This window comes from Eumetopias jubatus, unplaced genomic scaffold, assembly GCF_037043125.1.
Source record: "Eumetopias jubatus isolate StellerSeaLion01/CBP00866 unplaced genomic scaffold, mEumJub1_p1.0 scaffold_11, whole genome shotgun sequence".
Lineage (NCBI taxonomy): Eukaryota > Metazoa > Chordata > Mammalia > Carnivora > Otariidae > Eumetopias > Eumetopias jubatus.
The window spans coordinates 44,193,028-44,481,385 of NW_028274817.1; the positions used below are offsets into that span (position 1 = coordinate 44,193,028).

Sequence of the window (288,358 nt, forward strand, 5' to 3'; positions counted from 1 at the left end):
TATGGCAGGGGCCTCCCCAAGGTGTATCTGGAAGATAACTCTTACAGGTGGAACTGCTTTGTCAAAGAGCATGAAAATTTAACATTTGAAATAATCACTGCCTAGTTGAAATTTAAAATCTCTTTACTAGTATATATCCTAACCAACTACAAGATGAGAACACTTGTTTATCCAGATTTATATAATATTAACATTAATATTTGCTAATATGAAATCCTATTGTTGGGAAGTTAGATTACTTTCCATTTTTCCTTTTTAAGATTTATTTATTTATTTGAGAGAGAGAGCACGAGCGGGGGGGTGGGAGGGGCAGAGGGAGAGGGATAAGCAGACTCCCTGCTGAGCAGGGAGCCTGCCATGGGCCTTGATCGCAGGACCCTGAGATCATGACCTGACCCAAATGCAGATGCTTAACCAACTGAGCCACCCAGATGCCCCCCATTTTACAATATAAATGACATACTTCACATGTGCTTTTCTGTGTGTAAACATAATGGTCCCACTTTATAGCTCAGAATATAGCCTGGAATAATTCTATAGTTTGACAAGAAAAACTAACAAGTGACTTTGTATTTATGCTACACCAAGTTTAACCTGAAAACTGTGGAGCCATGAAATCTCCATACACTGCTGGGAGAGCACAGATTGGCACAACCTCTTTGCAGAGACATTTGGTAATATCTATGAAAGAAGTGAGTCCCTCTCAGCTGTTGCACTCTTAGATCTGGACTGCAGAGTCCTAAGCAGGTGTACAAGCACAATCATGGTAGTAGCATGGTGAAAAATATCAAAATAGTTCCAAAACCACTTTATTAGAGAAATTCCAGTACCATTTTCAATGAAAAAAGCTTCAATGAGATATATAAATATATTACTTATATATTTAGTTTAAAATATGCAAAGCAATTATATGTTTGTTTAGGAATGAATTTATAAGTAATGAAATGTGGAACAAAGCATGAGGATGATAAAAACAAATTTTGGAGAGTGGTTCTCTCTAGGAGTGAGGTAATCAGAGAAGTTACACAATGATACCCATTCTTTGTATAAATTTACTTTTAACCTGGTTATGTACATGTTTCCCTATTATAGTATTTACCATATGGATTAGTCAGGGTTCTTCAGAGAAACAGAACCAATAGGACAGATATAGTTATAGAGGATGTAGATACAGACATTCAGATACAGACATATAGATATCTAGAATGAGATTTGTTATAATTTATTGGCTTGTGCAATTATGGAGGCTGAAAAGTCGAATAATCTGCTGTCTGCAAGCCGGAGACCCAGGAAAGCCAGTGGTATAAATCCCAGTTCAGGCACAAGGAGAAGATTGATTGCTCATCTCAAACAGTCAGGTTGGAAAAGGGCAAAATTTCTTTTCCTTTGCCTTTTTTTTTCTGTTAAGGCCCTCAATGGATTGGATGTTGCCCAACCACATTGGGGAGGACAATTTGCTTTACTCAGTCTGCCAATTCAAATACTAATCTTATCCAGAAACACCCTCACATACACACCCAGAAATAACTGGGCACCCTGTGACCCAGTCACATAAAATTAAGTATCACATATACCTTTTTAAATGTCTGAAATCTGGGGCTCCTGGGTGGCTCAGTCAGTTAAGCGTCTGACTTTAGCTCAGGTCATGATCTCAGGATTCGGGGATCAAGCCCTGCATTGGGCTCCCCACTGAGAGGGGAGTCTGCTTGTCCCTCTCCTTCTGCTCCGCCCCCCACTCATGCCTTCTGTCTCAAATAAATAAAATCTAAAAAAAAGTAAGTGTCTGCATCTAATGTATTTTACATGAATAAATTACTAATGGACTTTATCTCTGGTTAACAATAATCTATTATCCATTTAGAAAATGTGGAAAACGCATTCAAATACCAACATAAATATACTCATAACCTTCAACTCTACCTTGCAGTAGTAAGGTTATCACAGTGGGTTGTTTTCTCCAATTATTGTCTACATACATGCACTCTTGTGTGCATCCACACATACATATTGTATATGCAACATTAACTGAAAAGTATTAATTTTCTGTTGGCGTGCAACCAGAAATTTTATGACTGAAAGCTACATCCATTTATTAGCTTACAGGTCTGTAGGTCAAAGTCTGGTGAAGCATGAGATGTTGTGTTCTCAGCTCAGAGTTACACAAGACTGGAATCAAAGTGTCAGTATCAGCTCTACTGAATTTTCTGGAAGCTCTGGGGAAAATTCCACTTCCAAGATCATTCTTGTTGTTGGCAGAAGTCATTTTCTAGTGGCTGTTGGACTGCAGTCCTGGAGTCTTTGATGGCTTTCAGCTCAGGGTGCTCTCAGTTCCTAGGGGTTATTCCAATTCCATGTCACGTGGCTTCCGTTATCTTCCAACCAGCAATGGTGTGTTGCATCTTTCTTGTGGTTTGAATCTCTGACTTCTCCTCTTGTGAACAGCCAGAGAAAATTGTCTGCTTAAGGTCTTATCTGATAAGTTCAGGCTTCTGCTTCTTTACCTATCACAACTGTAGCCCTGGCCTAGTCTTCCCCATTTGTAAAGTAAGATTTTTTAGATAGCAAATCATGCTTCAAGTACTCATGCTTCCAAACAACTTTCGATCTACAGCAAAGCCTCACTTCCTTAACCTTCCTCTAAATCACCTAACCAAAGTCCTAATCCTATAATAAGTCATTTCTAAAACCCTCTTCTTGAAGTACCACATGATTTGCCACGGTACATGTTCTTTCTCTTTGCAACCAAACTTGTTGAAATACAGACATATTCCTGGTGGTTTTTTGCTGGAGGGCACTGCCATTCATGATTTTTGACAAAGAAGTTCCACTTCAAGGAATTTATCATACGGAAATATTCAAACAGGCATGAAGATATAAACAGGGATACATCCATTTTCACAGGAAAAATATGAATATGAAAGAATATACTAAAAAGTTATGTTGCAAAACTATAAAATGCTGCTGAGAGAAATCAAAGGAGACCTAAATAAGTAGAGAGATATATTTTGTTCGTGGGTCAGAAGATTCAACATTGATGTTATTTCTCCTTAATTAATCTACTGATTTAGAACTATCTCAATCAAAATCCCAGCTGGAGTTTTTGTAGAAATGGATCAGCAGATTCTAAAATTTATATGGAAAAGCAGAAGTAAAAATAACCAAAATAACTTTGAAAAATGATAAAGTTAAATGACTCACACTGCCTGATTTCAAGAAATTATAAAGCTACAGTAATCAAGACAGCATGGCATTGCAATCAAAATACACAAGTAGATCAATGGAACAGAGAGTCTTGAAACAGATCCATACATACAGGGACAACTGATTTTTTGACAAAGATGCAACAAAGACAACTCAAGGGAGAAAGAAGTCTTTTAAGCAAGTGATGCTGCAATAATTGGATATCATTATGCCAAAAAATGAACTTTAACTTATAACTTGGACAATATACAAAATCTCAGAATGGATCAGACCTAAATGTGAAACCTAAAACTGTAAAATTTTTAGAATACAGGATAAAGTCTTTGTGACCTTGGTTAGGCAATGGTTTCTCATATATAACAGCAAAATACAACTGGTAAAGAACTGTTCCTTATCAAAATTTAAAACTTGTATTCTTCAAAAGTCATTTTTAAGATTAAAAAACAATCCATAGACTGGGAGAAACTATTTGTAAAACACATATCTGATAATAGACTTGTATCCAGTATATATAATAACAACTCTTACAAATCAACAATAAAAATGAACCACCCAATTTAGGAAAAAAGAGCAAAACATTTACATAAACTTCACCCAAAATATATGGATGGCAAATATGCATATGAAAAGATATTCAACATCATCCATCATTAGAGAAAGGCAAATTAGAACTACAATGAGAAAGAAAACACAGGCAGTAAAGTCTTGGGTATCAGTCTGAGCAATATTTTTTTGGATCTATCTCCTCAAGCAAGGAAAGCAAAAATAAACTAATGGAACTACATCAAACAAAAGCTTTTGCACAGCAAAGGAAACCATCAACAAAATGAAAAGGCAACCTACTGAATGGGAAAAGATGTCTCAAATGATAAAACCGATAAGTGGTTAAATCCTATATGTATATATATATATATATATATATACACACACACACATATACACCCTCATACAACTCCATATAAAAAAACAAAAAAACAAAACACGATCCAATTAAAAAATAGGCAGAGGACCTGAATAGACATTTCTCCAAAGAAGACATACAGATGGCTAACATGAAAAGTTGCTCAACACTACCGATCACTGGGGAAATGCAAATCAAAACCACAGCATCAGTTTACACCTTTCGGAATGGTTAGTATCAATAAGAAATGCCACATATTGACGAGGATGTGGAGAAAAGGGAACCTCGTTGCACTGTTGGTAGGAATGCAAAATGGTGCAGCCACTATGGAAAACAGTATGGAGATTCCTCAAAAAACTGAAAATAGAATTATCATTCAATCCAGCAATTCCACTTCTGGTTACTCATCTGAGGAAAATGACAACACTAACTCAAAAAGATATTTGCACTTTTATGTTCATTGCAGCATTATTTACAATAGCCATGATATGAAAGCAACCTAAGTGTCCAGTGACAGATGAATAAAGATGTGGTACATATACAATGGATTATTTTACTCAGTCATACAAAAGAATGAAATCTTGCCAATCATGACATGGATGGACCTAGAGTATTTTGTCATGTGAAATAGGTCAGACAGAAAAAGTAAAATATTATATAGTTTTACTTATATGTGAAACCTAAAAAGCAAATGAACAAACAAAACAGAAACAGACTCATAGATACAGAGGATAATCTGGTGGTTGCCAGAGGGGAGGGGATAGGAAGGGAATTGGCAAAACAGGGGAAGGGGATTAAGTGGTACAAACTTCCCATTATAAAATAAGACACAAGGATACAATGCACAGCATAAAGAATATAGTTAATAATATGTAACAGCTTTATATGGTGACTGATGGTAGCTAGACTTAATCATGGTGATCATTTTGTAACATATATAAATGTTGAATCACTGTTATACACCTAAAACTAATATATCATTGTATGTCAACTATACTTAAATTAAAAAAAAAGAACTACAATGAGATATAGCTAAAATTATAAAGACCGACCATACAAAGTGTTAAAAAGCATGTGGAGAAATCAGAATTCTCACACACTGCTGCAGGAATGTAAAATAGTACTACCACTTTGGAAAATGTAAGTTAAACGTATACCTACCGTATGATCTGGCCATTCCACTCCTATATATTTACCCAAGAGAAAAGCAAAGCACATGTCCACAGAAACAGTTGTATTCAAATGCTCAGAGCAGCTTTATTTGTAATAGCCCAAATCTGGAAACAACCCAAATCTCCATCAACAGGTAAATGGATAATCTGTGATATAACCATATACACTACTTGGAAATAAAAAAACAATGAACTATTGAAACACATAACATGGATGGGTCTCAAATACTTATGCTGAGTGAAAGAAGCCACACACCCTTGACCACCACCCCCAAATACATGCTGTATGGTTCCATTTATATAAAATTTCAGAAAATAAAAACAATTCTATATTGTCATAAAACAGATTAGTGGTTGCTTGGAGGCAGGGAGACATAGGGAAATGTGGGAGGGATTAAAAGGGGCATGAAGAAACTTTGGGGGTGGTGACGGATATGTTATGGATATGTTCAATATCTCAACTGTGGTGATAGTTTCACATATGTATACATATGTCAAAATGTATTAAATGATATACTTTAAAGATTTTTTTTTTTTAGTTTAGAGAGAGGGCACAAGCAGGGAGGGGCAGAGAGAGAAGGAGAGAGAATCTTAAGCAGGCTCCATGCTCAGTGCAGAGTCCAATGCTGGGCTCGATCTCACCAATCCTGAGATCATGACCTGAGCTGAAATCAAGAGCCAGATGCTTAACTCAGTGAGCCACCCCGGTGCCCCCAAATTGTATACTTTAAATATGTATGGATTAATGTATGTCGATTGTACCTCAATAAAGCTATTAAATAAAAATCTCGTGGTATATCTGCATAATACTAAGTTGGAAAGATAATTATAAAGATGAGGCAAGTTGCAGAATACTATACTCTTGTTTTTCCAAAAGAATAAATGTGTGCATATTTTTAAGAGGGATATGCAATGAAACATTAGGGCACTATGCACTAATTGTTAACACAGAAAAAACATTAAGTGATTCAAAAATATGTTATAGAAGCACATTTATTGATATGGAAAGATGCTCACAATGTACAGTCAGTGGGGAAAGAAGCAAGTTACAAACAGTATTTACAGTATGGTCTTGTTTTAGTTTCTTAGCTATTGAAAAATCTCAAAGCATATAACCTAATTATTTTCACACACTGAGACATTCTCTTCAGTTTACACCAGTGGCTATAATTCCTACCATGAATTATCTGATGAAGGCAGAATAAGGGAAAAACAGTAATTCCTCTTACATTAAACAGCCTACAGCAACTCCTGCCTTTACATGTTGAGTGCACACTCAGCAATGAATGTGTGTGCGTATGGATATATGTGAGTGCTGTTAGTTCTCTTTTTGTGTGCATATGCTTTATTTCTGCAACTAGATTACAAATTCAATATCTTCTTTTTTTTTGCCATTTGAAGCCACAAATAGATCTAAGCAAATACTAATGAATAAGTTTAGCCTACTTAAGATGAACTGATTCACTATCTTAAGTAAAATGTTAAAAAGTTGCCCATCTACACAAGATAAAAATCAACAGATGTTTTCAGCTTACAATGCAATATTCATTGGTATCTCAAAAATGGTCTAGCTCAAGCCTAGAGACTGTTGCAGGTCATGTCACATTACAGATGTGATTTATAACGTATACATTGTAATAATCAAAACATTATGCAAGGCTCTTTAGGAATACACAGCCTATTAGATTGTTCAAAGCATTCACTTTTATTTCTGGCTCATTTTACATTGTTTCAATAATTACTTTAACTTCACGGAAAATGGCCATCAGTGTATTGTAACTCATGTGATCAACAACTACAATTGAACCCTTTCTGATATGCTCCTTTATGTTAATAAATATGGCCACAGCACTAACGAGATTGGCTTTTGCCTCTTTCTGGTTAAAGATGAGTTTTAATGCTGCTAAGGCCTTTGTATTGATCATGTCTCTGGCTGAAGCTGGATTTTCAGACATATTCAAAAGTACTTTTAAAACAAGATTTCTGGTTTTACGATTTCCCAGGGATAGCAAGTGGAAAAGCTCTGAAAAGTAATTGGCAACAATGTGGTGATGGTTAGAATCAGCAGTCAGTTGCCCTAGTATCTTTAATCCAGATTGTTGTCCAGGTGAGTTCAAGGGGAAAGACATGGTTTCCTTACACATATGCTTAACGTGTAATTCAATCTTGCGTTGTCTTTCATCCCCAGAGGGAGGATTCAGAGTAATTACGGCCTTTTTTCTGATTTCAGAGGAAGGAAAACTGAGCAAGCTTTCAATAAGCGTCACTACACCCACCTCATTAATAAACTCTTGGGCAAAGGGATGAACATTAGTGATCCCCATTGCAATTTGAGCTATTTTATGAATGAGAGGATCAGTAGTTGACTTAAGTAAGGTAACAAGTTTTTCAAATTCCTCAGAATCCATGTAGCATTCCATTTTGCAAGGGCAAGCAAATGGCTTAATCCCATTCACTTCCCTGATCCTGATTTGGCGTCTAATCTCCTCTATAGTCTGGATGCAAGGGTCAGAACCAAATGGGTACTCAGGGACAGGCTGTGAATATGAAGTAGTGCTCCTAGAAGGGCATGTTGTTGCCACAGGCAAAGAATGGGTATTTTCCTCAGCTGAGGCCAGGACAATATATGAAGGAGGCTTTATCTCAAATGGGACTTGGGATCTAAATCCTAACACTGCTGGAGTTACAGCAGGGGCTTTGGGCCAGATAGTTACCTCAGACCAGTCCTTGGGCCTATTTTTTTCATTAATTTCATCCACAGGCTGGGGCCTAACTATCCTACTCACAGGTCTAGGATTAGGATCAAAACTAGTTTCATCTCCATCCCAAAACCAGTTCCCAATAACATTTTCTTCCTCCTCCTCCTCAGTCCCTGGCCTAGCTCTGCAGCCGGCCCCAGCCACAGGCTCTAACTTTTCAGCACAGGATGGGGGACCAATACCAGCTTTACCTTCATCCTTAGCACTGGAATGATTACTAGCCTCTTCTCCATTCCAAAACCAGGAACCAACATTGGCCTCTTCCCCAGCCCAAAACCAGGTATCAATACCAGCCTTATCTTTACATATGGACCTGGACTCAGCATTAGCCTCAGACACAGAAGACATCCCAGATACTCTAGTGGCCTCATCTTCAGCTTTGGGACTGAAATCTGCCAGGGCTCTTTCCTTTATCTCAGTAACAATCCTATTCTTAGACCTTGCTTTCATCACTGCCGCTGCATCAGCTTGAGACCCTGCCTTGGCTATTGCTTTGTCCTGGGTCTTGGCTACAGGTCTGACTATGGCAGTAGACTCCCTCTTTGCTTCAGCTTGTATACCAGCCCTTTTTTGAGTTTTGGCTTTGTTTCTACTCTCATTCTTAGCCCCAGTCATGGTTGAAGACCAGTTATATAGATAGCCCTATACAATCTTGGCCCTGGTTCTCAATGTGTCCCAGGCCAATGTCTTAACACTCTTTCACTGGGTCAGACATAAACTTTATAGCAAGAGTTAGTCATCAGCTCATCAGTCACACAGTCCTCTTTCCAAACTCACAGCCTCTGTCAATGATACAGAGAGAAGACAGAGGCAATCAGCCTGAGTGAAGATGATGGTTCCTGAGTTCAGACCTGTTGAAGGTGATGACCTGCCACTCCAAGGCCACTATAGCCACCACTGGAGATGGACCTGAGGTCGAAGAAGAAAACGAGCTTTAAGTCTCTTCCAACTGTGCTTCTCCATGCAGACAGCCACACAAGACATGAGAATAGAGATGGATTGTGTGGTAGAAGTGGAATACTAGAAAACTCTGTTACCTCATTTTATCCCTTCCACACTCCCACTAATGCCCAACAATGTACTGCCCAGGCACTAACACACTTTTTTCTCTGTATCACATAGGAGCAGGGATGATGGAAAAGCTTGCTGAAAGGTAGAAAGGCTAAGAAACATCCAGGTCTATCAAGGTAGGCCTCACAGCAACCTATACTCATCTAGTGCAATTTTCTCCCCCTTCCTTACTTTCAGGAATGGTAAGTCCTACAGCCAATATACAGGCAGACCTATGGACAAAATACAGGAGGGTTGGAATTTTCAGTATTTGGTAGACAGACATGTGCTCTGAATTCTAAACTCAATACATGCCTTTCCAAATCTAGAATTTTGGTTATATGATGTTTCTGGCCTCCTTGGTCCTCATGGCTTCTCACCCCATTTCCTGGGTATCTATCAATTACCCTCTAGGCACAAACCTGGCTTAACTTATCCCCATTTCCTATACACAAATGTGAGGACAGAAGTGTCTGGAAAGTTGGAAGACAATGGCTCCAAGATATGAGCTTGTCTCACCTACTTGCCAGTAGCCCATTTCCATCCCCAGTCAATAGGGGTGCTCATGCTCACACTCACCTTGGACCCAAATGAATAGTTTTCGTCCTCTTGCTTAATTCAAAGTGAACTATCTACAGAGTTCTACAGGAACCTATAAAGAAACAAACTTAAGAATAAATAAAAAGGCAAAAGAGAGAAAACAGAAGAGACTGACTTAGCCCAACATCCATCACAAATGTTATAACACATACTTTTGTTTATTTGAGGCCATGTTAAATGTCTCCCACCTGTCTGATCCTACCAGATTATTTTGCATCCATTCCCCCAAGACCTGCAGCTTGTCTAATTATACTTCCTCCTAATTTTTAATTCTGTCATTTTCCCAGCAGAGGCCACACCTCTTTCCCTGAACAAAATATGAGATGGGAGAGTGGATAGTGGAATGCAGGCAACTGTATTTAGAAAGCACTCAGTAAAGATAATAGTGACTATTAGTTCAATACCATTTTTGCATGCCCCTACCGTTTCCCCATGCATACACAGACGCCACCTATGCCAGCCAGCCTACACAGCAGGGGTCCTCAGGAACTTCTATCCTTCCCACCAAAGAACAGTCAACAGTCGGTAGCTGGAGAAGAGTCACGACCTGCAAAAAGGAGGAGGAGCATTCAGCAAAACACCAAGAGAATATACAGACAATGGCAGCAAAATACCAGGTTAATAGACAGTTACCCAGAATTCAGGTCCTAACACCACCTTCTGAAGAATCAGGAAGTAAGTATAAACGTCATAGGGTTTAAATTGACCCTTCAGAAAACATTCCCCTCTATTCTGACCCACCATTCCCACACCTCAACATATTAAAGTGGGCTGCGATGTTGAGAAAAAGGATCCTGAAGGAGAAAGGTGGATTAATGCCACACTATTTCTTCACACAGACCCTTCCTGTGAAAGGTGATCTACTCCTCACTCTGTCATTTCCTTACATTTATTTGGGTGCAAGATATAAATATGGAAGGCAATATCATGAGGTGGATAAACACTTCATTTTGATGTCTTCATAATCTACCCACTCAACTGCCGTTTTGTTAAATGCGCCAGATCTACCACACAGAAAGACTTTGGCATCAACCAGGCGCCTGTGGGAAGGGACAGGCCCCTTTCCAGAATCAGGGCCCGGAGTAGCCGACGCCACCGGCCACCCGCTCCCGCCAGATGGGCACAGAGCTCGGACGCCATCCCGCCCCGGCGGCCTCCCTGGGCGCCCCCCACCCCAGCTCCGGCTCCGCCATTTCTTCCGCAGCAGCCTCCCCCCACAGCTCTCTCCCGGCACAGGCACCGTCGACGGCGGGTCGCGGGCGCCTGGAAAGCTGGCCGCGGAGTGGCGGGAGCAGTTCGCCTCCAGAGGATCCGAGGGAGCCTCTCCGGCCAGCCCCGGTGGCCGGGGCCCGGCCCGTGCCAGTCGCCGCCTCTCCTCGCCAGGGGTCCCGCGGCGCTGCGCACCTCTCTCAGGTCGCCTCCTCCTGGCCAGGCTGCCAGGGTCTGGGGTCCGGGAAGGCTGGAAGCCGGGCGACAGTGGGGGTCCCCCCGCCTCCCCCCACGACACCCCCACTTGCCTTCACAGGCTCAAGGTGCAGGTCGTTGGCCTCCCCCCTCCTCTCGGAGCTCCTCACTCGGATTCCCACCGCCTTGCGTGCGGCCAGAATCGCAAAGAGGCGTCCCGCCCCCCGCGCCGCTGCACCAAACTGGGCAGGGGCTGCGCAGGATGCGGCACGAAACGCTCGCGGCGAGGGTGTCGGGAAGGGGGGCGGAGGGATACGACACGAACGGGCTCGACGCCCCCTCCCCGGCCCACCCTAGTTCCGACCCAAAGGGGGCGGGGCCGGGAGGAGCCCCAGCCTAAGGGGCGGGCTCACAGCAGCGCGCCTCTGCAGACCTCCGCGGCGACCACCCCCTCATTGCTGGCCCTGCAATCTATGGGACCCGGGGAGGGTTGGCGGTGGGGGCTAGGATCCAGGGGTCGGGGGCGGCGGGGCGGGGATGGTGCGCTGCCCGCAGCAGCGGATGGATATCAGCCGCCCCTCGGTGTGTGAGAGCCCCCAGACTGCTCAGTGTCTGTCCACTTCCCTCTCCCCCATTCTGTCCATCATCCTAACTGGAGGCCGGTGGGCCAGGGCCTGTCAGGACAGCAGGCTGCGAGGCGAAAGGCGACCTAGGGCCAGACTGCCCCGGAGGTTCTGAGGTGGGTGGCCGTCCCACGTTCTTCCTTCATTGCTTCGCGAGGCCACTGAAGGGAGGAAGATGGGAGGGGGGCCCCCACGGAGGCCTCACCACTGCGCCTTTTCTAAAGGAAGGCAGATCTACACCTCTACCCCGAGAAAACCAACCACTGCTCTGCCTCCATTCTTTCTGCCACACTGCTGTTTTCCCCCCACTCAAACTGGCAACATGCTTTTGCCATTTCGCAGTCCCCACAGTTGCCCAAAGAGGGCCTTTTTTCGCCAGGCACGACCCGCACTGGGTCCTAGGATACTTCCTGTCTGTTGCCCCCATGGCCAGGGGTCAGGCTTGTCCTGGCTCTTCTTCAACTGACCTATCAAGTCTTCTCTTGCAGTCACATCCAAGCTCTCATGATCTTTGGCCGTGTGGAAATGTGGCAGGGAGTAGAACTAGTTTGGATCTCAGCCACTTGCCATATACACTTGTCTAGTTTATCCATTACAGCTGTTAACATATTAAGCATACTTATTTTAAATTCCCTGATACTTCAAAAATCTGCATTATATCTGAGTCTGGTTCTGAGGCTTGCTTTGTATCCTCAAACCGTGCTTTTCCTTTCCTTTTAGCACACCTTTTAATTTTGTGTTGAAAGCTGGATATGATGCATTAGGTGATAGGACCTGAGGTGAAGAGACCTTTGGTGAGAAGTTTTAAGTTAAGCTGGTTAGCAGTTGGGCTGTGGGTAATGTTTGCTGTAGCTGTAAGTGCTATGGTCTTCAAATTCCTCTAGTGTCCTTATTTTATCCTCCCTCCAAACTTCGGGCTTCCCTAATCACTCCTTGCAGAATCTACTTTTTGCAACTCTTTTAGCTACACTCCACTGTTATGACACTGGAAGCTTGTTAGCAATGTGATAATGTGTGGAGGAGAGCAAGTGTTCTATAATCTTATGATTAAATTCCAGTGTTATGTAGGCCTGTGTCCCTAGGCTATGACCTTCACAAGTGTTTCTTAGCTTCTTTCTCTTCCTTATGTGACAATGGAAGGCTAGAGTGGGCTGGATAGGAGGAATGCCTTTTCCTCAGCTGGGATAAAGCTCAGGGGAAGGCTTTTTCACTGGAGAGTAGGTTTTATCCCGGAGATGGTTCTTGATGTATTCACGAGAGTGTATTTTCCCCTTCCAGAACCATGAGGGGACCTTTCTGGGATGTTCACTTGTGAGAACCTGCTGGACTTCCTAGAGGTAAAGCCCACTAAACCTCGAAGCCTGCAGGTCCCCATGGGGTTTCCCACTCTCAAACTAGTCCACATTCAGTCTCTAGCAATTTGTCAAAATTACCCCCATTTAAGTGTTCTCACATGTTTATGTTTCTAGCAGTTTCTGCTCTATGTAAGGAGAGATAGGTTGTGCCTCTCCAGATTTGTCTTTTCTCCAGACTTTGGGGTGATTATTTGCCCTGTAACCTCAGTTCTTTGATGGGTCTAAGATAAGTCATTGATTCTCAGTTTGTTCAGCTTTTTTTTTCTGTTTGGAAATACAGGAGCAATGACTTCCAAGCTCTTTACATGTCCTAACTGAACCTGGAAGTCTGGCGTATGGATTTTAATGGGGTAGCGCAAGACCAGTGAACATAGCATTTGTCCTCTTCCTTTCAGCTGTGTATTAGATCTGGGAATAAAGTTGTCCTTCAAAACTGAGCTGTTCCATAAATATTGGCTCTTTTCCCTCCTGGGTATAGAATATTTATATGGCTCCCTATATCTGGCATCTCAGCCCCTAAGTTCATAACCTGGAGTGCAGATTAGAGTTTAGACTTCCAGAACCAAAGTCCTTGGTGGTGAGGTCTGAGCAACTGTGACTTAACTCTGGGAGGAAAGAAGTCACCTCTGTCACCACCACTACCACCAGGAGGCAGTGCACTGTACTACTAAGTGCTTGCTTAGACTAGAATGGCCAGTTTCTGAGTCCTCGAAGCCCTTTTTTAAAGAGGCTGGATGGTAGAGAAAGGTCTCTCTCCTCTGGGCTCAACTCTGGAACTTGGCCAGACTTCAGAGCCAGGCAATCCAAAACCTGAATAGAGACTTTACCATTTACTATTTGTGTCACTTTGGAAAAGGTACTTAATGTTTTTATGAGGCTGTTTATAACTATTTCACAGGATTCTGGTGCACACTAAATTAGGAAGTATCTGATATTCTGAAATACCTGCATGTATCAGGTCTTTCTAGTTCCTTTTTGAACTTGTGATCTAGTCATATTATGAGGTGGGCTGGGGAAAGTAGGAAAGAATAGATGAGAACTCCATGGTGGCTTTTAGTGGTCATAATTGATAAGATATTGCCACTGAGCTCTTTGTCACTGTAACCTCAGTACTTGGCATAGTGCATTGCTTACCTAGCCCCTTACTAAAAGAATGTCATTTTTGCATAAGTATGCCTCCCTCCTCCTTGTAGTCATGTAGCACAGGGAGGCTGATCCCAGTTCCAGGGGTGAGTTGGCTTGCTCTAGGGGCAATCCATCCTCTTGTTACCTTCTGGTTCAGGAAGGGGTGGTGATATAACTCTACTCAATGAGGCATTAGGAGGAGATTGCAGAAGGACTTCTGAGGAAAGTGCCCTCACTCATAAGAAAAGGCCATCAGGAAAGCTTGTCTCCTTTTCTTCCTCAGGAAATTGCTTGACACCTGCAACTGTTGAGATATCAAGCCTCTAGCTTTAGGACAGAAGTTGATATTGTGAATAGCAGAAGAAAGCGATGGAAAAAAGTGGCGTCCTTACCTGAATCAAACAACCATCACGGCTGCTCTGCCTCAGTACTTCCAATCTGTGGATAATAATTTCTCTATTAGGGTTGTTTTAGTTGAGTTCCTTGTCATATGAAAATAGAACAGTCCTAAATCATATGTACGCTTAGGCACAAAACAACTCTTCAATGAGCAATAGGTCCTGACTTTTGTCTGTCAGTGAGTACCTACGTCTTAAAACCAGTGTCAGAAACTCATGTTTCCACGTGAAAGGAAAACTGTAGATTCTGAACACCTTGCCTAATGATCGCTAGAGGTCTGACAACTGTGACTGGCTTCTGTTCTATATTGAAAAGGAAAGCTTCAGGCAGAAAACCCAAGCCTTTACTTATCTAAGGGGCTCAGAAGTACATTAAGTGCTTGAGCTCAGTTAGTTTTAGTTCAGAGTCACTGTGTGAAAATGCACCCTTGTGAAATATCCACAGTGTAGACATTAGAGATTATCTGCTTTCAATTCAGGGGACTGTACTGAGGTCAAAAAAGATAAATTCATAGTGTCAATAGTCAGAAAAATTTGGTTAACTTTCCCCAGGTGCACTGCACTAAGCAATACAGGTATAAGGAGAGGTGAATATTTGGGATTTATCAAGAGCTGAGATTTTGCCAGGGCAGTGAAGCCGGGAACTAGAGGATGAGGTAGGAGAGTAGTAAAAATGACGGACCATGATGGACCATTAAATTGAGAAGGAAGGAAAAGCTGGAGTAGGCTGATAGACAGAAAGAAGGAGCTAGGGAACAAGAGGTCTAATAATACTCTGACTTACGTTTCTTAATGATGAATAAAGTCTTTTGCTACAGGCTACAAGAAACAAAATCTGATGATGAAGTTAGTGACGGGGATGATGGCAGCTTTTAGTGATAATTAGTACTACAGAGATATTGATGTAGCATAATGGTAACACATACCAGCTCTAGATTCCAACCACTAAGGTTTGAATCTCAGCACCTCTGCTAACCAATTCAGTGAGCTTGGGTAAGTCACTTAACCAGTCTGTGTCTCAGCTTCCTCATTTGTAGAATGGAGGCAACAACAGCACCTACTCCATAAGTTCGTTTTGAAGATTAAATAAGTTAATACATTTAGAACCCTTAGAAGAGTATCTGGCTCATATAAAGCACCCAATAAATCTTAATACTAATAATTACTACTGCAAGTAGTAAAAGGCTCAAGCACTGTGGTCAGACAGACTCGGGTTTGATTCAGACTTCTAGAGTCCAAATTTCTTCTTCTACCTGTCCTTCTACACTAGTTCTATCTTGCTCAAAAAAAAAAAAAAAAGACTTCAGTCCATGATATAAAGAAACAAATGCTAAAAGAGGGCCAAATAAAATACTGTAGAAGTACAAAGGATGGAGGAATTACTTCCTACCAACGTGCAAAGAGTAAAGGGTGAAGGGATCAGAAAGACTTCAAACCCTAGCATTTGAGACTGAGCCTAAAAGGATGATTATGTTTCTCATAGGCACAGAAAGGGTTGCAAGAGCATTGAAGACTGAGGGAACAGTGTGGGGAAAGGCATAGAAGTAGTAAAGCACGAAGTGTAGTTGGGTTGGGCAAAAGCAGATAGTCCAATGTGGCTTGAGTGCAGGCAAAGTGGAGAAGGGCTTGGACTAGGGTGAGGTATCTGACAGTGAGTGCCTCTTTAAAATGTGTCCTTATCTCATTCTAGTCCTGGCTCTGACTTGGAAGAATGTGTTGGGAGATGGAGATAGCAAGGTGGAATTGTATGGAAGGGTGCAGGGCCTTGAAACTTTCCATAGAGAACCTGGTAATATTTCATAGATGAGATTCCATTGAAGGTTGCTCTTTTAAAACTAGGGGCAAAGTAGAGGGTCAGTGAGTGATAATAGTCCAGCTGTATTGTAAAAAGATACCTTTCTTTCATTCATGACTGGACTGATGACAAATCTGCTCTAATTTTATCCCCAGGCAGCAACATTTTAAGTCAAGTAACATCTGAATGGGCCCTGACATTTATTACTTGAGATAGCCCATAGTATTTATCCAGAAAAGGTGCAGAAACAAAAGGGCCATATGAGTGATGAGGTTTCTACTTCAACTACACCCCAGGAAAAAACTGATGGATGATCCTGGCCCCTACAAGTCATACCCAAGGAGTGATCAGAACAGAGATAATCATTTTCATACTTGGGGATACACACACACACACACACACACACACACACACACACACACCCCACACTTACCCTGCCCTTTGGCTGAGATTGAAAAAATCCACAGGTGTTAATTGGCTAAGTATCTGCTTCAGGTTGCACGTGGGACTTAGAGGTATCCAGCCAGGCCACAATGTGAAGTTCCCCAAATATAAACGCAGTACTCCCAACAGGAATTCTAGGTGGAGGGAGCTCTAATGAGAAAAAAATATATAGAAATTATAGAGAACTTTAAAAATAATTTAAATTGCAGGTGCTTGCCACAAAAACACATGCTATTTTTTTCACCCATAATATACTGGTGGCCTCTGCCTCCCACATTTTAACTTGTTTATGTATGATACATAAGATCAGTGACAGATATTAATCTAGGGATGGCTGCTAAAAAATAGGAACGTGTGATACCATTGTTCTGACATCAGTTCTTTGACACCAACTACCTGGACTTAGCATCAGACTCCACAGGTTTAAGGGTGCAGTCCTCAATCCCCAACAATACTGCCCCATTTCAGATCAGATGCCAATTACAAGTCACGGGGGCCGCTCATACTTCTGAGTGATCAGTTATAAATTCAGGGTTTCCCATGACCTCCTCAGGCTTGATAATTTACCAGAACAACTCACAGAACTCTCTAAAAGTTCTATACTCAGAATTAGAGTTTTATTATAAAGGATACACATAGAATAAGATCTGGAAGGGTCTTAGACACACAGCTCCCAAGCCCTCTTCCCATGGATTCATGCCATATCAACCTCCCTGGATATCAGTGTTTTTACCAATCAGGAAGCCCCACAGAGCCCTGAGTTTTCATTCAATATAGACATTATCCATTAAATCCTTGGCCACATGACTGAACCCAAAATCTGGCCCTCCTCCCCTCTCTGAGAATCCCAGCTCACCTGAAGTTCCCACTCTAGTCACATGTTGGTCCCACTGGTGACCAGCCCACATCCTGAACCTATCTAGGGGCCCACCAAAGTCACTTTATTAGCACAACAAATACATTCCTATCACTCAAGAAATTTGTAGGTGTTTTGAAGCTCTGTGCCAGGAACCAGGAACAAAGGTTAAATATATTCTTTCTTAGGGGCACCTGGGTGGCTCAGTCGGTTAAGTGTCTGCCTTCAGCTCAGGTCATGGTCGAAGGGTCCTAGGATCGAGCCCCACATTGGGCTCCCTGCTTGGCGGGGAGTCTGCTTCTGCCTCTTCCCTCTGCCTCTCCTCTCTGCTCGTGTTATCACTTGCTCTCTCCCTCTCTCAAATAAATAAATAAAAAATATATATATATACATATATATACACATATATATATATACATATACATTATATATATATATATAGGAAAGACTATAACCTGAACATTGGACCCAGTACTTATATTACCAGAATTCTGGAAAGTGGGGGAAAGAGGATAATAACAAAGCAGGCAAGAAGCAAGAGAGGAGGAGGTCGTCCTAGGCCTCAATCTCTGCTCAGTCCTAGCTTTTAAATGTAAACAGGAGGGCCTGAAGTATTATTATGGCATGGTTTCAACTCTATACTGAGTATAAAAATAAGGATATGAGAGGGTTTGGGAAAACTCATTACTTCCTGGCGACACCTTCCTAAATTGCATTGGTATCCAGTGGATGCATGGGAGGGAGGGCATTCAGTTAGAAAGATGTCAAGGATTTACCAAGGGCTGGTACCCAGGATGAGACCAAAGGAACAAGCCCTAAGAAATGAGCAGAGAACAAATCACAAGGAAAAGAACAAAGCATCTACAGAGGGAAACATGTGAGACCGTCCATAAAATAGTTTCTGTCAGTGGTTCCCAGAAAGAACCTCCTCTGAGGCCCAGGACAGCAGGAGGAAGGAGCCTCAGATTGAATAGCAACTTTTGTGCTCCTAGATGGGAAGGAGCTGCTGCCTGGGGCTAAGATCCAAGGATCCTATTGGGAGTTGAAGAACTTGGTGATATCCCAATGAGAAATTCCATGTGAAGGGCCTGAAACTTCTAGGTTCCCTCCTCCTGAGTCTGTCCCCCACCCCTTCCCTAGAGTTTCTCAGATTGGGGTTCATTCTACTCTTGGATCTTTTGGAAGCTGGAACTTTGGAGTATAAGACAGATGTAACGCTGCCTCTTTCCCCCCATCCTCCCCCAATTTTGATCTGGTCTCAGCCATCCCCAGTGTCTGGAAGACTTTATATATAGACAGTAGAGAGTGAGCGCCAACTATGTGAGAGGAAGGAAGTGTAGCTCATAGTTCCCATTGTTGAGGAAAATTTTTTTCTCTACCTTTCAAGATTCTTCTAGCTGGAGTAGGAGTTAAATTGACGAGACAGATTAACAGGAGAAAATAAAATTTAACCTCATACATACAGGGAACCCACACAGCCATGAGATTCCAAAGACAGTCAGGCAAAATGAGTCAACTTGTTATACCTAAGAAAAAGTGTAGCTATTTGGGACTTCAAAGGGAAGGAAAGCAATTCAAAAGAGGAAAGAATGAATGTTTGGCAAACAGATGTTAGTGGGGCCATACAGATACAATGGGACATAGAAAGGAATTTTAACAGATACTTTGCTAAATTCCTCCCTGTCAACCACCCCTAGTTCATATCATACTGTAGTTATCTATGGTGGTAGCTCTCTTCCTGGAGTAGGTTCTCAACCTAAATTATTTTTAGGCAGTTAGGGAGGTCAAAGTTTCCTCCTGAGTTTTTTGGGCCTCATTTATTTTCAGCTCCAAATAATCTGCATGCCAAAATGGCACATTTTGAGGCAGCGTGCCCTAGGCCCCTAAACCATTCTCACAACCGCTTTCCAGATCCAGTGCCTCAGGAGTTCAGGGATTGTCACTTCACCATTTCCTCTCTTTAGGCTCCCCTGACGCCAACTCCCTCCGTGTGTCCCCCTCCCACACCCACAAACAGAATCACTCAGAGCGGGGCGGGGAGGCTGGGAGTGGGGGAGGGGTGTTCAGAAGGCAGGAGAGAGCAGAGAGCAGGAGAGTCCGAGGCACTCCCTGCACCCGCACCTAGTCTCAGCCACCACCTCCCACCGATGCCATTTCCCGGCCCCGCACCCACCTCCTCCAACAGCAACCGCTGCTTCTCTCACGTCTTCCTCCCGCAGGATGACTTCCTGCCTCTTGAGCTCCTGGGCAAAAGACTGACCCCGGCTAAGACTCTGGCAACAGGCCGAGGGGCTGTGCCCTCTACCAACAAACGCTGTAATTCTGATCGCCCAAGAAATTCGTTTCCAGGTTAGTGCAGCATGGAGAGACACCCACCCACCCACCCACCCACCACAACGTCCTACCACTCCTCCCACGGCAGTCTGTCACTCGTCAAGTGTACGTCCTTCCTGCCCCTTTTCCGTGCTGCACACCTCTGTGTTTGCCCAAGTGAGAGCGTGGTCACGTGAGCCACCACCAGCCTCACGTGACCGCGCAGTCAGCTTGCCTGCCGCAGCCCTGCCGCACGGATGGTAGAATCTTCTGTCCCTGAGGTTGAGACGCTTGCTAGAAGAATCTGAAGCTCCTGTCCTGGTGAAGATAGAGCTGAAGGAAAGCTGGATATGGAGCCAGAGCTTCCAGCCCTCGTGCTAGACCTGGGCCTTGCTCTGTTAGGACACGGGGCTGGTGAGGAATACTCGATGAGGAGTTTGGAGACGAACTGATTTTTATTATTCTGTATGATACTCGGGCGACATATTAAAACACACACACACACACACACACACACACACACACGAGTCTACCTTGAAAAATATTGATGAGCAAAACAAGCATTCAAACTCCAGTGTCCACTACCAGGACGATCCCTGTTAATGCTTGTGGTTTGTGAAGGCAGGCAAAACTGCCACTTTGTCCTATTTCCATAAACCTTGCATACCAGAGTCGGGTGGAAAAAAAAACATATTGCACAGTCGGAAAATTTATACCAAACTTGGCTAAGGACAGCATGGGTTACTGGATATTATTCTAGTGCAGTGTTGGGCTTCACTTTGTATTGAGTAAGTTTTCAACACAGAAGCTGATTTTAATTTGTAGATATTTTGTCTAACAGATATGGAAAGGATTTATGTTCAGTGGACAGATAACATCAATGGTTACAATGGACTGTCCTTAAAATATTAACTAGTTTTGTATTTAACCCAGAAATTACATCCTAACATTTATTAATTTTCTGTGTAAGAAATTTAATATACATATATTTTGTTATTATATTGTGTATGTATACATATCTCCTTCAACCATTTTTCATATTCTTAGCAGTTCGTGTTGAAAAAAAATCTTTCACCTAATCTAATTTCTAAATTACGTTATAATTTTACCTTTTCAAAAATTAGCATCCTCAGACAAAACAGAAATACCATTTTCACCATGTTTAAAAATAATAAAATGTTTCCCATAAGTCTGGATTCTCTCTCCAAACCAACTCTATTCCTGACTTCTGCAATTCTTCTGTCTGAAGGTATGATATAATCTATTTACTTATTATTGCAGAAAATACACATAACCTAAAACTTAAATCATGTTAACCATTTTAAAGTATACAATTGAGTGGCATTAAGCATAGTCACAATGCTGTGCAATCTTCACCACTCTAAAGGGAAACATTCCTTTTCAACTTTTCTAAATGTTTTTATCTCTAAACATTTAACACATAGCTCAATTTTTTTATGTAACTGTATCTTTTCCAATATGTCCACCTATAACTTGATGCACTAGACATAAACATATTAAAAGAAAAAAAACATCTTAGTAATTTTTGAATAGCCCCAATGCTTGTCTCTGAAAAATTTTTAATATGCTGTATTTTATTCCAGACTATAGTGTATGAAATTTCTTAGGCATATTGAAATTACATAGAAATTGTGTCAATTTACACACAATATTTTTTAAAATGGAATCTAATTTTCCATAGATATCACATTCTTCTGTTTCACTGGACATAAAACCATCAGTGTCATTTCATGTCAGTAAATAGAAAAAGCTGCATATTTCCTTACTACTTTCCTTGGATTAGGATCATCACAAAGGAAATCTTATTCCTGACTCCATTTAATTTGTGTGCTATTGTACTCCTTCACTCTTCAGGTGGTACTGAAGCAACAACAGTACTAATTGTAAAATGTGCAGATTTGGCTGACTTGGCTTTTCAAGCAGGCCTCATTCCAGCTGCACCCCTCACTAAATTTTGCCTTACCTCTTCCAGGCAGACAGGGTACATCCATGCTGCTGAGACAGGTTTTCTAATCACACTTTTCTTCACACCAGCACAGCTCAATTCTAAGAATGACCTAATGGTCTGTCTTCTCCTACACTTTAGTGACCAGTTTAAGTGGGTCCTTCTTTGCTGAAGCATTTCTCAAATACCACAGGCCTGCAGAAATCCCTTCTTAAACTCCATGAATGGGATTTTTCAATGAAGATGTTTGTCATACTAATTATCTCTCTTTGTAAATATGCACATGTATATGTACCTGATTTCAAATTGAAGGGTCATTTCTGCCAATTTTCACATAGACCTTTATTGAAAACACAGACTTGAATAGAGAACCATATGTTTAAACAACAAATAGCAGGGTAGCGTACACAGGCGACTTAGTTCATCAGAAGCTCAATACTGAAAAATATTGCAATCTGGACAGCAAGACAAATATCAACAAATGTTTTCAGCTCTAATATTCATTTGGCATCCACAAAATGATCCAGCTCAAATCAAGAATTGGACAAAGTTAACATCAGCATTAAAATATAAGTTACAACATAAAACCAGACTGTGAAAACCAAAGCACTACTCAGGGCTCTTTGGGAACATAAGGCTGATCAAAGGCAGGTGGTTATTCATGTTAGCTTTGTTGTCCCACTTCAGGATCATTTTGATTGTCTATTTGGACTTGTAGTTCCTTAGCTAGCTTCTCGAATTCATGGAATGCAGAAATAAGCGGCTCAAGATTGAAATCATCGTCAATTAAGGACATAGTTCCATTTTTTATGATATTACTGATATTCTGAAACATCTTGATAACAATTTGAATATTATCATTTGTCTCCTCTATGTTAAAGAGACCCACAAATATCGACAGAGCTTTGGCACTGAACAGTTTTTTTGCCACGATAGGATTTTCGGACAAATTCAATAGCATTTTCAGCACATGAAACTTTGTTCTTGCATTGCCTGTGGTTAATAAGGAAAGAAACCCAGACATATAATTGGCAACCAGTGTGTGGTAGTCAGTAGTTATAGTGAGGTGTCTAAGCATCCTTAATCCAAGCAGCTGCTCAGGGGAACCCACACTATGAGCAAGGGTTTCCTCACACACTTGACATATGAATGTCTCAATCATGTTTAGATTTGGGTAAGGTGGAGCCATGTGAATCATATTTTCCAAAAAACTTGTCCTAACTCGGGAAGAAGGATAATTGAGCAAGGTTTCAATAAGTGAGACAACACCTGAATCCCGAATGAAATCTCGGGTAAACTGAGAAGCACTTCTCATACCCATTGCAATTTTAGATATTTCGTGAATAAAAGGATCTCGGATTTTGTCCATTAATAGAAGAAGTTCTTCAAACTCTCCAGTACCAATTTTAAGCTCACACTGTATGCAGCTGCAGGACCAACTCTCAGGCTCTGCACTCTCCCTGGCCTTAAGATGCTCCCGAATTTCCCTGACTGACCTGTAGGATGGATCATACTGAAATGGGAATTCAGGTTCAAGTTGTTCAGACTGAAGCAAAGATTCCTGGTCTTCCCCTTCTGGGGTAAATTCTGCATTCTTGGGCTTTCCCTCAAACATTTCAGAGAATACAGATGCTGCTTCTTCAGGAATTCTAAAGGAGCCTGGGGATGGGAAGCCAACCCCATGACAAAGACCAGGTTTGAATTCAACAGTGACCTCTTCCCAGGTCTGGGGCCTGGATGATGCCTTAAGTTCATCCTCAGCTGAATCTCTGTACCTAGAATTAGCTTTGTACACAGGACTGGGATTTAGGTCAAAGCAGGCCTCGTCTCTATCCCAGAACCAGGACCCAAATATGGCCTCTTCTTCAGACTCTGGCCTGGCCTCTTCTCTGGCCACAGCCCCCAAACTGGACTTTTCCTCAGTCCAGAACAAGGATCCACCAATGGCCCCCTCCTCGGCCCCTGGTGTGGATTCACAGATGGCAGAAGCCCCAGCCTCCATACCCACCTCTTTCTCTGCCCAGAACCAGGACCCAATAATGACTTCCTCTTCAAATCTGGACTCTTGTTTGACCCTACCACTGTGATTAACATCTTTCTGGGCCCTGGGCTTCAAGACAGTATTAGGCTCTTCCTTGTCTCTGGTCCTGAAGCTACTATTGGCCTCTTCTCCAGGCAAAAACCAGGACTCCTTATAGTACTCATCTTCAGACTCAGACTCAAAAAAGTCCTCTCTCTTGGTCCTGAGCTTGGACCTCATATTTGCCTCATCCCTGACTCTGGGCCTGAACAAGTTATTGGTATTTTCCCCAGCCCACAAGCAAAATGGGTTGCCAGACTCCTCTTCAGACCCAGACCAAGAATCAATATAGGGATCTTGCTTGGATCTGGGCCTGGACCTGGGGTTAGGCTGATGTTTGGCCCTGTGCCTGGACCTGGTATTGGCCTCTTCCCTGGGCCACGATCTGATACTGGCCTCTTCTCCGGCCCAGAAAGAAGACATTGTAGAGGTCTCATCTGCTGACCAGAATCCAGACTCATTAGAGGCCTCCTCTCTGGCCCGGGGCCTGGGATAGCACCAAGACCCCATATTAGCTTCCTCCCCTGATCCAAACCAGGGTTGGACTCCTGCCTCAACCTGGGAGCCAGGAAACGTCTCAGTGTCCACATTGACCAGCTCCCTGTCCACAGACAGGGCCATAGGTTTAGCAACTGACACAGACTCAGTACTGACAAGTGGCCAGGCTACAGCATTGGTCTGGGTCAAGCCTTCTGTTTGTGACATTGCTTCAGCCCCAAACTCAGTCTGGGCCCAAGCTTGAGTTTCATCTTTGGGCCTTGCCCCAGGGATTACCTTGGCCTCGGTCTTAGGACGTGCTCCCCCTACTGCCCTCACTTCAGCTTTGGGCCTTGCCCCAGCCATGGCCTGGGACTCGGTTTTGGGCCTTGCCCCAGCCATGGCCTGGGATTCGCTTTTGGGCCTTGCCCCAGTCACTGCCTGGGATTCACTTTTGGGCCTTGCCCCTGCCACTGCCTGGGACTCGGTTTTGGGCCTTGCCCCTGGCATAGACTTCGTCTCCGTTTTGGGCCTTGCCCCAGGCATTACCTGTGCCTGGGTCCTAACCTTGGGTCTGACCACCAAGGGGACTTCATTCTCTCTTTCAGCCCCACCCCCAACCTCTTCTCCAGCCTTCTTTTCAGGCTTTGCCTGGGCAGCAGGTTCAATCTCAGCCCCAGTCATGGTACAAGTTACAGAGGAGGCCCAGTTAAGTAACCCCACCCCAGTCTCAGCCTCTACCACAGATCTATCTTCACACTCAGATCTTTCAGTGATTCAGGTGGTAGAGTTGGAAACAAATGTTAGAGTCAATCACCAGTTCAGCAATCAATCAACCTCCTTCCGAAGCCTAGTCTCAGTCAGTATCACAGACAAAGTGCAGAAGAGGCCCAACCAAGCTGGGGGATGATGGATGTTCCTGGGTGGGTGCGACCTGTTGAGGGTGGTGGTCAGCAGCAATTCCAACACCACCAGAGCTGCCACTAGAGGTGGATCTAAGGAAAGAGAATGACATGGGGCTTTGAATCTCTTCCAACTGCATCACCCCATGCAGAGATTCACACAGAGACTGGACCTTGAATGCTCAGTGGGACAGTTGAACTATTAGAAAGTCTTTCTGTCACCCTCATTTTACCTCACACATTACCCCCAAGAGTTACCACGTTATTTTGTCTGCTACAAAACAGGTGTGAGGTTACTGGGAAAGTGGGTTCCCAATGGGAAAGGCTGAGGAGACCCTAGACTAGACCCTAATCACTCTTGGACCAGTGTTGATCTCTACTTCCCCTCCCAAATTTGTACCCACTTTCATACCAACCTGCACGGATATGGTGCAATTTCTCCCTCCTTGCTTTGTTTCAGTGGTATTAAGCCCTATAGCAGAAAGCAGGCTGTCCTGTGGAGAAGTAAACATACAGGAGAAAATGAAGTCTGAATATTTGGTTGACAGACACACTGATCCTTGATGTAAACATGTTTCTGTTTAAAGATCTAATTTGTCTAATTTTTCCTGTCTCGTGGTCCCTGCTTTCAGGTCTTCTCCTCCCATTCACAGCCCAATCCACACGTACCCCAATATTCCTAATATCTCCTGCAGGAAACGGACAAGGGATGCTGTGGCAGTGTGTAAATCTGGCAGCAAGCAGGAGAGGTGGAGGAGGTCCTGGACCCACTTGGATCAAAGACACTTGCCATGATCTTACTCTATAGTGCTCCACTGATTTACCCACCTTCACACCAACCTCCAGAGATTTGAACCAGTCTCCTCCTCCTTCCCTTCCTCACAGAAGTGAGCAGCTTCAAAGCAGGCCTATGGACAAACAGATGAAAAAGCATGACAGTCAGGAGACCATGGTAGCAACTGAGCTCTGGGTGGACCCACAAACACCAAGGAAGGGAGTCCACATATTATTTGTTTTTCAAACATGTAGAGTCCTCTTGGTAGAATATTCTCGTTTTATATAAGGTCTACTTCAGAGTTCCCCAGACAACAACATCTTTTCTTGACGTCACACTCTTCACACTGCTCCTTTCTCCAATTCTAAGGATTCACCACTAGGTGCACCACATCCCACTGCCTTGCGCAGCATAAATTGGGGGAAGGGTTCCCGCATATTCTAGAAAACAGGTTGTGCAGTGGCACTTGTAATTATGACTTGTGTCTCACCCTCACCTCCTAGCCCATCTTTTCCTACCACGAATTTTCGGTGGAGGTGAGGGACGAAGGCGAGGCGAGTGCTTAGAAAGCTAATACAAAGGGGAATTTTAGAAGGTATTCCTGGATGCCTGACCTGTTACGGTCGCAGTCACCCCACCCCGATTCGGGTCTTCACTCAATGGCTGCTGCCCATCCCCCCCTAGCCCCACACACCTCCAGAAATCCAGGCCATTGTCCCGTTCCTTCTTTTTCTCAAGCCTCTCCTCTACAGATGCACCCTGCGGGAGGAAACCGCCAGACCTACCGCGCAGAGAGACTTTGGCATCAACCAGGCGCCTGTGGGAAGGGACAGGCCCCTTTCCAGAATCAGGGCCCGGAGTAGCCGACGCCACCGGCCACCCGCTCCCGCCAGATGGGCACAGAGCTCGGACGCCATCCCGCCCCCCCGCCCCGGCGGCCTCCCTGGGCGCCCCCCACCCCAGCTCCGGCTCCGCCATTTCTTCCGCAGCAGCCTCCCCCCACAGCTCTCTCCCGGCACAGGCACCGTCGACGGCGGGTCGCGGGCGCCTGGAAAGCTGGCCGCGGAGTGGCGGGAGCAGTTCGCCTCCAGAGGATCCGAGGGAGCCTCTCCGGCCAGCCCCGGTGGCCGGGGCCCGGCCCGTGCCAGTCGCCGCCTCTCCTCGCCAGGGGTCCCGCGGCGCTGCGCACCTCTCTCAGGGAGGTCGCCTCCTCCTGGCCAGGCTGCCAGGGTCTGGGGTCCGGGAAGGCTGTGGAAGCCGGGCGACAGTGGGGGTCCCCCCGCCTCCCCCCAACGACATCCCCACTTGCCTTCACAGGCTCAAGGTGCAGGTCGTTGGCCTCCCCCCTCCTCTCGGAGCTCCTCACTCGGATTCCCACCGCCTTGCGTGCGGCCAGAATCGCAAAGAGGCGTCCCGCCCCCCGCGCCGCTGCACCAAACTGGGCAGGGGCTGCGCAGGATGCGGCACGAAACGCTCGCGGCGAGGGTGTCGGGAAGGGGGGCGGAGGGATACGACACGAACGGGCTCGACGCCCCCTCCCCGGCCCACCCTAGTTCCGACCCAAAGGGGGCGGGGCCGGGAGGAGCCCCAGCCTAAGGGGCGGGCTCACAGCAGCGCGCCTCTGCAGACCTCCGCGGCGACCACCCCCTCATTGCTGGCCCTGCAATCTATGGGACCCGGGGAGGGTTGGCGGTGGGGGCTAGGATCCAGGGGTCGGGGGCGGCGGGGCGGGGAAGGTGCGCTGCCCGCAGCAGCGGATGGATATCAGCCGCCCCTCGGTGTGTGAGAGCCCCCAGACTGCTCAGTGTCTGTCCACTTCCCTCTCCCCCATTCTGTCCACCATCCTAACTGGAGGCCAGTGGGCCAGGGCCTGTCAGGACAGCAGGCTGCGAGGCGAAAGGCGACCTAGGGCCAGACTGCCCCGGAGGTTCTGGGGTGGGTGGCCGTCCCACGTTCTTCCTTCACTGCTTCGCGAGGCCACTGAAGGGAGGAAGATGGGAGGGGGGCCCTCACGAGGCCTCACCACTGCGCCTTTTCTAAAGGAAGGCAGATCTACACCTCTACCCCGAGAAAACCAACCACTGCTCTGCCTCCATTCTTTCTGCCACACTGCTGTTTTCCCCCCACTCAAACTGGCAACATGCTTTTGCCATTTCGCAGTCCCCACAGTTGCCCAAAGAGGGCCTTTTTTCGCCAGGCACGACCCGCACTGGGTCCTAGGATATTTCCTGTCTGTTGCCCCCATGGCCAGGGGTCGGGCTTGTCCTGGCTCTTCTTCAACTGACCTATCAAGTCTTCTCTTGCAGTCACATCCAAGCTCTCATGATCCTCGGCCGTGTGGAAACGTGGCAGGGAGTAGAACCAGCTTGGATCTCAGCCACTTGCCATACACACCTGTCTAGTTTCCCCAGCCATTCTTTGGAGGAAGGCCCCATCATGTACCTACTTCCCAAGTCAGCACCTGGTGGTTTTTGAATCCTCTGATTCCTTTACCCCTACATCCTTCCTCTAATCTCGAGCCCTTCCTTTCTGTGCTCCACGGGGCAAACAGAGCAACGTGTTTAAGCACGTGGTTGAGCACCAACCTGCTGGTGCCCATTTTAAACCCAATTAAATGGCACTTTCACTGTGATAGGCTGAATAAAGGTCCCTCAATGATGTCCACATCCTATTCTCCAGAACCTGTAAATATGTGATGTTACAGGGCAAAGGAGAAGTAAGATGGCTGATCGAAGTGAGATTGCTCATCAGCTGAATTTAAAATAAAAATATGCTGGGTCTCTTCCTGGCCAATGTAATTACAAAAGTACTTCAGATGTGGAAGAAGTAGGCAGAAGAGTCAGTGTCACATCACAGTAGCATGAGAAAGACTGGATAGGCCATTGCTGGCTTTGAAGATGAAACAAAGCCAGGGCCCAAGGAATGCAGGCAGCTTCCAGAAGCTGGAAGAGGCAAGAAAAGCAGATTCTCCCTAGGATCCCTCAGAGAAATGAAGCCTGACCATCACCTTCATTTCAGACCAGGGAGGTCCTTTTTGTATTCCCAACATCAAGGCTGTAAGCTAATACATTTGTGTTATTTTGAGTCGCCAAGAATGTGGTAATGTGTTACAGCAGCAGTAGGAACTAAATTTACTCACCATCTTGACTTGAAAGTCCATCCCCCTTGACTTACTTTACTTGGCCTTCAACCCCTGGGAAGATCAATTCCGGGGGCTCATCTCTTACCCCTATAACCACCTTCTCCAGCAATCCCCTGTCTTTGTTTTCTAAAGAAAAGAGACTTTTGCAATGGCCTCTGAGGTTCATCTTGGACAAAGTCCCCACTTGCTGAAAATCACTGACGCTTTTGAGGATGAAAAGGGAACTATAATTTTACCATGAATTTTCATATATTTTCATTTCAGCTTTTATTTGTTTTTAAACATTTGTTGTAACTATGCAATATTTAGGTGATAAAAAACCATCTGGAGATGATTCTATACAGTATCTGGACTGACAATGGATGTCAATTATCAGAGGAGGGCTGCTTTTACTGTGCTGTTTAAATGACTTTAGCTGAACTGTGGATCATTTTTTTCTTTATTCCACAGCATACTATCTTGGGTGAATGCCAGGCTTGAAGAAGGGAGTCTGAGCTCTGCTGGGATCTGTGGGTGTGTGTGAATCTCCTTGCCTCCCTGAACTGTTCTTTCACTTTCTTAAAGTCTCTGGTGCCTTTCATTCATTCAAGAAATACACATGAATACCTTCTTTATCCTAGGCACTGGAGATATGGTAGAAACACAAATGAAAGAAATCTCTGTTCTTGTGGAAGCTACATTTACTTGTAGTTTCTATCTTATGCAATTTCTTATCCTTAACATTTACAGATATATTCAAAATCATACTGGCACAAAATTCTCTGATAATTCTGGATTTTGATTCCAAGATCTTTCTGACAGTGTTGAATCTACCAATAGCTGACAGATTTTGCTGTAAGACTTTTAAATATCTGTTGAACAATTTATTGTGAATTCATTTAAAGAACAGTCATTATTACTCATTAACATTTCTCGCACTGAGAAAAGCCCTATTTTAAGATCTTTATGTGCATTAACTTACAACAATAGTGGTCAATATGGAATATTATCAAAATATACTGTTACTACCTTCATGTAACAGGTGAGGAAACCAGATCAGATAGGTTAAATTTCATCTTTAAAGTCAGAAAGCAAGAAAAAAATGAGATTAAAGGATATTATCTATGTCTAACTGCTAAGCAATATTTAATTCATCCTACAATGGATTCCAGTCTAACAGACTGCAGCAGCCATGGTTCCATACCCAGTGACTGCACTAGCACCTGTGTTGCCCTGACTTGCCCCTGAAATCTAAATCTCAGAATCAAATTGTTAAGCCTGAGATATAGAAGCAGCTGCGCTGATTCTTCATAACTACAGCTCTGCCCCCAGCCCCACGCCCCACTTCCCACAAACATGCATGTGAACTTTCACACTGGCATACACCTTGCCTGGGGACCAGGCATGATGTATTCCTTGTCCATCTCAATCACCATGGACACAGATCTTTTTTTTTGGTCCATTTAGCTAAGGTTGGCTCTTTTTTGTTTTAATTTTCAATTTCATAATGACATACAATTTTGAGCATCTTTTCACATGCTTATTTGCCATCTCTTTATCTTTTTTGGTCAGTTGTCTGTTCAGATTGTTGCCTATTTTTTTTAAAAGATTTTATTTATTTATTTGACAGAGAGAGACACAGCAAGAGGGAACACAAGTAGGGGGAGTGGGAGAGGAGAAGAAGGCTTCCTACCCAGCAGGGAGCCTGATGCAGGGCTCGATCCCAGGACCCTGGGATCATGACCTGAGCCAAAGGCAGACGCTTAACGACTGAGCCACCCAGGCACCCCTCATTGTCCATTTTTTAATGGGGTTGATAGTTTTCTTATTGTAATTTTAAATGTTCTTTGTATTTTGGATACCAGTCTTTTCTATCAGATGTCTGTTTTGCAAAGCTTTTCCTCTCAATTGTTGGCTTGCTTTTCATTCTATTAACAGAATATTTTGCAGAGAAGATTTATTTTTAACAAAAATCCAACTTACTAACATGTTCTTTCATGGATTACACTTTTTGTGTTGTATCTATAAAGTCATCACAAAACTCAGGGGTCATCTAGATCAGCTTCTAGGAGTTTTACAGTTTCGCATTTTATATTTAGCTCTGTGATCCATTTTGAGTTAATATTTTTCTTTTAAGATTTTATTTATTTGACAGAGAGACACAGCGAGAGAGGGAACACAAGCAGGAGGAGCGGGAGAGGGAGAAGCAGGCTTCCCGCTGAGCAGGGAGCCAGATGCGGGGCTGGATCCCAGGACCCTGGGATCTTGACCTGAGCCAAAGGCAGACGCTTAACGACTGAGCCACCCAGGCACCCCTTGAGTTAATATTTTTGAAAGATCTAAGATTTGTGTCTAGATTCATTTTTTTTTTTTGCACGTAGGTGGCCAGTTGTTTGATCACCATTTGTAGAAAAGAGTGTAGTTTTTCCATTGAATTACCTTTACTCCTTTGTCAACAACTAGTAGATTATATTTGTGTGGATCTATTTCTGGCCTCTTTCTTCTGCTGCACTGATCTACTGGTCTTTTCTTTTGGCAGTACCACGCTGTCTACATTACTGTAGCTTTATGGACATTATTGAAGTTGGGTAATGTCTATCCTCTGCCTCGTTCTCCTTTAGTATTGTGTTTGCTATTCTTGGTCTTTTGCCTTTCCATATAAACTTTAGAATCAGTTTGCTGATACCCACAAAATAACTTGTAGGGATTTTGAGTGGGATTGCATTGAATCTATAGATTAATTTGGGAACTCACATTTTGAAAATATTGAGCCTTTCTATTCATGCTCATGGAATATCTTTCCACTTATTTAGATCTTTGATTTATCAGTGTTTTGCAGGTTTCCTTATATAGATTTTGTACATATTTTTGTAGATTTATACCTAATTATTTAATTTTGGTGCTAATATAAGTGGTATTGTGTTTTTAATTTTAAATTCCAAATTTTCATTGCTGGTATAGAAGAAAAAATGAAATTTCTATATTCACCGTGTATCCTGCAAAATTGCTATAATTGCTCATTAGTTCCAGGGCCTTTTTGTTGATTATTTGAGATTTTCTACAAAGACAGTCATGTCATCTGTGAACAACTAGTTTTAATTCTTCCTTCCCCATCTTTATACCTTTATTTCCTTTTTTCTCTTATTGCATTAACTAGGACTTCCGGTGTCATGTTAAACAAGAATGGTGAGTGGGGATATCCTTTACTTGTTCCTGATCTCAGCAGAAAGCATCTTACCCTTATGTTAGCTGTAAATTTCTTGTAGATACTCCTTATTAAGTTTAAAGAATTCTCTTCCATTCCTAGTTTTCTGAGTTTTTATCATGAATGGGTGTTGAATTTCTCCAAATGCTTTTTCTGCTGTATTGACATGATCATATCATTTTTCTTCTTTAACCTTTGATGTGATTGATTACATTAACTGACTTTCAAAAGTTGAACAGGCTTGCATACTTAGAATACATTCTACTAGGTTGTAGTGTATATTCTTTTTGTACATTGTTGGGGTTTATTGGCTAATATTTTGTGAGGATTTTTACACCTATCTGCATGAAATATATTGGTCTGTAGTTTTCTCTTTTTGTAATGTAGTTGCCTGGTTTTAGAATTAGGGTAATGCCAGTCTCAGAATTTTGGGCGGACTTATTCCCTCAACTTCTATTTTGAGAGATTAGATAAAATTGGTATGATTACTTCTTTAAATGTTTTGTAGGACTCACTGGTGAACCTGAGCATAGTGCTTTCTCTTTTGGAAGGTTGTTAAGCATTGTTTCAACTTCTTTAATAGTTCTAGGTTTATGCAGATTATCTATTTATACTTGTGTTAGTTTTGGTAGCTTATGTCTTTTAAGGAATTGTTGCAATTCTTCTATGTTATCAATGTTTGGACAAAGTTGTTATCCTCTTAATGTCCATAGAAGCATTTCTGGTATTAGCAATTTGTGTTTTCCCCTTTTTCCTTAAACTGCTTAGTGACTTATGTTATTAATCTTTTTAAAGAACCAGCTTTTTTGTTTTATTGAATTTCTCTATTGATTTCCTGTTTTCATATCATTGATTTCAGCTCTAATTTTTATTATCTTTTGTTCCTTCTGATTACTTTGGCTTTAATTTGCTCTTCTTTCTTTAGTTGCCTCAGATGGGAGCTTCGATTATTGATGGTTAGATCTTTTTTATTTTTTAATATATTCATTCAGTGCTATAAATTTCTCTCTAAGCACTGTTTTGCTGCATACCACAATTTTGATAAATTATATTCTCTCTTTTTTAAAGATTTTATGTATTTATTTGACACAGAGAGAGAGGACAAGCAGGGGGAGTGGGAGAAGCAGGTTCCCCACTGAACAAGGAGCCCAGTGCGGGGCTCGCTCCCAGGACACTGGGATCATGACCTGAGCCAAAAGCAGATGTTTAACTGACTGATCCACCCAGGCAGCCCAATAAATTATTTTTTCATAAAATTGTTTCAAAATATTTTAGTTTCCCTTGAGAGTTCTTTGACCTTGGTGTTATTCAGAAGTGTGTTGGTTAATATCCAAGTATTTTAGGGATTTCCAGTTATTTTTCTGTAATTGATTTCTAGTTTAATTCCATTGTGATCTGAGAGCATAATTTGAATGATGTCTATTCTTTTAAACTTTCTAAGGTGTTTTATGTCCCAGGATATGTTCTATCTTGGTGAATGTTCCATGTGAGCTTGAGAAGAATGTATTCTACTGTTTTGGATGAAGTATTTTATAAATGTTAATTAGATCCTTTTGATTGATGGTGCTGTTCAATTCAAGTTGGTTTTTACTGATTTTATACCAACTGAATCTATCAATTACTGATAGAGGGGTATTGGAGTCTCCAACTATAATAGTGAATTTTTCTATTTTTCCTTGCAATTCTATCAGTTTTGCCTCATGTATTTCTACACTCTGTCGTTAGGTGCATATACAGTAAAGATTGTTGTCTTTGAGAATTGAGCCTCTTATCATTATGTAACACCCCCCCCGCCTTATCCTGGTAATGTTTCATGCTCTGAATTCTGTTTTGTCTGAAATTAATAAAGCTACTCCAGCTTTCATTTGTTTAATGTTAGCATAGTATTTCTTTCTTTATCCCTTTATTTTTAGTCTATCCATCTCTTTATATTTAAAGTGTGTTTCTTTTAGGTTACATGTAAAGAGGATCTTTTTTTTTTTTTTAACTTACCCTGATGGTCTCTTTCGATTGGTGCATTTAGACTATTGATGTCTAAAGTGATCATTGATATAGTTGGATTAATATCTACATATTTGTTACTGTTTTCTATGTTGTCTTTTTCTTTGTTTCTTTTTCTCTTTTTCTGTCTTCTCTATTTTAAATTGTACATTTTATATATCATCTTCTCTCTTAGCATATCAATGATATTTCTGTTTTTATTTTGTTTTAGTGGTTGCCCTAGAATTTGCAATATACATTTACAATATATTCAAGTTTACTTTCAGATAACACCATACTGCTTCACAGGTAGTGCATGCACTTTGTATAACAGAGTATTTCCAATTCCTCCTTCTCATCCCTTATAACATTGCTGTCATTCATTTCACTTGTCTATAAGCTTTAATCACCACACATGCTGTTGATATTATTTTGAACAATTTGTTATCTGTTAAATCAATTAAGAATAAAAAGAGAAGATTTCATTTTACCTTAATTTATTCCTTCTCTAATACTCTTTTTAAAAATATATACAGAGATCTGAGTTTCTGACCTATATAAATTTCCTTCTTTCTGAAGAATTTTGATTATAATCCCCCCTGCAGGACAGGTCTACTGGGGACAAATTTTTTCTCTCTCTCTCTCTTTTTGTCTGAGAATGTCTTTATTTTTCCTTCATATTGGAAGAGTAATTTTGCTGGATACAGAATTCTAGGTCGGTGCTTGTTTTTTCCTTCAACACTTTAAATATTTCACCCCACCCTCTTCTTGCTTGCAAGGTTTCTGAAGAGACATCTGATGTAATTCTTACCCTGCTCCTTTATAGGTAATGTGGTTGGTTTCTCTGTTTTTTTTTCAATATTTTCTCTTTGTCTTTGATATTCTGCCATTTTTTATTTTAGAGAGAGAGCCCTAGTGGGGGAGGAGGGGCAGAGGGAGAGGGAGAGAGAGAATCTTAAGCAGCCTCTAAGCCCACTGCAGAGCCTGATGAAGGGCTCAATCTCATGACCTTGAGATCATGACCTGAGTAGAAATAAAGAGTCAGACACTTATCTGACTGAGCCACCCAGGCGCCCCAGATATTCCTCCATCTGAATATGATATGCACAGGTATATCTTTTCTGGTTTTTATCCTGATTTATGTTTTCTAAGCTTCCTAGATCTGTGGCTTGGACTGTGCCATTAATTTTGGAAAAGTCTCAACCATTATTACTTCAAATAGTTCCTCTGTTCCTTTCTCTCTTTTCTCTTGTTCTGATATTTCTAGTACATGTATATTACATCTTTTGTAATTGTCTCCCAGCTCATGGATATTCTGTTTAGTCTTTTTCACTCCTTTAGCTCTTTGCATTCTCTTTTGGAAGTTTCTACTGACATTTCCTGAAGCACATTGATTCTATTCTCAGCCATGTATGGTCTATTGAGAACCCATCAAAGACAGTTTTCATTTCTTTTACACTAATTTTGATTTCTAGCTTAACTTCTGAATTTTTTCTTAGGGTTTCTATCTCTGTGCTTATATTACCCATCCGTTTTTGAATGTTATCCACTTTTCCCATTAGAGCACTTAGCATATTAACCATAGTTGTTTTAAAATCCTGGTATTATAATTCCAAAATTTCTACCATATCTAAATATGGTCCTGATGCTTGCTCTGTCTCTTGATAGTGTGTGTGTGTGTGTGTGTGTGTGTGTGTGTATTTTTTTGTTTGTTTTTGTTTTTTTGGCTTTTGGTATGCCTTGAAAGTTTGGTTAAAAGACAAACAATATAGGTTAAGGAAACTGATGTAAATAGGCCTTTAGTGTGAGGTTTTATGTTTATATGGATAGCGAAGTTAGACTGTGTATACTGTCTGCTGTGGCTATATATGTCAGAGGCTAAATTTTCTTCTGATGTCCTTGTTTTTATCTCCCCTCTTATCTTTGTGCTTCCTTAGAGACTTTTTGTTTTCCAGAAATATGACCTTGCTGCAGCTGAGAAGGCTTTTTTATATGTGATATAAATGATGTACTTACAAGGATACAATTTAGTTTTTATCTTAATATTTTTAAGAAAATATTTTAAAGTAAGCTCTATGCTCAGTTTGGGGCTTGAACTCATGACCCCAAGATCAAGAGTCACATGCTCTACCAACTGAGCCAGACAGGCACTCTTTTTATCTTAATATTTAAAGAGGAATGTGCAAACATCACTGAGCCATGTTTCCAAAATTTTATTCCATTGAACAATAGGTCAGCAGGATGCTAATGGGTGTTCCATTTTTAACATCATCTAATGAAACTGGGAAATGTTGTTATAGAAAACCCTGAAATATTTTGATTAAAATGATGTGAAGGACCTATTAATAGAGATTAAAAGAGAAGGGATTTTTATAGGAGTAAAATAAAACTGAGGAGAGAACAAGTAGCTGTAAGTAGGAGGGTTATTATAAGCTGAATATAGCACAGCTGCTTTGTCTCCATAAAGTTAGAAATTGACATATTGAAGCAAGAGACAGATGGATGAGAAATGGACTGCCTCATCGCTTCTCGGCCTTTTGGCTAAGATCAAGTGTAGAAATGGACTGCCTGATGAGGATGTGAGAGGAAAATATTAAATTATTATTGTGAGAGAGCATATCATATTCGACTTTGGACAAATGATAGGAAAAGCAGAAAATCATTTAAAGATGATGTATGTTTCTCAGAGTCCAAAAAAAAAAAAAATAAAGATGATATATATATCTTGCTTCCTGGAGCTGTGAGGCAGGTGACTCTTGGAATTTCTTTATCACTCCAGAATTACACGATGTTAGTACTGTGGACCTGAGGATAAGGGTAGAGACTTTTTCTTAAATAAGGTCTTAGATGTAACTTCCTTCAGCTTAATCTGCTGTTACTATACATGAGCCTTATTGAAAGGTGTGGAGGAAATGGGAAGCATTCCATAGTTTTATTATTAGGTCTCAGTGTTGTAGTGAGCCTTTGTCCCTGACTGTGATCTTTACAAGTGCTTCTCAGATTTTTTTTTTTTCCCTTTTAGGTGAGATAGGAAGTCTAGAGTGGGCAAGAGTTGTGTATTTTCATCTGGTCTGTGACCTCACAAGTGTTTCTTACCTTTTTCCTCCCACAGCAAGACAGGGAAGTTAGATGGGGCTGGAACTGACAAAAAAATGCCTTTTCCCAGGTGATATAATGCTCTTCTAGACTTTTCCCATTCAGAGTAGGTAACTGTAATGGACGGTACTCTTCCTCTCCTTCTGCTGTATCTATGAGGGGACATTTCTTGGCTCTTCACCATGAGAACTGAATGGTTTTCCTGAAGGTCAAATCCACAAAAGCCCATCTAAGACTATGACGTACAGAATACCTCACTCTCCTGCTGGTCCACACTCAGCTTTTAGCAATTTATCAAAGTTACCATTTAAGTGTTCCTACCAGTTTATGGCTCCAGTGGATTCTACTTTAGGTAAGCCAATCTCAACTGTGATTCTGAATTTGTCTGTTTCTCCACATATTAATTTAAGGTGGTGGTAGTTTGTCCTAGAAACTCGGTGTTTTAGTTTGTTCAGCTTTTTCTTGTAAGTTTGGGAGTGATGACTTCCGAGCTCTATATATTGCAGCAGAAACAAAAGTTTTGGATACAATACTTTTATATTTATGTTATTTGAAGATGTACTGACAGTTATTTTTTCTTAAGTCTCTGGAGGCCCCTTTATTCCTCTTCCTTGTTCAAATCCTCAAATTAACCACTGGATAAGTGTTACTGTGCCCCCATAAAGGAAGTGACAGAAGGTGATTGTAATATTTTTTTTTTTACAACTAAGAGTTATTTAACAGAAACTGAACTAGAAATTCTAATCCTAGGAATATTCTGTAAGGAACTAGCTAAGAATGTGCAAATCAATTTAGCCACAAGTACAGCAATCCTCTGTTATCCCTTCAACTATGGGATGACTGTAGAGAAGAAAAACACCATAGAGGGAGTGCACTAAAAGTGTTAATGGAAACATAAAAAGTGAGAAAAGTAATCCAGGCACCAGCAAACACAGACACCTATACAATCCACAGGTTTTCAAGGTCTGTACTAAATATTCTGGAATTTACACAGGTGATCATGCTGGGTGAAAGAGGGCAAAAACTATAACTGGCCTGAACTGAACTGAAACAAATAAAAATACCTAAGTGAAATGTATCATTTAGCAACAGAAATTTGCCATAGGGATGTTTATCACAGAATTGTTTATAATAGGGAAAAATAGGTGTAATTTAAATACATGAGTATCAGAAATTTGTTAATTATGACAAGCTCAGGAGATAGAATGCTATGCCAACAATAAATGGAAGTGTCTATTTCAGAAACACTTTGCCAGCATTGGCTGTTACAAAACTTTTATTTTTGTCAATATTATGGGTAAAAACTGGAATACTATTATTTTGATTTGTATTTCTACGATTGTGCATGAGCATATCAGTCAGGACATGATGCATTATGTAGCAGTAACAAAAAACTAAATTTCGGTAACTTAAAACAACAAAAATATATTTCTTGTTCACACTACATACCCAACACATGTTGGCTGGGGGCTCTGCTTACTAAGATAAAAGTGATGAGGTTCCCTTTTCTCCACATCCTCACCAACACCTGGAAAACAGTAAAGAGGTTCCTCAAAAAGTTAAAAATAGAACTACCCTAAGATCCAAAAATTGCACTACTAGGTATTACCCAAAGAATATAAAAATACTAATTCAAAGTGATACTTGCACCCCGATGTTTATAGCGGCATTGTCAACTATAGCCAAATTATGGAAAGAGTCCAAATGTCCATCGACTGATGAATGGATAAAGATGTGGTGTGTGTGTGTGTGTGTGTGTGTGTGTGTGTGTGTGTGTGTGTGTGTGTATACATACATACATACAATGGGATATTACTCAGCTATCTAAAAGAATGAAATCTTGGCATTTGCAACAATATGGATGGAGCTAGAGAGTATTATGCTAAGTGAAATAAGTCAGTCAGAGAAAGACAAATACCATATTATTTCACTCATATGTGGAATTTAAGAAGCAAACAAATGATCATAGGGGGAAAAGAGAAAGGCAAACAAAGAAACAGACTGTTAACTATAGAGAACAAACTGATGGTTACCAGAGGGGAGGTGGGTGAAGGGATGGGTTAAATAGATGATGGGGATTAAGGAGTGCACTTGTTGTTGTGATGGTAGTACTGAATTACTATGTTGTATACCTGAAACTAATATTATACTGTGTGTTAACTAACTGAAATATAAATAAAAACTTTAAAAAATAAACTGATGAAATAGTCACTATATGGAGCATTACTGGATACCATGGAATAGGAAGACAGATCATGAGAAATCATAGTGGCTATTAAAAGTGCACCCCCAAGAGTTTCTCCCCAGAATTGACAAAAATCTTCCTGTTCCATTTTATTGATTAAAGCTAGGTATGTGGTCAAAGCTGTAATTAAAATGAGTGGAGGAAGTGCAAACCGAAGTGTCTGGAAAATTAAACAGCAGGAAATCTTGGTGAACAATACTAATAACTAGAAAAGGTCTTAAATCTTGTCATTGAGTACTGCAAATTCATTTCATTTCCTGTGAACTTAACTCTTTACTATTTGCTTACTCAGTTTTCCATTGGGTTATTCGCTCCACTGATTTGTACTATTTTTTTGTAAAATCTGAAAACTAGTCTATAAATTGCATCTATATTCTAACTAGTGTTTCCATCATATGCTGTTTTCACTTGTCTATAGTATTTTACAACAGCTTTATTGAGATACAATTCATATGCCATACAATTCACCAATTTAAGGTGTACAATTCAATAACTTTTAATATATTCAAAGAGTTGTAAATTAATCATCAAAATTGACTTTGTAATATTTTCATTACCCCAAGAATATACCCTTCAGCTTTTAGTTGTCAGACTCCATTGCCCCTACTCCCAAACCAGAGGCAACAACTAATCTGCTTTGGTCTGTTCTGGATGGATCATATAAATGGAATGATAAAATAGATGGTCCTTTGTTGCTCTCTTCTTTCACTTATCATGTCATAACATGTATCACTACTTCATTGCTTTATTGCTAAAAATTATTCCATCATATGAATATACCACATTTTATTTACCCATTTATCAGTTAAATGGGCATTTGGGTTGTTTCCATTTATTGGCTACTATGAGCAATGCTGCTACAAACATTTGTGGACATTTTGTTTGGATATATGTATCCATTTCCATTTCTCTTCGATGTATACCTAAGAATGGAATTGCTGGAACATATGGTCACCATATGAAGAATTATCAGACTGTTTACCAAAGCAACTGCACCATTTTACATTCCCACCAGCAATGTATGAAGATTCCAATATCTCCATATCCTTGCCAGTACTTACTATTATCTGTCTTTTATATTCCAGTCATCTGAGTGAATGTGAAGTAGCATCTACTTATGTTTTTGATTTGCATTTTCCTGATGGCTGATGATGTTGAGCATCTTTTCATCTGATTATTGGCCATTTTAATATCTTCCTTGGAGAAACGTCTATCTAAATCCATGACCATTTTATGATTGAGTTATTTTTGGTTAAATGCATTCCTAAATTTTTAAAAAAATTCTTTTTGATGCTATTATATAGTTGTTTTTAAAATTGTATTATTGGTTTGCTCACTACTACTGTATAGAAATACAAGTGATTTTTGTATATTTATATTTTATCATACAAACTTGCTGAACTTGTTTATTAGTTTTAATAGTTTTTAGTGGATTTTTTTAGGATTTTCTATATATAAGATTAATTCACCAGCAAATGTTTATGTTATTATGAATTATGTTAACATTATCAGTTAACTTTACCAATCTTTTTTTATGTACCCATTGATTTCTATCTAACCTGCAATGGCATTTTCTCTCACCAAGAATATAGGTTAAAAAAATCTCTAATATATTGTCCTGGTAATTTTATGTTTCAATATTTCCATTTAAGTCTTTGAATCAATTACAGTTTATTTTGGTGGAATACATTTTGTTATTTTTTTTCCAAATAGGTCACACTTGACTAAATGCCATTAATTTAGTCTGGTAAAATATACATACATAATATTTATCACTATAATCATTGTTAAGTGTATAATTCAATTGCATTAAATACATTCACAATGTTGTATAACCATCACTACTATTTATACCAAAACATTCTCATCATTCACAACAAAACGCTATACCCAATAAACAATAACTCCCTTTTCCCCCCTTCCCTAAGCTCCTACTACTAATAATAACTACTATTCTACTTTATGTCTCCATAAATTTGCCCACTCTAGGTACCTCACACAAGTGGAATCATGGATTTGCCCTTCTTTGCCTGCCTTAATAATAAACATAATTTCTTCAAGGTCAGTCCATGGTGTAGTATATATCAGAATCTTATTCCTTCTATGGCTAAATTAAATTCCATTGTATGTATTTATCAAATTTTGTGTACCCATTCATCCACTAATGGACACTTAAGTTGTATTCACCTTTTGGCTATTGTAAATAACAATGCAAGAACACTAGTATAGACATATCTATTTATTCATTGCTTTCAATTACTTTGGGTATACAGCTAGGTGTGAAATTCTTGGGTCATATGGTAGTTCTATGTTTAACCATGTAAGAAGCTGCCAAATTGTTTCCCACACCAGCTGCACTATTTTACATTTCCACCAGCAATGCACAAGGGTTCTAGTTTCTCCACATCCTTGCCAACATTTGCTATATTCCATGCTCATGGATTCAAAGAACAAATATTGTTAAAATGTCTATACTACCCAAAGCCATCTACACATTTAATGCAATCCCTATTAAAATACCATCAGTATTTTCCTTTCCTTAAAAAATTACAGTTATCCTAATAGGTATAAAATGATATGTAGCAGCATTATCAACAATATCCAAATATGGAAAGAGCCCAAATGTCCATTGACTGATGGATAAAGATGTAGTATATATATATATATATATATATATATATATATATATATATATATATATATATATATACAATGGAATATTACTCAGCCATTAAAAGAATATCTTGCCATTTGCAACTATGTGGATGGAGCTAGAGTGTATTATGCTAAGTGGAATATATCAGTCAAAGAAAAATACCATATGATTTCACTCATATGTGGAATTCAAGAAACAAAACAGATTAACATAAGGGAAGGAAGGAAAAAGGACGAGGGAGACAAATCCTCAGAGACTCTTAACTATTGAGAACAAACAGGGTTGCTGGACGGGAGGTGGGTGGGGATGGGCTAAATGGGTGATGGGTATTAGGGATGGCACTTGTTGTGAGGAGCACTGGGGGCTATATGTAAATGATGAATCACTAAATTCTACTCCTGAACCAATATTACACTATAAGTTAACTAACTAGTATTTAAATAAAAACAAAATAAAAAATAAAATAAAATGGTATGTCATTGTGGTTTTGATTCACATTTTACTAATGACTAATGATGTTAAACATCTTTTCATGTGCTATTACCCATTTGTATATCTTCTTAGGAAAAATGTATATTCAAGTTCTTTACCCATTCTTAATTAGATTGTTTATTTTTTTGTTATTTAGTTTTAAGAGTTCTTTACATATTCTGGATATTAATCACTTTTCAGATACATCATTTCCAAATATTTTCTCCCATTCAATAGGTTATCTGTTCACTTTCTTGGTATTATCTGTTGAGGTGCAAAAGTTGTTAATTTTGATGAAGTCCCATTCATCTATTTTTGTTGTTTTGCCTGTGCAGTTTGGTGTCATATCCATGAAATCACTATCAAATTCAATGTCATGAAGTTTCCTTCAAATGTTTTCTTCTGAGAGTTTTATCTCTTAAATTTAAGTTATGAATTCATCTTGAATTATTTTTTTATACAATATAAGGGTCCAACTTCCTTCTTCTGCATGTGGATATTCAGTTTCCCTGCACCATGTATTGAAGAGACTGTTTTTTCTCCATTAAAAGGTCTTGGAATCTTTGTTGAAAACCAATTGACTACTGATTTTTTGTTTATTTCTGGGCTCTCTCTACTTTATTCCATTGGTCTATGTATCCTTGTGCAAGTACCATACTGTTTTAATTGTTGTAGCTTTGTAGCAAGTTTTGAAGTTGGGAAGTGTGAGTCATCCAATTTTTTGTTTTTCAAGACTGTTATGGTTATTAAGAGCCCCTTCCAATTCTGTATTAATTTGAGGATCAGATTTTCCATTTCTGTGAAAAAGGGGGTTGGAATTTTTGTTGCATTGAATCTGTAGATCACTTTGGATAGCACTGACATCTTAACAATGCTAAGTCTTTGTATCCATGAACACACAATGTCTTTCCATTTATTTAAGCCTGCTAAAATTTCCTTCAAAAAATATTTTATAGCTTTCAGCATACAAATCTTTCACCTCTGTGGTTAGATATGTTGTAAAATATTTAATTATTATTTAATCATTTCAGATGTCATTTTAATTTTACTTGCTTTCCTAATTTCCCTTTCAGATAGTTCATTGCTGCTGTATAGAAACACAACTGATTTTTTAGTGTTATCCTTTTACATTGTAACTTTGCTAAACTGGATTATTAGCTCTAATAGCTTTGTTGTGGATTTTTTTGGGATTCTATGTATAAAAGATCATACCAGCAGTAAACAGAGATAATTTTACTTTTTCCTTTCCAATTTGTATGTCTTTTATTTCTTTTTCTTATAGAATAACTCTGGCTAGAACTTCTAATACAATGGTGAATAACAGCAGTAAAAGTTGACAATCTTGACCTGTTCTTGATCTTAGAGGAAACCTGTCTTTCACCACTGAGTACCATGTTAGCTGTGGAATTCTCACAAGTACCTGTTATCATGTTGGTGAATTTTCCTTCTATTTCTAGGTTTCTGAGTTTTTATTATGAAAGGGTATTAGATTTGTCAAATGCATTTCTTTGTCAACTGAGTGATAATATTGTTTTCTTCCTTTATTTCTATGAGTGGGATTGTATTACATTGATTTATTTCCTTATATTGAAACACCCTTGAATTCCCAGGACAAATCCCATTTGGTTATGCTGAATAATCTTTTTAATATGCTTTTGGATTTGATATACTTTTAAGTTGAAGATATTTGTGTTATATTTATAAAATGTATTAGTTTTAATTTTTTCTTGTAATATCTTTATCTAATTTTGATATCATGGTAATTCTGGCCTCACAGAAAGAGTTTTAGGAAGCATTTCTCTGATTTTTTGGAAGAATTTGAGAAGGATTGGATTAATTCTTCATTGAATGCCTAATAGAATTCACTGGTGAAAGTGTCTGGTATAATAATTTCCTGCTTGAGAGGTTTTTGATTACTGATTCAATCTCTATTTGTTTTAGGTATTTGAGTTTTTTTTATTATGGTAAAAATAAATAACGAAATTTAGCATCTTAACTATTTTTAGGTGTACAGGTCAGCAGATTAAGTATATTCACATTATTGTGAAAAGATCTCCAGAAATTTTTCATCTTGCAAATCTGAAACTCTATACCAATTAATCAACTCTGCTTTCTCCCTCTCCCCAGCCCATGGAAACCACAATACTACTTTTTATGTAGCTATGACTTGACTATTTTATATACATTATATAAGCAGACTCATACACTATTCGTATTTATGTAACTGGCTAATTTTACTTAGCATGTCATCAAGGTTACATTTCTGTTGAAGCATCTGACAGGATTTCTCTCCTTCTTAATGTTGAATAAAATTCCACTGTACACATACACATTCTGTTTATCCATTCATCTTGCATTGGACATTTAAATTGCTGCAACCTCTTGGTTATTGTGACTAGTGCTGCTATTATCATGGGCCTGGAGATAGCTCTTCAAAACCTGAATTATTTCAGATATGTACTCAGAAGTAGGATAGTTAGATAGTATGGTCATTCTATTTTAAAATTTTTGAGGACCCTCCATACTGTTTTCCATGGTAGTTGCACCATTTATAATCCCACTAGCATTTCTTAAGTGTTCCAATTTTCCACATCCTTGCTGAAACTTGTTGTTATGTGTTTTTCTTTTTATAGTAGCCATCCTAATGGGTATAAGGTAGTATCACATAATGGTTTTGATTTGTATTTCTTTTTAAAAAAATTTTTATTATGTTGTTAGTCACCATACAGTACATCATTAGTTTTTGATGTAGAGATTTGCATTTCTGATGCATAGTGACGTTGAGCATCTTTGCATATGCTTGTTGGCCATTTGTATATCATCTTTGGAGAAATGTATATTCAAGTTTGTTACCCATTTTTTAATCAAATTATTTGATTTTTTTGTTGTTGAGTTGTAGTTCTTTATAAATTCTAAATATTTATCCATTATTAGATATATAATTTGCAATTGTTTTCTCCCCTTCCATAGGTTACCTTTCATTCTGTTGATTGTGCTCTTTGATACACAAAAGTTTTTTTGTTTGATGTAGTCCCATTTGTCTACTTTAGCTTTTGTTGCTTGTGCTTTTGGTGTCATATTGAAGAAATCATTGCTAAGTCCAATTTATGAAGATTTCCCCTTTTGTTTTCTATAAGAATTTTAAAATTTGGGTTCTTACATTTAGATCTTTAATCCATTTTGAGTTAATTTTTGTATATGGTACAAGATAAGGGCCCCAATTTCTTTTGGATGTAGATACCCAGTTTTCCATCACCATTTGTGTGTGTGTTTGTTTTTGTTTTTGCTTCCAACTGTATTAGGCTCTTTTCATTCTTTTGGTAATCTCTTCCAGAGTTGACTATTTCCATTTGTAGGTAATGAAATGTGTAAGGAATCCACTTCAAATGTTGGCACAGCTATGAGCATGGTCTTTCCCTTTACTTGAACTCAGAATTAAAACTTTTGGTTCTTGTTTATTATATACCTGTCCCAGAGTACTTTTTCAGTGAAGAAATTATCTGCAGGCAGTCTTATACTTCCTAGCAGTAGTCTACAACCAGGCTCTAGCTTCTCCAGGACATTACACAAGATGGATTTAAATATGTATTAAACTATGAGACACTCTCTCAAATGAATTTAAATGCAATTTATTTTTAGACAACCTACATGACCTGTTTTTTCTCTTAAAAACAAGGCACATGTTGTGATGAGCACTGGGTGTTATACACAACTAACTAATGAATCATTGAACACTACATCAAAAACTAATGATGTACTATACAGTGGCTAAATGAACATAATAATAAAAAAAAGCAATGCTTCCACTCCAAATAAATCAAGGTCAAAATAAATGAAGAGCTCAAGATGACATCAGTGCCATTTGTCTAAGTCCTGGTGTTGTGTGGATGAAGAGCATCAGCCAGTTATGACAACAGGTGATATATCCAAAGTAACAGCCATTTCCTTAATACTTTTCCATTTCTAAAACATCCTTAAAGAAAATCATATATGGGGTCACACCATCCTTATGCTAGTCCAGCAAAGTAAACATCTGGATTCATGTTTTCACCATTAAAGAACTGTTTTTTTTTACATTAGCAAAGGTGTGCTTGATTTGTTTTGCAGCCCCTGTCATAAAAGATTTTCATCTTTCTGGCCTCTGTTCTTCAAGTTTGCCTTTGATTGATTTCATGTAATCTTTGATGTACTTCTTTTAGGCTTCTTTTGTGAAGCTGGTTTCCTGCAAGTGATGGTTCATGACAATATCAGCACCAGTGATTTCTGTGCTTTCAGTACTGTTGCCTTCAGGGCCTTCAGTGGAGGCATTTCCACCAATGAGCAGCAAGTCATCATTGTTACTTTCTGTCCTACTAACCATCTTCCCCTCTATCTCCAGGCACAGGCCATCCATGATCTCCTAGATCTTGTAGATATTGGAGAACATCTCATCATGGCTGATGAGGTCCGGGTGGATGATTATAATAGAAGCTGGAGAGAGAGGAGGGTGGTGCTAGATTAGCAAGAGCTGGGAGCTCTGAGTCCATGGTACAGCCTGGGTGGCACTCAGTGGGAGGAGAAGCAGGCAGAAAAGCTCCCACCTCTATTTGTTGATAAGACGTCCTTTCCCCATTAAATGTTCTTGGCACCTTTGTTAAATATAATTTGACCATATATGCAAAGACATATTGCTAGGATCTTTATTCTATTCCATTGGTCTATTTGTCTGTCTTATGCCTGTACAGTATTTTGATTACTGTAACTTTGTAATGTTTTGAAGTCAGGAAATATGTGCTCCAAATTTGTTCTTTTTCAAAGTTGTTTTGGCTATTTGAGTTCCCTTGAGATTCCATATGGATTTTAGAATGTTTTCTCTATTTCTGAAAAAAATATGTTGGGATTGTGATAGGGACTGTATTGAATCAGTAAAGCATTTTAGGTAGTATGGCCATCTTAATAATATTAAACCTTGAAATACATAAATATGGGATGTCTTTCCATTTATTTGTGTCTTAAAACTTCTTTCAGCAATATTTCCTTATTATTTTTGTGTGTACAAGTCTTTCACCTCCATAGTTAGGTTTATTTCTAAGTATTGTATTATTTTGATGCTCTTGTAAATGACATCGTTTTCTTAATTTCCTTTTTGAATTGTTCACAGTTCATGTACAGAAAAACAACTCATATTTAATTTTTGATTTTACATCCTTCAACTTTGCTGAATTTGTTCTTTAGTTCTACCAGTGTGTGTAAATGTGTGTGCAAAATCTTTAGCATTTTCTACATATAAGATCAAGTAATCTGCAAACAGATAATTTTACTTCTTTTTAAAAGTTTTTTATTTAAATTCCAGTTAGTTAACATACAGGGTAATATTAGTTTCAGGTGTACAACATAGTGATTCAACACTTCCATACAACACCAAGTATTCACTTCTTAAAAAATTCTTTATTTACATTCAATTTAGTTAACATATAGTGTATTATTAGTTTCAGGGGTAGAATTTAGTGATTCATCAGTTGCATACAACGCCCAATGCTCATTACTTCAAGTGCTCTTCTTAATGCCCATCACTCAAATGCCCCATCCATCTACCCACCTCTGCTCCAGCAACCCAGTTTGTTTCTTAGAGTTAAGTGTCTCTTATGATTTGTGTTCCTCTCTGTTTTCATTTTCTTTTATTTTCCCTTCCCTTCCCCTGTGTTCATCTGTTGTTTCTTAAATTCCACATATGAGGGAAATCATATATTTGTCTTTTTCTGACTGACTTATTTCACTTAGCATAATACCCTCTAGTTCCATCCATGTCATTGCAAATGGAAAGATTTTAATCTTTTTAAAGGCTGAGTAATATCCCATTGTATATGTATATACCATATCTCATTTATCCATTCATCTGTGGATGGACATCTTGGCTCTTTCCATATTTTGGCTATGTGGACATTGCTGCTACAAACATTGGGATGCATGTGCCCCTTTGAATCACTATGCTTGTATCCTTTGGATAAATACCTAGTAGTATAATTGCTGGGTTATAGGATAGCTCAATTTTTAACTTTCTGAGGAACCTCCATACTGATTTCCAGAGTGGCTGCACTAGTTTGCATTCCCACCAGTGCAAAAGGGTTTCCCTTTCTCCGCATCCTCGCCAACATTTGTTGTTTCCTGACTTGTTAATTGAGCCATTCTGACTGGCATGAGGTGGTATCTCACTGTGGTTCTGATTTGTATTTCCCTGATGCCAAGTGATGTGGAGCATTTTTTCATGTGTCTGTTGGCCATTTTTATGTCTTCTTTGGAGAAATGTCTGTTCTGTCTTCTGCCCATTTCTTGACTGGATTGTTTGTTTTTTGGGTGTTGAGATTGATAAGTTCTTTATAAATTTTGGATACTAGCCCTTTATCTGATAAGACATTTGTAAATATCTTTTCCCATTCTGTACGTTGCCTTTTTTTTAAGTTTTTTTAAATTTTATTATGTTATGTTAGTCACCATACAATACATCATTAGTTTTTGATGTGGTGATTCACAATCCACTGTTTTCATATAACACCCAGTGCTCCATGCAGTAGGTTGCCTTTTAGTTTTGTTGATTGTTTCCTTTGCTGTGCAAAAGCTTTTTATCTTTTAAGTCCCAACAGTTCATTTTTGCTTTTGTTTCTCTTGCCTTTGGAGACGTGTCTAGCAAGAAGTTGCTGCAGCCAAGGTCAAAGAGGTTACTGCCTGTGTTCTCCTCTAGGATTTTGATGGATTCCTGTCTAACCTTTAGATCTTTCATCCATTTGGAGTTTATATATGGTGTAAGAAAGTAGCCCAGTTTCATTCTTCTGCATCTGGCTGTCCAATTTTCCCAACAGCATTTGTTGAAGAGACTGTCTCTTTTCCATTGGATCTTCTTTCATGCTTTCTCCAAGATTAGTTGACCAAAGAGTTGAGGGTCCATTTCTGGTTCTCTCTTCTGTTCTACTGATCTATGTCTGTTTTTGTGCCAATACCATACTGTCTCGATGATCACAGCTTTGTAATACAGCTTGAAGTCAGAACTGTGATGCCTCCAGCATTTTCTTTTTCAACATTCCTTTGGCTATTCGGGATCTTTTATGGTTCCATACAATTTTAGAATTGTTTGTTCCAGCTCTGTGAAAAATGCTGATGGTATTTTGATGGGGATTGCATTGAATGTGTAGATTGCTTTGGGTAGCATAGACATTTTAACAATATTTGTTCTTCCAATTTATGAGCATGGAACATTTTTCCATTTCTTTGTGTCTTCCTCAATTTCTTTCATGAGTGTTCTATAGTTTTCAGAGTACAGATCATTTACCTCTTTGGTTAGGTTTATTCTTAGGTATTTTATTGTTTTTGGTTCAATTGGAAATGGGATGGATTCCTTGATTTCTCCTTTTTCTGCCTTATTGTTAGTGTATAGAAATGCAACTGACTTCTGTGCATTGATTTTAGATCCTGGGACTTCGTTGAATTCCTATATCAGCTCTAGCAATTTTTTGGTGGAGTCCTTTTTTTTTTTTTCCTACAGAGTATCATGTCGTCTGTGATGAGTGAAAGTGTGACTTCTTTGCCAATTTGGATGCCTTTTATTTCTTTCTGTTTTCTGATTGCTGAGGCTAGGACTTCCAGTACTATGTTGAACAACAGTGGTGAGGGTGGACATCCCTGTCGTGTTCCTGACCTTAGGGGAAAAGCTCTCAGTTTTCTCCCATTAAGGATGATATTCGCTGTGGGTTTTTCATATATGGCTTTTATGATATTGAGGTATGGTCCCTCTATCCCTACATGGTGGAGAGTTTTTATCAAGAAAGGATGCTGTATTTTGTCAAATGCTTTTTCTGCATCTATTGAGATCATATGGCTCTTGACCTTTCTTTTTATTTATGTGGTGTATCACATTGATTTGTGGATGTTGAACCACGCTTGAAGCCCAGGAATAAATCCCTCTTGGTTGTAGTGAATAATCATTTTAATGTACTGTTGGATCCCATTAGCTAGTATCTTGGTGAGAATTTTCGCATCCATGTTCATCAGGGATATTGGTCTGTAATTCTCCTTTTTAGTGGGGTGTCTGTCTGGTTTTGGGATCAAGGTAATGCTGGCCTCATAGAACAAGTTTGGAAATTTTACTTCCATTTCTATTTTTTGGAACAGTTTCAGGAGAAGAGGTATTTGTTTTTATTTAAATGTTTGGTAGAATTCTGCTGGGTGGCCATCCGGCCATGGACTCTTGTTTTTGGGAGATTTTTGATTACTGATTCAATTTCTTCAGTGGGTATGCATCTGTTCAGGTTTTCTATTTCTTCCTGTCTCAGTTTTGGTAGTTCATATGTTTCTCGTAATGCATCCATTTCTTCCAGATTGCCTAATTGGTTGGCATATAATTGCTCATAATAGTCTCTTATAGTTGAGTTTATCAATCTTATTAATTCTTTCAAAGAACCAGCTCGTAGTTTCATTTATCTATTCTACTGTTTTTATTTGTTTATCATTGATTTCTGCTCTAATCCTTATCATTTCTTTTCTGCTGGATTTAGGCTTTATTCTTTTTCAAGCTTCTTTAGGTGTAAGGTTAGTTTGTGTCTTTGAGACTTTTCTTGTTTCTTGAGGAAGGCCTGTATTGTTGTATACTTCCCTCTTAGGACCACTTTGCTGCACCCCAGAGGTTCTGAACTGTCATGTTTTCATTTTCATTTGCTTCCATGAATTTTTTAAAATTCATCTTTAATTTCCTGGTTGAACCATTCACTCTTTAGTAGGATGCTCTTTAAACACCACGTTTAGGGGTCCTTCCACATTTTTTCTTGTGGTTGACTTCAAGTTTTAATGCACTGTGGTTTGAAAATTCCTATGGTATAATTTCAATCTTTTTGTACAGGGTGAGACCTGATTTGTGACCCAGTATGTGATCTGTTCTGGAGAATGCTCCATGTGCACTTGAGAAGAATGTGTATTCTGCCACTTTAGGATAAAATGCTCTGAATATATCTGTGAAGCCCATCCAGTTCAGTGTGTCATTCAAGGGGATTGTTTCCTTGTTGATCTTCTGCTTAGATGATCTGTCCATTGCTGTGAGTGGGGTGTTAAGGTCCCCTACTATTATTGTAATATTATCATTGAGTTTTTTTGGCAAAGTTTCTTTAACTTTTTTATTAATTGGTTCATACATTTGGCTGCTCCCAAGTTAGGGGCATAAATATTACATTAGTTAGATCTTCTTGTTAAATAAACCCTTTCATTATGATATAGTGCCCTTCTTCCTCTCTTATTGTAGTCTTTGGTTTAAAATCTAGTTTGTCTGGTACAAGGATGGCTACTCCAGCTTTCTTTTGATGTCCTTAGCATGACAAATAGTTCTTCACCCACTCACTTTCCATCTGCAGGTGTCTTTGTGTCTATAATGAGTCTCTCATAAACAGTATATAAATGGGTATTGTTTTTTGTATCCATTCTGATACCTGTCTTTTGATTGGCTCATTTAGTCCATTTCCATTCAGAATAATTATTTAAAGATATTAATTTAGTGCCGTTTATAATCTGTAGTGTTGTTCTTGTAGATTGTCCCTTTTCCTTTCTGGTCTTTGTTATTTTGGGCTCTCTCTGTGCTCAAAGGATTCCCTTTAATATTTCTTGCAGAGCTCATTTAGTGTTCACGAATTCCTTTAGTTTTTGTTTGTCCTGGAAACTCTTTAACTCTCCTATTCTGAATGACAGCCTTGCTGGATAAAAGTATTCTTGGTTGCATATTTTTCCCACTTAGCACATTGAATATATTATGCTAGTCCTCTGTGGCCTGCCAGGTCTCTGTGCACAGGTCTGCTGCCAGCCTTATGTTTCTACCCTTGTAAGTTAAAGTCTTCTTGTCCCGAGCTGCTTTCAGGATTTTCTCTTTATCTTTGAAATTTGCAAGCTTCAGTGTTATATGTTGAGGCATTGACCTATTTTTATTGATTTTGTGGGGGATTCTCCGTGCCTCCTAGACTTGAATGCCTGTTTCCTCCCCCAAATTAGGAAAGTTTTCAGGTATAACTTATTCAACTAAACCTTCTGCCCCTCTCTCCCACTCCTCATCTTCTGGGACCCCTATTATCTGGATATAATTTTGCTTTATGTAATTGCAGAGTTCTCTAGGTCTCCCTTTGTGATCCAATAGTTTTCTGTCTCTTTTCTTTTCAGCTTCCTTATTTTCCATCATTTTATCTTATATATCACTGACTCGCTATTTTGCCTAGTTCATCCTCATTTTTATACCCTCCATTTGGGACTGCATCTTGGTGGTACATTTTTAATTTCAGCCTGACTAGATTTTAGTTCTTTTATTGCTACAGAAAGGGATTCTCTGGTGTCTTCTATGCTTTTTTCAAGCCAAGCTAGTATCTTTATAATTGTTTTAAATTCTAGTTCAGACATATTACTTACATCTGTATTGATTAAACCCCTGGCAGTGAGTACTACCTCCTGTTCTTTCTTCTGGGGTGAATTTCTCCATCTGATCATTTTGTCCAGAAAATAATATAAGAAAGAAAGAGAAAAAATAACAATGATAACAACAGAAAAAAAGAGAAATGAAACAAAATAAGAAAAACAAGAAACAACACACACACACACACACACACACACACACACACAAACTAGATCCTGGGGATGTTTTGGTTTGCTTTTTAGAAGAAATTAGATCCCAAAATAAGAAAAAAAGAAAAATGTATACCTATATATATATAAATTATGTATTTATATATTATATATAATTTATTAAAATATGTTATATATTACATATAATATATATGATAAAATACAATGAATCAAAAAATAAAAAAATATGACATATATATAAATAAAAATCAAAAAAGAAAAAAAGCATTAAAAAATACCTGAAAAAAAACTACTGAGTGACCAAAGGAAAAAAAAAAGAACAACAAATGCTATATACTGTTTTCTCCAAGAGTTGAAGCTTTGCAGCCCTCTTTGATCTTTAAACTTGGTTCAAGCAGTTGTTCATGCTGGTCTTCAGGGGGAGGGACCTGTTGCATTGATTTTCAGGTGCACTTGCCCTATTGCAAGTGTGCATCCCTCGCCAGGAGGCTGGGCTCAGTATAAGTGGCTCTGGATTCAATTATGTGGCACTGTTTTGCTCCCTGAAGGCTTTCAGTACCCATGTGCAGCATGAATATGGCAGTGTCTGGCTCTCTAGCCCTGGAGCTGAAAGTCTGCACCCCCACACTCTTCAGTGAGCCCTCATAGAAAAGTAGTCAATCACTCTTTTCTCCCTGGTTTCCATCCAAACTCTGTGTTCACCCAGCCTGTGACCAAGCTTTTTACCTCAGGTAGATGACTGAGTTTCAAAACTCCAAATTTTATGGACTCCTGTGGTGCAGATCTGTGCTATTCCTCCTGGGGGAGGGTTGGGGGGGGTCTTACCACGCTTCTGCCTTTTGCTGGGCCCCTGCTAGGAGAGCAGTTTGCAATTTATGGCAACACAGAGCAGATAAGCCAGCACCTAGACTCGATGTTTTCAGCCGGTTATCCCAATGTGATGTTTGGGAACTCTGCCACACTCAGGCAACCCCATTCTTCTTGTGACCCCAGGGAGCCTAAGACCATGCTGTCCCACCTGGGATTCCTCTGCATTTTGCCACCTGAGCACCTTTAAGCCGGGGAGGTCCCCTACTGTAGCAGACATCTAAAAATTCCAATTTTTCACTTTGCTGTTTATAATGCTTTGTGGTAAGCCTCCTTAAGCTAAGCCTCCTTAATTTGTTTATAATGCTTTGTGGTAACCCTCTGCCACATCCTCAGCTGTGTCACCCGATTCAAGTCTCCGCACCTCCTACCTTCCAAAAAGTGGTCCCTTTTCCACTTGTATAATTGCAGCATTTCTTTTCTCAGATCTCCGATTGATTTTGCAGATGTTCAGAATGACTTGATAACTATCTAGCTGTATTTCAGGGACTAGACAAATTTAGGGTTCCTTACTCCTGGAATGATTCTGGAAGCTTCTCTTTTTAATTTTTTTTTTTTTTTGGAATAGTTTGAGAAGAATAGGTGTTAACTCTTCTTTAAATGTTTGGTAGAATTCAACTGTGAAGCCATCTGGTTCTGGACTTTTGTTCATTGGGAGGTTTTTTTTGTTGTTGTTGTTACTGATTCAATTTCATTGCTGGTCATCTGTTCAAGTTTTCTATTCCTGCTTCAGTTTTGGCAGGTTATATGTTTCTAGGAATTTGTCCATTTCTTCTAGGTTGTCCAATTTGTTCGCATAAAATTTTTCATAATATTCTCTTATAATCATTTGTATTTCTCTGGTGTCAGTTGTTATTTCTCTTCTTTTATTTGTGATTTTCTTTGAGTCTTCTCTCTCTTCCTCCTTCCCTCCTTCCCTCCCTCCCTCTCTTCTTTTTTGATGAGTCTGGCTAGAGGTTTATCAATTTTGTTGATTTTTGCAAAGAACCTGCTTCCACTGATCTGTTGTATTTTTTTTTTTTTTTTAGTTTCCATTTTGTTTATTTCTACTCTAATCTTTATTATTTTCTTCCTTCTGCTGGTTTTGGATTTAGTTTATTCTTTCTCTAGTTCCTTTAGGTGTAAGGTGTTGAGATTTTTCTTGCTTCTTTTTTTAATTTTTTATTGTTATGTTAATCACCATATATTACATCATTTGTTTTGGTGTAGTGTTCCATGATTCATTGTTTGTTCATAACACCCAGTGCTCCATGCAGAATGTGCCCTCTTTAATACCCATCACCAGGCTAACCCATCCCCCTACCTCCTCCCCTCTAGAACTCTCAGTTTGTTTTTCAGAGTCCATCATATCTCCTGGTTCGTCTCCCCCTCTGACTTACTCCCCTTCATTCTTCCTTTCCTGCTATCTTCTTCTTTTTCTTTTATCTTAAAATATGTTGCGTTATTTGTTTCAGAAGTACAGATCTGTGATTCAACAGTCTTGCACAATTCACAGCGCTCACCGTAGCACATACCCTCCCCAATGTCTATCACCCAACCACCTCATCCTTCCCACCCCCAACCACTCCAGTAACACTCAGTTTGTTCCTGAGATTAAGAATTCCTCATATCAGTGAGGTCATATGATACATGTCTTTCTCTGATTGACTTATTTCACTAAGCATAACACCCTCCAGTTCCATCCACGTCATTGCAAATGGCAAGATCTCATTCCTTTTCATGGCTGCATAATATTCCATTGTGTATATATACCACATCTTCTTTATCCATTCATCTGTCGATGGACATCTTGGCTCTTTCCACAGTTTGGCTATTGTGGACATTGCTGCTATAAACATTGGGGTGCACGTACCCCTTCGGGTCCCTACATTTGTATCTTTGTGGTAAGTACCCAGTAGTGCAATTGCTGGATTGAATGGTAGCTCTAATTTCAACTGTTTGAGGAACCTCCATACTGTTTTCCAGAGTGGTTGCACCAGGGTGCATTCCCACCAACAGTGTAGGAGGGTTCCCCTTTCTCCACATCCCCGCCAACATCTGTCGTTCCCTGACTTGTTAATTTTAGCCATTCTGATAGGTGTGAGGTGGTATCTCATTGAGGTTTTGATTTGGATTTCCCTGATGCCGAGCAATGTTGAGCACTTTTTCATGTGCCTGTTGGCCATTTGGATGTCTTCTCTGGAAAAATGTCTGTTCATGTCTTCTGCCCATTTCTTGATTGGATTATTTGTTCTTTGGGGGTTGAGTTTGATAAGTTCTTTATAGATTTTGGATACTAGCCCTTTATCGGATATGTCATTTGCAAATATTTTCTCCCATTCTGTCGGTTGTCTTTTGGTTTTGTGGACTGTTTCTTTTGCTGTGCAAAAGCTTTTTATCTTGATGAAATCCCAATAGTTCATTTTTGCCCTGGCTTCCCGTGCCTTTGGTGATGTTTCTAGGAAGAAGTTGCTGCGGCTGAGGTCGAAGAGGTTACTACCTGTGTTCTCCTTTAGGATTTTGATGGACTCCTGTCTCACGTTTAGGTCTTTCAACCATTTGGAGTCTATTTTTGTGTGTGGTGTAAGGAAATGGTCCAGTTTCATTCTTCTGCATGTGACTGTCCAATTTTCCCAACACCATTTGTTGAAGAGACTGTCTTTTTTCCATTGGACATTCTTTCCTGCCTTGTCAAAGATGAGTTGACCATAGAGTTGAGGGTCCATTTCTGGGCTCTCTATTCTGTTCCATTGATCTATGTGTCTGTTTTTGTGCCAGTACCATACTGTCTTGATGATGACAGCTTTGTAATAGAGCTGGAAGTCCGGAATTGTGATGCCGCCAGCTTTGCTTTTCTTTTTCAATATTCCTCTGGCTATTTGGGGTCTCTTCTGGTTCCATACAAATTTTAGGATTATTTGTTCCATTTCTTTGAAAAAGGTGGATGGTATTTTGATGGGGATTGCATTGAATGTGTAGATTGCTCTAGGTAGCATTGACATCTTCACAATGTTGGTTCTCCCAATCCATGAGCATGGAACGTTTTTCCATTTCTTTGTGTCTTCTTCAATTTCTTTCCTGAGTATTTTATAGTTTTCTGAGTACAGATCCTTTGCCTCTTTGGTTAAATTTATTCCTAGGTATCTTATGGTTTTGGGTGCAATTGTGAATGGGATCGACTCCTTGATTGGTCTCTCTTCTGTCTTGTTGTTGGTGTATAGGAATGCCACTGATTTCTGTGCATTGATTTTATAGCCTGCTACTTGACTGAATTTCTGTATGAGTTCTAGCAGTTTTGGGGTGGAGTCTTTTGGGTTTTCCACATAAAGTATCATATCATCTGCAAAGAGTGAGAGTTTGACTTCCTCTTTGCCGATTTGGATGCCTTTGATTTCTTTTTGTTGTCTGATTGCTGTGGCTAGGACTTCCAATACTATGTTGAATAGCAGTGGTGAGAGTGGACATCCCTGCCGCGTTCCTGACCTTAGGGGAAAAGCTCTCAGCTTTTCCTCATTGAGAATGATATTCGCTGTAGGTTTTTCGTAGATGGCTTTTATGATATTGAGGTATGTACCCTCTATCCCTATACTCTGAAGAGCTTTGATCAAGAAAGGATGCTGTACTTTGTCAAATGCTTTTTCTGCATCTAGTGAGAGGATCATATGATTCTTGTTCTTTCTTTTGTTAATGTATTGTATCACGTTGATTGATTTGCGGATGTTGAACCAGCCTTGCAGCCCAGGGATAAATCCCACTTGGTCGTGGTGAATAATCCTTTTAATGTACTGTTGGATCCTATTGGCTAGTATTTTGGTGAGAATTTTTGCATCCATGCTCATCAAGGATATTGGTCTGTAATTCTCCTTTTTGATGGGGTCTTTGTCTGGTTTTGGGATCAAGGTAATGGTGGCCTCATAAAATGAATTTGGAAGTTTTCCTTCCATTTCTATTTTTTGGAACAGTTTCAGGAGAATAGGTATTAATTCTTCTTTAAATGTCTGATAGAATTCCCCTGGGAAGCCATCTGGCCCTGGGCTTTTGTTTCTTGGGAGATTTTTGATGACTGCTTCAATTTCCTTAGTGGTTATAGGTCTGTTCAGGTTTTCTATTTCTTCCTGGTTCAGTTTGGTAGATTTTTCTTGCTTCTTGAGGTAGGCCTGTATAGCTATAAACTTCACACTTAGAACTGCTTTTGCTGCATCCCAAAGATTTTGGACCATTGTATTTTCATTTTCACTTGTCTCCATGTAATTTTTGATTTCTTCTTTGATTTCCTGGTTGACCCATTCATTGTTTAGTAGCATATTATTTAACCTCCATGTATTTGTGCTCTTTCCAGATTTTTTGTTGTTGTAATTGATTTCTAGTTTCATAGCATTGTAGTCTGAAATGATGCATGGTATGACTTTGATTTTTTTGAACTTGTTGAGACTTGATTTGTGGAGTAATATATGATCTATTCTGGAGAATCTTCCATGTGCACTTCTTTTCAAGTGAAAAGAATATGTATCCTATTGTTTTAGAAAGTAATATTCTGAATATACCTGTTAGATCCATCTGGTCTAATGTGACATTCAAAGCCACTGTTCCCTTATTGATTTTGTTTGGATGATCTGTCCATTGACATAAGTGGGATGTTAAAGTCCCCTACTATTATTGTATTACTGTTCATTAGTTACTTTATGTTTGTTGTTAAGTGCTCTCTGTACTTGGGTGCTCGCATGTTGGGTGCATAAGTATTTGCAATTGTTATATATTCCAATTTGATCGTTCCCTTTAAGATTATATAGTGTCCTTCTTTGTCCACACTTACAGGCTTTGTTTTAAATTCATTTTCTCTGATATTAAGTATTGCTACCCTGGATTTCTTTTCACATCCATTTACATGATAAATGCTTCCCCATTCCCTCATTTTCAATCTGCATGTGTCTTTAAGTCTGAAATGTGTCTCTTGTAGTCAGGATACAGATAGGTCTTGCTTTGTTTGTTTGTTTCATCCATTCCATCACCGTATGTCTTTTGATTGAAGCATTTACTCCATCTACATTCTAAGTAATTATTGATAGGTATGTAGTTATTGCCATTTTGTAACTTGTCTTATGGTTGTTTTAGTAGTTCTTCTCTGTTCCTTTCTTCTCTTGACCTCTCATGGTTTGTCAGCTTTCTTTAGTGATATATTTGGATTCCTTTCTCTTTATTTCTTGCATATTTATTACAGGTTTTCAATTTGTGGTTACCATTCAGTTTATATATAATATCTTCTGCATATGGCAGTCTATATTAAGTTGATAGTTGCTTAACTTTAAACCCATTCTTTACTCCTCTGCCCCCATACATTTTAGTTATATGGTGTCATAGTTCACATCCTTTTATTTTGTGAGTCCCTTGACTGATTTTTATAGATATACTTATTTTTATTGCTTTTTTGCTTCCTACTTTTCTTATTCTTACTTATGGTCTTTCCACTCCACTCAATGAGTCCTCTATAATATTTCTTGTAGGGGTGGTTTAGTGGTCATGAATTCCTTTAACTTTTGCTTGTCTGAGAAACTCTTTATCTCTCCTATTCTGAATGATAGCCTTGCTGGATAGAGTATTCTTGGTTCAGCTTTTCTTTTTTTTCTTTCGAGCACTTTAAATATATCATGCAGCTCCCTTCTGGCCTGCAAACTTTCTGCTGAAAAATCAGCTGATAGCCTTATGGGGTTTCCCTTGTAGTAACTGTTTTCTTTTCACCTGCTGCTTTTAAAATTCTCTCTTTATCACTACTTTTTGCTGTTTTAATTATTATGTGTCTTGGTGTGGACATCCTCGGGTTGATTTTGTTGGGGTATCACTGTGCTTTCTGTCTGGATGTCTGTTTCCTTCTGCAGATTTTAGAATTTTTCAGGTAACAATTCTTCAAATAAACTTTCTGCCCCATTTTCTCTCTTTTCCCTTCTGGGATCCCTATAACATAAATTTTGTTATGCTTGATGGTGTCACTGAGTTCCCTAAGTCAATTCTCATTTTGTATTTTTTTCTCTCACCCACTCAGCTTGACTGCTTTCCATTACTCTGTCCTCCAGGTTGCTGATCCATTCCTCTGCTTCTTTTATACTCTGCTATTTATTCCAGATAGTATAGTTTTAATTTCATTTATTTAATTCTTTATCTCTCATTGGTGATTTTTAAATGTTTTCTCTTTGTAAAGGGTCTCCCTAAGGCCCTCCACTGTTTTCTCAAGTCCAGTAAGTATCTTTGTGGTCAGTACTTTAAAATCTATTATCAGGCATTACTTACCTCTGATTCACTTAGGTCTCTTGCTGTGATCTTGTCCTTTCATTTGGGAAAATTTCCTCTGTCTCCCCATTTTGTTTACCTCTGAGTCTGTTTCTGTGTTTTATGAAAGTCAGCTATGTCTCCTGTTCTTGAAAGCTGTGGTCTTATGAAAAGTATGTCCTGTAATGCCCTGTAGTACAATGTCCCCTATTCACCAGAACCTGGAATTTTAGGGTTGTCTCCTATGTGTTTTGTATACACCCTGCTCTTGTGGTTTAGCTACTTTTTCATTCAGTCCAGCTGTCTGCAATGTCTCTGTCTGTTGTGGGCAGTGGTTGGTCCCTGTGCTCTTAAGGCCAATCTGGGGCCATCTTGGGCTTGAGCTGGGTCACACCAGACATTTGCCAGGGATGCAACAGCATCAGCCTACAGGGTATTTTCCCTGTTTTGTGCCCTGAGAAGCTTTTGTTGTGGGTGGGGCCTACGTTCAGACCCTCTCATTGCCCTCTCCCTGGGGCAGAAATCACTTTGCAGTAGTGCTGGCCCATGCCAGGGCTGCTTGCACACTGTCAGGCTTATGGCACTGGTTTGGATAGGCTCTGGCCATTGGAGGGGACGGATCTACAGAAGTGCACAGGATACATGGTTTTAGCAAGGTTTGCACTGATCTGCTTTGAGAGGAGACCTGAAGCCCAGGCCTGACTGGAGGGGGCAGATCTGGGAAAGCACCTAGGGGTGGGGTTTGTAGCAAGGTTTGTATTAGTCTTCTTTGGGAGGAGACTTGGAGCCCAGCTTTGGCTAGAAGCTTGTCAGAAGGGGAATGCAGGGATGGGGCAACAATGTTGCCAAAGTTTGGGCAGGTCCACTGTAGGAGGGCACCAGGACCAGAGGCCTAGCTGTAGGGGATGTGTCCACAGAGGAACACATGGTCAGGGTGCACTGTTAGCAAGTTAGGCAGCCAGTGCTGACACCAGGTGGTGTGCTTAGGCTGGTGGGTAGGGGAGGAAAATGGCCCAGGTCAGCTACTTTGTTTCTGGAGATGTTTCCCCAAAATCCCTGCCCCTCCAGCACATGCTCTTAGATTAGTCAACAAATTTCCCTTTCATATATACAATATGATTTTCAAACTGCTGGTTGTATGTTCTATCTCCACAGGGCTGTTTGTAGTGCTATCTCTTTAAGGGCAGTGACTCAGTTTCTTCTCTCCCTCCTGGCTTTGCCAGAGCTGAGTGCACAGATTTTTAAAGTTCCATGTTTTTTGTCTCTCTGGTTGTAAGAACTTGTGAAATTCAGCCGCTCTGGTTTTCAAAGTCAAATGTTATGGGGATTCATCCTTCCCTTGTAGGCTCCCCAGTGTGAGAAAGTTTCTCTCCCCTCTACACACCAGCAATGTCCCTCCCTCCATCAAACAGTCTGGCAGTTGTGTTTAGCTCCCAAATGTGTCTCTGCCCTTCCAACCCTTTTTGATGCTGACTTTTCTCTATATTTAGCTGTGGAGGGTTTGTTCTACCAGTCTTCAGGTCGTTTTCTGGGTTATTTACACTGATAGGAATGTTATCTGGTTGTATCCAAAGTGAGCTTAGAGTCCTCCTCTGCAATCTTCCCTGGAAGTCTGTCAAGAGACTCACTTTAGATACAAAGGTACAATTAGGTTGAAAATGAAAGAATGGAAAAAAGACACTTCATGAAAATAGTTATCAAATGAAGGATGAGGGGACTATACTAATATCTGACAATAAAAGCTTTGTCAAAAATTGTTACCAGAATAATGAAGACATTATATATTGATAAAAGTTTCAATCCATCAATAAGACTGTAATAAATATAAACACATTTGCAGCTAACAACAGACCCCGGAATACATGAAGCAAAAACTAACCAAATGGAATGTAGAAATAGAAAGTTCTACAATAATAGTTGCAGACTTTAATACATCCCAGTTTTTATAACAGATAGAGAAACTAGACAGAAAGTCAATAAGAAAATAAAGGAGCAAAACAACAGTACAAGCTAGAAATAACTATATGTATAAAATACTTCCCTGAGAAAAAGCAGAACAAACATTCTTCTCATGTACACATGGAATATTCTCCAGCATAAACACAAGTTAGGCCACAAAAACAGTCATAAGTTTTAAAAGACTGATATAGAATGTATCTTCTCTGAACACAGTGGAATGGAACTTGCAAGTAATAACAGAATTTAAAGTGGAAATACCACAAATATATGGAAATTACACAAGACATTCTAAAACAAAATGGGTCAAAGATGAAATTACATGGGAAATTAGAAAATACTTTGAGAGGAATGAAAATGAAAACGTAACATACCCAAATTTATGGGATAGGGCAAAAATAGTTTTGAGAGGGAAAATTATATATGTACACTCCTACATTCAGAAAGAAAATCTCAAAAATCTAATTTTACACTCAAAGTTGCTTTAAAAAAGGAAGAGGAAATCAAAAGTTAAGAGAAGGAAAGAAATAATAAAGATTGGAGAAGAGATAAAAGAAACAGAAAAGCAATGGAGAGTTCAAATGAAACAAAAGGCAGATTTTTTTGGAAAAGATTAACAAAATTGACAAACTTTGGCTAGACTTCTCAAGAAAGAAAAAGAGAGACTCAAACACTCAAATCAGAAATTAAAGTGGGAAATTACTAGTGACATTACAGAAATATAAAGGACTGTCAAATAATAATATGAAAAGTAGTACACCAAGAAATTAGATAACCCAGATGGAATGGACAACATCCTAGAAACACACAAAGTACCCACACTGTCTCAAGAAACAAAACCTGATGAAACAGAACAGGTAAAGAGATTGAATCAATAATCAAAAACCTACTAAAAGAGAAAAGTCCAGGACCAGATGGCTTTACTGGTGAATTATACCAAATATTTAAAGAAGAATTAACACATATATATCTGGAAGTATTCCAATAATTAGAAGAGAATGAAACCTTATGTATTGTAATTTTTTAAAGTTTCTTATTGCTCTGCTGTATAAACATCCCCATGAACAGGCTGTGTGCACCCTGTCCAGGTGACCAGGTGCACCAGTGTGATAAAAGCTGGCTCCTACCACAAATTTCCCTTCTTGTTCTCCTTTGACTGATCTAGTGACATTCAAACATACCAATGAAATCCCCTAATGCCTTTTGCATTTGCACTCCACCCTGATCCCCAACAAGAACACTTGTCCATTGGAACTCGGGCTCTCTCTATGCTCCTCAACTGCTTATTGTAACCTGCTTCCTTGATGCTCCTTCCATGTGGCCCTTCATGACATGCAGTGACTCTGTCTCTCTAGGATCTGTGACTATAATAAATTTTGTTATCCTAAGATTCTTCCATGTTCCCTCTTGTGCCACACCTAACTCATTATATCATGAAAGAATACAAAAAAAAATCCTAACTCATTCTATGAATGCAAATTAACCTGATATCAAATGCAAAGACACCACTAAAGACACTACAGATCAACATCCTTTATGAATATGTATGCAAAAAAAAAATCTATGAAATTAACCCAACAGCATATTAAAAGGTTATACACCATGAGAAATGGGACTTACGCCAAGAATACAATATTTGGTTCCATATATAAAAATCAAGGAACATGATGTCTAGAAGGTTGCAGAATTGGAGATCCTAGCCCACATTTTTCCTGCCAAGAAACATCAATTTAATAACTATCCATCAAATAAAATACCTTCATAAGAGCTCCTAAATCCAGGTGAGAGGCTACAATTCTCTGGTAGAGCCAAGAAACAACAAAAAAGACACATTGAAAAGAATAAGAGTAAAAGTTTCACTTTAACTGCACTGCCCCTTCCCCAATAACACAATACAGTGCTGAGACTTCTTGGCCCGACTTCTATGATGGGGAAAAGAGCAAAGTGAGTGTCCAACATTCCTACAATTTCAGTGCACACACAAGAGACCCACTTTTTCTTTTTCACTTCACCTGGAACATGAAGTGAATCAGCATTGCTAGATTCCCCTGAGAATAGTTAAGAACAACAACAACAACAACAAAAAAGAGGTAGGGACTCTTAATCAGCATGCAGATCTCAATAACTGGCCTATAGTCCATGATAGTGGGTCCACCTGTCAAAATTTCTGCATGCCCATGCACCCCAGCAACAGACCACCGCCTGGAAGCCCCAGCACTGAGTTCACCCGCCCTTGCACCCCGACAGCTGGATCACATAGAATGTCTGGGAGATTGGTTAAGGCCTTTACCTACCAAAGCTGGTGGGTAAAGATTAGAAGAGGTGACTAGTTAAAAATGCAAAGAGAAATACAAAGATCATGAAGGATCAGGGAACATAATGAACAAGATAAATCTCTAGTAACTGACCCTAAAGAAATGGAGATATAGTATTTCTTGATAAAGAATTCAAAATAATCATCTTAAAAAAGCTTAGTAAGCTATAAGAGAACACAGATAGATAATTAAAAGAAATCAGGAAGACAATACATAAACAAAATGGGAAGTTCAACAAAGAGAAATCATAAAAAAAAAGAACCAAACAAATTTTGGGCTGAAGAATAAAAGGATCATACTGAAAAATCCCATACTGAGCTTCAACATAAGATTTGATGAAGCAGAATAAAAACCCCAGCAAGCTTAAGGACTGGTCATTTATTTTTATTTTTTATTTTTTATTATGTTCAACTAGCCAACATATAATATAACATTCGTTTTTGATGTAGTGTCCAGCAATTCATTAGTTGCCTATAATACACAGTCCTCGTCACCTCACGTGCCCTCCTTAATACCCATCACCCAAGTACCCCATCACCCCAACCCCCTGCCTTCTGTAACTTTCAGTTTGTTTCCCAGAGTCCAGAGTCTCTCATGGTTTGTCTCCCTCTCTGATTTCTTCCCATTCAGTTTTCCCTCCCTTCCCCTATGGTCCTCTGCACTATTCCTTATATTCCACATATGAGTAAAACCATATGATAATTGTCTTTCTCTAATTGACTTATTTCATTTAGCATAATACCCTCCAGTTCCATCCACGTTGATGCAAATGGTAGGTATTCATCCTTTCTGATGGCTGATTAATACTCCATTGTATATATGAACCACATCTTTATCCATTCATCCGTTGAAGGACATCTCAGCTCCTTCCACAGTTTGGCTATTATGGACATTGCTACTATGAACATTGGGGTGCATGTGCCCCTTTTTTTCACTACATCTGTATATTTGGGGTAAATACCTAGTAATGCAATTGCTGGGTCGTAGGGTAGCTCTATTCATTTAAAATTACCCAGTCAGAGGAACAACAACCACAAAAAAAAAAGAAAAGAAAAGAAAAACAGTGAAGAAAGCCTATAAGGCTTAAAGAACAAAATATAGTGGACAATATATGTATAATGGGAGTCCCAGAGGAAGAGAAAGAAAAAAGAGGAAGAAAGCTTATTTTAAGAAATAAAGGCTGCAAATTCCTCAAATCTGGAGAGGGAAGTAGACATCATGATTCATGAAACATAAAGGATCCCAAACAGGTTAAATCTAAAGAGGTCAATACCGAGAAAAATCATGATTAAATTATCAAGAGTCCAAGATAAATAAGTAATTTTGAAAGCAGCAAGAGAAAAGTGACTCATCACATACACAGCAAACCCTTAGACTATAAGTGGATTTCTCAGCAGAAACTTGCAGGCTAGTAAAGAGTAAGATGATATAGTCAAAGTGCTGAAAGAAAAATACATCAAAACAAGAATAATATACTGGCAAAAGTAACATAACATAATAATATAAAATTTAAAAAAATGAAAAGATAAAAAACTTCCTAGACAAACAAAACAGAAAGGTCACCAAAACAAAACTTACCATACAAGAAGTAATAATGAGAGTCCTTCAAGTTGAAACAAAATAATTCTAAAGAGCAACACACAAACATATGAAAGTATAATTCTCACTGGTAAAGGTAAATGAGTAGAACAACACAAAATAAAGTAATACTGTGATGATGTATAAATCACTATAACTCCAGTATAAAAGGTTATAAATGAAATACAAAGATAAATATAACCACAAAATTTGTTAATGGATACAAAATTTAAAAAGAAGCAAATTCAGACATCAAAAATGAAGTAGGATGGGATATAAAAGTGTAGTTTTTATATGAGATGGAAATTAAGTTTTTAGCTCAGAATAGACTGCTATAACTATAAGAAATTTTATGCAAACTTCATGGTAACCACAAAGAAAAAAGAAAAAAAAACCTATTATAGATACAAAAGATATAAAAATAAATATAACAAATTATATCACTACTGAAAAAATAATCAAATCACAATGGAATGCAGCAAGTGAAACAAAGAGGAAAAGAGAACAATGAAACAGACAAAAAAACAATGAATAAAATCACAATAGTAATTACTTACCTGTCAGTAACTGCTTTGGTGGGAGGCTGGGAAGATGGCAGAGGAGGACCATAAACTCACCTTGTCCCATGGATACAACTAGAGAACACTCACATCAGCTTAAATAACCCAGAAAAATGACACAAACACTGGCAGAACAAACTCTACAACTAAAGGTAGAGAAGAAGCCATATTGAAGAGTGCAGGAATGTTGGAAACTCAGTAGGGAACTAAGAGGGCCCTGGTTGTCTATGCTGGAGAGGTAGACCAGGGAAACAGAGAAGCATGAGAAACAGACTATTACATCAGGGAGCCTGGAAAGGGAAGATGAATCCCCCACAACATTTAGCTTTGAAAACCAGATAGGCAGAATTTTGTGAGTTCTTACAACCAGCAGGACTAAAAGCTTGGAATTTTAAAAATCAGCATACTCACCTCTGGGAGGGCCTGGAGGGTGTTAGGAATCTGAATCCCCTCCCTTTAAGAGACAGCATTACAAATAGCCAGCAGAGATTCAGCATAGAAACAGCAGTTTGAAAAATGCCTGGGGCTCATGGGAGGGAAAGTTATTTACTCATCTGAGAGCCTGTCCTAGAGCAGCAGGACTCACAGGGAGATTCCTTCAGGAATAAAGCAGCTGGCAGACACCATTTCCATCCTCCACCCTTCAGCATAAACACACAGCCACATGTGGGGACAAGCACAACACTGACAATACCTAATTTGCTTACACCAGGCCGCAACCACCACTCTTCCACAGACTTGCCCTTTCCAGTCATGCTTGCATCAGTCCTGGCACTGTGGGTCCCCTTCCACAGAAGACCAGCATAAATCTCAATAATACTGTCTCCCAACCCACATCTCCCAAACTACATGTTTTGTAGGGCCCTGGTTCCAGTGGCAGCAGTTGGCCACCTCCTGGAGAGGACACACACACACCTTATTAAAACTGCACCCCCTAGCCATGTGTGCATTTCAGACTAGCCCCAGCCACCACAGTTTCTGAAACAGCTGCACATCCCCTGTGGAAGAGGACCAGCATGCACAGCTTGCAGGCACCGTGTCCCCACCCACGTGTGCTTTGCAGAGTAGTCTCAGATGACCCCAGTTTCTACAGTGATGTGCATCCCCTGTGGAAGGTGACCAACACACCATGTGAAAACTGCATGCCATGCCCACTACCTACAGAGCAGGAGACATAGCTGACTTTTGTAACAAACAGAAACAGACATGGAAAGTTAGATAAAAATGAGATGAAAGAGGTATATGTCCCAAATGAAAGAACAGGACTAAACCACAGCAAGAGACCTAAGCACCACAGAGATAAGTAATATGCCTGAAAGATAATTTAAAGTAATGATCATTAAGATACTCACTGGACTTGAAAAAAGAGTAAAGGACATGAGTAAGACCCTTAACAAAGATAAAAAACCAATGAGAGATGAACTCAATAAATGAAATTAAAACTACACTAGATGGAATAAATAGCAGGCTAGAGGAAGCAGAGGAATGAATTAAAATCTGGAAGACAGAGTAATGGAAAGTAACCAATCTGAGCTGGTGTGAGAAAAAAAAATTATGCAAAATGAAAATAAACTTAGGGAACTCAGTGACACCATCAAGGATAACAACATTCTTATATAGGGATCCCAGAATAAAAAGAGAGATAAAGGGGACAGAAAATATATTTGAAGAAATAATAGCTAAACTTCCCTGATCTGGGGAACGAAACAGATATCCAGATCCAAGAGGCATGGGATGCCCCAATAAATTAAACCCAAGAAGTCCACACCAAGACACAGAGTAATTAAAAAGGCAAAAGTGTGATAAATAGAGAATTTAAAAAGCAGCAAGAGAAAAGAAAAAAATTCATACAAGGAAAACCCCATGAGTATATCAGCTGATTTTTCAGCAGAAACATTGCAGGCCAGAAAGCAGTGGCATGATATATTCAAAATGCTGAAAGAGAAAAAAATCTGCAGACAAAAATACTCTATTCAGTAATGCTATTATTTAGAAAAGGAGAGAGAAAGTGTTTCTCAAATGAACAAAAACTAAGGAAGTTCATGACCACAAGAAACTTTAAAGGGGACTCTCTGAGTAGAAAGGGAAAACCATAATTAAGGATATGAAAAAGCAGTAAAAATAAGTATATCTATAAAAATCAGTCCAGGGATTCACAATAAAAGGATATAAAATATGACACCACAACTAAAACTTGTGTGTGGAGAGGTGTAAAGAATGGGTTCAACTTTAAGCAACCATCAACTTAATATAGATTGCTATAAACAAATTATATATACAAGCTGAATGGTAACCACAAATCAAAAACCACTAATAGACTGACTTCAAGCTATATTACGAAGCTGTGATCATAAAGACAGGAAGGTATTGGCACAAAAACAGACACACAGATCAATGGGACCCGAATAGAGAAACCAGAAAAGGACCCTCAACTCTATGGTTAACTGATGTTTGACAAAGCAGTAAAGAAGAACCCATGGAAAAGAGACAGTCTCTTCAACAAATGGTCTTGGGGAAACTGAACAGACACATGCAGAAGAATGAAACCAGACCACTTTTTTACACCATACACAAAAATAATTCAAAATGGACAAAAGACCTAAATGTGAGACAGGAATCAATCAAAATCCTAGAGGAGAACACAGGCAGCAACCTCTTTGACCTCAGTCGCAGCCACTTCTTGCTAGACATGTCTCCAAAGACAAGAGAAACAAAAGTAAAAAATGGCTCAGTCTGTTAAGCGTCTGCCTTCAGCTCGGGTCACAATCCCAAGGTCTGGGACTGAGCCTCGCATCAGACTCTCTGCTCAGCATCGAGTCTGCTTCTCCCTTTCCCTCTGCCTGCCACTCCCTGTGCTTGTCCTCTCTGTCAAATAAATAAAAATAAAATCTTAAAAAAAGGAAACTATCAACAAAACTAAAAGGCAACCTACAGAATGGGAGAAGATATTTGCAAATATTTTTCAGATAAAGGGCTAGTATCCAAAATCTATAAAGACCTTATCAACTTCAACACCCAAAAAACAAACAATCCAGTCAAGAAATGGGCAGGAGACAGAACAGACATTTCTCCAAAGAAGACATACAAATGGACAAAAGACACATGAAAAAATGCTCCACATCACTTGGCATCAGAGAAAGACAAAACAAAACCACAGTGAGATACCACCTCACACCAGTCAGAATGGCTAAAATTAACAAGTCAGGAAAAAAATGTTGGCAAGGAAGCGGAGAAAGGGAAACCCTTTGGCACTGCTGGTGGGAATGCAAACTGGTGCAGCCACTCTGGAAAAGAGTATGGAGGTTCCTCAGAAAGTTACAAATAGAGCTACCCTATGACCCAGCAATTGTACTACTAGGTATTTATCCAAAAGATACAAACACAGTGATTCAAAGGGGCACACACATACCAATGTTTATAGCAGCAATGTCCACAATAGCCAAAATATGGAAAGAGCAAAGATCGCCACTGACAGATGAATGGATAAAGATGTGGTATATATACATAACTGAATATTACTCGCCATCAAGAAGAATGAAATCTTGCCATTTGCAATGACATGGATGGAACCAGAGGTATTATGCTAGGTGAAATAAGTCAGTCAGAGAAAGACAAATACCATATAATTTCACTCATACATGGAACTTAAGAAACAACACAGATGAACACAGGGGAAGGGTAGGAAAAAGAAAATAAGATGAAAACAGGGAGGGAGGCAAATCACAGGGAGACTTAACTCCAGGAAAAATACTGAGGGTTGCTGGAGGGCAGGTGGACGGGGGATGGGGCAATTGGGTGATGGGCATTAAGGAGGAAACTTGAAGCAATGGGCACTGGGTTTTGTATGTAACTGATGAATTACTAAATTTTACCTCTGAAACTAATAATACAGTGTAAGTTAATTAAAGTGAATTTAAAGAAACAGTTAAAAAAAGAACCAAACAAAAACAAAAGACAAGATGCATTTATATGCTGCCTTCAAGAGACTCAATTCAGACCTAAGGACATCTGCAGATTGAAAGTGAGGGGATGGAAAAACATTTACCATGCAAAAGGATGTCCAGTAAAGCAAGAGTAGCATTACTTATATTGGACAGCACAGACTTTAACACAGACTGTAACAAGGAATGAAAAGGACACTATAAAACAATAAAGGGGGACAACCCAGAAAGAAGATATAACAATTGGAAATATTTATGCACCCAACACAAGAGCACCCACATACATGAAACAGTTAATAACAAAGATAAAGTAACTAATGAATAAGAAAAATAATAGAAGACGTTAACACCACACGTCCTTCAATGGAAAGATCATGTAAACAGAAAATCAACAAGGAAACAGTAGCTTTGCATGACACAATGGACCAGATAGGTTTTACAGATATATTCAGAACATTCCATCCTAAAACAGAAGAATACCAATTCTTTTCAGGTGCCTATGGAACATTCTCCAGAACAGATCACATATTAGGCCACAAATCAAGTCTCAAGAAATTCAAAAAGATCAAAGTCATACAAGGCATCATTTCTGACCACGGTGCTATGAAACTAGAATCAATCACAATAAAAAATCTGTAAGAACACAAACACATGGAGGTTAAATAACATGCTACTAAACAATGAATCGGTCAACCAAGAAATCAAAGAAGAAATAAAAAAGGAGACAATGATGACACAATGAAAACACAATGATCCAAAATCTTTGAGATGCAGCAGAAGTAGATCTAAGAGGAAAGTTTATAGCAATATAGACCTACCTCAAGAAGCAAGAAAAGTCTCAAATGAACAACCTAAATTCACACAGAAGGGAGGTAGAAAAAAAAAAAACATTAACAAAACCCAAAACCAGCAGAAGGAAGGAAATAATAAAGATCACAGCAGAAGTAAATGATATAGAAACTAAACAAACAACCAAAAACAATAGACAATATCAATTAAACCAGGAGTTGGTTCTATGAAAAGATCAACAAAATTGATAAACCTCTAAGTCAAACTCATCAAAAGAGAGACAGAGAAAGAGAAAGGACTCAAATTAAAAAAAAGTCACAAAGATGGGCACCTGGGTGGCTCAGTCGTTAAGCGTCTGCCTTCGGCTCAGGTCATGATCCCAGGGTCCTGGGATTGAGCCCCATATTGGGCTCTCTGCTCCACGGGAAGCCTGTTTCTCCCTCTCCCACTCCCCCTGCTTGTGTTCCCTCTCTCGCTGTGTCTCTCTCTGTCAAATAAATAAATAAAATCTTTTTTAAAAAGTCACAAAGAAAAGAGTAGAAATAACAACCAACACCACAGACATAAAAACAATTACAAGAGAATTTTATAAAAAACTATAGCCAATAAGTTAGGCAACGTAGCAGAAATGGGTAAATTCATAGAAACATATAACCTACCAAACCTGAAGGAGGAAGAAATTGAAAATTTGAACAGACTAAATACTAGCAAGGATATTGAATCAGTAATTAAACACACACACACACACACACACACACACACACACACACACACACACAAAACTGCCAACAGTGAAAAGTCAAGGACCAGATGGCTTCACGGGTGAATTCCAGCAAACATTTAAAGAAGAGTTAATACCTATTCTTCCCAAACTATTCCGAAAAATAAAAGAGAAAGGAAAACTTCCAAATTCCTTCTATGAGGGTAGCATTATGATAACAAAACCAGATAAAGACACACAAATAAGAGAACTACAGGCCAGCATCACTGATGAACATAGATGCAAAAATTGTCAACAAAACACAGCAAACTAAATCCAACAATACATTAAAAAATCTTTCACAATGATCAAGTGGGATTTATTCCCTGTATGTAAGGTTGGTTCAATATTTGCAAATTGATCAACTGATACATCACATCAATAAGAAAAAGGATAAAAACTATATGATCATTTCAATAGATGCAGAAAATGCATTTAACTAAATACAACATCCATTCATGATAAAAGCCCTCAACAAAGTAGGTTTAGAGGGAACACACCTCAACATAATATAAACCATATATAGACCATATATGAAAAACCCACAGTGAACATCATACTTAATGGGGAAAAACTGATAGCTTTTTCCTTATGGACAGGAAGGAGACAAGGGTGTCCACTCTCGCCATTTTTATACTGAAGTCCTAACCACAGCAATCAGACAAAAAAAAAAAAAAAAAAAAAGAAATAAAACACATCCAAATTGGTAAGGAAGAAGTAAAATTTTCACTATTTGCAGATGACATGGTATTATACCCAAAATATTCCACCAGAAAACTACTAGAACTGATAAATGAATCCAATACAGTTGTAGGATACAAAATCAGTAGCAGAAATCTGTATACACCAATAATGAAGCAGCAGAAAGAGAAATTGAGAAAACAATCCTATTTAAAGTTGCACTAAAAATAATAAGATACCTAGGAATAAACTTAACCAAAGACGTGAAAGAGCTGTACTCTGAAAATTAAAAAACATTAATGAAAGAAATTAAAGATAGCACAAAAGAAATGGAAAGATATTCCATGCTCATGGATTAGAAGAACAAATATTGTTATAATGTCTATAATACCCAAAGCAATATACACATTTATTGAAATCCCTATCAATATATCAACAGCATTTTTCTCAGAGCTGGAACAAACAATTCTAAAAATTATATGGAACCACAAAAGACCCCAAATAGCCAAAGCAACCTTGAAAAGGAAAAGCAAAGCTGGAGGCATCATAATTCTTGACTTCAAGTTATATTACAAAGCTGTAGTAATCAAAACAGTATGGGAGTGGCACAAAAACAGACACAGTATGGGAGTGGCACAAAAATAGACACATAGATCAACAGAACAGAAGAGAAAACTCAGAAATAAAGCCAGAATTATGTGGTTAATCTTTCACAAAGGAAGCAAGAATATCCAGTGGGAAAGTCTCTTCAACAAATGGTGTTGGGAAAACTGGACAGCTACATGAAAAGAATAAACCCAGACCACTTTTTTTTATACCATACATAAAAATAAATTCAAAATCGATTAAAGACCTAAATGTAAGACCTGAAAACATAAAAATCCTAGAAGATGGCCAGCAGTCACATGAAAAGATGATCAACATCACTGATCATCAGGGTGATGCAAATCAAAATTACAATGAGATATCACCTCACACCATTCATAATGGCTAAAATAAAAAACAGAAGAAACAGCCAGCTTTGGCAAGGATGTGGAGAAAAAGGAAGCCCTCTGCATTGTTCGTGGGCATGCAAACTGGTGCAGCCATTCTGAAAAACAGTTGGAGGTTCCTCAAAAAGTTAAAAATAGAACTACCCTATGATCCATTAATCACACTACTAAGTAATTACCACCAAAATACAGAAACATTCATTCAAAGTGATATATGTACGCCTATGTTTATTTCATTATTTACAATAACCAAATTATGGAAGCAGCCTGAGTGTCCATCAACGGATGAATGAATAAAGAAGATGTGGTATACACACACACACACAATGGAATATTACGCAGCCATAAAAAGAATGAAATCTTGCCATTTGCAACAACGTGAATGGAGCTAGAGAATATAATGCTAAGCAAAATAAGTCAGAGAAAGACAATACCATATGATTTAACTCATATGTGGAACTTAAGAAACAAATGAGGAAAGGAAAAAAGAGATATAGAGAAAAACCAATCATCTGGTATTTGTCAAGAAAGAGACTCTTAACTATAGAGAACAAACTGATCGTTATCAGAGGGTAGGTGTTTGGGGGGATGGGTGAAATAGGTGGTGGGGATTAAAGAGTATACTTATAATGATGAGCACTGAATATTATATAGAATTGTTGTATCACTATATTATACACTTGAAACTAATAGAACATTGTATGTTAAGTATGCTGAAATTAAAATTAAAAATAAAAAATAATTGCTTTAAATATAAATGGAACTTGTTCACCAATCATAAGGTGGAGAGATGCTGAATGCATAAACAAGACCACACTATATATTTTCTAGAAGGGTCACACTTTAGGTTTAAGAGCACACATAGATTGAAGTTTAGGATTAATAAATATTATATGCAAATGGCAACCAAAAGAGGACACATGTAGCTATACTTACATCAGACAAAACAGATTTTAGTCAAAACTGTCACAAGAGACAAAGGTCATTAGATAATGTTAAAGGATGAATTCAATGGGAAAAATAAAATAATGATAAATATATATATATATATATATATGCACACATCATCAGAACACATTAATATATAAAGGAATCATTTGCAGATCTGAAGGAAGAAATAGCAATATAATACTAGGAGACTTTGACACCCCACTTACCATAACGGTTAGATCATCCAGAGTGATAGTCTGAAAGGAAACAGATGATGTGAAGAACATTATGGATTCTATGAGCCTAAAAGACATATACAGAACATTCCACCTAACAGCAGTAGAATACATATTCTTCTCAATTACACATGCAGTGTTATCCAGGAAAAATCACAAACTAGGTCAATGAAAAACTGTTAAATAGCTTAAGAAAAACGAAATCATTCTGAGATTTTTTTCTAACCTACAATGGAATGAAAGTAGGAATCAATAACAAAAGGAAAAATACGAAAAATTTTTACAAATACATGCAAGTTAAACAACACACTGTTGAACGACCATTGGAACCACTGGGTCGAATAAGAAACCAAAAGAAAAATGAGAAAATATTTTGAGACAAGTGGAAACTAAAACACAACATACCAAAAGTTATGGGATGCAGCAACAACAAAGAAACAAATATATATGGTACAAAGAGGAAAGTTTATGGTGATAAATGTTTACATTAATAAAAGGAAGGCTCTCAAATAAACTGACAATACACTTCAAGAAACTAGAAAAAGAACAAATTAATTCCAAAGTTAGTTGGAAGGAAATAAAAAATTAGAGCAGAAAAAAGAAATAAATAATAGGACATTAGAAGAAATTGACAAAAATAAAGTTGGATTTTTGAAAATACAAACAAAATTAACAAACTCTTACTTAGACTAAGAAAAAAGATAATATTCAAGTACAATCATAAATAGGAGACATGAAAACTAATGCCATGGAAATAAAAAAGATCATAAGGGACTATTTTGAATAATTATATACCAACAAATTAGACAACCTAGGATAAACAGATAGATTACTAGAAACATACAAGTACCAAGATTGAATCAAGAAGAAATAGAAAGTATCAAGAGAACAATAACAAAGAGACTGATTCAGTAATCAAAGAACTTCCATTATACAAAAACAATGAAGCATGGATCAGTACATCAAAAACTAGATGTATTGTATGGTGACTAACATAACAAAATAAAATTAAAAAAAAATAAATGCCCAGGATAAGATGGCTTCAGAGGTGAATTCTACCAAACATTTAAAGAAGAATTAACATAAATTCTTACAAAATTTAGGAAGAGGGAATACTTCCCAACTTATTTTGTGAGGCCAGAATCACCGTGATACCAAAACCACACAAAGACATCATAAGAGATGAAAACTACAGGATGGTATTCCTGATGAACAGATGCAAAAATTCTCAACAAAATATTAGCAAACTTAATTCAACAGCACATTAAATGGATCAGACACCTTAACCAAATGGGATTTATCTCAAAGATGCAAGAATGTTTAGTATATTCACAAATTAATTAACATGATATACTAAATTAAGAGAATGAAGGAAAAAATCACATGATCATCTCAACAGAGGCAGAAAAAGCATTTGATAAAATTCAACATCTTTTCATGATAGAAAAAAATTAGTTGTAGAAGCAGCTTACTTCATCACAATAAAGGGCATATAGAACAACCCCACAGCTGATATCACATCTAATGGCAAAACACTGAGAGTTTTTCCTCTAAAATCAGAAACAAGATAAGAGTGTCCACTCTCACTACTCCTATTCAACATAGTACTGGATGTCCTAGCCAGAGCAATTAGGCAAGAAAAAGAAACAGAAGTTATTCAATTTGGAAAGGAAGACATAAAATTGTCCTTGCAGATAACACGCTATTATATGTAGAAAACCCTATAGCCTCAAAAAACTAAAAGCCCTTTAAAACTAACAAATCCAGCAATGTTGCAGGATACAAAATCAATATACATTTCTCATAAAATCAGTTACATTTCTCTACACTAAAAATGAACTATATGAGAAGGAAATTACATTTACAGTAGCATCAAAAAATAAAATATTTAGGAATAAACTTGCCCAAGGAGGTGAAATACTTGTACATGGAAAACTATAAAATACTTAACACAGACACAAATAAGTGGAAAGACATTCCATGTTCATGGACTGGGGGAATTAATATTGTTAAAATGTCCATAATATACAAAGAAATCTACAGATTCAATGCAATTTCCATTAAGAAAAACAATGGCACTGTTTTATAAAAAATAGAATAAACTTAAAATTCATAGGGAATCACAAAGGACTCCAAACAACCAAAGCAATTTTCTTTATTTTTTCTTTGTTTCAAGTTTTTATTTAAATTCTAGTTAGTTAACATAGAGTGTAATATTAGTTTCAGGAGTAGAATTTAGTGATTCATCATTTACATATAACACCCAGTGATCACAACAAAGCAATTTTGAACAAGCAGGAAATAGATAGAGGCATGATTCTTCTTGACTTCAAAATATATTACAAAGCAACAGTAATCAAAACAGAATGATGCCAGCATAAATACAGACCTATAGACCAATGGAACGGAAAAGACAGCCCAGAATAAACACAAACATATATGGTCAACTGATCTTCTACATGGGTACCACTATATTTACACAGTGGGGAAAGGATAGTCTTTTCAATAAATGGTTCTGGGAAAGCTGGATATCCACATGCAAAAAAATAAAATTGGACACTTATCTCACACCATACATTAAAATCAATTCAAAATGTGTTAAAGACTTAAACATAAGACCTAAAATTAAAATCCCTAGAAGAAAACAGAAGAAATCTTCTTGACATTGGCCTTGGCAATGATTTCTTGGAAATGAAACCAAGAGCATAGGCACCAAAAGCAAAAATACATAAGCAGGAGGGAAACAAAAACAAGTGGGATTACATCAAACCAAAAAGCTACTGCACAGCAAAGAAAGAAAAATCAACAAAATATAAAAGCAACCTATTGAATGGAAGAAAATATTTACAAATGATACATCTGATACTGTGTTAATAGCCAAAATAAGGAACTCCTACAACACAAGAGTAAAAAACAAAACAAAACAAAACAAAAAAACCCCAAATAATCCAATTAAAAATTGAGCTAAGGACTTGAAAAAACATTTCTCCAAGGAGATATAGAAATGACCAACAGGTACATGAAACGTGCTTTACATCACTAATCATAGTGGAAATGCAAATCAAAATTGCAAAGAGATATTACCTCACACCTGCTAGGATGGCTATTATTAAAAACAAAACAAAAGATAGATATTGGCAAGGATGTGGAGAAAAGGGAGCCATTGGATACTGCTGATGGGAGTGTAAATTGGTGCAGCCAGAAGGGAAAAGTGTAGAGGTTTCTCAAAAAATTAAAAATAGATCTAGTACATGATCCCACATCTGGGTACAGGTCCAAAGGAACTGAAATCAGGATCTCAAAGAAATATCTGCACTACTATTATCACTGCAGTTTTATTCATAGTAGCCAAGTCATGGAAGCAGTCTAGATGTCCACTAGTGAATGAATGTATAAAGAAAATGTATATACATACAATAGAATATTATTTGGCTCTTAAAAAAAGAAATCCTGCTGTTTGCAACAGGATGAACCTGGAACTAAGTGAAATTAGCCAGATACAGAAGGATAAATACTACAAGATGCCACTTATATGAGGAATCTAAAACAGTCAAACTCACAGAAGGAGTGAGTGGAATAGTGGCTTCCAGAGGCTAAGGGGAGGTGGAAATGGAGAGGTAATAGTCACAGGGTACAAAGTTTCAGTTATACAAGATGAATAAACTCTAGAGATCTACTGAACAGAATAGTTCCTATAGTGAACAATACGATATTATATACTTAAAATTTTGCTAAGAGGGTAGATACTATTTTAAGTATTCTTATCACACACAATAATAATAAATAAAGAGGACTGGAAGAAACTTTTGGAGATGATGGGCATATTTATGGCATAGATAGTGGTGATGGTTTCATAGCTGTATAAATATCTCCAAACTTGTCAAGTTGTGGCTATTCAGCATGTACAACTATTTATATGTCAATTATACCTTAAAAATAAAATCAACCAATGCAATGAATCACATTAAGAGAACGAAGGAAAAATATCACATGATCTTATGAATTAATAGAAAAAAAATAATTTGACAAAACCCCAATACACTACCATGATAAATACATTCAACCATCTAGGAATTGAAGAGAACTTCCTCAACATGATAAGGGCATTTTTGAACAACCCACAGCTAACATAATACTTAAGGATAAAAAATGAGAGCTTTGCTCCTAAGATCAAAAACAAAAGAAAGATGTCCACTTTCACCACTTAAATTAAATATTGTATTGGAACTTCTATCCAGAGCAATTAAGCAAGAAAAAGGAATAAAAGGCATATAAATTGGAAAGGAAGAAGCAAAATATCTCCATTTGCTGATGAATGATTCTACACATAAAAAAGTCCAAAGAACACACAAGAAAGCTACTAGAGGCAATAAACCAGTTCAGCCAAGTTAGGGGGCATATGATTAACACAAAAAGAACAGTCATGTTTCTACACACCTACAATGAAGAAACTGAAAAAGAAATTAAGAGTATTTTAATTTATACTGTTTTATAATGAATTTTCATTTAGTTGTTATAGCAACTAGAACAATAAAACCTTTAGAAATTAATTTAAGAAAGGAGATGCAAGATTTGTATTCTGAAAACTATATAAATATTGTAGAAAAAAAGTAAAAGAGACCTAAACAAATGCAAGCCTTCCCATGTTTATGATTAGGACTTACTAATGTTAAAATGGCAATACTTCCCTATTGATCTACAGATTCAATACCATCTCTAAGAAAATCCCAATGGCCTTTTTTAAAAGATGTGGAAAAGCTGAGCCTCAAAATCCTATGCAATGTCAAGGGTCCCCAAACAGCCAAAACAATCCTGAAAAAGAACAAAGTTGGAAGCCTTACACTTTCCGATTTCAAAACCTACAATAAAGCCACAGAATTAAAACAGTTTGGAACTAGCATAAGAATAGACATATAGACCAGTGGAATATAACTGAGTATCCAGAAATAAACCTACAGATCTATGGCCACTTCATTTTTATGAATAGTGCCAAGAACATTCAATGGGGGAAGAACATTCTATTCAAAAAGTGATGGTAGAACAACTGAATATTCATATGAAAAATGATGAATTTGGACCCTTACATCATATGATACACAAAAATTAACTCCAAATGAATCTGTGGGGCATCTGGCTGGCATAGTTGGTTAAGCATCTGACTCTTGGTTTCAGCTCAGATCGAGATCTCAGGGTTGTAGGATCAAGCCCCATGTGGGCTCTGTGCTCAGCATGGAGTCTGCTTGAGAGTCTCTCTCCCTCTGCCCCTCCCACTCATGCCCTGTCTCTCTCTCAAATAAATACATCTTAAAAAAATGGATCTGTGACCCAAATATGAGAGGTAAAATGATAAAACTATTGGAAGAAATTATAAGGATAAATTTTCATGACCTTGGATTTGTCAATGGTTTCTTAGATATAATATGAAAAGCACAAGCTTCAAAAGAATAACAAATAAATTGGAATTCATCAAAACTAAAAACTTTTGTGCATCAAAAGACATTATCAAGAAAATGAAATGAAATGACAACTCATAGTTGGGAGAAAATATTTGTAAGTCATGTATTTGATACAGGTTCAGTATCCAGAATAAGTCTAAAGCTCAAAAACCAATTAACCCAATTAAAATTGGGCAAAATGTTTAAATATAGATTTTTCAAATAAATATAAAAATGGCCAACAAGCATATTAAAAGATGATCAACATCAGTAGTCACTAGGGAAATGCAAGTGAAAACCACAGTGAGGTATCCCTTCACACAAACTAGAACGCCTATACTAATAATTTAAAAAAAATTGAATTTAATGAGTATTGATGAGACTGTGGAGAAACTGGAACTTCTATACATTGCTGCTGTGAGTGTAAAATGGTACAGTAACTGTGGAAACCAGTCTGGCCATTCCTTAGTAAGTTAAACACAGAATTACCATATGACCTCAATATATCTGAGGTATTAAAATTTGATGGGAGGGGTGGGCAATTGGGAAAGGTATTGCCTTAAAAGCCTCCTTATAAGGCTGATAAATACCAGGTATTATATTTTCAAAATGTCTTTTCAATTGGACCAGTGAATGGTGAGTATTGATATCTCACAATTTCATGTATTTACTGGCCATTATTATATTTTTGAATGAGTGATATGGCTTTTAAAATCCCTTATAAAATTTTTGGAGGTAGTAGCATTTACTGATTTACAAGAGCTTTTATATACTACATTAGATGTATTAAGAAACTGAAAAAGAGATTAAGAGAGTATTTTAATTTATGCTATTTTATAATGTATTTTCATTTAGTTGTTATAGCAAATAAAACAATAAAACCTTTAGAAATTAATTTAAGAAAGGAGATGCAAGATTTGTATTCTGAAAACTATACAAATATTGTAGAAAAAAAGTAAAGAAGACCTAAACAAATGCAAGCCTTCCCATGTTTATGATTAGAAGACTTACTAATGTTAAAATGGCCTTTTTAAAAGATATACAAATTTGTATATTTTGCATATGGATGCCAGTTATTCCAGCACCATTTATTGAGGAGACTAACGTCTCCATTTTATTGCCTTTACTCCTTTGTCAAAGATCAGTTCACTATTTTTTTAGAGAGGGAGTGGGGAGGGGCAGAGAGAGAATCCCAAGCAGGCTCCATGCCCAGTGTGGAGCCTGATGTGGGGCTCGCTCTCACAACCCTGAGATCATGACCTGAATTGAAATCAAGAGTCAGATACCCAATGTATTAAGCCACCCAGGTGCCCCAAAGATCAGTTCACTATTTTTATGTGGGTCTATTTCTAAGCTCTCTATTCTGTTCCACTGATCTATTTGTCATTCTTTCACCACTATCACACTATCTGCATTACTGTAGCTTTATAGTAAGTCTTAAGGCCAAATGGTGAAAATCCTCCAATACTATTCTCTTTCAATATGGTGTTGGATATTCTTTGTCTTTTCCCTTTCCATATATAAACTCTAGAATCAGTGTGTCAATGTCTACAACTTACCTTGTTGGGATTTTGACTGGGATTGCTTTGAATCTACTGATAAAATTGGGAAGAACAGACATTTTGATAAATATTGAGTCTTCCTATCCATGAACATGGAACACCTCTCCATTTATTTAGCTCTTTCTTGAATTCTTTCATCAGAGTTTTGTAATTTTCCTCATATGGACCTTATACATATTTTCTTAGATTTTACACAAGTATTTCATTTTGAGGGGCAAGTGTAAATAGTATTGTGTTTTTAATTTCAAATTCCACTTGTTCATCATTGGTATACAAGAAAGCAATGGGCTTTTAATATTAACTTTGTATTCTGCAACTTTGCTATAATCACTTAGTTCCAGAGGTTTTGTGTGTGTGCGTGTGTGTGTGTGTCAACTTTTTCAGATTTTCTACACAGGCAATGATGTCACCTATGAAAAAAGACAGTTTTATTATTGCTTTTTGTTCTAAATCCTTATCCCATTTATTTCCTTATCTTGTATTACTGCATTAACAAGGACTTCCAATACAATGCTGAAAAGTAATAATGAGGAGAGACATCTTTGCCTTGTTCCTGATCTTTGTAGGAAAGGTTCTGGTTTCTCACCACTATGTATGATGCTAGCTGTAGGCTTTTTGTAGATTTTCTTTATCAAGTTGAGAAGTTCCTCTCTTCTTAGTTTGAAAGTTTTTATAAAAAATGATTTTTTTTTTAACCAAATGCTTTTTCTCTATCTATTGGTATGATCATGTGGTGTTTCCTTTTTAGCCTATTGATGTGATGGACTACACCAACTGATTTTTGAATACTGTACCAGCCCTTCATATCTGAGTAAAATCCCACTTGGTCATGGTATATAATTTTTTGTACACAGATCATGGTTTCCTTTTGTAATAAAGGGGAAAGTGTTTTAAAAAAAGTTAATCTGATTTTTCTAGGTGTATGCTTTCGATGGGAACCTGAGTTTATTTCCTTTAAATAGTTAATCCATTGTCACAATATGTTTAGGATATTTTATTCCATTCTCTCATTCAAAATGTTACATATATGGTCAATCTTCAACAAAGCAGGAAAGAATAGCCAATGGAAAAAAGTCTCTTCAACAAATGGTGTTGGGAAAACTGGACAGCAACATGCAAAAAAAAAATGAAACTGGACCACTTTCTTACAGCATACACAAAAATAAATACAAAATGAATGACAGACCTAAATGTGAGACAGAAACCAAAATTCTAGAGGAAAACACAGGCAGCAACCTCTTTGACATCAGGCATAGCAACTTCTTACTAGATAGGTCTCCTAAGGCAAGGGAAACAAAAGCAAAAATAAACTATTGGGACTTCAACAAGAGAAAAAGCTGCTGCACAGAGAAGGAAACAATCAACAAAACTAAAAGACAACCTTCAGAATGGGAAAAGGTATTTGCAAATGACATATCTGATAAAGGGTTAGTATCCAAAATATATAAAGAATTTATAAATCTCAACACTCAAAAAACAAATAATTCAGTTAAAAAATGGGTAGAAGACATGAATAGACATTTTTCCAAAGAAGACATACAGATGGCTAACAGAAACATGAAAAGAGGGGCGCCTGGGTGGCTCAGTCATTAAGTGTCTGCCTTCTGCTCAGGTCATGATCCCAGGGTCCTGGGATCAAGCCCTGCATCGGGCTCTCTGCTCCGCAGGAAGCCTGTTTCTCCCTCTCCCACTCCCCCTGCTTGTGTTCCCTCTCTCGCTGTCTCTCTGTCAAAAAATAAATAAAATCTTTAAAAAAAGATTTAATAAAATTAAAAAATTAACATGAAAAGATGCTCAACATCACATCATCAGGGAAATACAAATCCAAACTACAATTAGATATCACCTCACACCAGTCAGAATGGCTAAAATTAACAAAACAGGAAACAACAGGTGTTGGCAAGGATGCAGAGAAAGGGGAATGCTCTTACACTGTGGTGGGAATGTAAACTGGTGCAGTGACTCTATAAAACAGTATGGAGGTTCCTCAGAAAGTTAAAAATAGAGCTACCCTATGACCCAGCAATTGCACTACTAGGTATTTACCTAAAGGATACAAAAAATACAGATTTGAAGGGGCACATGCACTCCAACATTTATAGCAGCACTATGAACAATAGCCAAACTATGAAAAGAGCCCACATGTCCATCAACTGATGAATGGATAAAAAAAGATGTGGTGTATATATACAATGGAACGTTACTCAGCCAAAAAAAAAAAAAAAATGAAATCTTGCCATTTACAATGACATGAAAGGAACTAGAGAGTATTATGCCAAGTGAAATAAGTCAGTCAGTGAAAGCCAAATACCATATGATTTCACTCATATGTGGAATTTAAGAAATAAAACTGATGAACATAGGGGGAGGCAAACCAGGAAATAGACTCTTAACTATAGCAAACAAATCAGGGTTACTGGAGGGGAGGGGAGTGGGTGGGGTGGGTTAAATATGTGATGGGTATTAAGGAGGGCATTTGTGATGAGCACTGGGTGTTGTATGTCAGTGATGAATCACTAAATTCTATACCTGAAACTAATATTACACTGTATGTTAACTAATTGGAATTTAAATAAAAGATTGAATAAAAATTAAAAAGAAAAGAAAATGTTACCTTTATTTGCTGTTTCTGCAATGAGCATGTATTTTCATGACTTATATATTTAAATTCTTTACTTTATTCCATATATTGGTAACAAGCTTTCTAACTGATAAATTAAGAATATCAGAGCCGGTGGACTTCTAAATGGAGTTGCTTTCTTTCTTCTGAAGGAATCAGATTTTTGTCCAAATATCCCATAATGAAATATTCCATGGCAAAGCTCCTAATACAGTAAATATATGGGCTGTTTTTCCATAGGTGGTAAGTTATGATACCAGTCTGCAAAGACAGCTTTAATCAAAATGGAAATGTGCTCATAGCTACTTTAAACAAGAAACTTTTGCTACAAAAATAATGTGTGCTTTCATATAGTCCATTCAAGTTTTGGCACAAATTCTTTTTTTTTTTTTTCCATTTCAGACTGCACTTTGGGTTGCATCATTCAAGAATGATCATTCAATGACAGCAAGATGGAGGAACAGGTTGACCCCAGATTCAGTCCCCCCTGCCAACAGAGAGACTAACTAGCAACTATCCAGAGACAAGACACTTCTGGATATTCCAGAATTTGGGGGTGAGGCTGAGGTATTTTCATGGACCACAAAAATGGAAAAAGCACATTAAAAGTGTTAGAGGAGCAGTTTCACTTTCGCTGCATTGCCTCTCCTCCAGGCCAGCAGAGTACCCTGAGAGGGTTCCCCTGAATGTATGGTTATTCCAGTGGGAAAAGGAGGGCTCGAGGTGGACGTCCAGCTTCCAAGCATTCTTGGATGATTTCCAGAATCATCCAAGTCTCAATTCAGTCTTACTTCACAGGGATCACTGAGGAAACCAGTGAGGCTAGACCACAGGGAATCTGCTAGAGAGGAAAAGTGGGTGAGGCTCATAGCAACCAGTGTGTGGATCATAGCAGACTGTTTTCATATTGGCAGTGGCTCCCATGCTGAGAGCCCAGCCATCTACAGAATCAAGCCAGTGGACCCAAGTGGCCAGAGCTCAGTTGGCAGTTCTACCTGGTTTGAGTCTTCAGCCAACAGGCTTTCCCATAGGGTCCATCTTATGACTTTGCCTGAAGAGGGTGGCAAGCCAGCAACCCTGTACAACTGCTGATCACAGCTTCCAGCCCTGCTCAACCAGGGAGCCTGGCTAAAGACCACAGGCAACTGTGGAGCCCATCCTATGGCACACTCAGGTAGGGAAATAAGCCCTGCCCAAATGTGGAGCATAGCCTCCGGCCTCTCCTGAGCTGGGAGCCCAGACAGCAATTCCAGACAACTGCAGAGCACAGTCCACAACCCCAAATATGCAAGGAGCCAAGCCAACATCCTTTTCTAATTGCAAATAAAACACATACAAATTAAACAAATAGCATAGCATAGCATAGCATCTGGCCCCTCTTGACAAAAGAGCCCAAACTATGATGTCATACAACCATGGAACAGTTTATGACCTCACCCAGGCTGAAAGTCAAGGCTACTTCCCTGCTAAACTGTTAGGTGGGGCCTCCAGCTTTGCCTAATCAGGAAGTATGGCCAGAGGTCCTGGGCAACTGTGGACCACATCCTTTGGCCCTGCTTGGGCAAGAAGCCAAGCAAGTAACTCTGTTCAACTGCAGAGAATAGCCTCTGCCTCCCCATTCTGATGAGGGAACCTCAATTCAAACTTGGGCATCCTCAGTGCTCAGCCTATAGCAGTACCTCAGCAGGTAGCACAACTAACAGCCCCATCTAACTGTGAAGCAGAGCTTGCAGCTTCACCCAACCATGATGCCTGGGTAGCAACCCTGCTCAGTCATGATGTCCAGCCAATGGCACTGCTCAGTTGGTGAACACAGAGTGCTGCCTCACCCAGATAAGAAGACTAACCACCAATTCTTCCCAATCACAAAGTATAGACTGTGGCCCCACCTGACTAGGGAGAACACAAAGAAACCTCACCCAACCTCAGAGCACAACCTACCGTCTCATTCAACTACAGAATATAGCTGGTGACTACACCAGACTAAGGGTCCTGGGCAGCTACCTAACACAACAGCAGAGCATAGCCAGTAGCATGCCCAATTGGAGAGACTACCCAATGGCTCTAGCCAACTACAAGGCAAAGCCTGCAGCTCTTCCTGATAGTAGAGCACAACCTGAAACCTGCTCTAATCATGAAGGCCAAAGCCCAGGCTCTGGGCGCACCTGACCATGGAACCTAGCTACCAGGCATGCCAAACCAGGGAGCCCTGACAGGATCCCTGTGTGAACATGGAGCCCAGTGAGCAGGCTCAACTGACCATGAAGCACAGCTACTAGCCACCATTCCACCAACTTCAGAGCATGGGAAATTAACCTATCCAACTAGAGGCCCTGATAGCAAGCCCTGTCTGCTCATGAAAACTACACATGATACAGTCAGAACCCCAAAATAAGCTGACTGACAAACATCTTCCCTGGCTAAATTGAATCTGTAAAGGCTAGAAGAGGAGAGTACTTCTTCAATTACACAGATACCAACATAAAGATAAAAGAATCATGAAGAATGAGGTAAACATGACACCACCGAAGGAAACAAATCCTCCAATAACTGATCCCAAAGAAATGGAGATCTAAAAACTGACAGACAAATAATTCAGAATAACTCTCTTAGAGAAGTTCAGTGAACTAAAAGAGAACACAAATGGACAACTAAACAAAATTGGAAAAACAATATATGAAAAAGTTAAGAAATTCAAGAAAAATAGAAACCATTAAAAAAATCAACAAATCCTATAGCTGAAGAATACAATGGCTGAATTGATAAAGAGCTTCAACAACAGACTTGACAGATGAGAAGAATTAATGAACTCTAAGACTTGTCATTTGAAATTATCCAGTCAGAGGAGCAAAAATAAAGAGTGAAGAAAGCATATAGGACTTAAGGAACACCTTAAAGTGAAACAATATACCTGGGATTATGGGAATCCCAGAATGAGAAGAGAAAGGGACATAAAATGTATTTAAAAAAATAATGGCCGGACACTTCCCAAACTTGGGGGGAGAAATGGACATCCAGACTCACGAGGCCCCAAATTACACAGGATGAACATGAAAAGGGGTACACCAAGACACATTCTAATTAACTGTCAAAAGTTAAAGACAAAGAATTTGAAAGCAGGAAGAGAAAAGTAGCTCATTACATACATTAGACCATAAAGCTATCTGGATTTTGCCACAAAAACCTTGCAGGCCAAGAGAGAATACAAAGAGATATTCAAAATACTGGAGGAAAAAAAATTCAAACAAGATACAATACTCAGCAAATCTGTCCTTCAGTCTGAGGTTGGGTGAGGTTTCTTTGTATTATCCCTAGTCAGGTGGGGCCACAGTCTATACTTCCATACTTTGGCTATTGTAAATAATGCAGGTATAAACGCAGGAGTGTGGGGCGCATGAATGGCTCAGTTCGTTAAGCATCTGACTCTTGGTTTCGGCTTAGGTCATGATTGCAGGGTCCTGAGACTGAGCCCCACGTCTGGCTCCACACTCAGTGCAGAGTTGGCTTGTCTCTCTCCCTCTGCTCCTACCCCTGCTCTCTCTCTGGAATAAAATCTTTAAATAAAATAAAAATAGGGGCACATGTATCACTCTGGGGTATATTCTGGGGTAATTACCCAATAGTACAATTACTAGATCAGAGGGAGGTTCTATTTTTAGCTTTTTGAAGAACCTCCATATGTTTTCCACAATGTCTGCACCAGTGTGCATTCCCACCAACAACGCAAGAGGGTTCCTTTTTCTCCACATCCTCACCAATACCTGTTGTTTCTTGTGTTTTTAATTTTAGCCATTCTAACTGGTGTGAGGTGATATTTCATTGTAGTTTTGATTTGCATTTCTCTGATAATGAGTGATGTTGAGCATTTTTTTCATGTGTCTGTTGGCCATCTGGATGTCTTCTTTGCAGAAATATCTGTTCATGTTTTCTGCCCCTTTTTAAATTGGATTATTTGGGTTTTGGTTGTTAAGTTGTATAAATTAGTTATATATTTTGGATACTAACCCTTTATTGGATATGTTATTTGCCAATATCTTCTCCCATTCGGTAGGTTGCTCTTTTAGTTTTGTTGATTGTTTCCTTCATGTAGAGAAGCTTATTTCAATATAGTCCCAATAATTTATTTTTACTTTTATTTCCCTTGACTCAGGAGACAGCTAGAAAAATATTGCTATAGCTAATGTCAGAGGAATCATGCCTGAGCTCTCTTCCAGGATTGTAATGGTTTCTTGTCTCACATTTAGGTCTATTATCCATTTTGAGTTTATATTGAGTTTATATTTGTGTATGATGTAAGAAAGTGGTCCAATTTCATTCTTTTGTCTTTGTTGCTGTCCATTCTTCCCAACACAATTTGTTTAAAGAGACTTTTTTTCCCATTGCATATTCTTTCCTCCTTTGTCAAAGATTAATTGAGTATATAATTGTGGGTTTATTTCTGTGTTTTCTAGTCTGTTCCATTGATCTATGTGTCTATTTTTGTGCTAGCCATTTTGCTTTTATGAAAGAGCTACATTAGTATCTATTTTCACTAATGGAAAGAAATCTGAAGGGGACTTTCACTTTTATGAAAAAAATCTGTTACTTTACTAATGTAGGTCTTTTGTATATAAGTGAAGTGGCATAACATCAACTTTTGGACAGCAGGAGATGCCTGTATAAGACAAAATAAGCTTTAAGTTAAAAGTAGTCACAAGAGACGAATATAATCATTATATGAAGTGGTCGATTAATAGAGAAGATGTAACAGGTGTAAATATTTATGCACCTAACATTGGAGCACCTAAATACATAAAGCAAATGCTAACAGAACTCAAAGGAGAAGCAATACACTAATAGTAGATGACATTAATACTGCACTCTTAATTATGAATATATCATCTAAACAGAAAATCAATAAGCAAAAAGCAGATTTGACAGCACTATAAGACAAAATGTGCCTAACAGACATATAAAGAACATTCTATTCAACAGCAGCAAAATACACAGTCTTTACAAGTGGACATGGAACATTCTCCAGAACAGATCATATGATAGACTACAAAAGAAGTCTTAACAAATCCAAAATGATTGAAATTTTACCAGTCTTTTTTCTACAACAATGGCATGAAACTAGAAATCAACAACAGAAGGGTAATCGGAAAATGCACAAACACATGGACATTAAACACACTCCTGAATAACAAATGAATCAAAGAAATCAAAAAAGAAATTAAAAAAACTTTGAATCAATGAAAATAGAAGCAGAATATACCAAAACTTATGGGATGCAACAGAAGTATTTCTAAGAGTAGGGTTTATAGCTATAAAGGCCTATTTTAAGAAAAAAGTAAGATATCAAATAAACAACCTAACAGATCTCACAGAACTAGAAAAAGAAGAACGAATTAAGCCCAAAATTAGCTGAAAGAAGTAAATAATTAAAAAATTAAGCAGAAATATATGAAATGAAGAAAAGGAAAACAATAGAAAATATCAATAAGACTAAGAATTGGGTTTTTTTGAAGGATGAACAAAACTGACAAACCTTTGGCTAGACTAACCAAGAAAAAAAGAGAGTGGACTCAATAAATAAAAGTATAAGTGAAAGAAGAGACATTACAAGTGATACCACAGATATACAAAGGACCATAAGAGATCACTATAAATAATTATAAGCCAAAAAATTGGGTGACTTAGAAGATATGCATAATTCCTACAAACATACAACTTACCAAGACTGAATCATGAAGAAATAGAACATCTGAACAAATCAATAATGAGTAAGGAGACTGAGTCAGTAATCAAACACCTCTCAACAAAGGGAAGCCCAGTACCAGATGAATTCACAGGTAAATTTACAAAATGTTTAAGGAAGAATTAATGTCCCCCTCAAAAACTTGGGGAAGGGAACACTCCCAAGCTCATTTTATGAGGCTAGCATCAACTTCATACCAAAGCCAGAGAAGAACACTACAAGAAAATAAAATTACAGACCAATATCCCTGATGAATATACATGCAAATAGTCTCAACAAAATATTAGCAAATTGAATTCAACAGCACATCTAAAAAATCATACACCACAATCAAGTGGCATTTAACCCTGAGGTGAAAGGATGGTTTGCCATATGCAAATCAATGAGATACAGCACCTTAACAGAATGAAGGATAAAAATCATATAATTTCAGTAGATGAAGAAAACAACATTTGAAAAAATTCAACAGCTTTTCATAATAAACTATCAAGGAACTGGGTGCAGTAAAGACCATATATAAGTAGCTCATAGCTAACATTATACAAAATGGTGTAAAACTGAAAACTTTTCCTCTAGAATCAGGAATAAGACAAGGGTGCCCACTTTCACTAGTCCTATTCAACAAAGCACTGCAAGTCCCAACCAGAGAAAATAGGCAACAAAGGTATCCATAAAAAATCCTCAACAAAATATTAGGAAACCACATTTACCATTACATTAAAAGGAACATCCACTGGGGCACCTGGGTGACTCAGTCGGTTAAGCATCTGACTCTTGATATTGGCTCTGCTCATGATCTCAGGATCATGAGATTGAGCCCCGCATCAGGCTCCATGCTGGGTGTAAAGCCTGCTTGGGATTCTCTCTCTCCCTCTGCCACTCCCCCATCCCATTCATGCTCTCTCTATCGCTCTCTCTCTCTCTCTCAAAAAAAATAATTAAATAAATAAATAAATAAATAAATAAATAAATAAATAAAAGGATCACTCACCACAACCAAGTGGGATTTACTCTGGGGATGCAAGGTTGGATCAATATTTGCAAATCAATGTGATACACCATATTAAAAAAGAAGAATAAAAATCATATGATCATTCCAATAGATGCAGAAAAAGCATTTCACAAAATTCAACATCCATTCTTGATAAAAACTCTCAACAAACTGGATTTAGAAGGGACATATCTCAAGATAATAGAGACCATATATGACAGACCCACAGCTAACATCATACTCAATGGTGAAAAACTAAGTAAGGGCTTTCCCTCTAACACCAGGTAACAAGACAAGGATGTGCACCTTCACCACTTTAATTCAACATAGTACTGAAAATACTAGCCACAGCAAGCACAAAAGAAAAAGAAATAACAGGTGTCTAAATTGGTAAAGAGGAAATAAAACTGTCACTATTTGCAGATGACATGATACTATACATGGAAAGCTCTAAAGACTCCACCAAAAAAACTATTAGAAGTAATAAATGAATTCAGTAAAGTCATAGGTTACAAAGTTAATACACACATAATGGCTGCATTTCTATATACTAATAACAAAGCAGCAGAAAGAGAAATTAAGAAAACAATTCCATTTACAATTGCACCAAAAAAATAATAAAATGAAATACTTAGGAATAAACTTAACCAGGAAGGTGAAAGACCTGTATTCTGAAAACAGTAAAATACTGATGAAAGAAATTAAAGATGGCACAAACAAATGGAAAATTATTCCATGCTCATGGATTGGAATAATTAATATTGTTAAAATGTCTATACTAACCAAAGCAATCTGCAGATTCAGTGCAATCCCTATCAAAATACCAACTGCATTTTTCACAGAACTAGAACAAATAACACTAAAATTTGTATGGAACCACATAAGACTCCAAATACCCAAGGCAATCTTAAGAAAGATGAACAAAACTGGAGGTATCACAATCACAGATTTCAAGATATACTACAAAGCTGTAGTAATCAAAATAGTATGGTACTGGCACAAAAACAGACACATAAATCGATGGAACACAATAGAGAGCCCAGAAATAAACTCATGCTTATATGATCAATTAATCTATAACAAAAAAAGGCAAAAATATACAATGGGGAAAAGACAGTTGCTGTAATAAATGGTTCTGGAAAAACTGGTAAGCTACAAGCAAATAAATGAAACTGGACCACTTTCTTACACCATTCACAAAAATAACCTCAAAATAGATTAAAGACCTAATATGAGATTTAAAACATAAAACTCCTAAAAGAAAACAGGCAGTAATTCCTTTGATATTAGCCTTACCAGCATTTTTTCAAGATCTGTCTCCTCAAGCAAGGGAAAAAAAAAGTAAAAATAAACTACTGGGACAACCAAGCTAAAAAGCTTTTGCACGGTGAAGGAAACCATCAATAAAACAAAAGCACAACTTACTGAATGGGAGAAGATATTTACAAATGTTATATCCAATAAGGGGTTAATATCCAAAATATATAAAGAACTTCTACAATTCAACACCAAAACACCAAATAATCCAGTTAAAAAAATGAGCAGAGGACCTGAATACACATTTTCCAAAGAAGACATGCATATGGCAAACAGACATATGAAAAGATGTTTACCATCACTAATCATGAGAGAAAAGCAAATCAAAACCACAATGAGATATCACCTTACACCTGTCAAAATGACTAGAATCAAATAGGTAAGAAATAACAAATGCTGGTGAAGATGTGGAGAAAAAGGAACCCTTGTTCACTGTTGGTGGTATGTAAATTGGTGCAGCCACTGTTGAAAACAGTATGGAGGTTCCTCATGAAATTAAAAATAGAACTACCATATGATCCAGTAATTCCACTACTGGGCATTTCCCCAAAGAAAACAAAAACACTAACTTGAAAAGATATATGCACCCCTATGTTTATTGAAGCATTATTTACAATAGCCAAGATATGGAAGCAACCCAAGTATCCATCAGTAGATAAATGGATAAACACACACACACACACACACACACACACACACACACACACACACACACACACACAATGGAATACTACTCAGCCATAAAAAATGAGATCTTGACATTTGCAACAACATGGATGGACCTACCTGGTATTATGCTAAGTATAGTAAGTCAGACAAAGACAAATAGCATATGACTTTGCTTATATATGGAATCTAAAAATGAATGAATAAACAAACAAAAAGCAGAAACAGACCCATAAATACAAATTGATGGTTGCCAGAGGGGAAGGGGGAAATGGGTAAACGGGAGTTTGAGGTACAGGCTTCCAGTTGTGGACTGAATAAGTCACAAGGATAAAATGTACAGGATAGGAAATATGGTCAATCGTATTGTAATAGCTTTGTATGGTGATAAATGGTAGCTGTACTTGTGAGCATAGCATAACATACAGAGGTGTTGAATCATTATGTTGTACACCTGAAACTAATGTAAGTAACACTGTGTGTCAATTTAAAAAAAAGAAAGAAAAGGCATCTAAATTGAAAAGGAATAAGTACAATTATCTGTGTTTGCACATAAAATAACCTTATATTTAAGAAATCCTGGGGTGCCTGGGTGGCTCTCTCGGTTAAGCATCCAACTCTTGATCTCAGCTCAGGTCTTGATCTTAGGGTTGTGAGTTTGGGCCCCAGCATGGAGCCTACTTAGAAAAAATAAAAATAAAAATATCCTAAAGACTCAACCAAAAGCTGTTGGAAAAATTCAGTAGTTTTAGAATATACAATCAACACTGAAAAATCAGTTGTGCTTCTATATACAACAACAAACTATCTGAAAAAGAAATAAAGAAAACAATCTAAAATTACAATAGCATCAATAACAATAAAATACTTAGGGATAAATTTCAGGAGGTGAAAGATCTGTACACTGAAGACTAGAAGATATTGATAAGAGAAATTAATGAAGAAACAAACAGAAAAATGTTATCTTCATTGATCAGAATAATTAGTATTATTAAAATGTTAATACTACCCAAAGTGATCTATAGATTAAAAATATCCCTATCAAAGTTCCACTGGAATTTTAACAGATATAGAAAAAAAAATCCTAAAATTTGTGTGAAACCACAGACGACTTCACATAGCCCAAGCAATCTTGAGAAAGAAGAACAAAACTGGAGACATCACACTTCTTGATTTCAAACTTTATTACAAAGATATATAATCAAAACACTAAGGTACTAGCATAAAATCATACAGATAGAAAAACGGAACAGAACTGAGAGCCCAGAAATAATCTCACAAATACATGGTAAACTAATATTTGACAAGAGTGCCAAGAATACTCAATGGTGAAACGACATTCTCTTCAATTAACTGTGCTGGGAAAACTGGATATTCCCATGCAAATGAATGAACATTGACCCCTATCTTACATCATTCATAAAAATTGACTCAAAATGGATTAAAGACTTAAATGTCATACCTAATACTTCCACCTAGAAGAAAACAGAGGGGAAAGAACTCCTTGACATTGGTCTTCGCAACTTTTTTTTTATATGATGCTGAAGTCACAAGGAACAAAAACAAAAATAAACAAGTAGGACTACATCAAACTAAAAAGCTTCTGCACAGCAAAATAAATGAGCAACAAAATGAAAAGGCAACCTACAGAATGGGAGAAAATATTTGCAAGCCATATATCTGAGAAGAGTTTAATATCAAAAATATATAAGGAAATCATAAACTGAATAGTAATCATCATCATCATCAATCTGATTTTAAAATGGGCAAAGGACCTGAATAGACTGTTTTCCTCAGAAGATATACAAATGGCTATCAGGTCCTTGAAAAGATGCTCAACATCACTAATCAGGGAAACACAAATCAAAACCACAATGAGATCTCACTTCACACCTGTTAGAATGGCTATTATCAAAAAGCAAGAGATAACACCTGTTGCCAAGAATGTGAAGAAAAGGAAACTCCTCTGCACTGTTGGTGGGAATGTAAATTGGAACAGTCACTATGGAAAACTGTGTGGAGGCTTTTCAAAAAATTAAAAATAGAACTACCATACGACCCAACAATCCAACTTCTGGGTATATATTCTAAGGAAATGAAATCACTACCTCAAAAAGATACCTGCACCCCCATGTTCCTTTGTAGTGTTGTTCACAATAGCCAAGACATGGAAACTACACAATAGCCAAGACTTGGAGACTACCTAATTATGCACCAATGGATAAATGAATAAAGAAAATGTTATACATATAAAATGGAATATTATTCAGCCATGAGAAAGAAAGAAATCCTGCCATTTGAGACTACATGGACAGACCTTGAGGGCATTATGCTAAGTGAAATAAATCAGAGAAAGACAAATACCATATATTCTCACTTATATATGGAATCTAAAAAAAGTCAAACTCATAGAAACAGAAAATAGACAGGTGGTTGCCAGGTAGGTGGGAGAAATGGGGAGATGGAATTCAAAGGGTAAAAGCTTGCAGTTATGAGTTAGTCCTGGGTATCTAATGTACAGCCTGATGACTGGAGTGAACAATACCATATGATAAATTGAAATTTGCTAAAAGAGTAGATCTTAAATGCTCTTAACACACACACACGCACGATAACTACGGGAGGTGATGGATGTTAACTAACCTATTTGTGCTAATCACTTCACAATATATATGTATATAATCACATTGTACACCTTAAACTTGCACAATGTTGTCAATTATATCTCAATAAATGTGGAAAAAATTTTGAAAAATTTAAAATAAAAGTAATCTTACCTTCCAACCTTACAACAAACTTTTACACATTTAAATGTATATGAAAAGTATTTACTTTTAAATTCAATTTAATTGACCTTCTGATTTTGATTTTAATTTCCTATAGGTGCACATACAGTAAGAGAATCCAATGGATAATATTATTTTGTTTCCTTTGATGTTGCTATCTCCCTGTACAAATTAGTAAACTGACATTCTGGATTCTATATAAGCCTTGTAATTTTGTTAATTATGAGCTCACCCTATATAAATGGATCCTACTTTTTTTTTTGTATGAGGAAATTCAGCTTCTGAGCTGGTATGGTTGAGGTACAGATATTGTGGATTCTTTAAAATGTCATCTAGGTAATGAGCACCATCATGAAAGTCTTCATAAAAGACAACGAGCTGGCTTTGGCAACACAGAGACATATTCTTTGACCTGGCCAATACACTTTCCATTTTGAAATTCTAAGAGTTTCAAAGGACTTATATGAGAATTTCAGTACCTCTCGGCCCCAATCAATATAATGCTATTATATTAAAGATAAGATAAAATGAGTTAAAAAAAAGAAGAATATAGCAGGAAGGGAAGAATGAAGGGGGGGAATCGGAGGGGGAGACGAACCATGAGAGACTATGGACTCTGAGAAACAAACAGAGGGTTCTAGAGGGGAGGTGGGTGGGGGGATGGGTTAGCCTGGTGATGGGTATTAAAGAGGGCACGTACTGCATGGAGCACTGGGTGTTGTACGCAAACAATGAATCATGGAACACTACATCAAAAATTAATGATGTAATGTATGGTGATTAACATAATGATAAAAAAGATAAGATAAAATGATAAAATTAACTGGAGAGTCTGATCACATATGTGAGTTGTGGATATGACATTTTAGATAACCCACAATGCTTATTATAAACTGCAATAAGCAATCCTGTATATTTCTAACACCAGACAGTATTTACCTCAGAAACATATATAAAACCAATTCTATACACTACAAAGGAGACATTAGAAATTGTTGGAGTAGGGGCAGATTATTTAATGAATGGTACTGGTATTATGTGGAAAGGATCCATTTTCCTCTACAAAACACAAGCCCCAATTCATTCTAGATAAATGACTGTTTCTTTCTCTTCATCCATTCATTCCTTTTAAAATATTTAAGATACCTAATTTTCCTGTAATTTGCTCATGTGTATTGGGGTCTAACTTTGTTTTCCCAAATGCCTAGGTAATTATTCTAACACCATTCACCAATGTGTAGAAGAGTTAACATAACAGACCTGAATTTGCTAGCCTTAGAAAGGTCTGCTTGCACAGTTGGCCCTTGGTGGGATTCTGGTAATTTATTAGCCAGAAGGATAAAGAAAACAAAAGGGAAGACCCAATTGCTAACATTAGGAATGAGAGAGGAGATATCACTAGATAGTCTACAAGTATCAAAAGGATAATAAGAAGTTGATTGACAAGGCTGTAGCGAAACAGGCACTCTCATCCATTGCTGGTGGGTGTGAAAATGTGTAATACCCCTTTAGAGGGATATTTGAGAATAGCTAATAAAACTACACTGCACATGCATATCATCCATCCCCACTTCTAGGATCCACCATCCCCACTACCCCCCCACTACCTTCCCCAAGGTAGGAATCTACCCTGAAGATAGACCTCTAACCATACAAAAATACATTTGCATGAGGTTATCTGTCCAGCATTAATAATAACAGGAAAATATTGGAAATAAATGTCCACATACAGAGTGATTGAACAAATTATGGTAGTGACACAAGGGAGTATTATTCAGCTGGAAAAAAATGAGAAAGCTCTCTATGTACTGACTGGCTTCAAGTCTGTAAAATATGCAAATAAATAGATTAATGGTATTAGTAAAATTTATTTTTCCTAAATATATTTTCCTTAAAAAACCCTCTGGCATACTGTGGCTATTTCACAGTTCTGGGCTCTGACCAAAGGGGCTTAACACAAATAAGGCAGTACCACAAAGGATCGCTGTAAATCACCAAGTCTAAAGCTTTGGACAGAAAACAAAAACAAGGAAAAGAGCTAAGGTCCACAGAGGGGAACCTGTGAGACCATCCATAAACCGGTTTCTGCAGATGGTTCCTAGAAAGACCTTCCTTTAAGGCTCAAGACTGAAAAGGGAGGGACCTCAGATAGAGCAGGTAGAGCAGTGACCCTTGTATCCTTATAAGGGAAGGAGTTGTCAGGGGGGTACAATGGGGCTAGGCTCTTTCAGAACCTCATATCCAGGGCAGACCCCCAGAATGATGCTGCCTGGGATGAGATCCAGGGATCCTCTTGGGAGTTGAGAAGCTTGCTGTTATACCAATGAGAAATCCTATGTGAAGGGCCCAAAGCATCTAGGTTCCTTTCTCTTAAGTGTGTTGCCTCTCACCTTCCCTAGAGCTGGCGGGATTGAGATTAATTCGTCTCTTGCATCTCCAGGCCACTGGAGCCTTGGAGTAAGTCACTCTTGTTGCCCCCTCATCCCCCACCCAAGGGGCGAGTTGGGGTGGGGGATGAGGGGGCAACAAGAGTGACTTACTCTTGAATTTGAATGACAGACAGCAAAGAGTGAGTGCCAACTAGGTGAGAGGAAGGGAGCGGTAATGTCGGTCACAGATCCTATCAGTTCCCAACCCTGCCTTTTCAGAAAAAACGCCACTGGTGTGCAGAAATTGTCACTTCACCGTTTCCCCTCTCTGGGCCCCCGAAGCCAACTCCCTCCGTGTGTCCCCCTCCCACACCCACAAACAGAATCACTCAGAGCGGGGCGGGGAGGCTGGGAGTGGGGGAGGGGTGTTCAGAAGGCAGGAGAGAGCAGAGAGCAGGAGAGTCCGAGGCACTCCCTGCACCCGCACCTAGTCTCAGCCACCACCTCCCACCGATGCCATTTCCCGGCCCCGCACCCACCTCCTCCAACAGCAACCGCTGCTTCTCTCACGTCTTCCTCCCGCAGGATGACTTCCTGCCTCTTGAGCTCCTGGGCAAAAGACTGACCCCGGCTAAGACTCTGGCAACAGGCCGAGGGGCTGTGCCCTCTACCAACAAACGCTGTAATTCTGATCGCCCAAGAAATTCGTTTCCAGGTTAGTGCAGCATGGAGAGACACCCACCCACCCACCCACCCACCACAACGTCCTACCACTCCTCCCACGGCAGTCTGTCACTCGTCAAGTGTACGTCCTTCCTGCCCCTTTTCCGTGCTGCACACCTCTGTGTTTGCCCAAGTGAGAGCGTGGTCACGTGAGCCACCACCAGCCTCACGTGACCGCGCAGTCAGCTTGCCTGCCGCAGCCCTGCCGCACGGATGGTAGAATCTTCTGTCCCTGAGGTTGAGACGCTTGCTAGAAGAATCTGAAGCTCCTGTCCTGGTGAAGATAGAGCTGAAGGAAAGCTGGATATGGAGCCAGAGCTTCCAGCCCTCGTGCTAGACCTGGGCCTTGCTCTGTTAGGACACGGGGCTGGTGAGGAATACTCGATGAGGAGTTTGGAGACGAACTGATTTTTATTATTCTGTATGATACTCGGGCGACATATTAAAACACACACACAGGGCGCCTGGGTGGCTCAGTTGGTTAAGCGACTGCCTTCGGCTCAGGTCATGATCCTGGAGTCCCGGGATCGAGTCCCACATCGGGCTCCCTGCTCAGCAGGGAGTCTGCTTCTCCCTCTGACTCTCCTCCCTCTCATGCTGTCTCTCATTCTCTCGCTCTCAAATAAATAAATAAAATCTTAAAAAAAATAAAAAAAAAATAACACACACACACACACACACACACACACACAGTCTACCTTGAAAAATATTGATGAGCAAAACAAGCATTCAAACTCCAGTGTCCACTACCAGGACGATCCCTGTTAATGCTTGTGGTTTGTGAAGGCAGGCAAAACTGCCACTTTGCCCTACTTCCATAAACCTTGAATACCAGAATTGGGTAGGAAAAGAACAAAACACCGCATTCTCAGACAAGCAAAAAATAAATAACAGCGTCACCATGTCTGTTTATTTTCCTGAAAATAATAAAATTTTGTATATTTCCTTAACCTGCACTCCCCTTCATCCCCTACCCCCCACTCAAAACAACTGTATGCCTGACTTTCACTCCTGTCTGAATATATATTACCTTTTTGAATGCGAAAAATCTGTAGTATGATTCAGGAACTTTTTGGAAATTTTAAAATTTATTCCCTTTAACTTATGTATTTTTATTTGGCAAGCTAGTTTTTTTTTTTTAAATTGTAGTCTCTTACAATTATCTATTCCCTTGGTATGTTTTATATCATTACAGATTTTTCCATAATCAAATATAAGCTTGCATAAATTTGGTCCACTCACACACATTTATTTTTATAATGGAGTTCTACTTTCCATGTATGATACCAGTCTTTTCTATTTCACCAAATAAACCACCAGAGCCTTTCTTATTCAATTTAAAAATCTATACATCATCACTTTTAGTGGCTGTATGGTGTTACCGTAACACTTTCCATGGGCACCACCCTGAAGAAATAGTTTTCCTCAGTTAATTTTGTCTACTTTCCCGTCTTAATCTTTTAACATTTAGGCAGTATCAAAGAAACACCTATACTTTGAGCTGCAAAATGCAACTTCTCAGCTCTTCAAAACTTACCTCATCCTCTATATCCCTTAACCACTCCAGGCTGACTGGATAACTCACTCCCATGGAAAACACCTTTTCCAACTCCATGCTTTTCTTCACACCACCCAAACTTTTTCAAATATTCCAGAGCCCCACTTAATTGGGTCCTTTTTCTCTGAGGCATGCCCTGAGTAGTAGCCCATGGTAACCCTTGCATTTAAAGTTATTAGAATAAGCTTTTTCAAGGAGCATATTATTTATGCATTAATTACCTGCATGCGTTCCTGTGTTATCTTTGCATCTATATTTTAAGTTCAAGGAGAAGGGTGACTTCTGACAACTTTAACACAACTTTATTGAAAACACAAACAAGACTCAAATAGACCTCAGTACACTAGAACAACAATCAGAAGGGTAGCTGGCTTATTTTTGATGGTTCAGTTCACTTTAACTGTGTCACAATCTGGACAAAAACACAAATATCAACAAATGTGCTTTCAGTTCTAATATTCATTTGGCATCAGAAGAATCAGCTCATACACAGTTGGGCAAAGTCAGTGTTGGCAATAAAGATACACATTACAACACAGAATCAACTATGTAATTCAAAACATTATTTAAGGAATTGTTAACTTAGGAACATAAGGACAAAGGCAAGTTATTAATCATACTAATTTTCTCGGTCTGCCTCAGGGTCCTTTTGACCATCTGTTTTGCCTTGCAGTTCCTTAGCAAATTCCTCAACTTCATGGAATGCAGAAATAAGTGACTCAAGACTGAAATCATCATCAGTGAACAACACTGACTCCTTTTTTATATTGTTACCAATATTCTCAAAAATTGCTAGAACAACTTGAATATTGTCATTTGTCTCTTTCCTGCTAAAAAGGCTCATAAATTCTGACACTGCTTCAGCACTGAGTAGTTCTTTTGTCATGACAGGATTTTCAGACAAATTCATTAGCATTTTCAGAACATGAAACCTTGTTTTGGTATTGCCCATGGCTAACAAGGAGAGAAATCCAGACATATACTTGGCAACCAGTGTGTGGTAGTCAGTAGTTGTAGTGAGATGTCTAACCATCCTTATTCCAGATAGCTGTTCAGGGGAATCTAAGCTGTAAGCAAGGGTTTCTTCACACACTTGACATACATATGTCTGAATCATGTTTAGATTTGGATAAGGTGGAGCCAGGAGAATCATATTTTCCAAAAAACTTGTCCTAACCCGGGAGGAAGGATAATTGAGCAAGGTTTCAATAAGTGAGACAACACCTGAATCCCGAATGAAATCTCGGGTAAATTGAGAAGCACTTCTCATACCCATTGCAATTTTAGATATTTCATGAATAAAAGGATCTCGGATTTTGTCCATTAATAAAAGGAGTTCTTCAAACTCTTCAGAACCAATTTTAAGCTCACATTGTATGCAGCTGCAGGACCAACTCTCAGGCTCTGCACTCTCTCGGGTTCTAAGATGCTCCCGAATTTCCCTGACTGACCTGTAGGATGGATCATACTGAAATGGGAACTCAGGTTCAGGCTGATCAGGCTGAAACAAAGATTCCTGCTCTTCCCCTTCTGAGTTAAGGTCCATGTGCTTGGGCTTTCCTCCAAACATTTCAGAGAACAGAGATGCTGCCTCTTTTGGAAATCTAAAGGGGATTGGAGATGGGAAGCCAACCCTACCCCACGGACCAGGCTTGAATTGAATAGTGACCTCTTCCCAGCTCTGGGGCCTGCGTGAGGCATCAGGCTCCTGCTCAAATGAACACTCAGACCCGCGAATGGCCCTGAACACAGGCCTAGGACTGGATTCAAAATGGGCCTCATCTCCTGCCCAGAACCAGGACCCCACTATGGCCTCATCCTCCTCAGCTACTGTCCTGGTCTCACAGTTGGTCCCATACCCAGTCCTGTTATTGGCCTCATCTTTAGCACCAAACCAGGGCCCAACAACTGTCCCTTCCTCACTTTCTGGCCTGGACTCACAGGTAACAACAGTTCCAGTCTCATTCATTTCCTTCTCCCCAGACCAGAACCAGGGCTCAACAATGATCTCTTCATCATCCTCTGGCTTGGATGCACAGCTTTTCTCTGCTTCTACACTGACTTCTTTTGCAGCACAGAACCAGGATCCAAAAATGACTTCTTCTTCTGTGCTTGATCTGCTCTCTTCTACTGCCTGAGGCCCAGTCTCTATGCTGTATTCTTCTTCAGCCCAAAACCAGGACCCAACAATGATTTCCTCTTCCTCAGTCACTGGCATGGACTCGAAACTGGCTGCTGCCTCCAAGCTGGCCTCTTCTTCTGCCCAGAACCAAGACCCAACAGTGGCTTCCTCCTCTTCAGCCTCTGGACTGGATTTGTTGTAAAAGCCAGCCTCCTTCCTAATGATCTCTTCCCTGGCCCAGAACCAAGCCCCAACAATAGCTTCCTCCTCGGCTGCCAGCCTGTCCTCTTCTCTAGCCTCAGCTGCTGTCTCGAGCCTGTCCTCTTCTCCAGTCCAGAACCAAGAACCAAGAATGTCCTCTTCCTCAGCATCTGGCCTGGATTCCTCTCTGTCTGTAGCCTCCCTAATGGTTTCATCTTTCCAGAACCAGGATGTGATCATGGTCTCCTCCTCCACCAGCGGCTTGGCCTCTTCTCCAGTCCCATCATCTATACTGACCTCTTCTGTAGCCCATAACCAGGGCCCTATAATGGTCTCTGGGCTTGCGTACTTTCTGGACCAGAATGACGACTCAACAGTGTCCTGTTCCTCCTCTGGCCTAGACTTCCAGCTGCCTCCATTGGCAGTATACATGCAGGGATTGTCTTCATCCCAGAAGCAAGAATCATTATTGATCTCATCATCCCCTGTCATAAATTTGCATCTGGCACCAGCTCCATACTTCATACTGACTTCTTCTGCGGTCCCAAACCAAGATGATAGAATAACCTCTTCCTTGTCCTTCAGGCTAGACTTGTTGCTGACCTCAGTCCCCACACAAGCTTCTACTCCATCCCAGAACCATGACCCAAAAATGGGCTCCTCCTCAGCTCCTGGCATGGTGTCACAGCTGACTTTAACCCCAGAATCATTCTGGGCCTGGTTTCCAGCCCAAAACCAGGACCCGAATATTGTCTCTTCTTCATCTTCTGGACTGGTGTCTTCTCCAAACTCATCCTCTGTATTGACCTCTTTTCTATCCCAGAACCAGGGACCAATGACCTCTTCTTCCTCAGACCTTGGCCTCGATGCACAGCTGGCTCTAACATCAGCTTCTGCACTGGCCTCATCACTGACCCAAAACCAGGGCCCAAAAATGGTCTCTTCCTCAGCCTCTAGGCTGGTTTCTTCACTAGCCCAGAAGCAGGAACCAGCAATGACCTTTTCTTTATCATATGCTACCATAGATTTAGAGGTAGCTTCAGCCCCAGTTTCCATACTGGTCTTTTCCCCAGACCCAAGCACGGAATTACCAATAGACTCTTCCTCAGTCCTTGGTCTGGATTTACTGCTGGCATCAGTCCTCATACTGGCTTCTTCTTCAGTCCAGAACCAACTGCCAACAATGGACTCATCCTCCACTTGAGAACTGTACTTGACACTGGCCCCACCAACTACACTGGACTCTTCTGTAGCCCAGAACCAGTTCCCAATGAGAAACTCCTCCTCGGACTTGGCTCCTTGCTTGGCCCTGACTCTGGCCTTAGTTTTCACTTTTTCCTTTGCCATTATTCTGGTCCTGGCCTCTTTCTTGGACTTGGGCCTTGGCAAGTTATTAGCCTTTTCTCCAGGCCAGAACCAGGACTCTTTTTTGACTACATCTATAGATCCAGACACAAAATCAATGGAAGCTTCTTGCTTGGCCCTGTGCCTGGCACTGACATTGGCCCCCTTCCTGGCTCTGGGTTTGGACCTGGATTTGGCCTCCTCTCTAGCCCAGAACCAGGACTTCACATTGCCTTCACATTCAGATCCAGAACTAGACTCAGAAACTTCTTTCTTGGACCTAAACCTGGACCTGTTATTGGTCTCTTCCTTGGGCCTGGACCAGATATTAGTCTTTTCTCTGGCCCAGAGCCAGGATGTCTTAATAGATTCATCCTCAGAGCCAGAACTAGACAAAATGTAAAACTCCCGATTGATGTTGGGCCTAGACATGGCCTCTTCTCTGGCTATGTGCCTGGATCTGGCACTGGCCTTTACCCTGCCTCTAGGATGAAACTTTGTACTGACCTCTTCTCCACTCCAGAACCAGGAACTCAGAGAGGATCTGTCCACCCATCTGAAATCACACTTCTGAGGGATCTCTTGTTTGGACGTAGGCCTGGGGCACCACCAGGACCCCACATTGGTCTTCTCCTCTGACCCAAACAAAGGCTGTTTTCCTGATTGGAATTTGACCCTGGTGCCAGAAAAGGCCTCAGTGTCCTGACTGATCAGTTCCCTATCCATAGATAAGATCTTAGATTTAGCAGCTGACCCAGACTCAGTACTAACCAGTGGCCAGGCTATGGTATTGGTCTGGGACACTCCCTCTGTCTTCAACATTGTTTTATCATCAAACTCTGTCTGGGCCCATGAATGGGCTTTATCTGTGGGCCTTGACCCAGGAATTGCTTTGGCCTCATTCTTAGGATGCACCACACCTATTGCCATGGGTTCAGCTTTGGGCCTTGTACCACCTACTACCATGGCATCAGATTTAGGCCTTGCCCCAGGCATTACCTGTGCCTGGGTCCTAACCTTGGGTCTGACCACCAACAGGATTTCATTCTCTCTTTCAGCCCCACCCCCAACCTCTTCTCCAGCCTTCTTCTCAGGCTTTGCCTGGGCAGCAGGTTCAATCTCAGCCCCAGTCATGGTACAAGTTACAGAGGAAGCCCAGTTAAGTAACCCCACCCCAGTCTCAGCCTCTACCACAGATCTCTCAGTTTTGTATCTTCACACTTTTATCTTTCAGTGATTCAGGTGGTAGAGCTGGAAACAAATGTTAAGAGTCAATCACTAGTCCATCAGTCAATCAAGCTCCTTCCGAAGCCTAGCCTCGGTCAGTATCACAAAGTGCAGAAGAGGCCCAACCAAGCTGGGGGACGATGGATGTTCCTGGGTGGGTGCAGACCTGTTGAGGGTGGTGGTCAGCAGCAATTCCAACACCACCAGAGCTGCCAATGGAGGTGGATCTAAGGAAAGAGAATGACATGGGGCTTTGAATCTCTTCTAATTGTGTTGCTCCATGCAGAGATTCACACAGAGACTGGACTTTGAATGTTTACTGGGACAGTTGGACTAGTTAGAAAGTCTTCTGTCACCCTCATTTCACCCATGTTTTACCCCAGAATTTGCCACGTTACTTTGCCTGATACAAAACAGGTATGAAACTGGTAAGTGTTGGCAATGGGAGAGGTTTAGGAGCCCCAGAGTACCATAATCACTCTTGGGCCAGTGTTGATTTCCACTTCCCCATCCAAAGTTGTACCCACTCTCATACCAATCTATACAGATGTGGTGCGATTTTCCCCTCCTTTCCTTGATTCCAGTGTTGTCAAACCCTAAAGCAGCCTGGAGGCTGTCCTAGGAATAAGTAAAAATAAAGGAGAGAATGGAGCCTGACTGCTAGATAGATTAAGAGGGCGCGCTGACCTCTGATGCAAATATCTCTCTTACCATAAGAATTCCGTTTGTCTGTTTCCTGTCTCCTTGTTCCTGCTCTCAGGTCTTCTCCTTCCCTTCAGAGCCAATCCACACCTACCCCAATATTCCTAGTATCTCCTGCAGGAAATGGACAAGGAATGCTGTGGCAGTGTGCAAATCTGGCAGCAAGCAGGAGAGGTGGAGGAGGTCCCAGACCCACGAGCATCAAAGACACTTGCCATGACCTTACTCTATAGTACTCCCCTGATTTACCCACCTTCACACCAACCTCCAGAGATTTGAACCAGTCTCCTCCTCTCTCCTTTACAGAAGTGAGCAGCCTTAAAGCAGGTCTATGGACAGACACAAAGGCAAAACATTCAGGAAATAATGGTAGCAACTGAGTGCTTGGTGGACTGACCAACACCAAAGAGAAGAGTATCCATATTATCTTCTAACATTTAGGGTCCTGTTGATAGAATATTCTCATTCAATTTAGGCCCTCTGTTTCACGGTTCTGGATAACAACTCTTCCCATTATTCCCTTCTCCAATTAAGAGGATTCACCACTAGGTGTTCACACTCCTTTGTGCTGTACTACAGAAATGGGGGAAAATACACAGCACATTCCAGAAAACAGTATGTGCAGTGGCCCTTGTAATTATGACTTGTGTCTCACCCTCACCTCCTAGCCCATCTTTTCCTACCACGAATTTTCAGTGGTGAGGAAGGCAAGGGAAATGCTTCAAAAGCTAATACAAAGGGGGATTTTAGAAGGTATTCCTGGACGCCTGACCTGTCCTGGTCCCGGTCACCCCACCCCAATTCAGCTTTCCACTCAATGGCTGCTGCCCATCCCCCCCTAGCCCCACACACCTCCAGAAATCCAGGCCATTGTCCTGCTCCTCCTTTTTCTCAAGCCTCTCCTCTACAGATGCACCCTGCGGGAGGAAACCGCCAGACCTACTGCGCAGAGAGAAGACTTTGGCTTCAACCAGATACCTGTGGGAAAGGACAGCGCCCAGGGCCCGGGACCCAACAGGCCCCTTTCCAGAATCAGGGCCCGGAGTAGCCGACGCCACCGGCCACCCGCTCCCGCCAGATGCGCACAGAGCTCGGACGCCATCCCGCCCCCCCGCCCCGGCGGCCTCCCTGGGCGCCCCCCACCCCAGCTCCGGCTCCGCCATTTCTTCCGCAGCAGCCTCCCCCCACAGCTCTCTCCCGGCACAGGCACCGTCGACGGCGGGTCGCGGGCGCCTGGAAAGCTGGCCGCGGAGTGGCGGGAGCAGTTCGCCTCCAGAGGATCCGAGGGAGCCTCTCCGGCCAGCCCCCGGCCCGTGCCAGTCGCCGCCTCTCCTCGTCAGGGGTCCCGCGGCGCTGCGCACCTCTCTCAGGGAGGTCGCCTCCTCCTGGCCAGGCTGCCAGGGTCTGGGGTCCGGGAAGGCTGGAAGCCGGGAGACAGTGGGGGGGGTCCCCCCGCCTCCCCCCACGACACCCCCACTTGCCTTCACAGGCTCAAGGTGCAGGTCGTTGGCCTCCCCCCTCCTCTCGGAGCTCCTCACTCGGACTCCCACCGCCTTGCGTGCGGCCAGAATCGCAAAGAGGCGTCCCGCCCCCCGCGCCGCTGCACCAAACTGGGCAGGGGCTGCGCAGGATGCGGCACGAAACGCTCGCGGCGAGGGTGTCGGGAAGGGGGGCGGAGGGATACGGCACGAATGGGCTCGACGCCCCCTCCCCGGCCCACCCTAGTTCCGACCCAAAGGGGGCGGGGCCGGGAGGAGCCCCAGCCTAAGGGGCGGGCTCACAGCAGCGCGCCTCTGCAGACCTCCGCGGCGACCACCCCTCATTGCTGGCCCTGCAATCTATGGGACCCGGGGAGGGTTGGCGGTGGGGGCTAGGATCCAGGGGTCGGGGGCGGCGGGGCGGGGAAGGTGCGCTGCCCGCAGCAGCGGATGGATATCAGCCGCCCCTCGGTGTGTGAGAGCCCCCAGACTGCTCAGTGTCTGTCCACTTCCCTCTCCCCCATTCTGTCCACCATCCTAACTGGAGGCCAGTGGGCCAGGGCCTGTCAGGACAGCAGGCTGCGAGGCGAAAGGCGACCTAGGGCCAGACTGCCCCGGAGGTTCTGGGGTGGGTGGCCGTCCCACGTTCTTCCTTCACTGCTTCGCGAGGCCACTGAAGGGAGGAAGATGGGAGGGGGGCCCTCACGAGGCCTCACCACTGCGCCTTTTCTAAAGGAAGGCAGATCTACACCTCTACCCCGAGAAAACCAACCACTGCTCTGCCTCCATTCTTTCTGCCACACTGCTGTTTTCCCCCCACTCAAACTGGCAACATGCTTTTGCCATTTCGCAGTCCCCACAGTTGCCCAAAGAGGGCCTTTTTTCGCCAGGCACGACCCGCACTGGGTCCTAGGATATTTCCTGTCTGTTGCCCCCATGGCCAGGGGTCGGGCTTGTCCTGGCTCTTCTTCAACTGACCTATCAAGTCTTCTCTTGCAGTCACATCCAAGCTCTCATGATCCTCGGCCGTGTGGAAACGTGGCAGGGAGTAGAACCAGCTTGGATCTCAGCCACTTGCCATACACACCTGTCTAGTTTCCCCAGCCATTCTTTGGAGGAAGGCCCCATCATGTACCTACTTCCCAAGTCAGCACCTGGTGGTTTTTGAATCCTCTGATTCCTTTACCCCTACATCCTTCCTCTAATCTCGAGCCCTTCCTTTCTGTGCTCCACGGGGCAAACAGAGCAACGTGTTTAAGCACGTGGTTGAGCACCAACCTGCTGGTGCCCATTTTAAACCCAATTAAATGGCACTTTCACTGTGATAGGCTGAATAAAGGTCCCTCAATGATGTCCACATCCTATTCTCCAGAACCTGTAAATATGTGATGTTACAGGGCAAAGGAGAAGTAAGATGGCTGATCGAAGTGAGATTGCTCATCAGCTGAATTTAAAATAAAAATATGCTGGGTCTCTTCCTGGCCAATGTAATTACAAAAGTACTTCAGATGTGGAAGAAGTAGGCAGAAGAGTCAGTGTCACATCACAGTAGCATGAGAAAGACTGGATAGGCCATTGCTGGCTTTGAAGATGAAACAAAGCCAGGGCCCAAGGAATGCAGGCAGCTTCCAGAAGCTGGAAGAGGCAAGAAAAGCAGATTCTCCCTAGGATCCCTCAGAGAAATGAAGCCTGACCATCACCTTCATTTCAGACCAGGGAGGTCCTTTTTGTATTCCCAACATCAAGGCTGTAAGCTAATACATTTGTGTTATTTTGAGTCGCCAAGAATGTGGTAATGTGTTACAGCAGCAGTAGGAACTAAATTTACTCACCATCTTGACTTGAAAGTCCATCCCCCTTGACTTACTTTACTTGGCCTTCAACCCCTGGGAAGATCAATTCCGGGGGCTCATCTCTTACCCCTATAACCACCTTCTCCAGCAATCCCCTGTCTTTGTTTTCTAAAGAAAAAAGACTTTTGCAATGGCCTCTGAGGTTCATCTTGGACAAAGTCCCCACTTGCTGAAAATCACTGACGCTTTTGAGGATGAAAAGGGAACTATAATTTTACCATGAATTTTCATATATTTTCATTTCAGCTTTTATTTGTTTTTAAACATTTGTTGTAACTATGCAATATTTAGGTGATAAAAAACCATCTGGAGATGATTCTATACAGTATCTGGACTGACAATGGATGTCAATTATCAGAGGAGGGCTGCTTTTACTGTGCTGTTTAAATGACTTTAGCTGAACTGTGGATCATTTTTTTCTTTATTCCACAGCATACTATCTTGGGTGAATGCCAGGCTTGAAGAAGGGAGTCTGAGCTCTGCTGGGATCTGTGGGTGTGTGTGAATCTCCTTGCCTCCCTGAACTGTTCTTTCACTTTCTTAAAGTCTCTGGTGCCTTTCATTCATTCAAGAAATACACATGAATACCTTCTTTATCCTAGGCACTGGAGATATGGTAGAAACACAAATGAAAGAAATCTCTGTTCTTGTGGAAGCTACATTTACTTGTAGTTTCTATCTTATGCAATTTCTTATCCTAGAATTTTATGGTCATACCAGCATAATGTTGTCTGGTAATTCTCAAGGTGATCCAGTATTGAATTCAAGATATTTATTGACAGGGGAGTGAACCTACCACAAGCTGAGAGAGTACACTATGAAACCTTGAAATTTTGTTGGACAATTTGTTCTCATTTCATTTACTGAACAGGCCGTATGGCTGTTAAATAGTTATTAAACTGAGAAAAGTCCTCTTTTAAGCTCTGCATGTTAGCATTTTATGTGTATATATCAGATTACTTAAATGTCATCTTTAATATCAGAGAGCATATAAAGGATTGAAACAGGATGCTGACCTATGTCTTTGTGGCTGCTAAGTAATAGTCTATTTACTTCCTTCTCAAATGGATTCTGGTCTGATTACAACAGCCATAGTTTCACTCCCCAGTGTCACCACTAGCACCTGTATAACATGGACTAGCCTCTGAAATCTAAATTTCTGTAGTGTAAGTACTTGCCATTGAACTTTTGATTGCCAAGACATCCACTTCAAAAGACATCCATTATACTATATATAGAAAACTCTAAGGAGTCCAGTAAGAATGGTTAGAACTGATAAAGAAATTCAGTAAAGTCAAAGGATACAAAATCAATGTATGGAAATCTTGCATTACTATACAGCAATAATGAAGCAGCAGAAAGAGAAATTGCAAAAACAATCCCATTTACAATTGCACCAAAATAATAAGATACCCAGGAATAAACCTAACCAAAGATGTGAAAGACTTGTACTCTGAAAACTATAAAACACTGATGAAAGAAGTTGAAGACAACATGAGGAAATGGAAAGAAATTCCATGCTCATGGATTGGAAGAACAAATATTGTTAAAATGTCTATACTACCCAAAGCAATCTACACATTTGATGCAATCCTTACCAAAATACAACAGTAATCTTCACAGAACTAGAACAAACAATTCTAAAATTTGTATGTAGCCATGAAAGACCCCAAATATCCAAAGCAACCTTGAAAAGGAAAAGCAAAGCTGGAGGCCTCATAATTCTGGACTTCAAGTTATATTACAAAGCTATAGTAGTCAAAACAGTATGGTACTGGCACACAAATAGACACAGAGAGCAACAGAACAGAATAGAGAGTCCAGAAATAAACCCATAACTATATGGTCAATTAATCTTCAACAAAGGAGGCAAGATTATCCAGTGGGAAAAAGATAGTGTTTTCAAAAAATGGTGTTGGGAAAACTGGACAGCAACATGCAAAAGATAGAAACTGGATCACTTCCTTATCATATATAAAAATAAGTCCGAAATGGATTAAAGACCTAAATGTGAGACCTGAAACCATAAAAATCCTAGAAGGGAACACAGGTAGTAACTTCTCTGACATCGGCCATAACAAGTTTTTTCTAGCTAGGTCTCCTAAGGCAAGGGAAACAAAAGCAAAAATAAACTATTGGGACTACATCAACATAAAAGGTTCTGCACAGCAAAGGAAACAATCAACAAAACAGAATGGGAGAAGACATTTGCAAATGACATATCCAATAATGGGTTGGTATCCAAAATAGATAAAGAACTGATACCACTCAACATCTAAAAAACAAAAAATCAATTAAAAATGGGCAGAAGACATGAACAGATGTAGAGAGCAAAATGGAGTCTCTCATGTTAAGCAGGAGTCTGTGTCAAGCAAGGGCCTGTGTCAAGCAATGATGCACATAGTTAAAGATACTGCAGCCACAAGATATTGCTGGGATCAGCATCAGCTGACACCCCAGAACTGATAACAAATAGAACCAGAGGAGGTCTGCAGGGGCCCAAGACCAATTAAATTCCTTTAAAAAAGGGAGGATTTTTGCAGCAAAATGTCAGACTCCTCAGACATGACCCCTCTATGTCTGACCACTTAAAAAAGGCAATTGCCACCAAAGTCTCTGCCCAAATGATCTCTGAACAGAACTGAGTTCCTTCACTGCTTGAACATAATAAGCAGTTAGTGCCAAGAGCTGACCTGGACTGGACCAAGACCTTATCTCAACTGCACACCCACAGACTGACTTCGTGTTTGGTTCATTAACTTCCTACACCCTTCTGTTATCTTGTTTGTTGTGTGGTTTGTCTTATGTTCTGCTCTGTGTGCTACTTAAGAAGCTAAATTTAATCACATGGTGAAATGTTACTGAGTTTGGAATCTGGAACCTGCTTTATAATTGTGATTAATTTTATCTTATGATTGAATAAAACTGACATTGTGGAAAGACACAAATTGTGTGCACCTTCATAGTGTGCTCATCATAACAGACATTTTCCCAAAAAGACATCCAGATGGCCAACAGACACATGAAAAACGCTCAACATCACTCATCATCAGGGAAATGTAAATGAAAACTACAATGCGATTTCACCTCACACCTGTCAAAATGGCTAAAATCAACAACAGAAGAAACAACATCATTTGGTGAGGATGTGAAGAAAAAGGAACCCTCAGTATTGTTGGCAGGAATTGCAAACTGGTTCAGCCACTGTGGAAAAAAGTATGGAAGTTCCTCAAAAAGTTAAAAATAGAACTACTCTACAATCCAGCAGTCTCACTACTGGCTATTTACCCAAAGAATACAAAAACACCGATTTGTAGGGGTACATGCACCCCTATGTTTATAGCAGCATTATTTACAATAACCAAAATATGGAAGCAGCCCAAGTATCCATCGGTTGATGAATGGATAGAGAAAATGTGGTATATATACAATGTAATATTATTCAGCCATAAAAAGATTGAAATCTTGCCATTTGCAATGACACGGATGGAGATAGAGAGTATAATGTTAAGCAAAATAACTCAATCAGAGAAATACCATATGATTTCACTCATAGATGTAATTTTAGAAACAAAACAAATGAGCAAAGGAAATAAAGAGAGACAAACCAAGAAACAGACTCTTAATTATAGAGAAAAAACTGATGGTTACCAGAGAAGTGGGTAGGAAGATGGGTTAGATAGGTGATGGGGATTAAGGAGTGCACTTGTGATGAGCACTGGGTGGTGTATGGAATTCTTGATTCACTAAATTGTACACCTGAAACTAATATAACACTGCATGTTAACTAACTGGAATTAAAATAAAAACTTAAAAAAAAAAAGACATCCATCTTGAATAGACACGTGAGTCGGTGTATGACCCACCTACTAGCAAAACAACCAGATAAGGAACTTGGCCACTCCCATCCATGAAGTTACCTTTCAAAAATGCCCTACTGAGCCCTTGACTCATCCTACTTTTTCCATCCCAGCCCTAATTCCTACTCTCATGCCTTAAATTAGCCATAAGGAGTGTACTTGTGGAACCCTAGGCTCCCCATCCTCAGAGCCTAATAAGGGAAGAGTCCTAGGTCTGTTCTCCCTCCCACCCCCCACCATATGCTTGGGTCCTATGGAACAACTTTAGAACAAAATAATCCTCCAAGCATTAAGCCAGGGATACAGAAGAAGCTGTGCCCCCAGTCCCACCCCCACCTTCCATATACACACATGTGAACTTTCTAACTAGCATATCCCTTACTTGTGCAGGTCAAATGATTTCCTCTTGTCTCTCTCAATCATCGGAATTATGGACCTGCTTTTTGCCCATTTAAGTTAATTTGCCTTTCTTCTGTCCTTCATGTGCCTCAGGCAAACATTCCTTCTGGGATCTCCTTTTTGTCTAAGATTGAGCCAAAATCTGTGCATTCTTAGAATTTATCCATTCTCCTATCCCTGAGTTTCAGGAGCTTTACACAGGAACTCAAGTCCCTTGCATTAGGACCAAGCAAGCTGGGTTGGATTCTTGTGAAGTATCTGATGAAATTGGCTCAAGAGGCTTACGAGCCTCAGGGAAAGATCTCAGCCTGTGTCCACTACTTGAGACAAGGCACATCTAGAAAACCTGTGGGGAGGCCCGACCCAAGAATATTTTCAGGTCACATTTGGAGTGGGTTCTGCCTTAAGAGAATTTATCTTGAGGGAAAACAGAGCCAGGCACAATGACCTCAGTCCAGAAACAATGTCTTGTCATTAGGGGAGTATAGCTATTTTAATGGCCACACTGGGATTAGAACTTCTATTTTTGCCCGGTCTAGCAGACACCCTCAACTATATGTCTGTTACAACAAAGGCAGGTAAAACAAAACAAAACAAAAACAAAAACAACAACAAAAAGCAGGTTATCCCAGAAAAATTGTTGCAGATCCATTCTGTAACACTCTGGTGTGCAGATCCCATTTATAAAGTGTAACATAAAGAGGGGAAAATATATTCCTCTACAACATGGATTTAAAGTTTAGAGTAGTACTCAGCTCTGGCATCATGAAGACTCTGAGATGAGAAAATTAGAGGGAGCATTGGAGGGACTTAAGTGTTTGTGACAGTAAAGCTTAATGTGGCAACAACACCTGGAAAAATCATGTAAAAAGCATCAAAATTCAGGACATAGAAAATACCCCTTGAGGATTTCTAGAATTAAAGGGCTGGTAAGGTTAGGTTATTAACTTCGAAGGGATAAGAAATCCTGAATTTCCACAATGTCAGCAAATACCAACAGTTAACTGAATGTCAAATTACTTTTTAAAATAGAAAAAAAAATATATAAGTCCATGGTACATTTTGTATGTTTCTCATTACCTAACCATCATTTATTGCCTCACTATGACAGGGCATCATCAATGTCTGCTTCCAGACAGCAAAAATGGGGGGAGAAAAAGAGTAGAGGTAGTCCACACACTTCTCAAAATCCTTGGTCAAGAAATGCTTACAACATTTCCACTCACATTCGATTGACTGGAATTCAATCACCATTTATTTAAAATACTGTCTGTTCACAAGCCGGGACAACTAGATATCCACATGCAGAAGAATAAAGTTGTCTCAGCCGACCAGGAATACAGTAAAACTTCCTTGACTTGATAAAGAACACCTACAAAAACCCTATAGCTAACATCATACTTAATAGTGAAAAACTTAGAAGATTTACCATTAAGATCAGGAAAAAGCCAAGGATGTCCCTTCTCACCACTCCTTTTCAACATTGTACTGGAATTCCCAGTTGATGCATTAAGACCATGAAAGAATATAAAAGGAATACAAATTGGGAAGAAGAAATATAATTGCCTTTATTTGCAGGTGATATGATTGTCTATATAGAAAACCTGAAAGAATAGACAAAAAACAATCTTGGAAGTAATAGGTGATACTAGCAAGGTTTGAGGATAGGGTTAATATACAAAAGTCAATTGCTTTCCTATATACCAGCAATGAGCAAGTGAAGCTTGAAATTAAAAACAACAATATCTTTTATATTACCACTCCAAAAAAGGACGTACATAGGTATAAATCTAACAAGTATATACAAGATCTATATGAGGAAAACTACAAAACTCTGATGAATGAAATCTCAGAAGAACTAAATAAATGGAGAGATATTCCATGTTCATGGATAGGAAGACTCAAGATGTCAGTCCTTCCCAACCGGGTCTATAGATTCAATGCAATCCCAATCAAAATCCCAGCAAGTTATTTTATGGATATTGACAAGCTGAGACTAAAGTGTTATGAAGAGGCAAAAGACCCAAAATAGCTAACTCAATATTGAAGGAGAAGAACAGAGTCAGAGGACTGATATTACCTGACTTCAAGACTTATTATAAAGTTACAGTAATCAAGATGGTGTGATATTGACAAAAGATTGGACAAATAGATCAATGGAACAGAATAAAAAGTCCAGAAATGTATAGACATAGAGTCAATCTTTGACAAAGGGGCAAAGGCATATGATGGAGCAAAGATAGTCTTTCCAACAGATGGTGCTGGAAGAAATGAACATGCACATGCAAGAAACTGAATTTAGACACAGACCTCACACCCTTCCAAAATTAATTCGAAATGATCACAGAGCTAAATATGAAAAGGAAAACTATAAAACTCCTAGAATATAGGAGAAAATTTGATGACTTTAAGTGTAATGATAACTTTTTAAAACAGTTTTATTGAGATATAACTGACATTAAAAACTGCATATATTTAATATACACAATTTGGTTAGTTTGAATGCATACACTCGTGAAACCATCATCACAAAGTAATAACATATTTATTTCCTCCAAAAGTTTACTTGTGCCCTGTTGTTGTTGTTGTTATTGTAGTCATAAGAATACATAACACAAGATCCACCTTCTTAAGAATTATAATTCTATAATACATTATAGTTATAATGTATTATAAGTATACATAACACAAGATGCACCTTCTTAACTAAATTTTAAGATTAACTAAATTATGATACTGTATCGTTAATTATAGGCATTATGTTGTACCATTCTCTAGGACATATTCATCTTGCACAATTGAAGCTTTATACATCAACAACTCCCCATTTCTCCCTCCCCCCAACCCCTGGCAACCACCACTCTATTCTCTGCATCTATGAGTTTGACAATTTTAGATATCACATACTTGTGGAATCTATCACAGTCATGATGTGGAATCATGTGGTATTTGTCCTTCTGTGACTGCCTTATTTCACTTAGCACAATGTCCTACAGGTTCACCCATGTTGTCACAAATGGCAGGATTTCCTTCTCTTTTAAGGCTTAATAATATTCAATTCTAGGTATATCATATTTTCTTTATTATCCATTTGTCAATGGACATTTGGATCCAATATCTTGGATATTGTGAATAATGCTGCAATAAATAAGAGAACAGAAATCCTTTTGAGATTTGATTTCAATTTTTTTGGATGTATAACCAGATGTGGAATTGCTAGATGGTATGGTAGTATATATATATATATATATTTATGTATGTATGTATGTATCTATGTATTTATTCATGTGTGTATGTTTTAGGAACCTCCATACAGTATTCTATAGTGGCTGCACCATTTTACATTGCCACCAATGATGTGTAAGTATTCCAATTTCTTCAAATCCTTGCTAATTGATTACCACTTGTGACTTTTTTTTTTTTATAATAGCCATCCTAACAGGTATGAGGTAATATCTCATTTTGGTTTTGATTTGCATTTCCCTGGTGGTTAGTGATGTTGGGCACCTATTCATATAAATGTATGCCATTTGTATGTCTTCTTTTTTTATTTTTTAAATTCTTTATTTAAATTCAATTTAGTTGACACATATTATATTATTAGTTTCAGGGGTAGAATTTAGTAATTCATCAGTTGCATACAACACCCAGTGCTCATTACATTGAGTGCCCTCCTTAATGCTCATCACCCAATTATTGCTTCCCCCCACCTACCTCCCCTCCAGAAACCCTCAGTTTGTTTCCTAAAATTCAGCATCTCTTATGGTTTGCCTCCCTCTCAGTTTTCATCTTGTTTTATTTTTCCTCCCCTTCCCCTATGTTCATCTATTTTGTTTCTTAAAGTCTACATATGAGTGAAATCATATGGTATTTGTCTTTCTCTGACTGACTTATTTTGCTTAGCATAATACCCTCTAGTTCTATCCACAACATTGCAAATGGCAAGCTTTCATTCTTTTTGATGGCTGCGTAATATTCCATTGTGTGTATGTATGTATGTATGTGTGTGTGTGTGTGTGTACACACACACACACACACACACATCTTCTTTATCCATTCATCTGTTGATGGACATCTGGGCTCTTTCCATATTTTGGCTATTGTGGACATTGCTGCTACATTGGGATGCATGTGCCCTCTTTGAATAACTATGTTTTGTATCCTTCAGATAAATACCCAGTAGTGCAATTGCTGGGTCGTAGGGTAGCTCTTTTTTTAACGTTCTGATAAACCTCCATACTGTTTTCCAGAGTGGCTGCACCAGTTTGCATTCCCAACAGTGTAAGAGGGTAGAGAAATGTCTATTCAAGCCCTTTGCCTATTTTTCATTTTTTTTCTTCTTTCTTTTTCTTTTTCTTTTTTTTTTTTTTGCTATTGAGTTGTGGGAATTCCTTATATATTTTGGGTATTAGCCCCCTAGATATATGGTTTGTCAACATTTTCTCTCATTCTGTAGTTCGCCTTTTCATTCTGTTATTTCCTTTGTGGTGCATAAGCTTTTTATTTTGATGTAGTGTCATTTGTCTATTCTTGCTTTTGTTGCATGTGGCTTTGGTGTTATATCCAAGAAATCACTTCCAAGAACAATATCAAGAAGACTTTCTCCTATGCTTTTGTCTAGGAATTTTACAGTTTCAGGTCACATGTTTGAAGTCTTTAATCCATCTTGAATTGATTTTTGTGTATGTTAGGACTCTAACATATCTATTTTGGAGGACACAATTCAACCCATAACAGATGATAAAAATTTTTGAGGGACACCTGGGTGGCTCAGTTATTAAACATCTGCCTTCGGCTCAGGTCATGATCCCAGGGTCCTGGGATTGAGTCCTATGTCGGGCTCTCTGCTCAGCAGCAAGCCTGCTTCTCCCTCTCCCACTCCCCCTGCTTGTGTTCCCTCTCTTGCTGTCTTTCTCTCTCTGTCAAAATAAATAAAATCTTAAAAAAATATAAAAAAATAATTTTTGAAATAGATAGTGGTAATGGATGTATAACTGTGAATGTAATTAATGCCACTTAATTATTCACTTAAAAATGGTTGAATTGGAAAATTTTGTCACATATATTTCACCTTAATAAAAAAAAAAGATATCACACCTTCTCTTCTCTCCTCAGACCCCAATTACTATCTCAGCTGATGACCTTGCTTATTCCATTGAAAAAACAAAAGCAATTTGTTTTTTTTGTTTTTTTTAAGATTTTATTTATTTATTTATTTATTTATTTAAGAGAGCGAGAATGAGAGAGAGAGAGCACATGAGGGGGGGAGGGTCAGAGGGAGAAACAGACTCCCCGCTGAGCAGGGAGCCCAATGCGGGACTCGATCCCGGGACTCCAGGATCATGACTTGAGCCGAAAGCACTCGCTTAACCAACTGAGCCACCCAGGCGCCCAACAAAAGCAATTTGAAAAGAACCTCCACAGACTCCTACCACCATATCTACTCACCACTTGCATCTGTGCCCATAAATTCTGCCTTTTCTAATGTTCTGTGAATGAACTGGCCATGCTCCTATCTTTAAAGTCAGCCTCTACATGTGTCCATTGGATGATGTCCCATCTCTTCTACTCATGGTCATTGTTCCAAAATTTTCTTCTTTCTCTCCTTTATCATAAAAATTTCCCTCTCTAAGGATGCCTGGGTGGCTCAGTCAGTTAAGCATCTGACTTCAGCTCAGGTCATGATCCCAGGATCCTGGGATTGAGCCCCGCATCGGGCTCCTTGCTCAGTGGGGAGCCTGCTTCTCCCTCTGCCTGCTGCTCCCCCTGCTTGTGCATGCTCTCTCGCTCTCTCTCTGATAAATAAGTAAATAAATAAAATCTTTAAAAAAAATTCTTTTCCCTCTCTAGTGAAACATCCCTATCAACATTCAAACACACTGTACTATCTCCTACCCCATTTCTTTAGCTGCAAAATTCCTCAAAACAGTGGTCTATAGTTACCATGACACTCCTTTTTCTTTGTTTTTTTTTTTAAGATTTTTTATTTATTTATTTGACAGAGAGACATAGCGAGAGCAGGAACACAAGCAGGGGGAATGGGAGAGGGAGAAGCAGGCTTCCTGTTGAGCAGGGAGCCTGATGCGGGGCTCGATCCCAGGACCCTGGGATCATAACCCGAGCCTAAGGCAGATGATTAACAACTGAGCCACCTAGGTGCCCCTCCTCCCTTTTTCTTGATACCACTCTATTCTTTCATCCCCAACATCCAATGAAGTTTCATTGGTCTATTGAAACTGCTTGTCAAGATTGCTAATGATCTTTATGTTGGTAAATCCAATAATCAATTCTCAATCCTCATCTCGATCTACCATCCTAGTGACCATATATCATTCAAATCAAAACATTTCTGAGAGTAAAAAAGGGTGTTGTTAACAAGTTATTCCCGTACAAAAGACATAAACTAGGATTGTCCTGGGAAAATAGGGATATTTGGTCCCCTTACCTATCAGTAGTGTTGGGCGAAGTTGAAAACTCTGTTCTTGAAATATCTTGACTTAGCTTCCAAGACACCATACTCTCCTGGTTCTTCCTCCTACTTTACTGGCTACTCCTGACTGCACATTCTTAGCTTTCTTTTTTGTTGTTGCTTTTGCTAGTTCATTGTCATCTCCTGTATCTCAAAATTGAAATGTCCCAGAGTTCAATCTTTGAACTTCTTCCCTTACTACATACACTATCTATATTCCTTAGTGATCTCATCAAGTCTCATAGCTTTAAATACCATCTATACCTTGATAGGTCTCAAATTTCTATCTCTAATCTGGATCTCTCTCAAAAATCCCAGACTCATATATCCAACTGCCTACTTTTCATCTCCACGTGTATATATAAAAGGCATCTCAAATTCAACATGTTCTAACCTGAGCTCCTGAGATTCCCCCTAAAACCTGCTCCTCCCAGTCTTCACCCATCTTAATAAATGATTACTCAGTTGCTCAGCTTCAAAATCATTATTGATCCCTCTTTCTCTCTTACTTTATATTCAATTCATCCACAACATTAATTGGTTCTACCTCCAAAATATATGCCAAAGCTGGACACGTATCACCATAAGTGTCTAACACCTTAGTCCAACACCTAACAGCTAACACCTTAGTCCAAGCCACTATCATCTCTTACCTAGACCACTGATTGCTTACTACCTCCAAATTTTTCTCCGTTTTCATTCTTGTTTCCCTAGGGTCCATTCTCCTCACAGTAGCCAGATTTATCCCTTAAAAACATAAGTCATATCATGCTGATCCCCTTGTCAAAATCCTCTAGTGACTCCCCATAACCTTTAGAATAGTACCCAAACTTCTTTCCATGGCCTACAATATCTCATAAGATCTGGCCCCTGGCTACCACTCTACACTCATGTCCAACCATTTTCCCTTTGCTTGCTCCATTTGAGCCACACTGGCCTCCTTGCTATTTCTTGAACAAGCCAAGCATATCCCTACCCAAGGAGCTCTGCATTTGTTGTTCCCACTGCCTATAATGCTTTTCCCTAAGAGAGTTTCATGGTCCATTCTCTCATTTCATTCAGGTACTTGCTCAGAGTGAATTTCTCTGATTATTCAATCTAAAACTGTATTCCCCCTTTAAATATCCTTTATCCCCATACTTTGCTTTATTTTTCTCCATAGCATTTATCACTATTAAATGTTATATTACATATTTTATATATTGACTTTATGTTTCCCTCCATTCTTAAATGTAAGCTCCATGAATATTCTATTCTATATAATCCCAACAAGTAGAAATAGTGCCTGCCACATAATAGATTGCTCAATAAATATTTGCTGAATATATAAATGCCTCTGGAACCCTGAGGTGTTTTTTGTTGTTGGTTATATAAATCATATCAGTTTATACCATAATTTAAAATCTGGGCAGAGTTATTATGCTTTATGCATCTATCATTGACCAAATAGACTTAGAAGCACCCCATTAAAAAATCTTTAGACTATTTTGTTGGGAGATAATATTTTGTGCTGGTGAAGGTAAAAGTGTCCCACACAGTGTTTTTCCCCCCCTCTTCTGCCATCTAAAGCAGGTGGAAAGCTACCACACTAGAACATAATACTAAAAAAAAAAAAAAAAAAAAAAAAAAAGCTGTAGGTTTGGTAATATTTATACAGTTTGGAATTTTAAAGAAACTTCCACAAAATTCTACCCATTTACCACAAAGATGGGGCTTCTTTTTTCTCAGGCTAATATAAGATGCTGAGCCAATAAATGAAAGTTTGAGAATGTATAGGTTTGCTGGGGCTACCATAATAAAATACTACAGACTGGGTGGCTTAAACAACAGAAATTTATTTTTTCACAGTTCTGGAAGCTGGAATTCTGAGATCAAGGTGTCAGCAGGTTTGGTTTCTCCTGAGGCCTCTTTCTTGGCTTTCAATGGCCACCTTATTGCTATGTCCTCATATGGTCTTTCCTCTGTGTGTGTCCATGTTTGGTGTCTGTGTGTTCAAATTTGCACTTGTTATAAGGGCACTTGTAGAAATGGGTTAGGGCCCAGTCTAATAGCCTCATTTTAACTTAATCACCTCTTTGAATGCCCTGTATCCAAATATAATCATATTCTGAGATACCAGAGGTTAGGGCTTCAACATATGAATTTGGGACAACTCAGCCCATAACAGTGGATTATCATGGAAAAGAGAGTGTTAAAATGAACCCTTATCATATTTCCAGGAACTCCACCAAAGGACATGTTTCCAAGTTGTTTTATAGTTCATTGTGAGGTGAAACTTAGAGTGGTCAAATTTCACTTTGTTAAGGAAATCTGGGGAGTTTGACACTCATCTGTTTTTACTTATTATAACATACCCTTTTATTAATTCATGGATGGTGACATGGTGATGACTGGATGTAAGTCTGTCAAAGATGTCTATATAATGCTCAAAACCCAAAGTATATGAGTAGCCTGCTTTACCACAGCATTTATTTACCCATCTGGAACTTGCTTTACCTTTTCTGTGACTACTGCCTTTACTGATAAGTAGTGTGGTAGGTTAAATAATGCCCCCCCAACAAATATGTCAATGTCCTGATCCCTGGAACCTATTAGTATGTTACCTTACATGGCAAAAAGCTATTTTGCTAATGTAACTAAATTAAGGATCTTGAGATGGGAAAATTAATTATCCTGGATTATGCAGATGGGCCAATGTAAGTACAGGATCCTTAAAAGAGGGAGACAAGAAGGTGAAAGATGGAAGACAGAGATGGGGCAATGGAATCAAAGGTTAGAGTGATGCAAGGAAAGGGCCATCAGCCAAGGAATGCAGGCAGCTATAGAAGCTCAAAAAGGCAAGGAAATGGATTGTCATCTTACAACCTCCAGAAGGAACCAGCCCTGCTGATACCTTCACTTTAGCCCAGTGAGACTAATTTTGGACTTTTTGACTTACAGAACACTAAGATAATAATCTGTAGTAATATTTGTAGTAAAATATTCGTAGTAATTTGTTATAGGAACAATAAAAAGAAACTCAGTCAAAAACTGTTAGAAGAGACAACATTATATATCGAAAATAAAGGGCCGATTCACTAAGAGTATGTGACAATTATGAACATATGCACAAAACATCAGATTTCCAAAATATATTTAAAAAATCACAGAATTGACAGGAGAAATGGACAGTTCTATACTAATAACTAAAGATATCAGTAACCCCACTTTCAATAATGGATAGAAAACCAGATAGAAGATCAATAAAGAAATAGAGGACTTGAATAACACTATAGACTAACCGGATCTAATAGACATATACAAAACATGCCATCCAATGATAGCAGAATACACATTTTTCTCAAGTACACATGGAACATTCTCCAGAATAGACCATATGTTAGACCACAAAACAAATCTTAATATTTTTTAAAAGGATGACATCATACAAAATACCATTTCTGATCACAATTGGAATGAAACTAAAGATCCATAATAGAAGAAAAATTGGGAACTTCACAAATAAGTGAAAATTAAATAATACGCTCTTCAACAACCAACAGGCCAAAGAAGAAATCACAAAGGAAATCAGAAAATAACTGAGGAAATGAAAATTAAAACAAAACATACCAATACCTATGGGATGCAGGAAAAGCAGTGCTATAGTTCTAATTACTTACATTTAAAAAAGAAGATCTCAAACCAGCAACTAAACCATATACCTTAAGGAATTAGAAAAAGAATACCAAATGAAACCCAGAGCCAATAGATGGGAGAAAGTAATAAACATAGAGAATAGAAAAACAACAGAGAAGATCAATGAAACCAAAACTTAGTTCTTCCAAAGATCAACAAATTTGACAAACCTGTGGCTAGATTAACTAAGAAAAAAAACCCAGAAGACTTAAATTACTAAAATCAAAAATGAAAATGGAAACCTTACAAATTTCACAGAAATAAAAAGCATTATAAAGGGATACTATGAACAACTGTATACAAACAAATTGGATAATCTAGGGGAAATGAACACACTCAAACAAAAAACAAATACAACCTACCAAGACTGAATCATGAAAAAACAGAAAATGTGCATAAACTTATGTTTAGTAAAAAGACTAAATAAGTAATCAAAAACCTCTTCCTTCCAAAAAAAAAAAAAAATCACCCTGGGCCAGATGCCTTCAGTACTGAATTAACAATAAAAGGAGAATTACAGTAAGCCTTCCCAAATTTTTCCAAAAAAATGGAGAAAGGAACACTTCCTAACATTCTAATAGGCCAGCATTACCTTGGTACCAAAGTCAGACAAAAACACTGCAAGAAAAGAAAATTACAGGGGCACCTGGGTGTCTCAGTCGTTAAGCGTCTGCCTTCGGCTCAGGTCATGATCCCAGGGTCCTGGGATTGAGCCCTGCGTCGGGCTCCCTGCTTGGCGGAGAGCCTGCTTCTCCTTCTCCCTCTACCCCTGCTTGTGTTCCCTCTCTCTCTGTCTCTCTCTCTGTCAAATAAATTAATAAAATCTTTTAAAAAAAGAAAAGAAAATTACAAATATGTTTTATACTGTTGATGTAAAATTCTCCAACAAAATACTAAAAAAGCAAATTTAGAATATATAATGAATTCTACGCCATGGCCAATTGGGGTTTACTTCTGGAATTTAAGGATGATTCAACATATAAAAATCAATCATATTGCAACATACAACATTAACAAAATGAAGGCAAAGAACATATCATCATCTCAATTCATGTAGAAATAGCACTTGATAAAATTCAACACCCTTTCATCAAAACACTCAACAATCCAGGAATAGAAGGAAACTTCCTCCACACAATAAAGGCCAAAAATGAAAAGCCCACATCTAAAGATCATATTCAATAGTGAAAGACTGAAAGCTTTTTCCTTAAGATAGAGAATAAGACAAGGATGTCCACATTTCCCACTTCTATTCAATGTAGTATTGGAGGTCTCAGCTGTAACAGTAAGGCAAGCCAAAGAAATAAAAGACATCTAAATTGTAATGGAAGAAATAAAATGATCTGTGCTCACAAATGGCATGGCATATATGTAGAAAACCCCAAAAATTCTGCAAAAAAATCTTAGAACTAATAAACGAATCCAGCAAAGCTTCAGGATTCAAAAATCAACACACAAAATGGGTTGCATTTCTATACAATAACAATGAACAATCTAAAAAATTAATTAAGAAAGCCATTTCATTTACAATAGCATCAAAAGAATATAATACATAAGAACATAATGAAGTAGGCCAAAGACTGTACACTGAAATCTATAAAACATTGCTGAAAGAAATTTAAAGACATAAACATATGGAAACATATCTCATGCTCATCAACTGTAAGATTCCATTAACTACCCAAAGTGATCTGTAAGATCCACTGCAATCCCTATCAAAATCCCAATGATAGGGGTGCCTGGGTGGCTCAGTTGGTTAAGAGACCAACTCTTGATTTTAGGCTCAGGTCATGATCTCAGAGTTGTAAGATCAAGCCCTGAGTTTGACTCTGAGCTCAGTGTGGATTCTGCTTGTCCTTCCCCCTCGCCCTCTGCCCCTCCCCCTGCTGGTGGTGGCACGGGGTGCTCTTGCTCTCTCTAAAATATAAAATAAATAAATAAATAAATAAATAAATAAATAAATAAATAAATAAATAGAATCTTTAAAAGAGTCTCAATGACATATTCTGCAGAAACAGAAAAACCTATCTTAAATTCAAATAGAATCTCAAGGGATCCAAAATTAACAAAACAATCTTGAAAAAGAAAAAAAGTTGGCACTCATTCTTCCTAATTTCAAAGTAAAGGTATTCTGGCACCAATTCCAATGTGTGTGTGTGTGGGAGGGGTTCCAAAACTACTAAGAGATGCTTGGACACCAGCAGGGTGCCCTACAATTCAACTCAATTCTCATACTATCAACCTGGAAATAACATGAGATCCCACAGGTTAAGCGCTCAGTCCTACAGGACTGCACTCCACCCCCCCTTTGAATTACAGTCTCAAATCCAGATTACCATTTCTGCTTCCCACTGACAGGCTATAGATGGGAGGTTTCAATGACCCCCTCCTTAAGTTTGATTAATTTGCTGGGGCGGCTCACAGAACTCACAAAAACATTTTATTTATTGGATTACCATTCATTAATAAAAATATATATATAACTCAGGAATAGCCAGAAGGAAGAAATGCATAGGGCAAAGTATGGAGAATGGGTATGGAGCTTCCATGCTCTCTCCCAGCACTCCAGTCTCCCAGAATCTTCATGTGTTCACCAATGCAGAAGCTCTCTGAACCCTGTCCTGCGTCTTTATGGAAGTTTTATTACGTAAGCATGATTGATTAAATTGTTTGCCGTTGGGGATTGACTCAACTTCCAGGAGTTCCAGGAAGGAGTTCCAGGAAGTAGGGGTGGGATGGGGTGGTGGGGGGTTGGACTGAAAGTTCCAACCCTCTAATCACATGGCTGGTTCCTCTGGAAGTCAGCCACCATCCTTAGGTACTTTCCAAAAGTCACCTCATTAACATAAACCCAATTGTGGTAAAAAGGTACTTGTTAAGAATAACATGATACCCATTTCATGTTAATGGCTCTAAAGTGGATTTCAGGAATTGAGGACAAGAGACCAAATATTATGACAAAAGATGTCCCCATAGCTCTTATCACTCAGGAAATTCCAAGGGCTTTTGGAGCTGTGAGCCAGGAATCATGGATAAAGACCAAATATATATTTCTTATAAACCACAATATCACACAGAGCTTCCTACAATAACTTCAGTAATCTAAACAGTACAGTACTGGCATAAAAACAACATATAAACCAGTGAAATAGAATAGAGATGCCAGAAATCAACCCTGTATATATGGCCAAATAATTTCTGACAAGAGTAGCAAGACCATTCAATGGGGAACAGATATTCTTTTCAAGGAATGGTATTGGGAAAACTGGAAATCATATGCAAAATAATAAATTTGGACCCTTACCTTACACAATATACAAAAATTAACCCAAAACCAATCAAAGACAAACTTAAGAGCTAAAGCTTTGAAATTTTTAGAAGAAAACAAAGGGAAAAACTTCATGACATTGGGTTTGGCAATGATTTCTTGGATATGACACCAAAAACATAAGCAAAAAATAGATAAATTAGACTTCATCAAAATTAAAATCTTTGGCACATCAAAAGACCCTTTGAAGAAAGTGAAAACACAACCCACAGAGTGGCAGAAAAAAATTCTGAATCATAAATATGATAAGGGGTTAACATCAAAAATATATAAAGAACTCCTAAAACTCAACAATGACAACAAAAAGACCAAACAACCCTATTTTGAGGGTTTATTTTTAAGGGCCAAACTCTTGAATAGGAGCTTTTTCAAAGAAAATATACAAGTGGCCAATAAGAACATGAAAGGATGATCAACATCATTAGTCATTACGGAAATACAAAGCGAAATCATGAGATACCACTTCACACACATTAAGATGGGTATTATCAAACCACTGAAAACAACAAATGTTGGCAAGGATGTGGAGAACTTGAAACTCGTGTATTTCTGGTAGGAATGTAAAATGGTGCAGCTGCTTTGGAAAACAGTATGGTGGTTCCTCAAAAAATTAAACACAGAATTAACATATGATGTAACAATTCCACTTCCAGTTACATACCCAAACGAACTGAAAGCAGGTACTCAGATATTTGTACAACCAGTGTTCTTAGCAGCATTATTCACAATTGCCAAAGAGTGCAAACAACCAAAATATACACAGAGATGAATGGATAAACGGAATGTGATTTATATTTTAAAATATTATTCAGTCTTACAAAGAAATGAAATTTTGACACATTATAAGGATGAGCTTTGAAAACACTAAGCTATGTGAAACAGCCAGACACAAAGGAACAAATATTGTATGATTTCACTTTTGTGATGTATTTAGAGTTGGCAAATTTCTAGAGACAGAAAATAGGATAGTGCTGTAAGTGGCTGACCAGGAGTGGGTAGTGAGGAGTGGGAAGTTATTGTTTAATGGACACAGAGTTTCAGTTTGGGATGACAAAAAATGTTCTGGAGATGGACAGTGGTGATGGTTGAACCACAGTGTGGATGTACTTAATGTCAATGAATTGTACACATAAATTTGGTTAAAATAGCAAATATTGTTATGTACATTTTACCACAATTTAAAAAAAACAGAAATGTACAACACAAAAGGTGAACACTAATGTACACTAGAGACTTCAGTTAACAATAATGTAGCAATATTCATTAATCAACTGTAACAAATATATCACACTAATGCAAGATGCTAATAATATGGGAAACTGTGTGGGGGAAAGGGTGGTGGGAGAGAAGTAGTATATGGGAGCTTTCTGTACTTTCTGCTTAACTTTTTTGTAAACCTAAAACTGCTTTAAAACAGTCAAGTAATTTTTTTAAAGCCAATATTATTGCATTTTTGGTTTGTCATTTCTTGTTTTTTTTCTAGTGCATTTTAAAAGCCAAATGCATAAAAAACTATAATTAAAGCTCTGTGTTAATGGATACACAATGTATAAAGATCTAATTTGTGACAATGACATAAAGAGGGAACCAGAGTTGTAAAGGAATAGAGTTTTGTATACTATTGAAACTAAGCTGACATTCGTTCAAACCTGGGTGTTATACACTTAAGATATTAAATATAATTGCCAGAGTAATCACTAAGAAAAAAAAAAACTAAAAACATACAGAAAAAAATAAGTCAAAATGGTAGAGAAAATGCCAAATTGCTTTGCACAGTGGGTGTACACTTTTACATTTCCACCAGAATGTACGAGGGCTCCGGTTTCTCTACATCCTTGCCAACACTTGCTATTATTCACTTTTTAAAGAATTATAGCTATTTAGTGGGTATGAATTGATATCTTGTGGTTTTGATTTGAATCATTATTGATTATTTGAATATCTTCTTTGGAGAAATATCTATTCAAATCCTTTGCCTATTTTTAATTCTTTTATTTGTCTTTTTATTGAGTGGTAAGAGTTCATTTTATATTCTGGGTACTAGACCCATATCATATATATAATTTGCAAATACTTTCTCCTATGCTATGAGTCATCTTTCTACTTTAGTGATGGCATCATTTGAAACATACTGCTATGTTTAAAGCCAAATTGAGTCAGCCTAATAACTTTGCTCTAAAAAGTGCTGAAGGATAATACTTTGGAAAACAGTATGCATTATATTAATTCAGTATTCAATATATTCATAACAGTATTCAATATATTAATATTCATTATGTTATATTCATTATATTAATCACTAAACCCTGCTATTGATGTAGTGAAGCCAATACTTAAGTTACTCAAGATATCCATGCCACTGATTTATTGAATACTTACAACTCCAGGATATTCTGATACATTTAGTTTTTGGGACAAAGATGCCAGAACAAAAGTATGTATTTCAGAGAAATTTAATCAACCCAAACTGACATTTTGCTTCAATCACAATAGAAACCTATCTGTATAAGCTTCTAGTCATGACTGGTAAACAAAACATATTTTATAGTCTGTGTAACAAAAAGGCTGGCTCCATTTTTTGATCTTTGACTACTGTCAGCTTTTAAGCTTCACCCCTCCTTCTATTCTGCCCCACATATAAATAAGTTAACAACTCCCCCTTGTGTCCCTTCTCTTTAGAAAAGTTTGGTAATCTTACTGCGAAATCATCATTTATCACACTTATTACTGATGATTTATATTAATGATTTATATAATTATCTGAACAGTATCTCCACATATTTGAAACAATTAAAATAACAAAATATCTTATAACTCATAATAGTAAACTCTCAAATTTTTTAGCACTTCTTATCTTTTCTTGGCATACCAGGGATTTGTGAATCTTAGTTCATGCAAAACAAAATTTTTCTTTTCAGACTTTTCCATAGCCCCCAAAATGCTGCTAAGAAGCATTTAGCTGCTTACAAATTGAGTTGTATTTTCTTTTTTAAAAGATTTTATTTATTTATTTGAGAGAGAGAGAGAGAGAGGAGGGACAGGGGGAGAGAGAGAGAAGAGCAGAGCCCAATGCGAGGCTTGATCCCATGACCCTGTGATCATGACCTGAGACGAAATCAAGAGTCAGGAGCTTAACTGACTGAGCCACCCAGCCACCCCTGAATTGTCTTTTCTTAAAGGGGAAATTCATATTCCTCATCTGATTTTTTTCTGTGAGTTAACAGAACTTATATATTTTCTTCAATATTAGTAAAATTTTAATTAAAACAAAGTGATACCATTTTGCATCTATCAGATTGGCAGATATGTTTAAATATGCAAATACTCAGAACTGTTAGTGGATGTGTGGGGAACCAGGGACTCTCCTATACTGATAGTGCGTAAAATGATATAATCCTTTCTAAGGAGATTTCAAATGTCTATTAAAATGAAAAGTACCTATGACCCAGAAGTCTACTCAGAATCACCCAGAGAAACAAAAATGATGTTGCAATACATGAAATTTGATACAGCACTAAGAAGAAATAGACATATACTTAAATGGAAAAAATCTCTAAATCATACTATTGAAAAAAATGTTGAAGAATAATACATACACTATGATAAAATTTAATACTTTAAAAAATCCTCAGGATACTTGCCTATCTTTGTATGTAGGCAGTGCATAGAAAAGTTCTAGAAACTGACAATATGTGTGTTGCCTCTAGGAAGGAGACTGGGATTGGAGTTGTATTCATTCAAAGAGGTCTTTATTTATGATGTTTAATTTTTTGAAACCAGAATGTATTAAGATATTGCACGATTAGAGGTTTGAGGGACCAAGTAAATATCTGTCCTCTTCCCCTACCCATACTCGAGATAAAATGAGTAAAAATAATAAAGTAGGGAGTGGTGTCAGCAACACAGATGCATAGGGCTTTCTAGTGCTCAACCACCTCAGAAATACCAACTTGAATAACTATCCATGCACAAAAATACCTTCAAAAGAGCCAAGGATTCCAGTTGAGGGATGACAGCACCTGGGTGAAGCACAGAAATAAGAAAAGATGTATTGAGGAGGGTAGGAAAGATAGATTCACATTAACTCTATCACTTTTCCTCCAAAACCCAGTAGTCCAGCATGGAGAAATACCCTTCCTATGGGAAACGGAGAGTGAAGTGAGTGCCCAATTTCACCAGACTCCAGAGCCAAACTGTCCCAGCACAAGGTCAACCCTTGTGGCCCTAAGTGGCTCTCTGCAGGCTCCCACAAACCCAGGCCCCGAGCTCACTGCAGTGCCTTCTAGATCCACAGCTTTAGGCATCTCCCGTGATACCAGGCGCACAATCAGCTCCTACAAAACCAGGCTTCTGGCTCACCTCAGTGCCTATCAGCTCCAGCATGCTCAAGTGACTCCCATGACTCCAGAGAGCTTCCAGAGCACCAGACTCTTGGCAGGCTCCCACAAACCCTAGCCTCTGACTCATTCTGGTGGCTGCCAACTCCTGTGGCTTCAGGTGGCTTCTGTGGCACCAGAATCCCAGAAAGTTCTTATGAACCCAGGCTTCTGGCTCACCCTGGCAAAAACCAGCCCCAGTGGTCTCGGGTGGTATCTGTGGGCCCATGCTCATAGCAGGCTCCTCCTGCACACCTAGGTTCCTGGCTTACCATAGTGCTGGCTGGCTCCTGAGGCCATGAATGGCTCTGTGGCCCAGGGTTTCAGCATATCCTCATGCTTGCCAGCTCCCACAGCCCCAGGTGACTCCTGTCACCTCAGGCAACCAATCAGCTACTATGAATTCAGGCTTCCACCTGGGCCCAACACCAGGCTGGGTACTGCAGACCCAGGCTTTTGAACCACCCCAGCACCAGGCTAGCTCCTGCAGCCCTAATCCCCCAGCCCACCCCAGTGCCAGACTTGCCCCTGCAGACTTAAACTCTAGGCCAGTTCTTATGGACCCAGGCTCTTAGCTTGTCCCAGCACCAGGCCAGCCTCTGTGGTCCAGCCTCAAGGATAGCTCCCACATACCCAGGTGCCTGGCCTTCCCCAGCACCAGAGCGGCCACAATGGCCCCTGCCTTTAGGCTGGCTCCTGTGAAGCCAGGTCACAGCTTCCCCTAGTACACAACTGGTCCCTGTGGGCTGAGACATCAGGTCAACTCCAGTGGTCCCTGGTGCCTATTAGGCCCAAGTGAACCTAGGCTCCAGGCCTGCCTCCTTGGACCCAGGCACCAGGTGGATCCCCATGTACAGGTTTGCCCACTTGCTTACCCAGACACCAGACCTGCTCACTCAAGAGTCCAGCAGAAAGCCCACCATGGACACCACTGGATAGCCCACCGAGAATCCCTGGATGAGTTGTTGAATGATGGGCTTTGTCTGCAGAAGCAGTCTATAAAGACTAGAAGAGGTTCTAATTCCTCAAATGTGCAGGCATTAAAACAAGGCCACAAGGATCATGAATAATCAAGGAAACATGACTTTACCAAAGGAAACTAATAAAACTCCAATGACTGACTCTACAGAAACAGATCTATGAACTGTCTGACAAAGAATTCAGAATAATCCTCTTATATTCAGTGAACTACATGAAAATACAGTCAAGTAAATGAAATTAGAGAAAAATAAACAAAATGAGAAGTTCAATAAAGATACAGAAACCATTAAAAAAAGCAGAAATCCTAGAGTTGAAGAAGACATTAAATGAACTGAAGAATTCAAAAGAGAGCTTCAACAGCAGACCCAACCAGGCAGAATTAGTAAACAAGAAGACATTTGAAGGTCATTTGAAATCTTTCAGTAAAAAGCAATAAGAAAGAATAATGAAATAGGGTGAAGAAATGCTACATGAATTACGGGACACCATTAAAAAAAAATCTCTGCATTATTGGAGTCCCAGATGAAGAGTGGGAGAAAGGAGAAATCTTATTTAAAGAAATAATGACTAAGAACTTACCAAATTTGGGGAGAGATTTGGACACACAAGTTTATGAAGGTCATAGGCCAGCCCCAAATTTCAACCTAAAACAAGCTTTTCTTTTTTTTTTATTATGTTCTGTTAGTCACCATACAATACATCATTAGTTTTTGATGTGGTGATCCACGATCCATTGTGTTTGTATAACACCCAGTGCTCCATGCAGTACGTGCCCTCCTTAATACCCATCACCAGGCTAACCTATCCCCCCTCCCCTCTCCCCTCTAAAACCCTGTTTGTTTCTCAGAGTCCATAGTCTCTCATGGTTCATCTCTCCCTCCGATTTCCCTCCATTTTTCCCTTCCTTCTCCTAATGTCCTCCATACTATTCCTTATGTTCCACAAATAAGTGAAACCATATGATAATTGACTTTCTCTGCTTGACTTATTTCACTTAGCATAATCTCCTCCAGTCCCATCCATGTTGATGTAAAAGTTGGGTATTCATCCTTTCTGATGGCTGGGTAATATTCCACTGTATATGTGGACCACATCTTCTTGATCCATTCATCTGTTGAAGGGCATCTTGGCTCTTTCCACAGTTTGGCTATTGCGGACATTGCTGCTATGAACATTGGGGTGCATATGGCCCTTCTTTTCACTACATCTGTGTCTTTGGGGTAAATACCCAGGAGGGCAATTGCTGGGTCATAGGGTAGCTCTATTTTTAAATTTTTGAGGAACCTCCACACTGTTTTCCAAAGTGGCTGTACCAACTTGCATTCCCACCAACAGTCTAAGAGGGTTCCCCTTTCTCCACAACCTCTCCACCATATGTTGCTTCTTTCCCTGTCCATTTTTGCCCTTCTAACTGGTATAAGGTGGTATCTCAATGTGGTTTTGATTTGAATTCCTGATGGCTGACGATGATGAACATTTTTTCATGTGTCTGTTAGCCATTTGTATGTCTTCTTCAGAGAAGTGTCTTTTCATATCTTCTGCCCATTTTTTGACTTGATTGTTTAAAACAAGCTTTTCTAAGACACATTTTAATAAAACTGTCTAAAATTTGGGGCACCTGGGTGGCTCAGTCAGTTAAGCGTCTGCCTTCGGCTCGGGTCATGATCCCAGGGTCCTGGGATTGAGCCCCATATCGGGCTCCCTACTCGGTGGGAAGCCTGCTTCTCCCTCTCCCACTCCCCCTGCTTGTGTTCCTGCTCTCTCTCTCTCTCTCTCTCTCTCTGTCAAATAAATAAATAAAAATCTTTAAAAAAAATCAAGGACACTTTGTCATTGTCAAAGACAAAAAGAGAATCTTAAAAGCAGCAAAGATAAGAAGATTGTAACTTACAAGGGAACCTCCATGCTATCAATGGATTTCTCAGTGGAAATCTTGCAGGCCAAGAGAGAGTGGGGTGATATATTCAAAGTGCTAAAAGAAAAAAAAAACTGCCAACCAAGAACACATTACTCAGCAAAGTTGTCTTTCATAAATGAGAGATAAATAATTTTCCAGAAAAACAAAAGCTGAGGTAGTTCATCACCACTAGATCTACAAGAAATGATGAAAGGATTCATCATTCAGTTCTTTAAGTTCTTAAAGGATTCAATTATTTTTTTTAAGATTTCATTTATTTATTTGTCAGAGAGAGAGAGAGAGAGAGGACTCAAGCAGGGGGAGCAGCAGGCAGAGGGAGAAGCAGGCTCCCTGCTGAGCAAGGACCCTGGGATCATGACCTGAGCCGAAGACAGATACTTAATGGACTGAGCCACCCAGGCATCCAAAAGGATTCAATTCTTTAAGCTGAAGATAGGGGCATCTGGGTGGCTCAGTCATTAAGCATCTGCCTTCAGCATGATCCCAGGGTCCTGAGATGGAGCCCCACATCAGGCTCCCTGCTCAGCTGGGAGCCCGCCTCTCCATTTCCCTCTGCCTGCTGCCTCCTCTGCTTGGGCTCTCTCCCTCTCTCTCTCTGTCAACATAAATAAATAAAATCTTTAAAAAAAGCTGATGATAACAGGAGGAAAACCTGAAAATTCACAAATAAATGGAAATTAAGCAACATCCTGCTGAACAACCAACAGATCAAAAATAAAAAGGTAAATTTAAAAAAATCTTAAAAACAATGAAAATGGAAATACAACATACCAAAACTTGCAGGATGTAACAAAAGCATGTCTAAGAGGAAGACCTGTAGTAATAAACCCCTGTGCACTGTTGGTGGTAAGGTAAATTGGTTTAGCCACTATAGAAAACAGTATGGAAGTTCCTCAAAGAATTAAAAATATAACTACCATATGATCTAGCAATCCCACTTCTAGATATATATCTGAAGGAAATAAAATCACTATCTCAAAGAGACATCTTTACCTCCATGTTCACTGAAGCATTATTCACAATTGCCAAGACATGGAAACAATCTAAGCGCCCACAAATGAGATGAATGGATAATTTGGTGTATATACAAAATAATACTATTCAGCCATAAAAATGGAAATCCTCCCTTTAGGGACAATAACAATGGACCTTGTGCCATGTGAAATAAGCCACACGGAGAGAGACAAATACTGTATGTTCTTACTTATATGTGGGATCTAAAAAAACAACTCACAGAAATAGAGAGTAGCATGGTGGTTGCCAGGGGCTGGGGATGGGTGAGAAGAGGAAATGCTGGTGAAAGGGGACAAACTTCCACCTATAAGATGAATAAGTTCTGGTGATCTGATGTACAGCATGGTGACTATAACTAACAATACTGTATTACATACATGAAAATTGTTAAGAGAGTAAATCTTAAATGTTATCACCACAAAAAAATTGGTAATCATGTGATGGAATGGTGGTGTTAACTAACCTTATAGTGGTAATCATCTCACAATATATATGTGTATCAAATCATGATGTTATACAACTTAAATTTACCTATGTTATAGGTCCATAATATCTCTGTAAAGCTGGGGAATAAAAGAATCTTTGTTACCGACAAATTTGATACAGATGAATGTGACTAAGAATTTTGGACAATAGTGTTCCTAAAAATAAATCCAAGAATTTGTGACAATATCCCACCCAATTAGAAACTGGGGATCTATTTCAATGTACACATGAAAACTTATATTATGGAAAAGCAAGGTAGGACACAGCCCTTTGTGGTAAGGCAAACTTTCAAGGAGAAAGGGAAGATGGAAAAATAAGAGTGAGTAAGGGTGAGGGCAGAGAAAAGAGTTGTCATTCTAATGAAGTCCCACAACATGGAAGGATGCATCCTTCCATGGAAAATAAGCATTAATCTCTAACACCATGCTTAAATAAAATATTTTTAAAATTAAATTGTCCCTTTTGTTTAGGGAAGATGAGAAGACCTTTGGTGACTTTGAGTGCAGAGTTTCAGTACAGAAGAGAGAAAGAAAGTAGACTGCATTTGTGTGAGGACTGAGTAGAAGATAAGAAAGCAGGAAAAAAATGTAGAAAACACTGTTGTGAAAGGGTAGAGAAAGATAGGATGGTAGGTGGAAAAGTGTGTGGAGTTAAGAGTTGAAGAAATGATTATTCTTTTTCATATATATATATATATTTTTTCCCCATGCAGATACAGAGGAACCTATAGATAGAAAGGGATTAAAAACAGTAAAAATAGAGCAGAGATCATCAGGAAGTCAAAATCTCTAAGAAGCAAAATTGACAGAATTGAAAGGAGAAATAAGACAGTTCTACAATAATAGTTGAAGACTTCCAACATCGCACTCAATGGGTAGAACATTTGGTGAGAATATCAAAAAGGAAACAGAGGGTTGCAACAGTGTTATAAATCAACTAGACTTATCAGACATATATAGAATTCTCCACAAAACAACAGCAAGATACACATTTTCCCCAGGTGTACATGGAACATTCTCCAGACATGTTAGGACACAAAACAAGTCTCAATAAACTTAAAAATGATTGAAATGGTATGAAGTATCTTCACTGACCACAATAGATGAAGCTAAGAAACAATGACAGAAGGAAAACTGGAAAATTAACAAATATGGAAATTAAACAACATACTCTTAAACAGCCAATGGGTCAAAGAAGTCACAGGGAAATCAGAGGATACTTAGACATGAATGAAAATGAAGTTGGCCAAGTTATTTACCCAATCAGTATCTCAGTTCTCTCACACGTAAAATGTGGATGGGGGACCTACTCCATAGGGATGTTTTAGGAATTGAATGAGTTAATACAAGTAAAGCACACAGGATGGTATCTGGCACACAGTAAGCACTTAATAAATGTATAAATGTTAATAATCATTATTACTATACATAATACAAAGTTCAGGCTTTGGAATTCAGACATTCTCAAAGCCCAAGCTTCCCCTTCTATGCTGTCTCTAAACACAAGCTCCAACTTACTAAGAAGATTCCAAGGCACAGTATAAAGACACAAATGCGGGGCGCCTGGGTGGTTGTCGTTAAGCGTCTGCCTTTGGCTCAGGTCATGATCCCCGGGTCCTGGGATCGAACCCCACATTGGGCTCCCTGCTCAGTGGGAAACCTGCTTCTCCCTCTCCCACTCCCCCTGCTGGTGTTCCCTCTCTCGCTGTGTCTCTCTCTGTCAAATAAATAAATAAAATCTAAAAAAAAAGAGACACAAATGCTAAAATTAGAGGAGTAAATAAATAACTTTGGAAATGCAGAAGGGGCTATTAATTCCAACATGGAGACAAGGAGGATAAGCATGTCAGGGAAGACTTCAAAACAACCTGGCATTCTTGAGCTGAGCTTAAAAATAATGAGTAAAAAGCAAAAAAGAAAAAAAGAGGTTATAAAAGCATTGCAGAATGAGTGAACAGCCTAAGCAACTGCACAAAAGCAGGAAAGTGCATAATAATAGTCAGGAAACAATAGCCCACTGTGGCTTGAATGTAGGTCACATGGTGGGATATAATGGGAAAAATGGAAAGGTGCTGAAGGATACACAGCTTTGAAAGCCTTGCTGGGGAATTTGGTGATATTGTATAGATGAATTCCCATTGAAAATTCCTCTTTTAAAATTGAAGGTATAGTAAAGGGTCAGTGTGCGCTAACAGTCCAGGTGTGTTGTAGGAAGATTACTTGCTTTACTTCATGACAGGAAAGATGAGAAATCCATCCTGATTTTTACTCCTGGGCAGCAACATTTTAAAAGAAGTAATATCGGATCAGCCCTGATACTACATCGAGTTGCCTGAATTATTTTTCCAGGAAAGGAGTGAAACAACATGAGCAACAGGGTTTTGACTTCAAGCACACCCCAGGAACAATTTGGGAAATGACTGTCTCCCATAATTCCCACCTAAGGAGAGACCATCAGCTTCTTGCTTTGACACAAATACCTGCAAACCCCATACTCATTCTTCTCTTTAGCTGATGTAAAATTCCATAGCTGATTGTGTGCTCCATAGGACATTTGAGACACAGAATATTTCCAAAGGGTCTGGTCCAATTGTATTGTGAAGACCCCAACTCTGCAATTAGTACACATAGCTGGAATTCCAGGGGATTAAAAAACAAATTATAAACAGGCGCCTGGGTGGCTCAGTAGGTTGAGCATCCGACTCTTGATCTCAGCTCAGGTCTTGATCTCAGGGTCGTGAGTTTAAGCCCTGTGTTGGGCTCCACACCAGGCGCGGGGCCTACTTAAAAAAAAAAAATTACAAAGAACTTCAAAAAATCATCTAAGCTGCAACTGCACATTGCAAAAATCCTACTTTTTTCACCCTTTAGTGCACATGTGCACATTGCAAAAACCCTACTTTTTTCACCCTTTAGTGCACATGTGTAGCCAGTTGTCCTTCATTTTAACTCCTAGATGTATAAAAAATAGGTTCAGGACTGACCTTAACCGAAAAACTAGGCATGGCTTCTAAAACTAGGAGTACCTGAAACCTTGTTGAGATTTTTCAGTTTAGGCCTTCCCCCAAATACATAAATTAGGAGCAAGAGGAAGTTCAAAAGAAAGACTAGTATTTGTACACTGATCCTAATATCTATATTTCCCAATTCTTGGCAGTAAAGGAAAGGGGACAATAACAGCAAAGGAGGCAGAGGTAACCCCAGATCCCAATCTATACTCTGGCATTCTATTTCAGTAACCCCTAGCCAGAACCTAGCTTTTGTTAAGTATAAACAGGAGGACCTGAAGCAGTACAGACCACATGGCTTTGGCTCTATAAACTGCACAAATAGATAGATAGATAGGATAATGGAATTAGGGAAATTAATTTCTTCCTAACTACACACCCCTAAAGGACTTTGGAATCCTATAGCTATCTCATTGAGCTCAGCTCGATGAACTCTGGCCAAAAGGGATAAGCACAAACAAGGTGCTACCACCAAGGATAGGTGCAAATTACAAAGCCCAAAGCATTGGCCAGCAAACAAAAGCAAGGATGAGAGTAAATAGTCACCAAGGCATGACAAGTGAGACTATCCATGAAGCAGCTTCTGTAGTTGGTCTCCAGGAAGACCTCCCTCTGAGGTCCAGGACTACAGGGAATGAAGGGGTAAACCTGGCACCTTGATGGGGGTACCTAGAGTTTGAGGGCATGGTGGGGCTGGGTCCTTTCAGAACCATATTTCCATGGCTTTGCTGAATGGGGGTGAGAACCAGGAATCCTTCTGGGAGTTAAAAAGCTTCAAGATATCCTGATGAGAAATCCTATGTTAAAGGGTGAACCCAAGTTCTGGGACTCAGACTGGAATGAAAGAATCTGTGTTCCCTTTTTCCTAGGTCTGTGTCCTCACCCCTTTCCCCAGATCTGCCCAGATGTCATCTAGTACCACAGTCCTGTCTTCTTGTGTGGAGTGATTCCATTCTTCGAACATGTTGAAACTAAAGGATCTACCAATGTAAACTTGTTTTGTTTGTACCCTCCTACACACACAGACAGTGCCCTTTATCATCTTTGTGGTAATTGTGCTTTATCCTTCTGACTAGACTTCAACTGAAGAACTAGGACAATGTTTTCACCAGTTTTAGCATGCAACTTTATTAACATGTAAATAAAGTCTCAAATGAATACACTTATGTCAATATAAAGCACAGAAGTATAGCTTACTCAGAATGAATAGGTCCATTATCAGGTAATGTTGCAGAAATACTAAAAATATCTCCATTTATATAGCACAATGAAAATCAACACACATTCAAGCTCTCAAGATCATTTGGTAGCCATAAGGTTGCCTCCTTCAATCAATACAAATAACATAAATATTGAACTAACAATTATAATACGCATGGCTTCATATTACAACACCAAAAAAATTGTTTGTGGTTTTGTGAGAACATACAGCCATTCAGAGTTTGAGTATTAATCGTATAACTTTATCTCTCACCTCAGGATCACTGTGCTCTGCTAAGTCTTGGAGTTTCTGACCAAACTCTTTTGCTTCCTGGAATATGGAAATAAGCTCAGATTTAGTGAACTCTTCCTTGGTAAACAGCTTCACCTTCTTTTTGAATTGGAAATTTATATTCTCAAATATTTCAATGATATTAAGAATATTGGCCTTTGACTCATTCTTGTTAAAGGGAGCAACCAATGATGATAGTACTTTGGCACTAATCAGTTCTCTTGTATTGGCTTGATTTTTAGACAAGCGCAAAAACACTTTTAAAACATAAAACTTGGTTTTGACACTTCCCTTGTTTAACAAAGTAAGAAAATCTGGAATGTAATTAGCAATTATACGGTGATCCTCAAATTTCACACTCAGGTGCACTAATAATTTTAGTCCAGCCAGTTGCACAGGGGAGTTCAACGGGTAAGAGATTACGTCCTTACAAACTTGATGTATATATAACTCTGCTGGTTTTGGTTCTTCAGAAGACTCAGAGTTGTCATCTACCATATTTAAAGCTCTAGGGTGTTCTGTAACATTGGGATTATTGACCAAGTTTTCAATCATAACAGTAATACCTACATCATGAATTATATCTTGGGTAAATGGATAAGCAGGACTGATGCCCATTATCATAGTAGCTATTTCATGAATAAAAGGATCCTTAGTTAACTTAAGTAGGGCAACGAGTTTATCAAACTCTTTAGGCTCTAAACTAAAGTCACGTGATTTACAGCGGCAGGCTCTTGGATTGGGCCCATACTTTTCCCTATACTTAACCTGGTTTTTGATCTCAGCTAAGGTTTGGAAGTAAGGCCCATTATAGGGTGGGATCTTGGTCAGAGGCCGAATCCCCAGAGGAGTTTCAATTAAGGTCTCAACCAGAGTCCAATTCCCTTCTGCAGGCAAGGACGGCTCCCCTCCTTCTATTGGGACTAGGACACTATACCTGGCCCTTGACCATGCTGCTGCTTTTTGTTTTATAGTGAGTTCTGGTTTGGGTATGGGCTTGGGCTTTTCCTGGATCTTAGGTGGAGGCTTATAAACTTGAGAAGGAGTCTCCTCTTCAGGCCAGAACCAGGATCCTACACTAGGCTCTTCTCCGGTCCAGAACCAGGAGCAGACATTTTCTTCATCCTCATCACTGGACTCGATTACAATACCAGCTCTGTCCCCAGCCCCAGCCCTGAATTTGATGCCATCCTCTCTCTTTCTCTGGGGCCTGGACTTAATATTGGCTTTATCATCAGCCTTGGCAAAGGACCTGATATTGGCTTCACGTCCAGCACCAGCCTCGACTTCGTACTTGGTCACTGCACTGACCCTGGCCATAGGCATCACCTTTGGCTTGGTCTGGGGCACTATACCAGGTTCTGCCATGGATTTTGCCTTAGTCTCAGTCATGACTCTATTCTTAGTCATAGCTTCCATCTTGCCCACATCCCTTGTCATAGTCACAGCCTCAGGGTAGGTCACTGTGTCCTGGCCACTGCTCCATCCCCAGCCTTGGCCTGGGGCACTGGTCCTGTTTTCAGTTCTGCCTCAACCACTGCCTTGGCCTGGATCTTAGCCTTGGCTCTAGTGTTGGCAGGGCCACTGATTGCAGCTTTTAGGGCAGCCCCAGCCCCTGCTCTGCCCCTGCCTTAGTCTGAGAGCCAGTCATGATCCAAGTTAAAGGCAAGGCCAGGTTATATACCCCAACCCCATCTCAACCTTGACTGAAGGTCTGTCCCAGGTTGGTGTTTTCATACAAAGTCCATTCGTCACTCGGCCCCCTTTCCAACTACAGGCTCTGCCAATGATATAAACAACGTGCAGAGGAAGCTCACTCAGGTAAGGGAAGAATGGCTGTGTGCCTGAGCGCAGCCCTGTGGAGGGTGGTGGTCTTCAGCCACTCCAAGGACACCAGATCTGCCACTGAAGTTGGACCTAGGGGTGGAGGAAGGAAATGGGGGCTTTGAGTCTTTTCCGATTTATTTCTTATGTTGATTTGCACAGAGAGACATAAGAGTATGGACATTCAGTGCTAAATGGCAGAAGTAGATAATTATCAAACTCTCTCCTAATTTCACACTCTCTACAAAACTGCAGGTGCTACTAATCTTCTTTCCAGACACAAACCAGGAATATGGAGAGTGGGAAAGCTTAATGGAGGTGAGAGAGACTAAGAAATCCCTAGACTGGCTCTTTATCCCTGCTGGACTACTACTTCATCTTACAGGTGTACTGGGAAAGTCTCCATACTCATACCAAACTTCACTGCTCTAGAGTAGTTTTCTCCTCCTTTCCTTGCTTCCAATGTTGACAAGCCCTACAGCAGACCTACAAGCAGAAATGGGATGATACGGAAACTGACCTCCTGGTAGAAAGACCTTGGTCCCTGGTCCCTATATTTGTAGTTTGTCTAGTGTTTCCTTCCTTCTGTCCTCCACCACCATTGCCCTAATTCAGGACTGATCCTCCTTCTCCCTGCTGTCCACCATTTTACTGTTCAGTGACTGCTCTTGCATTTCTCTAGTTTAAAATTGGCCTGGGTGAAGCATAAGAATAAGAAAAGCCAGTGGGAAATCAGAAAAACAAGTGTTACCCTTCTATACTCTCAAAGCTTTCAAAGACTCACAACTAAATCAGCAGGGGACCAAAGAGGGGTTAGTAAACTGGCAAAACAAAAGAGAATAGAATTCCTAAATCTTAATCCTCTCCTGTCCATCTACCCTCTCACCAATCCTAACAGACACGGGGCATGTTTCTCTTCTTCATTATTTCCTAGGTTCAAGTTGGATTACCATTTGCAAACTTTCACAACTGAGAGTTCCACAGACCTGGGGATGGGTCTATACCCAGAGATTCACAAATGCAGGGATAAATAAATCAACACACAGGAGACAATGGAGACTGAGTCCTTGGTAGAGATCAGCACCTGGGACACTGATCCTTTCTGGAAACAGGTACCTGTTTGCCAAAATTTTCTGTGGCCCTTTTTTCCTCCTTCTCCCTCCAAGTTCCTCTGCTCCATTCCAAAAGTCTGATAAGTCTCCTGCACAGACAACTCAAACATCCCTGCAAGATAGTGGTGGTGGTAGTAGAGATGGAATGCAAGCCATGGAAGTTGGCTGGAAATCAAAGAAAAGTATTATCTCCAAATTTAATCTAAGCTTTTATGTTTCCTTCCTCTCCTTAAAGCCTATCATTTTCTGCAACACAACAGGAGTAAGGAAGGACTGTTTTGGAAAGCATGCTGAAAGGCGATCTGGAGTTTCCCCCAGACTCCTGCCTATTCTCGTCTTAGCCATCTACCAACTCCAAGCACTGCCCACTCCGCAAAAATTAGGCCAAGTTTCCTTTTCTTATCCCCTCCCTTTGAGGTCCACGGCGTTCTACAGATCTTTACAAAAACATGCTGTACCGAAAACTTAGGAACAGACCTAAATATATAAACGCATGATACACATCCAAGGACCAAACGAAAACACAGTGGAAGAGACTCAGTTTTTAATGGTCAGACTAGTAACCAGGACATGAGACCATTTTCTAATCCAGGGCCTTGATTATCAAACACTTCTTTTTACACTCTCCCTCCCAGGGCTCCCCTGACAACTTGTTCTCACCAACAGCAGCAGCCCCTCCCCCTATCATATAAACCGCCATTTCTCCGCTAGAAGCCGCTACTATACTCCTTTACCTTCCCAAACACGGTCGGGGGTGATTAGTGTCTGGAAATCAAACTAGCAAGATCATTTTAAATTTACAGTTGCGTGCCACTCAAATTACCCCTGTCCCCCTCTCCCTCTCACCGCCCGCGCCCCACGACCAGATCACGTATCCCACATTCCTCTCTGATACCCACTTCCACACTCCCAAGCAATGCCCGCCTTCTCACTGACCTGCTCTGCTTGGATCAGAGGCAGTTTTCTTATTTCCTTGCCTCAAGGGGTGCCGTGCCCTACAGAAAGAGGGACGGACAGTCAGATGGACACGAGGACACGAGACAATGGCGGCGACTGTGTTTGGGGATTGGCCCGGCACCTGGGATTTAGCACGCGATACCTGCTTTGTCAGATTAAGGGCCGTAACTGGCAAACAACTGCCACTTTTTGGTATTCCCTTCTTCCCGTCCCCAAAGCTCCTCTGGGACCCACGCCTAGTGACTAGTTAACAACAGCTACCTTTTCCTCCGCAGACTTTGCTTTGCCACGTCCCCAGTACCCAAATCTGCAGCGGGAGGAGCTAGAGCGCAGTGTAAGGGGATCCGGCCTGATGGAAGCGGAGTGATACCAAGCTTTGCACAGCGCCACTCCGCCCTCTGTCGGTGAGCTCAACCCTAGCTTTTTCTCATCCGGGTAAGGGCTGGGGCGACGTCTGAACATAGAGGAAGCAGCGCGATACGAAGAGAAGCTTACCAATATTAAAGGGTCTCAGCATTAGTTGCCCTCTTTTAGGATCTCCCCTAACCAAGCCTACATTTTTTTTTTCTTCTTGAACTGAAACGCATGCAGGTATGGGGGTGGCGTTGCTGAATCCTCTCTGGCCCGATCATGCGGAAGGATACCGCAGTGTCGTGTTTACACATTCACTTCTCCGAAGTCCTAGGCCTACCTAATTAGGCGGGGTGGGGGAGGGGATAAGAGGGTTGGGAAATCAGACTGCAAGACTGAGAGAAGAGGGTACGTTCTAATTCCAAAAGCCGTGTCCCCTCTATGAGAGAAGACTCTCCAAGCTGCTGCTCCAAGCCCTTAATTCTCTGCACGAATTGGGCTCCTGTGGGCTTGGCGTCTGGAAAACCACCCTGGTTTGACTTGCTGATCGATGTCAAACATCTTAGTCTTTTATTGCTCCTCTCCTCTAAGTCTCTCATCTTACTGCCTACCATATTTCTTGCATTGAAATAGTCGAAGGTAAGGTGGGATAAAGATATAGGGAAAATAGTGATGGATAAGAGAAGCATATTAATACCAAACTACTCGTGTGTGCATATGCCATTCTCAAGCCCTGCCTCCCCTTCTGATGTCCACAATACTTCCTGCACCTAAATATGCATGGTCTTGAGTGTGCGCATGAGGAAAACAAGTCTGTACTAATGAAAGAGGCTTAATAGTTAAATAACTTTGTACCTGTAAACCACTTGTGCTGGAGGTTCTATGGTAGCCTTCCCAAGTTTTTTCATTGCTCATGCGATGGAAGGGAAGAAGATGGGAAGGGGCTCCTGTGGAGGCCTCACCACTGTCTTTCTTCTAAAGGAAAGCAGACCTTGCCCTCTAACCCAAAGAAACAAACCACTGGTCTGTGCCGAGTCATCCTTTCTGCCACACTGCTTTTTTTTCTCACTCAAAATGGTAGCACATTGTGCCATTTCCAGGTCCCCACAATTGCCCAAGAAAAAGGGCCTGTTTCTCAACTGAAACAAAAGCAAAAATGAACTTTTGGGACTTCATCAAGATAAAAAGCTTCTGCACAGGGGCACCTGGGTGGCTCAGTCGTTAAGCGTCTGCCTTTGGCTCAGGTCATGATCCCCTGGTCTTAGGATGGAGCCCAGCCTCAGGCTCCCTTCTTAGCGGGAAGCCTGCTTCTCCCTCTCCCACTCCCCCTGCTTGTGTTCCCTCTCTTGCTGTTTCTCTCGCTGTCAAATAAATAAATAAAAATCTTTGAAAAAAAAAAAAGCTTCTGCACAGCAAAGGAAACAGTCAACAAAACAAAGAAGCAACCCACAGAATGGGAGAAGATATTGCAAATTACACTACAGACAAAGGGCTGATATCCAAGATCTGTAAGGAACTTCTCAAACTCAACACTGAACAAACAAGTCAAAAAATGGGCAGAAAACATTAACAGACACTTCTCAAAAGAAGACATACAAATAGCTAACAGACACATGAAAGAATGTTCATCATCATTAGCTATCAGGGAAATTCAAATCAAAACCACACTGAGATATAACCTTACACCAGTTAAAATGGCAAAAATTGAAAAGTTAAGAAACAAATGTTGGAGAGGTTGTGGAGAAAGGGGAACCCTCTTAAACTGTTGGTGGGATTGCAAGTTGGTACAGCCACTTTGGAAAACAGTGTTGGAGGGTCTTCAAAAATTAAAAATAGAGCTACCCTATGACCCAGCAATGGCACTCCTGGCTATTTACCCCAAAGACAAAGATGTAGTTAAAAAAAAAAGGGCCATATGCACCCCAATGTTCATAGCAGCAATATCCGAAACACCCAAACTATGGAAAGAGCCAAGATGCCCTTCAACAGATGAACGGATAAAGAAGATGTGGTCCATGTATACAATGGAATATTACTCAGCCATCAGAAAGGATGAATACCCAACTTTTACATCAACATGGATGGGACTGGAGGAGATTATGCTAAGTGAAATGAGTCAAGCAGAGAAAGTCAATTATCATATCGTTTCACTTATTTGTGGAACATAAGGAATAGCATGGAGGACATTAGGAGAAGGAAAGGAAAAATGAAGGGGGGGAATCAGAGGGGGAGATGAACCATGAAAGACTATGGACTCTGAGAAACAAACTGAGGGTTTTAGAGGGGAAGGGGGTGGGGGATGGGTTAGCCCGGTGATGGGTATTAAGGAGGGCACATACTGCATGGAGCACTGGGTGTTTTATGAAAACAATGAATCATAGAACACTACATCAAAAACTAATGATGTACTGTGTGGTGACTAACATAACATAATAAAATTAAATTAAATTTAAAAAAAAAAGAAAGAAAAAGATCCTGTTTCTGTAAGAATCCAGACCGAGTTATGCAATCCTCTCTATCCGTCACCTCACAGCCAGGTGTCAGGAGCTAGTTAGGGCAGTTCTGGCTTCTTTTCCACACTCCTCTCTAAGGAAAAGGAATACTACCAAAGTACTTCTAAAGGCAGATCCTAGCTGCTCTCCTGACTCCTTTTCTCTCACCTGCCTAATGAATGCATATGCTCTTTCTCCCTGAATATATAACATTCTTTGAATTTCTATTCCAAGCAGTGTCAGGCGGGAATTTGAATTAGACTGCAAGTTCCATGAAGGAAGGACCCCTTTCTCAGTCTTGGTTCACCACTGTATCCTCAGTATCACACATGGAAGACAAAGTAGTCAGTTAAGAGTTGAAGGAGGTGAGGACCATTGAGTCATGAGGATGCCATGGTACCTTCTGATGGTTGTAGATCAATACCTGTCTATAAGTGTGTCTTTGTCTTTGATGTATGTAGCCCCAGGGCTTAGCCTAGAGTCGGCCACAGAAGAGATGCTTTATATGTAATTTTTCAATGGAGGAAGGAAGCAAGAGTTTACTAAAATATATTTTAGAAAGAAACCTGGAGTATCTTAATATCTCATACTGTAATAACATTTGGTGGATACATAAAATTTGGATTTAGTAGTTTGTTACTCTTTTTTTGTCTTCTATTCATGTTTAGAATTATGCCTTACTAAGCTCCAGAATATATAGCAAACCCCTATGAATTTATAAAGACAAGATTATGACCAATAGTCCAATAGAAAAATAAATGAACAAACTGTTCATTAAAAAGACAAGTCAATGTTTTGTATGAGACAATATTTCATTTCACCGATAATGTAAATGCAAGTTATAATTACAATGATAAATTGTTTCTCATCTATCATATTGGCAAAGAACAAAAAATCTGGAAACAAATCATATTGGAGAAGAGGTGAGAAAACTGGCATTCCTATACATCATCAGTTGAAGTGCAAATTATTTCACCCTCTGTGAAGGTTATTTGGCAATATTTATCAAAATACAAATGCACATAACTATTGACCAGCAATTATACTTTAAGAATCTATCCTAATGGGGATTCCTGGGTGGCACAGTTGGTCTGCCTTCGGCTCAGGTCATGATCCCAGGGTCCTGGGATTGAATCCTGCATCGGGCTTCTTGCTCAGCAGGGAGTCTGCTTCTCCTTCTGCCTGCCGCTCCCCCTGCTTGTGCTTGCTCTCTCTCTCTCTCTCTGAAAAATAAATAAATAAAACTTAAAAAAAGAATCTGTCCTAATTTAATTTTTGTACATGGCAAAATGCTATATGTAAAAAGATATTCACTGCAGAATTTTTTAATAGTGAAAATTGGAAAGATTCTAAATAATCATAAATAGTTAAATAAATTATGATGTATCTCCAAGCACTATGCAGTTGTTAAAAAGAAAGAGCAGCTCTTTGTATGTATAATGATGTCCAAAACACATTATTAAGTGAAGAAAGGAAGGTACAGAACAATATTTAGTGTGCCATCATTTGCTTAATAATACTTTATTACATATAAGTATGCATTGAATATCTCTGTTAATATCAATAGGTAACTGGTAACAGGACTTGCCTTTTTTTGGAGGATAACCTATTGGCAGACAAAGATAAGAAGGAGACTTGAAGACTTATGTGTGTGAATTTTTGTGCTTTTTGAATTTCAAACCCTATGTTTATATTAACTACTCAAAAATAAATTTTAATTTAAGTAAAATATTCCTAGAATCACAGGATTTTTAAAAACTTACACCACATGTTTTTCGAAATGCTAAAACTCCTCAGGCCTACACACCTGGATTCTAAGCTGGGCCACTATGTCAGTAAAAGACAGTAAGAGAGGCCTTTTTGTTTGTTTAGGAATGTTTCCTATTATGTAATGACATTAATGAGAGTAGATGGCTTACCCTCCTGATTTGAAGGACAAGCTTCCAAGAGTCCTTTAACTACACACTTTTCCTGTGTGATTCATAATCTAGTTTACTAAGTAAGTCCATAATAAATGCTGTTCTAGTAGTAGTACTACTACTAAAGACAATGCTTTCCATTTAGGAGATTGTGTTTGAATCCATACAGAAATGAGATGTGAAACAGCACTCTTGATACTCATGAAACGCTCAAAAGAGTAGAAAAGGTAGCTATTGAAAATAATAACTATGGGAGATATGCTTTCTATCTCTTAGGCATCTTTATTGTTTTGGGGAGGTTCCAAATTCGGGCCCTTCCATTGGAGGAAACAGAATAGGGAGATAGTTCTCGTGATCATACTTTTAACTGAATCCATGGGTTGCTTTAGAAAGGTTCCTTAGAGGCACCTGGGTGGCTCAGTTGGTTAAGTGCCTAACTCTTGGTTTTGCTCAGGTCATGATCTCATGGGTCATGAGATTGAGCCCTGCATCAGGCTCCATACTCAGTGGGGAGTCTGCTTGAAGTTTTTCTCAGTCTGCCCCTCTCCCCACTCCCTCTCTCTCTCTCTCTCTCTCTCTCAAAAATAAATAAATAAATCTTTTAAAAAAAGAAATGTTCCTTATTCAGAAAATGGTTCAGCTTTTTTCCTATTGAAATTGCTAGGAATGTCTATTTTTCACATCCTTTAACTTATTTTTTTTAAGATTTTATTTTTTTTATTTGAGAGAGAAAGAGCACATGAGCAGGGGGAGGGGCAGAGGGAGAGGGAGAAGCAGACTCCCCGCTGAGCAGGGAGCCTGAGGTGGGACTTGATCCCAGGACCCGAGGATCATGACCTGAGCTGAAGGCAAATGCTTAGCCGACTGAGCCACCCAGGCACCCCACTTATTTTTATTACCTAAGTTATATATGTTCACAGTAGAAAACCTAGTAATTATATGGAAAAATTAAAAAAAGATACTGCATTTCCTAACACTGATAAATACTCCTAACATTTTGGTTTTTATCAATGCCAATACATGTATATATATTTACACACACACACACTCACACACACACACACACACACACACACACATCCTCCAAGAAAAGATTTCATTATATTTATTTCATTGTAATCAGTTATCTTTCCAGCAGCATAAAACATGCTGTTATTTCTCCCATTTTAAAAACACACTACTTTCTAGATCTATGGATTATTCTGGATGTTTCATATAAATGGAATCATACAATATGTGGTCCTTTGTGACTTACTTCATTTAGCATGTTTTCAAAGTTCATTCATGTTGTAGCATGTACCAATGTTTCAATATTTTTTATGGCTAAATAATATTCCACTGCATGTATACACCATATTTTGTTTATCCATTCATCTGTCAACAGGCATTTGTGTTACTTCCACCTTTTTGCTACTGTGAATAATGCTGCAGTGAATATTGGTATGAATATCTGTTTGGGTCCATGCTTTCAATTTTGGGGGGGCATATACATAGAAATAGAATTGCTGGATCATATGGTAAATCTATATTTAAGTTTTTGAGGAACTGCCATATTATTTTCCATAGTGGCTGCCCCATTTTTGCATTCCCACTAGCAATACACAAGGGTTTCTCCACATCTTCTCCAACACTTGTTATGTTCTGGGTTTTTTGTTTTGTTTTGTGTTGTGTTGTTTTAATATATGCATTCTAATGGGTATGGAGTGGTATCTCCCTGTAGTTTTTAATTTGCATTTCCCTAATGATTTCTGATGTTGATTATCTTTTCATATGCATATTGGCCATTTACATATCTTCTTTGGAGACGTCCCTATTCAAGTGCTTTGTTTATTTTATTTATTTATTTATTTATTTATTTATTTTTTGGTCTTTTCAGACTGGCTTCTTTTATTTTTTTTAATTTTTTTATTATGTTATGTTAGTCACCATAGAGTACCTCATTAGTTTTTGATGTAGTGTTCCATGATTCATTGTTTGCATATAACATCCAGTGTTCATCACAATACATGCCCTCCTTAATACCCACCACTGAGTCAACCCATCCCCCACCACCCTCCCCTCTGAAACCCTCCGTTTGTTTCCCAGAGTCCATAGTCTCTCGTGGTTCATCTCCCCCTCTGATTTCCCCCCGTTCATTTTTCCCTTCCTTCTCCTAATGTCCTCCATGCTATTCCTTATGTTCCACATATAAGTGAAACCATATGATAATTGACTTTCTCTGCTTGACTTATTTCACTTAGCATAATCCCCTCCAGTTCTATCCATGTCGATGCATGTTGGGTATTCATCCTTTCTGATGGCTGGGTAATATTCCATTGTATATATGGACCACATCTTCTTTATCCATTCATCTGTTGAAGGGCATCTCAGCTCCTTCCACAGTTTGGCTATTGTGTACATTGCTGCTATGAACATTGGGGTCCATGTGCCCCTTCTTTTCACTACATCTGTATCTTTGTGGTAAATACCCAGTAGTGCAATTGCTGGGTTGTGGGGTAGCTCTATTTTCAACGTTTTGAGGAACCTCCATACTGTTTTCCAAAGTGGCTGTACCAACTTGCATTCCCACCAACAGTGTAAGAGTGTTTTTTTTGTTGTTGTTGAATTGTAAGAATTCTTTATATATTTTGGATCCAAGTTCCTTATTAGACATATTTTTCATAGAAATAGACAACCAGATTATCAAATTTATTTAAAAATTAAAAGGACCTGGAATAGCAATTATAATATTGGAAAAGAAAAACAATGTTGGAGGACTTACACCACTGATTTTAAGCTACAAATGAAGCATTGGTGTAAGGACATAAATATGGATTAATGAAGCAGGTCTAGAAATAAACACATATAAGTGGTCAATTGATTTTTGAAAAAGTTACTCAGATTATTTGAGTGATCAAAGGAATTAACAGTCCTTCTAATAAATGAGGCTGATACTACTGGATATCTATTTTTTTGGGGGGGGAATGAACCTAGATCCTTACCATAACTTTTACAAAATAATTTACTTGAAATTTATTGTAGACCTCAAAATAAGAGTTCAAACTATAAAGCATCTACAAGATAACATAGGAGAAATTCTTTGTAACCTTAAGGTAGAAAAGATTTCTTAGGACAAAAAGTCATGAACCATAAGAGAAAAAAAAAATTAGACATCTTAAAATGTTTTACTCCTAGAACAACAACATTCAGATAATGTAAAGACTTGACAGAGATATCTAACAAAGGACTTGTATGCAGAATATATAAAAAGAAAAGTTACAAATCAATAATATGAAGACAGACAACCCAATATAAAGTCATACATAAAATATTTAAAATCCAATATAAAATCCAAAAAAAAATAAGAATATCAAATGTGCAAATGACTTGAGTGGGTTTGTCACAAGTGGAGATATACACATGTCCAATGAGCACATAAAGAGATGTTCAACATTATTTGTTATCATGGCAATGCAAATTAAAACTAAAATGAGAAACTTGTATGAAATCCCTATAATTGCTAAATTTAAAAAGGCTGACAATATCAGGTGTTGACAAGGGTGTGATGCAATTGGAAATCACATACATATTTGTTGGAAATATAAAATGGTACAGCAATTTTGGACAATGGTTGTGTAGTTTATTATAAAATTAAAAATACACTTACCATAATATATATTAATACCCCTCCCAGATATCTACTCAAGAGAGAAAAAGTTTATGTTCATACAAAAACCTGCACATGAAAGATTATATTGGCTTTATTCAGTCATCAAAACTAGACACTACCCAAATGTCCATCAATATGTGAACAAAAAAAATGTGGCATATACATTTAATGGATTGTGTAGCAACAAAAGAAACAAAGAATGAATACATGCAACAACATGGAATCAGAATGTCTAAAAACCATTATATTGAACAAAATAAGCCAGACACAAAGTACTACATAGAGTATGATTACATTTATATAAAATTCTGGAAAAAGCAAAAACTCGACTATAGTAACAGAAAACAGTCCAGTCCTTTTCTGAATGTAGAATGGGGAAGTATGAATACAAAGAGGCATGAAGAAATTTTTTAGATAATGGAAATATTTTAGATCTTGATTTTGGTGGTGGTCACATAAATAAATACATATTTACATATATATTTGAAACTCAATAAAGTTGATTTTCTAAACAGTTCAAATAGAACATTTGCTGGTACAAGGTAGATTTTTAAAAATCAATTTTATTTCCATATATAGCAACAAACATTTCAATGAAAATTTAATGAACAGTTTATTTTTTTAAGATTTTTTAATTTATTTATTCATGAGAGACAGAGAGAGGGAGGAAGAGAGAGAGAGAGAGAGAGGCAAAGGGAGAAGCAGGCTCCCAAGGAGCAGGGAGCCCAATGCGGGACTCGATCCCAGGACTCCAGGATCATGACCTGAGCCGAAGGCAGACGCTGAACCATCTGAGCCACCCAGGCGCCCTAATGAACAGTTTAAACAAAACCATTTACAATAAAATAAAATATCTAGGAGCATTTTTAATAAAATATGAACAAGACATCTATAAAAATACGAAAGAAAAATATACTAAGAAAAATTAAAGAAGAGCTATATAAATGGAGGGATATTCCTTTGTTCATGGATTGAAAACCTCAATATTGTAAATAATTCACTTCTTCTCAAATTGATCTATAGTTTCATTGCAATTCCCTACAAAAGAGAAAAGCAGCTCCTGACATCTGGGAGCTTGCCAATACTTCAGCTAGACATCGGTGTTGCTACCAGTTAACCTAGTCTTCACATTAGGCCTTGGTGTTCTCCTGTTAAACAGTTCCACAGAACATCAATATCGGACAAGGCCACTTGTTGCCCATGGTGGATCAAAATAAGACCACTATGTAATCATGTCTGAGAAGAGAACATGAATATTGCCTAAGCCACAAACTACTGAACATCCCCTATCCTGGCAAAGATGAGATTGTTCCTTTTCTTTCTTTTTTACCTATTATAGCTTTAGTCTCAGTCTAATCTTGTCTCTTGGATAAAATTTATTAAGATTCCCAGTAATAGAATTACCCCTGTTTTTTGATAGCATCTGATCCAGAGCAATTACTGCTTTAAATTTTCCATAAATTTGTGTAAAACAACCCCAAATACCACACTAAATCTATCTTAATGCCCTCTAAGTGAGATGTCCCATGGTTCCACATGATGTACATTCTCTCTCAAAAAATGAGTAATAAATCCAACTTACTCAACTATAAGTACATTCCTGTGTTCTTTGGCTGTAGGTTATTGAATTTGTTAAGCTTATCTTAAAGGTTGAAATAGTATTGCCTAATGTCAAAATTATTTGGGAATTTTGTATATTATATATATTATATATGTATTTAAATTTTTAGCATAATTTCATTGTTATTGAGGAATATACTGTTAAAAAGCAAAATTAAACTGAGTAAATTTTAAAGATTTTATTGACTTTATTCATTGATTCATGAATCGGTCAGCATCCCATTTAGCAGATAGAAAGGAGCTCCAAGGAATTGTACAAAATGAAAGACTCATAGGCAGAAGGGAGCAAAAACAAGGAAGTTGTATTAGCAAAATTGGACTGGCTGTAGCAAGATCACTTTCCTTTAGGGGATTGCTGGTGTCTACCAGGCAGACTACCTAACTAGTGCTGATGAGGTAGCTCCTGATTGACTGGTCCAAGATTACAATTCTGGGAGAGGTCAAAAGTGTAATGAAGGTAAAACTCGACTTGGTGACTTGGTTCTTAGCATAAACGATTCTACTTTGGGCCTATTGTTTTGTTTTTAACAATACTGGTGATTTCAGTTGCTTGAAATGTATTGAGAAATTTGTTCTCAGGAAAAATAGTCCATGTTCCATATCCACTTGAAAAAATGCTTATAATATTGTATATAAATGTATATAATAAAGAATGCATATTCTTTGTTTAGTTTTGTGTTCTATGGCAATGAGGTTAAGTTTGTGAGTCATTTTGTTCAAATTTTCCATATCTCAACTGGATTTTTCTGTTTGTTCTAACACTTACCGAAAGACTCATATTAATGCCTCCCACTCTGTGTTTTTTTAATTAGTCCTTTTATTTCTACAATTTATCCTTTGTATATTTTGGAACTATAATGTAGGAGTATAATATCATTGTAGATTGACCCTTAACATTATAAAACTTCCCTATTTCTAATAATGTTTATCCCCTTTATGTCCACATTTTTGATATTATTATGGCTACATTAGTTACCCTTCAGTTAGTGTTTACATGGGACATTCCTTAAAATTCCTGTGTTTTAATTTTTATGCTATGTCTGTTGATGCAACTTAATAGTTTTCTCTTTATTCTTTAATTTTTTATAGTTTTCTCTTTAAATTCAGCTTCACAATTGTCCCTTTTTAAAAAGATTTATTTTTTTATTTTAGGTGGGGAGGGGCAGAGGGAGAGGGAGAGAGAGAATCTCCAGCAGACTCCCCGCTAAGCATGGAGCCTGACTCGGGGCTTGATCTTATGACCCTGAGATCATGACCTGAGCCGAAATCAAGAGTTGGCTCAACCAACTGAGCCACGCAGGCACCCCACACAACTGTCCCTTTTAGTGCACTTTTATTTAACATAATTATTGATATAATTGGTTTTTTAACCTCAAAATACATTATTATTTTTTATTATCATTTTATAAAACCAGTAACATTTAATTATACTCACACATTTATCCTATATGTCACTCTTTATTACTTCCTTATCTTTAAGTTTGATCATGGGTGGCTCTTTTTCTGCTTAAAGAATACACTTAAGTATTTCCTTTAGAGTAGATGTGCTGGTGAAATATCCCTTTCTAATTTAAATTAATAGATTTTAATGTTTACCTCAGTTTTGTGCTTATAAGTATAGAGAGTTCCTGCATATTCCTTCTCCCCACCACCTGCACCCTGATTTGATTTCACCTATCATTTACATCTTGTATTACTGTGGTCCATCTGTTACAATTGATGAACCAATCAACACTGATTCATAATTATTAAAATCCATAGTTTACATGCCAGTTTTTACATTCCAAATTTAAATTTAAATTTGTGTTGTTCTTTTGACAAATGTCCATCATTACTGTTACATGGAGAATACTTCCACTGTCCCAAGATTCTCTTTTGTTCCATTTATCCTTCCTTCCTTCACCCTCCCCCAAATCCTGGCAAACATTGATCTTTTTGGGGTTTCCATAGTCTTGCCTTTTCCAGAAAATCATATGTGGCAGGTGGAATCATAGAGTAGGTAGGCTTTTCAGAGTGTCTTTTTCCATGTAGCAACACGCATTTAGGTTCCTGAATGTCTCTTTGCGATTCGGTAGCTCTTTTCTCTTTATCACTGAATGAGACTGCATTATATGGATGTACCACAGTTTATCCACTTACCTATTGCAGGACATCTTTTGTTTCAGCTTTATTGAGGTATGGTTGACAAGTAATAATTGTATATACTTAGGTGGTACAACGTGACGTTTTGATATACACAGTGGAATGACTACCATGCTCATTATTAACAGAGTTACCCTTTTTTGTGGTGAGAACACTTGGTATGTACTCTCTCAGCAAATTTCAAGTAAACAACACACTGTTATTTACTATAGTCACCATGCTGTAACAATAGCATCCAAGTTTTAGAAATTATGATTAAGCTGCTATATATTGTTGTGTGCAGGTTTTAGAGTGGACAAGTGTTTTCAACTCACTTGGGCAACTACCAAGAAGCACGATCGCTGGATCATATAATAGGAATATGAAACACTCATTGTTCTGTTTGTTTGAAAATGTCTTTATTTCACTTCATCTTGAGGGGAATTAAACCTGGTTATAGAGCCCGAAGTAGGCAGTTATATTCTTTCAGCACTTTGAATATATCATCCTATAGACTTCTGGGCTTCTTTGTTTATTGTCAATTGTCAGTTGTCACTCCCATTGTCCTGTTCTTAAGCCTGTGCCTTTATTTACACTGGTTATTTTCATGATTTTCTCTTTCTTTGCTTTTTTCTTTCTTTCTTTTTTGGAGTTCAACAATGTAAGTTTAAATGATGTTTACCGGGCGCCTGGGTGGCTCAGTTGGTTAAGCGACTGCCTTTGGCTCAGTTCATGATCCTGGAGTCCCGGGATCGAGTCCCGCATCGGGCTCCCTGCTCGGCGAGGAGCCTGCTTCTCCCTCTGACCCTCCCCCCCATGTACTCTCTCTCTCTCATTTTCGCTCTCTCAAATAAATAAATTAAAAAAATAATTAAAAAAAATAAATGACGTTTACCTCAGAATTATCTTGCTTGAGATTCTTAGTCTTCCTTGAGTCTTTTTTTTAAATTTAAATTCAATTAGTTAACATATAATGTATTATTAGTTTCAGAGGTAGAGTTCAGTGATTCATCAGTCTTATATAATACTCAGTGCTTATTACATCACATGCCCTACTTAATATCCATCATCCAGTTACACCATCCCACCACCTCCTTCCCCTCCAGCAACCCTCAGTTTGTTTCTTATAATTAAGAGTCTCTTATGGTTTGTCTCCCTCTCTGATTTCATCTTGTTTTATTTTTCCCTCCCTTCCCCTATGATCCTCTGTTTGGTTTCTTAAATTCCACATATGAATGAGATCACCTGAAAAATTTATTTCTCAGATTGACTTATTTTGCTTAGCATAATACCCTCCAGTTCCACCCATGTCATTACAAATGGCAAGATTGCATTTTTTGATGGCTGAATATAATAGTATTCCATTGTGTGTATATATGCCACATATTCTTTATCCATTCATCTGTCGATGGACATCTTTGCTCTTTCCAAATTTTGGCTTTTGTGGACATTGCTGCTATAAACATTGGAGTGCAGGTACCCCTTCAGATCAGTACATTTGTATCTTTAGGGTAAATACCCAGTAGTACAATTGCTGGGTCAATAGGGTAGCTCTATTTTCAACTCCCTGAGGAAACTCCATACTGTTTTCCAGAGTGGCTGCACCAGCTTGCATTCCTACCAACAGGGTAGGAGGGTTCCCCTTTCTTCGCATCCTCACCAATATCTGTCATTTCCTGACTTGTTAATTTTAGCCATTCCGACTTGTATGAGGTGGTATCTCATTGAGGGTTTGATTTGTATTTCCCTGATGCCAAGTGACATTGAACACTTTTTCATGCGTCTGTTGGCCATTTGTATGTCTTCTTTGGAGAAATGTCTGTTCATGTCTGCCCATTTCTTGATTGAATTATTTGCTCTTTAGGTATAGAGTTCGATAAGTTCTTTATATATTTTGGATATTACCCCTTTATCTGATAAGACATTTGTAAATATCTTCTCCCATTCTGTTGGTTGTCTTTTGCTTTTGTTGACTGTTTCCCTTGCTGTGCAAAAGCCTTTTATCTTGATGAAGTCCCGATAGTTCATTTTTGCCTTTGTTTCCCTTGCCTTTGGAGATGTGTTTAGCCAGAAGTTGCTGCAGCTGAGGTCACTGAGGTGGCTGCCTGTGTTCTCTTCTAGGATTTTGATGGATTCCTGTTTCACATTTATGTCTTTCAACCATTTGGAGTCTATTTTTGGGTATGGAGTGATAAAATGGCCCAGTTTCATTTTTCTGCATGTGGGTGTCCAATTTTCCCATCACCATTTGTTGAAGAGACCGTCTTTTTTCCATGGGATATTCTTTCCTGCTTTGTCGAAGATTAGTTGACTGTAGAGTTGAGGGTCCATTTCTGGGTTCTCTCTTCTGTTCCATTGATCTGTGTGTCTGTTTTTGTGCCAGTACCATACTGTTTTAATGATTACAGCTTTGTAATAGAGCTGGAAGTCCGGAATTGTGATGCCGCCAGCTTTGCTTTTCTTTTTCAACATTCCTCTGGCTATTCGGGGTCTCTTCTGGTTCCATACAAATTTTAGGATTCTTTGTTCCATTTCTTTGTAAAAAGTGGGTGGTATTTTGATGGGGAGTGCATTGAATGTGTAGATTGCTCTAGATAGCATTGACATTTTCACAATATTTCACAAGGAGACTCTTATCTGTAGAATTGCCACTCTTTGCTCTCCTTGAAGTTGCTAAGGTTTAAGAAAATGTAGAAAATTGGAGTAATTCAGACATTATGTGGGCATGTAGACACTGGAACTGAGTGTTATAGAATGGGCATGATCCCACCATGCATAGCTTTAATAAGCTGTCTGTGTGATATATCAGATTTACTTAAGAAAGAGCAAAGTTAAAGATCTGAAAATAGTCACATGGCAGGAAATAACTCCAGTCCATCTCAGAGAGGTCATACTAGAGTCTGACCAGTAATTTATAAAGGAAATAGCAAACAGAGTTTGGTGGGATACTGGAATGAGAGGTAAAAAAAAAAAAAAATCATGCCTTTTCCTTTGGGGGCGGGGGATGGAATAAAAGTTATGTAGAACATTCCCCCTGGTGGTCAGGGCCAGAATTGTAGCTCTGAAGGTCTGACTAGAAGACTTTGTAAAGGGAGGGAAGAGAGACAGGGGCCTGGACTCTAGTGCACCAGCCAGAATTTTCTGATATTTTTCACCCTCCTTGAAGCAGTCTCGTTCTGGGTTTCTATGCCCTGAAAAAGGACATCCAACTTCTGAGTGAGCTGAAGAGAAATAAGCACTTAATAATGTAGACATTTGGGGTGAGGGAAGCATTAGGACAGAAACATATACACATACATAAACTGTCAAGCTGTATTTTTAAGTGTTTCTCAATAAATTTGCTTACTTACAAAATATTAAACAACATTAAATATGTACTTAGAAAATAAAATCATCCTGCATCTTTCATCTCTGTGATCTCCTCACCATGACCCAAAGATACTCACTGTAAATAGATTGGTGCACATTTTCTAGATGCGTAAAATAGGTGTTTACCTATCTTAAAATATTTCTTAAGTCATATATACACACATAAATATATATGTATATATTCAGTGATTCATGTGATTGCAAAATTTAAAAATAATATAGACATTGGATTTTTCACTCATTGAGACATCTCTGGATTTTCATATCTTTGGACAATGTGGTTTAGCCTCTACAGACATTTATTGGACAATCATTTTGCTTTTTAATTAAATTAACTGTTGATATCTTTGTCTCTCTCACTCTTGATTAGCCAAAGTCCTTTATATATAGGCATATTAGTACAAAGCCTGCAATATTATTTGTATATATGTTCTCCCTGCTTCTCACATTTTAATTTTTTTTGGAACTACAGAAAGTATTTCTAAGTTTTAATTGAATTTATGGTTTAAAATGATATAGGTCATTCTTGGGAGTAGAGTGGGGACTGAAAAACATAGAGGGAATAGAAAGAGAAGGGAAGGGATCAGAGATGCTGAGAGGGTTCTCAGAGGGGGCCCAGGCAGAGGGGGAGGGAGAAGTAGGGCATCAGGGGAGAGGGCTCTATGCACATTCAGCTTCCTTGAACACTCCATTGACAGAGAAGCAGAACACCATCTCCTGAAAGGGAAGAGCCCAAGTGCTCAGTCACCACCTAAACCCCCTACCCACCTGTGGTTTTCTGGGGCTCCTGAGGGAGGAAGCAGGTACTCACCATCTGGAGCCACATGTCTACCATGAAGGAGCTGAGGTCATGCTGAGTTTTGCACAGCACACAGAGGGATCCTGTAATGTCATGTTTGTCTGCTTCAGCAGCTGAATCTGCAGGCCCATGGGGGGAGGAGAAGCAAACAAAGGTCAGGGGTTGTGACACCCTGGGCCCTATGATTGACTGTTTCAAACCCCCTTTCCCCACTCAATCTTGCCCATCACACACTCACACACACACAGGGGTCTTGAACCTATTTATATTCCTGCTACCCTTGAAGTACTCACACAAGCTGATTCTATGAGAGAAAAAGGAACAGAAAGTGGTGGTCTGGCCAGTGTAGGTATTTCTCACACTGTCTGGTGGGAAGTCACATGGCCCACAATCAGGGTCATGGATCAAGTAGTACTTGTGGGAGAGTAATGAGGACAGGCTATCTCTGTGGTCTGGAGCCCAAATGAGATTTTAAAGACCCAATCAGCAGTTCTGACCTTGGATGACCTCACCTGTCATTCTGATGAGTACTACCACCCACTCTCAACCCAATTTTGATCTTTCTCTTCTGACCTCACTTTTGGAGAGGTTTAGAATCTTGGTTGTGTGGGCTATCTGTATAATATCAGACAGGCCACCCAACTGGTATGGTTTGTTGTTTCACAAGTTCAAGGACAACAGCTTTTGTGGAAGAAGAATTAGAGTGACAGTTACTACCTAAGTAAGACCTTGGAGACAAATCTCTCTTTCTTTTGCATTTCACTGGTGTACTCCTTCCCTCCTCTCCCCCATTCTTTGACCTCTGAGGAACCGAAGTTCAATGTCAAGGAAAATAGTATCTTGATTTCTCTGGAGGCTGATTAAGAAAGGTATTCAGCAGAATAAATGGTAAGTGTGAATCTGCATAGAGAGAACACTGGGATGAAAACCAGACCTATTTCTTTTTACAGGATATAGATCACTTTCTGTCTCATGTCCTCCAGTCTTACATAGGACAGACAACACATACTACTATATTTGTGTGTGTTTGAGTGTTTGTGTATCATAAAGATGTAGAAAATTGCTGATATTGCTAAGTAAGGGAGTAATAATGATTGGTTTCTTTATATTTTTATTTGCTTTTAAATTTTAAAAGTTTATTGTATTTAAATTTCATAATATAAATTATGTTTGAAAAATACTCCCCCACTTAAATTTTATATAATTTACAGACCCCCAAAGTTGCAGAAATATTTCTAGGAATTCATCATACATAAATTCTTATTTTCTGAATTTTATTAATAAAGATGTTATTATGAAAAATTTAACATACACCAAATAATATAAAACTACACTTTCCAATAAGATAGCCACTAGTCACATGTGGCTATTGAATATTTGAAATGTTATCTTATCTGGATTAAGATGTGTTTTAAGTGAAAAATATACACCATAAAGAGACTAATACTTATTTTGTATCTACTAAGTTCTGAGATGGTATATTAGTATATTAAGTTATACTTAATTTAGTTTGGGTTTTGAAAAGCCAGGTTTTGGAAAGCTGATAGGGCTTATAATTATATAATCATATAGCAATGTCAAAATGCTTCTAGTTATTCCAGACCTAACACTTCCCTTTGATACCATTAGTTCAGTCAACAGATCTTTAATGGGCATTTTTATGTTTAGGGGATAATGTTTGGTGACAGATATAAAAATGACTAAGATGTGATTTCTACTCTTGGTGGAGCTCACAAAAGCATGCACAAGGCAGATACATAAACACATAATGCCCTTATAGAAATACTACATTCATCCTGCATCTTCTTTTTTTTATTCTGCATTTTCATAAGCAGCATGGGTCTAATAACATTAGCCAAGAGTTTTGGAGTCAGACTGAAGTGTGTAAAAACAGTTTCATGAGGTATTAATCCTAAGACTTTAATGAATTATAGAACCTAACATCTATAGTTGCCATGAGGCTTCATGTGAGAGCATATGGAAATTACTACCCAGAGTACCCTGTGTGAAATAAGAATATAAAAAAAAAAGTTGGTTCTTTTCCTTTCTCTCCCTGATATTTCACATAAATTTTGTAATTTAAAAACACTTTTAAGAAGGTGAAAGTCCTGATTTGTGAGCCATAGAGTAAAATGTCCAAGGCTGGGAGCCTAATTGCTGCTCTTTTAAGCAGCCTACACAGTAATTGGGGATGTGGATCATCTATCTAAAGAAACTACATAAATTTTATAAGTTTTGTTGCTCTAGGAGGGCATTTCCAAGCTGGTCTAATGATGTTATTTAGAAAATAAACTTGTATTATTTTTTCTTTATTTTCCTGTTAACTACGTCTCTTCTTGTTTAGAGTCTGATTAGCAGAAATTTTCAGCAAAGTTTAAAAATCCATTAAAAAAACTGAGAGCCAAAGAATATTTGAGAAAATTCCATGGCCTCATTCAGAACTTGCTTATACCTAAGACGTAAATAGCAAAAAGTCCTTCCTTTTTAAGCGATTAAAGAATAATCTCAAAGGTGACTTTGGACTCTAAAATTTATTTTAAGTAAATAGGGTTTTCTTAAGAGATTAAGCTTTTAAATCATATGGACAATGAATATGAAACTGTAATCTATCCATCAGAAATTCATTTCAAGGTATTCATTTATGCCTTCAGTATCCATCAAAGTCCACACGTGTACCAATCCATGTAGTAAAGCATCTTTTGAGGAGTGTGTCATTAACATTTTTTTAAACCTTTTTTATTTGACAGAGAGAAAGAGGAAGAGAGTAGCAGAGGGAGAGGGAGATGCAGACTCCCCACTGAGCAGAGAGCCTGAGGTGGAACTCGATTCCAGAACCCCAGGATCATGGCCCGAACTAAAGGCAGATGCTTAACCAACTGAGCCACCCAGGTACCCCTGTCATTAGCATTTTTTTAAATTTTAGTTTATTATGTTATGTTAGTCACCATACATCATTAGTTTTTGATGTAGTGATCCACGATTAATTGTTTTCATATAACACCCAAAGCTCCATGAAGTACGTGCCCTCCTTACTACCCATCACCAGGCTAACCCATCCCCCCATGCCCCTCCCCTCTAAAACTCTCAGTTTGTTTCTCAGAGTCCATAGTCTCTCATGGTTCATCTCTCCCTCCGATTTCACTGCCTTCATTTTTCCCTTCGTTCTTCTAATGTCCTCCATGCTATTCCTTATGTTCCACAAATAAGTGAAACTATATGATAATTGACTTTCTCTGCTTGACTTATTTCGCTTAACATAATCTCCTCCAGCCCCATTCATGTTGATGTAAAAGTTGGGTATTCATCCTTTCTGATGGCTGAGTAATATTCCATTGTATATATGGACCCCATCTTCTTTATCCATTCATTTGTGGAAGGTCATCTCGGCTCTTTCCACAGTTTGGCTATTGTGAACATTGCTGCTATGAACATTGGGATGCATATGGCCCTTCTTTTCACTACATCTGTGTCTTTGGGGTAAATAGCCAGTAGTGGAATTTCCGAGTCATAGTGTAGCTCTATTTTTAATTTTTTGAGGCACCTCCACACTGTTTTCCAAAGTGGCTGTACCAATTTCCATTTCCACCAACAGTGTAGGAGGGTTCCCCTTTCTCCACAACCTCTCCAACATTTGTTGTTTCCTGCCTTGTCAATTTTTGCCATTCTAACTGGTGTAAGGTGGTATCTCAGTGTGGTTTTGATTTGAATTTCCCTGATGGCTAATGATGATGAGCACTTTTTTATGTATCAGTTAGCCATTTGTATGTCTTCTTTGGAGAAGTGTCTGTTCATGTCTTCTGCCCATTTTTTGACTTGATTATTTGTTTTTTCAATGTTGAGTTTGAGAATTTCCTTATAGATCTTGGATACCAGCCCTTTATCTGTAGTGTCATTTGCAAATATCTAATCCCATTCTGTGGGTTGCCTCTTTGTTTTGTTGACTATTTCCTTTGCTGTGCAGAAGCTTTTTAGCTTGATGAAGTCCAAAAAGTTCATTTTTGCTTATTTCACTAGCCTTTGGAGATGTATCTCGAAAGAAGTTGCTGTGGCCGATGTCTAAGAGGTTACTGCCTATGTTCTCCTCTAGGATTTTGATGGATTCCTGTCTCACATTGAGGTCTTTCACCCATTTTCAGTTTATCTTTGTGTATGGTGTTAGAGAATGGTCCAGTTTCATTCTTCTGCATGTGGCTGTCCAATTTTCCCAGCACCATTTATTGAAGAGGCTGTCTTTTTTCCATTGCATATTTTTTCCTGCTTTGTCGAAGATTATTTGACCATAGAGTTGAGGGTCCATATCTGGGCTCTCTATTCTGTTCCTTTGGTCTATAGGTCTGTTTTTGTGCCAGTACCATGCTGTCTTGGTGATCACTGCTTTGTAATATAGCTTGAAATCATATAATGTGATGCCCCCAGCTTTGTTTTTCTTTTTCAACATTTCCTTGGCAATTCGGGGTCTTTTCTGATTCCATACAAATTTTAGGGTTGTTTGTTCCAGCACTTTGAAAAATGTCATCGGAATTTTGATCGGGATGGCATTGAAGGTATAGATTGCTCTGAGTAGCATAGACATTTTAACAATGTTTATTCTATCAATCCATGAGCATGGAATGTTTTTTCAACTTTTTGTGTCTTCTTCAATTTTTTTCATGAATGTTCTGTTGTTCCTACAGTACCTCCTTTACCTCTTTGGTTAGGTTTATTCCGGGGTATCTTATGGTTTTTGGTGCTATTATAAATGGAATCGTTTCTCTAATTTCTCTTTCTACAGATGCAATGTTAGTGTATAAGAAAACAACTGATTTCTGTGCACTGATTTTGTATCCTGCCACATTACTGAATTGCTGTATGAGTTCTAGTAATTTGGAGGAGGAGTCTTTTGGGTTTTCCACATAAAGTATCATATCATCTGTGAAGAGAGAGAATTTGACTTCTTTGCCAATTTGAATATCTTTTATTTCTTTTTGTTGTCTGATTGCTGAGGCTGGGACTTCTAGTACTATGTTGAACAATAGTGGCCAGAGTGGGGATCCTTGTTGTGTTCCTGATCTTAAGGGAAAAGCTCTATCCCTATACTCTGAAGAGTTTTAATCAGGAAAGGCTGCTGTATTTTGTCAAATCTTTTTCTGCATCAAATGAGAGGACCATATCATTCTTCTCTCTCCTCTTATTAATGTGTTTTATCACACTGATTGATTTGTGAATGTTGAACCACACTTGCATCCCTGGGATAAATCCCACTTGGTCGTGGTGGATGATCTTTTTAATGTATTGTTGGATCCTATTAGCTAGGATTTTGTTGAGGATTTTGGAATCCATATTCATCAGGGATATTGGTCTGAAATTCTCCTTTTTGATGGGGTCTTTGCCTGGTTTGGGGATTAAGGTAATGCTGGCCTCATAGAATGAGTCTGGAAGCTTTCCTTCTGTTTCTATTTTTTGAAACAGCTTCAGGAGAATAGGTATTATTTCTTCTTTGAATGTTTGGGAGAATTCCCCAGGGAATCCATCAGGCCCTGGACTCTTGTTTTTTAGGAGGTTTTTGATCACTGCTTCAATCTCATTACTGGTTATTGGCCTATTCAGGTTGTCAATTTCTTCCTGTTTCAGTCATGGGAGTTTATAGGTTTCCAGGAAGGTATCCATTTCATCCAGATTGCTTAGCTTATTGGCATATAGTTGTTGATAATAATTTCTAGTAATTGTTTCTATTTCCCTGGTGTTAGTCTGATCTCTCCCCTTTCATTCATAATTTTATTAATTTGGGTCCTTTCTCTTTTCTTTTGGATAAGTCTGGCCAGTGGTTTATCGATCTTATTAATTCTTTCAAAGAACCAGCTTCTAGTTTCGTTGATCTGATCTACTGTGTTTCTGGTTTTTAATTCATTCATCTCTGCTCTAATCTTAATTATTTCTCTTCTAATGCGTGGCTTAGGCATCGTTTGTTGCTTTTTCTCTAGTTCTTTAAGGTGTAAAGTTAAATGGCAAATTCGGGATTTTTCTATTTTTTTGAGTGCGGCTTGGATGGCTATGTATTTCCCCCTTAGGACTGCCTTTGCAGTATCCCATAGGTTTTGGACCGATGTGTTTTCATTCTCATTGGTTTCCATGAATCATTTAAGTTCTTCTTTGATTTCCTGATTGACCCATTCTTGAGCAGAGTGGTCTTTAGCTTCCAAGTGTTTGAATTTCTGCCAAATTTTTTTTCTTGTGATTAAGTTCCAGTTTTAAAGCATTATGGTCTGAGAATATTCAGGGAATAATCTCAGTCTTTTGGTATCAGGTGAGACCTGATTTGTGACCCAGTATGTGGTCTATTCTGGAGAAAGTTCCATGTGCACTCGAGAAGAATAAGTATTCTGTTGTTTTAGGGTGGAATGTTTTGTATATATCTATGAGGTCCATCTGGTCCAGTGTGTCCTTCAAAGCTCTTGTTTCTTTGTTGATTTTCTGCTTAGATGATCTGTCTATTGCTGAGAGTGGAGTATGGAGATCTCCTACAATTAACGTATTGTTACCAATATGACTCTTTATTTTGGTTAACAGTTAAGGCTGCTCCCATGTTGGGGGCATAGATATTTACAGTTGTTAGATCTTCCTGTTGGACTCTTTAAGAATAATATACTGTCCTTCTGTGTCTCCAGCTACAGTCTTTAGCTTAAAATCTAATTTGTCTGATATAAGAATTGCTACCCCCACTTTCTTTTGAGGTCCGTTGGCATGGAAGATGGATCTTCATCCCTTCACTTTCAGTCTGGATGTATCTTTAGGTTCAAAATGAATCTCTTATAGACAGCATATGGATATGTCCTGTCTTTTTATCCAATCTGCAACCCTGCACCGATTTATGGGAACATTTAGGCCATTCACGTTGAGAGTGATTATTGAAAGATATGAATTTATTGTCACTATGTTGCCTGTGAAGTCCTTGTTTTTATAGATTGTCCCTGTAAATTTTTGTTGTATATCACTCTTGGGGTCTTTCTCCTTTTATGGAACCCCCCCCTTAATATTTCTTGCAGGGCCAGCTTAGTGGTTACATATTCTTCCAGGTTCTGCCAGTCTTGGAAGCTCTGCATCTCTCCATCCATTCTAAATGACAGCCTTGCCAGATAAAATATTCTTGGCTGCATGTCCTTCTCATTTAGTACCCTGAATATGTCTTGCCAGTCCTTTCTGTCTTGCCAGGTCTCTATGGATAGGTCTGACATTATTCTGATATCCTTCCCTCTGTACATAAGGAATCTCTTCCCCCTAACTGCCCTTAGGATGGTTTCCTTGGTTCTAATATTTGCCAGTTTTACTATTACATGTTACGGTGTTGGCCTGTTTTCCTTGATTTGGGGAGGGGTCCTCTCTGCCTCTAGGACACGAATGTTTGTTTCATTTCCCAGATCAGGGAAGTTCTCAGATACGATTTGCTCAAATATATCTTCTAGTCCTCTCTCTCTCTCTACCCCCTCAGGGATCCCAAGAATTCTGACATTGGAATGTTTCATGGTGTCACTTACTTCTCTGATTCTATTTTCATGGATTCTGAGTTGTTTTTCCCTGGCCTCCTCTTTTCCCTTTTTCTCTACTATTTGGTCTTCTAAATCACTAATTTGTTCTTTTGCCTCACTTACCCTAGCTGTTAGATTATCTAGATTAGATTGGATCTCACTGATAGCACTTTTAAATTCTGCCAATTCAGCTTTCATTTCTGCCCTTAGAGACTCTATGTTGCCATTAATCGATTTCTCCATTCTAGCTATTATCTTCACAACTGCTAGCCTGAATTACATCTCCAAGATCTTGGTTATATCTGAATCGATTTGTAAACCTGTGGCATAAGTCATAATCTCTGAGTCTTTCCTATTTTGGGGGTTCTTCCTCCTAGTCATTCTGTTGAGGGGTGGTTGGGGATACGTACAGAGTCCAAATTATTGACAACAACCCAAGCAAGATGCAACTGTTTTCTAGGGACCTTAGGGTTGCTGGCCTATTGTTTTCCCATCCTGTCTTCTTGGGGAGGGGACTGCTGTGCTGTTACTCAGGCAACTCTTTTTGTGCAGAGTTGCCCTGCCCCCTATGGCAGGGCATGGGCTCAATGAAAACTGGTTTTGGGGGGCTTTTGTTCTCTGGCGGCTTTCCCTGGGGGCTTTCCACTTCTCTTCGAGAGTCAGAGCAAAAGAGACCATTTCCAACCCTTTGTCTCAAAGCAGAAAGATCGCAGTCTGTTCTTCAGTGAGCTTTCCAGGCCATACTATCTCCATTTCTGTCTGTGGTGCTATAAACTGCAGTCCTGGGTTGTGAGCCCTTCAGCAGCACTCCCAGGTAAGGGCACGTCTCTGCCCTTTGTGCTTTTAAAGCTGCCAGCTGCCCCCAGTTCACACGCGTGGCCCCGCTGCTCCCTGTTTCTGTCCAGGGGACTGCCCTAAAGTCCTTTCCCCGCCCCTACCAATCTGAGAGTCTGTGCCATGTCCCCAGCATGGGAGGCTATCACTCACTGGTGGTGTAGGATCCCCATGACCAGGCTCCCCTCCGCTGACGTCTTTACTCTGATATCTGCCCATGGAAGCACAGCTCCCCGCTTCGTACCTCGAAACCAACTGCCTGCGATATTCTGTTTGTAGAGATCCAGATCTATCTTCTTACATCTCAGGCTGATTTCGTGGGTGTTCAGAGTGTTCTGGTACATATCCAGCTCAATTCCGGGGACCGGTTGGGATAGGGTCCCCTACTCCTGCACCATCCCCCCCATCATTAGCATTTTTAACTTAGGTTCACAATATTGGTGAGTAGGAAATGTTTCTAGTTGATCAAATATTCACTACCCCCTTTCATCCCAGCTTAGGATAAGGAATGAAATGCAACGTTTTATGACTTTTAAGTGTACTTTTAATTAAAATTCTTATTCTCAGTCTAAATTCTTAATCTAAGCTCATCTTAAATTTTTTCCTACACAGAATTCCTGGTTTGCTTTGGATAACCAGTCAAAGATTAACATAAAAAATGGTAGCCAGAGTCAAGTTTGGACAATCCTCTCAAAGAAGCTCACCTGAGATGAAGAAACTGAATTAAGAGAGAATAACAATAACTAACATACTAGACACTTCTCTAAGTGTCATACACAAATTCTTTTAATTCTCATAATTATCCTAGGAAATAAGTACATTTAATATCCCCATGTTACAGATGAAGAAAGGTGAGGTAGTTTCCCAAGGTTACACTGCTATGAAATAGTAAAGTCTAGTTACAAACCTTGGGGTCAAACACTACTTTACAAAACCTCTGTGTGAGACAAATTTACATTGTTCCTCTCCCCAGAGATTCTGATTCAATTATCATGAGATAGGATTGGGGTAGAGGCAGCGGTCCACTGAAGTCAACTCCTACTGGCTCATGAGATCTGGTGAGAAATATTTCAGGAACTTTACCAGCTGATTGAATTCACTATTTCACATTGATGGGTTAAAATTTGCTTTCAGATACCTGCACACCAATGTCTATAGCAGCAATGTCCACAATGGCCAAACTATGGAAAGATCCCAGATATTCATTGACAGATGAATGGGTAAAGAAGATCTCACACACACACACACACACACACACACACACACACACACACACACACTGAAATACTACACAGCCATCAAAAAATGAAATCTTGCCATTTGCAATGACGTGGATGGAACTCGAGGGTTATGCTAAGCAAAATAAGTCAATCAGAGAAAGACAATTATCATATGATCTCACTCATATGTGGAATTTAAGAAACAAGACAGAGGATCATAGGGGAAGAGAGGAAAAAAATAAAATAAGATGAGATCAGAGAGGGAGACAACCATAAGAGACTCTTAATCATAGGAAGCAAACAGGGTTGCTGGAGGGGAGGAGGGTGAGGGGATGGGGTAATGAGCACTGGGTGTTATTTAAGATTCATGAATCACTGACCTCTACCTCTGAAACTATTAATACATTATATGTTAATTAATTGAATTTAAATAAAAAATGGGAAAAAAGGAAAAATAAAATAAAATAGGCCTTTGTGGGAGTATTTATACCATGAAAATCAACAAAGGCTATATATCAACCTCTTCTAAAGAGCAGTTATTAAACATTTAGCAGTAGACTGCTGGGTAGAGGCCAAGTATCAGTATTTTTTTTTAAAACTCCTCAGGTGATAATAAGATGCAGCTGAAATTCAAAACCACTGCTTGTAGATTATTATCATTTTTTTCAAGGGATGACATCAGAGGGGGGAGAAGACAGGATACTCACCTTTTACCACATAATTTACTTGATAAGCACATACATTTCTTCCATAAAATAATAGGCCAAATTTAAAGATACCAACAAAGAAATATCTTTTTCAAGATTGCCTCTGTCTTCTACTTGTGGATATAAAAAGAGCAGCTGATATTAATTTATGTTATGCAATACTGTGGATGTAGTAGGTAATCAAGGGAGTTTATTTTTTCTTTTTTTTATTATGTTATGTTAATCACCATACATTACATCATTAGTTTTTGATGTAGTGTTCCATGATTCATTGTTTGCATATAACACCCAGTGCACCATGCAGAATGTGCCCTCTTTAATACCCATCACCAGGCCAACCCATCCCCCCACCCGCCTCCCCTCTAGAACCTTCAGTTTGTTTTTCAGAGTCCATCATCTCCCATGGTTCGTCTCCCCCTCCAATTTCCCCCCTTCATTCTTCCCCTCCTGCTATCTTTTTTTTAAACATATTATGTATTATTTGCTTCAAAGGTACAGATTTGTGATTCAACAGTCTTGCACACTTCACAGTGCTCACCATAGCACATACCCTCCCCAATGTCTATCACCAGCAAACCCATCCCTCCCACACCCCCCACCATTCCAGCAACCCTCAGTTTGTTTCCTGGGATTAAGAATTCCTCATATCAGTGAGGTCATATGATACATGTCTTTCTCTGCCTGACTTATTTCGCTTAGCATAATACCCTCCAGTTCCATCCATGTCGTTGCAAATGACAGATTTCATTCTTTTTGATGGCTGCATAATATTCCATTGTATATATATACCACTTCTTCTTTATCTATTCATCTGTTGATGGACATCTTGGCTCTTTCCACAGTTTGGCTAGTGTGGACATTGCTGCTATCAACATTGGGGTGCATGTACCACTTTGGATCCCTACATTTGTATCTTTGGGGTAAATACCCAGTAGTGCAATTGCTGGATTGTATGGTAGCTCTGTTTTCAACTTTTTGAAGAACCTCCATACTGTTTTCTAAAGTGGCTGTACCAACTTGCAATCCCACCAACAGTGTAGGAGTGTTCCCCTTTCTCCTCATCCCCGCCAACATCTGTCATTTCCTGACTTGTTAATTTTAGCCATTCTGACTGGTGTGAGGTGATATCTCATTGAGGTTTTGATTTGGATTTCCCTGATGCCGAGCGATGTTGAGCACCTTTTCATGGCTGTTGGCCATTTGGATAACTTCTTTGGAAAAATGTCTGTTCATGTCTTCTGCCCATTTCTTGATTGGATCATTTGTTCTTTGGGTATTGAGTTTAAGAAGTTATTCATAGATTTTGGATACTAGCCCTTTATCTGATATGTCATTTGGAAATATCTTCTCCCATTCTGTTGGTTGTCTTTTGGTTTTGTTAACTGTTTCTTTTGCTGTGAAAAAGCTTTTTATCTTGATGAAATCCCAATAGTTCATTATTGCCCTTGCTTCCCTTGCCTTTGGCGATGATTCTAGGAAGAAGTTGCCGCGGCTGAGGTCGAAGAGGTTGCTGCCTGTGTTCTCTTTTAGGATGTTGATGGACTCCTGTCTCACATTTAGGTATTTCAACCATTTGGAGTTTATTTTTGTGTGTGGTGTAAGGAAATGGTCCAGTTTCATTCTTCCACCTGTGGCTGTCCAATTTTCCCAACACCATTTGTTGAGGAGACTGTCTTTTTCCCATTGGACATTCTTTCCTGCTTTGTCGAAAATTAGTTGACCATAGAGTTGAGGATCCATTTCTGGGCTCTCTATTCTGTTCCATTGAAATATCTGTCTGTTTTTGTGCCAGTACCATACTGTCTTGATGATGACAGCTTTGTAATAGAGCTTGAAGTTTGGAATTGTGATGCCGCCAGTTTTGCTTATCTTTTTCAACATTCCTCTGGCTATTCGGGGTCTTTTCTGGTTCCATACAAATTTTAAGATTATTTGTTCCATTTATTTGAAAAAAAGTTGATGGTATTTTGATGGGGATTGCATTGAATGTGTAGATTGCTCTAGGTAGCATTGACATCTTCATAATATTTGTTCTTCCAATCTAGGAGCATGGAACGTTTTTCCACTTCTTTGTGTCTTCCTCAATTTCTTTCATGAGTATTTTATAGTTTTCTGAGTACAGATCCTTTGTCTCTTTGGTTAGATTTATTCCTAGGTATCTTATGGTTTTGGGTGCAGTTGTAAATGGGATCGACTCCTTAATTTGTCTCTCTTCTGTCTTGTTGTTAGTGTATAGGAATGCCACTGATTTCTGTGCATTGATTTTATATCCTGCCACTTTCCTGAATTCCTGTATGAGTTCTAGAAGTTTTGGGGTGGAGTCTTTTGGGTTTTCCACATAAAGTATCCTATCATCTGCAAACAGTGAGAGTTTGACTTCTTCTTTGCCAATTTGGATGCCTTTTATTTCTTTTTGTTGTCTGCTGTGGCTAGGACTTCTAGTACTATGTTGAATAGCAGTGGTGACAGTAGACATCCCTGCCATGTTCCTGACCTTAGGGGGAAAGCTCTCAGTTTTTCCCCATTGAGAATGATATTCGCTGTGGGTTTTTCATAGATGGCTTTTAAGATATTTAGGTATGTACACTCTATGCCTATACTCTGAAGAGTTTTGATCAAGAAAGGATGCTGTACTTTGTCAAATGCTTTTGCTGTATCTATTGAGAGGATCATATGGTTATTCTTTCTTTTATTAATGTATTGTATCACGTTGATTGATTTACGGCTGTTGCACCAATCTTGCAGCCCAGGGATAAATCCCACTTAGTCGTGGTGAAAAATCCTTTTAATGTACTGTTGGATCCTATTAGCTAGCATTTTGGTGAGAATTTTTGCATCCATGTTCATCAAGGATATTGGTCTGTAATTCTCCTTTTTGATGGGGTCTTTTCCTGGTTTGGGGGTCAAGGTAATGCTGGCCTCATAAAACGAGTTTGGAAGTTTCCCTTCCATTTCTATTTTTTGGAATAGTTTCAGAAGAATAGGTATTCTTATTTAAATGTTTGGTAGAATTCCCCTGGGAAGCCATCTGGCCCTGGGCTTTTGTTTGTTGGGAGATTTTTGATGACTGCTTCCATTTCCTTAGTGGTTATAGGTCTGTTCAGGTTTTCTATTTCTTCCTGGTTCAGTTTTGGTAGTTGATACATCTCTAGGAATGCATCCATTTCTTCCAGGTTATCTAATTTGCTGGCATAGAGTTGCTCATAATATGTTCTTATAATTGTTTGTATTTCTTTGGTGTTGGTTGTGATCTCCCCTCTTTCATTCATGATTTTGTTGATTTGGGTCATTTCTCTTTTCTTTTTGGTAAGTCTGGCCAGGGGTTTATCAATCTTGTTAATTCTTTCAAAGAACCAGCTCCTTGTTTCGTTGATCTGTTCTGCTGTTCTTTTGGTTTCTATTTCATTGATTTCTGTTCTGATCTTTATTATTTCTCTTCTCCTGCTGGGTTTAGGCTTAATTGCTCTTTTTTCTCCAGCTCCTTTAGGTGTAGGGTTAGGTTGTGGATTTGAGACCTTTCTTGTTTCTTGAGAAAGGCTTGTATTGCTATATATTTTCCTCTTAGGACTGCCTTTGCTGCATCCCAAAGATTTTGAACAGTTGTATTTTCATTTTCATTGGTTTCCATGAATTTTTTAAATTCTTCTTTAATTTCCTGGTTCACCCATTCATTCTTTAGTAGGATGCTCTTTAACCTCCATGTATTTGAGTTCTTTCCAACTTTCCTCTTGTGATTGAGTTCTAGATTCAAAGCATTGTGGTCGTAAAATATGCAGGGAATAATCCCAATCTTTTGGTACTGGTTAAGATCTGATTTTTGACTTAGGATGTGATCTATTCTGGAGAATGTTCCATGTGCACCAGAGAAGAATGTGTATTCTGTTGCTTTGGGATGGAATGTTCTGAATATTTCTGTGAAGTCCATTTTGTCCAGTGTGTCATTTAAAGCCTTTATTTCCTTGCTGATCTTTTGCTTAGATGACCTGTCCATTTCAGTGAGGGGGTGTTAAAGTCCCCCACTATTATTGTATTGTTGTTGATGTGTTTCTTTGCTTTTGTTATTAATTGGCTTATATAATTGGCTGCTCCCATGTTAGGGGCATAGATATTTACAATTGTTAGATATTCTTGTTGGATAGACCCTTTAAGTAGGATGTAGTGTCCTTCCTCATCTCTTATTACAGTCTTTTTTTTAATCTAATTTGTCTGATATAAGGATTGCCACCCCAGCTTTCTTTTGGTGTCCATTAGCATGGTAAATGGTTTTCCACCCCCTCACTTTCAATCTGGGGGTGTCTTTGGGTCTAAAATGAGTCTCTTGCAGACAGCATATCGATGGGTCTTGTTTTTTAATCCAATCTGATAGCCTGTGTCTTTTGAATGGGGCGTGTAGCCCATTTACATTCAGGGTAACTATTGAAAGATATGAATTTAGTGCCATTGTATTGCCTGTAAGGTGACTGTTACTGTATACTGTCTGTGTTCCTTTCTGGTTTATTTCGCTTTTAGGCTCTCTCTTTGCTTAGAGGACCCCTTTCAAGATTTCTTGGAGAGCTGGTTTCGTGTTTGCAAATTCCCTTAGTTTTTGTTTGTCCTGGAAGCTTTTGATCTCTCCTATTTTCAATGACAGCCTAGCTGGATATAGTATTCTTGGCTGCACCTTTTTCTCATTTAGTGCTCTGAATATATCATGCCAGTCCTTTCTGGCCTGTCAGGTCTCTGTGGATAGGTCTGTTGCCAATCTAATGTTTCTACCATTGTAGGTTACATATCTCTTCTCCCGAGCTGCTTTCAGGATTTTCTCTTTTTCTCTGAGATTCCTAAGTTTTCCTATTAGATGTCGGGGTGTTGACCTATTTTTATTGATTTTGAGAGGGGTTCTCTGTGCCTCCTGGATTTTGATGCCTGTTTCCTTCCCCACATTATGGAAGTTCTCTGCTATAATTTGCTCCAGTATACCTTCTGCCTGCCCCCCTCTCTCTTTCTTCTTCTTTTGGGATCCCAATTACTCTAATGTTGTTTTGTCTTATGGTATCGCTTATCTCTTGAATTCTTCCCTCATGATCCAGTAGTTGTTTATTTCTCTTTTTCTCATCTTTTTTCCATCATTTGGTCTTCTATATCACTGATTTTTCTCCTCTGCCTCATTTATCCTAGCAGTTAGAGCCCCCATTTTTTATTGCAGCCTTTTTGGTTTTGACTTGGTTAGATTTTAGTTCTTTTATTTCTCCAGAAAGAGTTTCTCTAATAACTTCCATGCTTTTTTTAAGCCCAGCTAGTATCTTTAAAATCAACACTCTGAACTCTAGTTCCGACATCATACTAATGTCTGTATTGAGTAAGTCCCTGGCAGTCGGTACTGCCTCTTGTTCTTTTTGTTGAGGTGATTTTTTTCCGTCTTGTCATTTTGTCCAGAGGAGAATAGATGAATGAGAGAACAAAATGCTAACAGGGTACCAATGTCCTCAGAAAATATACTCTAAACAAATCAGAAAAGACCTGAAATTGGGGGAAAAGAATCGAAAGAAAGAAAAAAGAAAAAAATAAAAACAAACAAAAACAGAACACAACAAAAAAAAACCCAGAATATGATCAAATATGATCAGGCTGGTGCATAGATTAGTGCCACACACTAGATTTTGGGTGTATTTTGGTCTGTTAGAAGAAAGTGCCTCCCAAAATTTTAAAGAAAGAAAAACATATATGTACAAATATAAGGGTTGATACAATGACGGGATGGAATAGGACTGCAAAGATGAAAATTATTAAAGATTTTATAAAAGGAATTGATAAGATAAGAAGTTGTTTGAAAAAATAAAGAGGATTTAAAAAAAAAGAAAAAAAGGGAGCAAATGTGAACAGGCAGGAGACTAGAACAAAGTCATACACTAGAGATTTAGGGTATATTTTGATCTGTTAGAAAAAACTTTATCTCAAATTTTAAAGAGAGAACAACTCATATATATGCCAAAAATAAGGGTAACTACTATGAAGGGATAGAATATGACTCTAAAAATCAAAAATAAAAATGCTTTTTTAAAAAAGGATTGATAAGATGTTGATTGAAAAAGGGAAAAAGAAAAATTAGAAAAAAAGAGTTAAAATAATTAACTTTGAAAGGCTAAAGAATCATGGTAAAAAAGCCATGAATTCTGTATGCAGTATTCCCCTAGCTCAGGAGTTCTGCCATTCTCATTGATCAGTAAACTTGGTCTTGGCCAGCTGTTCTTGCTGATCTTCTGGGGGAGGGGCCTGTTTTCATGGTCCCCAAATGTCTTTGCTGCACGCGGAATTGCCCCACCCTTGCCGGTCCGGACTAAGTAATCTGCTCGGGTTTGCTCTCGGGAGCTTTTGTTCCCTGCAAGCTTTCTGTTCCGCTTTAGAGGACGGGAGTGAAAATGGCGGCCTCCCACTCTCCACCCCGGAGGAGCCGAGAACTCAGGGCCCCACTCCTCAGTGCGCCCCCAGAGAAAAGCAGTCAGTCACTTCCATCTCCCCGGTCTCCAGCTGCACTCTGTGCTCACCCGGCCTGTGACCGAGCTTTTCTATCTCTGGCACCCGACCCTATGTGGAGTCTTGAAACCCAGCAGATCCCTGTGGTGCGCTCCTGCGCCGCTCCTCCCCGGGAAGGAAGGGGAGTCTCCCTGAATCTGCTGCTTGTTGGGTCCCTGCTGGAGGAGCATTGGCCTGACTATGCTGCGGATCATGGTTTATGGCAACCCCGAGCTGAGACCCCGCGCCTCGGCTACATCTTGGCAGCCGGCTTCCCTGCTCCGATACTATGGAGCTCTGCTGCACTCAGGCACCCCCGGTCTTTCTGCGACCCCGAGGTTCCTGAGACCACACTGTCTCATGAGGTTTCCACCCCCCGCTTAGCCACTGGAGCAACGTCCCTCGGCGGGGCGGCCTTCTAAAAGTTCTGATTTTGTGCTCTGCAGCTCTATCACTTGCCAGAAGCAGCTGACGTAGGCCCCCTCCCCCGCCATCTATCCTCCCGAATATCACCTCGGATTCACTTCTCCGCACGTCCTACCTTCCAGAAAGCTGTCGCTTTTCTGCTCAGAGAGTTGTTGCTATTCTTTTCTTTGCTCTCCTGTTGAGTTCGTAGGTGTTCAGAATGGTTTGATCCCTATCCAGCTGAATTCCTAGGACAAGACGAAATCCAGGTCTCCTACTCCCCCGCCATCTTGCTCCTACCCCCCCCCCCCCCCCCGCTGAGGGAGATTCTTTATCATAGTCTGTAAAGAAAGTTTAAGAGTAGCTGAGTCAGTTTTTTGAAGAGCCAATAATGGATTCTGGTCAGCAGATAGAGTACACCTCCAGGGAGTAGACTTTGGCTTCAGTTAGGAGATGAAGGTACAGAAAAGTAGGCCATGAAATACAGGGAGATCCAATACTAGGGAACTAGAGCCCAGAAATAAGAGACTAGACTTGGGACTGTTGGCAAGAACCAGGGGGAAACTTGGTCATGAAGGAATTTGGTCCTAAGAGCAATGGAATGGGAAAAAATATGGGTAAGTAAGACTGAGCCAATTTCCTAGAACTGGAAGACAAAAACTCAATTAACTAGGCCAAGATTAGGTGAGGACCAGCAACAAAGTTGGCTTGGTTATGAGCCTTAGTTTGGATCACAGCTGTAGGAACAAAGATGATATGGCTACCAGCACTAAAATTATGTGGAAAGAGAGTGGCTGCAAAATTTGTTACCTATAATCTCAGGTCAGCAATTGTGATACCCCAACAATTATAGTTTCACCTTAAGGTGCAACTTCACTTACATAGACCATAAAGAAAATGCCACTACAAATGATCAATAAAATGAGGCTGCACCGTTCCCATTACACTCTGGATTTTATGCAGCAAACATCCTTATTTTGGTCTCACTTCACGATTTTTAGCAAAGACCACCTAGCGTTGTAAAAGTGAATAAATAAATAAGAAAGGGTAGGTAAAAACAGAACAGTATAGACTTGAAAGATAAGGAATATATATCATATAAAAGCCAGGACATAGAGGGGATGTTATGGCCTCATTGTGTTCATATAATAATGAAGTCATTCTTAAATTTACAATCAACACCGTAGAGGAAACTTTTGAGACTAAAGGGACGCTTAATGTTGAACTCTAAGAGATATGTTGATAGACAAGCAACCTATCAAATCTTATTGATGAAACTTTTTCAGTAGTCTATTCAGATGCATCCTTTGAATGCTGACACATTTGCTTAAAGGTAATAAGAGGTAATGATAGATCAAACTTATTGCCTGCAAAACCTCAAATTTATGGAGCTTCTTGGGGACAGACACTCCAGTAGTACCTCAATAAATTTTTATTGAACTGAAAGAATGGTATGTGGCAATCTGTATATTGAAAATCATTAGAGCAGACTTACGATTGTTAGAGTAAAAGTTTCAAAAGGAATTTAGTTGGTCTTCCAGAGAGGGTTCTTGATGAAGGCATTTTAGTTACTGTGATGTGTCAACTGGGCTAAGCTATAGTACTCAGTTATTTATTAAACATCCATCTAGATGTTGGCGGAGGTATTTGAATATTTGGTTAACATCTAAAATCAGTTGACTTTAAATAATGATTATTCTCAACAGTGTGGGTGGGCCTCATCCAATCTATTAAAAGTTATTTCTTTTTTAAAAGATTAATCTATTTATTTTTAGAGAGAGAGAGACAGCATGTGAACATGTGTGTGGGAGGGATGGGGCAGAGGGAGAGAGAGAATCACAAGGAAGCAGATTCCTGGCTGAACACGGAGCCCAACAGGGGGCTCAGCAGTGGGAAGTGTGGGTTGCTAAACGCGGGGCTCAATCCCATGACCCCGAGGTGGACCTGAGCCAAAACCGAGTAGGACACTCAACTAACTGAACCACCCAGGTGCCCCACTTTTTTTTTTCTGAAAGTTCTTAAGGGTAAAAACACAGGTTTCCCAGAGGAAGAAGAAATTCTGTTGCAAGACTGAAGCATTAATTCCTGCATGAGCCTGGTAGCCTGCTCTGCGGACTTCAGACTTGCCAGTCCCCACAGTTGCATAAGCCAATTCTTTGACATAAATGTAAATAAATAAAATTCTTTGAAAGAAATATATCCTACTGTTCTGTTTCTCTGGAGAACCTTGACTTACACAAGTCCTTGGCTAAACACTTAATAGGATAATACATACTACAGATCTTTACAGTTTTTTTGAAATGATATTCTCTCTCCAGTCTTTTAAATATTTGACTTACTTCATGTCATATATTGACTTATTTCCTTATTAATTTAATGACATAGTTATCTAAAATCCACTTTACCAAAATTTATTTTATTTATGGTAGATTAGTTTAATTCCTTCTGTGATTTTAAAATATCTTTTTTTTGTTTTCCTTTTATATTTTGACAACCCAAATAATCCAAAAATGTCTTTAGTCAATTTTAGGACACAACCGTTTTATTTTCTTATTTCTAAAAAACATTTAAAATTTAACAGCATTCTATATATACTAGCACATTTTAAAGTTCCTTGACATTTTTTGGTATCCTTTCAAGCATATCCTTTTCTATTTCACTCATATTAAAGATTTTTTGGCTAATTTATATAAAACAATTTCTATGATGGCTAATTTTATGTGTCAACTTGACTGGTCTTAGGGATGCCCAGATAAGTGGTAAAATACTATTTCTGGGTGTGTCTGCAAGGGTGTTTTCAGGAGACATTAGCATTTTAATTGGTAGACTGAGTAAAAATAATTGCCCTCACCAATGTGAATGGGCTTCATCCAATCTGTTGAGGGCTCAAATAGAAAAAAGAGTGCAGAGAAAGGTCACGTTTATTCTCTCTGCTTAAGTTAAGACATTCTTCTTCTCCTGCCCTTGGCATTGGTACTCCTGGTTCTCAGGCCTTTGGACTTGGACTTATACCATCGCCTGCCCCCCACTTTCCACAGCCAACCCCTGGCCCTGAGTTCTTGGGCTTTTAGGCTTTAAAGTTCATCACTGGCTTTCCTGGGCCTCCATCTTGCATTTAGTAGACTGTGGAACTTCTCAGTCTTCCAACCACATAAATCAACCCCTCATAATAAATCCCTTACATATCTATCTATCAGCTATCTATCTATCTATCTATCTATCTATCTATCTATCTATCTATCCTATTGGTTATGTTTCTCTGGAGAACTCTAATAAAGGTATCAACAAGAAGGCTATGTATACAACAGATGCAGGTATGGGTAAGTGAAGTGATGTTCCTGGTGGTAGAAGTCAGTGAAATTTCTCTTTTGATAGCTACAATTTTCTAGTAAAATAGAAAGTAACAGAAAAGTTGGGATGGGGAGGTGGTGTTGGGAGTTTGAGGAGAGAGAAGGTATGAAATCATAACTTAGAACATTTAGAAAGTTAAGGGAGAGGAGGCCTATTGAGTAAATTGACTAGCAGCATTAAGGACCAGATTGAAGTTCATGTTAGTCAAGTTCAAGTTAGTCATGTGGTTGTACATTTTCCTCCAGCCAGGTTTAGCTGTGTGGGTTCAAGCTTCTTGAGGTGTATTTGGGTTTAGTCAGGGTTATGATTTTGCCAGGGAAACAATACAAAGTGAGAGAGGGGCAGAAGAGTACAGGGTATATGTAAACAAATGTTAATGAAGACTGAACATAACATTTGAGCTGGGGAAGGAGGGGAGATAAAACAATGAGGGAGCAAGAGATGATGAAATCTGGTAAGATCTATGGGTTGGAGATTTTGGTAAGTTTGAAAGAAGGTGGGGTTCTGAGTGAGCTGAGAAGAGAGGAGGTGATAGAAAGACGGATGTTTGAAATTGAGATTAGGGAGGAGTTGCTAAAATTGCTATGACAGGGCCTAGGATATGGCCATGTGAGTGAGTAGCTGAGATGGGGTCAAAGACAATGTCATGAAGGAGAAATGTTCAAGGAACTGAGGGAGTCAGTGTGTCAGAACGGTTGTTCTTGAGCTCACCAGGAATTAAGACAGTACTACTTTATTGAGAGTGACCATGTTCCAGAAGCTAAAATCTTCAAGAAATAAGGAGAGATGGGAAACTGAAGTTTGGTAGATGCCAACAATAAAGGTGAGTTGGTGACAAGCTGCCAAAAGCTGACAGTTTTCAAGGATGTGGGAGAGGAATTGCCTAAGGCAGCAATAAGAAGCAAGAAAGACATTTATTCAGCCTTCAGGATCTGTGGTACAATGGTGGTGGGAGAGAAAAATCATATGCTCCTCTTGAGTGGGCTTCAGGGGACACAGAGTCCTTAGGGGGAGAGCCTGGTGTCTGTTAGTGGAAGACAATAAAGGACACATTTAGAGAAGAGGTTGAGGATATAGGGGAATTACTGAGGGTGCATTATGTTTTAGGAATAGGAAAGAGGTGTGAGAAGTAAACTAGAGAGGGGATGTGGTCACAGCCTTATGGAGGTTAAAATGAGGAAGTTGAGGGGTATCATGGGGGATCTCGGGGTTCTTGTGGTAACTGGCATAAATGAGGATAAAAATAGTTATTAGATGAGTTCTGATGGATTCAAGGCAGATAGATTGAAGGCATATTTTGAATTGTGGGCTATGGTGGGGTGGGTGGGTGTCTGGAACTTCCTCTTGACCCCAAGTAATGTGGAAATTCAGTCTTGCACCTGGAGCACTCGTTCATACAATATACCATGTCATTCTTGGAAACAGAGATTGCATAAATCTGTAATGATAGAAAAATGGTCTAGAAACTGTACTTCACATTCAAGATTGGACTACCTCTGGAGAAGTGGGAGTAAATGGACACAGGGCAAGGGTCAAGGGAACTTCAGTTTTTCTGTACTATTTTTATTCTTAAAAAAAAAAAGACAGTAAATAAACCCAAATGTTAAAAACATTCAACTCTGAGTCATGGAAACATTGGTGTTTATTGTATTTAGTGCCTGGGACATTGTAGGTACTCAATAAATATTATTTGTTGAATGAGGGTGGCTTTCTGCTTTAAAAATTTCTCCAACAAACACAAAATTCTCAAATTAACATGAAGTGCTACAAGGACATAGAAAAGGGAATGAATGGAGAGAAGTGAGGAGGGCTTGAGAAATCCTTGTGGAGAGAATGGTTGCTGATCTATGTAGAGTATCTTTACCACCATACATGAGCCATATGGCAAATATGGGATACAAGCTAAAGACAGTCTTATCTCCATCTTACCTTATTGCTCTAAGGTTCTGGGTGAGTATCCAGAAAGTGACCTCGAACATTTGGTCCTTTCAAGTAACTACTGGATCCTCACTTTTCTCCCCCAACATGGACACTGGGTGGTGCTGCTGTCCAAAATTTCTGCTCTATCATGGCTGTATTACCTCAATTTATAGACAGGTACTTCCCTAGTCTCCTGTGGGCCAAGCAAAGTGCTAGGATGAATAGCCTCAGTAGATCCTCCTGTGATTACCCTGCTGACTACTACCATGTTCAGTGGCTGAGAAAATTGAAAATGTGACTTTTACATAGGAGAGCAACACTGTCACAGAATTGTTCAGCTGTGGGGGTGAATGACTCTGAACTGCCCACCCTCTCAGTGAGCTCCCTTCCTCAATGACCTGGCCAAGGATTAGAACAGATGCCACTGAGCATTGTTTGCAAACCATTGTTTGGTTATCACAGTGTACTTAGGCTCTATGGCTATAAAGAGCCAGTTCCAGATGTTGGAAGCTAACTGGGCAAGAAAGAAGTGTTTGCATATATTGAGGCCCCAATTATCTTATAGGAGTAAACTTGGGAAGGAGGGAAGTGGATCCTCAGCACGAAAACAGTGGGAGAAACAGGGGAGGCTGGCAGGCGATTCCTCGGCCAATCAGAGAGGGTTTGGACAGGGTCTGGGGAGGCGGCTCCGGTATGACGTCATCAAGACACTTGCAGGGGAGAGGTCCTGGGTAGATGGGAGACAGCCTGCTCAAACCTACGAGACGAAAGCAGGGGGGGAGGGGCGAAGAGGCGGGCCTGGGATCCCTCATCCAATCAGAGATGGCTGGGGGGGCTGGGGCGGGGTCTGGGGGCGGAGACCGCTCCGTGACTTATAACTGCAGGGTTCCGCGCGGGAAGGCTAAGGTCGTCCTGTGTGTGGAGTGGCGTTGGTACAGCCGTTGGCCTTTCACCCGTCTTCAAGCCATCAGGTGAGGACCTGCGGTCCCGGCGGAACCAGAAGACTATGGGGACAGGAGGGCGCAGCGGCTGGGGGGCGGAGGGGGTCGGTCTCTCGGGAACTGGTGGGGCCGGGTCGGGACGGGCGTTTTGTAACCGCGCCTCCTAGAGAGTCCGCGCCTTTGTTTTCTGCGGCGCCGCCTTCTGCGCGTTGCCGGGTCCTCCCCGGGTGGGTCCTTGGAAGGCCCGAGGGGGCGGCCGCTCAGAGCTGCCTGTCCGCTGTGGCTGCACCCCCGACGCTGAGAGGACGAGGAGTTTGGGTGCTGCCGGGTTTGGGCCCTTTGGAGTCGGCCCTTCGCGCTCTCCCTTACTGGGGCCAAAAGGTGGGCTGCGCGCCCGACAGAGATGATGGTTATTTTTTAAAAAATGTAAGCAAACTGCTCCTGACAAACGGACCCACGCGCCCAGCCTTTTATGATCTATTAGTCCCTGTTTCCCTACCTTGGAGATTGGCGACTGGTCGCTCGTCAAAGGAGGGTCTTAGGGTGACCTCGACGGAAGGGAGTCATACTCGGGACTTGTGGCTGCTTGGGAGCCTCTCCTTTCTACTCTGGGCACTAGACCTGTCTTACCCCTACCAGGGTGGGACCGGGCACGCGCTTGAGAGCTCTGTTTTCCGGTCTCTGAGGTCTTCTGTTGTCTCTGCTCCGATAAATCCAGAATGGTCACAGGGCGCCCCATCTCCTAACCTCTCCTTTTGCAGAGAAAACATGATGAAATAAAAATCTGCTCTATTTGGTTTATCCCATTTTGCTTAAGTCCTTGGTCTGATCCTAATTAGTTGTGTCTTCTTACAGCATTTACAAACCGGTGTCATAAGGACATGTTATTAGTTATGACAGGATTAAGTCCCCTCCCTCTCTTACTGTGGCTCCTGAATCTATCTTTGGGCAGGTAAAATGGAAAGAAACTAGTACAACTTATGCCACCCTTTTTTGTGTGCTGCTTCCTACTCCCCAGGAAAAATGCCCCAAATTAATTGAATGCAATGTGAATTTGCTCAAATAAATGCTATCTCTTGTTACAAATCATTAGCTGGTTAAATCTATTTCTGTCTTTTCTTGTGCTTCTGTCACCTCCACTTGACCTCAGCTATGATTTTAAAAGAGTCAGACATATTGACTGGATTTTAGAGCATCTTGATTTCTAGTGCATCCTGATTCAGGCTTTTCCTGCCTATCAGAAATGGGGCAGTGATGTGTAATTCAAAGTATTCTAATAAAAACATGACTTTTCAAAGATGTGTGCTGTTTTCTTGTTGAAAATCAGCAGGTAAAATATGCATTGATATTAAATATGAGAAATTTTGGCTGTGATACCTTGGTCTGGCCATAGTTCTGCTGATTTTAAGTTAAATTTTTTTTCAGTCTTTCTTTTAGTCAAGATGAGTGATAAGCCAGACTTGTCTGAAGTGGAGAAGTTTGACAGGTCAAAACTGAAGAAAACCAATACTGAAGAAAAAAATACTCTCCCTTCACAGGAAAGTAAGTCATGGGGCTGGGGGTTTCTAGTGGAGAAAAACAATGGTGAAATTTATAGGCTCAGTAAATAAACTAGTAAATTTTGCCACTAACTAAGCAATAATTACAGTACTATTGTATTTAATGCAACAGTTAAAAATATCAAATAGTTGTTTTCTTACTTGAGTTATATAAGTGGTTCTCCTGTGACAGACCCAAGAAGTAAGGGAGAATAAAAAACTGGTTTCTTGTTGGAAAATTACTAAAAATCTCATTATAACCAATCTTGGAATATTAGACTTTGCCCTAGAAAAATCTTAGTTTTGTCCACTTTATGGTTACTAAGCATTTTCTGCATCTAGCAATTTGGGTCCATGATTTCATTCCTAAAGAACCACACAAGCTGCAGTGTTGCCTTTTTCTACCTGATGACGAGATAAGGCAGAGAAAAAGTTTAGATCTTGGGGGCACTTAAGGTTCCCAGACTCCAAAGGATCAGATTTGCCATTGAGAGTTATAGCCTGATAGAAAAACTCCAAGCATATTCACAAACCTGAGGGGCACTTTTTGTCATGTCAGTGTTATTTGAGTTCCACAGTTAGTCAGAATTATCTGAAAGGGCATAACTTCCTAATTATATAGTGATAGATAAATCTGAGGAAAATGCTTCACTTCCTCTTCAGTCTCAGAATAACCTATGGAAAAAATGGCAACAGCATGAATCTGCCTCTCAAATGAAAAAACAGCACGCAGTTGACGTAGGTTCTCATAAATGTTCAGGTGGTTAACATGCATGCACATGCAACACACACACACACACATACACACACACACAACACTTGACTGGGGGTTTGTGGTTAGTGCCTTAGCCTTCTGAATTTAAAGCAGATATGGCAGGCTTCAATAACTTGGCAAAGAACTCTTGGAAGAAAACTGAACTTAATCCTAGGAATATACCTCCTTAATGATTTTTTTGTGTTTGTTTTTCCCCCCAGCTATCCAACAAGAGAAAGAGTGTGTTCAAACATCGTAAAATGGGGATCTCCTCCCAACAGCAAATTTCAACATTGCTTAAGTGTCTTAGTTTGGGGCTTGTTTTTTATAAACCTATGTGTTTGTAGAGATTTTAGGCATCTTCTGATTTCTTCCCACCTGTATTCCCAGCCAATGGTCCCTTTTTAAAATGTTCCATTGATACATACATTCCATCTGGCAGGTGCTGTCAATAATATTACCATTGATGACCTTTGTTTGTGTAGTCTTTGCATCCCCAAAAGTTAAGCCACTTTTAACTTTCTACAGTGGATGTATCTCTTGTTCCACAATATTCATGAAGTGGCATGCATTTGCAACTTCTCAGTTTATTTTCATTTCTAATGTAGTGATAAAATAATAAATATACTCATTGTGTTAAGACTCTGGTGGTCCATTCTTGGTGGTCTTCTAAGGAATGAAAGTACAACAAAGATACTCTTTTTAGCCAAACAAAATGGTTTAAGGAAAGCCACTTTAGGAGATTAGTCACAGGGAAAAGGCTCCAGATCCAGTGGATTCTGACTTGGGAATGCAAGGTGCTTTTCCATAGAGTTGGAATCATGGCTCTCCCATGAGAACCTTGGGAGAGGAGGTAACATGGACTAGCCTCTTTATCTTGGAAGTGAGAAAATGAAAACACAGGGTCTGAAGTGATCTAAGGCAAATAAGGGCTGGGATATTTAAACTGGGCTCTCTTGCTTTCTGCTCTGTGCTTTCCAACTTAATAGGAGGAGACACCTGACACTGGGGTTGGATGGGAGAAAGGGGAAAGGGGCACGTGCTAGCACACATTGTGCTAAGCGCATCACATCTATTGAATATAAATTCAGATATCTAATACCTGCTAATGACCTGCAACACTGAATCTCTGGTCTCATTCTTGTCTGGAATAGAATTCACTGTCTTGTGAACCAATTACTTTTGGTGTTCATGGTGAGCATAAGGAATACATATAAATGAGAGTGTTCCATTCCCTGTCGTTAAGCAATACTTGTATGAACTTTCAAATTGTAAAAATCAATCCCTGTCATCCCATCAATAAGAATTGTTAGCATTTGGGTGTATAACCATCCAGGCTGTAGTCTATTAATACCTATATCTTTTCCTACACAAAATATTATGCTGTTCATACCTATTTGAAACCTCAAGTATTACATTACCACCCCTTTCTAATGGATTACATATTTAAATAACCACAGGAAGTGGAAGCTGTTTTCTTTGCTAGAGCATAAACTTCCATAAGCAAAAGAATAGGTGGAACAACTCTGATCAAGTGTAAGTGAGGTAACACAATCACAGGGCTTAGTGTAGCTGGAGGGTTTGAGACTTGGAAGTAACCATGTTGATCACCAATGCTTTACCTCTTGCCTGAAACAATTGTCCAATAGACTTACTCAGCCCTTTGCAGTGACCTGCTGATTGTACTGTGCCCAAATCTGCCTTCCTGTAACTTCTATCCAATAGTCCTAGGACTGTATACTGGAGACTCACACAGCGTAGTTAACACCTGCCCCATTATTTGAAGTCAGCTGTTGCGTGCCTGCTCCTGTGCCTCTATCTTTTCCTCACAACAATTCTCAGATCCTTTGGACCTAAGTTACATGTATGGGGAACCATACTGGTTGCTGATGTGCTCAAATTTGCTCATTATCAAATCTCTTTGGATCCTGATTCTGTCACCCAACACATTTGCTCTCTTTTCAGTATTGCCACTTGCAACTTTGAGAAAGCTGTTGTAAATCCATGATAGATTCATCAACCTCTGCATTTGTGCACCAATCCAGCACAAGATTAGGCCTATTTCAAAAAGTCTAAAGGAAAGCATGAATATTGTCAGGTGAGCTGGGGTAGACAATAAATTCCATTGTTCAGTTTCATCTGGTAACCATTCTTTACATTAATGTACTGATTCCACTCTGGGCAGTATAAGTGCTAAACTGAGTGGGAGCAGATGAAAAATACATGGCAAGAGATGAAAGACTTGTAGCTGCTAAGTGAATAATACAGATACAAGATGAGAAAAACATTTCCCCATCTAGAGTAGTTTTACCCTGTATTTTTAAATATATATAATATGGGGCTACTCTTCTAATCACTAGATTCACTTGCCTGTCCAAATAGGGGAAGATTTTTTCTAATAAGCCCATTATGAGCATTGAAATCTAGGGTCCTGAATCAATTCATTGCAAATTTGGAGGAATGATGTCATCAGGATGGTGACATAGGTCGTTCCTGACTTCAGTCCCCCTCACAAGAAGACCAACTAACAACTATCCATAGACAACACACCATTTTGAAAATCCCAGGACTTGGAGCTGAGGCTGAAGCCTCACCGGGATCATAGAGACCAAGGACTGTATTAAAAGGGTAAGAAGAGCAGTGACACCATGATTGCATTGCCCTTCCACCAGGATGGTAAAGCACTGCACTTAGAAATACCCCATTGGCTTATGGTTTCTCCATTGGGAAGAAGAGAGCTTCCCTAGTGTTGTGGGGACACTTCCTAAGAGGCCCACTTGGGTCTCACTTCACAGGGATCACTGGGGAAATCTTCAGGTCTTGACCACCAGACAACAGATAGAGACAGAAGGGGAGCAGGACTTATAACTAGTGCTCAGATCTAGGCAGACAGCATTCCTTTTTTGCAATGGTGCCTGACCAGAAATCTTAGCCATTAGTTTTGCCCATGTGCAAAGCTGAGCTTGTGGCCGTGTCTGGCCAAGGAACTTGGTTGGCAGTTTTGCCTAATTTGGGTCTCCAGTCAATGAGCCATATGTGCTGTAGCGCCCCTTCTATGGCTTTGCCTGAGTAGGAAAGCAAATTCACAGGCCCAGAGAGCAAATTCACATGTCTACCCAAACACTAAGTGTATCCTCTAGTCCCATAGAGAAGGACACCTGGACTGAAAACCTGGACAGCAGTGGAGCCCATCCTACAGCCCTGCTTGGGCATGGAGTCAAGCCGGCAACTTGCCCAATTGTCTAATATAAATTTTTAAATTTAATATAGCCTTTGGCCTCACATAACCAGGGAATGTGAACAGTGACCCTGGGTATACTTATATCACAGCCTTTGGTACTGCCGAGCTGCAGAGCCATGCCTACAGCCCTGTCCTGTAGCAGAACCCAGCATATGGCCCTGCCTGATTGTTGAACACAGCTTATAGCCTTGAGCAGGGAGGAAGCCCAGCCAGCAACCTTGCTCAACAGTGGAGCACAGCCAGAGGTCTGTCTAACCATGAAGACCTGCCTGTGGCCATTCCCAAACAGAGTCCAGCCAGTGGCACCATCTGGTTGGAGAGCATGACTGGATAAACAGAACTCACCTGACCAGGAATGATTGTGGAATCTAGTCTGCAGTCCTTCCCAATTGCAGAGTCCAACCCATGGCACCACCCTGTCAAGCAGCACAACCTGTGAGTTCACCTAAACAGAGGTAATTGCAGAGCCCAGCTAGTGGCCCCATGTGGCTGCAGAACAGAGCCAGAAGCCACATCTGGCCAGGAAGCCTGTCCAGTGGAATTACTTATATGTGGAACCCAGCCAGTAGGCCCACCCAAATGTGGAGCCCAGCCAGTGTCATCCCCCTGGCTTCAGAGCATAGGCAGTGGCCTCACCCAACAAGAGACCCTGATAGCAAGGCCCACCTGCTTATGGATGCTGTTGTTTGTAAACCTCCCAGGAGCTTCCCAGGTATAATTTTAAACCAACCCCCATACACAGAGGGCAGGGAGAGACTGAAGAAAAAGGCAGGCCATTCCAGGTTAGTAGGTGGGAGTTTTAATAAGCAAAGGGAACTTATACATGGGGCTTGTCTTGGGTGTCAGTAAGAAATGGATCCCTACACCTGCCAGCCAAATCTTAAAAGTTTGCAAAGAAACCCTAACTGGGTTCAGTCACATATATCATGTGGGTGTTCTCAACATCACATCATAATCTCAAGACTATGTCCTTGGAGTGGCCTCTGAGAGTGGGAAAGATAAGTAAAACCCACATTCCAAGGACGGGGGAGGAGATGATGTGCCTCCGAATGCCTGGGTTCAACTCTGGGTCTATTGGTTGTCACATCTTTTTTTTTTTTTAAGATTTTATTTATTTATTTGACAGTGAGAGACACAGTGAGAGAGGGAACACAAGCAGGGGGAGTGGGAGAGTGAGAAGCAGGCTTCTCAGAGCAGGAGGCCTGATGCAGGGCTTGGTTCCAGGACTCTGGGATCAGGACCTGAGCTGAAGGCAGACACTTAACGAATGAGCCACCCAGGCACCCCAGGTCACATCTTTTTGATGACATTCTCCAACTGATGCTATCATACAAGCTGACCCATCCAGTACCCCAAGCTAAGCTGACTGGTGAAGGTCTTTCCCTGGCAAAGTGAATCTGTAAAGTCTGGAAGAGGAGCTAGCTTACCCAATTGTGCAGATACCAATGCAATGAATTAAGAATCACAGAGAATTATATATACGTACTACCACAAAAAGAAACTAATAACACTTCAATAACTCACCTTAAAGAAACAGAACTATGAATTCTCACCTGACCTGAGAAAGAATTCAGAATAATCCTTTTTAAAAAGTGTAGTGACCTACAATAACACACAAGACAGACAAAATAACATAAGAAAAACAATGCATTGAGGTGCCTGGGTGGCTCAGTCAGTTAAGTGTCTGACTCTTGATCTTGGCACAGGTCATGATCTCAGGGTCATGAGATTGAGTCCCTTGTTGGGCTCCATGCTGAGCCAAATGGACCTAAAAGATACATACAGAACATTCCATCCAACAGCTGTAGAATACACATTCTTCTCAAGTGCACATGGAACATTTTTTCTAGGTTAGATCATATGTTAGGTCACAAAACAAGTCTCAACAAATTCAAAAGGAAAGAAATTATGTAACTTTTGCAATCAAAATGGTATGAAACTAGAAATCTATAACAAACCTGTAAAATTCACAAATACATGGAAATTAAACATTACATTACTGAAAAACCAATGGATCAAAAAAATTTTAAATGAAATAAAAAACTATTTTAAGACAAATGAAAATGGAAACACAACATACCAAAGCTTACAGGATACAGCCAAAGCAGTTCTAAGAGGAAAATTTATAATGATAACATCACACGTCAAGAAGAAAGAATAGTCTCAAATAAACAACCTAACTTTACACCTCAAGGGACTAGCACAATAAAAGGATCATACATCATGATCAAGGGGATTCATTCCTGGGATGTAAGAATGGTTCATCATAAGCAAATCAATAATCTAATGAATCACATCAAGAGAATGAAAGACAAAAATAACATAATCATTGCAATAGATGCACAAAAAAGCATCAGACAAAATTCAACATCTATTCATGATAAAATCTCTCAACAAATTGGGGATAGAGAAAATACCTCAACATAATAAAGGCTGTATATGACAAGCCCAGATAGCATTATAGTCAGTGGTGAAAGTTTGAAAGTTTTTCTTCTATGGTCAGGAATAAGTCAAAGTGTCCAATCTCACCACTTCACCAACATAGTACAAGAAGTCTAGCCAGAGAAGTCAGGCAAGAAAAAGAAATGAAAGACATCCAAATTGGAAAGAAAGTAGTAAAGTTGTCCCTGTTTACAGATGACATGATCTTTTACATAGAAAACCCTAAAAAATCCACCAAAAAAACTGTTAGAACTAATCAACAAATTCAGTAGTTTTAGGATAAAAAAATCAACATGGAAAAAGTCAGTTATGTTTCTATACACTAACAGTAAAATACCTGAAAAATAAATAAAATAATTCCATTTATAATAGCATCAAAAACAACAAAATACTTAATATTAAATTTAACCAAGAAAGTGAAAGATTTATACATTTAATACTTTATTTTTTTAAGATTTTATTTATTCGTTTGAGAGAGAGAGAATGAGAAAGACCATGAGCAGGGGGGAGGGGCAGATGGAGAGGGAGAAGCAGACCCCCCACGGAGCAGGTAGTCCGACATGGGGCTCAATCCCAGGACTCCAGAATCATGACCTGAGCCAAAGGAGTCGCTTAACCAACTGAGCCACCCAGGCGCCCTATATACATTTAATACTTTAATACATTGATGAAAGAAATTGAAGACACAAATAAATGGAAAGATATCTTATGATCATGGAATGTACATATTAATGTTCATAAAATGCCCATACTCCCCAAAGCCATCTACAGATTCAATTCAATTTGTATCAATATTCCAATGCCATTTTTCATAGAAATAGAAAAAAAATCCTAAAATTTGTGTGGAACCATAAAAGACCCCAAATAGCCAAAGCAATCCTGAGAAAGAAGAACAAATCTGGAGACATCACACTTCCTGATTTCAAACTACATTACAAAGCTATGTAATCAAAACAGTATTGACATAAATATAGACACATAGACCAATGGAACAGAATGATATCCAAGAAATAAACCTATGTATATGTCAACTTATATTTGACAAGGGAACCAAGAATACTAAGGGAATATTCTCTTCAATAGCATTGGGAAAATCTATAATTCTATGTAAATAAATAAAATTTTACCCATATCATATACTACTCATAAATATAACTTGAACTGAATTAAACCTTAAATATGAAACCTGAAACCACAAAACTTCTAGAATAAAATATAAGAAAACGCTTCTTTTCATTGGCCTTGGCAATAATTTCATGGATATGCCACCAAGGCACAAGCAATAAAAGCAAAAGTGAACAACAAGTAGGACACATCAAACTAAAAAGCTTCTGCACGTAAAAGAAATAATAAAATAAAAAAAGCAATCTACAAAATTGAGAAGAAGTATTTGCAAAGTACATATCTGATAAGGGGTTAATATCCAAAATATATAAAGAACTCATACAACTCAATAGCATAAAAGCAAATAATCTGATTAAAAATGGGCAAAGGAGCTAAACTGACATTTTTCCAAAGAAAATATTTGAATGGCTAACAAATAAATATAAAGGTGATCAACATCACCAATTATTAGAGAAATGCAAATCAAAATCACAATAAGAAATCACCTCACACCTGTTAAAATGGCTATTATCAAAAAGACAAGTTGTGATGAGCACTGGGTGTTATACACAACTAATGAATCATTGAACACTACATCAGAAACTAATGATGTACTATATGTTGGCTAAATGAAAAACAACAACAACAACAAAAAGACAAGAGATAACAAGCCTTGCAGAGGATGGGAAGAAAAGGGAACCTTCGTTCACACTGGTGGGAATGTAAATTGATACAGCCACTGTGGAAAACAGTGTGGAGGTTTCCCCCCAAATTAAAAGTAGACCTACCATATGATCCAGCAATTCCATTCCTGGGTATATATCCAGAGGAAATAAATCACAATCTTGAGGAGCTACCTGCATCCTCATGTTTATTGTAACATTATTTACAATGCCTGAGACATGGAAAAAACCTAAAGTGTTCATTGACAGATGAATGGATAAAGAAAATGTGTGTGTGTGTTGTGTGTGTGTGTGTGTGTGTGTGTATACACACACATATATATACACAATAGAATATTATTTTGTTATAAAAAAAGAAGGAAATCGTGCCATTTGTGACAACAGGGATGAATCTTAAGGGCATTATGCTAAGTGAAATAAGTTACAGAGAAAGGCAAATAATGTATCATCTCTGGAATCTAAAAAAAAAACAAAAACAGAGCGTATTGGTGGTTGCCAGGCCCGGGGGTAGGTGGCATGTGGGGGAAATGGTGGTCAAAGGATACAAACTTTCATTTATAAAATGAATGAGTTCTGAGGATGTAATATATAGCATGGTGACTCCAGTTAACAATACTGTATTGTATATTTGAAAGTTGCTGAGAATGCAGATCTTAAAAGTTCTCACCATAAAAAAATGTAAGTATGTGAAGTGTTAATGTGTTAACTAACCTTATTGTGGTAATCATTTCACCATATATAGATATGTCAAATGATTGTGTTGTAAACCTTAAACTTACACAATGTTATATGTCAATTATATCTCAGTAAACCTGGAAAAATGGAAAAATCAACATCACTAAGTTCTCACTGAAGCAGTTACTTTTATGGGAAAGAAAAAAAAAGGTTGCTTGATGGCAGGGCCTAGAGCAGTACTAGAGCATGCTGCATGGTGGAGCTGCACTTGGCAAGTGAAGAAACTGAGACTCAGAGGAAAAGAGACATTTTTTCGGCCATACAGGAGAAGGTGCCACTTAGGAAAAGAAGGTAACTTGGACAACATACAGAATTTCATTCAGGTGTTTGGTAATTATTTGTGAATATATACAGTGGAACTTTTAAAGTGTGGTCCCTGAGTCATGAGCCTGAGAATCACCCTTAGGGATTAGTGAGTATTCCTGGGCCCTGCCCCCAGAGATTCAAATTCAGTTAGGTCAAGGGATGTTCTTATGTCATAGTCTTGAAAAGTGAGGATGTATATATGACTGCTTCTCTCTTTTTATGGTGTGTGATTTAGTGTCTTACTTCCAACATCTGTCTTCTGGGTATCTTTCATGTATGATCTTTGTTTCCTGGATGTGGGTAAATATTGATGTCTTGAGAGGAGTGATGAAGGAGCAATAGTCTGTAGGACTTTTACTTGAAATCACTTGTTCTCCAAGTGTGGTATCTGAATCAGCAGCATCAGCTTCACCAAGAAACTCAGAAATACAAATTCCAGGCCCCATCTTAGACCTACTAAATTAGAACTTGGGGAGTGGCCTCGTACTCTGTTTTAACATGCCTCCCAGATGATTCTGATGCATAACAAATTTAAGAATCACTGCTTTAAAAAAATGGTTCACCACAGAAAATGCTTTTGAAACTGGGCTAGGACGGATGCTTGGGAAATGATAAAGCATTTCTTCAATTCAGCTAGCATTTGTCAAGAGCTTGTTAAGTCTAAGGATCTGCATAGGGAATATGGGAGACAAGGAAGAGAGAATTCTGTCCTCCAGGGACTTACAGGTTCATAGAAGGAATAAGGTAAGAATGCAAATGAGTGACTTTGTGAATAAAAGTGTGTAAAGATCTTAAGAAAAGAGAGTTAAAAAGAGGGAGAGCCACAAATTGGGGGTGTGTATTCAGCCTTTGCAGGTCCTTGTGCTATAACATTCTCCTGCTTCTTCAAGGTGTACTGACCTCGAATGATCCATGGACAGAGTACCATTGTTGGAGATGGGAAATAAAGTTAAAAATAATAAACTCTGTTTAGTGAGTCATAGAAGGTAAGATGTATATTGCACGTGCTTGAACCATCACAAGTATCTATAGAGTAGGTTTTGAGTTCAGATGTATTTTCACAAAGGCTGGACCTGAATTGTAAGAGGACAAGCAATTGGTAAACAGAAATAGTGGAGGCAGGGATAGATGTGGGAGAGACTAGAAAGGAGCTGCATTTTATTATTATTATTATTATTATTATTATTATTAATTACCACATGAACAAAAAGTATGAACATTTCTTCCTTTCATCTCTTGCTTTCAGGGGGTTGGGGGTTGATATAGTTCTGTCTTCTGAATCAAAAGCTGAGCTTTTCCACCTGCTTCAGAGCCCCATGTTTCCCAATCTAAAGTAGGTTTTCTTAGAAGGGAAAAGCCCATGGATGTAAATGCTTTTTCTTGACTCTTGGCTGCTCCAGTGACCTGAACTTAATCCACTCTAATTCGGTAGTCATCTTGTTGCACACATGACTGTTTTAGTTTTCTCTGATCCTAGAGACAACATTGGAGCAACAATTGGAACCCAGAGTCTCTTTCTCTCAGCCTCAGTTCAGACTATATCTATGCATAGTACATTTGACAGATTGCAGCTCAGCTCCTCTACTTCTGTAGTTAATCAATAACTACTTCCATGGGATAAATGGTTGTCTTCTCATCCACATCCTTTGCAAAGGTAGCTGAATTACTTGGACAGTGGTTTTACACGTTTATCCCATTAGTGTACACAGAGAGACATGGCCTTAGCTGCCAAGAATATAAAAGGGCAAAATGTCTTAAAGAAATAATACAAGCTGGAAGTTAATCAAGAGAGAAAAGTCAGTCGAACAATTTCATTCCTGCTCCACCTTTGCAAAAGATCAAAAATCTCAATTAGTGTCATGACTTAAAATCCTTATGAAATGGCACAGGTACATGAGTTTTATAAATATCCTAAAATTTAATGAATGCACATTCATACCTAACAAGAATATCTTGCCTCTGGACTCTTTTTTAAAAAATTCAATTAGCCAAAATATAGTACATCAGTAGTTTCAGATGTGGTGTTCAATACCTCATCAGTTGAGAATAACACCCAGTGCTCATCACATCACCCAATTACTGCATCTCCCCCACCTCCCCTCCAGCAACCCTCAGTTAGTTTCCTATAGTTGAGTCTTTCATGGTTTTTCTCCCTCTCTGATGACTTCCCATTTAATTTTCCCTTCCTTCCCCTATGATCCTCTGTGCTGTTTCTTATATTCCACATATGAGTGAAAGCATATGATAATTGTCTTTTTCTGATTGACTTATTTCACTCAGCATAATACCCTCCAGATCCATCCACATCAATATAAATGGTAAGTATTCATCCTTTCTGATGGCTCAGTAATATTCCATTGTGTATGTACATTTTATATACATATATATATATATATATATATATATATATATATATATATATACCACATCTTCTTTATCTATTCATCAGTTCATGGACACTGGGATGCTTCCATATCTGAGTTATTGTAAATAATGTGGGTATAAACATAGGGGTGGATGTATCCCTTTGAATTAGTGGTCTTGTATTCCTTGGGTAAATACATCGTAGAGCAATTGCTGGATCACAGGGTAGTTCTATTTTTAAATTTTTGAGGAACCTCCATACTGTTGTACATAGTGGTTGCACCAGTTTGCATTCCCACCAACACTGCAAGAGGGTTTATTTTTCTCCACATCCTTGCCAACACCTGTTTTTTTCTTGTGTTGTTGATTTTAGCCATTCTGAAAGCTGTAAGGTGATATTTATTGTAGTTTTGATTTGTATTTCCCTGATGATGAGTGATGTTGAGCATCTTTTCATGTCTCAGGTGGCCATCTGGATATCTTCTTTGAAGAAATATCTGTTCATGTCTTCTGCCAATTTTTTAATTGGATTATTTGTTTTTTGAGTGTTGAGTTGGATGAGTTCTTTATATATTTTGGATACTAACTCTTTGTCAGATGTGTCATTTGCAAATATCTTCTCCCATTCCATAGGTTGCCTTTTAGTTTTGTTTATTGCTTCCTTTGCTGTACGGAAGCTTTATTTTGATGAAGTCCCAATAGTTTATTTTTGCTTTTGTTTCCCTTGCCTCAAGAGACCTATGTAGAAAAAAAGTCATTACAGCTGATGTCAGAGAAGTTATTACCTGTGTTCTAGAATTTTGATGGTTCCTGTCTCCCATTTAGGTCTTTCATTCATTTTGAATTCATTTTTGTGTTTGATGTAAGAAAGTGGTCCAGTTTCACTCTTCTGCATGTATCTGTCCAGTTTTCCCAACACCATTTCTTGAAGATAACTGTCTTTTTTCCATTGGATATTCTTTCCTGCTTTGTCGAAGATTATTTGACCATAGAGTTGAGGGTCCATTTCTGGGTTCTCTATTTGGTTCCATTGATCTACGTGTCTGTTTTTGTGCAAGTACCATACTGTCTTAATGATTATGGCTTTGTAAAACAGCTTGAAGTCTGGGATTGTGATGCCTCCCATTTTGCTTTTCTTTTTCAATATTACTTGGGCTATTCAGGGATTTTTCTGGTTCCATAAACATTTTAGGATTGTTTGTTCTAGCTCTGTGAAAAATGCTGGTGTTAATTTTGATCAGGATTGCACTGAATGTGTAGATTGCTTTGGGTAGTGTAGACATTTTAACAATGTTTGATCTTCCAATCCATAAGCATGGAATGTTTTTCCATTTCTTTGTGTCTTCTTCAGTTTCTTTCATAAGTGTTCTATAGTTTTCAGCATAAAGATCTTTTACCTCTTTTGTTAGGTTTATTCCTAGTATCTTATGGTTTTTGGTGCAATTGTAAATGGGATCAATTCCTTGGTTTCTCTTTGTGCTGCTTCATTATTGGTGTATAGAAATGCAACTGACTTCTGTACATTGATTTTTTATCCTGCCACTTTGCTGAATTTATGAATCAGTTCTAGAAATTTTTTGGTGGAGTCTTTTGAGTTTTCTACATAGAGTATCATGTCATCTGTGAAGAGCGAAAGTTTGACTTTTTCCTTCCTGATGTTGATACATTTTATCTCTTTTGTTGTCTGATTGCTGAGGCTAGGACTTCCAGTACTATGTCTAACAACAGGGGTGAGAGTGGAAATCTCTGTCATATTCCTGACCTTAGGGGAAAAGCTCTTAGTTTTTACCCATTGAGGATGATATTAGCTGTGGGTCTTTCATGTATGGCCTTCATGATGCTGAGGTATGTTCCTTCTATCCCTACTTTCTTGAGGGTTTTTGTCAAGAAAGGATTCTGTATTTTGTCAAATGCTTTTTCTGCATCAATTGAGAGGATCATATGGTTCTTGTCCTTTCTTTTATTAATGTGATATATCACATCGATTGTTTTGCAGATTTTGAACCACCTCTGCAGCCCAGGAGTGAATCCCACTTGATCATGGTGAATAATCCTTTTAATGTATTGTTGGATTATATTAGGTAGAATCTTGTTGTGAATTTTTGCATTGATGTTCATTAGGGATTGGTCTGTAATTCTTTTTAATAGGGTCTTCTTCTGGTTTGGGAATCAATGTAATGCTGGCCTCATAGAATGAGTTTGGAAATTTTCCTTTCATTTCTATTTTTGGAAACAGCTTCAGAAGAATAAGTATTAGCTCTTTAAATGTTTAGTAGAATTCCCCTGGGAAGCCATCTGGCCCTGGACTCTTTGTTGTGAGATTTTTTGATTACTGATTCAATTTCTTTGCTGGTTCTAGGTCTGTTCAAATTTTCTATTTCTTCCTGTTTCGGTTTTGGTAGTTTATATGTTTCTAGGAATTTATCCACTTCTCCCAAATTGCCCAATTTGTTGGCATATAATAGCACATAATATTCTTTTATAATTGTATTTCTGCAGTGTTGGTTGTGATCTCTCCTCTCTCATTTGTGATTTTATTTATTTGGGTTCTTTCTCTTTTCTTTTTGATAAGCCTATCTAGACATTTATAGATCTTATTAATTCTTTCAAATAGCCAACTCCTAGTTTCATTGATCTGTTCTACTGCTTTTTTTAAATTTCTGTATCAGTTATTTCTTTTTTTATATCTTCTAAACACATTTATTAAGGTAAAATTGATATACAGTATACTACACATATTTAAATTATATAACTTGATAATTTTTTTAACTTTAATTTAATTTTATTGTGTTATGTTAGTCACCATACACTACATCATTAGTTTTTGATGTAGTGATCCATGATTCGTTGTTTGCATATAACACCCAGTGCTCCTTGCAGTACGTGCCCTCCTTAATACCCATCACTGGGCTAACTGATCCTCCACCCCTTCCCCTCTAAAACCCTCAGTTTGTTTCTCAGAGTCCATAATCTCTCATGGTTCGACTCCCCCTCTGATTTCCCCACTTTATTTCTCCCTTCATTCTCCTAATGTCCTCCATGCTATTCCTTATATTCCACAAATAAGTGAAACTATATGATAATTGACTTTCTCTGCTTGACTTATTTCACTTAGCATAATCTCCTCCAGTCCCATCTATGTTGATGTAAAAGTTGGGTATTTATCCTTTCTGATGGCTGAGTAATATTCCATTGTATATATGGACCACATCTTCTTTATCCATTCATCTGTTGAAGGGCATCTTGGCTCTTTCCACAGTTTGGCTATTGTGGACATTGCTGCTATGAACATTGGGGTGCATATGGCCCTTCTTTTCACTACATCTGTGTCTTTGGGGTAAATAGCCAGTAGTGCAATTGCCAGGTCATAGTGTAGCTCTATTTTTAATTTTTTGAGGCACCTCCACAATGTTTTCCAAAGTGGCTGTACCAACTTGCATTCCCACCAACAGTGTAAGAGGGTTCCCCTTTCTCCACAACCTCCCCAACATTTGTTGTTTCTTGCCTTGTCAATTTTTGCCAGTCTAACTGGTGTAGGGTGGTATCTCAATGTGGTTTTGATTTTAATTTCCCTGATGGCTAATGATGATGAACATTTTTTCATGTGTCTGTTAGCCATTTGTATGTCTTCTTCAGAGAAGTGTTCATTCCTGTCTTCTGCCCATTTTTTGACTTGATTATTTGTTTTTTTTGGTGTTCAGTTCGAGAAGTTCTTTATAGATCTTGGAAATCAGTGCTTTGTCTATAGTATCATTTGCAAATATCTTCTCCCATTCCTTGGGTTGCCTCTTTGTTTTGTTGACTGTTTCCTTTGCTGTGCAGAAGATTTTTAGCTTGATGAAGTCCCAAAAGTTCGTTTTTGCTTTTGTTTCACTAGCCTTTGGAGATGTATCTTGAAAGATGTTGCTGTGGCCGATGTCAAAGAGGTTACTGCCTATGTTCTCCTCTAGGATTTTGATGGATTCCTGTCTCACATTAAGGTCGTTCACCCATTTTCAGTTTATCTTTGTGTATGGTGTTAGAGAATGGTCCAGTTTCATTCTTTTGTATGTAGCTATCCAATTTTTGGATTTATTTATTGAAGCACCATTTATTGAAGAGGCTGTCTTTTTTCCATTTATTGAAGAGGCTGTCTTTTTTCCATTGCATATTTTTTCCTGCTTTGTCGAAGATTATTTGACCATAGAGTTGAGGGTCCATATCTGGGCTCTCTATTCTGTTCCTTTGGTCTATAGGTCTGTTTTTGTGCCAGTACCATGCTGTCTTGGTGATCACTGCTTTGTAATATAGCTTGAAATCACATAACGTGATGCCCCCAGCTTTGTTTTTCTTTTTCAACATTTCTTTGGCAATTCGGGGTCTTTTCTGATTCCATACAAATTTTAGGATTGTTTCTTCCAGCACTTTGAAAAATGTCATCGGAATTTTGATCGGGATGGCATTGAAGGTATAGATTGCTCTGAGTAGCATAGACATTTTAACAATGTTTATTCTATCAATCCATGAGCATGGAATGTTTTTTCAACTTTTTGTGTCTTCTTCAATTTCTTTCATGAATGTTCTGTTGTTCCTACAGTACATCCTTTATCTCTTTGGTTCGGTTTATTCCGAGGTATCTTATGGTTTTTTGGTGCTATTGTAAATGGAATCGTTTCTCTAATTTCTCTTTCTACAGTTGCATTGTTAGTGTATAAGAAAGCAACTGATTTCTGTGCATTGATTTTGTATCCTGCCACATTACTGAAATGCTGTATGAGTTCTAGTAATTTGGGGGTGGAGTCTTTTGGGTTTTCCACATAAGCTATCATATCATCTGCAAAGAGTGAGAGTTTGACTTCTTCTTCGCCAGTTTGAATACCTTTTATTTCTTTTTGTTGTCTGATTGCTGAGGCTGGGACTTCTAGTATTATGTTGAACAATAGTGGCGAGAGTGGGCATCCTTGTTGTGTTCCTGATCTTAAGGGAAAGGCTCTCAGCTTTTCCCCATTGAGGATGATATTTGCTGTGGGTTTTTCATAGATGCATTTTATGAACTTGAGGAATGTTCCCTCTATCCCTATACTCTGAAGAGTTTTAATCAGGAAAGGATGCTGTATTTTGTCAAATGCTTTTTCTGCATCAATTGAGAGAACCATATGGTTCATCTCTCTCCTCTTATTAATGTGTTCTATCAAATTGATTGATTTGTGAATGTTGAACCACCCTGTATCCCTGGGATAAATCCCACTTGGTAGTGGTGGATGATCCTTTTAATATCTTGTTGGATCCTATTAGCTAGGATTTTGTTGAAGATTTTGGAATCCATATTCATCAAGGATATTGGTCTGAAATTCTCCTTTTTGATGGGATCTTTGCCTGGTTTGGGGATTAAGGTAACTCTGGCCTCATAGAATGAGTCTGGAACTTTTCCTTCTGTTTCTATTTTTTGAAACAGCTTCAGGAGAATAGGTATAATTTTGTCTTTGAACATTTGGTAGAATTCCCCAGGGAATCCGTCAGGCCCTGGACTCTTGTTTTTTTGGGAGGTTTTTGATCACTGCTTCAATCTCGTTACTGGTTATTGGCCTATTCAAGTTGTCAATTTCTTCCTGTTGCAGTCTTATAGGTTTCCAGGAAGGCATCCATTTCTTCCAGGTTTATTGGCATATAGTTGTTGATAATAATTTCTAATAATTGTTTCTATTTCCTTGGTGTTAGTCGTCATCTCTCCCTTTTCATTCATAATTTTATTAATTTGGGTCCTTTCTCTTTTCTTTTGGATAAGTCTGGCCAGTGGTTTATCGATCTTATTAATTGTTCAAAGAACCAGCTTCTAGTTTCGTTGATCTGATTTACTGTGTTTCTGGTTTCTAATTCATTGATCTCTGCTCTAATCTTAATTATTTCTCTTCTAATGCATGCATTAGGCATCGTTTGTTGCTTTTTCTCTAGTTCTTTAAGGTGTAGAGTTAGTTGGTGAATTCTAGATTTTTCTATTCTTTTGAGTGAGGCTTGGATGGGTATGTATTTTCCCCTTAGGACCACTTTTGCAGTGTCCCATATGTTTTGGACCGTTGTGCTTTCATTCTCATTGATTTCCATGAATCATTTAAGTTCTTCTTTGATTTCCTGGTTGACCCCAACATTCTTGAGCAGAGCGGTCTTTAGCTTCCCAGTGTTTGAATTTCTGCCAAATTTTTTCTTGTGATTGAGTTCCAGTTTTAAAGCATTATGGTCTGAGAATATGCAGGGAATAATCTCAATCTTTCAGTATCGGTTGAGACCTGATTTGTGATCCAGTATGTGGTCTATTCTGGAGAAAGTTCCCTGTGTGCTCGAGAAGAATGAGTATTCTGTTGTTTTAGGGTGGAATGTTCTGTATGTATCTATGAGGTCCATCTGGTCCAGTGTGTCCTTCAAAGCTCTTGTTTCTTTGTTGATTTTCTGCTTAGATGATCTGTCTGTTGTTGAGAGTGGAGTATGGAGATCTCCTACAATTAATGTATTGTTATCAATATGACTCTTTATTTTGGTTAACAGTTGGCTTATGTAGAAGGCTGCTCCCATGTTGGGGGTGTAGATATTTACAATTGTTAGATATTTTTTGGATAGACCCTTTAAGAATGATATACTGTCCTTCTGTGTCTCTAACTACAGTCTTTAGCTTAGAATCTAATTTGTCTGATATAAGAATTGCTACCCCCGCTTTTTTTTGAGGTCCGTTGGCATGGAAGATGGATCTCCATCCCTTCACTTTCAGTCTGGATGTATCTTTAGGTTCAACATGAGTCTCTTGTAGACAGCATATGGATGGGTCCTGTCTTTTTATCCAATCTGCAACCCTGTGCCATTTTATGGGAGCATTTATGCCGTTCATGTTGAGAGTGAATATTCAAAGATAAGAATTTATTGTTATCATGTTGCCTGTGAAGACCTTGTTTTTATAGATTGTCTCTGTAAGTTTCTGTTCTATATCACTCTTGGGGTCTTTCTCCTTTTATACAACCCCCCTTAATATATCTTGCAGGGCCAGCTTAGTGGTCATATTCTTTCAGTTTCTGCCGGTCTTGGAAGCTCTACGTCTCTCCATCTATTCTAAATGACAACCTTGCTGGATAAAGTATTCTTGGCTGCATGTTCTTCTCATTTAGTACCCTGAATATGTCTTGCCAGCCCTTTCTGTCTTGCCAGGTCTCTGTGGATAGGTCTGACATTATTCTGATGTTCTTCCCTCTGTACGTAATGAATCTCTTCCCCCAAATGCCCTTAAGATGGTTTCCTTGGTTCTAAGACTTGCGAGTTTTATTATTAGATGCCGGGGTGTTTGCCTGTTTTCTTTGATCTTGGGAGGGGTCCTCTCTGCCTCTAGGACATGAATGTTTGTTTCATTTCATAGTTAGGGAAGTTCTCAGCTATGATTTGCTTAAATATATCTTCTAGTCCTCTCTCTCTCCCCACCCCCTCAAGGATCCCAATAATTCTGACATTGGAATGTTTCATGGTGTCACTTATTTCTCTGATTCTGTTTTCATGAATTTTGAGTTTTTTCTCCCTGGCGTCCTCTTCTTCCTTCTTTTCTATCAATTAGTCTTCTAGATCACTAATTCATTCTTCTGCCTCGCTTACCCTAGCTGTTAGATTATCTAGATAAGATCTCACTGATAGCATTTTTAAGTTCTGCCAGTTCAGCTTTCATTTCTGCCCTTAGAGACTCTATGTTGCCATTAATTGATTTCTCCATTCTACCTATTGTCTTCACAACTGCTCCCCTGAATTCCAGGTCCAACATCTTGGTTATATCTGTATCCATTTGTAAATCTGTGGCAGAAGTCACAGTCTCTGAGTCTTTCCTAATTTGATGTTTCCTCCTCCTAGTCATTCTGTTGAGGGGTGGTTGAGGGAATGTACAGAGTCCAAATTATTGACCACAACCCAAGAAAGTTGCACCTGTTTTCTAGGGACCTTAGGGTTGTTGGCCTCTTGTTCTTCCAGCCTGTCTTCTGGAGGATGGGCCTGCCACACCGTTACTCAGGCAACCCTGTTTGGGCAGAGTTGCCCTGCTTCCTGTGGCGGGGTTTGGGCTCAGTGAAAACCATTTTTATGGGCCTTTTGTTCTCTGGCGGCTTTCCGCATCTCTTCTGAGAGTCAGACCTGAAGAGATTGTTTTTAAGCCTCTGCCTCAGAGGAGAGATCACAGTCTATTCTTCAGTGAGCTCTCCAGGCCACACTATCTCCATTTCTGTCTGTGCTGCTATAAACTGCAGTGTCCTGCGTTGTGCGCCCCTCAGCCTGCCTCCCAGTCCTTGCCTCCCGGTCAGGGCACATCTCTGCCCTTTGTGCTTCTAAAACCACCAGCCACCCGCAGTTTGCACACGTGGCCCCACTGCTCTGGGTATCAGTCTGGGGGTCTACCCTAAAGTCCTTTCCCTGCTGCTACCAGTCTGTGAGTCTGTGTGCCCTGTCCCCAGCACAGAATACTATCGCTCACTGGTGGTGTAGGATCAACACGGCTCCCTCCCCCTTCCGTTTATCTTCAGATATCTGCCCTCGGGATCACGGCTCCCTGCTTCATACCTCGAAACCAACCGCCTGGGATATTCCGTTTTTAGAGATCCAGACATATCTTCTTACATCTCAGGCTAATTTCATGGGTGTTCAGAATGGTCTGGTAGATATCCAGTTCAATTCCAGGGACCAGTTGGAATAGGGTTCCATACTCCTCCACCACCTTTTCCTCCATTCTGTATCACTTATTTCTGATCTGATTTTAATTATTTCCCTTCTTCTGCTGGTTTTAGACTTTACTTGCTGTTTTTTGCTCAGCTCCTTTAGGAGTAAAGTTAAGGTTTTGTGTTTGAGACTTTTCTTGCTTCTTGAGGAAGGTCTGTATTACTATATACTTCCCTCTTATGATCATCTTTGCTACATCCCAAAGGTTTTGGACTGTCATGTTTTCATTTTCATTTGCCTCCATGTATTTTTTAATTTCTTCTTTAATTTCCTGGTTAAGAAAATACCATAATATTTCGATTATTACAGATTTGTAATGTAACTTGAAGTCCAGAATTGTGATGCCTCCAGTTTTCCCTTTCTTTTTCAAGGTTTCTTTGGCTATTTAGGGTCTTTTGTAGTTCCATACAGATTTTAGGATGGTTTGTTCTAGATCTGTGAATAACACTGTTGGCATTTTGATAGGGATTGCTTTCAATATGTAGATTGCCTTGGGTAGTATAGACATTTTAAAAATATTTGTTTTTCCAATCCATAAGTGTGGAATATCTTTCCATTTCTTCTGTATCCTCTTCAATTTCTTTCATCAGTGTTCTATAGTAAAGGTCTTTCACCTCTTTGGTTAGGTTTATTCATAAGTATCTTATTATTTTTTTGTACAATTGTACATTGGATTGTTTTCTTAATTTCTCTTTCTCTTCCTTCATTATTGGTGTGCAGAAATGCATCAGATTTCTACGTGTTGATTTTATATCCTGCAAATTTACTGAATTTGTGTATCAGTTCTATTAATTTTTTGGTGGAGTCTTTTAAGTTTTCCTATATATAGTTTTATGTCATCTGCAAATAGTGTACATTTTACTTACCAATTTGTGTTCCTTTTATTATTTTTGTTGTTGTTGTTGTTGTCTAATTGCTATGACTAGGACTTCCAGTACTATGTTCAATAAAAGTGGTGGTAGTGGGCATCCTTGTCTTGTTCCTGACCTTAGCTGAAAATCTCTCAGTTTTTTCCCATTGATGATCATGCTAGCTATGTGTTTTTCATGTATGGCTTTTATTAGGTTGAGGTATGTTCCCTCTAAACTACTTTTTTGAGGGTTTTTATCATGAATGGATGTTGTACTTTGTCAATTGCTTTTACTGTGTCTACTGAAATGATCATAGGGTTCTTATCCTTTCTTTACTGATGTGATATATCACATTATTTGGGAGTATTGAACCACTCTTGCAACCCAGAAATAAATTTTACTTGATTATGGTGAATGATTTTTTTTATGTATTGTTAAAGTCAGTTTGCTAGTATTTTGTAAAAGATTTTTGCATCTCTATTCATCATGGATATTGGATTATAATTCTCTTTTAGTGGAGTCTTTATCTGGTTTCAGTATCAGGGTAATACAGGGCTTGTAGAATGAATTTGGAAGCTTTCTTTCCTCTTCTATTTTTTTCAATAGTTTGAGAAGAATAGGTATTAACTCTTTTTAAAACGTTTGTAAGAGTTCACCTGTGAAGCCATCTGGTACTGACTTCTGTTTGTTGGAATTTTTTGATTACTGACTCAATTTTCTTTTGCTTGTTATCAGTCAGTTCAAATTTTTCATTTCTTTCTGTTTCAGTTTTGGTAGTTTATATGTTTCTGATAAATTATCCATTTATTCTAGGTTGTCCAATTTGTTAGCATATAGTTTTTCATAATATTATGTGATAATTATTTGTACTTCTATGGTATTGGTTGTTATTTCTCCTCTCTCATTTGTGATTTTATTTACTTCAGTCCTTTCTCTTTTTATCTTGATAGGTCTGGTGAGAGGTTTATCAGTTTCATTAAGTTATTTTCAAAGATCAGTTCCTCATTTCATTGATCTGTTCTATTGTTTGTTTGTTTTTAGTTTCTATATCATTTATTTCTGCTCTATCTTTGTTGTTTCCTTCCTTCTGCTGGCATTAGATTTTGTTCATTGTTTTTCTAGCTTCCTTAGGTATAAGGTTAGGTTGATTATTTTTTTCTTGCTCCTTAAGATAGGCTTGTGTTCCTACAAACTTCCCTATTAGAACTGTTTTTGCTGCATCCTAAAGGTTTTGGACCATTGTGTTTTCATTTTCATTTGTTTTCATGCATTTTTTATTATTTTTTCTATGAGTTCCTGGTTGACCCATTCATTATTTAGTAGCATGTTATTTAACCTCCATGTATTTGTGTTCTTTGAGATTTTTTCTTGTGGTTGATTTCTAGATTCATAGCATTGTGCCTAGAAAAGTTGCTGGGTATGACTTTGACCTTGAAATCATTTAAGCCTATTCTTTGGCCTAATATGTGATATATTCTGTACAAGGTTCTATGTGCACCTGAAAAGAATGTGTATTCTGCTGGTTTAGGAAGGAATTTTCTGAATATATCTGTTAAGTCCATCAGGTGCAGTGTGTTATTCAAAACCATTGTTTCCTTGTTTATTTTCTGTTTAGATGATCTCTGTCCATTGATGTAAATGGAGTGTTAATATCTCCTAGTATTGTATTGTTATCCATTAGCTCCTTTATGTTTGTTATTGTTTTATGTATTTGTGTGCTGCCCTGTTGGTTGCATAAATAGTTACAATTGCTATATCTTCTTGATGGATTGTCCCAATTATTATTATATAGTCCCCTTCTTTGTCTCTTGTTAAAGTCTTTGCTTTAAAGTCTAGTTTGTCTGAGAGGTCTGTAACCTACAATGGTAGAAATATTAGATTGGCAGCAGACCTATCCACAGAGACCTGGCAGGCCAGAAAGGAATGGCATGATATATTCAGAGCACTAAACAAGAAAAATATGCAGCCTAGAATACTATACTCAGCTAAGCTGTCATTGAAAATAGAAGGAGAGATAAAAAGCTTCCAGGACAATTGAAAACTAAAAGAATTTGCAAACACCAAACCAACCCTACAAGAAATATTGAAAGAGGTCCTTTAAGCAAAAAGAGAGCCTAAAAGCAACATAGACCAGAAAGGAACACAGACAATATACAGTAATAGTCACCTTCCAGGCAATACAATGGAACTAAATTCATATCTTTCAATAGTTACCCTGAATGTAAATAGGCTAAATGCCCCAATCAAAAGGCACAGGGTATCAGACTGGATAAAAAACAAGACCCATCAATATGCTAACTGCAAGAGACTCATTTTAGACCAAAAGACACCTCCAGGTTTAAAGTGAAAGGGTGGAGAACAATTTAACATGCTAATGGACATCAAAAGAAAGCTGGGGTGGCAATCCTCATATCAGAGAAATTAGATTTTAAACCAAAGACTATAATAAGAGATGAGGAAGGACACTATATCTTACTTAAAGGGTCTATCCAACAAGAAGATCTAACAATTGTAAATATCTATGCCCCTAACATGGGAGCAGCCAATTACCAAAGCCAATTAATAACAAAAGCAAAGAAACACATCAACAATAATACAATAATAATAGGGGACTTTAACATACCCCCCACTAAATGGACAGATCATCTAAGCAAAAGATCAACAAGGAAATAAAGACATTAAAGGACACATTGGACCAGATGGACTTCAGAGATGTATTCAGAACATTCTATCCCAAAACAACAGAATACACATTCTTCTCTAGTGCCCATGGAACATTCTCCAGAATAGATCACATCCTGGGCACAAATCAGGTCTCAACCATTACCAAAAGATGGGGATCATTCCCTGCATATTTTCGGACCACAATGCTTTGAAACTAGAACCCAGTCACAAGAGGAAATTTAGAAAAAACTCAAATACATGGAAGCTAAAGAGCATCCTACTAAAGAATGAATGGGTCAACCAGGAAATTAAAGAAGAATTAAAAAATTCATAGAAACCAATGAAAATGAAAACACAACTGTTCAAAATCTTTGGGATGCACCAAAGGCGGTCCTAAGAAGAAAGTATATAGCAATACAAGCCTTTCTCAAGATAAAGAAAGGTCTCAAATACAAAACCTAACTGTACACCTAAAGGAGCTGGAAAAAGAACAGTAAATAAAGCCTAAACCCAGCAGGAGAAGAGAAATAATAAAGATCAGAAGAAATCAATGAAATAGAAACTAAAAGAACAGTAGAAGAGATCAACAAAACTAGGAGCTGGTTCTTTGAAAGAATTAATAAGATTGATGAACCTCTGGCTAGACTTATCAAAAAGAAAAGAGAAATGATCCAAATAAATAAAATCATGAATGAAAGAGGAGAGATCACAACCAACACCAAAGAAATACAAACAATTATAAGAACAAATTATGAGCAACTATATGCCAGCAAATTAGACAATCTGGAAGAAATGGATGCATTCCTAGAGACATATAAACTACCAAAACAAGCCAGGAAGAAATTGAAAACCTGAACAGACCCATAACCAGTAAGGAAATTGAAGCAATAATCAAACATCTCCCAACAAACAAGAGCCCAAGGCCAGATGGCTTCCCAGGGGAATTCTACCAAACATTTCAAGAAGAATTAAGACCTATTCTTCTGAAACTGTTCCAAAAAATAGAAAGGAAAAGAAAACTTCCAAACTCGTTTTATGAGGCCACCATTACCTTGATCCCAAAACCAGACAAAGACCCCATCAAAAGGATAATTACAGACCAATATCCTTGATGAATATGGATGCAAAAATTCTCACCAAAATACTAGCCAATGGGATCCAACAGTACACTAAAAGGGTTATTCACCACGACCAAGTGGGATTTATCCCTGGGCTGCAAGTTTGGTTCAACATCTGCAAATCAATCAATGTGATACAGTACGTTAATAAAAGAAAGAACAAGAACCATATGATCCTCTCAATAGATGCAGAAAAAGCATTTGACAAAGTACAACATCCTTACTTGATTAAAACTCTTCACAGTGTAGGGATAGAGGGTACATACCTCAATATCATAAAAACTATCTATGAAAAACCCACAGCGAATATCATTCTCAATGGGGAAAAACTGAGAGCTTTTCCCCTAAGGTCAGCAACACGGCAGGGATGTCCACCGTTACCACTGCTATTCAACATAGTACTAGAAGTCCTAGCCTCAGCAATCAGACAACAAAAAGAAATAAAAGACATCTGAATTCGCAAAGAAGAAGTCAAACTCTCACTGTTTGCAGATGATATGATACTTTATGTGGAAAACCCAAAAGACTCCAACCCAAAACTGCTAGAACTCATATAGAAAGTCACTAAAGTAGCAGGATATAAAATCAATGAACTGAAATCAGTTTAATTTCTATATACCAACAACAAGACAGAAGAAAGAGAAATTAAGGAGTCAATCCTATTTACAATTGCACCCAAAACCATAAGATACCTAAGAATAAATCTAACCAAATAGACAAAGGATCTGTACTCATAAATGAAGGAAATTGAGGCAGACACAAAGAAATGGAAAAACATTCCATGCTCATGGATTGGAAAGATAAATATTGTGAAAATGTCTATGCTACCTAGAGCCATCTACACATTTAATGCAATCCCTGTCAAAATACCATCAACTTTTTTCAAAGAAACTGAACAAATAATCCTAAAATTTGTATGGAACCAGAAAAGACCCCAAAAAGCCAGAGGAATATTGAAAAAGAAAAGCATAGCTGGTATCACAATTCTGGACTTCAAGCTCTATTACAAAGCTGTAATCATCAAGACAGTATGGTACTGGCACAAAAACAGATACAGAGATCAATGGAACAGAATCAAGTGCCCAGAAATGGACGCTCAACACTATGGTCAACTAGTCTTTGACAAAGTAGGAAAGAATGCCCAATGGAAAAAAAAAAAACAAACAGTCTCTTCAACAAATGGTGTTGAGAAAATTGGACAGCCACATGCAGAAGAATGAAACTGGACCATTTTCTTACACCACACACAAAAATTGACTCAAAATGGATGAAAGGCCTAAACGTGAGACAAGAATCCTTCAAAATCCTAGAGGAAAACACAGGCAGCCACCTCTTCGACTTCAGCTGCAGCAACTTCTTCCTAGACACATTGCCAAAGGCAAGGGAATCAAGGGCAAAAAATGAACTATTGGGACTTCATCAAGATAAAAAGCTTTTGCACAGCAAAGGAAACAGTCAACAAAACCAAAAGACAACTGACAGAATGGCAGAAGATATTTGCAAATGACATATCAGATAAAGGGCTACTATCCAAAATCTATAAATAACTTATCAAACTCATTGTGGTTTTGATTTGTATTTCCCTGATGGCTAGTGATGTTGAGCATTTTTCATGTGTCTATTAGCCATTTGTACGTCTTCTTTGGAAAAGTTTCTGTTCACGTCTTTTGCCCATTTTTTGACTGGGTTATTTGTTTTTTGAGTGTTGAGTTAATACTTTATGTGGAAAACCCAGAAGACTCCACCCCCAAATTACTAGAACTCACATAGCATTTCAGCAATGTGGCAGGATACAAAATCAATGCAGAGAAATCAGTTGCTTTTCTATACACTAACAGTGTAACTGTAGAAAGAGAAATTAAGGAATCGATTCCATTCACAATAGCAACAAAAACCATTAAGATACCTAGGAATAAACCTAACTACAGAGGTAAAGGATCTATACTCTAGAAACTACAGAACCCTTATGAAAGAAGCTGAGGAAGACACAAAAAGATGAATTTAAATAAAAAAATTTTTAAAAGCTCCCAAGAAAGAAAAGCCCAGAACCAGCTGACTTTACAGATAATTCTACCAAATACTTAAAGAAAAATTAATGCCAATCTTTCTCAAATTCTTCCGAATAATTGAAGAAGTATAGACTCATTTTACAAGGTCAACATTACTCTGATATAAAAGCTATACAAGGACACTACAGTAAAATAATGTTACAGGCCAATATTCCTGATAAGGATAGATGCAAAAATCCTCAACAAAATAGTAGCAAATCAAATTCAACAACACTTTAAAAGGATCATACACCATGATAAAATAGGATTTATCCCTGTAATGCAAGCATGGGTCAAAATATACAAAAATCAATATGTGATATACCATATTAACAAAATGAAGGAATAAAAACCATAATCATCTCCATAAATGCAGAAAAAGACAAAATTAAAATATTTTCAAGATAAAAATTCTCAACAAATTAGGTATAGGATTGTACCTCAATATAAAAAAGTCACATCTGACACACCGCAAGCTAACATCATACTTAACAGTGAAAAGCTAAGTATTTTTCTTCTAAGACAAGGAATAAGACAAGGCTACCCACTCTCATTATTGTACTGGAGCCTCCAACTAATGCATCAGGAGAAGGAAATAGAGTATACAAATTGGGAAGGAAAACATAAAACTGTCTTTGTTTGCTGATAACATGATAGTTTATGTAGAAAATCTGAAAGTCAATAAATTCCTGCAATTTATAAGTGATTATAGCAAGGATGTAGGATACAGTGTTAATATACAAAAGTAAATTGCTTTCTTATATACCAGAAATAAAGAAATGAAATTTGAAATTAAAAATACAATTCCATCTATATTAAAACCCCAAATATAAAATAATTAGGTTTATCTATCAAATTATGTGCAATATCTATATGAGTAAAACTACAAAATGCTGGTTAATTAAATCAAAGAAGAACTAAATTAATGGAGAGATTTTTCATATCCATGGATAGGAATACTCAATATTTTGAGGATGTCATTTCTTCCCAAATGGATGTACAGATTCAGTGTAATCTAAATCAAAATCCCGGCAACTTAGTTAGTGGATATTGAGAAAATGATTCTAAAGTTTATACAGAGAGGCAAAAAGCCCCAAATAGCCAACATAATACTGAAGGAAAAGAACCAAGTTGGAGGACTGACACTACCCAACTTCAAGGCATACTATAAAGTTACAATAATCTAGACAATACATTATTGACAAAAGAATAGACAAATGAAATAGAATACAGTGCCCAGAAATAGACCCACACAAATATAATCAACTGATCTTTGACAAGGGAGCAAAGGCAATAGAATGGAGAAAAGATAGTCTCTATAATAAATGGTACTGGAAGAGCTGGACATTCACATGTGAAAAAAATGAATATAGAAACAGACTTTATATAGTTCATAAAAAATAAGTCAGAATGGATCACAGGCCTAAATTTAAAACGCAAAACTATAAAACTCATATGAGATAATATATCAGATAAAAAACTATTACCTAAAATGTGCAAAAAACCCTCTTAAAATTGAACAATAAAGAACAAAAACAACTTGATTAAAAAATGGGCCAAAGATTGTATATGTCATTAGCAAATATCTTCTCCCATTCCATAGGTTGCCTTTTAGTTTTGTTGATTGTTTCTTTTGCTGTGTATAAGCTTTTTATTTTGATGTAGTCCCAATAGTTTATTTTTTGCTTTTGTTTCCTTTGCCCAAGAAGACATATCTAGAAAGAAGTTGCTACAACCTATACCAAAGAAGTTACTGTCTTTGTTCTCTTCTAGTATTTTTTTGTTTTCAGGTCTCACATTTAAGTCTTTAATCCATTCTGATTTTTTTTGTGTGTATGGTGTAGTGGGGGGATGGGTTAAATAGGTGTTGGGATTAAGGAGTGCACTTGTGATGAACACTAGGTGAAGAATGGAATTGTTGAATCACTATATTGTACACCTGAAACTAATAAAACACTATGATAAAAACAAGTGGGTCAAAGAACTTAACAGACACCTTGCCAAAGAAAATATACAGATAACAAATGAGCGTATGAAAAGATATTTCACTTCATATGATGTGATGGAAATGCAAACTAAAACAGTGAGACACCACTAAACACTTATTAGAATGGCCAAAATCCAGAACAGTGATACCAAATGCTGGTGAGGATGTGGAGCAACAGGAACTCTTATTCATTGCTGGTGGGAATGCAAAATAGCACAGCCATTTTGGATGACAATTTGGCAGTTTCTTTCCAAACCAACCATATTCATGACATATGATCCAGGAGTCACCCTCCATGTATTTACCCAAAGCTAATGTCTACACAAAAAACTGCACAAAGATATTTATAGAAACTTTATTCATAATTGCCATAACTTGAAAGCAACCATGATGTCCTTCAGTAGATGAATGGATAAATAAACTGTAATGTATCTAGACAGGGAATATTATTCAGAGCTAAAAAGTAATGAGTTATCCAGCTATGAAAAGAAATAGAGAAAACTTAAATACATATTACTAAGTGAAAGAAGCCACTCTGAAAAGCTTACTTACTGGATAAATTCCAACTATATGACGTATATGATATTCTGGAAAAGGCAAAACTATTAAAAGATCAATGGCTGTCTGGGGTTAGGCAGAAGGGGAGGATACATGGGCAGAGCACAGAGAATTTTTAGGGTTGTGAAACTATTCTGTATGATATTATAATAGGGGATACATGCTGTACATTTGTCCAGAAACAGTGTACAACACTAAGACTAAACCCTAATGTAAACTATGGACTCGGGGTGATAATGTACCCATGTAGGTTTATCAGTTGTAACAAATGTACCACTCAGGTGGGGAATACTGATAATGGGGGAAGCTATGCATGTGTGGGGCCCAGGCCATATGGGAAATTAGTGTATTTTCTGCTTAGTTTTGCTGTTAAGCTAGAACTGCTCTATAAAACATAGATTTAAAAAAAACAGTTTAACTTAGAGGCTGCTGGGAAGATGGCGGAGTAGGACGTCCCTGGGCTGACCTCTTGCCACGTGGCTGCCTAGAGAGCACCCACGTCGCCATAAATAACCCAAAAAGCAGCCCCAAAACTGGCAGAACAGACTCTCTGCAGCCCGGCATAGACAAGAGGCCACAGCGAAGCAGATCCACCCCCTCCGATCGCCCTTGGCAAGATCCCGTCAAAGCGGTGCCACAAGCCTGGCAGTGTGTGTACCGCCCAGACAAGGTCAGCACCACTCCAAAGTGAGCCCTGACCCAGGGAGAGGGGAAGATAACCACACACCCGTCTGACTGTGACCCCAGCAGTGGGCTGAGGGCAGGCAGCTGGTCTGACTGCAGGCCCCACCCACCAACAAAAACTTCTCCGGGGACGACACAGGGACAGTGCCTGCAATTTGGTGCTACTGCATCTCTGGCAAATGCCTGGTCTGACTCGACTCAAGCCCGAGGCATCCCCAGAGCAGCCCACTAACACCAGGGGAACCAGACTCTGCCCACAACAGGCAGGGAGCCATCGCAGACAACCGGACTGAAGGCAAACACATCCCACCCACAAGGTAGGACACCCCTGGAGCAACACACATAGGAGACACGCCCTGAAGCACCAGATTCTGGGGAACAGACATTGCACTGCAGGACCTCTTCTTCATAAAGTCACTACTTTCAAGTGCAGGAGACGTAGCTGACTTTTCTAACACAGAAAAACAGGCAACACAAGAGACAGAATGAGGAGACAGAGGAATATGTCCCAAATCAAAGAACAGGACAAAATCAGAGCAGGAGACCTAAGTGAAACAGAGATAAGTAATATGTCTGATAGCAAATTTAAAGTAACGCTCATAAAGATGCTTGCTAGAATTGAGGATGGACTGCAGGACTTCCATGAGACCCTCCACCAAGAGCTAGAAGATGTAAAAAAGAACCAGTTAGAGCTATTGGACTCACTAAATGGAAATAAAAATAGACCATCTGGAATAAATAGCAAGCAAGAGGAAGTAGAAGAAAGGACAGCCACCTGGAAGAGAGAGTCATGGGGAGCAATCAAGCCGAGCAGATGAGAGGGGGAAAAAATACGCAAAATGAAAATAGACCTGGGGAACTGAGCAACGCTGTCAGGCATAATAGTTGCATGATAGGGATCCCAGAAGGAGAAGAGCGAGGAAAGGGGGCAGAAGATTTGTCTGAAGAAATAATAGCTGAAAACTTCCTGAATCTGGGAAAGGAAAGAGAAATCCAGATCCAGGAGGCACAGAGAGCCCCCAGCATAACCAACCCAAAGAGATCTGCACCAAGACAAAGTAAATAAGATGGCCAAAAGTAGTGATAAAGAGAGAATTTTAAAAGCAGCAAGAGAAAGGAAAGCAGGTACATACAAGGGAAACCCCATATGGCTATCAGTGGGTTTTTCAGCAGAAACTCTGCAGGCCAGAAGAAAGTGGCATGATAAATTCCAACTGCTAAAAGGAAAAAATCTACAGCCAAGAATACTCTATCCAGCAAGGCTTTCATTTAGAATAGAGGGAGAGATCAAGTTTCCCAGAAAAACAAAAATTAAAAGCAAAACCAGCCACGTCCCTGTCACACATGATGCCATCGGCCTGTGGGTCCCAAATTCATGGTCCAGCCACCCTCCTGCCCGAGTCAGCGTGCACGGCCTGCCACCTGCTAAATACCAAGTCAACATGCCTTTACCTCAGATTGCCAAGGGCTCAAATTGACACTGTTCCCCTCAAATTTCAGCCCCTGTGCCCAAGTTTGTGCACAAAAGTGGGAATAATTATAACAGCAGAATGAAGCAACCCAAACATCTATTTCTATGGAATATAGAATGGATAAAAGGAGTGTGCTAGACTGAGAATATCTTCAAAAAGCACATGAACAATACATACAGCATCATTCTGGTTAGTTAAAAAAAAAAACACAAAAACCTGGGAGGAATAAAACAAGATGAAACCAGAGAGGGAGACAAACCATAAGAGACTTCTAAGCATAGGAAAGAAACAGGCTTGCTGGAGGGGAGGTGGGGGGGATGGGGTGACTGGGTGGTGGGCATGAAGGAAGGCATGTGATGGAATGAGCACTGGGTGTTGTATGCAACTGATAAATCACTGAACTCTGCCTCTAAAACTAATAATACACTATATTGTTAATTAATTGAACTTAAAATTAAAAAAAGGAACCCCCCCAAAAAAACAGTTTAACTTATCTGATTTTAATACTAATATAATTTCAGGCATCATTGGGGAGAGTCTTTTAAAACAATGCATTTTTGTGAGGAAATAAATTGGAATAAATTCTAGGTATTTTTTCTTAGAAACCAAGTAGAAATCTGATTTTTTAAAAAAGAAATTAAGCTAATTTCTGTTATTTTGGCCAAGATCCTTCATATCCTCTTGGATCTGGAGAGTGGGGTGGAGTTTCCCTTGGCTGGCAAGCTCTCTTTTATAACTTCCTTTCTCCAAATCCACATGCTATGCAAGATATCCACACTTCACTGTAGGCACCAAAAGGCCAAGGATTTGGATGAGAAATTGGCCAAATTATAGTCTTGTTTTATGGAAAAAGGTTAATGGATTAAAAACTAAGTCAGGATAAAAGAGTGGGATGGAATACTGTAGTGTAGAAATACATTTTTAAAAATGTATGTATTTTTCCAAAATTTAGAAAGGGGCCAATCCAGGGGTCTGCATATCACTGTGGCAATTGGCTGGTAGAGTGAAAGAGTAAACTAAAAGTAAAGAGTGAGCAACATGAGGGCCCTTAGAGTCATCTATTCCAGCATTCTCAGATCCTAGATGATCTCCAAGGCTCATAATTGAATTGTAATGAAAAACTGTCAGAAATTCAGTTAGAAGCACAAAAACAAAACCCAGGCTCTGTCTCAAACATATGGTTTTGTCCCTTCATCACACAACTTCTATGATTAACCCTTTAAAACAATTCTTTTTTTCCATATTTGTAAAATAAAAATTTAACAGCTTATGTGCCTACTTCATATTGTGTAGAAGACTTAAAGAAAAAATATCAGAACAGAATTATGGAATTCTGTAACCCTGTTTGTTCTTCATTTCTAAGGCTATGTGAACAGCATGAGGTGAAACAAAAACTAACGTTCCTTTTCCTTTCTAAATGGTTATTTAATTTTTATTTCCTGGGGGAAAGAAGTTAATAGTTTTGGATAGTACCTTACCTATGGGGAAGGAACAGGACTTGAGAAAATTAATTTCAAGCTCTTCCAGGACTTCAAGCCTAGGAAGAGGAATATGAGCCTAAACCTCCGCATGAGGAATCTCTGGCTCCTATCTCTATCACTAGTGGTGTTTCCCTGTTTGCCTTTCCTGCTCTCTTGGTTCCCATGGTACCCTGGGCACAAAACCCATATTGCTACCTGGGAGACTGGCCACCCTTTGTTTTTAGGTTTTGGACTCTTTTACCTGGCATCATTGGCAGGGGTGTGCTCCAGGTAGGTCTCATCATTTCCATGGTTCCATCCAATCCCTTCCTGATGATCTCCCCTCCTGCCCTGTCCACTATGGTGTGCTCCAGACCATACTGAAGAGGCAGAAGGGCTTCACTATCAGATGCAGCTGCGGGGCAGTGGGTCAAGGACTGGCAGGAGGTGAAGGACCAGGGTCCCCAGGGCCGAGGGGGGGGTCTCTTGCTGCGTGAGTCCAGATGCCACTCTTTTCATAGTCAAAGGTGGGTCTCGGTGAAAGTTAAGGAGGAAGGGGTAATTCTTGGATTAATTAAAGACAGCCAGAGTTGAGGAAGTTTCCTCTCCTAGCTCCATTCCTGTGCAGTGTTCTCTGGCAAGTCATTGTCCATCTCTGGGCCTTAATTTCCTCTTTTGCTTGCCATACCTCTAACTTCTTTGATTTAAGGAAAGGCAGCCACACTAATCTCAATTTCACCTTCCCCCAAAGCTGTTTGAGAACCTTAGCTATTGCAATAAGAGGCCCTTGAAGCCCTTGTTCCTAATCTCCTTAACTGAGAGCAGTAGGTTCTGTCATCAAGGCAGACAATGGCAGCTGAAGAGCCCTCCTCCCCGCCCCCCCATTCCTGGGTCAGAGCCAGATATTATACTACCAACAGCTTACCTTTTCTTGTCTCCCTAATTCCAGATAACATCAAGATGCCCAAGATTGAGGAAACTGTGCTCCAAAATGATCCCAGTGAAGTAGATTGTGGGGCTCATAAGCCTAAAACACCAGGGCAGAGCCAGGAAAACAAGAGCTTCTGTTTAGATGATTACTCTTCTGGTAGGTCTAGAATTCTATCAACACATCCTGCGGTAGTGCTTGATAGTAGTTACATTAGAGGAATAGGCTGGGGCGCCTGGGTGGCTCAGTTATTAAGTGTCTGCCTTCGGCTCAGGTCATGATCCCAGGGTCCTGGGATCGAGCCCCACATCGGGCTCCCTGCTCCGCAGGAGGCCTGCTTCTCCCTCTCCCACTCCCCCTGCTTGTGCTCCGCCTCTCGCTGTGTTGCTCTCTCTCTGTCAAATAAATAAATAAAATCTTTAAAAAAAATTTTAAAGGAATAGACTGCCTGTGGCTTAAGTGTCTTTAAGGAGCATGAAAGTTTCCTGCAAACTTGCATTTTTCCTTCCTCATCCTACTGCTCCTCTTTTGGATTATTATTTTTGTTTTCTTTTTCCCCCTTCCAATATTTACATATAGGACCTAGGACCCTTACTGGCGAGTAAAATTAAGACATTTTGGCTATAGAGAAAGAGGCCAACAAAGCATAATAACTTGTGTTTGACAAGACTTGAGAGTATTTGAGTTAGTTCAAAGCATTGGAAATAGATTGCACATTTATTTATTATTTATTTATAAAATCCAGAATAATTGACATGCAGTTTATATTAGTTTCAGGTGTACAATACTGTCATTCAAAAATTCTGTATATTACTCAGTGCATGATAATTGTACTCTTAATCCCTTTCAACTATTTCACTCATTCCCCCCCACCCACCTACTCTCTGACAACCACCAGTTTGTTCTCTATATTTAAGAATTTTTAAAATTTTTTTAATTCCAGTATGGTTAACATATAGTGTTATATTAGTTTCAAGTTTACAATATACTGATCCACCAATTCTACACATTAGTCAGTGCTCATCATCATAAGTGTACTCTTAATCCTCTTTACCTATTTCACCCATCCCCCCACCCGCCTCCCCTCTGGTAACCATCAGTTTTTTCTCTATAGTTAAGATTCTGTTTCAAAGAAAAAGAGTCTGTTTCTTGGTTTGTCTCTCTTTTTTTACATTACCCTTTGTTTGGCTTCTTAAATTTCATATGAGTGAAATCATATGATATTTGTCTTTCTCTAACTTCACTTAGCATTACAACCTCTAGATCCACTCATGTTGTTGCAAATGGCAAGATTTAATTCTTTTTTATGGCTGAGTAATATTCCATCGTGTATATACACCACATTTTCTTTATCCATTCATCTATGGATGGATACTTGCACTGCTTCTATAATTTGGCTATTGTAAATAATGGTGCAATAAACATAGGGATACAAATATCTTTTTGAATTAATGTTTTCATATTCTTTGGGTAAATATCCAGTAGTGGAACTACTGGGTAATATGGAAATTCTATTTTTAATTTTTTGAGGAACCTCCATACTGTCTTCCACAGTTGCTGTACCACTGTGCACAGTTTGCATTCCCACCAACAGTACACATGTGTTCTTTTTTGTCTACATCCTCGCCAACACTTGCTGTTTCTTGTGTTTTTGATTTTAGCCATTCTTGTAAGTGTGAAGTGATACTCATTGTGGTTTTGATTTGCATTTCCCTGATGATCAATGATGTTGAGTACATTTTCATGTGGTTGTTGGCGATCTCTGTCTTCTTTGGAGAAATGTTCATTCATATCCTCTGCACATTATTTAATTTGATTATTCATTTTTTGGGTATTGAGTTGTAAAATTTCTTTATATATTTTGGATATTAATTCTTTATCAGATATATCATTTGCGAATATTTTCTCCAATTACATGAGTTATCTTTTTTTTAATTGATGATTTCCTTCACTGTACAAAAGCTTTTTATTTTGGTACAGTCCCAATAGTTTAAATGTGTGTTTGTTTCCCTGGCCAAAGAAGACATATCAAGAAAAAGTTTCTATGCCTGATGTCAAAGAGATTACTATCTATGTTTTCTTTTAGGAATTTTAGGACTCACTTTTAGATCTTTAATTTATTTTGAGTTTATTTTTGTGTATGGTGTAAGAAAGTGGTCCAGTTACATTCTTTTGCATGTGGCTGTCCAGTTTTCACAGCACCATTTGTTGAAGAGACTGTCTTTTTCCCATTGCATATTCTTGCCTTCTCTGTCATAGATTAACTGACCATAAAATATAGGTTTATTTCTGGGCTTTCTATTCTGTTCCATTGATCTATGTGTCTATTTTTATTCCAGTGCCATACTGATTTGAGTACTACAGTTTTTAGTATATCTCAAAATTTGGGATTGTGATACCTTCACATTTGTTCTTGTTTTTCAAGATTGCTTTAGCTATTTGGGGTATTTTGTGGTAACATACAAATTTTAGAATTATTTGCTCTAGTATCATGAAAAATGCTATTGGTATTTTGATAGGAATTGCAATGAATGTGTAGATTGCTTTGGGAAATATGAACATTTTAACAATATTTTTCTGCCAACCCATGAGTATGCAATGTCTTTCCATGTATTTGTGCCATCTTCAATTTCTTTCATCAATGTTTTATAGTTTTCAAAGTACAGGTCTTTCAATTCCTCTTTTAAGTTTATTCTTACCATTTTATTCTTTTAGTGCAATTATAAATGGGAATGTTTTCTAATTTCTTTCTGCTACTTCATTATTTGAGTATGGAAATGGAACAGATTTCTGTATATTGATGTTGTATCCTTCAACCTTACTAAATTCACTTATCAGTTCTAGTAACTTTTTGGTGGAGTCTTTAGGGTTTTCTATATGTAGTATTATGCCATGTGCTGATAGTGATCCTAACCAATTTGGATGCCTTTTATTTCTTTTTGTTGTCTGACTGCTGTGGCTAGGACTTCCAGTACTATGTTGAATTAAAGTAGTGAGAGTGGACATCCTTGTCTTGTTCCTGATCTTAGGGGAAAAGTTCTGAGTTTTTCACCATTGAGTATGATGTTGCCATGGATTTTTTATATATGCCCTTTATTGTGTTGAGATATGTTCCCACCAAACCTACTTTTTTGAGAGTTTTATCATGAGTGGATGTTGTACTTTCTCAAATGCTTTTCTGCATCCATTAAAAAGGTGATATGATTTTTTTTTTAACTTAAAATCAATTAGTTAAAGAGGGAGGCAAGATGGCAGAGGGTAGGGGACCTTGTTTTATCTGGTCCTTTGAATTTAGCTAGATAACTATCAGATCATTCTGAATACCTATGAAGTCAAGCTGAGATGCAAGAAAAGAATTGCTGGAATTCCAGAAATAGAAAAGTGACCACTTTTTTGCAAGGTAGGAGGTGCAGAGAAGTGAATCTGAGGGGATATATATTAGAAGATAAACCGCTGGGGGTGGAGCTTCCATAAGCCAGCTACCAGAAAGTGATAGAGCCCCAGAAAAAAAAGTCAGAACTTTTAGAATTCTGCTCCACTGAGAGATATTCCTGCCTAAAATGTGCTCAGGTGGTGAACCAGGGCAGAATCCTAAGTGGGAGTGAGGTCTCAGGATCTCGAGGGTCATAGAAAGAAGGAGGGTGCCTGAGCTGACAGAGTTCCCAAGCATTGGAGTGGGGAAACCGGCTGTGGTCAGCAAGCCAGAAAGTGGGCTCTCAGCTCAGTTTGCCATAAACCTTGAACCTTGGCACTATGGGGTGACCGCTGTCCATGCAGGAGCCCTACAAGTGGCAGGCCTGCAGCAATCTTCCTCCTTCCCCAGAGATGGTTGGGGCCCATGCACACAGCAGGGGTCTGCAGAGTTTGGTGCACACAAAAGTGAAGACTGCTTTTTCCTGAGGGTTTACTGAACAGAGGGGACCACGATCTTTCAGCTTTGGGGCTGGAGATCAGGGTGTGGCCATTTTTATTTTCATCCTCCAAAGCAGCAGGAAAAAAAGCCACATAGAACAACCCAAAGCAGCTTACACTGAGCCCTATCAAGGGGTGGTGCAATTCCACCCAGGCAAAGACCCCTGAAGATCAACGCAGCAGGCCTATCCCCCAGAAGACCAGCTAGAACATCAGAGGAATACCAGGTTTACCAAGCATACGGAAATGCAAAATTCCAGCGCTAGGGGAAAATAGTATATAGAATTCAAGTTTTTTTTTCTCTAATGATTTGTTTATTTTTCAGTTTTAAGATTTTTTTTTTTTATTTGACAGAGAGAAAGACAGCAAGAGCAGGAACACAAGCAGGGGGATTGGGAGAGGGAGAAGCAGGTTTCCCACAGAGCAGGGAACTGGATGTGGGGCTTGATCCCAGGACACCAGGATCATGACCTGAGCTGAAGGCAGATGCTTAATGACTGAGCCACCCAGGCGCCTTATCTTTCAGTTTTAAATGTTCCTTTTCTTTTTTTCCTTTTCAACTAGTTTCTTATTTTATCAACTCTTTGTTTTAAGTCTTTTTTTAACTTTCATTTTTACATTTACATTTTATAGATATATTCTTCATTTTGGCTTCCTTTCACTGTATTCAATTTTATTTTTTATATATAAGTTTTGTTTTCTTTACAATTTTGGGATTTAGTGTCTTCTAACAAACAGACCAGAAAACACCCAGGACCAAGTAGATCACCCTGTGTTATCCACCTGGGAGATTATATTCTCCCCCCATGTCTTTTGTTTTTTGGTTTCTGACCTCTTCAGATTTGTCTAGTGTGTATTTTGCTTGGGTTGTGGTTGATATTTTTTATTTTGTTCTCTCATTCATCCATTCTTCTCTGGACAAAATAACTAGGAGGAATTCACAACAAAGGAAAGAACCAGAGGTAATACTCTCTGCTACAGATCTAATTGATATGGACATAAGTAAAATGTCAGAGCTGGAATTCAGGCTAACAATTATAAAGTTATTAGTTGGACTTGAAAAAAGCATAAAAGATGCTAGAGAATCTCACTGCAGAAATGAGATCTATTCAGGCCAAAATTAAAATGCGCTAACTGAGATGCAGTCTAAATTGGATGTTCTAACAGCTAGGGTAAATGAGGCAGAAGAGTCAGTGACATAGAAGACAAAATGATGGAAAGGAAAGAAGCTGAAGAAAAGAGAGAAAAACAATTAATGGACCATGAGGGGAGGCTTTGAGAAATCACTGATACCATAAAGTGAAAAAATATTAGAATTATGGGGGTCCTAGAAGAAGAAGAAAGAGAGGGACAGAAGGTATATTTGAACAAATCATAGATGAGCACTTCCCTAATCTGGGGAAGGAAATAGGCATTCAAGTCCAGGAGGTAGAGAGAACCACCCTCAAAATCAATAAAAATAAATCAACACCCTGACATATATTAGTGAAGCTTGCAAATTTCAGAGATAAAGAGAAAATACTGAAAGCAGCTTGAGACAAGAACTCCTTAACCAATGGGGTAAGAACATTAGACTGGCAATAGACCTATACACAGAGACCTGGCAGGCCAGAAAAGGTTGGCATGGTATATTCAGGGTGCTAAATGAAAAATGAGTATTCATGCAGCCAAGAATACTTTATCCAACAAGGCTGTCATTCAGAGTGGAAAGAGAGATAAAGAGCTTACAGGACAATCAGAAACTATGAGTTTGCAGTCACTAAACCAGCCCTGCAAGAAATATTTAAAGGGATCCTGTAAGCAAAGAGGGAGCCCAAAAGTAACATAGACCAGAATGAAACAGAGACAATCTAAGAAACAGGGACTTTACAGATAATGGAATGGCACTAGATTCATATCTTTAAACAGTTACTCTGAATGTAAAAGGGCTAAATTCTCCAATCAAAAGACACAGGGTATTGGATTGGATTAAAAAGCAAAACCCATCCATATGCTGTCTACAAGAGACTCATTTTAGAACTAAAGATACCTCCAGATTGAAAGTGGGGGGTGGAGAACAAGTTATCATGCTAGTGGACCTCAAGAGAAAGCTAAGGTAACAATTCTTATATCAGACAAATTAGATTTTAAGCCAAAGACTGTATTAAGGGATGAAGAGGTACACTATATCATACTTAAAGGGTCTACCCAACAAGATCTAACAATTATATATATTTATGCTCCTAACTTGGGAAGAGCCAATTATATCAAACAATTAATAACCAAATTAAAACAACACATTGATAATAATACAATAATAGTAGGGGACATCAACACCCTAGTCACAGCAATGGACAGATCATCTAAACAGAAGATCAAAAAGGAAACAAGGGCTTTGAATGACACACTGGACCAAATAGACTTCACAGATATATACAGAACATTCCCTCCTAAAGCAACAGAATACACATGGAACATTCTCCAGAATAGATCACATACTGGGACACAAATGAGGTCTCAACCAGTACCAAAAGATTGATATCATCCCCTGAAAATTTTCAGACTATAATGCTTTGAAACTTGAACTCAATCCCAAGAGGACATTTGGAAGGCACTCAAACACTTGGAGGTTAAAGAGCATCCTACTAAAGAATGAATGGGTTAACCAGGAAATTAAAGAAGAATTAAAAAAAATTCATGGAAACAAATGAAAAAGAAAACACAACTGTTCAAAACCTTTGGGATACAACATCAGCAATCATAAGAGAGAAGTACATAGCCATACAAGCCTTTCTCAAGAAACTAGAAAAGTCTCAAATACACAAGCTAAACATACACCTAAAGGAGCTGGAGAAAGAACAGCAAATAAAGCCTACACCAAGCAGGAGAAGAGAAATAATAAAGATTAGAGTAGAAATCAATGAAATAGAAACCAAAAGAACAGTAGAACAGATCAATGAAACTAGAAGCTGGTTCATTGAAATAATTAAGATCGATAAATGCCTAGCCAGACTTATCAGAAAGAAAAGAGAAAGGACCAAAATTAATAAAATCATGAATGAAAGAGGAGAGATCATGACCAACACCAAGGAAATATAAACAATTTTAAGAACATATTATGAGCAACTATATGCCAACAAATTAGGCATTCTGGAAGAAAGGGATACATTCCTAGAAACATATAAACTATCAAAATTGAAACAGGAAGAAAAAGAAAACTTGAACAGACCCATAACCAGCAAGGAAATTAAAACAGTAATCAAAAATCTCCCACCAAGAGTCCAGGGCTGATGGCTTCCCAGGCGAATGCTACCAAAGGCAAGTATTGCAAAGAGCACTGGGTGTTATATGCAAACAGTGAATCATGGAACACTACACCAAAAATTAATGATGTATTTTATGGTGACTAATATAACATAATAAAATAAAATTAAAAAAAATACTAATGAAGTACTCTATGGTGACTAAAATAACAATTTTTAAAAAATTAAAAAAATAAAGAAAAACTAATACTTATTCTTTTTTTAGTTTAATTTAATTTAATTATGTTATGTTAGTCACCACACAATATCTATTCTTCTGAAATGGTTTCGAAAAATAGAAAGGGAAGGAAAACTTCCAAATTCATTCTATGAGGCCAGCATTATCTTGATTCCAAAACCAAAGGCCCCACCAAAAAGGAGAATTATAGACCAATATCCCTGATGAACATGGATGCCAAAATTTTCAGTAAAATACTAGCCAATAAGACCCAAGAGTACATTAAAAGGATTATTCACCACAAGCAAGTGGGATTTATTCTTGGGCTGCAATGGTGGTTCAACATCTGCAAATCAACTAATGTGATACACTACATTAATAACTGGGTGTTATACGAAAACAGTGGATCGTGGATCACCACATCAAAAACTAATGATGTATTATATGGTGACTAACATAACATAATAAAATTTTTAAAAAAAGGACAAGAAACATATGCTCTTCTCAATTGATGCAGAAAAAGCATTTGACAAAATACAGCATCCTTTCCTGATTAAAACTCTCCACAGTGTGAGGATAAAGGGATCATACCTTAATATCATAAAAGCCATATATGAAAAGCCCACAGTAAATATCATTCTAAAGGGGGAAAAAATTGAGAGCTTTCCCCTAATGTCAGCAACATGACAAGGATGCCCACTCTCACCACTGTTCTTCAAAATAGTACTGGAAGTCTTAGCTCAGCAATCAGACAACAAAAAGAAATAAAAGGCATTCAAATTGACAAAGAAGTCACACTCTCTCTTCGTAGATGACGTGTGTAAAACCCAAAGACTCCACCCAAAATTGCTAGAACTCATACAGGAATTCAGTAAAGTGGCAAGATATAAAATCAATGCACAGAAATCAGTTGCATTTCTATACACTAACAATGAGACAGAAGAGAGAGAAATTAAGGAATCGATCCCATTTACAATTGCACCAAAAACCATAAGATAACTAGGAATAAACCTAACTAAAGAAGTAAAGGATCTATACTCTAAAAACTACAGAACACTTATGAAAGAAATTGAGGAAGTCAGAAAGAAATAGAAAAATGTTCCATGCTCATGGATCGAAAGAACAAATACTGTTAAAATGTCTATGCTATCCAGAGAAATCTTCATATTCAATGCAATTGCTATCAAAATACTACCGACATTCTTCACAGTGTTGGAACAAATAATCCTAAAATTTGTATGGAACCAGAGAAGACCCCAAATAGCCAGAGGAATGTTGAAAAAGAAAACCAAAGCTGGGGGTATCACAATTCTGGACCTCAAGCTATATTACAAATCTGTAATCCTCAAAACAGTATTGTACTGGCACAAAAACAGGCACATAGATCAATGGAACAGAATAGAGAACCCAGAAATAGACCCTCGACGCTATGGTCTACTAATCTTTGACAAAGTAGGAGAGAATATCCAACGGAAAAATGATAGTCTCTTCAATAAGTGGTGCTGGGAAATTGGACATCCACATGTAGAGGAATGAAACTGGACTGTTTTCTTACACCATACACAAAGATAAACTCAGAAAGGATGACAGACCTAAATGTGAGACAGGAATCCATTAAAATCCTAGAGGAAAACACAGGCAGCAACCTCTTCAACCTTGGCTGCAGCAACTTCTTGCTATATACATCTCCAAAGGAAAGGGAAACAAAAGCTAAAATGGCCTTTTGGGACTTCATCAAGATATAAAGCTTCTGCACAGCAAAGGAAACAGTCAACAAAACTAAAAGGCAACCTACAGAATTGGAGAAGATATTTGCAAATGACATATCAGAAAGAGGGCTAGTATCCAAGATCTATAAGGAATTTATCAAACTCAATACCCAGAAAACAAGTAATCCAGTTAAGAAATGGGCAGAAAATGAAAAGTCATTTTTCCAAAGAAGACAAAGAAATGGCTAAGAGACACATGAAAGAATGCTCCACATCTCTTGCCATCAGGGAAATACAAATCAAAACCTCAATGAGATACTACCTCACACTAGTCAGAATGACTAAAATTGACAAGTCAGGAAACAAATTTTGGCAAGGATATGGAGAAAGGGGACCCCTCTTACACTGTTGGTGGGAATGCAAGATGGTACAGCCACTCTGGAAAGCAGTATGGAAGTTCCTCAGGACATTAAAAATAGAGCTACCCTGTGACCCAGTAATTGCACTACTAGGTTTATACCTCAAATATACAAATGTAGTGGTATGAAGGGGCACATGCACCCCAATGTTCATAGCATCAATGTCCATAATTGCCAAACTGTGGAAGGAGTCCAGATGTCCTCATGGAATATTATTCAGCCATCAGAAAGGTTGAATACTTACCATTTACATCGACATGGTTGGAACTGGAGGGTACTATGCTGAGCGAAATAATTCAATCAGATAAAGACAATTATCATATGGTTTCACTAATATGTGGAATATAAGAAACAGTGCAGAGGATCATAAGGGAATGGAGGGAAAACTGAATGGGAAGGCATCAGAGAGCAAGACAAACCATAAGAGACTCTTAACTCTAGGAAACAAACTGAGGGTTGCTGGAGGGGAGGTGTGTGGGGGGATGGGTTAGTTGTATGATGGGCATTTAGAAGAGCAAGTGATGGGATGAGCACTGGGTGTTATGGGCACCTGATGAAATGCTGAATACTACATTTGAAACCAGATGTTTGCTAGTTGAATTTAAATAACAAAGCAATTATTTTATTTTATTATGTTGTGTTAATCACCATACATTATTCAATTAGTTTTTGATGTAGTGCTCCATGATTCATTGCATATAACACCCAGTGCTCCATTCAGTATGTGCCTTCCTTAATACCCATCACCAGGCTAACCCATCCCCCCCTCCTCTAGAACCCCCTGTTTGTTTCCCAGAGTCCATAGTCTCTCATGGTTTGTCTCCCCCTCCAATTCGACAACAATACAATAATCGTGGGGGACTTTAACACCCCCCTCACTGAAATGGACAGGTCATCTAAGCAAAAGCTCAACAAGGAAATAAAGGCTTTAAATGACACACTGGACCAAATGGACTTCACAGATATATTCAGAACATTCGATCCCAAAGCAACAGAATACACATTCTTCTCTAGTGCCCATGGAACATTCTCCAGAATAGACCCCATCCTAGGTCACAAATCAGGTCTCAGCTGGTACCAAAAGATTGGGATCATTCCCTGCATATTTTCAGACCACAATGCTTTGAAACTAGAACTCAATCACAAGAGGAAAGACAGAAAGAACTCAAATACATGGAGGCTAAAGAGCATCCTACTAAAGAATGAATGGGTCAACCAGGAAATTAAAGAAGAATTTAAAAATTTCATGGAAACCAATGAAAATGAAAACACAACTGTTCAAAATCTTTGGGATGCAGCAAAGGCAGTCCTAAGAGGAAAATATATAGCAATACGAGCCTTTCTCAAGAAACAAGAAAGGTCTCAAATACACAACCTAACCCTACACCTAAAAGAGCTGGAGAAAGAACAGCAAATAAAGCCTAAACCCAGCAGGAGAAGAGAAATAATAAAGATCAGAGCAGAAATCAATGAAATTGAAACCAAAAGAACAGTAGAACAGATCAACGAAAGTAGGAGCTGGCTCTTTGAAAGAATTAACAAGATTGATAAACCGCTGGCCAGACTTATCAAAAAGAAAGGAGAAATGACCCAAATCAACAAAATCATGAATGAAAGAGGAGAGATCACAACCAACACCAAAGAAATACAAAAAATTATAAGAACATATTATGAGCAACTCTATGCCAGCAAATTAGATAACCTGGAAGAAATGGATGCATTCCTAGAGATGTATCAACTACCAAAAGTGAACCAGGAAGAAATAGAAAACCTGAACAGACCTATAACCACTAAGGAAATGGAAGCAGTCATCAAAAATCTCCCAAGAAACAAAAGCCCAGGGCCAGATGGCTTCCCAGGGGAATTCTACCAAACATTTAAAGAAGAATTAATACCTATTCTCCTGAAACTGTTCCAAAAAATAGAAATGGAAGGAAAACTTCCAAACTCATTTTATGAGGCCACCATTACCTTGATCCCAAAACCAGGCAAAGACGCCGTCAAAAAGGAGAAAATGAAGAGGGGAGGGAATTGGACAAAGCAATTTATTTTAAAAAAAAGTAGTAAATGTGCATAAATTTGTTATGAGTTTTACAATTCTTTTTTTTTTTTTTTTTAGAGAGTGAGAGAGAGCATAAGGGTAGAGGGAGCAGAGGAAGAGAGAGAATCTTAAGCAAGCTCCATGCCCAGTGTGGAGCCAGATGCAGGGCTCAATCTCGGGACCCTGAGATCATGATCTGAGCTGAAGTCATGAGTCCAACACTTAACACCTGAGCTACCCAGATGCCCCAAATTTTACAATTCTTAAATTGTGTGTTGTTATATCTTGGGGACAAATAATTATATCTGAACAAATTATGGAACTATATTGAAAGTCAATGAGAAAATAGTTTTATTATATGTTTTATTTTATATGTCAAGTATACCAAATAAGGGTTATAGCTAGTATATGTGCTTACTATGTATCACTGCTATAAGTAAGTAGTCTGTAAATAAAATCTCAGAACAGTGGTTCCCAAATTCTAATGCTAGAGTGTGAAATAGTGCATATAGCTTTTCAAATTAGTGTTTTTGTTTTCTTTTGGTGAATACCGAGCCATGGAATTATTCAATCATTTGGTATTTCTATTTTTAATTTCTTTTTTTAAGATTTTATTTATTTATTTGACAGAGAGAGCACAAGCAGGGGGAGAGGCAGGGAGAGGGAGAAGTAGGCCCCCTGCTGAGCAGGGAGTCTGATGCAGGGCTCGATCCCAGGACCCCAGGATCATGACCTGAGCTGAAGGCAGACAGTTATCCGACTGAGCCACCCAGGCACCCCTATTTTTAATTTCTTGAGGAGACTTCATACTGTTTTCTACAGTGGCTGTAACACTTTACATTCCCACCAACAGTGTATTGAGGGTTCCTTTTTCTCCTCATCCTCGCCAACACTTGTTATTTCTTGTCTTTTTGATTTTAGACATTCTGACAGGCATAAGGTAATATCTCATTGTGATTTTCATTTGCATTTCTTTTTTTAAAGATTTTATTTATTTATCGGACACAATGAGAGAGGGAACACAAGCAGGGGGAGTGGGAGAGGGAGAAGCAGGCTTCCTGCCGAGCAGGGAGCCTGATGCGGGGCTCGATCCCAGGACCCTGGGATCGTGACCTGAGCTGAAGGCAGATGCTTAACGACTGAGCCACCCAGGTGCCCCTTCATTTGCATTTCTTGACAATTAGTGACGTTGAGAATCTTTTCATGTGTCTATTTTCCATCTGTATATCTTTTTTGGAAAAATACCATATGATTTCACTCATATGTGGACTCTAAAAAAAAACAAACAAATGAATAAACAAACAAAAAAGCAGAATCAGACCTATAAATACAAAGAACAAACTGATGGTTGCCAGAGGGGAGTGGGTAGGAGGATGAGCAAAAAGAGTGAAAGGGAGTGGATACAGACTTCTAGTTATGCAATGAATAAGTCATGGGAATAAAAGACACAACATAAGGAATATAGTCATGATACTGTATTAACGGTGTATGGTGACAGATGATAGCTACACTTGTGGTGAACATAACTTAATGTATAAACTCATCAAATCACTATGTTGTACATCTGAAACTAATTTAACATTGTGTGTCAACTATATTCAAATAAAGAATAAATTTAAGTAATTTAAAAAAATTATGTACTTTTTGCCTTCTGGGATGTTATATATATTTATTATATATATTTATTTATTTTATAAATATTTATATTTATATACTATATATATTATAATAAAATTATTATTTGGATAATGGTAAGGTAGATTCATTTGCTTGTTTGCATTGATGTCCATATGTGGAAAAATAATAATTGGCAAATTATTGTCAGTCACTCCTTTTTTGAAATTTTATTATTCTGTGGAATCCCCATATTGCATGGTTCTGCTTTAGAGCTACCTAGTAAGATTTGTGGTGTTTTCTATAAGAAGACTCTCATCTTATGTCTCTTCCCATCTCATCAGAGTTAAGAAGTTAATAGTAGAAATTGTTTTTGGGTGTTGAGTTTGATAAGTTCTTTATAGATTTTGGAAACTAGCCCTTTATCAGATATATCATTTGCAAATATCTTCTCCCATTCCAAAGGTTGACTTTTAGTTTTGTTGATTATTTCCTTCACTGTGCAGAAGATTTTTTATCTTGAAGTCACAATAGTTTATTTTTGTTTTTGTTTCCCTTGCCTTAGGATACATATCTAGTAAGAAGTTGCTATGGCCGATGTCAAAGAGGTTGCTGCCTGTGTTCTCCTCTAAGGTTTTGATGGTTCCCTTTCTCACATTTAGGTCTTTCATGAATCTTGAATTTATTCCCAGTGTTTATAGCAGCATTATCAACAATAGCCAAATTGTGGAAAGAGCCAAAATTTCCATTGACTGATGAATGGGTAAAAAAGTTGCAGAATGGAATATTACTCAGCCATGAAAAGAATAAAATCCTGCCATTTGCAATGATGTGGATAGAGCTAGGGAGTATTATCCTAAGCGAAATAATGTCAGCAAAAGACAAATACCATATGATTTCATTCATATGTGGAATTTAAGAAAAAAAAACATGAACATAGGGAATAAAAGAGGGGCAAACCATAAAACAGACTCTTTAATTTTCTTTAAATTTTTTTATTGTTATGTTAATCACCATACATTACATCATTAGTTTTTGATGTAGTGTTCCATGATTCATTGTTTGTGAATAACACCCAGTGCTCTACGCAGAACGTGCCCTCTTTAATACCCATCACCAGGCTAACCCATCCCCCCATCCGCCTCCCCTCTAGAACCCTCAGATTGTTTTTCAGAGTCCATCGTCTCTCATGGTTCGTCTCCCCCTTCGATTAACCCCCCTTCATTCTTCCCCTCCTGCTAGCTTCTTCTTCTTTTTTTTCTTAAAATATATTGCATTATTTGTTTCAGAGGTACAGATCTGTGATTCAACAGTCTTCCACAATTCCCAGCACTCACCATAGCACATACCCTCCCCAATGTCTATCATCCAGCCACCCCATCCCTCCCACCCCCCACCACTCCAGCAACCCTCAGTATGTTTCCTGAGATTAAGAATTCCTCATATCAGTGAGGGTATATGATACATGTCTTTCTCTGAATGACTTATTTCACTCAGCATAACACCCTCCAGTTCCATCCAGTCGTTGCAAATGGCAAGATTTCATTCCTTTTGATGGCTGCATAATATTCCATTGTGTATATATACCACTTCTTTTTCCATTCATCTGTCAATGGATATCTTGGCTCTTTCCATGGTTTGGCTATTGTGGACGTTGCTGCTATAAACATTGGGGTGCACATACCCCTTCGGATCCCTCCATTTGTATCTTTGGGGTAAATACCCAGTAGTGCAATTGTTAGATCATATGGTAGCTCTATTTTCAAATGTTTGAGGAACCTCCATACTGTTTTCCAGAGTGGTTGCACCAGCTTGCATTCCCACCAACAGTGTAGGAGCGTTCCCATTTCTCCGCATCCACGCCAACATCTGTCATTTCCTGACTTGTTAATTTTAGCCATTCTGACTGGTGTGAGGTGGTATCTCATTGAGGTTTTGATTTGGATTTCCCTGATGCTGAGCGATTGAGCACTTTCTCATGTGTCTGTTGGCCATTTGGATGTCTTCTTTGGAAAAATGTCTGTTCATGTCTTCTGCCCATTTCTTGATTGGATTATTTGTTCTTTGGGTGTTGAGTTTGATAAGTTCTTTATAGATTTTGGATACAAGCCCCTTATCTGATATGTCATTTGCAAATATTTTCTCCCATTCTGTCGGCTGTCTTTTGGTTTTGTTGACTGTTTCCTTTGCTGTGCAAAAGCTTTTTATCTTGATGAAGTCCCAAAAGTTCATTTTTGCCCTTGCTTCCTGTGCCTTTGACGAAGTTTCTAGGAAGAAGTTGCTGCAGCTGAGGTCGAAGAGGTTGCTACCTGTGTTCTCCTTTAGGATGTTGATGGACTCCTGTCTCACATTTAGGTATTTCAACCATTTGGAGTCTATTTTTGTGTGTGGTGTAAGGAAATGGTGCAGTTTCATTCTACTGCCTGTGGCTGTCCAATTTTCCCAACACATTTGTTGAGGAGACTGTCTTTTTCCATTGGACATTCTTTCCTGCTTTGTCAAAAATTAGTTGACCATAGAGTTGAGGGTCCATTTCTGGGCTCTCTATTCTGTTCCATTGATCTATGTGTCTGTTATTGTGCCAGTACCATACTGTTTTGATGATGACAGCTTTGTAATAGAGCTGGAAGTCCGGAATTGTGATGCTGCCAGCTTTGCTTTTCCTTTTTAACATTCCTCTGGTTATTCGGGGTCTCTTCTGGTTCCATACAAATTTTAGGATTATTTGTTCCATTTCTTTGAAAAAAGTGGATGGTATTTTGATGGGGATTGCATTGAATGTGTAGATTGCTCTAGGTACCATTGACATCTTCACAATATTTGTTCTTCCAATCCATGAGCATGGAACCTTTTTCCATTTCTTTGTGTCTTCCTCAATTTCTTTCATGAGTATTTTATAGTTTTCTGAGTACAAATCCTTTGCCTCTTTGGTTAGATTTATTCCTAGGTATCTTATGGTTTTGGGTGCAATTGTAAATGGGATCAACTCTCTAATTTTTCTCTCTTCTGTCTTGTTGTTGGTGTATAGGAATGGCACTGATTTCTGTGCATTGATTTTATATCCTGCCACTTTACTGAATTCCTGTATGAGTTCTAGCAGTTTTGGGGTGGAGTCTTTGGGTTTTCCACATAAAGTATCATATCATGTGCAAACAGTGAGAGTTTGACTTCTTTGCCAATTTGGATGCCTTTGATTTCTTTTTGTTTTCTGATTGCTATGGCTAGGACTTCTGATACTATGTTGAATAGCAGTGGTGATAGTGGACATCCCTGCTGCATTCCTGACCTTAGGGGGAAAGCTCTCAGTTTTTCCCCATTTGAGAATGATATTTGCTGTAGGTTTCTCCTAGATGGCTTTTATGATATTGAGGTATGTACCCTCTATCCTTATACTCTGAAGAGTTTTGATCAAGAAAGGATGCTGTACTTTGTCAAATGCTTTTTCTGCATCTGAGAGGATCATATGATTCTTGTTCTTTCTTTTGTTAATGTATTGTGTCACGTTGATTGATTTGCAGATGTTGAAATAAACTTGCAGCCCAGGGATAAATCCCACTTGCTCATGATGAATAAACCTTTTAATGTACTGTTGGATCCTATTGGCTAGTATTTTGGTGCGAATTTTGCATCCATGTTCATCAAGGATATTGGTCTGTAATTCTCCTTTTTGATGGGGTCTTTGGTTTTGGGATCAAGGTAATGGTGGCCTCATAAAATGAGTTTGGAAGTTTTCCTTCCATTTCTATTTTTTGGAACAGTTTCAGGAGAATAGGTATTAATTCTTCTTTAAATGTTTGGTAGAATTCCCCTGGGAAGCCATCTGGCCCTGGGCTTTTGTTTCTTGGGAGATTTTTGATGACTGCTTCCATTTCCTTAGTGGTTATAGGTCTGTTCAGGTTTTCTATTTCTTCCTGGTTCAGTTTTGGTAATTGATACATCTCTAGGAAAGCATCCATTTCTTCCAGGTTATCTAATTTGCTGGCATAGAGTTGCTCATAATATGTTCTTATAATTGTTTGTATTTCTTTGGTGTTGGTTGTGATCTCTCCTCTTTCATTCATGATTTTGTTGATTTGGGTCATTTCTCTTTTCTTTTTGATAAGTCTGACCAGGGGTTTATCAATCTTATTAATTCTTTCAAAGAACCAGCTCCTAGTTTCGTTGATCTGTTCTACTGTTCTTTTGGTTTCAATTTCATTGATTTCTGCTCTGATCTTTATTATTTCTCTTCTCCTGCTGGGTTTAGGCTTTATTTGCTGTTTTTTCTCTAGCTCCTTTAGGTGGAGGGTTAGGTTGTGGATTTGAGACCTTTTTTGTTTCTTGAGAAAGGCTTGTATTGCTATATACTTTCCTCTTAGGACTGCCCGTGCTGTATCCCAAAGATTTTGAACAATTGTGTTTTCATTTTCGTTTGTTTTGGTGAATTTTTTTAATTCTTCTTTAATTTCATGGTTGACCCATTCATTCTTTAGTAGGATGCGCTTTAGCCTCCATGTATTTGAATTCTTTCTGACTTTCCTCTTGTGATTGAGTTCTAGTTTCAAAGCATTGTGGTCTGAAAATATGCAGGGAATGATCCCAATCTTTTGGTACCATTTGAGACCTGATTTGTGACCTAGGATGTGATCTATTCTGGAGAATGTTCCATGGGCACTAGAGAAGAATGTGTATTCCGTTGTTTTGGGAAGGAATCTTCTGAATATATGTGTGCAGTCCATTTGGTCCAGTATGTCATTTAAAGCCTTTATTTCCTTGTTGATCTTTTGCTTAGATGATCTGTCCATTTCAGTCAGCGAGGTGTTAAAGTCCCCCACTATTATTGTATTGTTGTCAATGTGTTTCTTTGCTTTTGTTATTAATTGTCTTATGTAATTGGCTGCTCCCATGTTAGGGGCATAGATATTTACCATTGTTAGATCTTCTTGTTGGATAAACCCTTTAAGTAGTATATAGTTTCCTTCCTCATTTCTTATTACAGTCTTTTTTTAAATCTAATTTGTCTGATATAAGGATTGCCACCCCAGCTTTCTTTTGGTGTCCATTAGTATGGTAAATGGTTTTTCACCCCCTCACTTTCAATCTGGGGGTGCCTTTGGGTCTACAATGAGTCTCTTGCAAACAGCATATTGATGGGTCTTGTTTTTTTAATCCAATCTGATAGCCTGTGTCTTCTGATTGGGGCATGTAGCCCATTTACATTCAGGGTAACTATTAAAGATATGAATTTAGTGCCATTGTATTGCCTGTAAGGTGACTGTTACTGTTTACTGTCTGTGTTCCTTTCTGGTCTATGCTGCTTTTTGGCTCTCTCTTTGCTTAGAGGACCCCTTTCAATATTTCTTGTAGGGCTGGTTTCGTGTTTGCAAATTCCTTTAGTTTTTGTTTGTCCTGGAAGCCTTTTATCTCTCCTTCTATTTTCAATGACAGCCTAGCTGGATATAGTATTCTTGGCTGCATATTTTTCTCATTTAGTGCTCTGAAGATATCATGCCAGTCCTTTCTGACCTGCCAGGACTCTGTGGATACGTCTGTTGCCAATCTAATGTTTCTACCATTATAGGTTACAGATCTCTTCTCCCGAGCTGCTTTGAAGATTTTCTCTTTGTCTCTGAGACTCGTAACTTTTCCTATTAGATGTCGTGGTGTTGACCTCTTTTTATTGATTTTGAGAGGGGTTCTCAGTGCCTCCTGGATTTTGATGCCTGTTTCCTTCCCCAAATTATGGAAGTCCTCTGCTATAATTTGCTCCAATATACCTTCTGCCCCCCTCTCTCTTTCTTCTTCTGGGATCCCAATTATTCTAATGTTGTTTCATCTTATGGTATCACTTATCTCTCGAATTCTTCCCTCGTCATCCAGTAGTTGTTTATCTCTCTTTTTCACAACTTCTTTATTCTCCATCATTTGGTCTTCTATATCACTGATTCTCTCTTCTGCCTCATTTATCCTAGCAATTAGCAACCCTATTTGTTATTGCATCTCATTAATAGCCTTTTTGATTTCAACTTCGTTAGATTTTAGTTCTTTTATTTCTCCAGAAAGGGTTTCTCTAATAACTTCCATGCTTTTTTCAAGCCCAGCTAGTATCTTTAAAATCATTTTTCTGAACTCTAGGACTGACATCATACTAATGTCCGTATTGAGTAGGTCTCTGCCAGTCGGTACTACTTCTTGTACTTTTTGTTGAAGTGACTTTTCCCTTCTTGTCATTTTGTCCAGAGGAGAATAGATGAATGAGGGAACAATATGCTAACAGGGTAACAACATCCCGATAAAATATACTCTAAACAAATCAGAAAAGACCCGAAACTGGGGGAAAAGAAAGGGAAAGAAAGAAAAAAAATAAAAATAAAAAGATAAAAACAAACAAAAAACACAATATGATCAAATATGATTAGGCTGGTGCATAGATCAGTGCCACACACTAGATTTTGGATGCATTTTGGTTTGTTAGAAGAAAATGCCTCCTAAAATTTTAAAGAAAGACTTAAATATGTAGAAAATAAGGGTTGATACGATGAAGAGATGGAATATGAATGTAAAATGAAAATTATAAAAAATTTTAAGAAAGGATTTGATAAGAAGGTGTTTGAAAAAAGAACGAAGAGGATAAAAAAAAAGAAAGAAAGAAAGAAAAGGGAGAGAATGTGATCAGGCAGGAGACTAGAACAAAGCCATACACTACAGATTTAGGGTATATTTTGATATGTTAGAAGAAACTGTATCTCAAAATTTTAAAGAGAGAACAAATTATATATATATATGCCAAAAATAAGGGTAACTACTATGAAGGAATAGAATATGACTCTAAAAATGAAAAATAAAAAAAAAATTTTTTAAAAAGGGATTGATAAGATGTTGGTTGAAAAAGGGAAAAAGAACAATTGGAAAAAAAAAGACAGTTAAAAAAATTAACTTTGAAAGACTAATGAATCATGGTAAAAAGCCATGAATTCTATGTGCAGTATTCCCCTACTGCTGCAGTTCTGCCATTTTCAGTGATGGGTAAACTTGGTCTTGGCTGGCTGTTCTTGGTGCTCTTCTGGGGGTGGGGCCTGTTGCGGTGCTTCCCAAATGTCTTTGCCGGAGGCGGAATTGCCCCGCCCTTGCGTGGCGGGGCTAAGCAATCTGCTCAGGTTTGCTCTCAGGAGCTTTTGTTCCCTGCAAGCTTTCTGTACAGCTTTGGAGGACCAGAGTGAAAATGGCGGCCTCCCAATCTCCGTCTGGGAGGAGCCAAGAACTCGGGGCCCCGCTCCTCAGTGCGCCCCCCAGAGAAAAGCAGTCAGTCACTCCCATCTCCCTGGTCTCCAACAGCACTCCGTGCTCATCCGGCCTGTGACCAAGCGTTTCTATCTCTGGCACCCGACCCTGTGTGAAGTCTCCAAACTCAGCAGATCCCTGAGGTGTGCTCCCGCACCGCTCCTCCTAGGGGAGGAAGGAGAGTCTCCCCAGATCTGCCGCTTGTTGGGTCCCTGCTGGAGGAGCAGTGGCCCGACTGTCACCAATCATAGTTTATGGCAACCCCGAGCTGAGAGCCCGCGCCTTGTCACCGTCTCTGCAGCTGGGTTTTCCGCTCCGATACCTGGGAGCTCTGCCACACTCAGGCAACCCTGGTCTTTCTGTGACCCTGAGGGTCCTGAGACCACACTGTCCCATGAGGGTTCCAGCCCCCGCTTAGCCACTGGAGCGACATCCCTCAGCGGAGCAGACTTCTAAAAGTTCCGATTTTGTGCTCTGCGGCTCTATCAGTTGCCAGAAGCAGCCGATTGTAGGCCCCCTCCCTCGCCATCTATCTTCCCAAATATCGCCTCGGATTCACTTCTCCACACGTCCTATCTTCCAGAAAGTGGTCGCTTTTCTGTTCAGAGAGTTGTTGCTATTCTTTTCTTCGATCTCCTGTTGAGTTCGTAGGTGTTCAGAATGTTTTGATCCCTATCCAGCTGAATTCCTGAGACCAGACGAAATCCAAGTCTCCTACTCCTCCACCATCTTGCCCCCTTCCCCATAAAACAGACTCTTAACTATAGAGAACAAACAGAGATACTGGAGGGAAGGTGAGCCAGGGGTTGCGTTAAATGAGTAATGGGTATTAAGGAGGGCAATTGTGATGAGCACTGAGTGTTGTATGTCAGTGATGCATCACTAAATTCTACTCCTGAAACTAAAAAAAAAGTAGAAATAGTAACTTTTAGAAATTGTTTGTTTACTTATTAATTTTAAGTAGGCTCCATGCCCAGCATGGGGCCCAATATGGGGCTTGAACTCAGAACCCTGAGATCAAGACCTAAGCTGAGATCAAGAGTCAGATGCTTAACTGACTGAACCACCCAGGTGCCCCTAGAAATTATTTATTTTATAAACCATAATTTATCAGTGTTTCTTTGCTGTTTTTTACTTACTATTTTGACATTTCAAGCAAAGGGTTCTGAGATCACATTCACTTTTCGCTTTTCATAAACTTCTCTTCATGCTTGACTTCTCTGAGAATTCCAATGCTATTGAAGGGCAAGAGTTCAGAAAACCTAAAATACTAGAAGGATTGAGTGAATCTGTGTAAGATCTGCTTGATGGATCTAAATTTGAGGGCCCTACTTCACTGAGTGAATCTCTAAATAAAATAGAAATTCTACTTGTGTGGGTTCCCTGTTCATGACTGCTGTACCTTTTTCCAGAGAGCAGACCTGAAGTACTTTCTGTCACAGATCTGATAGAGACAGTTAACGGTTTCTAAACTTAGCATTGCTCATGAAATCGTGGTAAACCAAGATTTATGTATGGAAGAGAGTATAGACTTCCCAACAGGTATAGACTTCTATTTTTTTTTTCATTTTACTCTTCCTGGGATAGGTATATAACACAATTGACTTTTGATCAGGATTGAAGCATTTTTATTAATACTGTTAATTTGAGTATGTCTTAAATGGTACCAACAAAATAGAAGAGTGTAATTATCAGTGTAATTATTAGTTTCATGTCAAAGCAGAAAAAATTATATTTAAACAGGAAGTAAACCAATGCAGTTGTTGTCATAATGTTTATTTTGGTATCCCAGTTAATAATGAAACACAGAGTTAATTTCAGATCTTCTTGGAGATCCTTGGAAGAAGTAGCTCATGAAAGTTATTCTTTTAATTGTCTACAGATCAAACAGGTACTGGTGAAAAGAGTACTTTTCTAATAGTGGTATTGCCAACTCTTTATGGGATAAAAAATTTCAGAGAACATTTCTGCTTTTAAAATTTAACATTTCTGCTTAATAAAAATTCTGTGAATTAAGATCAGAGCCACACTGATAAATAATACCCCTCTAAAATAAGGTTTTATTCTGGTTCTTATTAATTATATTCATATTTCAAGACATAAATAAAATTCATTTGATAAGTATGAATTAAATGCTTCTAATGGCTTGTTAATAGTTAAATGGGTAAATTAATTGGCTGTACCCTAATTGTATAGCATTTCTAATTTCCCACTTTAGGGGTTCTATTTCTAAAACACTTTGCTCTGTCAGTGTTTCTTTTGATCTTCACATTTCTTAGTTTTTGCTTACCTGTTGCCAACAGGTACTCATGCCAGGCACAGCTTCTCCAAAGGTTTTCACGAAAAGACAAATCTCCTAGCATATTCCTCACTGCCTTTACTATCCTTGAAACCCAAGTTAGATTTTTTTTTCCTCCTGGCTAAGGTGCAGAGAAAGTGAAACTAGGGGAATGAAGATCTGTTAAAGTGGCTGAGGGTTGTGGTGTGATAAGGGGTGGGTAAATGAAACAGAAAGAATAATACTATTTAGAGCTTGATTTTCATTGTTCAGTTATTAACAGCCTTATTCTAGGGTAGCAATGCAAAAAGTATAACAAAAATAAAGTGAAATAGAATGTGGGGTTATCTATTTTGTATAGATACTGATTATTGGTTTTACCTTTGGTCTTATAAAATAACACTAATTATAGTTATAGATCCTAAGGAAAATCTCATTGTCAGATATTTATACAACAAACATTTATTGAGTATTTACTAGGTATAAGGAACAATGCTGAATGCTGGGAACATATAGGTGACTAAGATGTTACCTTTAAAGTCAAGAGGCTTCTGTAGAGGAGATAGTCAAACAGTAGATAGCTACTGTGCAATGATAAGTTCTCTCACATCTAGTATATGGAGTTTTATGTTTGTGTTCAGCTGCCCTAGGAGAGTCAAGAAAGAATTTCCTGAAAAGGACCCTTGAGTTTTGGAGTATGAATGGGGACTTTTCAGGGGATCCAGGGGTGGGGGATGGGGAAGGATTTTCCTGGAACTGGAAATGTCATGTCACAGGCATAGACTGGTGAAAGACATTATATATTCATTATAAGTAGGTTGTTATTGTTGGAGCAGAGTGTTAGAAGGAGGAAGGCAATAAGGTAGGAGAAGTTGCAGAAAATGATCATAAAAGGTCTTAGAGGCCATGTATCCTGCTGGTGATAGGGAACCCAGGGAGGACTTTAAATGAGCATGCCATCATGACCAGATGTATATCTTAGAAAAATCATTGGTTTTAGCAAGAGTATGTGGCATTGTGCGAGTAAGACTTCGTTGGGGCAGGAAGACCATTTAATAGACTATTGCAATAGTCCAGGTAGGAAATGATAGTAGATGGGGATGGATTCCAGAGATATTTAGGAAGCAAAATCTCTGGAATTTGGTGACCAAGTAGATAAAATGGTTGAGGGGAAAGTAATTTAGAAGGACTCCAGTACACACCAGATTTATGTGTGTATATCTCACAAGTGGGATTGGTGTGTTGGAAGATGAACTTTGACTTTTTTAATCATTTATCTTTGTATTGCTTGTAAAAGTTTTAACAAAATCATGCATTATTTTTTTTTTTTTGAGGGAAAAGGGCTAAGGTTTCTGGTTTGCACAAACAAGGAACAGGTTTGAATGGGGAAGATAATGAGTTCAATTTTTAGCTTGCTTAGTTTGAGGTGCACCTAAGACTTTCAAGTGTTATCAAGGAGGAATTTTTTTCTTGGATTTCAAAATGGAAAGAAAAAGAACATCTAATTCAAACTATAAGTCTATGGATATAGAAACTGAGGGACACAGCACTCTACCAGTGAAAACCATTCTCCCCAAAGGTAACCAGTGTTCTGATTATTAACACCACAGATTATTTTGCTTGTTTTTGAGGTTCTTGTATATGGAAGCATATAATATATATTCTTTTTTGTCTGGAAAAAAAGAAACTAAGGCACACACTTAGGTTTGATGCAGAACCAGGGCTAGAACTCAAGGGCTCAAACCCTACCTAGTTCATGGTTCTTCCTACAGCAGGATGAGAGCTTCTCTGGAACCTTGAAGTACCCTCCTGAGAGGATTTGGCTAACATGTTTGCATTCAACACTAAGCTTAGTTTATTCACTCAAGAGCTGAATATAGCTCTTGGCCTGGCAATTTAATGATCTTTCATGATCCTAAATGCTATTTGGGATTTAGGAAATTATGATTCTAATTATGATCAGTTCTCTGGGTAAAGAGCAATTTGCTCATTTAACGTTTTTACAGTTTGGAAGGCAGATTCATGGAGACAATGTACAATGTTTTTTGGGACCATTTGAAAGAGCAGCTATTGAGTACTCCCCCTGACTTCACTTGTGCTCTTGAACTTTTAAAAGAAATTAAGGAGGTGAGTAACCAACCTCCCATTTGTGGATGTTAAGTTCCTGGATATACCAAATCTTTGGATTGTTGATGGCTATCAATATCCTAAATTGCATATTGCCTCTCTGAACATGGTTCATTACTTAAATAGACCATCTAGAGAAGCTTTTTTTTTTTTGCATGAAATGAAGCTTGAAGGTTGGCATCTTGCTATAATGGCACAGTATGTCATTCAATTAAAAAGATTTCACTGAACCCTCACTATGTTTTGTTTTTCAGAAGCATATAAGTGAACAAAAGAGCTCTTGCCCACAAGGAACTTATACTTTTGACTCAAAAGGCTATTTTAAGTGACCCTTAATGGTTCCTTTGGTTATTTTATCTTTGACTTTTGAAGTAAAATAATCTAAAAATGTCTTTATTCCTTTTTTATTGTTATGTTAATCACCATACATTACATCATTAGTTTTTGATGTAGTGTTCCATGATTCATTGTTTGCGTATAACACCCAGTGCTCCATTCAGTATGTGCCCTCTTTAATACCCATCACCAGGCTAACCCATCCCCCCACCCCACTCCCCTCTAGAACCCTCAGTTTCTCAGACTCAAAAGACATGGTGAAAAGTCAATTTCTCTCCCACTCTTGTCTCATTTCTTCTCATTTCCTAGTAACACCAGTTACTAGAGGAAACCAAGACTTCTTGTGTGTTCTTCCAGAGATATTCTCTGCAAATGCAAGTACATATTATAATAATATGTAATATTTATGAGCACCTATGTGCCAGGCACTCTTCTGACCTCTCTACATATACAGTTTATTCCTTTACAATTTATGTCCAGTTTATTTTTCCAGTTCTAGTGCAGTGTAGCACAAGAAATTCTAATTGGGAATTAGAATTTGTTTTGTTGTTTTTGTCTGCTCTGAGTGAATAAGAGAAAATCTTTTCAATTTTCTGGGCTTCTTCTTTTTTCATCTATAAAATTGTGTATTGGACTCAATCAGTGATTGTATTGTTTAATCCTTTATGGTCATTTTTCAAAAAGATGAAATATTTCCAGAAGGCCATGAATAAGATAAAAAGTAAGCACCTTGAGTAGAAGCAGAGCTGGAAAAAGTAGTTTTGAGGATTGTTTGAAAACCACTGCACTAGATCTCTAAAGGTTCCAATATTATTTTTTTTATGGCTGCTAACAAATTACCACAAACTTGGTAGCTTAAAACAACATGCATTTATTCTCGTATAGTCCTGGAGACTACATACAAAATCAATTTTACTGGGTCAAAACCAAGGTATTGGCAGGGTCTCCCTTTGGCAGCACTAGAAGAGAATTTGTTGACTTGCCTTTTCTACTTCTAGAGCTGCATTCTCTTTTTATTATTATGTTCTATTAGCCAACATATAGTACATCATTAGTTTTTAATGTAGTGTTCAACATTTCATTAGTTGCATATAACACCCAGTGCTCATCACAACACATGCTCTCTTTCATACCCATCACCCAGTACTCCATCCCCGCACGCATCTCCCTTCTGTAACCCTCAGTTTGTTTCCCAGAGTCCAGAGTCTCTCATGGTTTGTCTCCCTCTCTGATTTCTTCCCATTCAGTTTTCCCTCCCTTCCCCTATGGTCCTCTGTGCTATTCCTTATGTTCCACGTATGAGTGAAACCATATGATAATTGTCTTTGATCAACTTATTTCACTTAGCATATTCCCCTCCAGTTCCATCCATGTCGATGCTGCTATGAATATTGGGGTGCAGGTGCCCCTTCGGTTCACTACATCTGTATCTTTGGTGTAAATACCTAGTAGTATGATTGCTGGGTCATAGGGTAGCTCTATTTTTAACGTTCTGAGGAATCTCCATACTGTTTTCCAGAGTGGCTGTACCATCCAGAGTCCTGGCTTTGTAATTTTAGTCTTATGGGATCCATAGGTTGTCATCCACCTGTTCTTCCAGACTGTTTTCTAGGGGAGGGGCCTGCCATGCTATTTCTCAGCTATACTTGCCTGGGTGGAGTTGTCCCACCGCCTGTCAGGGGGATGGGCTCAGTGAAAACTGGTCCTCTGTGGGTTTTTGTTTCCTTGGAGGCTTTCCGTGCCTTTTCAGAAGATCAGAACAAAAAGGGCCATGCCCAGACCTCTGGCCCAGAGCAGAAAGATCGCAGTCTGCCCTCTTTAATAAACCTCCAGGACAAATAGTCTCCACTTCTGTGTTGTGCCAAAAACCACAGCCTCCCACAGTGCACACCCACTGCAACTCTCTCAGAGGTCATCCCAGGGGCCTGGGAGTGCCACTGCCCTTTGTGATTCTAAAACCGAGAGTGGCCACGGGCTCCCATGCGCACCCAAAGCTCCTGGATCATGTCTGGGTGCTGTCCTAATGTCCTTCCCAGGCCACTACCGCCCTGCAAACTTTTGTCCAGTCTTGGGCACAGGTTCCAGTCTTTTTCAGGCTGCTCAGAAAAGAGGAATTACCGACTGACTGGCTCGTGGTTTTTGGGGACCTGAGCTGAGAGTCCCCTCCTGGGATCGCTGACCATAACCTGCTTCTAGGCTCCACTGCTTGGGCTCTCTACTGTTTCAGGCACCCTATATATTCTTACATCTCAGGCTGATTTCATGGGTGTTCAAAATGCTTTGATAGATATCCAGCTAAATTCAGGGGACCAGTCGAAATGGGGTCCCCTACTCCTCCACCATCTTGCTTCTCTCCTAGAGCTGCATTCTTTGATTCCTTGACCTGTGACCCATCTTTCTATCATCCAAACCAGCCACAGAGCATCTTGCTTCTGTCATCACATTGCTCCTTTCTTCTTTATCAAATCTCCCTCTCTTCTTCTGTTAATAAGGACATTTGTTATTACATTTAGAGCCCACCAGAATAACATCTCCATCTGAATACCCTTAACTTAATTACATTTGCAAAGACCCTTTGCCATATAAGACAACATTTACAGGTTCCAGGGACTGAGACATGGAAATCCTTGGAGACTATTATTCAGCTTATTATAATCTGCCTTCTGACCCCCTAAAATTTATATCCATCCTACATGCAAAGTACATTCACCTCATCCCAATATCCCCCAAGGTCTCAACACATTATATATCAATATAAGTCCAAAATCTCAACTGTAAATCATTTAATCAGGGATGTGAGAAACTGGTTGAGATCCTCCCTAGGAAAACTTTCTATCAGTGCACCAGTGAACTAGTAAAAAATTTACCTCTTCCTAAATTACAGTGGTAGAATAGGAATAGGATAATAATTAACAGACATTCCCACTCCAAATGGGAGAAAATGAAGAAAAGAGTTATTGGCTCCAAGCAAGTTTGAAATCCAACCAGGCAAACTCCTTTAGGCTTGAAGGCCTAGGAATAATTCTCTGTGGCTGGGGGCTCTGGCCTCTTTTCCCTTTACATCCAAAGTTCTGTCATCAGAGTCATCTTTCCATTTTTCTTGAAGGATAGTACATATTTGAAGCTGAGTACTTTTATCAGTCTGTTTTCTGCTTGCAGAATTTTGGGAGTCCAACAGCCTTCCTTCATTTGATCCTCTTTCTCTCCCATTCAGTTCAAGTTATGAATCTACTTTGTATATGTCAGGGATTCATTGCATTTGACCAGAGGCTCTTTCACAGATCTTTCCTGGATAAACTTGTTTCTGTTACAGGATTCTGCTGAAATGGCTAATGGGGTCCATGAGTCACATGTTTAATATCCTTAAAGAGCCTTCTGTGTGAATAAATATTCTGATCTTTTCATCCTATAAAAGCTCTAGCAAAAGGTTGTCCAGCTATGCCCATGGCTTTCTCTTTAGAACATGCTTTCCTCATAGTGAATTTCTTAGTTTTATTTTTTATTTTATTTTATTTTTTAAAGATTTTTAAAATTTATTTGAGAGAGAAAGAGAGCAGAGAGAGAGCTCACAAGCTGGGGGGGGGAGGGGCAGAAGGAGAGGGAGAAGCATGCTCCCCACTGAGAAGGGAGCCTAATGGGGGGCTCCATGCGGGGCTCAATCCCAGGACACTGGGATCATGACCTGAGACAAAAGCAGATGCTTAACAAGCTGAGCCACTCAGGCATGCATTAATCTCTTAGTTTTAGCATCTTTTACAATTTGAATAGGCTGAGAATTTCCCAAATCATTAAGCCCAGGGTTTTTTATGCTTAACATTCTTCCTTCAGTTTATGTCTTCCTTCTTTTTTATTATAAGCCGCAAGAAGAAAACAGGCTACACCTTTAACATTTTACTGGAATTCTCCTCAGATTATCAAGTTCACCCCTTACAAGTTCTGTTTTCTACACAAATACAAGACACAATAAGCTGAGCTATCTGCCACTTTATAACAAGATTACCCTTTTCTCCAGTTTTCAAAAGCATGTTCCCTTTTGCCTTCTGAACTCTCACCAGCAGTGCCTTTAACATTTATATTTCTACCAAAAGTTTATGATAATTTAGGTATTCTCTAAAATGATATAGTCTTTCTCTGTTGTGCAAGTCACTTCCTTCTGCTATATTTTTTACTGAGATATACTTCATATAGCATAAAATTCCCCATTTTAAAATCATAGTTTTTTTGTATATTCATTATGTTGTACAGTCATCACCACAATCTAATTCAAGAACACTTCCATCATCCTAAAAAGAAACCCTGTAACTACAAGTCAGTCCCGATTCCCTATTGCCCTCATTCCTAGCAACTAATCTACATTTCCAGTGGTTCCTCTGTGAACCATGTCCCTCATGGCCCTATGGTGGCTTAGTCCTGAGATGAGCTAGGCAAGGGAGGGGACCAAAGCACTATGGCTGGCAGCTATCTACTTTGTGCTGGAGTGGTGGCTATTTTCCCAAGGCGAGGACCTCAGCAGTGGAATAAGTAGGTAAGAGGGCAATTTCTCTGAATAACATTCTGTCTCAAAGTATGAGAAGACTCTCTTTGCATGTGACCTCACCTCAAAACCTCAAAACCAGAGCTAGAGAGGGAATAGAGAGTCTTGGTGACTGGGGTCTATGTATTGCCGATTTCTTCACATGAACTTCAATCTTCAGCCTCAGCACTGGTTTGAGAGATTTTGTTTTGACTTCCCAGCTGAAGAGATACCCACTGCCTTGGACTTCTGGGGACTTCAGGGATAGCTGATAGAACATCTTAAATGCCTGTCTTATAGTTAAGATGATCTCACAAGTTAGATCTGGGGAAAAGCATAACAACCAAAAGAATCTGGAATTTAGGAGCTACTTATCTTTCTCAAATGTCTATCCCATCTCCATACCCCTACAAAGAGCATAGGCACAGACATCATCTAGATGAGAAATTAACATGAGCTACAATTACATGGTCTATAATTAAATTACCCCATTTCATCTTTAAAATAACCCCACGAGATTGGTTATATTATATCCCCCGTTTTTACAGATGAGGATTTAGGCACAGAGCAAAGTTAAATTGTACAAGATCGTACAACCAGTGAGTGGCAGAACCCAGAGTCAGAGGCATCCCGTTACCAAAGCCTGTACTCCTAACCTCACTAACACAAGACAAGAGGAAAGGTTTGGGAGGTTTGGGACATACAAATAGAAAATTTATTGTCTCACATTTCTGGAGGTGAGACATCTGAAATCAAGGTGTTAACAGAGTTCATTCCTTCTGGGAGCTGTGAGGGAAGAATCTGTTCCAGGTCTCTTTTTTGGGTTATAGATTGCTGTCCTCTCCTTGTGTCTCTTCATGTCATCTTCACTATATGCATATCTGTACAAATTTCTCCCTTTTATAAGGACACTAATCATATTTGACAGGCATCCACCTTATTCCAGTTATGACTTCATCTTAACTAACTACACTTGCAATAGCTGTATTTCCAAATAAGTTCCTGGGGGATTAGGACTTCAGTATATAAATTTTGGGAGAGGACATAATTCAACACATAACAGAAGGCATCCTTGTTTCATGGGCTTTGTCTTTATTTCTCTTCCATTTTGCTGAGTCATACAAGCATGTATTCCCTCTTTAGAGAGGCCAGTGGCATCCACAAATAAGCTGAAGCAGAAATTTGAGGACAGAAAACCTATTGCCAGGAAAGGCATAGGTGCCCTCAAGAGGAAAATGGGAAGGCATTTCAGAAAAACTATCAGATGGAAAGTTTGGTAAATAGGGGCAACATATTGATAAAGAGGAAGTCTGGGAAAGATCAAGGCCTTGTAAGACCTAGGAGATACTTTTCTAGAAGCTGGAAAACCTTCTGCCACTAGAACATTAGGAGTTCCTTCCACCCTCTATACTTTAGTGACACCACTTGTTATGAACTGAATTGTGTTCTCCTCAAATTTATATGCTCAAGTTTTAACCACCAGTATCTGAGAATGTGACTGTATTTGAAGTAGGACTTTTTAAAAGGTAATTGGGTTAATATGAGTCTGTTAGGGTGTGCCCTAATCCAATTTGACTGGTATCCTTAAATGAAGAGGAGATTAGGACATACAGAGAGAGACACACTAGGGATGTATAAGCACAAGATGACCATGTGAAAAGGCAGCAAAAAGCAGCATTCTGCAAGTCAAGGAGAGAGGTCTCAGAAGAAACCAAACCTGCTGACACTGACCTTGGACTTCTGGCCTCCAGAACTGTGAAAAAATAAATTTCTGTATTTTAGTCACCTAGTTTGTGGTATTTTGCTATGGCAGACCTGACAAAATAATCTAGCACCAAATACAGAGGAAATTGATTGGATGATAGCTAAGGCTCCATTCATGCATTGTGCAATCATTAAATGCTGACCAGGTGCCAGACAGAGTACTGTTGATAAGGCAATCTTGTGGATTTTATGGTCTACAATAACATCCTGCTGGGGAGTGAGCAGGGTCCTGGGATTCCATGGTTATTGGTTTACCTTAGGTCATGCCTTTATGACTGCCTTCCCCAACCTCCAGAAAGTGTGCCCTCCTACTATTACATCACCACCTTTCTTTGTTGAAGGTGCTAAGAACATCTGGATACTCCTTCACTCAGTTTTATTTTATTTTGGTGGGAGTGGGGGACAGTGTATAACCTTGCTTTTTCTAGGTTTGATGATTCTGTCCTAGGATATGGCTACTGAAGAGATGAAGTGTTTACATCTAACCACTTGCTTTCTCCAGCACTGAAGTTACAGAAATGTGGGATCATAAGAGGCAGTTCCTGGAGGGGAATTCTGTGATCATCAAGAGCATGATGCCATTAAAGTATTATAAGAAACCAAGTGGGATCAATAGAGTCCACAGCTATGCACTAGGGCTGAAGGTGGGGACTACAGTCAGGGATCCCAGGAATAAGGGTATCAGTTCAGAAACAATTTCTGGGACAAATTATTAGGAACAGAGAGTAACACACAGGAACCAGAGGTATTCTGAGGAAAGACGCAATTTGATTTGGAGATGAGAGATGGAAAATGGCATAATCAAGGCCACTCCCCTGGATACCTATAGCTGCTTCAGGGACACCTTCCCTACAGAGGCTCCTGGGCCCTGATGGGGGACAGGGAGGAGTCTGTCACCAGCAACCCATGTGCACCTTGTTGGAGGTGTCCAAATACTTAATACATTTGTGCCTGATGATCAGAAAAAAGAAAGAACATAGGGAAATAATGCCTCTTTTCAGAACTTATCCCACATGAATTCCACAGCCCCAGCCTCCATGCCACCCTATCCCAAAAGTAGACTGTGCCAGGGCCCAGGGAAATGAACACAGCAGCTGCAGCTGGACCCTTCTGGCCAGAGCTTCCATTTGTTGCTTTCTGTCCTAATCAGTTCTCCCACATCACACTCCATACCATATCACACCCAATCTACCTATTCCTTGGTACAGACATCTGCAGGGGAACTCTGTCCCTCACGAATCTTTGATCAGCATAGACACCAGATACTTGTAGAAACAAGGAGTGAGAGGGCTTTGGAAACTGCATTGTCACCTTGGTGTGGCCAACCAATTAAGGCCCATCCTGCTATCATCATTGTCTAGCCAAAAGAACACTGGGAACACATCTGTAATCAAACAAAGTTGGGCTTCTTACTCATTGCTGTGAGGCAGAATGCACACAATGGAGACTTACTGGGGTGTCTCAATAAGTGGATATTAGTGATGACATAGAATTTGGGCTTCTGTTAAGTGATTTTATAGAAGGTTCAAAGAAGTGGGAATTTGCTCTGGATTTTGTGGTATGAGAAAGTGGGGATAATTCTGGAAAAATGACTAGAATTGACTTCAGAGACTGGGTCATAAAAGTCACTGTGGCTTCCTGATTTTGTTCTTTCTCTGTTTTCTCTCTGTCCTCTCTCCTCCACCTCAGATCACTGCCCTAAAGAAAGCCTGTTGTCATGTTGTAAGGATACTCAGACAGTTTGTAGAGAGGTCTTATGTGGCAAGGAATTGAAGCTTCCAGCTAATGGCCATGTGAATGAGCTAACTTGGAAACAGATCCTAAGGCCCCAGGTAAGCCTTTAGATAACATGCAGGTTTGGCTTACATATTGATTACAACCTGTGAGAAAAACAACCAGAGTCATCCTCTAAGTCACTCCTGAATTCCTGACACAAATTATGAGGTAATAAGTGTTTTTTTTTTTAATTTTTAAACCACTACAGTTTGAGGTAATTTATTACACAGCAGTAACCAATTAATATGTTAACTGAGCTATTAACTGGGTGTGATTATTTGTCACCAGCAGAGGTTTATGAGGGTCAAATGAGAGAATATAATTTGTGAAGCACTATCACACAGTGGGTTTAGGTTTCCTGTAATCAGTCTCTTAAATGGATGTTAGAATACAGTGTGTTCATTAAGGATAGTCCTTGATATCAACACCTGTTGAAGTAAATGATAGGAAGAAGTATTGTACAGACAGAGAAGTTAAGCTGTCATGCTGGTCCAACAAGAGCCTTAATCAACCCCACAGGAAGCTCTGCAGCTACAATCATTTTTCAGAGTAGTCTCTACTTGGAGTAAGATCAGTGAGCAACCTAGGAAGACCTAAGGGGTCTATCTATAGTTGTGAGAACTGCCTGCTGACAGTATTCCTAGTATTTGTGGAGCAACACTTCCTTAATTGAAAGAGTATGGACAATGCATCAGTGTCCACCGAAAGCATCATCCAGTCATCAGAAGGTCCTTCAAGGCAGTAGACAAGACTGGAATTTGAATTACACCTTTATAGTTTTACTGCTTTGTTTGTACTTTTACACACTGAATATTTTTGGTACTTAAAAGTTCAATTTTTTTGTTTTCAATTTTTGTCAACTTCTTCGACAGCTGAAGAAATAAGGGAATTCTTCAGGCAAATTAAATGTTTTCCATTCTCTGTCTTTCAGTTCTTTTTAAAAAGAATGATTTAAAATTGTTTTTTTTTTGTTTATGCTATTAATTTAATTTCTGTTTTCTGGATTTCATTCACTAATTGAGCAGAGTGTTTATTTCTATTTATCATTGCCAATACTTGAGCTATTGCTTTTCTCTAATTATAAAAAGGAAAGAGAAAGATTTTTGGTACTGATATTACTAACAAAAACAGGAATTTAAGTGGATTTTTGGTTTCAAGAAACTAGGGAGAACATATTAACTTGTGTCAGGTAGCCTACCCAAAGCGATAATGGTAAACATGCATGATCCAGAAACTTTTATATTCACATAAAGGAAAATACTTTGGAAGTAACCTTTAAAATGATATGTTTAAAAAGGAGTTTTGTAACAAATATATGTGATTTTGTGTGTCAGGGGAAGATGGACTATAACTCCTGCTGGGGGATGTTTAACAGGTTATTTACAGTTAATACTGCCTATTTGTCAGTATATTCACAGATATCCATTTATTCATTCACTCCTTTTTTTCATTCTTTCTCTTAGTTTCTCTCTCTCTCTCTCTCTCTCTCTCTCACACACACACACACACACACTCATGCAAACACTTTTCTTTAGCAGAGGCTGGAGCCAAAGGGAGCTTCTTGCAACATGTTTTAGAGACTTAAAGCAATATATGTTAAGAGGTCAGTCTTGATATTTCAGGTCCAGGGGTCACATATTTCAGAATCAAAGTAAGTCTGAGCAGTGTTTTTGTTAATTAATATTAATATTTGTTTCACTTTCCTAAATATTCAGACAAACTTTGCCTAATGATATCTCTATCAGTTAAAGACATCTCAGCAGCAGCAATAATTTTCAATTTTCACAATTAATGGGCACCCTACATCTTCAGGCAGAAAAGCCAATGGAGCACTCTTTTCAGAATTCAAGGCAGAGCACACTGAAATGTTAATAGTTTTAATAAGTATGATAATCTATAATGCCAGTCCCCGACATCACTAGTCTAGTTGCCCAGCTCACAGTTCTCTCTTGAATTTCAAACTGTCATTTACATTTCCATGTGAAGCAAGGTAAGTGTTAGTACCACCACTGTGTGCAGGCTGTGATCTGTGAAATGTGTCACAACCAATGCCCTCTGGTAGCTATCTGGACCACTATTAATGTACCTCCACCTTCATCAAGCACTAAGTCTCTTGTCTCTTCTGTCTCTCTAGCTGTATTTATGTGTCTATAAGGGAGGCATAAACTGAGTATCTTAGTATAGTGCTGATAAGAGATTTAGTTTCAGTGAGTGCACAGAGCAGAGTCAGTTTGCACACAAGGCAATAAAGCCATGACCTTTGCTGACTACAAATCTACTAGGGCACTGGTTATGAAATGAACTCCAAACTCAAGAGGCACACAGGGGGAGGTGTGTGAAGATAAAGGCTTTGAGCAAAAGAAACATATAAGTATCGAGTTATGTCTACATATCTGAGTGTCATCCTCTGCACAGAACCCTTCACACAGAATTCCTCATCACCACAATGGGAAAAATATTAACTGCAAGTCCTGGCAGCAGAGTCAGTGGGGGCAGGGATACCAGATAAGGAGAGATCCTAAAGGAGCCCTTTCTGGTATGGGCCCTCATTAGCAACCTGGGGTTCCCTCTACACCATAGATTTCTAAAAGGATATAAACACATTAAATTTTTTAAGATTTTATTTTAAGAGAGAGGGAAAGAATGAGCAAGAGAGAGAGAGCACAAACCAGGGGGAAGGGAGAGGCAGATGGAAAAGCAGACTCCCCACTGAGGAGGGAGCCCGATGTGGGACACGATCCCAGGACCCCGGGATCATGACTGGAGCTGAAGGCAGACGCTTAACTGACTGAGCCACCTAGGCACCCTAAACACTTTAAATGTTATACAAATGATATAAAACATTTTAAAATCTAGTGGATTATGCCAAGTGAAACAAAATTATAAAAATGTGATGTGGAAAACTCACAATATTTGATAAGGGCCTGTTTTTAACACTCCTTTCACCTAAAAATAGTATATTCTCTGTCCCAGTGTTTCCACTTTTGAAAATTTATTTTATTATTTCATATAATATCACGTATTGCACTAAGATTTCTGTGATTATTGTAGCTGAGAAAATTTTCATGACTTTATTTGACATTTTTGTTGCTTTTATTATTTTTTTCTAATTCTATTACTTCTTATTTATTTATTTATTTTAATTTTATTATGTTATGTTAGTCACCATACATCATTAGTTTTTGATGTGGTGATCCACGATCCATTGTTTTCGTATAACACCCAGTGCTCCATGCAGTACGTGCCCCCCTTAATACCCATCACCGGGCTAACCCATCCCCCCTCCCCGCTCCCCTCTAAAACCTGTTTGTTTCTCAGAGTCCATAGTCTCTCATGGTTCATCTCTCCCTCCATCCCCCCCCCCATTTTTCCCTTCCTTCTCCTAGTGTCCTCCCTGCTATTCCTTATGTTCCACAAGTAAGTGAAACCATATGATAATTGACTTTCTCTGCTTGACTTATTTCACTTAGCATAATCCCCTCCAATCCCATCCATGTTGATGTAAAAGTTGGGTATTCATCCTTTCTGATGGCTGGGTAGTATTCCATTGTATATATGGACCACATCTTCTTGATCCATTCATCTGTTGAAGGGCATCTTGGCTCTTTCCACAGTTTGGCTATTGTGGACATTGCTGCTATGAACATTGGGGTGCATTATGGCCCTTCTTTTCACTACATCTGTGTCTTTGGGGTAAATACCCAGAAGTGCAATTGCTGGGTCATAGGGTAGCTCTATTTTTAAATTTTTGAGGAACCTCCACACTGTTTTCCAAAGTGGCTGTACCAACTTGCATTCCCACCAACAGTGTAAGAGGGTTCCCCTTTCTCCACAACCTCTCCAACATTTGTTGTTTCTTTCCCTGTCCATTTTTGCCATTCAAACTGGTGTAAGGTGGTATCTCAATGTGGTTTTGATTTGAATTTCCCTGATGGCTAATGATGATGAACACTTTTTCATGTGTCTGTTAGCCATTTGTATGTCTTCTTCAGAGAAGTGTCTTTTCATATTTCTGCCCACTTTTTGACATGACTATTTGTTTTTTGGGTGTTGAGTTTGAGAAGTTCTTTATAGATCTTGGATACCAGCCCTTTATCTGTAGTGTCATTTGCAAATATCTTCTCCCATTCTGTGGGTTGCCTCTTTGTTTTCTTGACTGTTTCCTTTGCTGTACAGAAGCTTTTTATCTTGATGAAGTCCCAAAAGTTCATTTTTGTTTTGTTTCACTAGCTTTTGGAGACGTATCTTGAAAGAAGTTGCTGTGGCTGATGTCAAAGAGATTACTGCCTATGTTCTCCTCTAGGATTTTGATGGATTCCTGTCTCACATTGAGGTCTTTCATCCACTTTGAGTTTATTTTTGTGAATGGTGTTAGAGAATGGTCCAGTTTCATTCTTCTGCATGTGGCTGTCCAATTTTCCCAGCACCATTTATTGAAGAGACTGTCTTTTTTCCATTGCATGTTTCTTCCTGCTTTGTCAAAGATTATCTTACCATAGAGTTGAGGGTCCATATCTGGGTTCTCTATTCTGTTCCACTGGTCTATATGTCTGTTTTTGTGGCAGTACCATGCTGTCTTGGTGATCAGAGCTTTGTAATACAGCTTGAAATCGGGCAATGTGATGCCCCCAGCTTTGTTTATCTTTTTCAACATTTCCTGGGTGATTCGGGGTCTTTTCTGATTCCATACAAATTTTAGGATTGTTTGTTCTAGCACTTTGAAAAATATCATCAGATTTTGATCAGGGTGGCATTGAAGGTATAGATTGCTCTGGGTAGCATAGATATTTTGACAATGTTTATTCTTCCAATCCATGAGCATGGAATATTTTTCCCTCTTTTTGTGTCTTCTTCAATTTCTTTCATGAGTGTTTTGTAGTTCTTAGAGTATAGATCCTTTACCTCTTTGGTTAGGTTTATTCCGAGGTATCTTATGGTTTTTGGTGCTATTGTAAAAGGAATCGTTTCTCTAATTTCTCTTTCTACAGTTGCATTGTTAGTGTATAAGAAAGCAACTGATTTCTGTGCATTGATTTTGTATCCTGCCACATTACTGAATTGCTGTATGAGTTCTAGTAATTTGGGGGTGGAGTCTTTTGGGTTTTCCACATAAAGTATCATGTCTGCGAAAAGAGAGAGTTTGACTTCTTCTTTGCCAATTTGAATACCTTTTATTTCTTTTTGTTGTCTGATTGCTGTTGCTAGGACTTCTAGTACTATGTTGAACAAAAGTGGTGAGAGTGGGCATCCCTGACGTGTTCCTGATCTTAAGGGAAAGGCTCTCAGCTTTTCCCCATTGAGGATGATATTTACTGTGGGCTTTTCATAGATTGATTTTATGAACTTGAGGAATGTTCCCTCTATCCCCATACTCTGAAGAGTTTTAATCATGAAAAGATGTTGTATTTTGTCAAATGCTTTTTCTGCATCAATTGAGAGGGCCATTTAGTTCTTCTCCCTCCTCTTATTAATGTGTTCTCTCACATTGATTGATTTGTGAATGTCGAACCACCTTTGCTTCCCGGGGATAAATCCCACTTGGTTGTGGTGGATGATCCTTTTAATATATTGTTGGATCCTATTAGCTAGGATTTTGTTGAGGTTTTTGGAATCCATATTCATCAGGGATTTCGGTCTGAAATTCTCCTTTTTGATGGGGTCTTTGCCTGGTTTGGGGATCAAGGTAATGCTGGCCTCATAGAATGAGTTTGGAAGTTTTCCTTCTGTTTCCATTTTTTGAAACAGCTTCAGGAGAATAGGTATTATTTTTTCTTTGAATGTTTGGTAGAATTCCCCAGGGAATCCATCAGGCCCTGGACTCTGGTTTTTTGGGAAGTTTTTGATCACTGCTTCAATCTCGTTACTGGTTATTGGCCTATTCAAGTTGTCAATTTCTTCCTGTTTCAGTCTTGGCAGCTTATAAGTTTCCAGGAAGGCCTCCATTTCATCCAGATTGCTCAGTTTATTGGCATATAGTTGTTGATAATAATTTCTAATAATTGTTTCTATTTCCTTGGTGTTAGTCGTGATCTCTCCCCTTTCATTCATAATTTTATTAATTTGGGTCCTTTCTCTTTTCTTCTGGATATTTTTGGCCAGTGGTTTATCGATCTTATTAATTCTTTCAAAGAACCCACTTCTAGTTTCGTTGATCTGATCTACTGTGTTTCTGGTTTCTAATTCATTGATCTCTGCCCTAATCTTAATTATTTCTCTTCTAATGTGTGGCTTAGGCATTGTTTGTTGCTTTTTCTCTAGTTCTTTAAGGTGTAGAGTTAGTTGGTGAATTTGGGATTTTTCTATTTTTTTGAGTGTGGCTTGGATGGCTATGTATTTCCCCCTTAGGACTGCCTTTGCAGTATCCCATAGGTTTTGGATCGATGTGTTTTCGTTTTCATTGATTTCCATGAATTGTTTAAGTTCTTTGATTTCCTGGTTGACCCAAACATTCTTGAGCAGAGTGGTCTTTAGCTTCCAAGTGTTTGAATTTCTGCCAAAATTTTCTTGTGATTGAGTTCCAGTTTTAAAGCATTGTGGTCTGAGAATATGCAGGGAATAATCTCAGTCTTTTGGTATTGGTTGAGACCTGATTTGTGACCCAGTATATGGTCTATTCTGGAGAACATTCCTTCTGCACTCGAGAAGAATGAGTATTCTGTTGTTTTAGGGTGGAATGTTCTGTAAATATCTATGAGGTCCATCTGGTCCAATATATCATTCAAAGCTCTTGTTTCCTTGTTGTTTTTCTGCTTAGATGATCTGTCCATTGCTGAGAGTGGAGTATTAAGGTCTCCTACAATTAACGTATTGTTATCAATATGACTCTTTATTTTGGTTAACAGTTGGCTTATGTAGATGGCTGCTCCCATGTTGGGGGCATAGATATTTACAATTGTTAGATCTTCTTGTTGGATAGACCCTTTAAGAATGATATAGTGTCCTTCTGTGTCTCTAATTACAGACTTTAGTTTAAAATCTAATTTGTCTGATATAAGAATTGCTACCCCAGCTTTCTTTTGAGGTCCGCTGATATGGAAGATGGATCTCCATCCCTTCACTTTCAGTCTGGATGTATCTTTAGGTTCAAAATGAATCTCTTGTAGGCAGCATATGGATGGGTCCTGCCTTTTTAATCCAATCTGCAACCCTGTGCTGTTTATGGGAGCATTTAGGCCATTCACGTTGAGAGTGATTATTGAAAGATATGAATTAATTGTCATCATGTTGCCTGTGAAGACGTTGTTTTTATCGATTGTCCCTGTAAATTTCTGTTCTTTATCACTCTTCGGGTCTTTCCTCCTTTTATAGAACCCCCCTTAATATTTCTTGCAGGGCCGGCTTAGTGGTCACATATTCTTTCAGTTTCTGCTGGTCATGGAAGCTCTGCATCTCTCCATCCATTCTAAATGAAAGGTTTGCCAGATAAAGTATTCTTGGCTGCATGTTCTTCTCATTTAGTACCCTGAATATGTCTTGCCAGGTCTCTGTGGATAGGTCTGACTTTATTCTGATGTTCCTTCCTCTGTACGTAAGGAATCTCTTCCCCCTAACTGCCCTTAAGATGGTTTCCTTGGTTCTAAAATTTGCAAGTTTTACTATTACATGCCGGGGTGTTGGCCTGTTTTCCTTGATCTTGGGAGGGGTCCTCTCTGCCTCTAGGATGCGAACATTTGTTTCATTCCCCAGATTAGGGAAGTTCGCAGCTATGATTTGCTCAAATATTATTCTAGTCTTCTCTCTCTCTCTCTCCACTCCCTCCGGGATTCCAATTATTCTGACATTGGAATGCTTCATGGTGTGACTTATTTCTCTGATTCTATTTTCATGGATTTTGAGTTGTTTTTCCCTGGCCTCCTCTTTTCCCTTTTTATCTATTATATTGTCTTCCAGGTCACTTATTCATTCTTCTGCCTCAGTTACCCCAGCTGTTTGATTATCTAGATTGGATTGGATCTCATTGATAGCATTTTTAAGTTCTGCTAATTGAGCTTTCATTTCTGCCCTTAGAGACTCTACATTGCCATTAATTGGTTTCTCCATTCTAGCCATTGTCTTCACAATTGCTAGCCTGAATTCCATCTCCGACATCTTGGTTATATCTGTATCCATTTGTAAATCTGCAGCATAAGTCATAATCTCTGAGTCTTTTCTATTTCAGTGGCTCCTCCTTCTAGTCATTCTGTTGATGGGTGTTTGAGGGAATGTATAGAGTCCAAATTATTGACCAGAACCCAAGCAAGATGCACCTGTTTTCTTGGGACCTTAAGGTTGCTGGCCTCTTGTTTTCCCAGCTTGTCTTCTGCAGGAGGGGCCTGCCCCACTGTTACTCAGGCAACCCTGTTTGGGCGGAGTTGCCCTGCCCCCCTGTTGTGGGGGATGGGCTCAGCAGGGTTCAGTTTTGGGGGCTTTTGTTCTCTGGCAGCTTTTCCTGGCGGGTTTCTGCGTCTCTTTGGCGAGTCAGAGCAGAAGAGACCGTTTCCAACCCTCTGCCTTAGAGCAGAGGGACCGTAGTCTGTTCTTCAGTGAGCTCTCCAGGCCACACTGTCTCCATTTCCTTCCGTGCTGCTATAAACCGCAGCATCCTGGGCTGTGTGCCCCTCCGCAGCACTCCCAGTCCTGCTTCCAGACTGGAGCACGTCTCTGCCCTTTGTGCTTCTAAAACCGCCAGCTGCTCCCACTTCCCGCATGCGACTCTGCCGCTCTGGGTTTCCGGCCCGGGGGTTGCCCTAATGTCCTTTCCCTGCCTCTACCGGTCTGCTAGTCTGTGCCCCATCCCCAGCGCATGAAGCTGTAGCTCACCGGTGGTGTAGGATCCCCACAGCCAGGCACCCTCCCGCTGCCATTTATCCTCTGACATCTGCCCACGGAATCATGGTTCCCCACTTCGTACCTGGAAACCAACCGCTTGCAATATTCTGTTTGTAGAGATCCAGATCTTCTTACATCTCAAGCTGGTTTCGTGGGTGCTCAGAGTGGTCTGGTAGATATCCAGCTCAATTCCGGGGACCAGTTGAAATAAGGTCCCCTACTCCGCCATCTTTCCTTCCCCCTTTTGTTGCTTTTAATGAGAATTCTAAGTTGATAAAATTTTGTCTTTCTACATCAATGTTGTCTTTTTATATGAAGGATAGTAATCTTTTGCCAGTAATATATATGTCAGTTTTTCTTCCCAGATTTTCATATTCTTTTTAATTTTTTGTAAGCAAAGAGTTTTAAAAAAATTAATAGATTTTTATGATTAAGGAAAAAATGTGGTTCAATATTTAAAAAGTTAATGAATTATGCCTAGAGATCACAGAAATCCAGCCTCTGGATTGATCAGTGTTGGAGAGCATCCCCAACTAGTAGACGCTCCAGCAGTCAGTGAAGCACAACTTGTGTTATGGTGTAAGTGCAGATCTTGAGTTCCTGCTCTGATTTTTCCTAACATTGTGCCCAGTGGCAAGGGAATGACTTGCTCTTTTACCTTCTTTGAAAGAAGGACAGTGATAATAATACATACTGTGAAAGATATAATGAGGATCAAAGGAGATCAGATGACAAGTTTCATCCACAAAGAAATGGATTAGTTTCCTGATGAACAAAGATGCAAAAACCCTCAACAGATTAGCAAACTGTTTCAACAGTACATTAAAAGGAACATTCAGGGGTGCCTAGGTGGCACCATCAGCTAAAGATCCAGAAGATGAATTGGGAGGTCCTACCCTTGGCATGGTCACCCTCATTTCAGTGAGTCACAGGCCAAGTAGAAGCATGTAACCTCCTGGGTCAAGGTGGACACTGATTTGACACACATGGTTGGTTCGACCTATAGCAATATTAGAAGGTGGCTAATTATTCAACGGATCTTTTGGATCCTGAAATATCTGAGCATCCTCTAAAGTTGCATTTGATCAGTGTAAAAATAAACACTATGAGCAAATGGACTACAGAGGAGAGACCCTGAAATGAAGTCACAAGTAACTACAGTAAATTTTCTTCTTGGGCTTATGCAAAGGGACCTCCAGCCATTTACCAGAGTTACTGTGCACTTGCTCTAAGGACACTTGCTCTAAGCCAGAGCTCAACAACCTTTTCCTGAAAAGGGTCAGATCATAAATATTTGAGGCTTTGCAGGCCATTCAAGTTTCTGATGGAACTATTCAAATCTGCTATTGTTGATCAAAAACTGCCATAGACATGGCATGGCTCTGTTCCAATAAGACTTTACGTGTGGACATGGACACGTCAATTTCAAATACTTTTCATGTGTCAGGAAACATTATTTTTCTTTTGATTTTGGTTGAAAACCATTCAAATACGTAAATACCATTCTTAGCTTGCAGGCCATACAAAAACAGGCTACTTGCCAACACCTGCTCTAAGCTAATGGAATCACAAGCATCTCAAAATAGCACTGAGCAGAAAGTCAGCAGAATGAGGTGGCAGCCATTCCTATAACTTCTGGCAGGCTTAAAAGATGATGCCTTTTAACATAGTGGTTTTCAACCTTGGTTGCACACTGCAATCACATGAAGAGTTTAAAAACTGTGGTTGCCTGTTTCTGACCCCAATTCTGCTTCAATTGCTGTGGGTCTAGCCTGGTGCTAGTGAGTTTTTGCAGTCTCCCTAAGTGGCTTTAGTGTGTAAACAAGGTTGAGAACTACTTGAAAAATTTAAATGATGAGAGTGCAAGTATTTTACAATATTTAATTTTAAAATGTTATAATTGTGATTTTGGGATAATAATATTCCAATAACAAATACACATAGTAATCTAAGAACAATAAATATATAGTTATACTGGAAGGTATGAAATAAGGATTCCCATGCAAGAAAGGGAGAAGAATCTTTTAAAGAAAGAAGGAAGGAGTGAAATGGCAGAGGAGTAGGAGACCTAAATTTTGTCTGGTCCCAGGAATTCAGCTAGATAGTTATCAAACAATTCTGAACACCTACAAACTCAACAGGAGATTGAAGAAAAGAATAGCAGCAACTCTATGAACAGCAAAGTGACCACTTTCTGGAAGTGTATATTTTTCCGGGGTCGTCATTACCCTGTTAGCATTTTGTTCTCTCATTCATCTATTCTTCTCTGGACAAAATGACAAGATGGAAAAACTCACCTCAAACAAACAAACAAACAAACAAAAAAACAGGAGGCTGTACCGACTGCCAGGGGCCTAATCAATGTGGACATTAGTAAAATGTCAGAAACAGAGTTCAGAATGACGATTACAAAGATACTAGCTGGGCGTGAGAAAAGCATAGAAGATACTAGAGGATCGCTTTCTGAAGAAATAAAAGAACTAAAATCAAACCAAGTTGAAATCAAAAAGGCGATTAATGAGGTGCAATAAAAAATGGAAGGTCTAACTGCTAGGATAAATGAGGCAGATGAGAGAATCAGGGATATAGAAGACCAAATGATGGAGAATAAAGAAGCTGAGAAAAAGAGAGATAAACAACTACTGGATCACGAGGGAAGACTTCGAGAGATAAGTGATACCATAACACAAAACAATATTAGAATAATTGGGATCCTAGAAGAAGAAGAAAGAGAGAGAGGGGCAGAAGGTATATTGGAGCAAATTATAGAAGAGAACTTCCCTAATTTGGGGAAGGAAACAGGTATCAAAATCCAGGGGGCACAGAGAAGCCCCCTCAAAATCAATAAAAATAGGTCAACACCCCAACATCTACTGTAAACCTTACAAGTCTCAGAGACAAAGAGAAAATTCTGAAAGCAACTCAAGATAAGAAGTGTATAACCTACAACGGTAGAAACATTAGATTGGCAGCAGACCTATCCACAGAGACCTGGCAGGCCAGAAAGGCCTATTGATGTGTTTCTTTGATTTTGTTATTAATTGGCTTATATAATTGGCTGCTTCCATGTTAGGGGTGTAGATATTTAAAATTGTTAAGCATGATATATTCAGAGCACTAAACAAGAAAAATATGCAGCCAAGAATACTATATCCAGCTAGGCTGTCATTGAAAATAGAAGGAGAGATAAAAAGCTTCCAGGACAAACAAAAACTAAAAGAATTTGCAAACACGAAACCAGCCCTACAAGAAATATGGAAAGGGGTCCTCTAAGCAAAGAAAGAGCCTAAAAGTAACATAACCCAGAAAGGAACAGAGACAATATACAGTAACAGTCACCTTAAAGGCAATACAGCAGCACTAAATTCATATCTTTCAATAGTTACCCTGAATGTAAATGGGCTAAATGCCCCAAGCAAATACACAGGGTATCAGACTGGATAAAAAAACAAGACCCATCGATAGGCTGCCTGCAAGAGACTCATTTTAGACCCAAAGACACCTCCAGTTTGAATGTGAAGGGGTGGGAAACCATTTACCATGCTAATGGACTTCAAAAGGGGTGGCAATCCTCATATCAGAGAAATTAGATTTTAAACCAAAGACTATAATAAGAGATGAGGAAGGACACTATATCCTACTTAAAGGGTCTATCCAACAAGAAGATCTAACAATTGTAAATATCTATGCCCCTAACATGGGAGCAGCCAATTAATAACAAAATCAAGGAAACACTTCGACAATAATACAATAATAGTAGGGGACTTTAACTCCCCCCTCACTGAAATGGATAGATCATCTAAGCAAAAGATCAACAAGGAAATAAAGACTTAAATGACACACTGGACCAAATGGACTTCATAGATATATCCAGAACATGTGATCCCAAAGTAACAGAATACACATTCTTCTCTAGTGCACTTGGAATATTCTCCAGAATAGATCACATCTTGGGTCACAAATCAGGTCTCAACTGTTGCCAAAAGACTGGGCTCATACCCTGCATATTTTAGGACAACAATGCTTTGAAATTAGAACTCAATTACAAGAGGAAAGTTGGAAAGAACTCAAATACATGAAGGCTAAAGAGCATCCTCTAAAAATGCAGGAGTCAACCAGGAATTTAAAAAGAAATAAAAATATTCACAGAAACCAATGAAAATGAAAACACAATTGTTCAAAATCTTTGGGATGCACCAAAGGCGGTCCTAAGAGGCAAGTATATACCAATACAAGCCATTCTCAAGAAACAAGAAAGGTCTCAAATCCACAACCTAACCCTACACCCAAAGGAGCTGGAGAAAAAACAGCAAATAAAGCCTAAACCTAGCAGGAGAAGAGAAATAATAAAGCTCAGAGCAGAAATCAATGAGATAGAAACCAAAAGAACAGTAGAACAGATCAACGAAACAAGGAGCTGGTTCTTTGAAAGAATCAGTAAGATTGATAAACACCTGGCTAGGCTTATCAAAAAGAAAAGAGAAATAGCCCAAATAAATAAAATCATGAATGAAAGAGGAGAGATCACAACCAACACCAAAGAAATACAATTATAAGAACATATTATGAGCAAATCTATGCCAGCATATTAGATAATGTGGAAGAAATGGATGCATTCCTCGAGATATATAAACGACCAAAACTGAACCAGGAAGCAATAGAAATCCTGAACAGACTGATAACCAGTAAGGAAATTGAAACAGTAATCAAAAATCTCCCAACAAACAAGATCCCAGGGTCAGTTGGCTTCCTAGGGGAATTCTACCAAACATTTAAAGAAGAATTAATACCTAATCTCCTGAAACTGTTCGAAAAAAATAGAAAGGGAAGGAGAACTTCCAAACTCATTTTATGAGGCCAGCATTACCATGATCCCAAAACCAGACAATGACCCCATCAAAAAGGAGAATTACAGACCAATATCCCTGATGAACATGGATGCAAAAATTCTCCCCAAAATACAAGCCAATGGGATCCAACAGTACATTAAAATGGTTATTCACCATGACCAAGTGGGATTTATTCCTGGGCTGCAAAATTGGTTCAACACCTGCAAATCGATCAATGTGATACACACATTAATAAAAGAAAGAACAAGAACAATATGATCCTCACAGTGGATGCAGAAAAAGCATTTGACAAACTACAGCATCGTTTCTTGATTAAAACTCTTCACAGTGTAGGGATAGAGTGTACCTACCTCAATATCATAAAAGCCATCTATGAAAAACCCACAGTGAATATCATTCTCAATGGGGAAAAACTGAGAACATTTCCCCTAAGGTCAGGAACACGGCAGGGATGTCCACTGTCACCACTGCTATTCAACATAGTGCTAGAAGTCCTAGGCTCAGTAATCAGACAACAAAAGAAATAAAAGGAATTCAAATTGGCAAAGAAGAATTCAAACTCTCACTCTTTGCAGATGATATGATACTTTATGTGGAAAACCCAAAAGACTCTACCCCAAAACTGCTAGAACTCATACAGGAATTCAGTAAAGTGGCAGGATATAAAAATCAATGCACAGGAATCAGTTGCATTTTTATACACCAACAACAAGACAGAAGAAAGAGAAATGAAGGAGTCAATCCCATTTACAATTGCACCCCGAACCGTAAGATACCTAGGAATAAATCTAACCAAAGACGCAAAAGATCTGTACTCGGAAAACTATAGAATACTCATGAAAGAAATTGAGGAAGACACAAAGAAATGGAAAAACATTCCATGCTCATGGATTGGAAGAACAAATATTGTGAAAATGTCTATGATACCTAGAGCATTCTACATATTTAATGCAATCCCTATTAAAACAGATTAATTAAAACAGACTAATGCAATCCCTATTAAAACTTTCTTTCAAAGAAGTGGAACAAATAATCCTAAAATAAGTATGGAACCAGAAAAGACCTCAAATAGTCAGAGGGATGTTGAAAAAAAAAAAAAAAAGGCAAAGCTGGTGGCATCACAATTCCAGACTTCAGGCTCTATTACAAAGCTGTCATCATCAAGACAGTATGGTACTGGCACAAAAACAAACACAGAGATCAATGGAACAGAATAGAGAGCCCAGAAATGGACCCTCAAGTCTATGGTCAACTGATCTTCGACAAAGTAGGAAAGAATGTCCAATGGAGAAAGACAGTCTCTTCAACAGATGGTGTTGGGAAAATTGGACAACCACATGCAGAAGAATGAAACTGGACCATTTCCTTACACCACACGCAAAAATAGACTCCAAATGGATGAAAGACCTACATGTGAGACAGGAATCCATCAAAATCCTTGAGAACACAGGCAGCAACCTCTTTGCCCTCAGCCGCAGCAACTTTTTCCTCAAAATATCACCAAAGGCAAGGGATGCAAAGGCCAAAAAGAACTATTGCAACTTCATCAAGATAAAAAGCTTTTGCACAGCAAAAGAAACAGCAAAACCAAAAGACAACTGACAAAATGGCAGAAGATATTTGCAAATGACATATCAGGTAAAGGGTTAGTATCTAAAATCTATAAAAAAGGTATCAAACTCAACACCCAAAGAACAAATAATCCAATCCAGAAATGAGCACAAGTCACGAACAGACATTCCTGCAAAGAAGACATCCAATTGGCCAACAGACACATGAAAAAGTGCTCAACATCGCTCGGCATCAGGGAAATAGAAACCAAACCCTCAATGAGATACCACCTGACACCAGTCAGAATGGCTACAATTAACAAGTCAGGAAATGACAGATATGGGTGAAGATGTGGAGAAAGGGGAACCCTCCTATGCTGTTGGTGGGAATGCAAGTTGGTGCAGCCACTCTGGAAAACAGTATGGAGGTTCCTCAAAACGTTGAAATTAGAGCTACCCTATGACTCAGCAATTGCACTACTGGGTATTTACCACAAAGATACAGATGTAGTGATCCGAAGGGGTATGTGCACCCCAATGTTTATAGCAGCGATGTCCACAATAGCCAAACTATGGAAAGAGCCTAGATGTCCATCAACGTATGAATGGAAAAGGAAAATGAGGTGTGTGTGTGTATGGGTACAAGGGTATATATACATATATATATATACCCATACACTCACACACCATGGAATATTATGCTGCCATCAAAAAAATGAAATCCTGCCACTTGCAATGACGTGGATGGAACTAGAGGGTATTATATTAAGCGAAATAAGTCAATCAGAGGAAGACAATTATCATATGATCTCACTGATATGAGGAATTTGAGAATCAAGACAGAGGATCGTGGGGGTAGGGAGGGAAAAATGAACCAAGACGAAACCAGAGAGGGAGAAAAATCATAAGAGACTCTTAATCTCAGGAAACAAACTGAGGTTTGCTGGAGTGGAAGCGGGGTGGGTGGGATGGGGTGGCTGGGTGATGGACACTGGGGAGGGTATGTGCTATGGGGAGCGTGGTGAATTATGTAAGACTGATGAATCACAGACCTGTACCCCTGAAACAAATAATATATTATATATATTATATATTATATGTTTTAAATCCATGTTCATATCTCTCTGGTGAAGTCATCTGATTCATTCTTTGCCCTTTTATACTGACAAAAAGCTCTGCTCAGGAAGCTGGGATGGGGTTTGGTTGCAGCACCGAACTCTGGGTAGGCCATGGATGAAGAACAGGGCCCACCTTCATGCTGATACTGAGACTGTGATTTTCACTTGAGGCCATTGCTTTGGGTCCCACCAGTGTGTGAAACTGATTCAAATGTTCACTTTGATCCAAAGCCTTGGCTAAAAAAGAGAAGCACTGGCCCTTTCTACCATGCACAGGTGACGAAAATTTCATTTTTTATTTCTGTTTCTCAAAGGCCACTGTTATTTTGTGATGTTGGAAGCTGGTTTTCTTTTTCTGACCTCTTTGCCAGAGATGGGATATTTTATTTTATCACGAAGCACCTAGGACAATAATGATGGCAGTAACATTCACAGCAAATTTTATAGGTTCCAAATTGCTTTTGCAGATGGTTTGTCATGGTGGTTGCATCATTTCCCCACAGTGCCCACTCAGGAGCACCGTGTGATTTGCATTTCAGATTTGGTTGGAAGTTTAGGCCCCTGACACAATGGAAAGTTACTCGTCCAAAGAAAGGCTGGCTTTTGTGTTGGTGTTTTAATTTTTGCTCTTGTTCTTACAGTAATTTGAATAAAGCTGGCTCTGGCCTCCCAGCTTTCAGCTCTCAGGATTTGGGCCCCTGTGTGGATTTCCGTGATACACTCACACACCTGATCACTCTCCAGGCTTCTTATTGGTTTGAAGTGTCGCAGAGACTCCACAAAGCCGCACGAGATCACGCACGGGCCTTCAGAGGCTCATTCCTTCCCTGTGCTTCCTTTATCTGACATGCTCCTTCCCTTTCCTTTTCATAATGCCTCTTGCATCCTTCCCTTCTTTTATTCATGCCATTGCCATCCACACAGCCCAGGCTGCTTCCTTTGTGCTCCTGCTAAAGAGCATGTGCCCAGATGGACTGAACTGCTGAAGAAATGGGGCCTGATCCATGTGCTCAGACACTCTAGGATGTACATTTTTCCCAGAAGCCAGGAAAATTTCAGTTTCCTGTCATGAAAGTCTCAAATCTGCTGTGAACTACAAAGTGGTCCATTCTTTGTGACCCGCCCCCACCCCTCACCCCCCACCCCCACCCCACCCCCCTCCGGCTTTCACATACCATCTTTCCTCCCCTCTCCCACTTTCTCTCTGTGTCAAGCACTCTTCTTAGCCAGCTGCCTGTTTCCTTGTCTACTTGAGACCTGCTGGAGCTGATAGGGCCCTGGCAAGTTGCCTAAATTTATCCCTGTGGATTTCTGAACTCTCTTTGCTTCTGATGTTTTCCAGAGTTACAGAGCCACTCAACTGCAGACTCTTTCCTGTGTCTCATGCTGGTGGACTATTTCCCACTCTGCTCACTGCTTTCTACGGTGGTAGCTGCAAGGAGTGTTTTGAGTGGTAGGACTGTGAGAGAAGCAATAGGAATCAGGCTTTTATAAAAAAATATTTTTTAAAGTCTTCCCTTTTGTGCTATTGGCCAGATTGCCACCTAATCAATAGGAGACAAGACTTCTTTTTTTTTGGTCTGGGCCATATTTACAGAAATAGCCATAGTGGGGCTCTGTAAAGAACCTTTAGAAACTTGGCTGAATTTCAGTCATATAAATCATTATATCATACTTTTATTCTATTTTGGTTTATTGTAATTAACCCATTTTGTCTCAGAAACAGTCTCTCACTTTTGTTTTCAACAGTGAAGTGTGAGGAGTTCACATAATCTGGAAAGAGAAATAAACCAGATCCCGGAGCTCAACATTTGAGTGAATGAATGTCCTGTGCTGCATACCAGTATGCAGACATTTCCATCACAAGCTGGAGAGGTCACACCAGGACTCACCTTCTCAGGAGTTGTATCTGGAAGGCAGCCCTTGGTATCCCTGTTTGGAAAGTAAGGGTTAAGAAGACAACCCATGATACCCTGGCCAGAATATTCTAATTTGGGGACCTTATGAGACCGAGGGCAATAATTGGCCAAATCTGGGGTATATATATTTGCCCTCATGGAGCAAATGAGTTGCATTTACTTTGTATCAGGTGAATACTGGCTTCACTACTCCTAGCTATAGCTCTGCAAACCTGGTTGAGTGAAGTAACCTCTGTGAGTTTTATTTTCCTCACTGTGCAGGAGGTGGCAGTGGTGGTGGTATGATAATGAAGGCAGCCATACAACTGTAGAATCAAATGAGGTAGTACATTTGAAAGAACTTGATAAAGTGTAAAGCTTCATATGATATATGTGTGTGTGTGTGTGTGTATAGCATTGTTATTAACAAACTGTATAAATGTATTCATTTTTATTTAATCATATTTCAGTCATAGAGTTTAGTTATAAAGCATAACTATTTAATGTTTTTGTAAGCTTTGGTGAGTTTTTAGCTCTGCTTTAACCTGAGAGTTCTTTTTTAACCTGTAATTTATCTTGTACAGGGTGCTGTGAACTAGCTTAGTGAGGCCATGTGTACTAAAGGGGTCATTCTTCATTGGAGCTCTATTTGTTACGAGTGGTTGATGAGCTATTCTTTGTTCTTTGAGTTCTAGGGGAATGCAGATGATTTTCATTGGTTTTTTATTACTTCAAAGTCACAAGCATCGAAGGAGTTCAAAAGTAAAGTTTATACAATCAGTATCATATGAAGTTATTTATGCATACACTTCAACTCACCTTGTACGAATAAAACCTGAGTATTTATTGTTCTCACATAGTATTAAAGCTTGTTGTATTAATTTTCTGACAGATTCAAACCCGTATATTTCCTTGAAATGCATTACATATTTTCTCCATTACCTGCATTTCAAAAATTTTTAGGCTCTACCACTTCTGTCTCTCTAAGGCATTGTGACAAGGGGAAAAGGTAGAATTATTGCAAAAACATACTTCCAGGAAAGTCCCTATGCTTGTCAGTTGATAATATGTATTACCCCTTTGTATATTAATTTGATGAGAATTTAGATAGCCTGGATTTAGACAAAGTGTCTTTTTTACAACAGTGCTTAAAATTCAAAGATTTCATACATGCTTCTGGTAGCTCTCTAATAATGAAGTGTCATCACAGGTTTCCATTTCTAAGCCCAATATGGGAGAGATTGTGTATGTTTGTGTCACATTAAGTTTACAATCTGGCAAGCTACAACCAGAACAATGAATATGACCACTTCCATTATACTATGGTAAAAGGAAATACCCTTTGCCATGTCCACTTAAAAGTGGTTGACAATGGTCTCAAGTGTTCTTATACATCCAGTGCCATAGGTGGACAGGGAAAAGTCTTTAGCCTTAGACAGACTTGGGTTGGAATTCTTGGTTTGTCACACTGAGGTCCAATTTCCTCATCTTTACAATTCACTGTAAGTGAAATACTGTATATGAAGCATCAATGCACACTGCCTACCAAAAAAAGGTGACACTTAACCAATGGTAGATTTTTCTTTCCTGAGAATTCCCAAAGAAATTGTTATTGTTAGCCCCAGGATGAAGATGAGAAAGTTGTGTTTATGTGTGAAGGAACAGCATCTGTGAGTAGGAAGGAGAATGAATCTTGAGTGGCACCTGCTGAGCTGGGTGACTGGCTGTTCTAGAAGATACCATTCTCTCCCCTCCCGCAACCAGGTTTGAAAGCTCCCTGTCTGGTCCCATGAGTACTACTGTTGATAGTTATTGATGCATTCTATGTGGGTACCATGTGCTAGCAGTCAACTGTCCCTTTTGTTAACCAGGAAAACCAAGTGAGAACTAGCGTTCCATGCCCATTTATTTTCAAACTTCAGCAAAAATAATCAAATGTAATAGCTTAATTTATAGAATTCACTGTGGTATGATTAGAATTCTCCTACTCCATCAGAACTATGATCTGGCTCTTCTTAGATCTAGTTGATCCAGGAAGCTCTGAAAGATAGTCTCATTATTGATCTTAGTGCTTAAAAGGAATCCTTTAATTTTCAAAGAAAGAAAAACTTTCTGAAAGTTCTAAGTTTTATTTGCAATCTAGGGAGCCCTGGTTGTCCTCTTAGCCTTATGTAGTTGATAGTTCTTATTGTTCATTATAACAGAAAATTGCATCCATAAGAGCAGTGTGATAGTGGGATGGGATGGCCTTCTCCATTAGTGTGGGAAAAAATCTTCAAAAAAAAAAAAGAATTATTAAAGCTCTTTTGTTTTGTGTACATTCATTGTAAAAGGATGGATACTTTTCATTTTAAATTAAAAGTACATATTTGAGGAACAATACAAATTTCTATTTTGATGAACTATAACACAAAACAGAAGTTTTCTTTACTCCTTTTGAGATCACTGAACATATATAAGCTTTTAAATGGATTATTTTTGAAAGATACAATAGAATGACTAATTTGCTTGCACTTAGCTATATGGCATTACTTCTTATACTCTTTAGTTAAATTTCAAAAACTAAGTATACACAGGATGAAAACTCTAGGTTACTCTTTATTTTATGTGCCAGCACCCTATAGAGTAAGGATGTTTGCATTAAATAACAATTCTATCAAATATGGCTATCAAATGATATTTAATTGTACATACATCTATGTTCCCCAGTGGACTACACAAAGATTACACATTTCATATACTTGTGTATTCTCAGTTCTAACTCAATATTAGGTATTTAATAGGAATTTAATTAATATCTGGCTTAAATAATTATGATGTGCTATAAATGTTGGTAAATGGCACCATATATATTGATTAAGAAAAACTTTTATTAGCTAAGGGCTGGGGTGCCTGGGTGGCTGAGTTGGTTAAGCGTCTGCCTTCGGCTCGGGTCATGATCCCGGGGTCCTGGGATCGCGCCCTGCATTGGGCTCCCTGCTCAGCGGAGGGTCTGCTTCTCCCTCACCCTCTGCCTGCTGCTCTGCCTACTTGTTCTCTGTGTGTCGAATAAATGTCGAATAAATAAAATAGTAAAGAAAAAATAACTAGGCAAGGGCAGCATTTTCTTTGATATATACACCTAGAGGTGAATTGAGCTGAAAATTTGGCTGAAAATTTTAAAATTTAAATTTAAAAATTAAAAATTTAAGCTTAATTCATATTTGGAGCATTTATTTAGATAAGTTAAAATATATTTATATTTATAAATTCTCAGTTCAGTATTTCAGGAATAAAATAAAACATAGTATGGACTATGTCTCTGGTATTTTAATAATGCTATCAAATAAGAATTAAAAATGTAGTTAGAAAAATACAATCCTGAAAACAAGCATATGTGCATCATGATTATGAATCCAAGGGAGTTCCTGATTTTTCTTTTCATTGGGACATTTAGAGATTACGTAGAAAATGTAAAAGATTTTACATGGTCTATTTTTATACCAGAAGCAACTCTACCAAGTGAAAACTTAGAATTCTAATTTCAGTTGCCAGCTGGCTCTGCCTGACTAGGGGCATTTTTTGAGGTTTGAAACTTTTCTTCCAGTTTATACTGTAATGAATGGGAAAAGCTGTGATTTTTATTGAAGCCTCTGCTGTTTGTTGGAACAACTTTACACAAATGGAGTATTAGGCAGGCAGGATCAATCTGGAGCTTTCAGTTCTGATTTGATCCAGTTCTAATAAATAAAATCTGAAGGCCATTTATTACAAGTTCTTTTTTACAGGCTTTTAAGCTTGTTTCACTATTCCTAAAGCACAAATTTATGAAACCAGGTTAAAATGGTGAATCAGATTCTAGATACCACAACTTCCTAAGTATTTTCTACATTTCATTTTACTTTAGGGCATTGAATAGGTGCTTTATATTTGGGGAAAGGTAGATTTCAAAATTTACACCAAATATATGGTTCTTTGAATATACTGGTTAAGTTTTTTCTATTTTAATTTTAATTTCTTTATTATTATGTTATGTTAATCACTGTACATTACATCATTAGTTTTTGATGTAGTGTTCCATGATTCATTATTTGTGTATAACACCTAGTGCTCCATGCAGAACGTGTCCTTTTTAATACCCATCACCATACTGGTTAAGTTTTTAATAGTTGCTAATTAATATTGATAAATATAAATAAGGATTTTAAAAAGATTATTATCCTCATATCTTCTTGGGTTGATTTGATGAAAACAGATGTAAAGCATAGGCTTATGATACAGTCCTAATAAAACAGAAAACATGACATGTAATAGATTTAAGGAAGAATAACTTATTAAACATTTGGTCAGTAGGTACCAGTGCTTCTATTTTCTGTGACATCTATGTTTGCCAGTATGTTTGAGACTTTTAGTTACCTGCTCAATAGCCACTTTCATCTTTTAAAAATAGTAACAAATTCCTGACTTTTCTAGGCAGGAACGTGCTCCACTAAGAAACCATATTTCTCAATCTTTCTTATAGCTACATGTGGCCAGTAACTTATTAATAAAATTTATTGGGTGGTTCTACGGCTACTTAACTGAAAATCAGATAGTTGGCATGTTTTGTTGCCCTCTTTATTATTTTTTTAAAGATTTTATTTATTTATTTGACAGAGAGAGACACAGAGAGAGAGGAAACACAAGCAGGGGGAGTGGGAGAGGGAGAAGCAGGCCTCCTGCAGAGCAGGGAGCCCAATGCGGGGCTCGATCGCAGGACTCTGGGATCATGACCTGAGCTGAAGGCAGATGCTTAATGACTGAGCCACCCAGACACCCTTGTTTCCCTCTTTTTTTTTTAAGATTTTATTTATTTATTTGACAGAGAGAGACACAGCGAGAGAGGAAACAGAAGCAGGGGGAGTGGGAGAGGGAGAAGGAGAAGCAGGCTTCCCGTGGGTCAGGAAGCCCGATGCAGGGCTCAATCCCAGGACCCTGGGATCATGACCTGAGCTGAAGGCAGACGCTTAATGACTGAGCCACCCAGGTGCCCCCCTTGTTTCCCTCTTTAAATTATCTCCCTCCTGCTACCTGCAAGTGCTAATGATGGTTGGAACTCCAGCGGTCATTTGGGCCAAGGAATGACTTTGAAAATGGAGGTTGCGTGTTTTATGTCATGGGAAAGTACAAGATCAGTTGTTCCCTCAGCTTGACTAAACATTATTTATTTATTTTAAGATTTTATTTATTTATTTGTCAGAGAGAGAAAGGGGGAGAGGGAGAGAGAGAGAACGCACAAGCAGGGAGAACGTCAGGCCGAGAGAGAGAGAAGCAGACTCCCCGCTCAGCAGGGAGTTTGATGTGGGACTCGATCCCAGGACCCTGGGATCATGACCTGAGCCGAAGGCAGATGCTCAACCAACTGAGCCACCCAGGTGCCCCTAGACTAAACTTTAGATAGGTTTTTTCCTAACTATAGGACCATTGCGTCCCTTTCCTTACAGCATTTACTTTAGAAAACATTCAATTGTAAATTCTTTCTTTGGTCCACTGAGACATAAATCTTATCCCATTTCCATTGTCAGATTTACAAACCAGGAATGTTACTCTTAAGGACCTGGGAACAATCCCTTTAAAATGTAATAATCAAGACAGATATCCATCCTATCTCCCAATCTCTGTGGAAGGGAAGGCAGGGGTCTAACTAACCAGCTAACTAAGTTATAATTAGGAAACACAGATGACCTGATCACATTGACCAACCACCTCCCCCTTGCCCTCATGTCCTCTAGTACCTTCTACTGGCTCACCCCTGTACTTAAAAATTGTCCTGTCTTTTGTTTCAGCAGAGTTGAGTTCAATCTCCCCTATTGGAATAATCTTGAATAAAATCTTCCTTGTCTGTTTAACTCTGTCCAGTGAAGTTTTCCTCTGACAGCCTAGAATATTTATTGTGTCAGGGGAGCTCATCTTTACAAAAGAATGTTAGTTAATAAACGAAGAAGGAGTGATAGACAATTGCCATGTTGTGACTCTCAGTGTAATAACTGTTTAGCCGAATATCATCAATGGATGCTATAACCATTAGGTGAAAAGTTGTAAGGGAACAGGATATTTCAGCATGGTGCCAAACTAATACTATTCAGGACACTTAGAAATTGCAAAGGAACAGTGCACCATTACAATAGAGAGATCTGGCAACTGTTGGAAGGTAGAGAGACTATAAAGTATCCTACAAACTGAGAAGGTGCTTTGAGACCAAAAATCAAAGCAGGCAGCTCCATACAGTTTACACAGAGTTTTATTCAGGGTAACTTGCTGACAGGAAAGATGAAGTGGTTGGTGGATCAGACAGCTGTGCAGCTATTCTGTGCAAAGTCCGGACCTTAGTCTACAGATTTTATAGAGTGAGGGGTCATGCAGAAGGACCCTGTAATGAGATCGAAGGGTTCACATGCACTTCAAAGGGTTTGCATATACCTAATCGACAGCTACCATTTAATTACATCTTGTGGTGCTATCTGTGCATCAGGAAGGGGAAAGACTATGTCATCTTTAACAGATACATAGGAGGACAAAGCAGGCCTCACCTCATCCCCACCTTGGTGTGGAGAGAGAGAATCCCAAGCAGGCTCCATGCTGATCTGACGCTGGGCCAGATCCCACAACCCCAAGGTCAGGATCTTCATGAGCTAAAATCAACAGTTGGATGCTCAACAGTCACCCAGGCGCTCTAGTAAGCTATTATTATTTTTTTTAATGAAAATATCTTTCAGAAGGTAGAAAGACTAATTAGAAAAGTGAATATGTTCCTTTGATCTTCATAATTAGAGTATGGTAGAGTCCAAAGTTAAAAGGGGCCTGCATTTTTTATGCTACTTGTAATTGCTGTATCTAGACTACAAAACTATGGATTTATTTTTATGTGATATAGAAATGAACTTCTTTCTTACATAAGGCACTATAGCTTGGAATTTCAATTATAGGAAATTGAAATTGATGTGAACAGTAAGTTTGGGAATCTAAATCACAGTCATCTAAATCAGCAAAAATTATAAGAACATTCTCTGCCACATTGAACAAACTCTGTTCTCCATTTAAGTGAGGCAAAGCCGCTGCATGGAAGGAGTGGGTAGATAAAATCTACTTATACATATTTAAAACTGAACAGTCCAAAAATAGTGCAGGTTTGTATATTGATCACATGATAAAAAAACTAATTAGCATCACATGAAAAAAATATAATGAATAATAAATGAGTAGCTAGATGTCCTCGAAAACATAAAATCTTAGAAATATAAAAGAAACAAAAAGATTTTAAGCCCAACCTTCTCTTCCTACAAATACGAAAGCTATATTTCTAGGAAGCAGAGTGATTTCCCCAAGGTTATACAGCTCATTAGTAGAATAGTTGGAACTAAAACTCGAGCCTTCATGTTCTCAACAGTGTTCTTTTTCCACTACCAGGTATAGATAAGTGAAGAAGTGAACAAGTCCTAAAGGAGTTGAATCTACTTTAGACATTTTATTGAAGTAATAAAAAGAGACCATAAGTCAGAAGAATTTCCCTATGGCTCAGATGGCACTTGAATGGGATTTTGAAAATGAAGATAAAAATATTTTCAACATTGGCAGTAAATTAACTTTATTAGTTTTTTAAAGGCGAGTATGTATTTGATGATACCTTTTCTACCCAATGATTACTTTCTCTGCTATTTATTTTCTGGGCACAAAATTCTCTGTCAAGGCTAACAAACTACTCCTCAAATACCTCTAGAGGTCTTCCTTGCCTGTCTTCCTCCAATTTCATGTTCTTAATGCATGCATTGATAATGGATGGTTTAAATGTTATTACTTACTGTTTTGGGACTGTCAAGAATTTACCATATGGGATAGGGTTTACCTTGGAGTAGATATTGAAACAAAAATCAATCACATGTACTGTGACTTGAGAGCTTTCACTATTTACCAGACATTTGTATAGCATGGAAAATTTAATATACAAGACAAGTGGGAGAAAACTGTCTCATGCAGTGTGGCCCAAAGCAGCATCTCTCACTCCTTACACATTCCACTGTCTTATAATTCTAGTGCCTTCAATCCAACATGTATAAGAACCACATTTCCAGCATCTTTTAAAATTGAGGTCTTAAAAAATGCATTATCCACCATAAGAATGCTGCCTTGTATATGCCTAATTTTGCAACTTACTTAGTAATTTAATTTGTACATTAATTCCTTAGTATTAAATGTGTAACTATGTATAATTTTGTAGCATTTCCCTTAAATAATTAAGAGCTCTATTAAGAGCTCAATTGGCCTCTCCTAACTTAATGGAGTTTTTAATTTTAATTTTCCTGTTGCTTATAAGAGGAATGGAATAGATCTATTTTGAGATGTATTTAGAACTATGTTCAAACGTTTCCATTCTGTTACACTGAGTAAAATGGTTGGGATTCCAATAGATAAGAGAATCAGAATCTCATAAAAGACAATTGTCAGGGCACCCAGGTGGCTCAGTCCATTAAGCTCCTGCCTTTGGCTCAGGTCATGACCTCAGGGTCCTGGGAGTGAGCCCGCATCAGGCTCCCTGCTCAGCGGGGAGCCTCTTCTCCCTCTCCCCCTGCCTCCCCCTCTGTCTCTCCCTCTGCCTCTCCCTCTGCTAGTGCTCTCTCTCTCTCCCTTGCTCACTCTCCCTCTTTCAAATAAGTAGATAAAATCTTAAAAAAAAAGACAGTTTTTAAATTTATCTAATGTTTTCCTCCTTTCCTCCTCTGCACTTGATGTCCAAGCTATAGGCCACAAAAAAGACATACAGATTGAGGGTTTTGAAGCTGGAAATATTATCAGGGAAAGAGGTTAGACATGGTTTCTTAAGATTAGTCCAAATTCACTTTTTTTCCATGGTATATGTTTTCATTTGCCTGTACTAACATGAGGATGTATCTTCAGAATGTCAGAATATACAAAATTATATATTTATTTATTTGAACTCTCAGATACTAATCACATTTATGAATAATTTCTAAGTTAGCAAAGCAAATTTTTGGTGACTGAAAAACAGTGATATTGCTTGGAAGTCAACAAGAGAGATGAAAAAATGTTATATATATATTTTTTGAGAAAATGATATGAATTTTTTAGCTAAGAATATATGCAAAAAGTTTTGTAAGCTTTAACTGTTTAAATACTTTTTTCAGTGAAAGCTGGTGCAGCCACTTTGGAGAACAGTATGGAGGTTCCTCAAAAAGTTGAAAATAGAGCTACCCTATGACCCAGCAATTGCACTGCTGGGTATTTACCCCAAAGATACAAATGTAGTGATATGAGGGGGACATGCACCCCAATTTTTAGAGCAGCAATGTCCACAATAGCCAAACTATGGAAAGAGCCCAGATGTCCATCAACAGATGAATGGATAAAGAAGATGTGGCGTATATATACAATGGAATATTATGCAGCCATCAAAAAGATGAAATCTTGCCATTTCAACAACGTGTATGGAACTAGAGGGTATTATGCTAAGCGAAATAAGTCAATCAGAGAAAGATAAATATATGATCTCACCAATATGAGGAATTTGAGAAATAAGAGGATTATTAGGGGAAGGGAGGGAAAAATGAAAGACAAAACCAGAGAGGGAGACAAACCATAAGAGACTCTTAATCTCAGGAAACAAACTGAGGGTTGCTGGAGTGGAGGGGGGTGGGAGAGATGGGGTGGCTGGGTGATGGACATTGGGGAGGGTATGTGCTATGGTGAGTGCTGTGAATTGTGTAAGACTGACGAATCACAGATCTGTACCCCTGAAACAAATAATATATTGTATGTTAATAAAAAATACTTTATTCAGTATTTAACAAATATTATTTAAAATATTTTATTAAAATGTTAGATAAAATACTATTAAAATATTTTAAATTTAATTTAAAATTCTTTTAATTTACATGAAAATATTTCCTAAATGATTATTCCTTAATAATTTTTAATAGAATATGTAATGTTTGGGAACTCAAGGTTTGGAATTGGAGAGATCTGGATTTGAATCCTTAAAAGTGCTCTCTCCCTAAACCTCAGTCTCTTCAATCTAACCCCAAAATAATAGCCTTGTGGAAATGTTGTTAGGGTTTTGTTTGTAAGTTGAATGTTTACTAGGTATTTAACATAGATCTTGGAACATAGGCAGAACTCAAGAATGCTAACACATTGTTATTATTACTACCATTATCATTACTATTAGCATTACATGTATATTATCAAGTCTTGTATTCCAAGAGGTTGTTGATAGTGCAGGTGACCTCATAGTGCTAAGATGTCCTCAGCCATAACAATTGTGCCTGCAGTCTTATTGTTTTTTTCTTAATTTAATGACTTCTATTAACACACTCAATGTTGTGGGGGCTATCATCCTTGTCCAGAGGTTTGTTTTTACTTTACTTAACTCCACTAACTGTATAATGCATTTACAGTAAATATCATGGTCTACTTTTTTCTCTGTGATAAAGAAATACATAAATGCTTCCATTTTTCATTTCCATATATTCTGTTTAGTACATTTGGAAATGTCAGAGTTAAGAGATTGGTGAAGTCAAATAGCATTAATGTAAAGGGAATCAATATGTCAAAATAAAATGATTTGGCTTCTCTTTGTTTTTATCTCAGGCATGAGAAGTTTTCAAGCAGTAAAAAATTTCAGGTTAAAGATGCTACATAAGTACTGAATTTCAGACATGTGACACGGAAGAGTTAAGTGTGAATATTACCTCTGTGGGTGGGGATCAAAACCTTAGGCAAGCGGTGGTTTTGGCAATGAGAATATTCAATATAAATAAAGAAATATAGAAAAATATTATAGCTTAATAGATTTTTTTTTTGGGTAGAGCAGATTGCCCTTTTACATCTTTTCTATTATTAGCTGGAATGTGGCAAGGGCTTTTTAAATGTTTATGCTAGCTCAATCCTAAATTGTTCTTGAGTCAGAATGGCCAGTTGTGACAAATTATACTCAATTACATGACTACTTGCCACCAGAGACTGAGCGAAATTGGATTTATTAGAAACCAGAGCCAGTGCCTTGGTAAGCCAAACTGCTCTTCAAAATTTTGAAGGGCTGCAATGGGTTTAGTTTTTACTGTGGAATGTGTTCTCTGTAACGCGCGCGCGCTCTCTCTCCTCTCTCTCTCTCCTCTCTCTCTCCCTCGCCCTCTCTCTCTCTCTCTCTCTCTCTATATATATATATATATATATATTTGCTCCTAGAAAGATAAAAATAATGCACATAGGGCAATGTGAGTTTAGATGGCCTGGAATTTGATGTTTGTTAATCCAGATCAGTGCAGTGGCACCCCAGAAAACTTGTCAAAAAACAAATACCAGTGAGTAAACCTGATACCTAAATCCATCCTTGAAGGATTGGTATTGTCTAAATATCACATTTGGCTAAAATTTGAAGTGACTCTTCTCTACAATAAAAATTGAATGTGGGGCACCTCAGTGGCTCAGTCGGTTAAAGCGTCTGACTTTGGTTCAGGTCATGATCTCAGAATCCTGGGATCCAGCCCTGCATCAGGGCTCCCTGCTCAGCCCCTCCCCCCATTTATGCTCTCTTGGTCTCTCTCTCAAATAAATGACATCTTTTTTAAAAAATTGAATGTGTGGTCAGGTCACCAGAATATTTATATTTTTTACATGTTTGCACTTGAGGGTAATTTCCAGGCTCAAAGATAGGGTCATAGCCAAACCAGTGTTTTGTTCTGAGCTGATTGTACGTTAAGTGGCTGGAGAAAGATGATTAAAAAGGTCCCTTCTGCTAAAGGACAATAAATCTAGTCATAAATTAGTGGATTATTCTTCCTTCAGTGTTAAGATCGGAGAAGCTGAGTTGAGAGGGGATAGAGAGTAGCAACATTGTAAATACAGATGGACCATTCCTGAATATGAATGATAAGTGATGTAATATTCTTAAGCATATCCTTTCAACTTCAGAAGAAATGCTTATTTGTTTAGGTGTGTGTTTGTTCTAATAAATGATCTTTGAAAAGGGTTTTGGTAAAGCAGCATCTGAAAGTTTATAGTATTTTAGCAAGATTACATTGCTGCTTTTGATGCCCTATCATTCGGCCTAGAATTTCTAGAGTTATTAATGTTGAAGAAGTCAAAATTTCCCATACAGTCTTTATCCCAAACGTCAAATGGTTGGTTTTGCAATTTATTGTCTTTTTTTCTCCTAATGTTTTGCTTTCTTGGGAATGATGTTGGCAGCTATACAACCCATGTGGAATCCTGGGCCAAATGACCTGCCATCTAGATTCTAGAGGTAGGGAGAGATGTGGGATGAGAACAGGCAGTACTACTCTTTCTCTCTGGAAATTTTCAAGGATGAATATTTTCACAGTCTACTACAACCAAAAGTCTAGGTTTAAACACATGATTTGGATGGGCTTTCGATTTATTACCTTTGTCCCTGCCAGAAAATTTGATTCTCTATGTGGGAAGCCTAGATGAGGTAGACTTGGAGCCAGGTTTCAATTTAATATAAAATTCATCCAAGTCTTAGTTTGGATGAGAGAAGCTCTAAGAGAGAAGCCATTGTGTGGCTTTTTCCTTTAGGTTTATGCAAATTAATAATCCAGATTCTGTTCTCCTTCTTCTCCTTTTCAGGTCTGAGATTTGACCTTTGTGGATTTAAATGTCATTGCTTACTTATATAATCCTTTGTTATTTCTTAATACTTTTTATAGCAAAGATGTTTAAGATTATTAATTGCTGAATTTCATATTATATAATTAGGTTTGCTTTGTATAGTTTGTCAATATATGACTGTTTATTTAACTTGCTTTGAATTTTTTTCACTTAGTTTTGGTTCATTTTAAAAGTATTATTAATACAATATGTTTTTATAGAAAATTTTATAAATCGTAAAATTCTAAAGAAGAAACAAAATATCCAAAATATAATGCCCAGAGATAAATGGGAGGGAGAGAGAACCCCGGGCAGACTCATTGCTGAGCGCGAGCTGGAGGCAGGGCTTGAGCTCAGGACCCTGAGATCATGACCTGAGCCAAAACCAAGAGTCGGAGGCTTAACCCACTGTGCCACCCAGGCGCCCCCACAAGTACTTTATCTTAATATAATTGTAGACATTTAAAAATTTCCTTGGGAGATTCCATTGTAGATTTCAGTGTAAGAATCTATTTAAATAAAAGAGGTCTTGATTTTGTAGAATATTTTCTCATTATATCCCCAAGATTATTTAATAATTATTTTACCCCTATAATTTTACTCTATAAATATTTAAAATAATAATGCTATTGAATAGTTTTATGTGTACCATATACTAAGGGGTGCCAGTGGTGTTTCTCAGCTATTTCATCCCTCATGATTACCTCCTAGGGAAGTAGATAACAGTAAAATATATGTTATAACTATGAGACACCCAAGACATAAAAACCAACTCTTCTAAGAGAAAATCAACAAACAAGCATGGACTGGGACTTCAAATTTCCATAAAGGAAATACACATATGTATAAACAAAAGCATTCCATCCAGTTTTTCTTTAGTGAGGAATATAAAACTAAATACAAACATAGAATGGGAACAGTATAGAGCAGATTATGTTTTTTAAAAATATGATTATAGGACCATAAAATGAAATGTTTGTGGTCAGTGTTTGTGTTAGGGTTCTCCAGGGCAACAGAACCGATAAAATATATATATCTTATTATTATAAGAAATTGCCTTATATAGAAGTGTTGACTCACTAAACTGTATACCTGAAACTAATATTACACTGTATGTTAACTAACTGGAATTTAAATTAAAACTAAATAAATAAATTCTGGGGGGAAAAAAGGAAATTGGCACATGCGATTAAAGAGGCTGACAAGTCCCAAGATCTACAGTCAGCAAACTGGAGACCCGGGAGAGATGATGGTGTAGGTACAAAGGCTAGCAGCATTAAGAACCAGGAGGAACTGAGTTTCAGTTTCAGTTTGAAAGCAAGAAAATACTAATGTCCCAGATGGAAGGCAGTCAGGCAGGAGGAGTTCCCTCAAGGGATAGTCAGCCTTTTTGTTCTTTTTCAGGCCTTCAGCTGATTGGATAAGTTTCACCCACATTAAGGAAGGTAATGTACCAATTCAAATTTTTTTAAGGCAAGGTGTTTTTTTCCAATTTTACTGAGCTATATTGGTATATGACATTGTATTAGTCCAAGATGTACAACATAATAATTTGATACATATATATGTATACTTACATATATTACAATTATATATAATATATATATATTGCCAAATGATTACCACAGTAAGTTTAGTTAACATTAATTACCTCACATAGTTATTTTTTCTCTAATTATGAGAACTTTTAAGATTTACTCTCTTAATAACTTTCACATATATAGTACAGTATGTTAACAAAGCACAATGCTGTACATTACATTCCCAAAACTTATTTATCTTATAACTGGACATTTTTATCTTTTGACCACCTTCACCCATTTCCCCTACTCCCCACCCCCTCTTACTGGCAACCATCAGTATGTTCTCTGTATCTGTGAATTTGTTTTTTTTTGGATTCCACTTATAAGTGAAATTATATAGTATTTGTCTCTCTCTGACTTATCTCACTTAGCATAATGCCCTCAGAGGCCATCCATGTTACCACAGTTGGCAGGATTCCCTCCTTTTGTGGCTGAATAATATTCCATTGTATATATGTTACAATTTCTTTATTCATTCATCAGTGGATACTTAGGTTGTTTCTATGCCTTGGCTCTTTCAGTAATGCTGTGATACATGAGGGTGCAGATATATTTTTGAGGTAGTGATTCCATTATCTTTGGATATATACCCAGAAGTGAAATACTAGATCTAGTTCTATATATATGAATAGCATTTCATATTATATTTAGTAGTTCATAGTAGTATTTAAGTAGTATTTATATGAGCATATGGTAGTTCTCTTTATAATTTTTTGATGAATTGACATACTGTTTTCCATAGAGGAATCTCCATACTATTTTCCATAGTGGTCAACAGTGTGCAAGCATTCCCTATTTTCTACAACTTCACCAGCACTTATTTCTTGTCTTTTTGATGATAGCCATTTTAACAGGTATGAGATGATAACTTGTGGTTTTGATTTGCATTTCTCTTATGATGAGTGATGTTGAACATCTTTTCATGTACCTGTTGGACAGTTGGATGTCTTCGGAAAAAAATGTCCATTCAGTTTCTCTGTCATTTTTTAAATCAGATTGTTTGGTTTTTTGCTATTGAGTTGTATGAGTTCTTTATATATTTTGGATATTAGCCCCTTCTCAGAGATATGATTTGCAACTGTTTTCTCCCACTCCATATGTTGCCCTTTCATTTTGTTAATTGTTTCCTTTGCTGTGCAAAAGCTTTTAAGCTTGATGTTCCCTCTTGTTTTTTATTTTGTTGCCTTTGCTTTTGGTGTCAAAGCCAAAAAGTCATCACCAAGACTAATGTCAAGAAGCTTACCCCCTATGTTTTCTTCTAGGAATTTCATGGTTTCAGGTCTTATATTTAAATTTTCGACCCAATTTGAGTTGATTTTTTGTGTACGATTTAAGACAGGGATCCAGTTCCACTGTGTTGTGTGTAATTCTAGTTCATCCAACACCATATATTGAAGTGATTTTTCTTTCCCCATTGTATACTCATGCCCCTTTTGTCATAAATTAATTGACCATTTCTGTGTGGGGTTATTTCTAGGCTCTCTATTCTATTCCATTGATTTATGTGTCTTTTTAAGTCAATACCATATTGTGTTGATTACTATAGCTTTGTTATACAGCATGAAATCAGAAAGTGTGGTACCTCCAGATTTGTTCTTCTTTTTCAAGATTTCTTTGACTATTTGGGTTATTTTGTAGCTCCGTGCAAATTTTAGCATTGTTTATTCTACTTCTGTGAAAGATACCATTAGAATTTTGATAGGAACTGCATTGAATCTGAGTCTACATTGCTTTGAGTAGTATGTACATTTTAAAAATATTAATTCTTTCAGTCTCTGAGCACGGAATATCCAATTATTTGTGTCTTCTTCAATTTCTTTCATCAATATCTTATGGTTTTCAATGTACTGATTTTCCACCTCCTTGGTTAAGTTTATTACTAGTATTTTGTTGTAATCATAAATGGGATTGTTTTTAATTTCTCTTTCTGATAGGTCACTGTTAGTATATAGGAATGCAACTGATTTTTGTATATTGATTTTGTATCCTGCAGCTTTACTGAATTTTTTTATTAGTTCTAACAGTTTTGAGGTAGAATCTTTAAGAGTTTTCTATATATAATATCATATTATCTGCAAAGAGAGACAGTTTTATTTCTTCCTTCCAATTTAGATATGGTTTATTTCTTTTTCTTGACTGATTACTCTAGCTAGGACTCCCAGTACTTTGTTGAGTAAAAGTGGTGAGAATGGGCATCCTTGTTCAATTAAAATGTTAACCTCATCCAAATAAATAAATAAATAAATAAATAAATAAATAAAAATAAAAAACACCCTTACAGGTACACCCACAATGCTTGACCAAATATCTGGGCACCAGGCAAGTTGACACATAAAATTAACCATCACAGTATTATTCATAGCAGATGCAGAGTCAGCAAA

The 288,358-nt window shown here is 38.8% G+C and overlaps 5 protein-coding genes and 2 pseudogenes across 9 annotated transcripts; 2 read left to right on the forward strand and 5 right to left on the reverse strand.

Moving 5' to 3' along the window:
* Window positions 1–6,249: 6,249 nt before the first annotated feature.
* On the reverse strand, window positions 6,250–20,050 carry GPRASP3 (G protein-coupled receptor associated sorting protein family member 3). 2 transcript variants are annotated; one of them, XM_088028696.1, is made up of 6 exons: window positions 19,857–20,050; window positions 16,817–16,977; window positions 14,583–14,628; window positions 10,107–10,230; window positions 9,663–9,735; window positions 6,250–8,942 (listed from the first exon to the last, which is right to left on the reverse strand). In XM_088028696.1, exon 6 carries the CDS (start codon window positions 8,646–8,648, stop codon window positions 6,996–6,998), a length of 1,653 nt encoding a protein of 550 aa, XP_087884822.1. In that variant the 5' UTR covers window positions 8,649–8,942; window positions 9,663–9,735; window positions 10,107–10,230; window positions 14,583–14,628; window positions 16,817–16,977; window positions 19,857–20,050; the 3' UTR covers window positions 6,250–6,995. The 2 variants fall into 2 exon arrangements, with proteins under 2 accessions (XP_087884822.1, XP_087884823.1); XM_088028697.1 differs by lacking the exons at window positions 14,583–14,628; window positions 16,817–16,977; window positions 19,857–20,050 and adding an exon at window positions 14,336–14,436.
* A 2,241-nt stretch (window positions 20,051–22,291) lies between these two features.
* GPRASP2 (G protein-coupled receptor associated sorting protein 2) lies at window positions 22,292–99,612 on the reverse strand. The gene is made up of 5 exons (XM_088028698.1): window positions 99,419–99,612; window positions 39,048–39,126; window positions 26,250–26,329; window positions 25,838–25,915; window positions 22,292–25,514 (listed from the first exon to the last, which is right to left on the reverse strand). The coding sequence occupies exon 5, from the start codon at window positions 25,201–25,203 to the stop codon at window positions 22,627–22,629; it is 2,577 nt and encodes an 858-aa protein (XP_087884824.1). The 5' UTR covers window positions 25,204–25,514; window positions 25,838–25,915; window positions 26,250–26,329; window positions 39,048–39,126; window positions 99,419–99,612; the 3' UTR covers window positions 22,292–22,626.
* On the forward strand, window positions 37,024–37,194 carry LOC114202391 (U2 spliceosomal RNA; annotated as a pseudogene).
* On the reverse strand, window positions 46,917–47,345 carry LOC114202383 (translationally-controlled tumor protein-like; annotated as a pseudogene).
* A 1,877-nt stretch (window positions 99,613–101,489) lies between the features above and the next one.
* On the reverse strand, window positions 101,490–145,026 carry GPRASP1 (G protein-coupled receptor associated sorting protein 1). The gene is made up of 6 exons (XM_028095567.2): window positions 144,965–145,026; window positions 131,797–131,837; window positions 107,609–107,698; window positions 107,010–107,085; window positions 106,766–106,870; window positions 101,490–106,281 (listed from the first exon to the last, which is right to left on the reverse strand). Exon 6 carries the CDS (start codon window positions 105,959–105,961, stop codon window positions 101,780–101,782), a length of 4,182 nt encoding a protein of 1,393 aa, XP_027951368.1. The 5' UTR covers window positions 105,962–106,281; window positions 106,766–106,870; window positions 107,010–107,085; window positions 107,609–107,698; window positions 131,797–131,837; window positions 144,965–145,026; the 3' UTR covers window positions 101,490–101,779.
* On the reverse strand, window positions 140,713–145,309 carry ARMCX5 (armadillo repeat containing X-linked 5). 4 transcript variants are annotated; one of them, XM_028095569.2, is made up of 3 exons: window positions 145,247–145,274; window positions 144,965–145,023; window positions 140,713–143,009 (listed from the first exon to the last, which is right to left on the reverse strand). In XM_028095569.2, exon 3 carries the CDS (start codon window positions 142,530–142,532, stop codon window positions 141,036–141,038), a length of 1,497 nt encoding a protein of 498 aa, XP_027951370.2. In that variant the 5' UTR covers window positions 142,533–143,009; window positions 144,965–145,023; window positions 145,247–145,274; the 3' UTR covers window positions 140,713–141,035. The 4 variants fall into 4 exon arrangements, with proteins under 4 accessions (XP_027951370.2, XP_027951369.1, XP_027951371.1 ...); XM_028095568.2 differs by lacking the exon at window positions 145,247–145,274 and adding an exon at window positions 145,128–145,154; XM_028095570.2 differs by lacking the exon at window positions 144,965–145,023 and having other exon boundaries at window positions 145,247–145,309.
* Window positions 145,310–184,632: 39,323 nt separating this feature from the next.
* On the forward strand, window positions 184,633–187,512 carry TMSB15A (thymosin beta 15A). The gene is made up of 3 exons (XM_028095573.2): window positions 184,633–184,707; window positions 186,103–186,219; window positions 187,191–187,512. Exons 2-3 carry the CDS (start codon window positions 186,120–186,122, stop codon window positions 187,226–187,228), a joined length of 138 nt encoding a protein of 45 aa, XP_027951374.1. The 5' UTR covers window positions 184,633–184,707; window positions 186,103–186,119; the 3' UTR covers window positions 187,229–187,512.
* Window positions 187,513–288,358: the final 100,846 nt, after the last annotated feature.

Excerpts from the sequence above, each read along its gene's own strand:
- GPRASP2 (XM_088028698.1), bottom strand. The coding sequence starts at position 25,203 with ATGACTGGGGCTGAGATTGAACCTGCTGCCCAGGCAAAGCCTGAAAAG.
- GPRASP3 (XM_088028696.1), bottom strand. The coding sequence starts at position 8,648 with ATGACTGGGGCTAAGAATGAGAGTAGAAACAAAGCCAAAACTCAAAAA.
- ARMCX5 (XM_028095570.2), bottom strand. The coding sequence starts at position 142,532 with ATGACAAGGGATGTGGGCAAGATGGAAGCTATGACTAAGAATAGAGTC.
- TMSB15A (XM_028095573.2), top strand. The coding sequence starts at position 186,120 with ATGAGTGATAAGCCAGACTTGTCTGAAGTGGAGAAGTTTGACAGGTCA. Across the intron at positions 186,220-187,190 it reads TACTCTCCCTTCACAGGAAA|CTATCCAACAAGAGAAAGAG; the intron begins GTAAGTCATGGG and ends TTTTCCCCCCAG.
- GPRASP1 (XM_028095567.2), bottom strand. The coding sequence starts at position 105,961 with ATGACTGGGGCTGAGATTGAACCTGCTGCCCAGGCAAAGCCTGAGAAG.